The following is a 251,020-nucleotide window of genomic DNA, read 5'->3' as shown; positions in this document are numbered from 1 at the left end:
ATCCAAACGTCTGGCCCAGAGAAACAAATGAAAATAGCCAACACCTGAAGGAAGTGGGCACTGGCAACACCCACAAACATGGCAAAAACATAACCATAACACAGCTTCTCAATCGAAACACTCTCATTCATATACACTACATTCTTATAAGTGTTTTTTTTTAACAAGAAAGATGTGTGCCTGTGAATGACAAAGAACAATGAAAACCACAAAATAAAATTATTTAATATTAAATATTATAGACTTCATAGTCATGTTTCTCTGATCACATAAAACACTTTACAAGCAAACTAAACATTAAATGCTTCAGTTTTCCAGACAGCTCATTTAGCATAAAAGATCATTTACTGAAAGTTTTACAGTTATTATCATGGTAATACAGAACAATCACAGATATGGGAAGCATTTAAAGATTTCTGTTATGGTGGAAAACCTGTGATTGTTGGCCAGCTATGTAGGTGTGCATTATGAAACTTTGGCCCACTTTTTTTAAGTAGGCCACAACAGATTAAGGAAATTTTCAATTTCCCTACACCTATAAACCCTGAGTCACACCTCCACTACCTCATCTCTTTGATCCTTAAACACTGCAGCCCTCTGCCTCAGGGAAACATGGGGCCTAAGGATGCTCTTGCAATTCTGTTTACAGGGTCCTAATGACACAAAGGAATGAGCACTCTTGTGTTCTTGGCCATTTTTTAGTTAATGAATCTGCCATTAAATTTGCCCTAGGTTATATCACCAGCACTTTCCTTCTTGAAGCTGCCATTTCCATTCTTAATTTGCTCATTATTGGATTTAAGAGGGTCACTTGGCTACTCTCATAAACCTGGTTTTCTGGAGCAAATGGGACCTGGCGTTTCAAATGCATTACAGATTTTAGTGTTCAAATTATTTCTAAAAGTTGTATGTACGATCCTATTTGATAACTTTTAAAAGAAAAGCATGAAAAAAAAAAACTTTTTGCTTCAATCTTGTTAAACAAACCATTGCCTCTCCATTGAATCACTCTCAATTGATTTCAATCTAGACTGTTGTAGAAAGATATTTCATGTTAACAATAAAGGTTATAACTCTAAAGTTCCAGTTCTAATATACATATCATATTTTTCTCTCATGTGGAAGTTTAAAAGTACAAAAGAATTGCTGTTAGTTTCAGCAAGATTTACATGAGTTCAGAAAAAAAGCTTGTTGATAGAAGGAGAGTCTCCACCTCCTCCCTGGCCTCTCACATTCAAACCTCTTCCCAGCTGTGTGCTGTTTACTTTTTTTTTCCCTTCACCACCTTTTGACAAAATCTCAAAAGCAAATGGAAGTGGATTGAAAGCTCTTTTGCACCAAGGATTTGGTTTGATGTCCCTGTGAATATCTAATGTCATGCAACTTTACAACTTTGCCTACATCGAGAGTTTTCAAGTAGCAATCTGCAGGCTATTTAAACAGCCAAAATGCTTGAAGATAAACATCAAAACAGTAGCAGTCGGTGCAACATGGATTCCTGTTCAAAAAGTTGCAAAAGTGATCCTAATTTTTAGTTTTTGCTCTCTGGTCTTCTCCTGAGGAGGCCCAACACCTGCAGAGCTCTCAGAATACAACAAAAACCTCTTTGTCTCTTGTAAATATTAGTACAATTTGATTTTGTTTTTTTTCTTTTGAAACAATGCTGAAGCCACTAGGAAGAAAAGATGTATCAGTGACGCTGTTCACTACACTACACACAGAGTGTGGTGTGTTGTTCAGTTGTTAGTATCTGCAATATTCATCAATGTATGCTACACCACATGGGGTGCATTTTAGATCGCTGGTCAATGTTAGCAGCACAAAGCGGTTGGTTTGAAGAGAAGTTCATTGCTGTTTGGGTTAGTGGACTGGAAGGAGCTAATTTGATTGACTTTGAATGCCTAATGTCTATGCTGGAAGCCTGAATTCCCTTGACAGTCTATGCACTCATGGTCAGTGAGCTCATCAGTGGCTAGTCAAGTAGCACCTGACACATGTCAGTTTGGAGAACAACAGCACACATAACTTTGAGCTAATGCCCAGAGTGATTATAACGAATAGGACAGATTGTATTTGATGACAGTTCTGCAATGTGTGATGATTCCCTCATGACCTCAACTCAAATGAGATGCTGCTATTGGGACATTATTTACAAGAGAAAGTGAAAATGATGCTAATTACTAAATGTTTTACGTAGTCAAGAGCAGAGTTTGGTGAAAATTACTTAACACATCAAATCCACAAGGATCCTAATTCTTGCCATTTGTTCCTGTAATCTGAAACAAATCCCTTGTTTATGTGCAGTGTTTTACATTTCAAAGGCTTATGATGGAAAAAAAAGCATAGCTAGTTAAATGAATTTTTCTTGTTTGCCCACAGATTAGTTGTATTACACCAGTGAGAAACAAAGTGAAATATAATTCATTTGTTTTCAAGCAAACCGAATGTACTTTCAAAGATTAAAAAAATGATATCGGCCATGGTTAAAGCATGTAAGTAGTGCAACCTGGCAATGCATTTGACGATACAAAATTGAATGAAGGTGCGATGATTTTGTAGTCTTCTACCTTGTTTACCAAACTGAGGGACATGTGCAGGGGCTGTGCTTGGTTACTTTACTCTGTTAGTAATCCAATCAATACTGACTTGTGTGTTTTAAGCAGCAGTTGTTCTTGCGTTTTGCTTCAATGTTTTTTTTTCCAGTTTACACTCAGTGACCAGATACAAATCCTACAGATTTTGCTTGAGTATAATTATTGTAGCCTTTCTTTATCTTCTTAAATATCCCTACCTAAAAGACTTCAGATTCATTCTGTTTTCATCTTCAGTATAACCAAAACTGTGCAATAGCTAAAAATATGTTTTGATTGATTATTGATTAAAAAGAAAATAGACATCACTGACAAGAGAGTGAAAAAAGGAGGAAAACAGCTGCCTACTATCAGCAGCACATCATTCAAGGTAGGGCTTATTGCCGCCACTTGTTCAGAGCATACATGTGAATAAACTGTGGCCCTGAAGAGCCTAGCACGTGCATCGGTAAATGTGTGTGCTGTCTCTTGACTGTCTCATCTCTGAGTCATGACCCTTAAAGGTAGTGTTGATAAGCAAACAGCATCTGGGTCCAGGGGAAATGAGTGTGCTTATTTCCCACCTTGCTGGCCTTGTGCAGGGAGTGTGGGTCATGGTAGTCTCTGGTGAGTATCCAGCCAGGCTTGGAGAGCCACACCAGGCCTCTTGTCTTCCTCTGTTGGTAAATAAATAAGAAATGCAACTAACAGTTTTTGGCAATAAAGCACAGGGGAAATAGAGAATTGCATGAAAAGAATATCAATCCTGACTGATATAATCAAGGAAATGTGTATTTAGGTGTAAGGAGAGGTATCTAGGTGTATTTTTACACCCAGTTTGTTGTGCTGTACATCCACTTACTAGACATTGTACAGCTAATGCAACCTATTCAGCAAATCATAATATTTCTTTAAAATTAAAAGACAACATTTTAAAAAATAGTACTAACTGCTTGGGAAAAAAAATTATTTTACTTTCTTTGCGTTTTTTTGTGTGGTTAAGGCTAGTCCATCCAAAGCAAGTGTGCATGCAAGATATCGTCTATTTAATCGAAGGGCCCATGGTACATTGGTGTGAAGCTGAGAGGAATTATTAAGCATTAAGCAAGGCCCTTCTGGGAATTGGGCCCTAATCAAGAAGCCAGGGAGCAAGCTTGGAGGCTGATGAGAATTATGATGATTATGACATGTCAGCACATGTCTGTAGGACAAGTGGACAGACGATGAGTTAATCAAGGGATGGATTAAATGGCTCCATGCTGCTCGAAAGCCAAACTCAGACTCCATGCTTGTCTTCACTGGCAGCATCCCCTTATTAAGGTCAGGCTGTGCCTTAATTCAGTGCATATATGTGTGTTTTTGGAGGTTTGAATTATTAATTCTTTGCCACACACTATCTGATCAGTGTGAAGGGTTCCAAGCTATTTTGAACAACTGTGAGCTGTAATGGATTTGATGATAATGGATTGAGCTAATTGTTGCCTTGAGTTTAATTTGATGTTTTTAACACGACTACACAAATAGGCAAAATACCATGTTGTAAACATTGTGCTATGAAAAAAAACAGAAGCTAATTCTCAGCAAAATTGAGATCCATTTTCTGTTTGAAACTATAAACATGTAATTAAGCTCTATATATCAGTTTCAAGAGCAACGTACTAAATATTCTTATTGTTGCACCACTTTGCAAACTCTGTCTATGCTACCAGCTGCTGGACACCTTGATGTTCTCATGAGCAGTTCAGTCTCAGAAGAATGTCCTATCAAATATATTGTACATTTGGATTAAGAAAAGATTTTCAGGTTTCGACAGTCTATTAAGCCTGATTTCTAGGTTTGGTGGTGTCATGACACCAGCTCACTCAACTTTTGAGTACAGTTTATTTAGATCAAAATGAAATATGTGTATTTGGTCAAATTCGATTTACGTCTAGTTACTTTTCAAGTATGATGTTTTGCTTTTCACATAGATAATATATGTCATCACCTGAAAGTTAGAAATCATTGCAGATACATAGCCAGAGCAGTGCTGTCATAATTTGAAGGGGGAGAAAAAAGGTCAAAAGAAACTTGAAAAAAAAAAAAACTTTTTCCTCTCTTACAGTATGTTCATATATGAACTGACACAGACTTCAAGTTTGTGTTTATGTGTAGCCGAGCAAAATATTGATTTGCCATTTGGGGGAAAAGAGCAAACTGATGCTTGTACAATTGCAGTGGAGGAGCAGTGCTATTTTCTGCAGCTTACTCCTTTGCCTAGTGCTTACTGTATAGGTGATTTTATAACTGCTGGCTCCTGCCAGCCACAGGAGGAAGAACTCTCAAGCAATCAATAACTCAAATCGTACCTGACTTCTGGGGTATAGGCTGTAAACACACACACACACACACACACACACACACACACACACACACACACACACACACACACACACATACGAACACATCTATTTTTAAAATGTTTTGCTCTTGGCATGGATACTACACTCTGTTTTTGTTTTTAGAAGACCTGTTCATTAGCCACCCTGGTTTTGTCTCAGCACTGAGCTAATTGATTGGACCTCACGTATGTTAATCCGTCATCGGAGGAAACAATGCCCTGTGCGCTTGAATTTAGTCCCCCCTCCTCATCACTAATAAAGCCACCTTCCCTGCTGATGGAAAATTGTCAGTTTACCTCAAGCTACAGGGGGCTCAGCAATCAGGCCTTAAAAAAAGCACTGACAGGTTAACCTGCTGTGCACAGGGGTCTCCTGGGAGAGGACTCCTCTACAGTTTTACATGCTACGCTTCTGGAGGCCAATGAGGGACTCACCACATAATGGAGTTGTTACCAGTCACTTGAGTTTAACCTTTGCAGACCTTGGAAAAATAGAGGTGCTTAAAACTGCATTGTGCTCTTTTTTCCCCTCCCAACACCCCTCAACCTCTGTCTCCTTCATTTGGCTTTTATTAGCAAAAAAATGCAAACCATGTTTTTACTATCCAAGGGCAGGAAACACTTAACAATGATTGGAGACTGAAATTTCAAGTGAGAAAACTACACCATATGATTAACTTTTTTTACACAGAGATAATCATTTAAAAACTTTTGGACCATGTTAAAACCATTTGATTTGGTTTAAAATAAGTTTAAATGAAGATACAATAAATGTAGCCTTTGACTGTAGTTTGTATTATATGGTATCACTAATCTTTTTTAGCGTATAAAGCAATCCCCGAATAAGCATTTATGGAAAGTTTTAGGAAATGTCCTCAGCTAAAGTACTTTTGTGCTCCCTTCATGAATATGTGATGCATTAAGTATACAAAAGAATACATTTGACCAGGAATTTACTCAGTCTGTTCAAGTAATAGGTGCTTAGTGGGATCCTTTAGGGTACTTCACAGGTACTTCTGATGGAACTTCACAATAGACTCCACATTCATACATGAGCGTACAGCAGGCAGACTAATGTGCCTGAACATTATCAGGACATACACCATCATTTATGATGCAGATGTGTCAATTGTCATGCATTTTCCACTGCAAACTGCACACGCTGCTGAAAAGAGGAAACTGAAATAAGCGCTAGACTTCATTTCCTTCTGACTGCCCCATTACACTGTATTATGCAAGACATTTCTAATGACTTGTGTAAATTACACTGCAAGTATACGAAGAGTTGAGAGTTGTACAGTTACTGTCCATTATTGAAGGGTTGGCCATTTGACTTAATACTCATAGCCTTAATGATTCCACGGGAGCTGGCAAATCTGCCTTTTTATAGGAATTCATTCAGCATTGTGTTAAAATGACATTTCTAAAACAGCGTTTTGGATGGGTAGTTTAACATATGCACCTTTAAATGATTAAGGAAAAGTATGTTTAGATAGACATAAAAGATAGAATAGATTTTATTCTGGCATATATTTACTAGACTGCAGGGATTTGTATATATGTACATTTCTCGTTCTCTAGTACAGTTTTGGTGCTTTCTTAATATAGTAAGTAATTACCTTTATGTGTCACATATACATTACAGTGCAGTGAAATTATTTTCGTCAAATATCCCAACTACCGTGAGCCACGGTAAAACTACCGTAAAACTACAAGGAAATTGATTCGGGTTAAATGAAGTTCAAATGTTAGGAATTTAGGGTCTGCAATGATACTACACCCCTGGAGCAAAGAGGGTTAAGGGACTTGCTCAAAGGTTTGACAGTGGCACTTTAGCAGTGCAGAAGCCCCTGCCCACCACTGCCCACCTTTTATAAGTACAGGAATAAAACACTACTTCTGTTCTGCATGCTCTTTTTTGTCATGGGATCATTTTCTATGAATCACTTACCTGAGATAAAGATGTTTCTGCATCTGGACAGCTATTACCCCTTTGATATAATGAGGAGTCCGTGCACTCTAGGGATTGATTCAGTATTGAGGTGATTCTTATAGCTTAAGGTTGAGGAGAATATTAGGTATTAATAGATGTGTTAATATATTGATAGGGAAACATATCCAACAAAAAAAATGACCATAAAGTACTGAAGGTAAATTATATGTTTATGAGTAATACTGTATGTGTTTAAGGCTCTCGTTAAGGCTCATTTTATAGGTTTTAATTAACAACCATCTCTTTATTAAGCTTTCAGAAAGTTGATCTTTAGGACTCCCCTATGGAATGTGTTGTGCACCACTTAAAGCATGCCACCTATCCATAAAGATGGAGAAAGTGGAGGCAGTAAGTCATTTTAGCACCTCGGTGCAAAGTGCTGAACAACTGGCTAATAAACACCTTGTCTTCTCTGCCACGTTGATCCAGTTGTTGATAGTAATTCCCAGGAATTTCTCCCCTGAGTTCAATTGTCTGTCACTTAATTAGCTCCAGTTTTATCACCACATGTTCTTGAGGTGTGAGATAGGTGTCTCTGTTTGTGTGTGTTCTAGTGTGTTCATCATGTGTGCTGGGCTTTATAAGTAGGTGTTTGTATACACAGCACTTGTTTAAGCAATTGTTTATTTGTTAGTGTGTAGGTGTTTTGTGTCAATGAACAAATTGGTTGCTCACACATTTGCACATTGTCAGCACTATGATAAGTGTTTTTTCTCCCTTGTTAGTCTTTTGAACACAACATTAAAACTGGAAAACAGCTGATAATTGCATCATGCGTATTATCAGATTTGTATATCCCTCTAAGCTTTGATACATTTTAATTAATGACTAAACTTTGCAATAAATATGTAGGAACAGCCTTCTGTTCTTTTTCCTAGTCAAGTAAATCGATCTTTCTGGAGCTTTCTGGAGTATGTCTGAATGTGTGCTTGTGTTTGAGCAGACTATGTGCAAGGATGTTCAATGTGCTTGTTTTAGTCAATTCATTTAATGATCCCTTGCCTCCATGGGGGGGCAACTGGAAGCACACCATGCATGTTACTGCATCAATGTAAATGTATGTGGTGATCAGACAACTTTCCCAATCTTCTCCATTAACTCATTTACCTCAGGCATGCAAAATAAATGCCATTACCATGCTTTGCTGTCGGATGAGTAACAATGTCTAGATTAGCATAGGATCAAATAGTATCTTCCTGCTATTAATTTAGATATACATGTTGAACAGTTGAAAAAGAGCATAACGCCTTTAATATAGTATGAATGTATATGTTCTTTGTTGTAGTTTTATACATGCTCCCAAACACAAATACATGCTGTGCTGTTTTTCTGTATGGGCCCTTTTCTCCTCGTCTGGTCTCAGGTGACATCAAAAATGGCTGCCAGTGGCTGGTACTTTTTGGCTGAGCTCTTGCTAAATATGCTGGAGGAATATGTCAGCATGGTCATGGAGCCCAAGCTGTGCTTCTAAAAGGCCCTGTGCTTAGCTGCAGCATAGAATTAACCACAGCCCAAAAGCAAAGCCCCTAAAAGAAGAGAACCAAAAAAAAAAGAACGAGAAATATAAAAAAAGCGGGTGAGACAGAGCAGGCGACAGCCGTTTGATATCCCACATTAGCTGTTGGGCTGTGAGGTGGGTGTGCGGGCGTAAAGGCAGCCTGAGCTCATATCAAAGGAGGCCGGCGGCATTTGGCTGAGCTGGTGGTGGCTGCTGCAGGTGGCCCCTAGATTCAGCCCTCACCACGGGGTAGCAGCTCATCCCCTGCACTAGCTCAGAGAGAGGGAAAAGGGAGAAGGAAAGAAAGAAGGCAAACACAGGCTGAAAAAAAGAAAACAACGGAGCAAGAGGCACTAAGAGACAGTAGTCAAACATGGAGCTGGATAGAGAGGCAAACTAATGGTTCGGCTTCTCAAGTTCAGAACAGAACAACCACAAAAGATCTTCTGTGACCAGATACCAGAAAGTGACCAAAATAATGTACACAAATTTTATACTTTTTTAGTGTCTAAAAACAACCATAATTAATATGCTTTTTTTTACCACTTGTACTCATACCCTACTTCTAATGAAATCTTACTACAACAAAGACATTGAATTATCAGTAAGAAAAAGTTGGATGGCTATTAATATCAGCCCAATTTTTACACAACTTTGAAATGAAAAGTAAGTTTACATTTTGCTGTCATAATTCACTTATCATTAATGAAAACATCTTCACTAAACACACACACACACACACACACACACACACACACACACACACACACACACACACACACACAAAGAGAACATTTTTAAGAATCTTCAATACCCATTTTATTATTATTATTATTTTACACATGTTTGTTCACCACCTCATGTGAATTATTACATTAAATCTGATAGATTGTAGGACTCCTGCTCTGGCTCTTGCATATGGCTGGCTATAGATTGTGGGGGAATAGCAGGGAAGAATTAATTATTTAACAAAACAGGAAACAACAAAACCTCAGCAGGGGGCAACACAGCACATGTGAGAGAGAGAGAGAGAGAGAGAGAGAGAGAGAGAGAGAGAGAGAGAGAGAGAGAGAAAGAAAGAGAGAGAGAGAGGACTTGCTCTTGTGTTAAGTGAGATTATTCTGCCTTGCTAAAATATGGTATGAAAATTTGGCTGTGGCTGAAGCTTCCAGACTCTTGATGAATATTAAATGTGTTGAACTAAGATGTCTGTAGTGGAGCAGTGAAAATATTAGCCTTTGAAATAATAGAATAAATTGCTAGACACTAAGGGAAATGCATTCCTTTTCTTCTCCTTTACTAAAATGCATTTCTAAAATTGCCACATAAGGCATACCCTTATATTTAATGCATTCAAAGTTGAGAAGTATTCAGTGTTGATCTATATGAATGCATTAATTTATTGCATTTGTTGCATTCTGAATTTTATAGCAACAACTCTGTAAATAATTTCTTTTAAAGTGTCTGAGATTTGAATGTGAAATAGGTAGTGTGCTAACTGCATTTGGCAGTACAGGCAAACCAAATCTGTTCATTTTGGCGATGCAGCTTTGCTTGAGGAAATCGTGACACTGACCAGATGTTAATTAGGGTCATTTATGTTAATTGTCTTCTGGAACCCAGTGTCACACCAATCATACCTACTCCTTTTTCCCAGCTGTGCTCCAGTCACCATGTAGTAGAAAAGAGACACTGTAAAAATCCCCTGGAAAATATTTACCAAGTCTCATATCGCAGCTCTGAATTTGGCCTGAAACCTATTTTTCCAGTATTTCAAAATATTTCCTGAACAAAGAGCTCTTCTTAAGACTGTCAAGAATGAAATCGTGTATGCTAATGGACATGATTTGATATAATATTGTTTATATATATATATATATATATATATATATATATATATATATATATATATATATATATATATATATATTCAAACGTTTATGCACAACTCAATATGTTTACATTTACTGTGTATTAGAATAACTAAGTCACCTTTGATTTCACTTTCTTTATTAGAATGATGAACCTCTGATGTAAGTTGTGTTTTACTTTTAAATTGTGTTTTTCTTCTGCATTATTATAAATTCATTCAATACAAATTATAACATAACACATTTTAGTGGTAGTGTTGTTTGTTCTTTATATAGCTTTAAAAAGTTGCTCTTAAACAAATAAACAAGAAACAAAACACAAAATAAATAAACAAACAAAAAAAACCAAAAAACTCATACAGACAGACCCCATGATAGATAATGTTCTTGGAAGCTTATGGATCATTAGCCACAACCCCCAAAGAAAAGAATTGGTTGAGGCAAAGCAGCCGATTATTGAGGATAATTTTTTCCTTATCTCTCTTCTTAGAAAAGCAACAGAAATATCTCCCATGAAGAGGAATATTATGACTATTATATGACATGTCTAATACTCTTATGTTTGCATGAAAAACTATTTCCACTACTCCATTTTATTTTCAGTTCTAGGCTTTCTTATTGCAGTAGAGTTTTGAAGTGATTCTTCGATAGTGGGCTAGAACACACTGCTCCCCATATTAACCTTTTGGAGTGATATTTAATTAAAGGTTTAAAGGGCACTAACACCTGCACCTCGCTCTGAGAGTGGGCCTCGGTGCTAAGTGCCGTCTTGGTGGTGCAGTGTGGCAATTAGCATGACCTTAAGAGTGGCGCGGCCACCCTGCTGCCCATGCTGTGCAGAGCCTTGCTTGCCCTGTGCCATGCTGGGCAATCGAAATGGCCCCTGAGCTGACACGCCCCCCACCGCACTGTGCCTGACCCTGGCCGGGGGTCAGCCAGGGGTCACAATGGACACTGATGATGTTGGCAGTGATGGAAGAAGGAGGCTGCACCCTAACACCAACATTAACACCACTTGAATGACCCAAAGGGGTGCCATGCAATGGGTGTTCAGAGGTGGGCTTGTTAAATATTGGCCCCAGTGTAGTTTTTTGTTCATTTAGTTTCTAGTAATTTTGTCTGTTTCAAATCATAAGTTGAAGTGCTTGGGCTATCTTTTTATTTTAGCTTCTGCAGTCTTTCTTCTCGCCCCTGCACCCCTGCCTGTCCAGGCCAGAAGCACTGGGGAACCCCAGGCTCGTACGGCTAGTGCATCACGCTGTGCTAATATTTCAGTTAGCTTGAGTGGCTTGCTGACATGTTGTTTGTTGGGATTAGAAAGCTGTTTTCTTCAAAATCAATATGTGGATTGGGGCATGGGAGAGCAATGATTGAAGCTCTTGGCTAACACGCCAATCTGTCTTGACATGAGGAGGATATGTTGACATTGGTGTACTGGAGCTGAGAGAGAGAGAGAGAGAGAGAGAGAGAGAGAGAGAGAGAGAGAGAGAGAGAGAAAGAGTCTATCATACATGGCAAAAAAAAAAAATCACTTATCTGATGGATGAATACTCACAATATTCAATCAAAACTCACTATTTCTTACATGAATGTCATTCATTAATCTGTTACCAGGAATGTGAATACTTTTTGGAACTACACAATGCTTGGGCACAAAAAAATGAATAACGGCGGAGGAAAGAATAGTTATTTTTAATAAACATGAACACAATACTGTTTTTCTCTGGATCACTTATCATTTAACAGTGCCAAGGGAAATGCTAATAAAATGTTATCAGAGCTAAATGGAAGTTAAGTGGAGGGGAAAGCACTGAATATTCACATTCATTTGGCTGACAGCTGGGGGAGTTCAGTCACTCATCAAGCATTGATATTCATTGTATTCTGGCCCTCAGTACACCCCCCCAAACCCCCCACCCCTCCATCCACATTGAAAATCAACAGCTTTAGCACCTTTGTTTTAATTTAATTAAAGGTGTGATTGCCTGGGTGAAAACTTCATTTGCACACATGTGGGGGAGGGGGAGGTGGGGGGTTTGGCGGTTGAAAGGGTCATCAAAGGTGTAGCAAGAACAATTAGGTTTGTCCATAATAATTTTATAAATGGTCAACAGCTCAGGGCTTTGGCGAGGTACCAGTAATATCAAACTGTGTGCCTTTAAAAACAAGCCCTCTGTGTGCATGTGGCCCTGGGACCTGCTCTATATAAATTTGAATTCAGACTGCCTCAGCAGAGGTTCAGCAGGTAGGGAATAATGAGTTCTTTGAGATCAAGCCCTGGGTCTGCTCTGTGCCAAGGCCCTCAGGCCTGTCGCTCGCTCTCTCTCCCTCATCTCAGCCAGTTGTGCTGTAAGACAGTTTTATCTGAAAGGGACCTATGGCTAGCCAGAGACTATCGGCGCTCTCTGATTAAAAGGGGTTGTACTCTTATCCCATGCTGAGGCCAGATCAATGCTGTGATGATCTCCACCTGCTGCATGGCACTAGTTTTCATAAAGTCTTATCTGAACAGTTTAGTCACATTTTGTTTGCTTCTTTTTAAGACTATGTACCAAAATAGAACAAAAGTAATGAGAAAACATAAATAATGTTTCGCAGTTATATTAAAATAGAGCAAAAAAAGTGTAAATATCCAGAAGATAATGTGCTAAAGTGAAAGCGACTACATTTAAATTGATAAATTGCAATTAAGTAGGACACTTAAGATTACAAATTTACATAATTCATTTTTAAGTATAGTGATAAATGTGATTGGATGATTGAACTTATTGATATATAGTGTGCAGTCACTGGCTGGATAAAATAAGACAAGATGCGTGCTAACTATTTAAAACTTCAAATCATGATGTATGGTGTAAAAAAACATTTTTCAGTTTTAATATCACTCAAGCGTAAATAAAGCAAAAATACTTTTTGTAATGGAATAAAATTACCCTTAATACCGTACACATGAGCGATGCTAATTGATATCAATGTCTCTGAGAGCACACCAATGTAATCTTTGATGACCTGTAACTCTGGCACAACTTTCCTGAAACCTACTCATATTCACATTATTCTTTATTACATTTAATTCTGAGCATTATATAATGCTCACACTTTCTGTGGTACTGATTGAAAGCGTTGTCCCCATGTCCACAGTTTCCAGGATTAGCTAGCTGTGTGAGTGTTTGTGTGTGCCTGGTGCCTTGCAAAGAACGAGAGACCGATGTCTTGTATTCCTTATTATTCTGGTACTAGGCTTTAGATTCCTGTTATTAAAAAAAAAAAAGAAAAAGAAAATATGGAAAATTTTTAAGCCAGAAAATATTGCAGTCACTAATGCTACATTCTTGTAGTTTGTGTTCATTAGCATAGCTAAATTTGATTCACATTCCTGAAGAAACAGCTTAGTGTTGTATGAAAAGCTGGTAGAGTTTAACTGATAGGTAAAAGCGGATTTATGAAAGTGTCAACGCCATGAAAGGTATTTATGAAGGGAAAATTGAAAGGTCAGTTGTTTAATAAAAAGAATAAGCAGTTTTACCATCACTTGATAGAAAATTGTATTTGGTGTCTTTTGTTTTTTTTATACATTAAAATATCTGAGCTTGATGTTACAATCCATTGTGCAAATCAACATAAAGAGTGTATTACACTTCAGAATAATTCATTATACTTGTACGAATGCTTGTATGAAGTGTTTGTGTGTGTTAAATTACAAATTTAGACTGATACATTGAAGTATTGATGTTGGGTGTATTTTTGTGTATTTAAGTGTGTATAAAATTTGTGTTCTTTTTCTGTTTGTTTAAGGGGCACTAAGAAAGTGTGTGTATGAGTGTATATATAAATATATTTTGACATTGAAAAAAACAGACTCTACAGCCTGGCCTGTGAGTGAGCTTGGCCTTGACTCTCCCAGCTGGTCAGTCAGGTCTGGCCTGGGGTGTAGTCCTCACCTACTTAGACACAGAAATCCTCATTGCCACTGTTCAGCACATGGAACAAAGCCCATTTTCATCAATTGTCCTCGAGGAAAGACAAGAGGAAAGACATACAGTGACTACAAATAACAGCTAGTATCCAGGTAATAGAGGCTGTATTGTGTGCCTGCCCATTGCTGTTACCTTGTTATCTCGGGCTTTTACTATAATAATCAGACTCTCACCGTCCAACCAGATCCTCCTTTTTCATATGTGCAATCACTCTTTTATCGAGCCTGTTGAAACATGGCAAGTCTCAAAATGAGAGTGGGGGTATATTTACCCCTGCCACCTGAGGGGATTTTACCCTACCCTTCACAATTCTCACCTACCTCTGTTTACTCACAGGCCTCTTCACTATGTCACAACATTTACATGTATTTGGTTTTGCTTCAATTTGTATGTGTTAGATAAGAGAAAAAGAGCGATAGAAAATTCACTAAAAGAAAAATTCCCCCAGCAACTGAAAAAACTCACCCCCATCTGCCCCCCAGCCAAAAAAAAAAAAAAGGAAATTCCAAAAAATGGAAAAGAATCTGCTGCCCAGCTGATGGCCACTTATAGCAGGACAAACAAAAATCAAAAAACTGGAACCATGCTTTTAGCTTTTAATTCTAGCCCCAAAAGTTTCCAGCTGCTCGCATAATTATTACCTTTTAAAGTGTATGAAAATGGCACGTTAATTCAAACAGCCACTCTTTCTATCTCTCTCTGTTTCCTCCACTTGCCACCCCCTCACCACAACAGGTAAGCTCTGCTACTCAAAGGAGGTCTTCTTTTTACTTGTAATTTAGCTCAGAAAGCCTCTGGTCTGCCCAGCTTATTCTTAGCCAAGCCTGTGTTTCCTGTCAGAGTGGAAGGAGGTGCACCTTGTGCACGGGGAGCGGAACAATGTGCTCTTGTCCCAGGTTCTTCGGACCCCTGTGCTGTCTGTCAGCCTGGGATTGTCATGCAGGCCCTCCTGCAGAAACAAAGGGGCTGATGGGCTTTGTGGCTCACCAGGACCCCAGTATTGTTATTTGGGTCCCTGGGAGTGTTTGTTCTCAGGACCTTATCACTCATGTTGTTCTGGTATAGGTAACTGACTTGTGTTAACTGGGATGTCAGTTTAATGAAGTAATGGACTCTGTGTGTGTGTACATCTATATGTGTGTATGCAGGCATGTATGTAAAATCATATGCATTTGTATCACAGTGCGTATTAACTGTAATTTTAGTGAATAATCACAATTTCTAGCTAAGGGGTTGCTAAAATAACTTCCCCACCAGGAAGCATTTCAAGCAAAAATATCTCTGGTACTCCACAAACTTCAAGCACCTGCAAAAAACAAGTTATCATATGTCATAATTGTTTTTTACAATAAAAAACAGCAGATTACTGTTTAAAAAGTACAATCTATCTGTTTAACTAAAGCTGCACATATAGTTAAAATCAGCTAGCATTATATGCCAAAAATATAATTCTAAGTAAAATTTGAAATAAATTTTAGCTTCTCTAAAAACAAGGAAGCAATTTCTGCAAATGGCAATACAAATGCTGCCTATGTGGTACGTTCAGTTGAAACACTTATTTCTCTGTTCGTCCTTTAGCCATTTATGACTTTTTATATAAGTTGATGAATCTGTGTACCATGAAGCCAGGTGGAATTTCCTCATCAGAACCTCCCCAACCTTAATCATAATATAATTTCAAATGCAACAGTGACCCTTTCAAACAGGATTAGCTGCACCTTCTTATACTAACTAACCAACTAACTAACCAACTAACTAACTAACTAACTTTGCATTTTACAACCATTACATGCACATGCTCATTCAACTGTTTTCAGTAGGTTCAAAGTCAAAGGTGGTTGCAGTCTGATCAACCAGGTGCTACAGTATTAGTGCTCTTTCGTAAAAGAGAACATCTGCTGGTGTTTTGGGCTGTGCTCTAGCCCGGCTGAGAGGAGCAGAGCTAGATGAGGTGACTGACAGCTCCTCTGACCATGTTGGGACTGGCAGATGCGGAGGTGTCACCGTTGTGATGAATTGTTTACGCTCACCTGTCTGCCGCGTCCTTCAGCATCAAGGGGATAAGCCTGGCTGATGAAGGGTGTTTGTGTGTGTGTGTGTGTGTGTGTGTGTGTGTGTGTGTGTGTGTGTGTGTGTGTGAGAGAGAGAGATTTCTGTTGAGGGGGACAGGCCCAACCGACAGGAGCAGGGTGGTGGCAGTGCCACGGGGTTGACACTATCTTCAGGCACATGTACGAACAACTGCGGCAGGCATGTTAAACACTGCTGTACTCACGTGCGGCGAGCGTGTGTGTGAGGTCGTGTTTTAGCAAGAGCAGACTTTTCCCCATGCTGCGTGTGTATGTGTGTGTGCTGCTTCCATGTGCTGCCGTTGGGCTGCAAGTATTACGCATTTTGAAGTGTAATTAAATCCTTTTGTATGAGGGGAAGTGTTTCTGCAGAAGTAGTGTATTTTGTGCTACATTTTTTTCTCTATTCCTGCTGGGAAAATGAGCATCTTAATGAGCATGTTGTTTACTTCCAAAAAATGGGAGGGATTTCTGTCTACCCCCTCTATCACAGAACATACAATATTCAGAAATATTTGATTTGGCAAAAAAAAAAAAAAATAAATAAAATACGGGATATCCATGCTTGGCTGCATGGTTTATAAGAAATGATGATTTTAACTGGATAACTTTCCACTGTGGTCTCATATCATTGACAGTGGAAGATGCATATGCACCATAACCACCCACACATTCTTCTATGTGCACATGGAGCTGTATGTACTCATAATTACGCATATATTAAACACATTTCAATATAAGAAAGATAGGAAAACAAAGCTGAAAAAATAAATTGTACTGTTTATAACTGGGAGTCAGATAGAAACTATATTTTTGCTTATATACACACATATATATATATTTCTTTAATTGGTATAGCCACCTTAAATCATCCCCATCTTTCATCTGTCATATTCGTGTACACTTGTGCTGTCATTGTCTGATATACTCCTTTATTCACTTTTGCTGATTTTGTTCATTATTAAATGTTGAACACCAGCCACAATAAACCATTTTCCAAATGAATGTTGCAAAACACCCCCTGCACCCTTACACTTGCCCACCACACAGGAAAATGCAGATGGGAGTTTTCTCCAATGCTAGAGGAGTCAGCCATCTGTGCTCTAGCATTCAGCAGTGTCTGTATTACATAGGCCCCCTTAGTAACAAGTGATACATTACAACATCATCGACTGAGAAGGAGCATCATCAGAATTGTAAAATTGTTCTTGATTGCCATGGCAACAGAAACCTAAATAAGTTGATCTTTTTATGGCCTGACTCATTGGTAATGGAAGTGTGTGTGTGTGTGTGTGTGTGTGTACACAAGCACCAAAACAACTACTAGCCTCCATACACCACTACTCATACACAGAAGTCTGTGAGGGGAACAGAGGCCAATATGAAAGCATTCACAGAGCGAGGTATTATCTGTGGATTACTGCGACACATGCTGGATGACCAGCCCAATGCAGTGAGCTTAACTTCTATGAAATGGGTCTAAATAATTAGCTGTTAGCAACACATAATGGATTTGGAATTTGAAGCGAGGATCAGATGGGCTTTGAATAAAAGTTGCTCTGGCTCTGGTTGAGGCGGCAGCTGAGAATAGCCATCTGACAATGGTCCTCAATGACAGCCAGGCACTAGCTAGTGCTAACTTGTAAAAACTACAGCATAAATACAATGAAGGAAGGATAGGCTGCCAAAAATATTATACTTCCTTCCTTATACCTCCTGCTCATAGACATTGAGATTTAAAAAGAAACCAGTATCAATATGTTCATAGGCAGCCTATGAAAGCTGGGATTTATTGCTTTTCTAATCATCGAGAGTGTTGTTAGCCATGGTGCTGTGTTGTGGCCTCTGTCGAACACAGCTGCGCTAATGTAATTCGGCTGAGATGAAAGGAAATGGCTGCTTAGTGAAGTTCAGCGTTGCTGTGAAACATGGACGGAAAGGAGCCAATTAGATCTGCTAAAGTGACATGATGAAGCAGCAATACTGCGTGTGGTTTTCTTTAATGGCTGGAGCCGGCTCCAACGCTGGATCCCTTTAATGGCTGCCATATGCGGGCTTTTGGGTAGACTGGCTTCCCGCAAGATGTATGCTTGTGTTTGGTGGTGTGTGGGATGGTTAGTTTCTCTTATCCTTGATTTACTTTTCTTTAATATCAGCCATGAACTCTTCTGAGTATCCCAGAGAGCTGAGGGAGGTTGGATTGTGGTAAATTTTGGTGCTGAATTAGGTCCTGGTTAGATTCTAAACAAGTATATATAACAATAAATTATAAACAAGTATATATAACAATAAATATATGTTATAAATAAATATATGAAATACTTGGTGAGCATTTGTCAAACGCAAAACAACCCAAAAATAATTGTAGAATATTTGGTTAAAAAATGAATGAAAGCATAAAATGATCACAGATGAGAAGCGTTAATTTGATTGTTCTTATTTTTATGTTTTACACTTAGTGTACAAAGGATTATTATCTTGCATTTTTATGTCATGTTGGGGAAGTCCCTATGAGGACTGGGATATATGATTGTTTTGTCCTTGTGGAAACATTTGGCCATTCCCTCACAACCATAATTTATGTAAAAACAAAACCTAAATATAAAATAAATCAATAGAAAGTTCTCACCAGGCGAGTAAGACAGATTAGTGTGTGGTGTGTGAGTCCATATGTGTGTATTTGTTTGTGGAATCAAAACTTTATCCTCCATTTCCCGTGTGCATCCCATTTAGATGCAGGTGATAACATGACCCTTACTTTGGGGTCATCAGATGTCCAACCCCATTGGGCTCACTGGGGAAGAGTTGATCATGAATGTGAGTGAGGCTTTTAATCCTCCAGCTCTCCCCTGGAAATGGAGATGTAATGACATTTGCAGCTGAAAGGAGCTCATTCACCATTTGTACAGTTTAAAGATGCAAATTAGGCGTTCTTGCATGGCCCAGAGGTACATCCAAGAAAGCAGCAGATTTGCAAGGATTAGTTCTACAGGTTCTCTTTCTCATGGTAAGAGTCCATGCTGAATGGGAATAGAGGGAAAGGTGAGGGGAGGAAGATGAGTGGTGGTGGTGATGGTGGTGGAGGTGGTAGTGGTCCCTACACTGCAGTATTTCAGGTGTATATCAGAGTGCTAGTGGACACATCACAGTTTCACTAACAAACACATACACACATGGGCTCACACTTGCAGTGTGACATGTGCGTTTGTTTGCGGCTATTGGCTGTGAAACACCTGTTCAGGGAGAGAAAGCAGCCCCGGCGGCCCCCTCCTCGTGCCCTCGTGGTTTGTTTGTGGTAAACAGAGGCCTGTGAAGGGGAAAGTGAGTGACATTTGGGAGAGCCTGGACTTTTAATTGTGCTTAATTTGTCAAATGTCACAACATTGCTCACTGGAGTTTTTTGTGCTCGATTTGTGTTTAAGCTGTTAACCTGGGAGGCAAAAGCAGCAACTTTGTCATTTTATTATTAACTTTAATGCTTCAATTTAAGTGCTTCATTTCAAAAAATTCTTTAGACTTTTTAAAATTTTCTTTGGAAATAGATATAAAAATCGAAATAATATGCATTTTATTTACAATAAACTTGGTGACAGAATCCTTTATTATTGTGATAAGACAATGTAAGATATACAATTTTTTAATCTCTCCTGGGGGAATGAGTTTTTTTTAGCATTATGACTAATAAAAAATACACTTTGATAAAGGCAGTGATTTAATATGACAAGTATAAATGACTTGTATATTACTAACAATGTGTAAATCTAAAAAGCATAAATAAAAAACAATATACGCATATATAATACTATATAATACTATAATAATATATGTAAGATAATTAACTATTTGTATTATTAAATATATTTACAAATACACATGATGTGCTTGTGTTTGTATCTGATTAGTGTAACATTATAAGCAATATATATGTTATTATATAAATTATTAAATAACATATATAATATATTATAACTAGCTATATATATATATATATATATATATATATATATATATATATATATATATATATATATATATATATATATGTGTGTAATATGTCAGTCTACTTACGTCCACTCAGAAAATCAACACCCAGTACACACATGACCTCCTTTTTTTCATGTACTATTTCTTTCCTAAGTGTAGAGGCAGAGGCTGCAGGCTGGGCCAAGCACAGCTCCAATCACTGTAAGTAAATGGTCACTGTACTGAGCAGTGCTTCTCATGACATACATCATATTATCGCATTTTCTCCGCTCTATGTCTTGCCTTTCAGTCTGGGCTCTCCTCAAAGTGTCAGCCTGTAATTAAGTGTCCCCTCTCCTGCCGTCGGACTGAGCAGGATCGCTCCGACTAATGAGGGTAGGGGGACGACATGATTGCTGCTACATGAATCGGCAGCACGCGTTCCCAGCAAATACGACTCCCTGGCAAATCCAGCTCCCCTCACATGCCGAGGAGCCAGTCCGGGGTATTAGGGTGTAATTCACCCTCTCCCAAGAAAATTGCAGGGATATGAGTCTAAGTTAATGAATCTGGTTCATTCCACTCTCCCGGGCACACAGACCCTCATGCACGTACACACACTCACACACACACACACACAGACACACATATGATTGTGAGCGTGCTCAGCTGCCACCTGATATGCTTGAGTTGTAAAGTTAAAGCCTTCATTATCTCGGCGGGCAGCAGAATGTGTCACCTTCATTGCTTCTGACACACACTTCTCCAGTTGTAGAAATTAAAGGTCAAGGCCAGTGCCATGCCCCCATGTCTATGTGGGATGATGTGGTCAAAGTGTAGCTAGATATCCACTGTGCCAGGCACACACACACACACACACACACACACACACACACACACACACACACACACACACACAAATGACCAATGATGATTCGGAATTGTGTCTTTGTGAGTTCAATTAGTCAAAATCTTTACTTGTCTCTGAAACCCAGATCCTGTTTAAATTACATTAATACAAGTGGTGAATATTTAAAGGACTTGTGCAAATTTTTTTGGGCAGTATTTGTGTCTGTGTATGTGTGTTTGCGGTAATGAAGGATGTTTCTCAGACATTTAAAGCAGGTAATGATGCCCTGGTACAGGCGAAGCCCCTTCCGGGGGCCATGGTTTAAGATGGTTGCAGGCAATGGAAAAATTGCCTCAGCCATTTTTATGCCCTGTGTTCCTGTTGTTAAAGCCACAACTAGCAACAATTATGATGAGGTGAGCTTCCCTGCAAATGTGTGTGCATATGTGTTTTGTGCATATGTGTATGTGTGTGTTGGTGTATCTGACCATTGGTGTTGTATCAAAATTAAATTAATACGGTCAAGCTTAAAACCTGTCACAGATAAATGGGGAGATTTTAGTTGTGTCTGGTCCGAACTCTGTGCCAATTTTCCAATAGGAATCTCTCCTCAGCAGATGTTTTTTTTTGGTGAACTGCAAACACACACACACACACACACACACACACACACACACACACACACACACACACACCTCACTGTGATCGGGTGAACCATAAGTTTAACAAGTGCTTATAAGAACAGACTGGATAATAAAAGGAAATGACATTACCTGCCAGTTTTCAGTGTTTAAAAGAGTCTGCACTTTTTTCCACGTTTTCTCTTGTTTTACATTTTTTTTCTGCATTAAAAAGCTTTAATGTAAATAAAAATACTCTTCAATATGCTGTTAGCTTAATTAAAACTAATATCAATATTTTAGATTTATAGTATATGTATTCCTAATGATTTTTTTCCTGGAAAGAAAACAGACAGTTCATGGCTAAATAGGGATGTTTGCTGCAGGTAACATTGCCAATGCGACATGCTCGACTAGACATCACACAGATGTAAAAAGCTCTCAGGTTTCATTTTGATGTTTGTAGAATTGCCTTCATTACTTCTGACATATTTACCAGCTGTATATCACCCTCAGACACTATCTGGCAGACACTTACACTCTGGGCTTTCTAAACACTCACTAAACAAAGCTGTCAATGTCTCTGTCTAGCTGATTACTTCATCACCTTTCTAACAGTACTTCCCATGCCAAGTGAGTGAATTAGTAAAATAATGGCAAGGCCAAGCAATAGAGAAATTTATTCCCAAAATCAAATTGTCTGTGACCTGCATAGCCACAGAGCTCATCATTTTAAACATAGAGCAATGGAGTGAGCAGGGAGAAAAGACCCTCTGGAGGCCGCTGAGTTGAAGCTTCTGGTCAGACTTGCTGAATGGTCTTGCTCAGCCGACCTGCAGCAGTCCTGCACCCACCAGCAGCGTTGCTCCAAAATCAATAGAGGAGCTGCTCCCCCTGCTGTCCGCATCCTGCTATAGCTTGTGGCTTCTCTTTCCCTTGGGTAGAGCATACAGCTCCAAAATGTGTGTCTATGTCTATGTGTTAGTGTGTGTAGGTGATTGAATGTGTGCTGCAATTGTATGCTCAATCTGCATTATATACACAAATGTATACAAACTTGAATACCTTTGCTCTTTCGTTCCTTCTTCACCATTCTCCACCTTCTTATATTCTCAACACCACTGACTCAGCAGTAAACGCATAATGTCTGGTAAGAGAATCTAGTCTATTGATTTTATTTGTTGGACAGTGGCCTGAGTCAGAGGGGTCAGAGAGGGTGTAAAAACATTTGGTAAAGACAATCCAGGAGACAGAGTGCTGATCCCTGGGTTTACCGGTTGGGACTGCTTGGTTTCATAACAGTTCTCACAGTCCGAGTGCTTGTAGTGACCTTAGTCCCATAGGTAGGTCGAAGTTCATCTGTACTATTCTGAGCTGCTGCTTCTACAGGATACTGAGGAGGTGGCGAGGGCAATGGGGGGAAATGAGCTAAGCTCCGGGTTTACTGCCTTGCTGATAGGGGGCTCCTGGTTCCGTTTGAAAAAAAATCTCTGGATTGAGTTTAGTCAAGTTGCTGTTTTTTCTTATTCCTGAGGTTGGAAAAGAGCTTCCCTCTGTTTCTGCTGAGCCATGTGTTTTATGTAGTTTAGCAGTATTTATAGAGCATGACTCATCTTGAATGGCTGATTATGAAATTTTTGTTCTATGGAAAAGAGTTTGTATATGAAATATATAAAGTAGAGGTGATTGAGGTCTCTGTGTGTTATATCACAACAACAGTTTAAATGCCCACACTTGTTCTGTTATTTGATCTATTTATTGTGTTTATGTATGTATGTAACACAAAGCACTTGATGTCAGGAATATGGCCCTGGACTACAATTCCCAGCAGCCACTCCACTGCCATGTCACTAATTACTCACACCTGTTCCTTGTCACCCTTGATTAGCATATGTATATATGTCTCACCTTTCACAACACACTTGGTCTCAGTTTGGTTTCCATGGTGGTTCCACTGCGTGGGCTTCAGTGGCTAATTGAGGAGCATAGTTCATGGTATTTGGAGTTATGTTTTGTATATATATTTTATATTTAAAAAAAAAAAAAAAAAAAATTTGAGTTCACTGACCTTGAGTTAGTTTCATATGTTTCCTACAAGGCCTGTGAAACAGTGGTTGTTAGTTGTAATACTTGTAAAGTGGTATTTTCCTAACCTGAGTTAATCAACCACAGTGGTATTTGCTAAGAGCATCTTGTGTGGGTGAGTCTCAGAGTTGTTAATCTCACACTAATGCCTGTGCTAACACTGAGGCCTGTGTTCACACTGGGGTGCTGCTAACCTCTGGTATAGATGCCCCCATCACCCGGCTCCCAATCTGAGCAAGTTGGCTCTATAGTGTTTGCAGGGTGGTCCTATGGGTTGGACAGAAAGGCAGTCTGGAGTAAACAAGGCTCAGCATGCCTGCGGTTTATGTTGACTTTTTCGAAGAGGTGGCCATTAGAGCAAACAATCAACTTTGCTTCATCCATTGCTGTATGGTTTGCTATGCATCAAATCAGGCATTGGGCAATCAAATTATTCCAAATTATGAATGTCGGCTCAAATGCTTTCATGCATGCACAAGTGCGTACATACACCTACCTACCTCCTCACTTTTGTTAGAAGCATGGTGAAAACTGGATGGTGTGTGAGGGTGAGCAGCGACAAATATAGTGGCATTTAGATATAAAGTCCTGGCCTCCTTACTTATCTAATCCAATCTAATCTATGACTATTTTTAATTTTCTTCCTTCAGAGAAGAGGCTAGTGTTAATTAGTTTGCTTATCTCTGGTCATGAATGGCTGAAGTTCTCACAGTTTCTGCATTTCAAATGAAGCCTAATTGGATTCTTGGGGTAAAAGAAACAAAGAAAGGGGGGGAAAAAGAAATGGCAACAAACACCAGATAATAGATAAGAGAGTGCAATGGAGTGGAAGTGAATTAAAGAAAGGAGGCGTGCACCATGGCCACAGCTGAGAAAGTGGGACAAATAAGACAGAACATGGTCATGGTCAAGTCAAAACAAATTGTGCACCCAACTGGTCACTATAGTGTCTTAGGGTAAATGCAAAATCTTTTGGGTTTTTTCCTTAAATGATAACAGCTGAGAGAAATATCTGGATAAATACTTTTCATTTATTCAATTCTTGAATGCAGATTTTGTGTAGCTAAGCCACTAAATACTGATTTAATGCATATTTTTTTTATTAGTATTTGTCAAATATATTTATTATTTGGGATTAATGTCAAACTATATTGTTTAAGAATGAGACATGTCACATTGCATAAATCATCTATCCAATTCTGGATGTCCTGAATATCCCAATCAGGTCAGATGAAGAGAATTGTTTAAAGAAATATTGGCTTGTTTAGTTTTATCTGGAAGGAACAAGGGCATGGGAATTATTAATAACCCTTTGTTCTCTCTCACTGAGCTGACACGTTTACAAATTAGCACTTCTCAGTGGACTGAGAGCTGCTTTAGGGTTGCGATTTTCTCAAGCAGTCTGACGTGTGAAAGTATTCCAGAGGGCAAAGCATTTGTAATAATGAATAATAGCATTTGTTGGTTAATGTCATTGAACATGAATAGACATCAATGAGTGCCTATGTGCATTGTTTTTACAAAGGTGGTCCATTCCTCAATATTTTGTCAATTAGTAAGAAACATTTTGCATGTGTATCAGTTGTGATTTTTATCTTCAAAGACTAAATTAAGATAAACATAAATTAAAAAACTTTAGCCGTGTCTTTTATTGGATTGATTTTCTTTTCTCTTTTTTCCCTTTCATTGTTTTGACCAAGCTGAGCTTGTCTCTGGTGCATTTGTGGCTGTGATGTATAGATTAATTAATTAAGCACATTGATTTCTGTGCCAGCAAAGCTGAGTGTAGATTTTTAATTAGCCCATTCCTGAATGTGTTAAAATTCCCCAATCTTGTGTTGAACTGAATGCCTTGGAGGAAAAAATGCATCATGTTAAAATTACCAATAACTTATTTTCCTCTGCTTTGAGGTTTAGACCCTATCCAAAGGTTTTATTGTGCAAAGAATTATATCTAGCACGAGAAATCATTTATTTTCTATAAATTTAGTGGATTGCTAATAAAGATTGTAATATCTGCTGTGTGTGTTTGTGTTTTGCATTTTGCAAGACTGAAATAGAATGGAATAAAGCTTTTTCATCAGTTTGTATTTGACAATGACATTAGGTTTACTTCTCGCATTGCTCAATCTTCGGAAATATGTGGAAGATTAAACAAATACAATAATTATGCAATATACAATCTTGTTCTAGAACATATGACTGTGTGGCAAACAACAAACATTATAGTAAGAAGTATAAAAATGCAAAATTACATTGTGTATACATACAAACTGACACTGTGGTGCCAATATATTTTTTTATTTACCCAATGTATGCACCCTATTAGTCAGTCAGTGTAAAACAGTGTAACAGCCATCCTAAATGAATATATGTCTTTGTTAGTTCCACATGTTAAACGTCATTCCTGCACAGCTTGCGATCCGGAAAGCTAGAGGAAGATCTCTTACTTGCTTGGCATTTAATTGTATGGAATGTGGTATGTCTCTAAAACCCCCAGGACTCTCAGCTGCCTTTCTGCCCTGCCATCCCTGAAATTTCTCCCAACAGGCCAGTCATCTCATGTAGCCTTTATAAATATTTCACCATGCCACGATCAAGGCTTAATTCTGTGCATGATCTGGGTTGACTGGGATAATGTTGTCACAATACCCACATCTTATATTCAGTGCATGCTTCATGAAGCCGTGTGGACATTGCTGGTTTGGGTGTTAGTGTGTTGAACTTAATCATTTATTTGGTTTGGATGGAGTGTGTTTGGCTCTACAGCTTGAGGAATGTGCAGGGAACTGAAGGTGTGTCAGTGGGTGTTCCTTATACATATGCTGTGCACTTGTTTCAATAGGCTTGCTTTGTAGCTGAAAAGAAAAGCAATTCAAAAGAGACCTGTTTGGCACTTTTGATATAAGATAAAAAAAAAAAAGACCTCTCCTACCAACAGTGTGTTTAGGTGTTTGACGTGGTATTGGGTGGAACGTAACGACTGAACTGCCTATGCGATAAAAGTTGATTTGGACTCACTTGGCCCAGAGTAAGAGTGTGTGTATGTATGTATGTATGTGTGTATGTGTGTGTATGTATATGTATATATAGATATAGAGATATATATATATATATATATATATATATATATATATATATATATATATATATATCTCACCCTTTTAACATATAAATATAAATCTATTTATTACACATTTTGCACTAAGCTGCATGTAAACCCCTGATCGTAACCCAATTTCAGGATTGACCCTGTAGTGTTATCTTTATGCTATCAGTGCCTCTAATAAGAGAGCTTGCTCCTTATTAATGCTTTCCCTTAGCCACCCCTACCACCTACTATAAAACTACAATGGGCATTTAGTTACCACCGCTATTCCAAACTCCCAACATCTGAATGCAATGGATTTTATTAAATTTTTGTACTTTGAATAGTTAACTTAAATACTAATTGAGCTCCATTGTATCTGAACTCTGAGGCAGACATGCATGACTTCACTGAAGGTTAGAGTGAACAAGATCATTTATTGCACCCAGAAAAACGCTTAGTGTGTTTTAACTACCACAAAGAGCATAGGCATCTGTGTTTGTGGAATGACCCATCGCAGTGCCCTCACATCATCCATCACCTCTTTTGACAGACGAGCCATAATGGCAGGGTGTTATCTTGATTGGACCTGTTAGCATTGCTAATTAGAGAGGGTGTTGGACTGTGGCATCGTCCATTCAGTATGACCAGCTGCAGTGGCTTTCACCTGGAACTTTTGAAAGACTCTGTGTCCAGTCTGCTGCCCTGTCTGTTCGTCCAAAGGACATGGATGAGTGTGAGGACAAGGATGGGTGCACAGCTCTTCCCTTTCTTTCTATGTAGACTAGGCCAGACACACCTGCTTGTGTTGCTTGTGTCTTCATGGAGGGGCCACCCATTGGCAGGCTAAGCCATTGTGTCTTTCCTTTTGGGAAGAGCTGAAGTGGAAAGGCTAAGGTTGGTATGGGAGGCAGGGATCGTAGCCTGCTTTTTCTTCCCGAGTCCCGCCACAGAGCTCGCCCTCTTTCTAACTGTCGCTTGTCCCCTCGCTAATTACTGTGTTATTTACTGCACCAGGGATCCCTCTTCTGCACTAGGCTCTGTGTACTAATGAGGAGCTTTTTATAGTCAAATCAAAGCCATTGCATTCACTGATTCATGCATATCTGTAGTGAAGTCAGGAAGGGCTTCAATCTAGTGGGTGGAAGTTCAGTGGTTCAGTGGGTTCCTTAGTGTGTACTCATTGCGTTTGTGTTTGTATTCCCCAAAGTGAATAGAAAGGCCATCCTCAACTTTATACTTCACTGTTCCAGCTCAGTGAAGTATCACTGTCTGAATTCCCAATGGCTCTCGCTCACTACAGTGTGTGTGCACCATATTAAACAAACTCAGTCTGAAGATATTTGAACCTCTAGCCTCAGGGCACCTCTTTAGTCTGACAAATACAGTTTCTTTACCACCTTTTGCCAAATAGTCTATGCTAGTGTCCCCTCTTACCTTCCAGATGACCCCTGCATTGTTAGGCCTAAGAGACACTGACTTGACCATACTGTCACTGAGCAGGTCATGCTCTATGTGAGGCATTCACAAAGCGACCTGAGTCACCCTAGGTGGCATCTCCCTCTCGCCCCTACCCCGTGACCCTCTCTTGGGGATGGTCTCTGTGATAACGGACCCCCTCTGGACGGCTATGGCCAGGTGGCTGCTGACAAGCACTGACAAAAACAAGAAGCATGCTACTGGGCACAGCCATCTAACATAGATCCATGATTTGCTGCTGATTCAGCACTGCTGCTCAGCTAGTCCTGACCCTGGAACTGGCCATTGATTTGGACAAGATTGCTGCATAACTAATTGGTTGTGAGAGCAATTTTCAATTCGTTGCCATATCAACAAGTTTGCATTGCCAAGATTGTTGAAGTATTTTACATAAATGTTTATGGTGTAAGCATCAAGCGACAGTATGCTAATTGCTGTTAAAAGCGTATGGAAAAGAAGTCTATGGCAAATGAAGCCCGTGGTTTAATAGCTTATAGTTCAGTAATGTAATTTATCAGAATACGTTTTTTAAATTTTTGTATATGCATATGCACATGTACAACATTTGTGCATATATGTTGTACATGTACCATTGACAGTTGAGAAGGGCTCATGCTTGAGAGGGAATAAGGGATGTTGCTTAGAGAGAGAACGTAAGGGAGAGAGCACAGTTCAGTAGAGCAGAAGTCATTTTCCTTCACCCTGCTCTCACTTTCATTTTCCTTCATTTTTGCTCTCACCCATTCTCGATTTCTCTTCCTCACTTATAGCAGAACCCATGCTGAGTCTCATGGGTTCCCCACACAAATTTATGTTGATGTCAGCAATGAAAACAGCATCACATCTACAAATATTTGCCAAGCAGCAGTCTTCCTATTCTTTCTTTCTCTAGTTGCCTTACTTCAATCTTCTGCTCTCTTTCATGTCTTTTTACCCATTACTTCCCTTATTCATTTCACTGGATGTTTGTTTATTGTTTTGGGAACTTTTAGAAATTCTGGTCACGAATGCAGTGGTCTTCATACATAATGCTGAAGATGCTAAATAAACACTATTATAGCGAGATTATCAACCAGCATTTATATTGAATAATGTTTGAAATCTGAGGTTGTTGGTCGATGGGACTAAATGAACAATTCTTATAAGACTAAACTAAAAATAATTTAACAAGTCAATAAAATGTACCGGACTAAACATTTAAAGGGTTATTATTATTTAAATTCTTTTTAATGAGGGGAAAAAAACCCCCAACGTTTTGAAAACTTTTTTAAATACCCGCATTGTGATTTCCAAAAAAAAATAAAAAAAATCTTTTTGAAAATGCTTTTGATTATTTTATAAAGAACAACTAGTGGAAAAGTAAATTTTTTTTAATTTCAGGTTTTGAGTGTCTGGTAGTGGGATTATTATTATTATTATTATTATTATTATTATTATTATTATTATTATTATAATAAACATAAATGTGTGTGTGTGTGTGTGTGTGTGTGTGTGTGTGTGTGTGTGTTATATATATGGCATATATATATTTATAAATAATATACACATGTGTATATACTATTATTATATTTTGGCATGCATGTCCTATTTATTTGTGAATCTGCCACGAAAAATACAGTTAAATTATTTAGTTTTTGTCAGTTTTATGGTGTATAAAGTTACAGGACACTTCCATTGGTCACCTCCAGGACTAAGATTCATTGCTTAAGAACAAAGAAGTAGATAAAATTGTCAAGTTGTTTCCATGATATTCATTTTAAATATTGCAGTTTCAAGTGATTTGAGGTATTAATAAATTAATAATGATAAATTCCAATTTTATTTAGCATTGGTAAATACATTTGTGCAAATATTTTTTTAACACCATCCTCCCCAACTAAGGAAGCCAAAATCTCAAAACAGAAAAAACATTTCTTAGTCTACTTTAATAGGTTTGCCACACTGAATTTAATTTGTCATGTCAATGTGTAATTTGTCAAGCAACTCTGTTTAATTTTATAGTGGTAACCCAAATAAAAATCTGATGGTCAAAAACAGTTGATTTTTATAATACATTTTAATCACTCTTATTGAGACTGCACCAAAATTACTCTGTACGCCAATAAATGTTGTGGGCCATGCTGACTAAACATTAATAAGGCTAATTTTCTGGATCATTTTTGTGGTTTGATGGACTTTTTTTTTTTTTTTTTTTTTTATTAAATGCCTATTCAATGAGTTTCCCTTAAAATTTGTCAAGTTTCTATGCTGGTTTGGAATGCTAAACTGGAAAACAAAGTACAGCTACTGAAGGCTTCACTTATTCTACCTTTACTTGCCTTTGAAACCTACACATTTACAAGGAAATTGAAATTCTATCCATCATAACTATTTCTCATTTGTGTTTAATTTAATTTTTGTATATTCTACTGATTTAATTTATTTACTATATGGTCATTTCTTAGCAGTAGTCATGTCATTGCTTATTATTATATTATGAATATAATAATGTTCAAGATAAAATGTACAAAATCAATATGGACAGGAGGCAGGCAACGGATTGAATGACCTCCAAACAGATTTTTCAGACATGAAAATGTTATCACCCATGCATTAGTTCAGAGGTGTAGCTGGTGGTCTTTCATTGGGCCTAACTCCCCCCAAAGCACCATCGCCTGAAGACCAGTGATAACAGCATACCTGTTCGAACACTGAGCAGGACCACTTTCTCAGCTGCACATTAGAGGAAAGGTGACTGTGAGTTTAAAGCATTAAAACTAAAACCTTTGCAACATGCTTTTTCCTGTCCTGCTGCAGATGACCTTTTCTCAAGCCCAGATTTATGAATGAGTGGCATTTTGTGGTGATCTGAATCCTTATTTCTGAAAAAAGAGCACAGTGGGTGTTTGGCCACAAGGTGCAGCTTTGCATGCACATAAGTATTTGTGTGTGTGTATGTAATGATATATATATATCGACATGCAGCAAATATGAGTAGCATTTACGCCCTTATGTAACTTATAGCAGCTACAAAACATGGAGAATTTGAAATAATATTTTGTAGGCTGGCTGCAGTCATTGTGGGGGTACTTTAATTGTAGAACTCCCCCCTTCAGAGGCAGGCTGGTGTAGGGTTTGGAACAGGGCCATGCCTGTAGGCTGGACACGGCAAGCCCCTTCCCCAGCCTCCTTCCTTAATCAGCCTCCCTCCACTGCCCTGTATGCTCAGCCCCACTGCTCCCACTACTGGGGAAAACTGTTTGAGGTTGAGGAAGTGTTTCATCTACGTGATTCTGCTAAGAATGACTGTGCCCTGGTAGCAATGTTTGAAGAAAAAAGACGTGGCGTCATTTAGTTGCACCTGTTGAGTGGAAGCTAATTAAAATGTTTGTATGTGTAAATGTACATTATATTATTAATATAATATACTATAATATACACACATGCATCATACACATGCCGACCTGGCATAACTTTATGACCACCTGCCTAATGTTGTGTTTCCCCTTTTTGCTGCCAAAGCAGTTCTAACTCATTGAGCATTAACAGCATTAACTTCTTCAGCAATTTGAGCTACAGTAGTAGTACCTGTTGCATTGAACCACACAAGCCATATATATATATATATGTATATATGTGAGTATGTATGTGTGTGTGTGTGTGTGTGTGTATGTATATATATATATATATATATATATATATATATATATATACACTTCACTTTTTACTATTTTGAATTGTTCAAATTAATCTACAATCAGTACCCCATAATAACTAAGTGTAAACAGAATTCTAGAAATGCCTGTAAATGTATCGTACCATGCAACAATCCTGTCTCTGAGCTCTGCACGCAGTTGCTTTAACCTCATGGCTTGGTTTTTGCTCTGATATGCATTGTCAGCTGTGAGGCCTTCAACAGAGAGGTCAATCAATGAACCTTTCCACAGGTCGACTCCAATCAAGGTTTAGAAACATCTCAGCAATGATCAAGAAAACTCTAAGGCATCTGTGCTAATGCAAAGATTTGAATAGTGTGATATATTTTGATTTTTTTTTTTATTTATACATTTTTTAAAATTCTGTTTTCATGTCATTATGGTGTACATAATGTGCAGACGAATGAGTAAAAAAAATCTGAGTGATTGTACTACCAGGCTGCAAAATCACAAAATACAGAAAAGTAAAGGGGTCTGAATGTTCTGTATATACAAATGCTGATGTGTTTATCTGGGAGGAAAATTGTATTTATCCCATAAAATGAAAACAAAACTTCAATAATGTACAGATCCTTCACACACAACAGTACTGTAACTGCTGCAATCATGTTGTAGTCCCTATATTTGGATAGATGGATTTTTTTTCCCTTTAGTGCCAGCAATTTAAGCGTTCTTTTATACTACCTCTGTGTGTGTGTGTGTGTGTGTGTGTGTGTGTGTGTGTGTGTGTGTGTGTGTGTGTGTGTGTGTGTGTGTGTGTGTGTGTGTGTGTGTGTGTGTGTGTGTGTGTGTGTGTTCTACCTCAATTAGTTTCCCTGCATGCCCTGCCCTGCTGCTCTGACTAGTGGGTAACTGTGCAAGGATGAGAATTAATGTACCTGGATAAAAAAAGAGACATACCTTTCTTTAGCTGTAGCTATTGATTAGCTGCATATTGAATAGCGTTGAATATGGTATGAGGGCACACTTTTCCATATTGCGTGATTGTTCAAAGATACAGCTGTTCAGTGTGGTTTAGTCTTCTTGGCAGCAGCTCAGTGCCAGTTGTCAGGAGCCCTGGACTCTGCCCACAGGCCCTGGGAGGGGTAGGTGTAAATTGTTATACTCACTGGCCAGATGCTGAGAGTGAGGCAGAGAGATGGAGTGAGCCAAATAGAGCTACAAAGAGCAGTAAAGGTAAAAAGAGCTTCAGAATGGTGACAAATTAAAGGAAAAACTGTGTTTTTTTTCTTGTGCAGGATAATTTGCCATGGTTTGGCTTTAGTTTTAAGAGAATGTATATTTATCCCTCCAATGTTGAACCAGTTTTAGTGTTTCTTATGGTCAATCCATTTTAAGCACCACATTGTTCCCTTTTTTACACTTTGAGAGCCACCACTATGGTCAAAGCTAGAAAAAAGTGGCTCAGCAGGGAAACTGGGTGACACAGATCTGACAACATACAGGAATCCCCAGCTTTTTTCTCCGCCTCTTCTCTCTGTACATCACACAAACAAACTGGCCATGAGTTATGTCCACCCACTCTCTTTCGCAGCCAGTTCAAAAGATGACACATCCACATGTATGCACATACATGCATAGCATCAGTTTGCTTTACTAGCTTACTGAGTATAACTGTAAATCTTTATCATTTCTTTTTTTTTTTTTTACCTACACAAGCATACTGTTTCTGTATAACATTTCTAATGCATATTCAGTACACTGCACATGGTATGTAAAGATGTGCCTGTGTGTGTGTGTGTGTGTGTGTGTGTGTGTGTGTGTGTGCGTACATGTGTGTAAAGTGAAATGCCTTCAGGGTATTGAGAGGCAGAGCTTTAAGGTATGATATGTTAATAAAATGTGTCAAGATGTCTGGATCCCATTCTCTCTTTATAAACAAACTTGCGGCATGAACCAAGCTAATTAGCAGGCCCATCTGCTCACTTGAGCAAAGTTAGTGATATTTATCAGAGAAACTGTAAAAAGACAAGCTCAGTTTGGCCCAGCAGATGACGAGTGTTATATAGCACAATTCAATTTCCTCCGTCTGCTCGCCCCTTCTAGACTGTCAACCAATTCGATTTCAGATGATCTCCTTTCTCTGTGATACGGGTGTTCTGCCGTTTTCCCATTTGTGCCTTTCGTGTTTCATAAGCCTAATGAGGAAATGTGTATACACACAAATACACACATGCAGCTTTAATTGTGTTCGTAAATTGTCAAGCTTTTGCTAATCACTCCTGTATCTTTTAAGGTGGTGGGTGTTTGGCTGAGCATGTGCATGTTTTGTTCCCTTATTTTTTTTTTGGAAAGAAGAGTACAGGGGCATATGAAGACTGAGCCATGGTATTCCCTGAACAGCATCATGCAAAGCTGTTAGCAGCAATTTGCTGATAGTACACTGATTGCGGCGGGCCAGGCCCCAGCTATTGTGCATGCTAAGCAGTGTGCCGGTGAGCTCGGGGCTGAGGGGGGAGTCGAGCTGAAGGCTCCATCTGCTCTTTCTGCTCCCCTGCACTGATGGAAGACTACGCTAATCTGGTTACTTGTCAGGACAGGTTAGTGAAAGCAGGCAAATGGCGGAGGCTGGGGCTAAACTGGTTGGTTGCTGCAGACAGCGTGGTTCCCGCCCCCCGCGCTTTGGAGTGATACAGTTGGCACAGGCTTTCTGTAATCAGCTGCACGACAGACTGAGTCTCACGCCGAGGAGCATGAGCAGTGAACACCCACACCCAAACTCAACCTTCCTCTTTTCACACAGAAGCTGGGAAAATGGAGGTCATCACACTGACACACATGGAAATGCATTGTGCTATGGAAATGCAGACTATGCAATTATTCACACCGTTATTATTATACTCGCAAATGAACATTTGTATGTTTTCTGCCTCAATCCTAATCTATAAACGTCATTTATTATTTGATACACATCTTTTGAATATCGCTTTGAAAAATCTATTTCATTACTGTTATTTGATATTTACAAAGTTAGCTTGCAATGCAATACCCAGAAAACTTTTAGGTTGAAAGAGTGATTTTAGAATTTACTTTGTTCTTATGCTTTACATTGGGCACACAGTATGTGTGGGAAATGATTGTAAATTCCCAGGTTGAACAAGCTTTCTACATATTTTTTTTTTTTTTTATCTGCAGAAAATACTATGAGGGAGTTAAGAAGCCAGCTGATTGGAACATAATTAGAAACACAGAGCGCCAAAAGTTTTAATAAGCAGGCATGTGTGCAGGTCTATTGAGAGGGAGTGAAGCTGTCAAACCAGCAGGGACAGCTGTCTCTCTGGCCAGGCCTCAATCAGGAGAAAATATAAACAAAGACATGGTCCAGCTTGATATGACCACCTTTTTAAAAATGTATTTAAATTAATTACAAAAGAAATGAAATAAGTTCTGTATAAGTTAGAAAATTTTATTAAACAGAATCTCTCACATTCTGTTTGAATGGCTATCGAAATAATATTAATAATAATAATATATATATATTTTTTTCTTTCTTACGATTCTCCACAACCATTATTGCTGTCATCACACAATTAAAGTTTTGAGGTAAAACTGAAGGCACACCCAGCCCCTTCCTCATGTGCCACTGTTGGGCTTCTCGTCTACAGTGGGTGTGGCTGACAGAGGAGCACTCAGGGAATCCGCCCCATCAATCAGCCACTCGGCACCTCCCTCTTCCATCGTTCTGCCTGTGTCTAAGCCCCCGCAACATTTTTATTCAATTAAACAGCCCTCCTAAATCCCAGACTACATCCTGTAGGCCTTAGATGTTGTTTGTCTCTGTAAGCAATTTAGGACCATAATGATTTTGTGACTTGTTATGCTAATTAGCATGGCATTCCCAGTCTGTGAGCTGTGGCTGTAGATTTATTGGCTGGTGGCTGGGAGGGAGAGGGAACAGAAAAGAAGGTGCAGTAATTAATCCTGTTAACCAAGGATAATTGGGCAAAAAATAGCCTCTGCCAATGGCTTTAAATGGAAGGAGTAGCAGTTAACCTTGTTTCCTGTGTTTTATTTAAGAGTTATTGTTTCCTCTTTTTTCCCACTTCCTCTATGGATCCCTGCATATCCTCAAGCCTGCTACATGTGACAGGAGAGCAGGAGCATTAAACTGCTCCAGCAGTAAGGTACACAGACTCCTGTTTATGCCAGCATGTACAGTATAAACAGTAGTACATGTGGGAATTCAGCACAACCTTTGTAATGCCTTATTTAGACGCCTGATCAGTCTTCTGTCTGTGAATTGTTTCCGGTTGTAAACCCCATTTCAATTTCACGCTAATTCTAATAACTTATCCTCCTTATCTACACTGAAAATGAGTAATTTCCCAATAAGTTTATTCCACATGTCTTACTCATGCGCTAGACGTATTTCATTTTCTTTGCTTGTATTTTACCCTAGTAAGAATGTGCCTGAGGTTGTGATTCACAAACAATGCTTCATACAAGGAAAAAGAGGCCCAGTTTTGCAATGACATGACCTAAAGTGGACAGTCTCTTTCACTCTTGCTCTCTTATCTTGTCCTTTAAATGTTTGAAGGAGAGGAGGGAGTCAATGGGGGACTAGCCATCCCATTACGGCTCAAACGGCTCTAAGTAAACATGTAATTAATAGCAGAAGTTCAGCAGGGACTCATTGTGGAGCTTAGGATCAGCTGCAATAACATCCACGGCTAACTCGTTCCACACGCCATTCCTGTACTTCGCAACGTGCCTTCTACCTTCCTGTTCCCCTTCGCAGAAAAAGGTTTCTGCTTTAACTAGCATGTCATTATTGATCTTAGGAACTCTCTTTAAAACTTGTTTTTGTTCTGATAAAGAAAAAAAATGGGATGCTATAAATTCTGAATAAATATTGTGTAAATGGGGTGTGCTAATTGTTCAGAAAAGTGATCTTCTCTTTGACATATCCTTGAACTATGTTGCAATGTGCTTTGCGACATCTATTAGTATTATTTTCAATGATATTTTATAGCGTGTGTTCATGCTGGGAAAATGATGTACTGTCACACTTATGGTCACATTAGTGCTTTAGTTAGTGAAATTATGAATGTTCTTTCGGTTTCTTGGTGCATTTTGTCACATAAGGTCACATTAATTGTTTCAGAGGACAACAATAAGACGACTAAGCGTTGTTAATTAAAAAAAGAAGGGACTAATTTGCTAATGTTCATATGAGCTCAACTTAATTAAAAAAGCAAACTCAGATCTTCCAGAGTCTTAAAGAAAAGTGTGTGTGTTTTCTCAGTGTGAACTTGTCTTGCCCCAGAGTGCTGCAGGAGGTAAGTGTAACATCTTTAGCGTCTCTCTTGTCAGGAAAGGGCGCATGCAAAGGAGGAGACAAACTAAATCTGAAAGGAGGCGAGTACGATCACTTGACATACCATTTTGGAGCAAAATAACCTACAGAAAATTAAAGCATTTAAATAATTATTTCCTTGATTTGTGTTTTTTTTTTCTTTCTTTCTTTTTTTTTTTTACACTCTTTCCTCCCCCTGCCCCCTGTTTGTTTATTTATTTATTTATTTATTTATTTATTTTCTTCTCATGGAGGTTTTTCACCATATGGGTTTAGATCAAATAATGTCAAACATTTTGCCCTTGCAAGTTTTTGCAATTTGCAGTTTTTAAATGTGAGACCTGTTGAAGGCACAAGTGATAATGGGCATGCTCTACCCCCCACAGCCTTCGTCCCACCATCTCTTTCTTCAATTAATGCTACAGCAGGAGTTTTGTGTAATAACACTTGCACTTGTGGGTTGTCCATGTGAGGTGGCAGGGAAGTGGTGCTGATGGGCAGAAAGGCCTAAAAGAAAGAGGAGGAAATCAGAAAAACCTATATATATAAAATAGCGAACTGATGTTGCAGAAGACCACAGTTGTGCACCTGCAGTAATGTTGTGTGGTAGCCATTATGCAGAAAAAGCACGTAATGTCATTTGGAATGAGGCAGGAGTATACTAAGCTTTGTCTGTCCTTATTGCTGAGAGCTATCAGACTGGTGCCAGCAGGACAGAAGACGCCTTGACAGCTCTAATTACGCATCACCATGGTGATCATTTTTGGCCTGTCATGGAGGCTGGACACGACCCATCCTCTCCACTGTTTACTCTGATTGGACTGTCACTTACCAGGTAAAACACATGTATATGCACGCACACACACAAAGAGTAAATGTAATGTAAGTATTGTAAATATAGTAAGTTAAGTGTAGTACATAAAGAGAAGCACAACCTCCCAGATAAGTGTGTCTGAGGGTAATATAGCTTTTAGCATAAAATAAAAACACATGCTATGACATCAATTTCCCCACCCCCTATTTTTTCATAAGTAATATTTTAATCCCCAAACATTTACATTTGAAAGAGAAACCCTGCTCATTTCAGGAATATATGCAGACATATATAGAGAAAAAAAGTTTACCAGGTGAAGTTGCAGCTGTAAAATCCTTTTTTGGTTTAGAAGAGTTTACAGATGTGGCATTTAGAAATAGGGCAGACTGAATGGCCATAGTCTTTAAATGTAAGATGTATTCCCTTTGACAGCACTATCAGCAGACTCTCAAACAGCATTGTGGTTATAACAAGAAAATAATAGCAAAAATGAATGTCAGATTGTCAGTGAATTGTTTAAAATGATTAGGGATTTGACTTATGTTTACGAAATTAAGCTTTTCATGATGTGATATAAGTCATTATATTGGCACTTGTCATAAAGTGTGTGTGTGTGTGTGTGTGTGTGTGTGTGTGTGTGTGTGTGTGTGTGTGTGTGTGTGTGTGTGTATAGTAGCATCTGTCTTAAGCCATATGCTAACTAAGGCAAACAAAAATTTGCATATGACAAACTGTTTAGATGGATAGATGGATGGATAGATAGATAATATCCACATGTACACCAGGTGCTGACTTCTGCAGGACCACTTATCCTACCGCTTTTTTAAAGATCATGGCATTAAAGATCTCAGCACCATTCTTCCCACCATTTCCTTTCATGTTTCATTTGAAATGGTCAGGAAGTTAAATGCTAAGTGTACAAGCCTATATGAAGAACGTGGCTTATTGGCTGAGGACACACTATTAATACATAAAGGAAAGGCTTGGAACCATGCATATTCTTCCCTGCCCCACCAGGAAGCAGCTTTTTGTTCTTTTTATTGGGAAGGATGAAAGCGAACAGCATCACTGGTGTTTGTTACCATTTTACTGCGCGCCCATCTATGTTTAGGGTCAGAGAGAAGGAACAAAGTAAGCTACACTGTTGACAATGGGGTTCAGATCAGATTTAATTATAATACCTTATTTATATACTTCCTCCCCAAAACTGTAAAAAGCATTACCTTGGACATTGGATTTCTTTCTTTTTTGCATAACCCATGTTTTTAACACAATATTATATGTTAAGAGATTTTCATTAATTTGTCCTACAACAACCCTAATGAGAATATCTACTATATGCAACAATTTGTTCTTTAATTTACATCCATTATCTCTGGCATCTTGATAAGGCCCTAATTGGCTTGCTGCTATTATCTACATTTGATGATTAAGCCTTAGCAGTTTACTTCTGTGTGTTCAGTGGCAGTAAGAAGGCAACTAGCTTTTGGTGCTTGGGACTGCTAATGAGACACTGTGCCATGGCCTGCGATCCTCAAAATTGTCTTTCTTTAATACTGTATCAAAGGCTCTATCAAAGGGCTAATTTCCCTTGGCAGCCTATAATGATGCCTCAGTGTTTAGCTGCGCTGCCATGCTCTTTCCAGCAAGCCCTTTGTTGGTCCTGTATAATGCTGTGCTCATAGCTTATACACTCCCTGTGCCTTATTCTACTTTAAATTGGTTCCTGCAAGCATATACTGGTTTATTGTTCATTTGGTTAGAATTTTCATTATGCATAATTATGAGCTGCTCTACAGTAATTGCAGTGTGACCATTAAACTATAAATGCTAATAAAGTCACTTTGCCCGATTGACAATCCAAGAGAGCAGTTAATGTTAATGTAACGACAAATGTTGAAAAAAAAAAAAGGTCATTTACATTCTCTACCATGACACATTATTCAAAACATATTTCTAGAATACAAGTAATTTCTCAAATCTGAGAGAACTGCACTGTTTAGGTGAGACTGTCCGCAATAAAGCATTATATGACTGTTCTTAGCTGGAAGAAGTGATTTGATCTTCTGCTATGACAAGTCTTGTCATTGACTTAAGACATTAATGTTGTGCTATAAACAGCCAAAAAAGTGTTGATGTTCGAAAAAAAACTTCCAGGAGTTCAACAGATTTTGAAATAGTCAAGTCAAGTCAAGTCAAGTTTATTTGTATAGCGCTTTTCACAACAGACATTGTCTCAAAGTAGCTTTACACAAATCAACAGTGAAGGTGAATGGTGTGCATTTGTCTCTGATGAGCAGCCGTGGCGACTGTGGCAAGGAAAAATTCCCTTGGATGTTATGAGGAAGAAACCTTGAGAGGAACCAGACTCAAAAGAGGAACCCATCCTCATTTGGGTGACATCAAGAGTTTGATCATAAATCTTTCAACAATACAGAACAGTGGAGAGTGAGAACTAACATGATTACTGGAGTATAAGATTATAAGTGATGTTCTTTCTGCAGCCTTATACAGTCTATATGGTTAGTAATATTAAAAAAAACTCAACTCAACAACCTTGCTACAGTCACAGTCGGCTTTACAAGAATTTCTCCCTTGACTTATGTTTGATGTAAACATTAACTGACTCTCTTTTGGCTTGTAGCTGCATGACTGTATTCACTGTGCTGCAGCAACATGATCGGCTGATGGAACACGCGTATGAATGTGCAGATGTTCCTATTAAAGTGGCCAGCAAGTGTATTGTATTATAAATGTCAGGAATGTTATATTAGGCATAATATAATCACACTTGATGTCACCCAAATGAGGATGGGTTCCTCTTTTAAGTCTGGTTCCTCTCAAGGTTTCTTCATGTCATCTAAGGGAGTTCCTCCATGGCTGTTCATCAGGGATAAACGCACACCATTCACCTTAACTAAATTCTGTAAAGCTGCTTTAAGACAATGTCTGTTGTGAAAAGCGCTATAAAAATAAACCTGACTTGACTTAACATTAGGCACACTTTTGTGATTTTGGCTCTTCATATATATTGATGTCATCCAAAGTCCTATAATCATTTCCAGTCACCATTTTTTTATTTGTGTTCATTTGCTTGTAATGCATTTACAGTGACAGTCCAGTAGTCTGGCCATGATGACCTGACACATCAGGGTATATTTCATGTCAGATAAAAGGATTCATTTTTTAAAATAAAAATAAGTTAGCAGCGCTGATATCCTGATGTGTATCCACAGCTGTCCTTATACTTGGACTCCTGAGTGACAGCGAAGAGCTAAGCTTAGCTATGTCAAACCTCAGGATGGATTGCAGCAGCAGGTGGCCATTGCTGATGGAACAGCTCACCCTTACACCTTTAGCAGGTGTGATACATGGATAAAATTAATGATACTTGCAGAGATCTTCACCAAAGAAATAAGAAATATTCTAACTAATCCACTGGAGAAAGACAAGATACAAAACATATACCACAAAGAACTAATGTAAATAATCCTTTTTCTTGCTCTTTTTTCTTAATTAAATGGCAATGCATTAATGTAAGTGTAGGTGACAAGCTATACCTGAGACAGTTTCGAAAGCCATTTGCCATGACAGCTTTATTTTGTTAAGTTTTATATTTTGTTTTATAACATGGCTGTCGATGTATAATGGGTATAATTAATAATAGCCCGCAACATTGCTAACAATGTAATAAGGGAATTTTAAACTTTTTTGGATTAGCACCTAGCCAATGTTCTGAAGGGTTAATCTTCTCCCATTAGTGGTCACCACAGTGGATCATCCGTCTCCATACCCCCCTGTCCTCTACAGCTGCCTCTTTTAAACCAACTACTAACCAACTAACCAATCTCCTCTCTGGCCTTCCTCTTTTCTTCGTTCTTGGTGGCTTCATCCTCAGCATTCTCCTACGGTATACCCCATGATATACCCTGCACATGTCCAAACCACCTCCCTCACCTTGTCCCCAAAATGTCCTACATGCGCTGTCCCTCTAATAAACTCATTTCTAATCTTGTCCATCCTCGTCCCTCCCAATGAAAACCTCAACATCTTCAGCTCTGCTACCTCCAGCTCCACCTCCTGTCTTTTACTCAATGCCACTGTCTCTAAACTGTACATCATCACAGGTCTCACCACAGTCCTATAAACTTTCCCTTTCACTCTCACAGATACCCTTAAAGAAGGGTTATTCTAAACTGGGTTTAATAAAAATAAATGCATACATACATAAATACTTAAAAATTTGTGAACGACTTAAACGTTTAAAGATAAGAAAAGGGCTTAATAGCCCTGAGCTCCACTAAGAGGAACAGCTTCATCTGGACATGAGCACTTCTTGTTTGAAGAAGTCACCTGATCACATTGTATGAATTTGCTTAAACGGTCTGAAAAGTTTCGCACTGTTTCTTTTCAGATAACATCTTGTAACCGACCCAAAAGCCACACACCACATATGGTTACTAAAAATTCAAGGTCCTCTAAAGCTTTTTTTTTTTTTTTTTTTTCTTTCTTTGAAGGAAATGTCCTTGTCCCTTTTTTCCATTGTTTTATTTTTATCTACAATGTTTCTTTCTACTATGTAACACTATATATTTTTGTTCTTTTAATTAATGAGCTGACAGTTTATAAAGTGAACTCCACCTCTTCACACAAATAGTACATTCCAACAAGCCGTACGTTACATGACTGGTAAGGGGGTCTTCATTTGGGCAGATCAGCATTTCTAGATTCAATTGAGTGTTATCATTGGAAAGAGCGGTGGACTTTGCATGACCCTTAACATATTATGATGGGTCCAGTATCTCAGAACCCTCAGCATTTACTGGGAAATGTAGGAAAAGCAAAAACAATCAGTAATTCTTTTGATATAAGCAGCTTGAGCATCAGTCAAAAAAGAATTGCAGGAATCATGTTTCTTACCAAAGGCCATTTTTACACATTGTCTTAATCATAAAGGAACATCTCTAATGGGCAAACGAGTATAAAAATATGAAGCAATTCTGTCTGGTGTCCATGCCAGTGGTGGCAGAATGACTGTTAATTAAAAAGGCACATATTAAGGTTTTATTATACTCACTGAAGTTGTTATAAAGTGTATTACTATATGTCTACATTTTATCCATACATGGCTGAGCACTTCCAGCATGTTAATATACCATGTCAAATGGCATGCATTGTTAATAAATAGGTTTCAGGAACATGGAGTTACCATGGATTCAGCGATCTGCATATTCCGAGCATTTCCACTACATCAGTGATGACCATGAGGTAAGAGTTGATAGCATCCTGGCCATTCAATTAGCAATTTTCAAAGATCTCTACAATTTCTGCATTGTGCAAAATTACTGTACAATGCTACAGAATTTATGAACGCTATTTGAAACAAATGAAAGCATTGTGAAGCAAATCTACTGGATAAGTGTGTCTAATAATGATAACATCTGATATTTTATTTGCTTCGCGACAGTATGTATTTTTTTTTATTATTATTATACAATGCCTTGATTTGCTCATGACTATAACTGAAAAACAAGAATTGACTCCTTACCACTTTTGGCTCAATACATGCAATAAATGTAATTTGAAATAATCTTTTGATTATTCTATTACTGTACTTCCATTCTGTATTATTTTGTAAATGTTTCAAATGGTGCAGGTTTGATGGATCCTTAAAGTTACATATAATTACATATTAGATTACCTCACCTAAAATATTTATATATTTTCTGTATTTTATATATAAAAAAATAATTCACCCAAAACATGAGATATTTGAACATGTTCTAATGAGACAGGTGTAAAAGTGCTTCTAGGAACAATTCCTCATGTATATGCTATAGAAATGAGATTAAGCTGTTTTATGTACAATCCATTTATTTACTGTTGAGTCTATTTCCTGAGCCACAGCACTCCTGTGTGTCACTGAGTCACTAGATCATTGTCCACCCCTTTGTTTGTATGGTGCGGTCGATGGGTGTGTATGGGGAAGCTATCTATTTTGGATATTTCACGCCTATAGCATCCCTTTTTCACAGATAATAATGAGTCTTATGTGTGTATCTGCTGATGTGTGGAGATTGGTGATGAGGTGTGTGTATATGGTATGTGTGTATGTTCTCTTTAGAAATGTATGGTAGGTTAATGATGGGAGATGGAAAAAAAGATGGGTTTTCTGTTGTGTGTGTGTGTGTGTGTGTGTGTGTGTGTGTGTGTGTGTGTGTGTGTGTGTGTGTGTGTGCGCACGTGTGTGTGTGAATGAATAATCAATGCTGCATGGGCACAGGTCCGTGCGTCTATGATGTGCATGGTTTTTACAATAATTTCACAGTCCTTAGCTGGATCCAGAGCCAGGTGCACGTGAAGTGTGTTTGTGTGAGTGTTTGGCTATGTGTGTGAGTGAATCAATGTGTATGATTTTATAAAAATGGGTGTTACATATACGTTGTCTTGCAGATCTTGAATGTGTTCATTACAACACATTTTGTAATAGAGTCCTCATTTATGCAGCTGATACTTATTCCATTCAGTGTCTTCTATTTCTGGAAGGCTGATTTCATATTCAAGCACTGTTTGCTCAACATCATTCTCTCAGAAGGAGAGGATAAATGGAAGGAGGGAGAATAGAGAACTATGTGAGAGTGGTCTAAATGGATAGCAGGGGCCCTCAGCAGGCCTTCACTCTTAGATCTGCTTTCTAAACACACCAGGCATCGTGAAAGGATCAGCAGAGCAAAACCTGGCCCTTGTTCATTAAGTCCAGTATTATTAACAGTTATTTGGTATTATTAGTATAAACATATTAGTAATTATTATAAAGTCAGCTTAAAATTAAACACGAGTAGGTCGCTAAAAATTTACCTTTTTTTTTATTTATTTTTTTTTTATTTAGTCTTTGCATTTAATGGAGGTTTTCTTCTCCATATCCATTTTTTTTATCCCCTAGTGGTCAATGCTGGCCTAAAATCTAAAAGTATACATTCTGGCCTCACATTTCACTGAAATAGGCAGTATTCACTGGTCCTGTTTGATCCCTTTAGCATGTCAGGCCTTCTCGTCTGGCCAGTATTTTTAAAGCAGCAGGTAGTCACAGGCAAGCTGTTAGAGAGTCAGCATTCTTTAGTCTCGGCTATTATTCACCCACAGATGGAGACCTTATGAACTTTGACAGAGGTCATTACTAAATTGCATATTTTATGAATTTGTATTTTAGTTGAACCCTATAGGGCTGTAGAGACATTATAGGGGAAGGCAAAGCAAAAAAAGACAGTTTAATATTTTACACTCCAATTTCAATTTCTTGTTACTAGTGTGTATTTATTTGTCCATTAAATAAACACACACACACACACACACACACACACACACACACACACACACACACACAATATATATTACATTTTGTTTTTAAAGCTTTACAGGAATCTAAAAAAATGTCAAGTAAATTTCTCAAATGAATATTAAGACTATTTGGAATGCCTTTTGTTTTAAGACAAATGTTATAGCTGCTTGCAAAATAGCAGGGATTTATTAGCAGACATTTTGGCAAGGGTCCAGCTTTTTCTAGACCAGTCTGATCTGCCTTTTATATGCCTGACTGTCTGGGCAGAGACAACAATAACAATAGCGTCTGACCATACTGGAGATGAGACATACCCTGGTGTGCCTTTACAAACATTTCAAAGCAAGATCTTTAATATTATTATTTTTTAACTGATGCCAAGCCTATGAAATTTTTTATTTCTCTTATTATTAAAATTAAACTTATCTACTCCTAAGAGAAGGAAAAAACCCTCAGTTGTTTTAAAGCTTCCCTTCTTCCCTTTATATGTGAATGAGCTGCATTCATCTAAAAGCAGCGCTGCATGTTCCTTCGAACACGTTTGTAGTAGCCAAGGAACTAGTTTGGGATGGCATTAAGCTACCTCTCTCTTCTGTTTGATTCAGGTTCTGCCAAGCTTATCAGTTTTCTCGGTGGAGTCACCCGCATGTGTCATCAAGGGTCAGTTCACAGTAGGAGGCTAGGCTGGGCTCGGAGAATCAAACCTATCTGTTTTCGCACCATCCACCTCGACTAACTTCAGAGCAGTGCTTATGTCCACACAGAAAGATGGAGGCCTCAGAAGATCACTTTCAACACCTCTGCTGTCCCTTTTCCTGTTAATTCTGGGATTCAGTATGTTATCTTTACAAAGGTGGGTGCATGGTCACTGAAAATACTGTGTCTAGTTGAGTAGGATAGTGCTCATAATGATAAGAGGATCTTTTTTTTCTAAATCGGAAGTTTAGCAGAATTGGAGAGGCCCATGATCAGCAGGAAATGAAGGGTAAGTGGGCTGATCTAATCATTGTAGTGAATACTATAAAAAAAAAAAAAACCTGGCATATTGCTATATATTGCTATATATAGTTTACCATATATTCTTCAATATTCACATGAGACAATAAAATATAGTGTTTTACATTAGGTGCTTGCTTCCTTTTCTTTTTTTTTTTTTTAACTGTAACATCCCATTAAGATTTTGTTCATATCAGATTCAATGATGAAAGCTACCATGCACAGTTCTGTATATATTAGCATATATATTCTTTCACAAAATATTCACATACCTTTTTTTCTAAACAGCTGCTTAAACACAGTAATTAAAATACTGCATTTATTATTTGTATTTCTTTTATTTAATGTGGTCACTATTTTATAACCATTACACGTTACCTATTAAAACATTGCCAACTAGTTTCAATTATGTATTAGGTTTGTGCACATCAATAAAACATTATTCCAATAAAGTAGTTCTAAAAACGTATTGGAATCTGAATGCTTAATGATGTCCTAATGGTTCCTGTTGGTGTCTAGTAGATACCCAAATGTGATCTGAAGGTATACTATTGGTCCTTTATGATATCTAGACATAAAGGTCAACAAGAGTCAACAAATTATCAGTAAAGACCTACAGGGACTATTACAGTTTCCAACCAACACTGCAGGTACAATTTAAAGACTTCTTTTTTTTGTTTTTTTGTTATATCTAGAAGCTTCTGTCAGGACAAATTCCTTGTGTATCTGAGCACACCTGGCAATAAATCAAATTCATAAGTATTCTGACTGCTTTTTTTTTTTTTTTTTTTTACAATCTCTGACTGTGCCTATTGCTCCATTTTAGTTATTTTTCTAATAACTTTTTGCTGTTTATTTAATCTAATGTATGCCTTATTTAGCTCTATGTTGCCTCATGTATTTCTTTGCTGGCTTAAAAGCTGTATGTGACAAAAGCCACAGTAGAAAATCTATAACTATAAAATCTATGAGCAAAGCACTTGCATGCTAATTAGCTATCTTGATACCTGAAAGCTGTAAAACAATCTCTATTTCTTTCTATCTCATGTACTTTTTTTAATGTCCTGTCACCTCAGTGTGATGAAACACTACATAGCTCTTGTTTTAAACATGGCATAGTTGTTTGCCTTTTGTTGTTTCTACTAGCTATCCCATAAATCTTAGATTTGGTGGATGAATCTTAGGTTTGCATGTCACCCTATACTTTCAAAGATGTCCAGTCTCAACCTACAACCACATAATTATTCCTTACAATGCAAGACTGCACCTGAGTCAGCAACACTATTCCAAATACTGTGCATAGAAATCTGACTTAAAGGTAATAATAAAATATAATTAAAGCATGTTCGTGAAATGCATTAAGCCTTTGCGGTTTTTTATTTTTTTAAGTCAAGCTCAAGCCAACATCCTTTTTTCCAGTCCATGACATTAATCATCATAGCGATATCAGCATTATACAGTGCTTAATAATACCTCCGTTAAATATTTAATAAATAATAATATTTTTCATCATGTAGACCTGTTATCAACATTAGCATAGTTTAATACGGCTAGTTCACCTAAACCCTAGCAGATAACAGGTAGAGCTGAGCCAGATGATAGTGAGAAACACCAGAAACGCCTCAAAATAGTAAGAGTAAACTTGACCCTGAAATCTATTGACCCTAAATCTATGAAAAATGTCCTTTGTAGGCCATGCATATGCTTTATTTGAATGATATTGATAGAATTATGTGTATTTAAAATGAGGCCAACATTTGTGATTAAAGCAGCAGCAGTGACGGAGACATTGGCGTTATAAAACTGCCAGCTTGTGAATAAAGAGTTAGGCTCTAGTCACAAAAACACCACAGTACAAATCTTGCCTGCAGTTCATGATCCAGTTTTTAGTTCCTCTGTAAGACAGTATGATCAGCTTTTTCAGATATCCTCAAGTGAGTTTTTTATTTGTTTGTTTGTTTGTTTTGTAGTAAGAAGGTAAGACTTCATAATAACAATTTATTTAGACTTAAATGTAAGTACATATAAGTACACATTAATTTAAAGAATATCTATCTATCTATCTATCTATCTATCTATCTATCTATCTATCTATCTATCTATCTATCTATCTATCTATCTATCTATCTATCTGTGTGTATGTGTGTATGTGTATATATATATATACACACACTATATTATTTATTTTTTCTGAGGCATACATATAACAGCTCTCCAATTTACAGACTGTGCAGATTAACTGTACAAAAAATATATTACAGGGTTAAGATTGTACATTAGACATAGTAACGTGTGAATTAAAATATACATTCCTGAGTAGTCCTAAGAAGCAAATTTTTATTACAGTAAAAAAATAAAAAAGAAAAGAATATAAGAATAATTCAAAAAAAGCTATACAGTTGTGTGAATGTTGCCATGTTTTTAGTGTGAGAAAATGAATGCATCCCAGCTACAGTAGGCAATTTCTATATAAACAGGCTGATGCAGTGTCAGGGATGATTTCTCTAATGAAGTGATAACTGATCGGTCAGTTTTTTAAAAGTCACTTTGAAGTTTTGTGTTGTGAAGGGCACAAAAATTTGACAGATATTTTTAGTACAGATACAATGGCGACATTCTATCTGCTATTAAAATGCACAAATGTTCTTATAGCCTATAATAAAATTATAGCCTTCTGTGATATCAATATTGTAACTAACAAATGATTTATGATACGTATTCTGAGCTGATTGTTTTTTCCGGTATATTTGCATATGTGTATGTGGGTGGATGTGTGGGTGGATTAGGTTGTAATTGGTGCTGCCAAATCATAAACAAACATTAGAACGTGGAGCGAATGTAAGAGGACAGAAGGTTTGAGACTACTTGGCCTCTCTTGTTTATATTGTTTAGCTAAGTTTTCCTGAAGCACAGTGGAGCTGTGCACTTAAGCTATGATTTGCAGTTTTAATAATTTACTCTGATTTGTTTGGACAGCAGTGGAGTTCCACAGAGCAGCAAAGGCACTAACAAGGGGATCTCTTGTGTTCTCTGCTACTCTCTCACTCTCACTCTCTCTAACAAATCTTCCAGAAGATCGAAAAAGAATGATGGTACAGTAAGAGGAATTGAGGAAGGTCAAGCCCTGCCACACTCTTTGTCTTCACCAGAATTCAGCATGACACATCTGCCATTAAAGCCCTTCTGTGCATGTGGCCAAATTAAATGTGTAGTGTCCTTCACCGTTACAGTTCATTGCAGCTAACATATATAACATGCCCTTATTTCTTATTGCCAGCTCCCAGGTGCTTCTGGTGGACGGTCTGTCATCTGGTACATTCGTTTCCTTTCATGCACTGGTTGCTTTTACCAGTTCCAATACTAATTTGAGTGGTTTATTCAAATATGATGCCTGATCAAGTTGGGTATGGGCAGTTAAGAGTACAATTTCTTTCAATGATCAATGCTATTATACATTAAGATCTTGTCTGTGTAAATAGGAAGGAAGTGTTTGTTATAGTGGAAAGTTTGGTGCCTAGCTGTGTTCCTTTTGATTCCTGTGGCGCGTTCAACACACTCCATCCCTGTGTTGGGTATTGTTCACCCACGCCACTCTTCAGGAACAGCAGCCTTTCGTGCTGGGAGGCTACAAAGTAGAATCAGTACAGTACAGGGTTTCTTTATCCTAACATTTATGTTATCCTTGTTCTCGAATTCATCATTTTGTTCTTCATCATTTTGTTCTGCTTATGCAAGATTAGACCACAGCGGTGTTCAATTTTCAATTGTGTTTGGTCAAAAGGTATTAATTAATTTTCTGTAACAGCATGACTACTGACAGAAGCGCTGGCTATATTTCAAATGACAGCTTTATATTAATTCCCCATCATAACTCATTTACAGGGACTTGTATGGTAGATGAGCTACAAAATCTATGGCCAATAATAAATGGATAAAAAAGATTCATTAGTATTTAACAAAAAGTGCTGGCAGTCAGTGGGGTGTAACAGTCAGTATGTTTTCTATTATGGGTGTCTGTCCATTTACTTGGCAACATGACTTACTTCTATGTACTAATAAAAAAAGAAAATATACGAAGAGAAGGATGTAACTTGCCTCACAGACAATTTGCAATATTAAGTGTAAACACATATGATTAAAAGGTATGCCCATTTTAATTATTGGGAAATCAAAGGGGTATCTAACAGAAATACAGACTCTTTGATATCTACTGTTATATAAAACCCTTACAACTTTATTGTAATCTATCACACAACTCTATGTATTATTATATTCCAATAATATTATGCCTCATCAAGTTTTACTCCTTACTTAATTCCGTTTTCTCCTGTAAGAAATTGTTTTTGGAGCCCTCAGACCTCTGGAATGACAGCTCTTATCAGCCGCCCTGCAGGAAGTCGAATGCATTTTAGTGATCATTATGTATATTCCCCCACCTTTGTTTAATTTAGTCCTCTTTCACTGCTACTGTGGGTCAGCAGTTGTCAGCTGGTAAGTCTATTGGTTTGGCCTGCCCGCTGCCGCACTACTCTCTGCTGTCCGCCTTCCAGTCACTTCCGGCCGGGACAGAGAGCTGCGTTAAGTGAACCGAAGCTGATGGCATGCCACACAGATGTTGGCCCCACTTCCCTCCTGAGTAAGTCTTCCAAATCTCCTTGAGGGAGCTTGGCACTGGGGCCAGCCTCCCCATGATAAAACTTCAGCAACTGAGAAGACTGTGTGGGTGGTCTGACCATCAGATTTGCCATGCTGGTGTGCAAGTAGGCTATAGCAAAATACACTGCCTCCTCATCCACTTCCTCTATCCCAATCCCATTAACTGTATCGATTATAATTAGGCCACCAGTTATCTGCTAAAATCTCTACTGTACACTCTGAGACCATGTCTTGTACATGCAGGACCCTTTGCCATGTTAGCAATGTGCTTAGGGGTGTGGTACAGCAAATCAGTGGCCTTTTGAGAAAAACAAACAAACATATTAGTGCAAGGCAGAGCAAGGTCTGAATTTCTGAGCCTATGATGTCCCAGCAGAGGCGTGAAATTAAAGGCTGTGTTTTGACACATGGGCTAATGATGGCTGACTCTGATTGATGAGGCAGATGATGTTGACAGGAATGATTCTTTGTGGCCAGCTCTGGGGTGAGTAGAGGTCATTTTTAGGTCCTTTGTAAGGAGTCACAGGTCAGAGAATAAAAACTTTCTCAACTTGTGATCATCCTGACAAAGCCATATGTGTTTGATTGCATCTCTAAAGATGAGACCCAGGCTACAATTACTTCCTCTCCTACTAGGCTGGCTCAGAGTTCCATGCTTCAATGATAACTATATTGTCTCGGATAAGCGAGTGTGTTATTCTGCTAAGTGACGTCCTCAAGGCATCCTAACATGTCAAATTAATTAGATGCTACAAATTTGTTTAAGCTCGGAAAATGAATTTAATACTTGAAAGCAAATGCAGGTGTGCTTATTAAAATCTCAGTGAATTAAGTAGTAGGTTTTGGTCATTGTGAAAACAATTACTTAAAGTTGTTATGCATTAAGGCATCAAAGCAAGCTATCTGATCCTAAAACATTGTGTATGTTTCTTGTGTCTGTCTCTGTACCAACTGCACTGTTTGTTTTTGATCTGTCACTGTTTCCTGTTGTGAAGGGTGGTGGCATGCACTCAGACCTCATCATAATGACATCGCCTCTAAAAAGCCTTGGTTCTACAACCCCCGGCCTCTTCCGCTTTGTGAATCCAGTGGCCAAGTATCAGTGGTCTTTCTCTCCCATACGCATGGACACCGCTGTCACAGTGAGCGTCCCCCAGGGTCAAATTTGCGACTGCGCTGTGACATCACTCTGTGCAGGTTAGTGGCTGAGCTTGTTTCCTGCAGGAAATGTGTCCGAGTGATTGATGAGAGCTGCATTGTTCGACCTGCGCCCAGATTTGTTTTACTTTCCTTTACTTTACGTCAGGGATGTGTCCCATAGCCGGCACGTGCCCCTTCACACCCAGGATAGGTCCAGCTGCAGATGGCAGCATGATTAGAGCTCGACGTCTGATCTGGGATCATCCTGGCACAAGGCGCACTGCCTGGCACAGGCTTTGTTTTCCTGCAGGTGGATTATGGGAGCTTCAGAGAGCCCTTGTCAGGTGGAATTGTGCCATGCAAGCTCTCACAGGAGCACTAAGGCCATGTTGATGCAGCAGCAGGCCATTGCCTCCAGCTCTTCCCATTCCTCTGCTTGTATTGGCAGGCTGGCTGATTTTCCACACTTTTTCCCCAGTGCAGACTAACTTTCATCTGCTCTGAAATAGGGTCGAAGGCCATAGCCTCTCCGCACCCTCGGCTCAGATCAGAGCATTCATCAGTGCAATGATTTACATTTGATAGCGAGGAGCCTCCCAAAACAGAGCTATTAAGCTAAATGGGTGTGCACGCTGAACAAATAACCTTACACTTTTATGTGTTTTCTTTTATATGAAGCCTGGTATTATATATACAGACATTTAACCATGTTTTTTCAATCTTTACCATTTATTTTGCTCATCTATATCTGGCATTAATGACTACAATTATTTCTCTGATTTCTTTGGGCGACAAGGAGTGTCAAAGATGTTATTATAACGGCTGTTAATAACGCTGAATATGATTTGCAAATTGATATAATGGTTTGTTTGAATAGATGACTCACTTACTCAACCATAGCCATGTACGAAGATCATCTCTGCTATGATTGCATCTTGTTAGATCTTTGTCCCTGAACCCCACAAGCCCACCCTCCCCCTCTTTCCCCCTATCTTCGTCCCTTTCTCCAATCCTTCTTTCCCTTTTTGGTGAAAGGGGTTCTAATTATTAAAGGAGCGGTTCAGTGGTGCCCATCAGAGCGTGGGGCTTCTGCTCCTCTCTTACTAGGTCTGGGTCAGATTGAACCAGGAGCCAGGGCTGCCCTTTGCGAGTTTGGAGATTTATTCTAATAAGTACTGCACTTTTGACAGGTTAAAAGTTGACCTCTGCCACCCGCCAGATAGCCCAGTGTCAGTGTCCTTGTGTTCTCTGTCCGCTTCTATCGACGAGGCAAGGAAATGTAAATTAAACACAGCATAAAAATAGATGATGGGTCATGTTCTTCTTGCTGTTTTCCTTCTTTTTCCCCCTCTTTTTTCCTCATCCTTTCTCTCCCTCATTCTTCCTCTGAAAGAGATGTTTGGTGTTTGATCCAGTCAAGCTCTTCCAGGGCCAGGAGACTGCTCTGAATTAATAGCATTGTTGAGTTACTGTTACTCAGTTTGCCTGCAATGCCTATGAAAGCCCCTGTACACTTCATCAGTATTATTGTAATGCTTTTGCTGTAGGTTATTTGGCAGCTGCTGCACCCCACTGGCAAACTCTATTCATGCTTCCCTCCCTTTCACTGCTGCCATCTCACAATTGATTTTCTCCTTCTCTCTACTAACACGGCCCATTCATTTCAGATAGCTCGATATGAAACATTTTAATTTCTCCTCCTCATACCTTCACTTTGATAACAATCAGCTTCTCCTGTTCTTCATCAACCCCCCCCCCCCAAAACTCTTCACATTTTCTTTTTAACCAGCCATAAGTATAAGATACAGATAAATCCCAGCTCAAATGTAGCACTCTGCATTTTCTTTTCACATCAAAATTCCACAGTAATCACCCCAAATATATACGTTTCACTTTTTTTAAAGCACTAGTATTATTCTGTATTTCTTTCGTTTTCTTCGTATGCCTCTTTTGATTCGAGGCTCAGACATACAATGTCAAGTGTTTAGGGGGTTGGAGGGCTGCTTCATGTGTTGTATGACGCTGTTTGTTCTGCATGTTAATAGATTTAAGTGGTACATCTTTCAAGTCATAACATCCCACAGATGCCACCGTATACACGAATGTTATTGGTTTAGTGGAGCAATCAGCCGTATCTTTACCGCATGGAGGAGAACACTCATTATGGGAAATATAGCTAATCCGATAGAACCTGACTATGAAGCACATCCATAATGTGTTACATTTCTAGCCAACAGCCTCTTTAGACATGTTCAGGTGCACACAGTATGAGAATGTCTTGTGAAAACTGAAGCATTTTTTTTCATAAACTGTGCAATTACTGTAATGTATTACAACTTATCTTGACATTTGTTTCTAACCTGTGCTCTTGTGTTTGTTTGCGTGTTTGTCCAGTTATATGTTGTTACACATACAAATCAGTCTTACTCCCCATATTAGATGTTTAGGGGTGTCTCATTGATTTTTGAATCAGAGTGTGCCTGTAATGTTCTTTGCTAAATGGTCAAGATCAATGACTGCTGTCTTTGACTATGCATTACAAGCTTCATGGGCCTCCTGTGTTTTAGACAAGGCTCTGCAGCAAAGAGGAATTGGGAACTTGGGAGGAAGACTGCAAAATGGAGCCTGTTTTAGGCAGTCACAATATGTGAAACAATTATTTAATATGAAAACAATTTTCAGTTCGGATAGGAAGTTGAATTTGTGTGGTTGTTAAAAATGTATACGGTTACTTGCAATGATAATTTAAAGCAAGCAGTAATAATAATTAAAACAAGCAATAATAATAATATATTAAAAAAATATAATAATAATAATAATATTAATAATAGTCCCGGTTCAAGTAGGGGTGTGGTGTGGTCTAACATGTGGTATCTGAAGAATTTCTGGTTAGTACTGTATGTCTCTGAGGCTCTGTCTGTTCCCGGCTGGCCAGGTTGATTAGCTCAGTGTGCAGATGTGAGCACTGTGTTTCTTTAGGAGGCCTCTCAATTAAACCTCTTGCACGCTGGGGGTGGGACAGAGCTTGGCAGCCATTGGCCAGGCCCTGATAAGACAGCTCTCCACCCTACTGATGCCATTACCATGGCTTCCATTAAAGCTCATTTTCCAGTCTGAGCTGGTGCTTGCCACAAACTCTGCCAATTCGAGCATCTTTGTTTTGCTATTGATTACATTTCAGCCAGCTTTCCTGTGGCCCCGCACTCCCTGCAGCTCTGGACTGGAAAATTCATTTTGGTATAGTGCAGGAGTGCATCAGTCTTTAAGTGCTGCGAACCTTCAACACACACTATTTTACCTCACCCCTGCAGGCTAACCTTTAACCCCAAAATTCCTTGTCAAAGTTCAGTGAGTTCCCACTGCCCACCTGGAGAGCCTGTGGTCTCTACCAGGTTTCTGTGCATACATCACACTGCAGAAAGGGTTACAGGTCTCAGGTACAGCAATGTAACGTTTGTAATGTGTCCACTCTGGTTCACTATTCGATGGTGTGGTAGCATAAGAAGGTCTTGTTTAAGTAACATCTGAAAAGTAGATCTGGTATGTGTTGCATCTTATCTTTTTTGCTTTTTACTTTTATTTAAAATACAAAGGTAAATAAAACCTCTCAGATCTCCTATCTTAGATGTGAGATTTGAGATGAGCGTTAAATCTACCAGAGAAATATAAAAAAGATGGAGGGAAAAAGGGGAAGAGAGCTGCCCAGCTCCCCTGATGGTCTCCAATGAATAGGATTCGGCACAGTCCGGCGTCAACGCGCTGGGCAATTCTCTGCCATTGAGTCTTTGTCTCTTCACAGCTCCCACAATAGGATGTCCCCTATTGGCCACTGGATAAATATTGCCTGGAGTGGGGCCAGAGGTGTGTAGCAGCTGTATCAGGCTTAAATGGAAATCAATGCTGAACTATAGAGATGAGGAGTGCGGATGTTGTTGGCTGTTCCCTGCCTGGAACGCAGGTGTTGATGTTAATGGCAAGTCCAGCACAATCTCACAATCTCCCGAAGGTCAGGACAGGGCATGTTTACCTCAAAGCAAGCTCTCCTGCTAGTGACTGAAGTCTTATGTGTGACTCCCTCTTTCCCTTTTCAACTTAGCTATGGTATAGGGTGTTTCTTTTGTGCTTCAGTGTATGAACAAACAACAAAAAGAACAGAACAGCACATCTGGGCCTCACTATACTACCTGATTACAGGAAGGAAAATGGTTTAGGATGTTCACTTGTAGACAGAAATGTGGATAAATTAGAATGAAATGGACAATGCAAATAATTAAAAAAAAGATTTTTTTTCTCCTAGTGTACAGTGGAACATGAACTTGAAATTTCCATTTAGAATATTTTAGTCTTACACTGGAATTAATCAAGATAACAAGCAAGCTCTATTTAGCCTTCCCTATTTTTAGGCTTCTTGCTATTAAGTAATTCTAGTGTGTTATCTCAAGGCTGAACTTTCACATCAGGAACGCTTTTCTATCCTGAAGATGCTGATGAATTTTATTTATTTATTTATTTATTTTATTTTATTGTTTTTGATTAATCTGATATGGAGGGGGAAAAAATCCACAGAACTGAGTTACTTCTCCCTTCACCGACCAAGCAGAACGAGTGCTGGTTAAGTAGGAGTGTAGAAGCAGACTGGAGCGGGGCCTGTGGATGTTAAAGGGGTTAATAGTGAATTCTGGTGAAATGCAGCATCAAGCTGTTTCCAGCTAGCGCTCTTCTAAAGATCTGATTCAGATTTTCACTGAACTGCTGCTTATACTACTTCTGTTCTCAGTCGCAGACAATCTCTGCATGGACTATATTAATGGCTATTATTAAGGGTTTGTAGTATTATTATTATTATTATTATTATTATTATTATTATTATTAATTTGCTCATGCACATAAAATATTTTTTCATCCAGTCTGTCATTAATAATACATGTTTCCTAACTTTATAATATCTTGTCCACAGCAAGTCTATATTTGATATTACATTAATGGCCTTGAGGAAGAAAAACACTTGCAGAATCTAATCACAGGCACTTTTTTTTTTTTTTTAAGGAAAACAGGGCAACATGTTTTACACTAAAATTATCTTGCATCCATTCTTCACAGCTCATAAAAGAAAATGTCTTGCAATGTATTTTCTTTGACACTTCAGATTTTGTTTTTATTTATTTTCATTTCATATTGTTCAAAGTTGCACATTTGATTCTCTGTCTTTCCCTCTTTCTTTTATGATGCTAATTTAATTCAGTCCAAGGGACGGCAGGCAGCAGCATCTTTTAATATTTCTTCAAGTTTCTTCGATAGAGACTTGTAAGACATCACATTTGCTCTCACCTTTCTTGTGGGATAGAGAGCAAGAAGAAAGATCAATGATTTGGTGAATCTGAAGTTTTATTAAAAGCACTTTTTCCCCCTTCTCTCTCTGTCCTGGTCGTTTTAAGTGGCCCATCTGTCTAAACATCGCTCTGCTTTTTTTCTGATCATTTCCTCAACTTATTCATGAACCACAGGAGTTCAGCTTTGTAGTCTCCATGTAGCTGCTTCAGTCTACCCCCACTGAATACTGCTATGTGCCTGCATAAAATATCTTTTTCACTCACCCTGCAAATTCTCTGAATTATGTTCACATGAATGGCCGATTTTCTGTTTTTCTCCCCTCTTCCTCTCTATCTCCCTTCCTCCCTCCCCCAATCTCTTTCTCTCTCATCCTCTCTGCGCTCCCCTTCATTGAGGATTTGTATGCACAAAGTCACTGCGGTGACTACAAAGCATGCCGCATTATTCTTGATCATTTTTCAGCCCCCCCACTGGGCAAGTTATGAAGAAGAATTCCTTAATGACGCATTGCCTATTAACAATGTCAACATGTCCCTCTATTTTTACTTTCAATTGCTCCAATAAATTGCCCAAAACACTTAAGTGTGTTTAATATGACTGGGTGTTTTAACAAGACATATTTAATATGACATGTAGCTAACAACACAGTTAGATGTTGGGTAATGTTTCCTCTGATGCCGTGGTTCCTAAAGTTTTTATGTTGTGTAAAAGGACTAAATAGATGGGTAATGTGGGAAAGGATCATTTAGCGATTCCAAACTAATTGTAATCTGCTTTGTCATTAAATTATTGTTTTTCTGTGGTTGTTTCCTGTTTCACCTTATTGAAAGCCTACACATGCTGTGGTACTTTTTATTCAATTAATTAATTGGAAAGCATACACACACACACAGACACACACACACACACACACACACTCGGACTCAGACATTCAGTTTTCTTGGCACTTCTGTTAAAGTATGACTCATTTGTGACTCTTCACTACATCGCTCGCCCCTGAGTGGGCAGCAGTGTGACTTGCCTCTCCTGTGAAGCCGTAGCAAGGACAATGTGTGATTCCCCCACCCCTTATTTCTTCAATTTAGCTCACATCCAGATAATGTATAATTCTCAAAATGGCACGCCCATAAGCTCTCCTGCCTGTTAGTGTGTGGACATATTGTTAAAAAAACAAAACAAATCTGTGCCATGAATATCACAGATGCTCAACTTTACAGTAAATGTACCACCACTCCATTCACCACCTGCAGAAGTGTTTGTCAGGCTGTGCAGCACAGCTCTAGAAAGAGGATGCCACATGGATATGTTCCAGCCAATCAAATTGCAGAAGCCGAGAGCATGATGGTGGATGGATCGTCACTAAACTTCTCAGTTCTCAGCATCCTGGCTGCCTCTCCTCCCCACCTTTTCATGGCATGTATGTACTGTTTTAACGTCCCGCCTACACTGGGCATGACCCATAGCCGTTACAGGGGTCTAAACCCACTGGCTGTCTGCCAAAGACAGTATTTTTACAGAGGCACCACATGGACAGCCTGAGGGAGATAGTGTGACGGTGTGGGTTTCACGAGGCTACCCTTGCGCCTGCCCATCTTAAACACCTCATCTGGCTGATTGCACACTAAGCTGACTGCGGATGAAGTCCCGAGCAGCCGGCATCACATGCTGCCTTCACAATAGCCTGGGCAGCTGCCAGCAAAGCCAATCTGTAAATGCTCTTTGGAATGTTTATTATAATAAAAATGTCCCAGTGCTGCAGTAAAATGAGTCTAAATATGAACTTTGAATATATACTTGGATACCAAATAGGTGAAGGGGTGTAACACAATGCCACGTTCTGTGACTAAATCTGTTAAGTGCATCATATCTTTGTTATTTATATACGTATATTTTTAAATGTTTTTCCTTCATTACTTGTATCTTATATTTTGTGTTCTTCTCTGCATTTTTTTTTATGAATTTAGTTGGTTATTTTTTCCAAGATAGAATAAAACTAGTTATTAAGTTAAAACACCACAACCCTGATGAATGAATGAAGAATGCATGCTCTTGCTAATTTGCTTAGGCTTTGGGTTTCCTATATCTGACCTTCCAAAAGTAAAAGTCTAAACTATCTGCTCATGTCATGTTTTGTTGCTTCCCACAGGATGTCCCGATACACAGCTTTAGCCTCAAACAGATGCCTTATAATCTTTTTTTGTCAAAATATCTGTTTAAAACATTTTATATATATAATGTACATACTGTAATTCAGTCATACTTGGGATTCATATGTGAAAATAATTGGATATTTCCTAAACAGTTAAATAAACATAACTCATGTGCTGGTAAGTGCAAATCAAAGAACTATCAATATTGTCTTGTGTTCCTGTATAGTCCCATTAAGTCATACAGTAGTGTATGAATGATGGATTTGTCCTGAACACAAGTCTGTTGTCAGAGTGCCAGCATTGTGTCTGCTAGAAGCAGGGTAGAGTTAAGGAAGACGAGGCTGCCCTGCTGTCTCCCCCGGGCCGAGGTTGAGAAGCTGGAGCTATTCCAGTCAGCAGTCATTGTCATGATCTAGCCACTGCTCCGGAAGCACATGCAGAAGGAGATTCCTACTGTAGATTTTTTCAGAGGTGTGAAGAAATATTCTGACTAGAGGTTTATTTTTAACAAAATGGATTTCGGCAGTAGTCAGATTAAACTTATAATTGTGTTGCCGTGTATCTGAATGTATTCGCTATGCCTCCGTTGACATAGACTTATCCCAAAACTAGCAAAAGATGTATGTGTTGATGTGTGGAATAGAGCTTTACATTGTTAGAGTCTTAACTGACTCTTCATTTACATCTTATTTTAAACAGTAAGACAGTACAGTTAATATGGAAGCTTTGTCTGAAACAGTGGACCATGTTACACTTGACTGGTTTGCCCTTTAAAATCTTTGGTAGTCTTGGAAGCATTGTTGTAGTTTATTGTGTCATGAGTAATCCTAGTTGACTTCAAACGGTTTGCCCCGGACGAACTACTTTGCTGGGAAAACCAGTGAAACTTGAAATTAAACAAATCATGTTTAGGGTCATGAAATGTGAATCAAAAGTCTTTTCTTTCTTCTTTCTTCTTTTTTTCTACTGCCATGATTGTCTTTGTCTTTGCTTAACTCTAAATTTGCCTATGACCTACTTTAGGTCACATGCAGTTATTACAGATTTGAAGGAACTTGATCCTAAGCAGAGCCTCCCAGAAGCTGGTGAAATATCTGCAGACAAATGGCTGCTGGTTCCTAATGTGCTTGCTCCAAGCATGTGGGAACAGCTGAGGTGCGGAGGGAGCAGTAATGGATCGTGTTTGTGTTTCTTAATCAAGCAAAGCAATATCTCAGAATTAAGGACAAACGAAGGGTACATCTTCACTGGAAGCTAAGCAAATTTTGGCGATATTATAACGAGAGGAAGGTTCAGGGTGGGTGCATTGAGGGGAAAAAGAATTCTGTTCCTACTCCTTTTTGTGTTTGTGTGTGTCCTGAATGAGAGTGTTAATTGGCTGGTGCTATGATGCCATGAGCATGCTATACATGGCCTGTTAGTGACTCAGTGGTGAGGAGGCCAGGGAGAGATGGCGGATAATGCAGGCATTGTTTCACCAAGTCGCCACTGCTCGGCAGGTGGTGGGAATAGTCAGTCGGCCTGGAGGATGGGGGGCAGTGACCGTGGCTGTCTCCTACTTCGCATCAACCTCCAGTCCATTGCCTGGCTTCATCAGCCCCCTGTGCTCCCTGCACATCCATCCATCCTTGATCCCTTGTTTCCTGACACATTCCTCCCATTCATATTCAATCCCTCACTCCCTTGAGTCACCACCACGCTCCCTCACACAGTCATACTTGTACCATCAAGTCTGCAAACCTGACTAGGTACACACATTTATCCATGTGAGAATGGCTACGGTACACCAAAACAAGTTGTTTTGGTTTGTCAGCTGTCAACAGCCCCCTGAAATGGTGTTTTATCAATGACTGCCAGCTATGTCACATTAACAACAGTAAGTGTAGCTTGGCAGGGGTGGTGCAATCCCACCAGCAGAGAAGACTAGCATGTAAAAACATTATGCACTCAGAGGCATCTGCTTACAGCCTCAAATTCTTTTACACTAGCTTAGACTGAGTGCAGATTTCATGCAAAACAGTTAATGAGAAATCATGATGCAACAGAGATTAATAGCTAAAATACATAATGGGGAATGAAGCTTTGCTTTAGGTTCAGTTTGTTCACACCTGTGTTTGTGCAGCTGCATGGCCTAGGGACCACCTTGTGTACTGCAGTGTGCAGTCAGTACCATCAGTGTGTGATACCAAGCACTTTATTGTCCATATTACAATACAAGAAAATGGCTCTACATCACACACTCGCCCTCTTTATGATGTTTAGTGTTTAAACATCCCATACTAGAGCAAGCCTTTGTCATTTCTCTTGGCCTGGATTTACACCCGTAAATGTTCTACTGCAACAAGCTGAGTCTGATGTGGCAAAGTGTCTAAATAATGTTCCAGATTGAGAAAACTTTGTCATGGACTAGTATCAGACAGAAATTTAGATAGAGATAATATTTTTTATATTTATTGCTCTTTCTTGCTCTTTTTTTTGCTCTTTCTTCTAAATCACACACACACACAAACACACACACACACACACACACACACACATATATATACATATATATATATATAGAGAGAGAGAGAGAGAGAGAGAGAGAGAGAGAGAGAGAGAGAGAGATAGATAGATAGATAGATAGATAGATTGTACAGGTACACAGCAACGAAATGCAGTTTGGCATCTACCAGAAGTGCAAAATGTAGCAGTCGTGCAAAAGTGCAGATAAATATCTAGCATATTTACAGTGCGGATAACTATCTGGCATATATATATATATATATATATATATATATATATATATATATATATATATATATATATATATATATAACATGAATAGAATCATGCAGCTATGGGCCAACAGCTTTGGGTAAAGTTCACATCAACCATCAGAATGGTTGGGGAATGTTGTAAAACAAATTTCCTTGGTTATTTTAATCTTAGGATCATTGTTGGTGTCCTTTACAGTTTACTCAGAATGGTGCAACAAAGAAAAGCATCCACTGATTGTCAGTTTTTTCTGGACTGGAACACCTTGTTGATCAGGAAAGTTACAAGGAACAGGCTTTATGGTTTGAACTGACAGAAGTGCTAGAGTAACTCCAATATTCACTCTGTATAATTATGAGAAGCATAAAAGATAATATCAAATTGCACAATACTTTAATCCTTGAGAATAATGGACTACAATAGCAGAAGCCTGTGTCAAGTTCCATTTCTGTCAGCTAAGAATATAAAGCTAAGGCTGTAGTGGCTCACCAAACCTGGACTACAGAAGACAGGAAAAATATAATCTGGTCTAATGAATATCAATTTCTGCTGAAGCACATAGATGGTAGGGTCTTGAAACCATGAAACCAACCTGGCTTCTATAAACAGTCAAGTCTGATGGAGCTGGTGTAATGATGTTGGGAATGTCTGTCTGTTACAAACCAATACAAAACAATTATCACTTGAATCACATTTGAGTATTGTTGTTGAGCATGACCTTCATGGCCACAACCTACCCAACTTCTAATGGCTACTTTCAGGACACATAACAAAAGTCACCTTATAATGGTTTCATTAACACGACAATAAATTCAGTGCTCTACTGTGTTTTTGGTTTCCAGTCACTGGATCTGAATCTGATATATATATATATATATATATATATATATATATATATATATATATATATATATATATATATATATATACCGTATATTTATATATATACAGTGGTACCCCGCTTATCGACCTTAATCCGTTCCTTAAAACAGGTCGAAATGTGAAAAGGTCGAAGAGCGAATGTACACGCAATATACAATATACTCGCACTAAATTGTTACATTGACCGCTAAATAACACTTTATTGTTCACAAAACGAAGTTTAATTTACGCTAGATGCTCTCTCCACAAAGGCTGAGGCGAGACTGGGAAGATCCTTTCCCTCGCTCCACGTGGGTCGGGGTAAAAAAAGGTCGATAAGCGGGCATTTGGTCGTTCAGCGGGCGCAAATTTCGAAAAACTGTTCGATATATATATTTATATATATATGTGTGTGTTCTTCTAAAAAATCAGCAAGAATTGCATAATGGAATTATGTCAACATTCTCCAAAATTCATGCCACAGTATTAGGAAGAGCAAATAGCGGTCCTAATTTGTATTAGTATAGCGTTAATACTGGTATATTATGCAATATTTTATTTTTATCATAAAGATAATACAGGGTGAGGGTCATCTGTAGAGAAGATTTTGAACTTTATTTAAACTGTCCTATGCTTATTCTTCCTTTTTCCCACCTCTATTAATGATGAATGTTAGTGCTGTGCCATTTTCCACATGAGTGAGGTTGTCAAACATTCAGTTCAAATTAGCACAGAGAGGAATGCCTCATCAGAGCATGCCTCTCTCTGACCTGTCTCTGTGTCATTGGCTTGTCAGTATTCTGGACCATAGCTATGTAGGTTTCTGCCAGGGCTCTGGGTACCTGGCTAATAGCACGTCTGTCAGCTGCCATCTGAACAAAAGTTCATTACAAAGTCACTGTGGATAGTGGATTTAGTTGTATTTTGCTATTCTTTTTGGTGTTGCTGTTATCATTACAAGCCAAGGTTGATTTCGGCAAGGAGGTGTGTGAAGTTGCAGGCAGAACAGCAGGAAAATGCAAACAGAGAGGGGTCTAATCCCCCCCGAGAAGCTCTCCACACCCACCCCTTTGATCTGCTTCCAGTCGAATCTGCTCCATAACCCTGCCCCCCACCCCGACACTGCCTATAATAATGCCAAACACCATCATTTCTACAATTTTTTTTGCACAGTTAAAAACAATAGCCTCTATCTAATGAAGTCCAACTTCTGACACCTACACCTAAACTTTGTTCACCTCACCGCATTTGATGAACGTGACATTTCTGTGAATATGAACAGTTGGCAATTCAAGTTTACCCAGAGTTTTGCTTAAATTTTCTTTCTAACCTTTAATCTGAGGGGTTATATTTGAGACTGCAAAGTGAATTTAATATGAAGTACTGGATCTCAGGAATGTAAAAACACAGATTTTATAGTTGCATTATTTGCTTTCTAATATTATGAATTAAAGCTGCATTTAGTTTGTATAGTTTACCTTTTTGCAATCCAATTACATTTACATTTACATTTGCGGCATTTAGCAGACGCCCTTGTCCAGAGCGACTTACAAAGTGATTTGAGTCAATTATATTTCTGAATAATAGGAATGTAATGTCCAAATATAATTTCTGATTTCCGAATAAAAGATGGATTTTGAAGGGAAAAAAAGTTAAGGGTACCACTACACCAGCAAGGAAAGGTTGAAAAAAAAGGTAATTTTTTTGGAATCCTATCGAATCAAACAAACTCTTGGGGGGCCCTTTTGAAAAGTGTATGTGAATATCAACACAAATCTTCAAGATACATAAATAATTAAGTTAAGTTAGGATTGTTTCATTATTTGGTAGGAAGTTGTAAAACTTTTTGAATTACACGCTTTGAAATCTAGAAGGTTGGTTAAGGTAAGCAATATTTAACTTTATTTTTAGTCTACAATGTATTTTTCAAAATGATTACTATAACAATAACAATTATTATAAGTAATGTGTCTTTCTTTTTCTTAAAATTACAGTCATTACATCCACTGGTTTGCTATCTGTGGGTCTCAATGCTTTAACTCAATGCTTCTCTGTGTGGACTTTGTATTTACTGGCTTGAGTGAACAGTGTCCAATGGCCATGATGTTTGGACACATGCACCCTGTGTCTTTGCACACCCTCAGTTGCATAAGCTGCCCCACAGGAAGCACTGTCCACATGCTGCCCCACACATGGTCTCAATCATGGGATCATATGGCCCTGATGATGGTTTGTTGCAACAGAATTCATTCTCCGCTCACCCATAACCAGAGATGCCAAGACTTCAAACGGTATGGTCTCTAAAGGTTTCGTAAAGTTCACAAGTTTTACTGTTGTTTTGAAGTCGAAGCTCCTCTTTGTCTGAGTGCAGGCTTGTATTTACACAACTGGCTTAGTGTGGAACACAGTTTCCCCAACCACTAGGCCTCAACCGTAAATAATGCTAACCACTTTTAGGCCAAGATGTCTTATACAGAGAACGTTCTCAAGCTCTGGACCAAATATTCATTATTGGCAGACATTGCATTCTTTCTCATTTTTTGAAGGTGAAGAAAGTGATACTCAGTTTCAATCACTGTTAGAAAGAGTTCTAGGGGCAAGTCCTATTGGACTGGGGATGCAATGAAGCTCAGTGACTCTGTCAAAAGACAGCTTGGGTTATTAATTAAGCAGCTAAACTTATGATTAACACTTCAAGCAAAAGATGAATGACCTCTAGTCTTGTTTCTGACTCTCAAACATTTAAGCAGAATGAAAAGTGGAGATCAAGATGCAACAAAATGTATTTAGATGCTAAAAGCTGCTCAAAGCAATTCATGGACAGGTTATTTGAATAATATGTAAACTCAATCATGCAATTATACCATTAGTCAATCATGTGTTAACAGCAAAATGCAGAAAACACAAGTCAAGATCTTGTTCACATCAAATAGTAAAACAGAGGGGAAAATGTGATTTCAGTAACTGAATGTCGCATGGTTTTCATGCCATGTGGGCTGGTTTGAAATAATTCAAAAACTGCTTACAGTCCAAAATGTCCTGGGATTTCAAATGATTTGAATTGCAGTACAATGGGCTGAAACACTCACTAGAGAGAGGTCTGAGAAAGTTTCCAGTCTGGTTCGAGCTGACAAAAAAGGTAACTCAATTGCTCATGGTAAATAAAAAACATCTTAGAATGCACAACACATTAAACCTTAAAGGTAGGGGCTACATCAGCAGAAGATCCTGTTAATCAAAACAAGAATGCACCTTTTGCATTACACTGCTGCCACATGATTGGCTGATTGGATAATTACATGTATGATGAGGGGTACTGGTGTCCTTGTTAAAAGAGCAGGTACATTTATATTTTGTACATTAAAATTTCCCCCATTTGTATCATTTACTGTGTTTTACACATGTCCTATGAGCAAATAGGTGTGAAAAGTATTTTTAAACCATCCTGAAGATGTGTGGCTTTCCAAGTTTGCTTTGTAGAGTTCGAAAGTTATATTTATATATAGAAGGAGATACAGGAACTTGCGCACCAGAACCAGCAGGTTCAGGGACAGCTTTTTTCCATCCACCATCACACTACTGAACTCCACACTACACCGCTAGATCACTTCAAAACAAACACAAAACAAAACACTGTATATAACCTCTGTACTTGCCTCTGTATATAACCTCTGTATACATGCACATATTACATAGTATATATTTTTTACTCCTCATTACATCTGCACTATTTTTTTTATTTTTTTTCTATATAACATTTCACATTCATGTATGTGTATATAACGTGTGTGTGTATGTATATATATATATATATATATATATATATATATATATATATATATATATATATATAGTAGATTGTTTAATCAGCTTGCACATTTCTTAAATGCCATAATCTTGTAACCTTTCACTTTTGCACATTCCTCTTCAATCTATCTATCTATCTATCTATCTATCTATCTATCTATCTATCTATCTATCTATCTATCTGTCTGTCTGTCTGTCTGTCTGTCTGTCTGTCTGTCTGTCTGTCTGTCTGTCTGTCTGTCTATCTATCTATCTATCTATCTATCTATCTATCTATCTATCTATCTATCTATCTATCTATCTATCTATCTATCTATCTATCTATCTATCTATCTATCTATCTTATCTATCTTATCTATATTAAGTTTGTAATCTAGCGTACCAGTGTAGATTTATTCATTGCTAGAGACTCAAAGCACTTTTGTACGTCACTCTGGAAAAGGGCGTCTGCTAAATGCCGCAAATGTAAATGAAAACATCATTTATTTAATTTGTGAGAAAACACTTGGACTATACACTGACTGTCTAAAATTGATTTGGAAACCAGCCTGCCCATTTTCACACTTTCCTCTCAAATACCATACATTGGAGTGTGTTTTTTTTTTTTTTTTTTGCATGACTTTTAGCTGTTGGCCGCCTTTGAATTCCATTGTGTCGTATTTCTTTGCCCTGTTCTCACTCCAGCTCTCTTAGGGCTTGCAACTAATTCATTGGCCACTTGAGACTCTTGAGCTGCTAAGGCCATTTTAAGTTGCTTACTGTGTCTCCATAGAGCCAGCATTTACACTCAGTGTGTCACTGCACTCTGGTTTCAACAGTTGCCTATTAAACATACACACACTTCACACTAAAGGAGCTAATGTGATTTAACTCCGTGACTTGATGACTAGTGAATTTAAGTGGAAGTGGTGAAGTGAAAAATCTGGGTTTGTGTGTGTAGCTACTTTTTATTTGACATGCTGGAAAGACGCAGGCAGTGAGAGCTAAAAGGCTGTACAGGGGTCAGACCACCATCTTGACTACCCTAGGAGAAGGAAAACTGCACAGTGGCACCTGCTATATTTTCTTGGTGCTACCTTTATGTAACGTAACCCGTGCCAACCATTGGCAGAATATACATTAGCAGTGAGCCATGCCTATAGGCCATGCAAACACATTTGTACAAGTTTTTGTCGATTAACTAATTCAGAAGTGAGCTTCATTATCCCACCCTCCTTAATTAAGATCACAATGCAAATTCCTTCATTAATAGTGACACGGACAATTTCTCTCCAGCTCCACGGGGACACGATTATATGCAGGCCCCGTTGAGCAGGTTGTGAAGTGTCATCGCATATTCAAATGCCGTACTTGTTTAATTGCAGTAAATGTAGCATGTCCGGATAGGTAGAGGAGTTTTGAGGACTGGGGCTGGCACCCCTCCGCTCCCCCAGGCAGCTGTGTGCGGGGTCCTGGCTGCTCCCTGGGGGCCTCTGAAGGACTGTGTTGTTGGACTCTTGTCTTTTATGGCAGCAGCCATAAACATGACAGGTTGTTTGGGCACCATCTGTTTAAAATGGCTGCCGCATGGTAACAGGGAGATGAACTTGAGAGCTGCTTTGTGTCTGTCTGCACGCTAACAGTCTTGTCTTTGCATCTCCGCAGGTGGATATTTGACGGGAGAGGCACAAATGTGTCCAGCCAATGGAACCTGGCGTCTGCTTGCATGCCCATCAACACTGTGGACTCCTACACACAAAACCAATTTTCAAACATGTAACATAGAAAACTACGCAGTTCTATTTATGACAGATCCACATGATCTGCAGAGACATGTGGTTGTCGGTTTCCTTCTGAGTAAATCACTCTCAATGAAGATTCTCAGATTTGAAATTAATCATTTGATTGTGAGGAAAATGCATTTCAGACCATCCTGTGCAAATATTTTTGCTTTAATCAATCATACATTTATGCAGTGCTTTTTTTTTTAGGTATCTTCTTATCTTTACCTTCTCCAGCATTTGCCACTCCAATCAGACTGTCTATTAATATAATCAGAATTTTCTTCCCTTATCAAGCTGTTATCCAGCAAATGGACGCTTCACTGACCATTAGCCAACCTCCTGGTGTTTGCATTTTTAGCTCTCGACTGCTCAGTAATATACCACTTATTTAACCATGAGCCTAAACCAGATCTCCATGGTTGCATATTTAAAAGATATAGCTTATGGATCCTTGGCCATATTCAGAGTTGAGTTATGCACATCAGTATGCAGACCTCATGGAACTGCAGACCTGCATGAAATTCAGACAGTTGTGTGTGAGTTGCTTGTGTGAGGCAGAGTTTGCCAAAAGCAGGAGTTATGTTATGCATAACTGTGCAGGAGTCACGGTTATGCATGATTCTGACCTTGAAGACCATTTTTCTTTTGTGATGTCACTGTTTGACAGTTTGATGTACAGTAAACAAAATATTTATGCATTGGGCTATAAATATATTAAAAACTATGGACTTCTTTCAAGGCCAAAATCAAATACACAAATTTGACATGCACTTAACTGATTGTATCATTCCTGTAAAGTTCCTTTTCTCCTTTTCAACACTTTTGCTAGATCAGAGGATAGTTTAATGCTCTGTCCAAGTTTCATTCAAACTGTGGCCATTCATTAATTAACAAAAGGTTGGCATCGGCAACTCAAAATAGTAAATCAAAGTAAATAATTATACCCCAAATCATGCATACATTGTTTTATTTTTATTTTATTGTTTTACCTCAATTTAATATCTTGTCGCTAAATCAAGTTGTCAGAAATTTGAAGAAATAAATATTTTTTGTTCACAGATATTAGTTGCAACCATAAAGAGTAGCTGTTACAATTATTAACCTGTCCCCCACCTTGGCTTTCTGCCTCTGCTGAAACTTTTCTCAGACGCACCAATCCTGGGTGAAAAATCAAGTTGCGGCGACCTGGGTAACGTTATCTACTGTTATAGCTATTTATGCCACAGTATATTGGACTCAATAACTCAATAATTTTCTATTATTCTGTATATCAATAATAACATAAATATAATAGACGTATTAGATTTTTACTTCTTGCAATTGATACATAATCATATTAGTCTTTCTATTTTATTTAGAATATTCTTTAATTTATTTTTATTTATTAATCATTTTATCATAATAGTTATCATTGAAGAAACCTTTTCACTGCTACTGCTATTGGTGCTATTGTTTAAAGATGGTGGTCAATACACTATTAGAAAACTGTATTTTAAGTGCTTCTACTTAAAGAAAAATATAAAAACATCAGCTGTGTGAAGTACATGAATTTAACCTTAATAATATCAAAACAAAAGGTGAAAATTCTGATTTTAAATCCCGACTGAGCAATAGGAATTTATTTATCTTCAGTCACCACTTCATCCTGTTTATAGTCACAGTGGATTGGGGTCTCTCCTGGTGGGAATTCACCTGGATAGATACTATTTTAATTGTCAGGCAAATAATAAATATATTAAATTGTATTTCTGTTGAGTTATATGCCTTTACTTAAGCAACCATCCAGAACCTGTGCTAGAACCCTGCTTACAACAAACTGAATTAACACTGACAAGGTCATTGCTACCCAATTAAGTGGAACTAATTTGGGGTGTAGAAACATGGTCTGGATGATACTCTGGATGATTTTATAGCTCTTGAGCAATGTAATATATCTGTTTGATCACATTCAAACGTAACATCTTTACTTTGTTAAGGTTTGTATGAGCAGTTTTTAGAACAAATGCGAATTCAGAACTGTATCACCCTTCATGGTCAGAATCGTCACAAACAGAACTTAGCATAACATACTTTTCCGATAAATATTCATAGGTTGACCCGCTCCAAAGTTGAAACTCTTTATTCATGGGTCATGAATACTTAAGCCTTTTTTCTTCAGATTAATTTCCTCTTCTGTCTGTGCTGAATGGGACCATTACAGTTGTGCAGCTTTAATTAAGCAGTGGCTCTCAATACAGAAGGCACTACCATCTGGTTCTTGTCGTGTACACTGCAAACATAAGGGCACTGACAAAAATGAGATGAGCATTACAACACCAAGCCAAAAAAAAACCCTCAAACTTCAAATTAGAGATGCCAGCACAAATGTTCCTCAGAATGTCATATATTAAAACATGCAATAGCACATGCAACTGTCGTTCATGCAATAGCACTGCAACTTATTTGTGGGTTGGTGTAGTGCATATACTGTACAGTTCAAAAAAAGGAAAGGTACCTTAATAAATGTGTGTTACTATATCAGGATTTAGGAATTTTTTAATACACTATTATTAAATACAAAATTATTAAGTGTATAATCTTGCCAGAATAATATGGCTATTCTAACATGGCTTGTATGTGTGTATGCTGAACCTCATGTAAAACCCGGAGTATAATCTCGTTCAAAATTTCCTGACCTGACCTACACAGAAACTGAAGCACTCTAAGAAAGCTCTAAGAAATTTCAACTAGCTTTTTATTACTGTACAAACTCCACTGCCCACGAGTGCCCAAGGATACATGTCAGTCTCTGTGAAGTCTAATTGTTTTTTGGCTACAAGCAAGTGTCATGCTGGAGTGGACCCAATTATGTCATTAAATAAGGAAAGCTGCAATTTTTCCAATGTTACAGCACTACACACATTGTCAGCACTAAACCTGCCACACTCAAAAGCCAAAATGTTTAAGAATGATAATCTTGAATAGCAAAACTCACAGAATATTACTGCTAAGCAACAATGATAATACTAAGTCTCATAACAACCATTATTTAGTGGTGAATTAAAGAGGGCTGAGAAACAGTAGAGTTGAGAAACTCTTAGAAGTTCAGGGTCAGACCATGTTCTTTGCAATGGTCAAGTCAAGCAGGATTAAGCTAATGAAGACTTTGGGTCATCCTGGATTGTAAATCAAGAGCTCTTCCAGTGCTGCTCTCTTTGCCCGGATTTCCTGTGGCAGAGCTGCCATGAAAGCGAAAGAGGCAAGCTGATCAAAACCAGCCAGCCTCTGCTTCTCATGCTGCCCTTCAAAGGCTCCTCGTTCCGATGGCATCTTAGATAACTGCACACTTGGACGAGGATAGATTTATTTCAAGGGAAGAAGCAGATAACAGGGCTTGACTTAGAGGACCTGCTGAAGTTTGGCTGTAAATAAGACCTCTGTGGACTGTGACTATCTATTTTTTCCCTTGCCTTAGCATGAATTTGGTTAAAAAGGTGCGCCAATACACATGTGGCACGAGCTATGCCGCAAGCTATTACTTGACTAAGTTATAGCCCAGAGGCGTTGTTTTGGAAAGTTTCAACCTATAATACATTAGAAAGCTACCGGAACTTCTCCTGAGAAAATGCCCCACTTTCTCTCAGAGAGACACCAGCCTGTGATGGCTTTATTGCTGTGCAGAGTAAATAGAAAGTCTCTGTGTGTTTGTGTGTGCATGGCTGCAGTAATAAGATGTGAACTCCTTTAACACACACTGTGTTCAGCTGCAGTTTTCCCATTCTAATTTCAGCCATGCATATCGTGGACTCCTGCATTCATCCCTTTTCAGAAAGGGGGGGGCTTTTTCTAGGGGGGAAGATCTCCCCTATGGTCCTCTGCTACATAGCCTTGGGACTGTTCCCCACTTCATTTATTTTGGCAATCAGGCGCATAGAGGCCCCCTCACAAAAATAAAAAAAAATCCAACATAAAAGCGCATTTCCTCCCCCACTTTGCTTTCGTCCACACTCCCAAATAGCAAGCATTTGCTCCTTGAAAAAGCCACACAGCCATATTGACTGAGCTGAAAAAGTAACTGTCAGAACTCACATTAATTGATTTCTCAGGTGTTCTCAAAGCTTGATTAATCAGCTGTGCTACAATGTGTCAGGACTTGGCAAATCCTACAGTTCTGTGTTCTGTTAAGAGCTGGGATTGTTGTGACAACATCGGGCCTGCTTTTCTAAAAGCTGGACTAGCGGAACTAGAGGCTTGGCTGAAGAATAAACGAAAAAAAAAAAACTTCTTTGGTGAATGCTTTATATATTTTCAACACGAGAATCAGTTGGAGCGCACAAAAATTGTTTTAAAAAAGCATCAGAATTCAAAGTATAAAAGTTACCAATTAAAAGATATTAAAACAAAGGAGCCATAACTGTCATCACTGTAAACACACCCCTGAAGAATAAATTACTCCTTTGAGGGTTAAACGTTTATTACTTTTAGATATTTGATCTATTTTACTGTGAAATAAACCCAATTTGTGGGTCTTAGCTTTTGTTAATTAAGCTATCAAGACGGCAGCTATTGTGGTGTTTTCTGACAATATTGCACCTTCCAGATTGCAGCCCCACTGTGAACAGCTTGTAGAAAAGTCACTCAGTGGTGTGATGGGCTGGTGTAGGTGTGTATAGTATGTGTGCAGCGGGACCTTCAGCCAAGCTGGGGCAACAGGAAGACTTTGCTCAGGCAGTTTGCCACAACCTGTGTCTTTTCAGCTTTTATAAAAAATGAATCATTAAAGAGATTTATAGGGTACAGTACGTATATGCATATAAGTTTTAATACATGTTATTTTCAACAATTTTAAGGTTTAATACGTTATTTTCAACAACTATCGGTGTTTGATATTTTTTAGACTGTTATTTAATCCTGCTCAATCAATGACCTGAGGGTTCTTCATATACAAAACTCTAATAAATATCACCTAAATCAAATGATATGCAGAGCTTGTGTGAGTAGTCATGCCTGGCACTCTTCCACCACTTCAGATGAGTCAAAGGAAAGTGTGAAGTGGCATGCCTGGTTCATCCCTGGCTGTCCTGGGCTGAGCTGAGAGCTGTCTCTCTTGACCTTGCTGTCAACTTTGGAGCCAGCCAATCTGACGAGCCCGACCAACTCAGCCTGTCTGTCAGGAGGGCATCAGTGCAGTGGAAATGGTTCATTTGATCCTCTGACACTGGATGGTACATGCTGGCGGGCGAAGAAACAGGGGTGAACCCCACCATCTGACGAGTGGGCACCAGGCTACATGGGGAGCAGGGAGAGAGAGAGGGAGAGAGACAGAGAGCAAGAGAGCTTATGTGAAGGACGTAGAGCTAGTTCTAAAGCCAGAGCTACACAGCTGTGCATCAACTTTCCAAGATGCAGAGAGGTGGTTTAATTAGAATATACTGTATATATGGTACAAATGCAAGGCTGTGTGTTTTTGTGGACAAGCTATGACAAAAGAAAAGTCATCATCTTAAATATTACTGCATTTTGGTAATGATTTTGATATGAGCTGGGCTGGAGAGTTATTTTTTTTTTCTTTGTTACTATATCTAAATGCTGGGTGGATAGCTGGATGGATGAATTATAACTTTATTCATCCTGTAGAGAAGTTGCTGGATATAATTTGTGGTATTTACTACTACTTTACTTGAGTTTAATTGAATTTGAATGCTTGTTTAAATTTATTTTCAAGAATAAAAAAACTATTTCTTATTTATTTTTCCTTAGACTTTCTGAGTACCCACTGCTAATGTTCAAAGGCTCTTCCCATCTCATCCAGCCAATAACTGCACAATATCAAGGGTAATAGGCACAGTTTAGCATCAAATCAGCTTTAGAAAATAATACTATCAAAGGTCAAGCTAATGTGCAATTGATTGTCACCATCTCTACACAAAGTACTTAAAGAAAAATTAATGACAAAGACAATAAAACTATATGGGGTTTTTTGCTTCTCTAGAAAGTATTGACTAAGTCTAATGTATAGTCTATGTAAAAAGGTAAAGGTATATCAACTCAGCAAGTATTTTGTTATTTTTAATTTATTTAAAAATCAGTTTGTATAATCAAATGGTTCTTCGGTCTTCTAAACACTTTTGTGATCGATTGAAAAGGAACAAATGTAGTAACGGTTTACAAATCTTTCTCAAACAATGACTATTAGACTTAGGTTAAAGCACTGGGCTTTAGTGGTTCATTATCCAGACCAACATATTTTCCAGGGTTCAACACAGCTTTGATAGAACAGTGATTATATTGACATTGGCCACTTGAAGGCCAGCCGTGGCACCACTACCATATTTTCTCATAGACATTGCAGCATCTATAAACACTAGGCTATCCAAGAATATCTTCAGACATGGCCTGACACTTTGCTCTTAAGCAGTATGTCTGTTGAGAGAACTGTGTACTTGACCCCTAGAGTTTAAATGCCATTTTGAGGCTTGGCATATATAGTATTTAAATTTTACATTTTTCCTCTGCCCATGATAGAAGAATGAAATAATTGGCAAAATATACCCCTTTTAGAAATTGAAATTATAGTCATAAAGGCTTTCATTTTCTTGTAAATTACTGTAAAATGCAAGGTACACTGATGGTCTTTTCATTTTGTGAAATTTCATTCAAGTAACTAACAATTTGGTGTTCGCTTGAATGAAAGTGTACTCCTTCACACAACTGGCATCTGGCAGACCCCAATTATCTTCTTGAGAGTTCTTGTACATTAACTTAATGGTAGTAGGAACCTTGTATGTTAATATGGAATCTCCTTGCCACAAATTAAATAGGGTTCAGATTTAGTATGCTGTTAATTTGACCCTTGATACAGGAGTCCAATCAAATTTGCAGCCAAAGCACTTAGCTTATGGTAAGGATTAATGACGGCCATCTAAAACAATTTGAAACTTAATCGCTTTAACTGAGGAGGGTAAATTTAATATGATAATTGATCTGCTTGAACAGGAGTTGCATGGTGTGAAGAGTATGCAAATGGGCAACCCTTATCTAGCATCTGGACCACTGCTGAGCTGATGGTTGGATGTATTTTCATTAGGGACCTTAGGGGTATTTCGGAGTTTTATAGAGCAAGTTCTCTGTGTAGGTTGTGAAGTGAACCCATCTGATCACATGCTGGGACCATGGCAGACATCTGCATTTCCATAACTCGCTTTCACTGACATGACAGCTAGGTGCAAATAAGTGTTTCTAATGTTATCAGATGAAGTAAAAGAGGTCAGTGTTTTAATGCTGAGATGGAACTCCCAGTAGGGCTGTTATAGCTAGTGAGTAACATTAGTTACACAGTTCCAACAAGAGTTTCTTAATTGATTATTTAATTAGCTGGAGTTTGAGTCTTTGGTTTGTCATCCTATACTATGAAGAAGTCAGAGAGTGTTATCTGCCACTTAAAAGACCCATTACACCTTTTTCTTATTTAATGAAATTGAAAAAAATATCAGATATATTACTTCAATGGAAGTTGAAGAAGAGGAATTGAAAAGCATTCTTATGTTTGGCCGATATTCTGGCTACCTGTAGTATTGGCAAGGCTCTTACTCTGTATTGGGAGAGCCCAAAATTCACGTCTTGCTTTGAAGATGATGTTTCCTCTTCCCAAACTCCAGACTTGTCATGACTGAACAGAGATGGGAAAGTGCTGCCCCCTGGTTACAACTTCCTCTAGTCTGGCCAGTGCAGATGTCCTTCAGATCTTGCTGGAGCAGGACAATACCCACCAAGGCCTCCCACAATGCTGCTTTCTTTACGATTGTGGCGCTTCTCTAATGCCTTTGAGTATGCCGATGCAAAGCAGGTGGCTAACAGCTCGCATCGCTTTAAAGTCTGGCTGGCTGAGGCCATCCCCTCCCTACATGCGAGAGCCATCTCAGGCATGCACTGTGGTCACTAATGGTGTTAGAACTCCTCTGTGCCATTCAGCTTCGGATTAGAGAGTACATTTTCATTTGGGATTTTCTCCCGTTGTTAGCAATGGTGCCGGTCTGACGCTTTGTTACTTTGTTAGCCTTTGCTGGGGATCAGTACTGAAGAGTTTCTCTCACACTTTCTCTTTGAACGTGAGTGACTCAGTGACCTGTTCATCAGTGGTCCAGTCTCTGTACTTTATGTGTCTTTTCCCCAATAGACTGTGTAGAATAAATGCTGCCGGAATTCAATAAAGACATCTATCACATTCAACTCCTCTTTATTGTTCAGCCGCAAAGTAAATCTCTGTACAAATTCAACACAGATTAATTTCGTTGCAGATGCACAAACCTACTGTAAGTTTTCCCTGAACTGATTTGATTAGAAATTTCATTGTAGGCTATCCCTGTTTTGAGCATGAGTGTGTGTGTCCACCATACTTTTGTGGATTTTGCCAAGTTAATTAAGTGCGGCCCAGATCTTGTAATGTGTTTACCAGGCAGCCCTCTTCTCCAAGGAGCTGAATAATTTGTGTGATGCTGTGACCATATAAAAAAGTGTCAACTGCCACTGGCTCCTCCACACAGGCCACACAAGAGTTAATGATTAATGAATAAAAGCACAGATAATGAAGGAGACTGCAGTCATTGCATCTCTTGACAGCTCCTGAGGCATTGTTTTTGTTGGGGTCTTACTGCAACAAGTCAGATTCATTTCAGACCATGGCATGTATGCTGTTTTAGCAGGTGCCAAGTATGGGCTTTTTCATACTGATAGATATCACATTACCTCATACAAATGGTGGAAAATATTGCAAAATGTTTTTACTACAGATGTAATAAACGTTGTGTCATTTTCCATTTCGTTTCTACCCAACAGCTCTAGAGTGCAAGTGCTAAAATTCCACCAGTCTATTGACTTGAACGCAGCAGTGTTTTTCTGATAAGAGCATGGAGCAGGGAGGATCGTCATTTCATCCTGGCCTCTATTCTCTCTTTTTTTTCACTACAGAGTCCTGCTGTGCGTTGAGGTCAATACAGGAAAATGGCTTCCTAAAATACTGCACAGATAGTTTGTCTATTAATGGACCATAGAAGAACACGTTAATTGGACAGAATCACAGCTACATGAATCAAATGTACAAGCGTATCAATGTAGTAAGCGTAGATGGCATACTAAGAGCTCAATCTTATTTTCTATTTTCTTTCACTCACAGTGCCACCTGTATGCAAGAAATTAAACATGACAGTTGTATTAAACATATATATATATATATATATATATATATATATATATATATATATAGTTATAGTTATAGTTATAAGGAAATAATGAGCACTAATATTGTCTAACTTAAATATGAATCAAAATTTATTATTTTCTGATTACAGCACATTCCTCTTTATTTGCAACAATTTAACAATTACTATCACAACCACTTTTAGTACATTAATGAGAAATAATCTAAACTTTCTGACCAATCATGATTCCAGCATTCTACATCACTTTAGTATAAATAGTTTAAAATGGAATTTAAAAGGAACTTGTTGGCCTATTGGCCTTGGACAGTAGTTTTTCTCTCAGTGAATCTTAAAGTTACAGTCACCATTGAAAGGTGACTGTAACTTTATTATTTTCTTTCGTTTTATTAAATATTGAATGCAGACGGAAACTCATTGGCATGAACTTCAGTGCTGACTCAGCCATTTGCCTAATCCACCCCTACAGAGAATTAAAAAGCTCATCAAAGAGCAATTGTTCCATATGGTTTGTTTCTGTGTGTTTTGGCTTGCCTATCCTGTCTCACTTACATAATTCATATTCGCTCCTCTCATCTGAACATGATAATTATGGCTTGAAAGAGCACTATCTACACAGGGAGAAAAAGAAAACCCCTGCCCCTGTGCCTTCATCTGCTGTGTTTTTAGTAGTATTGTGTTCAGTGGCTGGGGAACAGAATGGAATTTCCTGTCGGGATAGGCTAACGTGCAACTCGGCACTCGTTCCCTGCTCCGCGAAGAAGAGTGTTCGGAGTAGGCTTGGAGCAAGATCAGTGAGCTAAGAATATCGCAGGTCAGAGTTTAATGCATTTCATTGGTGAACACTGTAGCATTTATTTAGAAAGGGGCACAGGGTTTTTCTGGTCAGATTACTATGACCCTGCTTCACTTTACAGGATATGGGCGTCACCACACTCATTAAAAACAAAATCAGAAATATCAGAAGAGGAAAGCATCAGCTCCTGCCAAAGTAAAACAATCAGAAAAGACAAAGATATAAATATATATATATATATATATATATATATATATATATATATATATATATATATATATATATATATATATATATATATATATAAAAATCTTTTTTCCTCAAAGAAAACTACTTGATTTGACTATACTGGCATACGATAAAATAAAGAACAATTAAATGCCATATTATACACGATGCTATGAATAGAAATTGATTTAGAAATTCACAATTATGGCTTTAAATTCTGAAACTCTTTCTGATGCTAAAAAGGTACCCAGCATTCGCAATAAGAATTAATAAGGAGTCACAGGATACATCATAAGAGCATATGAGACTAAAAGATGAAACCAGACACTGTATAGAGAAGAAAATACATCTTTACTGTAGCAGCTTTAATGGAAAAGGAAGGCTAATCCAGCTATAACATATTCTCCCAGGGGTGCCTCTATATTAGCAATCACGCAGCAGGCTCCACACTATGAGTCCCACTAGTGACTAGGAACATCTATCAGTGACAAGCACCGCAGTACAGTGAAGCTTGAATCCACTCTCGTTAGGTTTTTCTATCTCATAAATCACAGACAGACATTAAGTACCGCTTTGGCAATGCGTGCGGGTTAATGTTTTCAAGGTGATTGACAATTCATCATAGCAACTGCCTGTCATGGAAGCAGTTACTTTTGAAAATGGCGTGCTGTGCCTGCATTGTGGAGAAGTGGGGCCATCATGCTGTATCAACATTGGAGATTTCAGGCTCGTAGAATGTTGACATTTGAGACAATTTAGCTAAGTGTCTCTCATGCTGAAAACTTTTATGTTCTTTCCTTTCAGATTACACAGTTAATTCTGTGATCTAAATTCTATCAGCAACAGAGAAACATTTATTTAGGTGTGTTAATCTGGTCATTCCTGGCACACACTTTTTTTTCCCTGTACATGCACACTCAAACTGCTGTAGCATTCAAGAAGCCGAATCAAAAAATAAACTTGATTTTTTTTTTCTTTAGGGAATTGATATTGCTCTCTCTCTAGGGGTGGTGTTCTGCATTCCAGTAACAGTGCATACTGTCTAGTTCTCAAAGCAAATTCACATTATACACACACAATTTGACTTTTAATGGAAAAAAAAACAGCAATGCTGTCACACTTTCTGAAAGCCCTGAATGTCTGTAATCGCATTTGGTCTACAAAGATGCACAAAACAAATTCTGGTGTCCCCTGGTGTCTCAAAACCTATATCCGGTATAAAATACAAATAAAAATGCAGGATCAAAGGAGAGAAAAAAAAGCAAGTAGTAGAGAATTGTGTAATGATTTGTGATGTTGTCCAATATGCTTGACACACACTACAAGACAAGCCAGTCCCACAGAGTCACCTCATTGTGATTAATGGCTTTGCTTGGCCACACTCAAGCAGTTGATGCGTTGAGGTCGTGACCTTATAGGTAGAAAAAGTGGCCAGTTGGTGGGTGGTCATCCTTAAGGAGATTCCTTAGGAAAGCCCAAACACTGCCACCTGTGCCTAGTCACCACCTGCCTGTGTGAGAGGCACCTGACCCATTTCTCAAGGCCCACCAGCATCTCTTAGAACAAACGCAGTGTCAGTTTCACCCAAAAACATCGAGATTAATTGCAAAAGGAAACAATTCGTTCACAACAGGACACGCGGCGGCAGAGGATAACTTGCCTTCAAAGTTGCAGGCCTGGTCCGATCTGAAAAGTTTAGAAGTGGCTCACATCAAAGACGTTCAGGCCTCAGCGGCTTTCCTGCCATTCTTATGCTTTCAGCCTCAAGTTGCTATAAGCAGCCATGGCATCCTGTCCCCTGCCGTCTCAGGTGGATTGGCTTTGTTTGTGTAGTTGAAAACAGGGGGGGTCAAATGCTCTTCACTGATACCAGACCTCGTTGGCAGGCTTGGTGGCCTTGTTAGCAAGTCGAGACCTTGTTATATTGTACATGTCATATATCACTTGCATGCGAAAGCCTTTTGTGATTCTCTAAGTATTCACACATGCACAGGTGTGGAGAATTCGTTGTGCTGGGAGTCGTGGTGATGAAATCAAACCGGCTTTGCTTCATGATCATGTGGGTTGTAAGAATTCTTTTTGTTGTTGTTGTTTTGTTGTGATTTTTTTTTTTCTTCGTCCCAAAGCCTGGCACGGTCGATGGTTTTCTGAGTTAATTACGTAGGATGAGGCGAAGGGAGAAGAGGTGGGGGCAGGATAAGAAGAAAAACGAAACCGGATAGTCAACTTCATTTAGGGGCTCCTAATTGCACCCTACAGGCCCGTGGCAGACGGCAGGGGTCTCTCTACGAGTGGGACGCAGCGGTGCCTTTCTGGCACACACACGCAAACTCACTCCCGGAGAAAGAGAGTAGCGAGAACATGAAACGGGTCAGAGATTAAACACTTTCTTTACACTGGTAATTAAGCCATCATCAGGCTGAGGAGCATTTATTATCAGGCTGGTGCTCGTTTACATGAATGTGAATTCTGAGCGAGCTCTCTAGATGCACACACACAACACACACACTCTCATTTGTCTCAGCATCAGCATAATGATCTCTTACCCCACAGGAAGGAAACTGTGTCAGAGTGATGACAGTTCTAACTCATTTATTAGGGCCTTTTATATCTCAGTATCACTTTATTGGTGCAATGATTGTATAGGCAGGGTGGTTTGTTATTTAATACAAGCTAATAACATTTGTAGTCCCTGTATGATAATGTTGAATGTCCCTGTCAGATCTCATTTGCCCAAATTTGACTTGTGCTCATGCAAAATTGAAATTATCGTGAGTTTTCAGACACAAACCTTTGTTGTAGTTAAACAGTTCATTCTAAACATACACTGTATGTGGCCAATATGTTGCATACGTGCCATCGGTAGAGGTGACAATCAGATGTTCTCTCTGTAGAGACTGTCTTGTTATAATCCTGCATTGTGTGTGTGTGTGTGTGTGTGTGTGTGTGTGTGTGTGTGTGTGTGTGTGTGTGGGGACCATTTTCAGAGTCAACAAATAAGAAAGTACAATAACTTGATACTGTACTTGGATCCTCTTTCACTTACTGTAAGACAAGTTTTTTTTACTCACTACATTTTAAAGCTTTTCAAAACAGATTGGTTGCTAATTGTTTTTTTGTTTTTTTTTGGAAGTCAGCATGATTTTTTTTTACCACTGCTTTAACAGTTGATTGTATGCTGTATGTGCATACACGCACAGTTCCACTTACCAAAAAAAGAGCAAGAAAAGAGCAAAAAAAACTCATAGAGGTATAATTTTTTTTTTTTATAAATCTATACTATTAATTGTATTTTTAAGGTTTGAGATTATGGATCTAATTAGTTAGCATTTGTTTTTAGTTTTCAAATTTTTTGAAGACTTGATAAAATAATCTGGCCATTAACAAAGTTTGTCCTTTCATACTTAAAATAAGAATACTTAATAAGAATATTTTTATAGGTTGAACTAAAAATTATACCAAAAATATATATATAGGCACTACATTTATATATTCTAACTTTATAACCTATTGACCTGCTTTTTACTGCTTTGGGACAATGGCCATTCTTAAAAGTGTTATACAAATGAAAATCAGTTGAATAAAAAGAAGAATAGTGTTTTTGTACTTGAAAAACACGAGATAAGATTATGAAGGTGTGCCTCAGATTATTGTACTGTCGCACAAAATGTGACATTGTTTATATCAATTTTTATGTTATAGTCAGAATATATCTTATATATCAAATATCAATTTAAAGATGAAATATAGATTTAATTGTCATATTTTTTATTTCTATTCATCTTTGTCATTTTTTATTTCCAGAAAGAAAGAAAGAAAGAAAGAAAGAAAGAAAGAAAGAAAGAAAGAAAGAAAGAAAAGGATTAAGTGTGCACTCTTGAACATGCTACACATGACCAGCATATGGAGAATTACAGTGTGTAATTATAGTCTTCCATCTTAAATTAGAACTCATTACAGACTTCTTAACATGACTTGAGCCTGCTGCTTTTTGGACCTGCTGCAGAGATTCTTCTAAAGCCTTGGGGAGGTACACAGAGCACCACCTCTCCTTTTGGACATGTCCATGTGCCAGTGTCACCCTTTGTGTCTCTGTTCAATGTCATCTGTGGATACAGCCTGTGTTTTCCCAGTCCGTGTTCTGAAAGGAACACATGGGCCTTTGTTGGGTCCTGTGTGTAATTGCACACAGTCGCACCAACAGGCGGTGAAAGTAGCACTTAGTTCAGTAAATTACCTTAGTGGGGTAATTACCTGCTTGTTAGGTGGCTTTGTGGTCACCTGTACAGAGCAGTGCACTACACCTGGACTATTGTCATAAGCCCACAACAGAATCCCGAACCGCCCCTACACTTCCCTCCCCTTTTTTTTTCAACTTTGCCTTCCTGTCCCTGTCCACATGAACTTGCAGGATGCCGTTCCCACTTATTGCCCCAGCTTTCTAATTACAGGAGAAAGAGAAAGTGGCCACGGTATGTTTTTTTTTTTTTTTTGTATGTGGCAGCACAATACCTGCCACGCCTCGAATCTGTTTCCAAACTGCTTTGTGTCAGTGTTATCAATGACCCGCACATTGTGCTTGGGAGGCTAGATGACTGCAAAACAAGCAAAAAAAATCTGTCACAATTATTCACGCTCAGCTAAAACGAAGCTGGCTGTGGACAGTGGGAGGAGAGGAAAGGAAAAGTGAGAACTTTGCATTATGAAATATGCTATATGAGTATAATCTTCTGGGTGTTGTGTGTGCTGTGGCGTGTGCCAAGCTCCTAGGTGGGCAATCTCAGAGACAGTAGGGAGGCCCGGTGTTATTTCTGGGCATATTTAGCATGGCCTACATGGGTGTTAGGCTCTAAAACTGGAACACAAGTCATAAAAGATACGAATAAGCTTCCAACTTTTTTTCAACTGCATATATCTAATGCTGAATACAAAAAAAGTGGCGACTCATCATACCTGAATACAATTATTTAATAAGAAATGCATTTAACAACTATTATTTATTAGATTTCAATAAATCAATTGAATGATCATTCACACAAAATGTTATATTTCAGGGGTAAAATCTCTGTTGAATAGAAATGCAATTTGATTCGGATTAAGTTTGTAGGCAGCATAAAAATGCAATAACCATGTCAAATCATTATATTATTTTATCATTTTTGTTCAAAAGAAATTCAGACTGTAATGTTAAACTGCTGTCTCTGTTGCTCATTACTGTCACCAATAAGTCTCCAAAAGCCTGAGATGATTTGTTCCCTTGAGGCTCGTGCTCACTCTCTCCTCTTTCTCACTCGATCACTGCTACGATCAGATTTCTTTAGCTCATCTAAGGGCTCTCTGCCCCTTTATCCAGTACCCCTGGCCGTGTTGTGACACATCTATCTCTGTCTGCCATTATTAGCATGTCTGGCCTTTATTGTGGTCCTGTGGCCATGTCCTGGGGATGAGCTGCAGATGAGAGCAGGGAGGTTGACCATGTTAAACAGGCAACTGGCCATAGAGATCCATTCTTAGGGGCCTAGCATGACCTCTGGGCAGAAGTTTATCTACATCTACTATAACTTCTAGACCTTCAGTGAAAGCCAAATGCTCCAAATCTTTTTTACGTGTGGAACAGAGTTAAACTTTTAGTGTCCTCAGGAACGTATTAATGTGCAGACCGCAAGTTTGTTTACTCTCCGTCTCGCACTTTGTGTGCATTTTATTATTATTATTATTATTATTATTATTATTATTATTATTATTATTATTATTATTAAACTTGAAAACATACACAACAATGCCAGGGGGGGGGAAAAAAGAAACTAGAGTTAGCGTAGTGTCACTGTGGCTACTCACTGCATACCGGAAATACGATTTGTCTTGCACATGCATTAAAACGATAAAGAATTCACAGCACAACAATTCCGCATATCGAGGAAATGAATGTTTAGCAGTAATAAAAGGTTACTTCCTTATGCCATTTTAGGGAGATTTTCTTCCTCATTGGGGACATATTTACAAGTATGTAGTTTATTATAAACAAATCATTCATTCTTTATTAATGCAATTGAATTGAATTGAACATATCTTTAGAAAATGTAGATATTAAATGTTAAACACAGACACTTACTTACATACACATCTGTGTTACCCAAATGGGATCTAACAAATGTAAACTTTATTTGTTTTTCATTTATTTAATTTTATTAACCCAATTAATTTAGTGCCAATTTAATTGATGACTCAATTTAATCAATCTAATGAGAGTCTAAAATTAAAAAATATTGCATTAATTTGATTTCTTTCATTTTATTTATTTTATTTTTCATTCATTTATTTATGCAATGTCAGAACAGTGCATACATGTTCGAACATATAGACATATAGACAGAGTGTTTAGATTTATACCCCGTTATAATTTATTTCCATAACTAAGCTCTGGGTCCATGATAACCTTGATCAGGATAAATCACCTACAGATAATGTATTGCTTATAACTCATGTTGAGGGTCAAGGTCTAATGATTCAGTTGGAGAATGGGTATTGTTATGCCATGTACTCTGTTTGTGCAGCTGCTTCAGTATTACGATGGATGTTATAAATCAGTACAGTCACTTTACTTGGCCTAAATGAAACTTTGTTTTGTTTATTTTGCACCTCAGGGTTTCTATGGTTTCAGATGCATAATAGCCCTTTACAAGGTCATGACCACAGGTGACCCTGGTTCAGGAGGATGAAGTTGGGCTTCCTAAGAAGAATAAAAGGGAAATGTGTACTTCCCAGACCTCCCAGTGCCCCTCCGAAAACCCAGTGATTTATGGTCCCCAGTGTGGTGTTTCAGTGATTGGTTTTATTGTGGAATTTCCACCTTTGCTTCTCCTCATTGTCATGGGAGGACCAAGATGCTAAATTTAACCCATGCTAAAGTGAAAGAGGTGATGCAATATTGGTAAATGATGAGTTCAGAAAATGTTCAGCATGCAATAGGTCATGAGGTCCATCTAATTAAGACATGTGCTAGGAATCATCTCCTTCCTCGTGTTAGGAGTGTGTGAGTTATGGAGAGATATCACGAGTCAATGACTTTCACACACTCACACACAAACACACACCAAAGAGTACACACAAGCTCAAATGGAGCTATCCATGGGTCACTTACCTCCGCTTGCCGCCCACTGGCCGACCCCCTTCTGAGCTGCATTGTCTGACTGAGCATGTGTGTGTATGTGTTTGCGTTTGTGTGTATTTGTCACACCTTCAGTAGGCCATGCGAGTTCCCAGCTGCAGCAGCAGAGTGTGATTAGCATCTCCACTGGCCTCCTGTGCTCAGGTAGCAGCCACCCCTGTCCTGCTGCTGAGAGAAACCGCCGGTGTGCTGGCACAGGTTCACGTGCACTATGAGCTTCACAAGGCAGCTTTCCTCTGAGAATCTCTGCAAGATATTCCACAATGTAGCTCCACTACAACTCTTCAGAGTCACACAATCATCCATTTTAATCTTTTTTTTTTTACAGTAAGGGACTAATCCTAGTTATCTTTCAATAGATTTAATAATATAAATCCAGTGCTAGAGCACAGGGATCGTAATGTACATATGGAAATCCGGCAGCATCTCTCGCAGTCATTGTCAAAGTCAAAACATTGAAAAGGCTTTTTTCAGTCTGAGTTGCTGTGAAGAAAAACACTAGACATGGTGAATGTCATTTTCAATTCAGGGGGGAGATGAGCAGGACCAGTGCTTAACAAAGCCTTAAATGATTATTAAGCTGCACCCAAGTCTTCCAAGCTGCTAATAATAATAATAGTCAGATAAAAGTAGGCCAGGAGCAAGCATGAAATATGTGCAGCCACCATGACGGGTCCTGCTCCATCTCCCTCACTGTGAACCATGCTGGGGACACATGGCAGTCTGGGAGAGCTGCTGCTTGTCTCTGTGTTGCAGGGAGAATGACAGAGCATCATGTGTGATATGAAGAAGGAACAAAAGAGTGTGTCATTTCCCCTCTGTCTGATTGAAAGCAAGCAGCAGTGCTTTAGTAATTAGGCTCCTGTGGATTATGAAGGAAAAAAATTGCCGGGGCACTATCTGAATAGTGTGTATGCTGCCTGTGCTTTTGTGCTATAATTCTTTTTTTTTTTTGTTAGTTTGACGTATTTTTCGACATAATTTCTTTTTCACATCTTTCATTTAATTTTGCTTCCGATCACTGTTGTCAAGGAGTTTTAAATTTACAGCATCACTATTAAGTATGAGCTCTAAATGTGTGTTGTTGGATGTCGGCTCCTGGGGATTTGCAAAAAAATAAAAATAAATTATTCTCAACGAGTTTCAGTGTCCAAAGGAACAATAAACAACTTTAATTTCAACCAGATAAGTTTTACTCAGGATCTTGTGTTACATGCAGGATTTGTTAAAAAGATGTGAGGTGACTTTACTGACGAGTGTGTGTGTTTTTGATCCTCTTTATTTTTAGATTCGGGCCATCGTTGTAGATGATAAAGTCTCAGGCTCAAACAAAAAATAGCTTTTAGAGGTCAGAAAGGATCAGGCTAGATACATCACATTCAAAAAAGAAGAAAATCCAGAGGGTGAGTATGACTGCTTAAGTCCAACACTATTATTATCAACACCATAAGAACAAAAAAAAGTGAAAAAAGATCCAGGAAACTCATACCATATTTACTGGGAAACAATTTTTTTTTCATCATATTACCATTCTTGTTTAAACTGTAATGAAGAAATTTCTTTACTGGAATTTTATTCCCTTTTATTTCTATTTCTTTTCTCTTTATTTCTTTTCTTTAATATGAAGTGTATAATTAAATAGAGAATGCACAAAATAACATAATAATAATAATAATAATAATAATAATAATAATAATAATCATTTATTGTAACCGTTTATAATTAATAATAATGATGATAATAATCCACTGACAAAAGATTGAGCATTAATTAAAAACCGTTAATAAATAACTTTCATATACTGTTTTATTTGTATTATTGTCTAGGTGTGTATAATATACATTATTACTGCCTTTCTTTTAGATTTCAAAAGCATACCATCCAAGTGTAACCTGTGTAACATTCATCAGCATGTAACAGAGGGTTACTTTGAGACACAGCAAAATGATATTTGCATGTAAAGTAGAATTAAAGCTAATTCTTTTATGATATGTGTGTGTTTGTGTGTGATTAAGAACTGCTGACCCACTGTGTAATGTTGGCTAATGTTTCTGCATAGATTCTCTAAATATCCTAAATATCTAAATAGCCTTACTTTTGTTTCACACGCTGCTGAAAACGAAATTAATTTGAACATTCAATACAGTTCATTAAATACATACGTCTGTTATTGTAGTTGGATCATGTTAACAGAATGGCAGAATGCCATCATCATATTTGGATATAATATGTCATCTACATTTCCACCACATAAATATTAATATGCAGCAGCACTACACGTTAACATCCTTTCCTTGCATGTAGCTTTGTTCTTGCCTTGCTTGTAGCTTTGAGCTTTGCTTCCAGTGTTTTAATGTCCAATGATTGCCTTAGAAATGTAGTTTAGAATGTAGTTCAGAGCTACAATGCTGAGTCCTCTAGTTTTTGTCTTTTCGGCGTCCAGAGTCATGCTGTTTTTTTCCGTCTTCCTCACATATCTGACAGATCATTTTCTCCCTGTACCTCCCTCTCTCCACTCTCTTGTTTTTACACGTCTTTCATGTTTGCATGTCTTTCTCTATCATCTTCTTTAGAATCACTTTTACTGACATCTTCCACCTGTAGTAGATGCGATCTGTATAGCATGGGGGATTGTGTGTGCCACGACACAGCTACATTGTAAAAAACCTGTCAGCATATCTGTCTATAAAGGATGTTGAGTGCCTGCACGATGCAGCTGCCTGCTACTTTCACACCACCCGTTTTTGATGTGATTTTTTTTTCTTTTTACGCAAAGAAATTTACACCGCTGCCGCAATAATTTAGCACCAAAGCAAGCACTGGTGGGCATGTGGGCAAGCTTTCAAAATGACGACATATCCATATGGTTTACCAGATAATGCTTTATCCGCCATCTTTCCCTGCCTTCTCTTCTGCTCTCTAGCCCATGGCTACATTTCTATCTCTGCATCAATTAGCACATGATTAATACAACAAGCAAGCAGTTTAGAGGTAATGGCAGACAATTAACATCTCATTCCACCATAAAGGGCTCTGCTAAATACCTCAGCCATTGCTGTTCTCTCTCTGCCTGGAATTGAAATAAGTGTTTTTGTCTTAATTCGTATGCTATCTAATGTGAAGTGGGCCCACTTTGTATGCCACAACACCATTAATCTAATTAGAGCGAGCTGCAAATGAAGCAGTGTCTCTCCAAAGAGGATGAATGAAGCACTGCTTTTGTTACTTAGCGCCATGCCATCGCTGTGCCACGCGTGCACTTCAAATGCCAATCTTGAAAATTAACCGCCTTGAGCACAGGGAGGCAAACTTGTTGCTGTTTTTCCCCACCTCTTTCTCTCTCTCTCTCTCTCTCTCTCTCTCTCTCTCTCTCTCTATCTCATTCTTTCTCTTATTCTCCCTAATTATGAGCACGTTGCAAACACAACTGTGTACATTGCTAAAATAGAGTCATAGCAACGCTGTCATGGGCTTTTACCGATGGAAAAAAAAGAAATCTAGTAACACTGCTTGGATGAAATGATGTTTTGATTGACAACTACCTTGAGACTGGGCTGATGGAGTTGTCAAGCCAGAATGCTAACAGGCTGCCGCCACTCCAACTGCAGATGCACTGTGCACTGGTGCATCACATGCTCACACACACCGACACACGCTTCGCACACACATAAAATCCTTTCTCAACAGGAATACGTGGGAGAACAGGGGTATATTTTGTGGATTTCTATCTTCTTGCGTCAAAGTGTTGAAAGAGATCACGAGTTGGGAGCAGCTTAAAGTTTAGAGTAGCAACACTCTGACCTGGGAAACAGCAATCTCTGTGGGAAAAGCGGTGCACTGTTTCTGATATGCTCTGAGCATGTGTCACTTGGGAAGGATGATATTACCGCTGCACATATTTCAAACAAATTCCTCTATGGAAATTTGGTATTAATGATGCAAAGCGTATTGAATATGAGGTATTCGTTTCAATGCGCATGAGGATCAGGGGCAGTGCGGAACAGAGTATTTAATAAAGCAAAGACGTGAATTAAATTCAATGGGATTTAAGATAGCTTTGTGTAGAGGTCAACTTAAAACTCAGAACACCGCCTCCAAAGAGACTGCATTATCTCATCTAATATAACCTTCATGAAGGATTTTGATACAGTATGAATCCGTGTTCTTTTCACAGGAATATGCAAAGCAGCCTGACTGGCAATGCAGGAGACACCTGAGGGCTAATGACTCAGTGAAAATCTCTCACCTTCATGCCTCCAGTCTCTAACTCAGTCACATACAAATGAGAAAGATATAACAAGGGGAGCAAAAAGCAAGCGAAACAGATGAGAAGGTGAGTGACTCTGTGTATGCATGTATAAATATTCCCATGTGGTTTAGATCTAACCCCAGTTCTGTCTTGTGCAAACCATAAAGAGTGTCTCAGTGGTCTTCTTCCCTTGATCATGAGCACTACGGTCAAAGGTCATGGCGGGCCAAGAGTGACCACCCTCATTCCACATTTGGTCACCGGATTTCTCCCCCTCCCCTCTCCTTCTCTTTCATTCTCTCTTCCCTCCTTGCAAACGAGCACTGGTTTTCATCTCCTAAAACAAAAGCTAACTGTTTTGCTCGGAGCCAGATCAAGGGCCTCCTTTTCCTCCAGGAGAGGTGGGAAAACAAACACGGTGCACGGCAATACCTTCTGTCGCTTCCAGGCTCACATCTGCAGCACCGCCACTCAGCTGCTGGAGAAGATGTGCTGTCTCCCCACTCCACTCACCCCTCCCCAATACTGCTTTCCAAAGCAATGTTCCCCTGGGACAGGCCTGTTTATCAGCTAGCCTGCCAACCACATGATGGAACCCCCAAGGAGCATCAAACAGTACATGCCCGTATGGTGGCGGTGCAGGTCAGGCCCTGCTCTGAGGTACATACTCTCAGCTGTGGACACACACATGCACGTGGTTTGAAGATCATAGCCTTTGTGTGCAGTTATCCAGAGGCATTTTAATTTAGCCAAACATTTTGTGTTTTACAGAGAAGGAGGAGAGTGTTCTATCAGAATGGCTTCTTGCTAGTTTATTAGCTGGTGGACTGATGGTCCTGATTTATCCCATTTGGTTTTAATGTTGGTTTGTATTATTTATTGTTTTAGTATGTTTTCCGTACCACCTATTAATCAGAGATCTATTCTACCATCAAAGATATCAATATTCATCCACCCACTAGCCAGTATCAACTGCAATTTAAGTGCATTTAGGTTTCCTGTAACATCCTATGAGTGGTAGACTGCAATTCAAAATCATTTTTTGGCAGTTGGCTTTGTGTGTCTCAGAGGACACACGTGCAGTAGGGGGAGACTAGGCTAGCAGGTGGGAATTGGCTACGCAGAAAATTGGATAAAAAAAAAGTTTCACCTAGCTTCACTTAAAGCTTAGGGTTGAGCAGTATGCTACAGCTCTCTGGATTACTGCTCTAGATAAACCCAAGCTGTGCTGCTCTTGTCGCTTACTGAGGAGTTGGTACCGTCCCCAGCCTCTACCTCAATCACATCCACCTCTTGTGTGTTTTTAATGAGAGACGCCATCCTGCTAGCATGCTTTCCCTTATGGCCTGCATGGCAGACTTTCATTTAATCCAGGGAGGCATGATAGCGGCCGAATCCAACAGGGCTGCATGGAGTAATGCTGCATTTGAATTTGGCATTGTGTCCCGCGGCGTCGCATTTCACTTGGCCTGCGATAACAAGTGACTGTTCTAATTGCTGCTGTCCCAACTGTGCGATTTAGCCGAGTGCCCTGCTCTGGTTAGGCACCGGTCCAGCGCCACTTGCCTCAGAGAGATAGCAGCGGTGCATGCTGAGTTTTCCTGCTCTCCCTAAGCACACGTTATCATCACCAGAGCATGAAGGAAGGGCACGCAAATGCACACAGATCCACTGAGTGGTGTTTGAACACAGTTTTGACAGGTATATGGTAATTTCTTTTTATCTTATCTTAATCTTATTTGTGCAATCATTTTGTATGAGAAACAGATTATTTTTATTATTTTGGCGTATTAGGAGAATAACATTAAATATGCTGTTTCTGAACTAACTTAAATGTCCACTAACGCAATATGGAAAATGTAAATGTAGTACATTCTCTACATTCTAATATAAAATATAAAAAACCTGATGAGGATGTTCAAACATGGGAACGCTATCATAAATATGTACTAGGTTTCTCTGGTCTTTAGTCTGCTCTGAAAGTGACAAGGCTGTAATTCAGATAGGACAAAAATACAATTTTTCTTTATTACTGGCAGCAGCAGAATGTCAATTTCTGAGAACAGCTTAAAATTTGACTTTTTGTCGCCTTTTCATAAAAATCTGTATCATTGTCTCCGATATCTGAATGATTCAAAAGATTTATAAATGATGTCAAAGGATAGTCTTATTATCACTGCTTAGTTAATACATCAAAGTTTTGATTTATCATCTCAAAATGGTGACTTCATATCTGACACTTCTAACAATATAAAATTCTATCTGTATTATCTGATGCATTAATATAGAAATCAATATAACAACAGTTTGATTTATCATCAAAAAAATATGTTATTCCCTATTCCTTATTATCAGGGGCTAACTCTTGGTAAACTCTTTTGTCTTTTGTTAAATAAAAAAAAAAATCAATTATTAATCATAATTTTGTATACGAAGTAAGAGATACAGATAAACAGATAGCTTGCTGCATATCTTATTCTCTATTAGATAGATAGATAGATAGATAGATAGATAGATAGATAGATAGATAGATAGATAGATAGACAGACAGACAGACAGACAGACAGACAGACAGACAGACAGACAGACAGACAGACAGATAGATAGATAGATAGATAGATAGATAGATAGATAGATAGATAGATAGATAGATAGATAGATAGATAGAGATAAGCAGGCAGATAGCTTGGTATATTTTGTACTATATTCATTTTATCTTTCAAAAAAATCCAACTTAATCACACCATCTTTGCTCTCATTCACTCAGAAACTGAACACAAATCAGGCTTTATCTAACATAACATTGTTTACCAGGCCAAAAGTGCAATTTTTAAAGTGATCCTCACGCTTGTAGTGGGGTGCAAACCAAAAAGTGGACTTGCCGCTCTCCAGAGACGGGCTTACTTTAGCATTCGCTTTATACTCGCGTTTCTCCAGAACACCAGTATTTGAGAATCTTATGGCTTTAAGAACAGCATACCTCTATTACTGTAGCATATAAGTAGCCCTTATGTAATCTTTAGTGCTGTGTGAAGGGTGAATGGAGTGCACTGTTAGCCTCGAATGTAGCATTTTCCATCCTATTCAGACACTGAGACCAAAGGAGTGTTTTGGCATACTTTCATCTCTCTGAGTCCCCCGCTATCCAATGCTGCCTCTATCTGCATTATTCACCACACTTACCTGAGCCTCCCCCTACCCTCCACCCACTTACCATGTGTGCACCACACATCCAGCAAACAGAAGCAGATTGACAGCTTTGATAAATAAATAAACAAATGATAGTATGCATGAATCAGAGATAGGTTGCCATCTTCTGGACTACTGGTAAAACATCACCGGCCCCCCAAACGATGCTCCAGGCATGTATCTTCACCTGAACCAGTCCATCCTACAGCTCGTAATGGCTGTTTTGACAAGTTAAAGGGCTATTTGTGTCAAAATGATGACATTAATAGCAGGACCTAGACAAGGATGAGCTCCAGGGTTGAGGTAATATTTTGTCGTTGAGTTCTGCTGGCTTTTCTCCCTTCATTACTCCATGAATGCATGCTATGTGCTGGAGGAGGGCTTTAATTAGCACGGCCCATGCAGGAGAGGCCTGGGAGTGGAGCCATCAGCCAGTTGACAAGTGTGTGTGTGTAAGTGTGATGGGTGAGGAGAGTGTATAGGTGTTCAGCTGAGTAAGCCACCAAGCCCCAGAAGCCAGAAGACATTGATGTTGTTGTTTATTCTCTTGAATCCAAAAGGGCTTAAGACTGCCTCGGTAGACTCAATCTGCCTGAATGTGACAAGTGCTCACTCCAAACATTTCTTTTTTGTTTTGCTGAGGACAGAATTATATAATTATATTTCATTCTCTGACAAGCCCTTAATGATATTGTAATCATCAAAAAAAAATACCCAGACCTGGCCTTTTTAATATGTTAGGACATTTATCTTTTTTTATTAGTTTATTTGATGATTCTGCTGTTTTGTTGCAAGTTGCGCAATCGATTTCGCATTAATCTGAAAACTCAGGGCTTTGTACACAGTCTTCGAGCATGCCGAGCTCCGGTTTTGATTCTCAGTGGCACCGAGGGATGCAAACACCTGCAGGACAAACTAGCTCCTTTTATTTCACCCAACAATAATACCCTTCAGTGTCTCTAATCGTCCTCCAGTTGGAAAGAGATCCATTATAATTTCATGGCTGAGTAGTTGAGTGAGAACAATAGACCTTTTTTTTTTAAAGGCTTTGACAAGTTTGTTCACATTTTACCTACATTCATCCTTTTAGCCTATACAACATATGCTCAAATGAACTTTTAAAGACTGTCTCATCCTTTCACACTTCACGACAGCATTCCGCCTATTCAAAGCGAGCGTGTTTCTCTGCCTTGTTACACTTAAGCTGAAAGAAAAGACAGTTGCACACACATTCAGTCACACGATAAACCAATTTTACTTGGTTTGTCTTTTGGAGCTTATTTCCATTACTTTACAAACTTATCACACACCCTTAATCATTGACTCCTCATTGAGAGATGATTGTGGATGGTAAATTCATTGCGCAAAGCAAAACTGTTTAAATGTTTATACATCAAATGAATGTATATGAAAATTGTAAAATTGTGAAACTTGTTAACCCATTACTATATGTGTATATATATATATATATATATATATATATATATATATATATATATATATATATAGAGAGAGAGAGAGAGAGAGAGAGAGAGAGAGAGAGAGAGAGAGAGAAATATTTCAGGGTGCAATTATGATTCAATGTTTGACAGTGATTTTGTTCATTAGCAAACAGATGTAAGAAATGCAGATGACGTTTGGTATATTTTATTTATTTCGGGGTTTATTTTGTATCTTTTGAAGACCCTAGAGAGGAATTTTTAATACTATTCAAAGTGTAAAGTTACTTTTATAAATTGTTTTGTCAAGCTGGATTATAATAATATTTTGGATTGTTAGAATTTCTTTTTAGGTTTTTTATTCATTATTATTTTTGTTTTATTTCATGTTAACATTTAAAATATCCTTTAACACATAAAAAATTTAACGTTTAGATTAGACTTAATATCCAATTTTTAATTCACTACAAATTTTTTTATCTAAAAATGTTAGATTTATACCATTTTTTTTCAAAAAAAAATGGCCAGGTCTATAGATAGAAAGAAAGAGGTCTTTGTTTTAATAACATGTTGCTGAGCAGATAAAGCTGTTAGATAATAAGTTGCTTATCCATTTTAGAACCAGAAAAGGCTTTTTGTTGCTTTTTATTTCTAACACCCCCCACTATTTCTTCACCAGACATCTCCTCGTAGCTCATGAACATGTGGTTTTTTTTTTTTTTTTTTTGGTTCATTTTCCTGAGAAGATTTAATCATGGAAAAAAAAAAGACAAAAAGACACTTCACTGGCTCAGATTCCTCTGTGTATAATGAACATCGCAGCGATACGGTGTAAGTGTGTTGAGCTGATACTGCAAGAAATCTGAGCCAGTCTTTATTCAAACCTTTATTCAAGGTTTTTAAGAAGTGAATTCAGCTGTCGAGCTCAAGTGCGCCCAGCCACTCCGAGCCTCTCCACTTCTCTTTTTATTTGATTTGATTGCCATGTCTAGCCTTTAAAGACTCCAGCCTCTAAAGACTTTTGTGTTTTCCTTTTCTTGTTAATAATTTAATGGAGTGTGAAACTAATGCAAACAAGAAAGAGTGACACTGAGCTCTTATTTCCTTTATTCAGGGGGAACAAAGCCTCTGATCTGAAGAGTCATCATGCATTAGTAGCAACTTGTGCAACTCATTTTACTAGCTACTCATTAAAGAAATTACTGTTAGAGTTTACATGATATATGGCATCTTTTTTAGAGCATTTTATGAACGTTCAATGAGTTCTCATGCTAAAATATTAAACATCTTGGAGAAGGCGGTGAAAAGAAATTAAATAGTTTATATTGTACACAGATAAAACATGAGTTTCTTAAAATACGTCAAATCCGCCGTCTTTATTTCACAATTCTGAATGTCCTGATAACTTTAACAATGCATAATGTATTTTTAAATTGCATAAACCATGCGTTGTTTTTCCACATTTTGAAGGCACACAGCACTTATTTTTAAGGCATTGAGAAATATGATTGAATTTTGACAACATTAATACATTTATTATGAGGAACCAGCCACAAAAAGAATGCATATTCAATAAATAAAAAATCAGAAATAAAACATGCTATTATTATTATTATTATTATTATTATTATTATTATTATTATTATTATTACAAATCTTGTGTTTCATTTGGAAAGGTTTAAATGCTAGAGTCCCCCTGTCACATTTGCACTGTTACCTGTAACAAATGAATATGTATTAATGCAGGTTATGGTTTATGTGAATTATTTATTCATATCAGTTCACACCATAAGCCACCAATTCACTTTTATATCAATCAAAGAAATTAATATAATGACAGAATATGTTTTTTAAGCAATATTTGTATTTTTTTTTTTAAATACATCCACTCTGGAGAGTTCTGCAAGTATTAATCAGGACACTGCACAGAAATCTTTGAATAAGCTCAGTGTGTTTGTGTGTGTGTGTGTGTGTGTGTGTGTGTGTGTGTGTGTGTGTGTGTGTGTGTGTGTGTGTGTGTGTGAGATAGAAAGAGAGTGTGGATCTGCATGTTGTGTCTGGATAAAGTGTTGAAGTTGTGCAGACCTGCTCAGCTGTACTGCAGTTGGCACATAGTGTTGCGCAACTCCAGATCATGTTTTGATACATGAACTGTCAAAGCAAGTGAGGGGGAAGCAAAAAAAAAGCTGTAGGTTATTGAATGAGGGTGGGGGCCTGCTTTTTTGGTCACACTGTAGGAAAACTGCAGTGAGGGAGTGAAGCGCGTTTTCGACTCACACTCGCTCTGGGATGATTGACAGGCTGTTGACAGGAGTATTGTGGCAGTATTTAGCAAGGTCCCAGGACCCCTGCAGCTAAAGTGAATTTTATGGAGTCGTCGGTCAGTCACACGCATAAAGCAAAGTCAAGCAGCCTCTACACTCATGCAAATGAACAAGCTTCGCGTTCTGACATGCGCGATATGCTTCTTGATCACTTTGTTGAGAGCCCTAAACACACTCACACACTCAAAATGCGTGTGCATAATAGGTCTAGGAGGATTGCGCGTGCGCGCGCGTGCGTGCGTGCGTGTGTTTGTGTGCATGGGCCCTCGGCAGAGATGGAGTACATTAACAGAGCTCATTTACAATGTATGGACTCCGCCGGGTGGAACAGGGCCAGATATGTGCCGCTTAAGCGCTTGGCTAACAAAGCTTAGCATTGAGTCAGGGGAGAATCTGTTGTGCTTCTTTAATGCCACTGTAATTATGACTTATTAATGGAGAGATTACGCAGTGAACTGAGCAAGGAAATGAACACGCCATCATTAACCAGGGTTGTGGAGAAACCAATGCATTTGCATGCTGCAGGGAAACTGACAAACTCCTGCATCACTTTTCATTCTCCCCGATTCGGATTTGCTTTCGATCCATTGTGGATCTTTAATGTCGCTTTGTAGGAGGAAACTCAGTTCTTTAGTATTACATCATATTATAAAACAGTTCTCTCAGTCTGAAAACTGTTCAGTTTTATTTTAATTATAATAATGATAATAATAATGATGAAAAAAATAACAAAAACAATAATGATAATAATAATATTATTATTTTTATTTATAGAAATGTTCACAATTTTAAAAGTTCAAAAATTTCCTTTAATAAATATATACTACGCGCGCGCACACAAATACACACCTGCGTTTCGTTTTGCTATTTTTTTAAATAAGAATAATAATAAGATTAATTATAATAATAACAGTAACAACAATAATAATAATAATAATAATAATAATAATAATAATAATAAAGTAACAAAAATTAAGAAAATAATACTATTGATTTTAATAGTGTTAGTGGTTCTGTTATTATTATTTTTATTATTATTATTATTATTAATTATTATTATTGTTATTATTATTATTATTATTATTATTATTATTATTATGTGAAAAGGGAACTAAACTGTTTTTTCCTCTTTTTGTGGTATATAGCGTTTCTTCATTTTATTATGTATAATTCACAGGGAAACATGAACATCGTATACATTTAAACATGCAATGTAGGTTTTTAATTTAAAATGATTTATTGGTCAGAAATTATTAAATTTTTAATCATTCTTATTTGTAATAATTATTTATTTGGTAAAGCTTTAAAGGTACATGCACCTTTCTGGATAAAATGGTAGCTCTCCAGTGACAATGACTGTAAAATAATATTCCTAAGAGTGTACGTGCCGCAGTTGTATTTATTTTATTATGTATTGTTTCTTTAAAAATATATAATAGTCTCCTTTATTTTATCACTGTATTTTACTTGCCTGAACGTGGAGTGTTTAATAGACAACACTGCCCCTACAGGTCATTTGACGAACAGCAGGTTAGGAGTTTTGTAATAAATTATACATAAAAATTGTTATTGCTCAGCCTTATTCACATTTAATAGCGCAATTCATCTTTATAGCGTTCACACCAGATACAGCAGTCTTGTTCAAATACACTTTAAAATTCAATATATATTTGGCCTGCATGAATGATTTATTTCATTGGTGATTGCAATATAAAAGAATCATAGTGTAGGCTGTTTATTATTTATTTTGGTATTTTATTCTTTTTATATTTTTTTTGTTTACTTAACTAGAAAGCTATAGCCTGTATAAATCGTAGTAGAGAGAAGAACCACAAATATGTGCATATGATTTGATATATATATATTTTTTTTTAAAGGATGCATGCAAGGGGGTAGGGGGGGGGGGCTCTCGATCTTAAGGCCTAATTGCTTTTTTATGACCTAGCAATCCTGGAGGAAAAATGTGGCATAAAATCCCAGGGCCTAATTAAAGGATTTTCACTCGGAGGAGCAGGCAGCAGGGTTCACACTGTTTGTCTGTCGTGGCTGGTTGCTCGGCGGCAGAAGGTGATAGTGGGGTGAAGCCCCGTTAGCCTCGGAGCCTTCTGTTAAATTTGGCAGAAAAACATGCCGAGCCCGTGCAAGAACAAAGACCCAAAAAAGGAAAAAGACACTTAGGATCGGCAAGAATTGCCCAATTTACTGTCTGATTATTTTGAGGGAGGGGGAGGTTCATCCTAGTTAAGTGAGTTTAGGAATAGGAGCATCATGTTCTGCTTACAAATAAACTTTGCGCATAAATTTGTCCAGCAATCCTTAACCATCCTCCTCCTGAACCTGGCTGACACCGAGGCCGATTAGAGATCCTTTGCTGTTCTCGGTGTTTCTTCTGCGGGTGTTGAGGGAATGAGATGAGGTTATGGAGCAGATAAAGCCGCCCTGACTAATGCACCTGTGCGCACTGTGGATGTTTAACACAGAGGAGAGCCATATGGCACTGGCACTGTTTCCTCCCCAGGCCTGGTAATAGCTACAGACAAAAAATGTGAAGGGAAAAAATGTATTACCAAATCAGATACCATTAAAAACTCATATTTTGAGAAGTAACGGTGCCTTTTATCCATCTTCCTCTTCGACCTTCTCACTAAATAGACTGCCTTTCACTGTGTGGAACGTCCTTCCACCTTCTACAAATCTTCAAAAAAGCAAAAGCTATTGTATTTTTTTTTTTATATCAGACAGAGGGAAGGCAGTTCTGGTGGACTCTTCCATCTGGTGTAAGCAGAGCAGCCTGCAGGCCGCAGGAGGAGGAGAAGGAGGAAGAGGAGGAGGAGGAGGAGGAGATTCCCTCCTTCTGAGAGGAGCACAGCTGTTACTGTACACAGCCTCGCATGGCACTAATGTAACAGGCTGGAAAATGTTCCCATAGCCGGTATACCGCGATATTTAGCTTCACTGAGAGAATAAAATGAAACTGGACGCAGCTCAAAATCAAAACCACACAAGACCAATATAAAAAAAACGAGTCGCTTTACCTTTATATATATATATATATATATATATATATATATATATATATATATATATATATATATATACATAATTAATATAAAATGGCAAATGGACAAAGAACAGAAAATAAATGTACATTTAAATGATATTAAAACAATAAGAATACCTATCATCATCATTATTATTATTATTATTATTATTATTATTATTATTATTATTATTATTATATAGCCTACAGAATATTTTAGGTTAGTACAAATCATTTTACACTAAAACTTTTTTGTCATTCAGTTATTATGAGACAAACTAGGTTTGATATAATTGTTTATTTCTCTCTTTTGTCTCTTTGGTTATGAAGTTAAAAAGTTGGAAATATGTGTGTGTGTGTGTGTGTGTGTGTGTGTGTGTGTGTGTGTGTGTGTGTGTGTGTGTGTGTGTGTGTGTGTGAGTTTCTCCTCAGGAGCAAATGAACAAGATAGTCTCTGTGCACTCAGCCTTCACAGCTGCAATTTCAGTCTGCTTGAAATCAGATTTTTATTTTCATGCTCACCCGAAAATGAATAATGCGCACCAGTTAATACATTTCCGTCTCAGCGCTCCGCTTTCAATAAAATCCTGCGAGCTCCAGTAAACCAGCACAGCGCCTATATGATCAATAAATATCAGTTTTTATATAGCAGATTTATACACAATCACGTCCAGTGTTTCAACTACTACTACTACTACTACTACTACTACTACTACTACTAATAATAATAATAATACCACTACTACTACTACTACTACTACTAATAATAATAATAATAATAATACCACTACTACTACCACTACGACTACTACTACTAATAATAATAATAATAATAATAATAATACCACTACTACTACTACTAATAATAATAATAATAATACCACCACTACTACGACTACTACTACTACTAATAATAATAATAATAATAATAATAATAATAATACCACTACTACTACTAATAATAATAATAATAATAATACCACTACTACTACTACTACTAATAATAATAATAATAATAATAATAATAATAATAATAATAATACCACTACTACTACTACTACTACTACTACTACTACCACTAATAATAATAATAATAATAATAATAATAATAACCACCACTACTACTACTACCACTACTACTACTACCACTAATAATAATAATAATAATAATAATAATAATACCACCACCACCACTACTACCACTACTACCACTAATAATAATAATAATAATAATAATAATAATGATAATACCACCACTACTACTACTACTACTACTACTACTACTAATAATAATAATAATAATAATAATACCACCACTACTATTACTACTACTACTACTAATATAATAATAATAATAATAATAATAATAATAATAATAATAATAAGAGGAAGAAAAAGAAGAATAGGAATATTACTACTACTACTACTACTACTACTACTACTAATAATAATAATAATAATAATAATAATAATAATAATAGATATATTTTAGTTGTAAAGAATGAAACCATTTGTATTTGTTCGACATTAAGGTAATTTTCCGCACATTAATGACACACAGACAGTTAAACCATTCACATCTGCACTTTTTTCACACGTAATACGTTACTAATTGGCGTACACGATTGTGCATGATTTCTTTATTTCCATATGCTATTTCCCTTCCACTTTTAAAACCGATTCCATTTTCCAAATATGTTCTTGTACAATATAAGGGCTCAAGATGATAATTGTGTAACCCATTAACACATATAACAAACAGATCAAGTTCATTTGGTTTTCTGAATTCTTGATTTTTGGAAAAAGAGCAAAAAATAAACAAACGAGTAAAGTTTCCCTCCCTGCAGGTTATTATGTGTGGAGCACGAGTCATCCATAATGAGATGTTCTGAGCTTAAACGAATAGCAAATGGTAAGACAAGCAGAAGATAAGGTGTGTAATCATGCTTTAAATGTGTTAGAGGGACTGAGGCAGCAGGGCTGGACTGGGAGAGACTGGGAGAGACTGGGAGAGCAGAGTAGCAGTAGACAGTAGAGAGAGGGCTGAACAGCTGGCCTCACTGCCTCCCGGTGATCAGCGCTAACAATTAGTCACACACCGGTAGACTGAAGGCGGAAATAAGGTGTGTGTGTGTGTGTGTGTGTGAGAACGTGTGAGAACGTTACCATCCAAAATGTAAGCACAAATTAAATAGTCACAAAACAGACTGCATTTGTATTAAAACTGTTTGCAGACACGAGTTCAACTTCCGTCAAAATTAATTGATTTCATCATCATCATCCTCATTAACAATAATAATCATTCTTCTTCTTGTAGTTGAGTAGACAATAGAAAGTAATAATGTTCCTAGTAAAAATGTGCTTAATATCTTATAAATACTTTTATCATTATTTTATGCAGTATTGTTATAAATACTATTCATAACGTTATACTAGCATTATTATAGCAATAATGTATATGATAGTAATACTATCATCAATCAGTCAGTCAGTACTAATGCAGTTATCCAACTATCTGTCATGTCAAAACACAAAAATTTCATGTTTTCCAGAAAACTGCTGTTTATGTTCATTAGGTTGTTGCTACATAAACATTATTGAAATAAATGAATAATAAATGCAAAAGTGAATGGATACATTATTTCTTTACTACAAGAGCACTTTCAAACCTCACTTTAGAAGTGCTGAATCTTCTGCTTATTGTAAACTAAAACCCTTTTTTGTTTGAGGTGTAGGTGTAAAATCAGAACTGTTAAATAAATAAACATTCTCCTAAAGAAAAATGTCCCTTTTCCTAAACCTTGTTTTTCTGTTTCAACTTTTTAATGTCATTCTTCAGCAGTAGTCCCAGTCCTGTCTAATGTCGTGAGGACATTTGCAAAATGTACCATCAGTTAGCCAGAAAGCATAACATCACTATCTATTAGGGTTGTTTAAAGATCTGGAGGGTGAGCCAGGGAGAGCATTTTAGAGCAGCAACATTGACAACATCCTGTCAGATTGATTAGCAGCTCTGTCAGAGGGGCTCTGGGCTGTAAAATGGAATTCAGGACCGAGCACTTAGCATACAGTAGAGCCACAGAGTTAAAAAATAAAAAATAAAAAATAGCACTATAGATGAAGACTCATGCTGCCTATGATTACAGGACTACAGTCTCAGACCAGTGAGTATGAAAAGACCCTACACATTTAATTTAAGATAAGAAAATATATATATAAAAATAAAATTCCACAGATCATGGGTTCAGTATAATACAACCCTAAGACAGACAATTTCTAAATGTAGTCAAGTGGAAACACAAGCTGGTGGGATATTAATTACTGAAGTAGTGGTTGTGGAAAAAATGTTGGTAGACACCGAGATGAAACATGCCAGAGAAATGCTTAAGAACATTATTTAGCCCGAGATTCAGTGGATATTTCATAATAATAACAACAATAATAATAATTATTATTAATATTGTTTTATTATTACTATTATTTTTATTATTATACTGTCTATTAAAATATTATCTGTCTATTAATAGCAAGTATTAATAGCAAGTATACACACACACACACACACACACACACACACACACACACACACACAAATCAATCCACGCATAAGCTGTTAATTTTATTTTATTTTTCGCCACAGATCATTGCCTCCCTGCTTTAATACAAACCTTAATAATAATTCTGGATAAAATATTAACCAGGATTTCTGAAGTCAGGTTGTAAATTAAAGGGATGGAATATACTCAAGGGCTTAGCTGCAATCGTTTAAGCTCATTTTATTTAATTGTAGTAAATGTTGAACCATAATGTAATTACTCTTCCATAGACAGCCATTTATATGAACAAGAAATTAAATGTAATATTAATTTAAGCTCCTCATTAGCACTAAAAGCGAACCCTGTAGAATGAGGAAGCTTTGCTGAAGAGAAACATTTACCTTTTTTTTTTAACCAAAACATTTTAAATAAATTTATTTTATTTCATTTTTATTTTGGGTCTTTTAGTTGCTTTAAAAAGGCCTATTATAGTGAAAATTAGGTTTGAGATCTAATTTATGCCTTAACACAGTGTTGCACAGTATCAACATTCTGCAGTCTCCTCCAGTACTACTGGCACAGTTAGAATGCAAAATTTACACTCAAATAGAAGGAAAAACTATTTATCTTTGCTCAAACCAAATTTGTCTAATTAGCACCTTTTTAATAAAATTAGACTCCCCTAAGGAATGATTTATTTGTCTTTCACCATGTCTTGTTTCCCAGGGTATAAATATTAAGTTGCACATGTGAAAATGCTTTGCAATCTGGAATTGGACCCAAAGTACAGAAAAAGGGCCAAAGTTTAAACATTTAGAGCTGCAAAATTTCAGATTCCTGTGCGTCTGATGTTTCAAGATCTATTTAATGCCACTTTCACAACAAGCTGTTTGTAAGCACTGTGAGGAGAAGAGAGCATGACCTCATGATCTCACAAAATACAGCACCTGCACTTCAACAAAAGTCATCAGAGTTACAACCGGCATCATGTGCTGTGGTCAGACGAAAGCTAAACTTTCACACCATCAGTACAAAAGGAGACGGCATGAAAGCATAGGCAGCCGATACAAACTGTAAAATACGTTGAAGGCTTACTCGTGCTGTGTCGCTGTTTTGCTTGTATCTGAATTCTACAAAATACAAATACAAGTTTATTAACCCCCAAAAGGTTCAGACTTGGCTGTAGTTTGCAACAACATAAACTGGCCCAGTTTGTTTCTATTCAACGTAGGTAATTACAGTCATGCCAATATTCAGTACAGCAACGTTTGCGAGTGTGATACTGGTTTTATATAGTAATAATTGCAAATCATACAATGATTTGTACATTAATGTGGAACTTGGTTCTGCTAAAGCCAGTATAGATTTTGGGGAAACTGTATTCATGACAAATGTCACTAACACTACTGTTTCAAAACAGGAAATAGGATTTAATAACCACTCTTAGAATCAAATTAGCGTATCAAAAATGTGTTGTGTAATTACATTTATACTTACTATGGTGTTTATTAGTGGTGTTTCCTTCTGTATTCTCATTTATAACCCATTTCCGGTTGTACCTTAAACACCTGTGGTTCAGGCTGTTAAAACAAACCCCGCTCTCCTCCGACAATGTATTTGAAGGACCAGCAATGCTCTTTAAATGTTCCTTGGCGGTGGGAGGAAGCAGGTGAAAAAATAGAAGTGTGCTGAACTTTCAACCCGAGGAGCAGACTTGCTGACTGAAGTTGTGTCCTGGGGTCAGCCTTCACTCAGCACTAACTTTTAAGATGAGCCAGCATGTGCGAGATGCCCCTTGGGGGTGGCGTCCAGCCTCCTTTGAGGCTTCTGCTTCATGCTGTGCTGTTTTCTTTTTAGCCATTGCCGCTGGCTTCCTGCTTGGGGTGACCCTTGGGCTCGTGCAAAGGAACGATGCACACTTGACAAACACCTTTCTGACATCAACTACAAAAGGATTGAGAGGGAATTATGGGTTGTGATTCTCACCTATACCTCACTTACCAACCCTGGCATTCTGGAATGTTCACACGAACAACCACAAAAAAAAATAAAAAAAATGGTAATCTCATAGCTATGTGACTAACTCTTGCGTACTGAGGTTTTAAAATGCAGTTTGTCAGTATGACTAACACATTTTTGATCAGTGGCCAATGGTAACATGCTTAACAATTACAAAGTCAAATAGACTAATAAATAGAGGGCCAGCTGACATAACATGGTGTCCAAGATGAAAGACAAGAATAAAAGATGGTGGATATTTTCCACATTCCTTAACACCAAGGGCCACATGTAAGAGAAGAACTTTATTCTGCTACAAAGCCAAAGCTCTGACCTCTAAACACATATCACTGAGTTGACACCATCCGTCTTCATTTACATTTGCGGCACAAACTGTTACCATACAAAAGTACACACTATAAATGAGGACCGTCTCTTTAATCTGATCCCTGGCACGGACTTCAGAAGAACGTAGCATTCGCGGCTTTTATTATCAAAGCCCGGTTTAACCAACTGTCCTTTGCTGCTGCTCTAACTTGCGTTTCAGCATGTTGTAGTTTTCCTTGGTCCCTGGAGCGCTAGGATCCAGTTTTAAAGCAAGCTCATAATGCCTCTTAGCCAAGTCCAGCTTCCCCCAGCGGTGGTACAGAACAGCTGCAACAGCACAAAATACACAGTCCCTTAATACCAGAAACATTACAATAATCCATCATTAGCCTCCTTTATGTCTGGACAACTGATCAGTGGTATCCAGCTTTGTTCATCGATTTATGCCAGTAGCAAACAGAACAAACAAAGGAGGGAAAAAGACTTCTAAAGACAATATCTTGCAGAGATGAACCCTGATACATTTCTACAGAAATGAAAAAACCTACCAAGATTGCCATGGCAACTGGCAGCATTGGGATTGATCTTCAGTGCATTTAGGAAGAAACCTTCTGACTCCTAAAGAGAAAATGAACTTGCAGTAATGGTATGTTTGCCATAGCTAGTTTTTGAACTAGTAAGATGACATTTATTTTTCTTTATGAAGAAATGGTTTGAATGCTGTCTTTGCTCGAACTGCACACAAAATGAAGCAGGTACATACCTTGTATTTTTGCTGCTTCCCCAGCACATTGGCTAATGAAAACATGATTGTGTGGTCTTTAGGTAATATCTTCAAAGCCTCTTTTCCGACCATCTCTGCTTGAACCAAATTGCCTACAATTGAAATAGAAAAATAACGAGGTAGCATTAATTAAGAGACATCAAACACATTTATCAAGACATACTATAAGTCTTAAATATACAAGCAGCCTTGTTTTAGTTTTTCCCCTCCAATTGGTTTAGTTTTCTAATTAGGGTTCAACACAAGGACTACTGACTTATTGATCTGGGTGTCAAAACTCGCTTTGACCAGAGTCAAGAGAGTCACAGTTCCCATTACACTGGCAGCCCCTTAAACTAATTCGGGAGCAGCAGACGTTCTCCTCCGCCACAGGAGCCTGAACATGACTCATGCTTTGCACTCGGGCGTGTCAATTCACTTCCAGTGTTTTGGTAGTTTATGTTGTGGGACCTTATGATAAAATGAGGCTCAGAAATGCAGAGGAGGCTGTTCTTAGTGCCAGGATATTTTTTTTTTTCTTTTTTGGCAGGAAATGTGCACAAGATAGCCAAAGCACTCTGGTGGATATCAACCAGAAGTGTGTGCTTAAAGGGTTCTGTTTGAAAAGCAGCATTGTTGAATTGGCTTTAAAATAGTCCACATATATTTCAGAAATAATTCATGCATTAATGATTACTGCCATTCTTGTGTTTATTACACCTGGGTGTTACATTTTGGGTATTTGATTCTGATATCATATATCTCCACAATTTTTTATGAATAAATTAAGTACTGTGCATACACATTACACACATTTAGAAAAAAAGGACCATCTAAAATAAAGCATGAGGAGTAAGTTAAATGATAATAGTGGGTTATATAAGAGCACTAGACAATAGTTAATTGAGTTAACCACCTTGCCTGTTACCAGATAAAAAGCAAAATGTAAGGAAGAAAAACTAATTGGTTTAAAGGGTGGACTAATTATATGAGAGGACCCCATGTGTCTGAGTGCACCTGACACTCAGAATCTGTAGAATGAGGCTTCGCACCTCACACACTAAGGATGACCCCCCACTGTGGGGTCAAAGGTATTTCTAATAAGAATATTCACTCAGGATCAGTTCCTGACACTCTCCGTCCTCAAGTGACGATGCTCGGCTACTTTACATTAAAAAAACCTCTGTGGAACAATGACAATGTTTACATGAATACAACTATAAATATAATCATTGCTCCAGATGAAGTGTTTTGATAATGTAGTTCACATTTCATGGCAAGAGCATAATTAATCTAATATTTCATTTCACATGAATCCACACACCACATCTTAGATACAGGCCTAGGTGTTCGTGATTGCTGTGCATGCATAAAAACAAGGCGTAATTATAGATCCTTGGTATTATTCTGATCCTCAGTGCTGGCAAGGAACAGTGCAATTGTACAGAGCATGAGGATTAGAATGAATGCATTATAGGGAAGTATAATTGGGTGACGGCTATTCGGATTTTAACCCTTCTCATTACCTTTAAAAAAAATAAATGAATTGTGCACTGGTAAATTATCAGTGACATTTTTGTAATGATATTAGTTCATCTACAGTACAGACTACACGTGTGTCTATTTATATATAATGCCTCTTTATAATTGATCACCTGGTATCTCATTGATATTTGTGCCACTATTGCATATTTGTGTAATTATTGCATATTTTCTAACCTCTTTATAAATTATCACCTGGTATCTCTGATATTTTGTCACTATTGCCAATTTGCTATTAAACAATACTCACAACAAACAAGTCGATGATAGCAGTCTTTGCTACTTGGACCTTACCCGTGTTATCTAGTAGTATAACCATGTTATTCCATGCCAGGCTGTGATCGGGCTTCAGCATTGTAGCATTCCTCCAAGCGTTCAGCGCATCCACGTGGCGACTCTGATCTGCGTACTGTAAACAAATAACCAATTTAAGCTATTGGAAATTGTGTCCGAAAGTTATTTCCGTCTCAATATAACTTTACTAAAATAACTAAATAGTTTTTTTTTTCCATTAAAAAACAAAAAAACAAAAATCACAACACTTACCAGTCTGCCCAAATTGTAGTAGCAATCTGGATACTTCTTCCTGAATTTAATAGCATTCCAGTAGCTTTTCTCGGCCTCTTCAAACTTCTTCAGGCTGTTCTGAACAATTCCAAGATTCATCCAGGCAGCAGCAAAATCCGGCCTCCAGAAAGTTAAGAAGATGAGGAAAGAGGCACCAAACATTACCACCATTTTCAAACAAATCGCTGCATGTTACACTGGATTTTATCACTCTTTTGCTCACATACTGGATGAAAACAGCTGTAGAGAGCATGTCTTCTGCTTCCTGCAGCTCGTTCCTCTCTTTCAGTATGTTTCCCAGATTGTTCATGGCATGAACATATTTCGGGTGCAACCTAGAAGAAACAGTGTAAATATAGACAGACTGTTGAAAAGTTGTGTTTATCACATTGTATTAGCGACATCAGCACTTTCCCATTTAAAGTGCTGAATGTTACAAAGGCCTTGTTTGCTGGCTGCACTAATAAAATAGATTTCTCAGCACGTACCTCACAGCTTCCCTGTAGTACTTGATTGCAGCACTCTGGTTGCCTCGGTCAGCGAGGTTTTTGCCAACATTATAATGAACCTGCAGAAGGAAGGAGGAGAGCCAGAAAAGGTCATTGGCTTTATTGTTCAAACGCTGTTGTGTTTCAAATTATTTGGCTTTTTTTTTCTCACAATCCCAAGTACAACATGCCATTTTTGATGGCTAAACACAGCAGCCTCCCTTTGTATGCTAGTGAAGGGTTGATGAACGAAAAGCCAGGTACAAAAAGAAATCATGGTCTTACCTTAGCATTTAGTGGGCAGACTGACAAGGCACTGGTGAAGAGGCTCTGCTCAGACCTCCACTGCTGACTGCGCAAGGCGCAGCGTGCCACATTGACACCCAGCAGGGCCAACATGGCCGCCCGCAGCAACTTCTGCAGGTGGGTGTTTGGGATGGATCAGACAAGCACATCGCAAAAAAAACACATTAAACAAGACTGTATGGTGCCAAAAGCTTGAACTAAAAGCAACATTAGTTACAATAAAAGTACTGCCTGAGGCTGAAGATTAGGAAAGAGGAGAGAGAAATGTCGCAGGCCATGACGCCTACCTTGGGCCTTCTCCAGCGGCAACAGCAGTAAGCCACTGCGTAGGCCAGGATAAGGCAATAACCAGCAGTGGAGAGGTACAGTACCCGCTCAGCTATCACGAAGCCAACACGGAAGAACAGATTACTGGCTGGCAGAAAGGGGATGACCAGCAGCACCAAACCAAACGTCAGAATCCTGACACCAAACACAAACACAGAGGTCGTCTTGAGATCGGGTCGTACAAATACCACTTTTTTCCGTCTGCCTGAATGAGCCGTTTTATGGCTTTTAAAAGAAGCACATTTTCATTGTGTTTGGTAGGGCTAAGCCAAGGCACAGCGTTATCTCTATGTTCTGCAGCTCACCTAGAGGAAAACATTTTGATCAATAATTCAGGAAAGCAATTTTATGTGTTCTTGCTGCTCTCTAGCTACTTTGCATTACCATACAAATAATATCATAAAGCATGATCTTTGCATCAGAGAGTACTTTAAATTTATTTAACACAGAGTAAACACTTTAATAAATATGCCACAGCGTGTTTACTGAAATGTTTGCGCTATCGCAACTTAAATAACCCCCCACCAAACAATCCATTTAACCAAAGCATGTGTAGTAGAAGCTCAAGCTGCATTTCCACCCACTGAGTGAGTGGAAAATGCTGTTTAGAGATTGTGCGATTCTCACCTTCTCTCACTGCTGTCTGGGGAACACAGAGCTTGCCTTATCAAGCCAATCAAGCAGGCCCACAGCAGCAGCAGCCAGACGATTCTCCAGTCACCGGCTGATTTAATAAGAGGTACACAGCCCATTGACCAATCAAAACACAGCCACCAGGGACACAGCAGCAGCCATGCATTCAAGGAGTAGTAGTAATTATAGTTCACAATCTGCCAATCAAAGGGAACAGGAGGTGTTCAACATCAAAAGCACAGCAAACAAGAGGAACATGGGAAAAATAAAAAAGATCTTTCAAGATACTGTGCTAGAAAGATAAAACAAATGACGATTCAATACAAGGAGCAGAAGAGGATGGTCACTGCTACATTGATGACAAATAATCTACTCTAATTTAAAATCCAGTACACACACACAACAAAGAGGAATACACAAAATAATAATTACGAATGAATAAAAAAAGTTACCCTAAAAAAAACATTCTCGGCAAAGGATGCTGGGTTGTCTACTTCAGTGAAGGTTGGGGGTCCTGTACCCATAATCCTCCACCTTGCAAACAAAAGCAAAGAACCTCCCAAAAGCAGCAGGGCCAGTCTGATCAGCAGTCCATTTCTGACCTTCTCAATAACCTGAACAGAAGTTGGGGGGGAACATTAACCCAGACAGCCGTTATTCCATCAGCATCTAAGTCTACATGTTGTGTATGAGAAGTACTCTGACATCTGCAGTTCTTTTTGCCGCAAGAAGTCTACGAGTCAGGTCATAGATGTTCACGTTGCAGATCACGAGGATGTCGAATGAAGCATTCACTCCCTAAAGAAAAAAAAAAAGTCATTACAAATAATTTCCCCTGCTCTGCTTTTATACTGCATATAAAATAACCATGAATGTATAAATGCCTGTTTTTATACATACCAAAACTGTAATTCCTTGCTCTTTACATAGCATAGCCACAGCACAGAACGAAAGGCTGACCATTATCCATGACAATGAAAACTTTTCAGTCTTGTCACCAGCTAAACACAGACAAATACAACCACCATAATACATGACGTTATGGAATGAGTGAAAAAAACAAATAAAGCATTAGCGACATCACTATTTCACTCACTCTGAAATGCTCTGCAGTACGAGAGGAAGGAGAGTTGGAAAAACAGGGCGCACAAGAGGTCTGCCCGACCCACGATGCCAGCCACCTATGGCAAACACAGAGCACAGTATTACACATTAAAGAGACTCTAAACTCTACTAGCCGTTTAAGAAACTTCTTTGTGTGAGAACTTTCTGTAGTTCATTATATAACACAAACAGCCATTTAACTAGGGATAAATGCTTTTGCAAAAGGGCAGTAATTTCAGCAGCAGCCAAACATTTTACAGCCAGCTAAATTGGCTTTTGTTTGTACAGTGGTTTAAACTTCTGCTGCCCTCTGGCCTGTGAAATTGCTTGCATTTCTGGAGGTGCCAAGTTAATGACGAAGGCAGGAGGCCCCCTCATTAGAGAGTTACGGTTGGCCCTGGCTGGAGTTCTGGGGCAATGGCTGTATATCCTTTGATAAATCCAGTAGGCCAAAGTCAGTGGTCTTTCTAAAGCTCCCCTACCGTGTCCTGCACTAGTCTCTCTGTACCTGATTAAAGAAGCCAGGCAGTGCAGGAACCCCTGTCTCAACGGCCAGTTCAATCACTATCCGATACATCTTTGGCAGGTTAAAGCAACTATTGTGCAGCCATTAGCAGAGCTGATCGACCCCAAAACACACCTTAGAAATGCACACCAACCGAGTGGGCTTCTTTAATGTATTTTTTTATACACTGTCCAGGCTGTGGTGCAATTGTATGTTTGTTTACTGGAAGTGCTGGCATGCTGAGTCACATGTTCTTGTATACTTACACTTTCTGTGTGAACTGGGTGCGCAGCAAACAACAACGCAGCCAAGACAGATGTCTTCGGAAAATGCGCAAGTGACTTAGCTTTCCCGTCGCAGTCCAAACCAACAATTAATATCGCGAAGACATCGATCATTAATGCCGAGATAACACAGTGGAGGCAGATATTGAGCACATGGAAGCCCACCGGATGCAGCCCACCAGCCAAGAGGTAGTTAATCCTGCAGACAGCATTATAATGTCAATACAGCACATGTCCACATCACAATAATAAGCACAGATCTGATCATGTTTCCAAGTGCAAGCCTTTCTGCAAGTGTGCAATATAGATGCTTTTTAAGCGAGGTTAGCTTGTTTTCTGCCAAAATTTTACTGAGAAATTACAATAAATAATGTATAAACAGTATCTTTTCTTTATCTTTTTTCTGGACAGTAGAAGACTAACAATTCACTCACTCAAACAGATGGAAAACTCTGTAGCTTTATTTATTCTAATTCAGTATCTATCTATCTATCTATCTATCTATCTATCTATCTATCTATCTATCTATCTATCTATCTATCTATCTATCTATCTATCTATCTATCTATCTATCTATCTATCTATCTATCTATCTATCTATCTATCTATCTATTGTTTTTTTACATTTTATTAGGTGATAACGCTGATCACCTAATCAACCCTGAAATTTGTTTACACTTACAAATAATCTTATGATACAAAACACACTCATTCTTTTGCAATCTGTCCATGGCTTCCTTCAGTATTATTTCAGAACATATTTACGTTTAATCACCACATTATCTGTGTAAAGCTGCTTTGAGACAATGTTCATTGTTAAAAGCGCTATACAAATAAAAATGAATTGAATTGAATATTATTGTCTATATTTTAGATGAGCAAAGGCACTGAAACACACCATGTTACACTGCTCACTGCTTCTGAAACACACCATGTTACACTGCTCACTGCTTCTGAAACACACCATGCTACACTGCTCACTGCTTCTGAAACACACCATGCTACACTGTTCACTGCTTCTGAAACACACCATGTTACACTGCTCACTGCTTCTGAAACACACCATGCTACACTGCTCACTGCTTCTGAAACACGCCATGCTACACTGCTCACTGCTTCTGAAACACACCATGCTACACTGCTCACTGCTTCTGAAACACACCATGTTACACTGCTCACTGCTTCTGAAACACACCATGCTACACTGCTCACTGCTTCTGAAACACACCATGCTACACTGTTCACTGCTTCTGAAACACACCATGTTACACTGCTCACTGCTTCTGAAACACACCATGCTACACTGCTCACTGCTTCTAAAACACACCATGTTACACTGCTCACTGCTTCTGAAACACACCATGCTACACTGCTCACTGCTTCTGAAACACACCATGCTACACTGTTCACTGCTTCTGAAACACACCATGTTACACTGCTCACTGCTTCTGAAACACACCATGCTACACTGCTTCTGAAAGGCACATTGTTATAGCGCTTCCGAAACACACCATGTTATACTGCTTCTGAAACACACCATGCTACACTGCTCACTGCTTCTGAAACACACCATGCTACACTGTTCACTGCTTCTGAAACACACCATGTTACACTGCTCACTGCTTCTGAAACACACCATGCTACACTGCTTCTGAAACGCACATTGTTATAGCGCTCAAACACACCATGTTATACTGCTTCTGAAACACACCATGTTACACTGCTCACTGCTTCTGAAACACACCATGTTACACTGCTCACTGCTTCTGAAACACACCATGCTACACTGCTCACTGCTTCTGAAACACACCATGTTACACTGCTCACTGCTTCTGAAACACACCATGTTACACTGCTCACTGCTTCTGAAACACACCATGCTACACTGCTCACTGCTTCTGAAACACACCATGTTACACTGCTCACTGCTTCTGAAACACACCATGCTACACTGCTCACTGCTTCTGAAACACACCATGCTACACTGTTCACTGCTTCTGAAACACACCATGTTACACTGCTCACTGCTTCTGAAACACACCATGCTACAGTGCTTCTGAAACGCACATTGTTATAGCGCTTCTGAAACACACCATGTTATACTGCTTCTGAAACACACCATGTTACACTGCTCACTGCTTCTGAAACACACCATGTTACACTGCTCACTGCTTCTGAAACACACCATGTTACACTGCTCACTGCTTCTGAAACACACATTGTTATAGCGCTACCGAAACACACCATGTTATACTGCTTCTGAAACACACCATGATACAGTGCTTCTGAAACGCACATTGTTATAGCGCTTCTGAAACACACCATGTTATACTGCTTCTGAAACACACCATGTTACACTGCTCACTGCTTCTGAAACACACCATGTTACACTGCTCACTGCTTCTGAAACACACATTGTTATAGCGCTACCGAAACACACCATGTTATACTGCTTCTGAAACACACCATGTTACACTGCTTCTGAAACACGTTACACTGCTTCTGAAACACACAGTGTTATAGCGCTTCTGAAACGCACAGTGTTATAGCGCTTTTGAAATGCAGTGTTATAGCGCTTCTGAAACGCAGTGTTATAGAGCTTCTAAAACGCAGTGTTATAGAGCTTCTGAAACGCACAGTGTTATAGCGCTCCTGAAACGCACAATGTTATAGCGCTTCTGAAACGGACAATGTTATAGCGCTCCTGAAACGCACAATGTTATAGCGCTCATGAAACTCACAATGTTATAGCGCTTCTGAAACGCACAATGTTATAGCGCTCCTGAAACGCACAATGTTATAGCGCTTCTGAAACGGACAATGTTATAGCGCTCCTGAAACGCACAATGTTATAGCGCTCATGAAACTCACAATGTTATAGCGCTTCTGAAACGCACAATGTTATAGCGCTTCTGAAACACACAATGTTATAGCGCTTCTGAAATGCACAATGTTATAGTGCTCCTGAAACGCACAATGTTATAGCGCTCATGAAACACACAATGTTATAGCGCTCATGAAACGCACAATGTTATAGCGCCCTGAAACGCACAATGTTATAGCGCTCCTGAAACGCACAATGTTATAGCGCTAATGAAAGGCACAGTGTTATAGCGCTTCTGAAACGCACAGTGTTATAGCGCTCATGAAACTCACAATGTTATAGCGCTCCTGAAACGCACAGTGTTATAGCGCTTCTAAAACGCACAATGTTATAGCGCTTATGAAACGAACAATTTTATAGCGCTCCTGAAACGCACAGTGTTATAGCGCTTCTAAAACGCAGTGTTATAGCGCTTCTGAAACGCACAGTGTTATAGAGCTTCTAAAACGCAGTGTTATAGCGCTTCTGAAACGCACAGTGTTATAGAGCTTCTGAAACGCAGTGTTATAGAGCTTCTGAAACGCAGTGTTATAGAGCTTCTGAAACGCAGTGTTATAGAGCTTGAAACGCAGTGTTATAGCGCTTGAAACGGACAATGTTATAGCGCTTCTGAAACGCACAATGTTATAGCGCTTCTGAAACGCAGTGTTATAGCGCTTCTAAAACGCACAATGTTATAGCGCTTCTGAAACGCACAATGTTATAGCAATGTTATAGTTTGGTGTATAGTTCATATACATCAAACTGGCATTTGTGGAATTTTTGTTGACTTTGTCCATATGAACCTTGCAAACGCTGCATAAGGAAGCAGTCAAATGAGCCATTATCCATAACATATGCAAAACAGTGTCAGCCTCATTAACAGCAGGAGACAAGACCTAGACTAAATAACCCTTGCATAGAAATGCATTGTAGCAGAGTTCAAATGGCAAAGCCAATACAGAAATTAGCAGAAATTTACATGAGAAAAGACAATATATGCAGCATCCCAATTTAATACCAATTATTGCTTCTTCCATGAAGGAAGTACTTGAGGCCACCTCTTCTGATTTCCTACTGAGAACAAAATTGCACTTCCATCCATTCATCTTTAAATTATGCAAGGTCATTTAAAACTATTTCATATAAGCAGGCTGGCCAGTAATGTTATGTTAATGATCAGGTCACTCAATGTCAACGCCATGGTGAGGAAGGATTTACAACCCATGCAGAGAAGTCGTCCAGGTGAGTTTACCTAAAGGTGAGAACAGTCAGTGGCCGGTAGGATTTGTGGCTGGAGTTACTGCTCAGGTTGCTTCCCCAGAAGTCATTTTTCCAGATGTTACTCAGAGGATTGGCTGGATTTAGGTCCTGAAATTCATTTTAAATGGTACAGTTGTTGGACACCATGAACATAAAATATTAAAAATATACAGAAATTGTTTGAAATGTTCTTTCTGTTTCCTAATTCTACACAGACTGGATAGAACACCCCTTAATTGTGTTTTACCTTGTTATTGATTATAGCTTCTGAATCATCAAAGACAAAGTCTGCATTGTAGCTGTTTATGAAGCAGATCAGAGCCACTGAAGCCACTAGGAGGCGGGACTGCAGAGCTCGGATCTTTGGCCAGGGGATGTGTTGGTCCCAGTTTGGTTCACACAACGCCATTGTACCTGCCACTGCTGCTCCCGCTGTCTCGCCATCTACTTACCGCACACACTGAACACACAGGGATCAACATTCACATACTTTACACACACAGTTTGTGCAGCAATGAATCCTAAAAACATATGCAATATCTTTATACAATATATTAAATATTTTGAAAACTGATTCTGGTCGGTTCTGTATTTAAATTGTTCCTCTGAGAAGTTACTGCTGGTGTCTTATACTAATATTACAGTGGGACATGATTTGCACAGTTACAACTGCATTGAAAAAAATTACTCCTCTTTTTGATGTAAACAAAATGGCAAGTACTATCTGTTGGCTCCTAAAACATTAAGCAAAAATAAATGAGAAAGGAAAATGTATTAATAATGAGAAAAGGTAAGTTTTAACCTTTTGTAATTATTGCTATTTTTTTTTTTTTTTTTTTTACAGAATGCAAAGCAGACATATGACAGTCTCACTATGATTAAGATCTATATGATGACAAGTATGATGCCATCAATAGAGGACAGTTGTATCAGCATGGACACTGAAGCTGGAGAAAACAGGGAGCTGGAATTCCCATGATACAGCACATCTGGAGCACACAGGGTTAAAGGTCTTGCTCAAGGGCCCAGAGTGGCAGCTTGGGTTTTCCAAAAGTCTGTGCATTACTTTAGATTACACAAGAGATGATGTGCATGGATTGTGTGATGCATTAAGCAATGCACGTTGCAGTGTGTGTGTGTGTGTGTGTGTGTGTGTGTGTGTGTGTGCTTAGAGACACGCCTACCTCTACATGTCTCAGCACACAGATGTACACTTGGAAAGCTGAGCTCGCGCTACACACCCTGGTGACGTTTTAGCTGTACACAAATCCTACAGCACAACTCAGTCCCATAACGCTGCACGTTCACAAAATACATTCAGCTTTTCCACACGAGCTCAACACTTTCTGTACCAGAGATACACACTCATACGGAGCCGGTGCACGTGCAAAATTCAGCAGTCTAACCGTTTATCTATAGGAAGAGCACACGCGAAGCAAATACACCAACACTGCGTCCATGTCTGAGGCCGAATTCAATCCTATCGTTCCTGTAACGCACTCGTTAGGGAGAACAAACCAGGAATCTCAAATCCATTCAAGTGCACTTACATAGAAAACGCTGAGCCATTTGAAACACAACCGGGTCCATTCTCGCGCATGCGCAAAAGGTATGAGCTCCCTACAATGGATCCTTACGTGGCTGAAGTGTAGCCTTATTCTTTGCAAAAAAATTCACTGTTTTAGTTTTTAATTTGAAATATTTATATAAAAGACATATTCATTCAATTACTTTGTCTAGCTGCAAATGCTGCAAAATAATTCAACGCGAAAATGACAGCCTGTAAAATGTCAAATATATAGTGATATGTATTTATTTTATCTATTATATCCATTTGGAAGATTACAATAAACCAGATGCACCAGATCAATCCATCTGTATGCATTTTACATCTTGCACATGTTACATTTAGCTAATTTAAAGCATTTCTAAAAAGATCTGAAACAGTACAGCTACAGGCTTTAAATAAGCAATATTTTCTAATAATAGGTTTAATTATTTTATATTTGGTTTATTGTAATAACTTTCTTTCGGCTTCTCCCATTAGGGGGCGCCACAGCAGATCATCCGCATGTTTGATTTGGCACGTTTTTACGCTGGATGCGCTTCCTAACGCAACCCTCCCCATTTATCTGGGCTTGGGACTGGCACTAAGAGTGGCTGGGGTTGGTTTCCCTGACCGGGGATCAAACCCGGACCGCAGCGTTGAGAGCGCCACATCCTAACCACTAGACCATTAATACTATACTAGTTGGATATACTAAATAAACACGCCGTTATTCAACGGATTATCATCGTGCGTTTACACCTAGGCATTAAGTGGTGTCCTACCAGAATCAATCCACCTCTTACCATCATTATGACACCACAACTATATAAATCATTAATATTACAAAGAAACGCAGTATAACAGAGCGTCGCATCACAGACAGGTATCTCATGCAGTGAGAATGAATGCCATTACTAAAGCAAAAAATCCCAATGAACCCAATTCAACAAGCCTCCTTTCACTGTAGCCACAGCTGCACCACATGCATATACAACCTCTAGCAGAAGCATCGATATTAACCTCATTTCTACATTTACATTTGCGCCATTTAGCAGACGTCTTTATCCAGAGCAACGTACAAAAGTGCTTTAAGGCTCTAGTAATGAATAAATCTACACTGGTACGTCAGATTACAAACTTAATATAAATATAACTCTCGAATTCTACAAAGCAAACTTGGAAAGTGCCAATTTAAGTGTTTCAGGAGGAGGTAGGTCTTTAATCGTCGCTTGAAGAAAGTCAGGGACTCCGCTGTACAGACATCTAGGGGAAGTTCATTCCACCACCTTGGTGCTAGAACAGAAAAGACCTTTGAAGTTTACTTACCTCTCATTCTGAGAGAAGGTGGTACCAGTCGAGCAGTGCCGGAGGATCTCAGACAGAGTGGTGCAGTGCGAGGTGTGATGAGGTCTCTAGGGTAAGATGGTCCTGGTCCATTTTTGGCCAAGCATCAGTGTCTTGAATCTGATACGTGCATCTACTGGAAGCCAGTGGAGGGGGCGCAGCAGTGGGGTGGTGTGGGAGAACTTGGGCAGATTGAACATAAGTTGTGCAGCTGCGTTTTGGATCATTTGCAGTGGACTAATAACGTTCAGGGGAAGACCTGCCAGCAGAGAGTTGCAGTAGTCGAGTCTTGAAATGACAAGAGACTGAACAAGCACCTGGGCAGCCTGTGTGGACAGAAATGGTCAAATCCTTTGGATGTTGTAGAGAAGAAATCGACAGGAGCAAGCCACATTAGCGACATGTGGGAAGAAGGACAGTTCATTGTCCATAGTTACCCCAAGGTTACGAGCAGTGGCTGAAGGGGAGAGCAGAGAGTCATGAAGTGTTATTTGGAGATCTTGACCTGGAGATGAATCACCTGGGATGACCAGCAGTTCTGTTTTAGTTAGTGAGCACTCATCCATGAAGATATGTCTGTCAAGCATGCCGAGATCCAAGTGGAAGCTATGGAATCTGATGGAGGGAAAGAAAAGTCATGTGAGGATATGACTTCACCAATGGAGTCGGTATAGAGCAGACCTGGGCAAACTACGGCCCACGGGCCACATCCAACCCTTTGTACGTCCCTGTCTGGCCGTGAGGCCAATCATAAATTACAGGGATGTAAATGTTCGGCCACCGAACATTTTCGGCCGAAATACCTAAATCACCGAAACAAGACGGCAGAAACACAATTGTAATGACGCAATAAAAAAGCGCAGCCAGCACATGGTTATCTGGATAAGAGCCAACATGTCTGCGGTGTGGACTTATTTCAGTAACTCGGAGAAAGACCCACGGATAGCGATTTGCAAAACATGCAATGCTGAAATTTCAAGAGGGGGTGTATCTGCAAAGAGTTTCTCCACGTCGGGTTTAATTTATAACCTGAAATCCAAATATCCCGATTGCCATTCTAAATTTGAGAAGAATGCGGCGCAGAAAAGTAAAGTCAATCCGAGCATGCGCACTCCATCTGTAGCGGACGTTTTTGAAAAAAGGCAAGAAAGTTTTCCAGTGATGGTGCCAAGGCAAAAGGCATAACAAAAAATTATGGAATTCATTGCTTTAGATCAGTGGTCTTGATCTTTGAAACATTCCCTGTGGATCCCAAAAATAATAATTATTATAATGTAATATTATTTATTACACGGCTCTTCTTGATGCTGTAGATTAGAACGTTCCATTCACTTAAATGGGTTTCCAAACGTTCGGTCAATTATTTTCCTTTAACAGACCCGTTGCTAATAATAATTGAATGCTGTCTGTCAATACTATGAATGCTAACAAATAAATAACAATAATTTATAATAATAAATAAAAAACTTTTGTAATTTATTTATTCTTTGAATTGTAATGCACTGATTTTATTTAGGTTAGTACACACTTATAGCCATAAATGCAATGGTTCTAATAATTGACATAATCTTTTCTTTCGGTTATCGGTTTTGGCCTTGGTTTCCTCATTTTTGGTTTTTGGTTTCGGCCAAGAATTTTCATTTCGGTGCATCCCTAAAATATTATCGTTGGTGTGGCCCTCTGACACAATTCAGGTTTCTCATGTGGCCCCTTGTAAAAATTAATTGCCCACCCCTGGTATAGAGGAAGGGAGGGGACCAAGTACCGAGCCTTGTGGGACACCAGTGGTAAGTCTGCATGGGGCAGATGTGGATCCCCTCCATGTTACCTGGTATGAGCGACCTTCCAGGTAGGAAGCAAACCATTCCCATGCTGTTCCACGGATACCGAGGCTCTTGAGGGTTGACCAAAGAGCCTTTTGGTTGACTGTGTCAAATGCTGCTGAAAGGTCCAGGAAGATAAGTACAGATGACAGCTTGGCTGACCGACAGTTTTCCTGGGGATTTGAAATGAAGGCAAATTGTGTGTTTTTGTGCAAATTCTATAAAATAAAAAATGCAAAATCTAAATGGTTCATGAAAACATTTAACAGCTGTTTTGAATCATTCTGGCTTACCTTTCCTGGTGATGTCCAGCTTTTCTTGAAACGTCCTTCTTTTAAATGTCCTTGTAAGTATTTCTGTAACCAAATCAATTTTCTCTGCCAGACATTGTGGATTAAAAAAACAGCTATTAAATAGACAAGAATATACTTGTGCAGTTTGCTAAATATGCGGGTTGAGAGCTCTGACTAGTGCGCTCTCATTAAAGACATGAAAATGCAGATTTGATGCCTTCTATAGGGCCTCGGAGTGGCCAAATCACAATCTGACTGGTTCAAGCAACAGCTTCAAGCCACTTGTATTTGAGCCAACAGGATGCCCGCAGTGCTCTTTTTTGAAGGCCTTACAGCAGTTTCCTTTGACCCTGGAAACACGTGATGTGATGACTGAAATCTGATTGAATAGAAACTCTAACCTATAATGACACTCAGCTGCACTATTTTAAGGATAATGCGCTATGAAATGAAGAGAATTAGACTACTGGGAATAATTTAATACATATTCATGTACAAAAATATATTAAAACATACATCAGGGATTCAGATACAGTTTAGGGCAGCAGAGACGGCCCTGAAGGCTCGCCACTGTTTTTTTGCAATGTTGCTTCTTGAGCAAATAACCTTTGCTATCTTTGCTATCTATAAATTTTTGTATACAGGTTCTTCCTTGTCCATCTCTTGTGCAGTACTGTGTAACTCTCCTCACTTCTGAATAAATCACACAGGCTAAGATACTTGTGCGCAATATGGCAGCACTACACTGATATGTTTCTGATGAGCATGTTGATCCCTATACCAGTTTTTCCCTATCATCTAAACTGCTGACACATCAGTAATGCTGCATCAATGTAGCTGCCCTGTCTGCTGCACAAATACCAGTCAAACCCATTCCCATCCTGTGGCCAGGACTGCATTCAGCTCCTGAGCCTGGAGTCTAATCTGTCTGACATCACAGAGATTAACAGCGGCCGTCTGATTCCTGGTACAAACATTTCATCATGACACTTTACTCCATCAATGGGGCTTTCAGCAGCCTGTCAAATGGTACCCTTGTTTTACTTTCAGCTTCAATGAAACATTGTAGGAGCTGTAAAAAGACAAAGTCCTCTGTATTTCTGATTTAATTCAGGGGTGATACTTGCCTAGAGCTGATAAAGCACCAGTGTCACCTCAAGTGCCAGTGGAATAACTTTAAGATGGCTAGAGAGAAGGAAAGGCTGTCTATCTTCCAGCACTGAATTCGCATGATTCTGGAGAGGTAGGGGCTCTCTGTCTTTCTTTTTATCATGCCTTCCTGCTGTTTCGTGTTCATGTTACGATTTAGCAGTAATAAAGAAATATGCTATGGCATAGTGGCTGCTGAATCTCACTGAGCAAATGCTGTGCAGAATAATATACAATCTCTTCATGCTTAATGAACTGTTCTTGTTCAGTCGTATCACAGTCAGTCATGCTCCGAACAGTTAGTCACCAAATTTAATATTGTAATATGAATTCTGTATCACACACAAGATTATATGGATGCAGATAATATTTATAGCTAAATTAATTTGCAAATTTTGCATTACCACTGGTTGGGAAACATTTGTGCAGCTTATTAATATAAACCCAGCCAGTCCTCCTGCACTTCTTGAACAATTTATTTGATTAAGGAATAATTCATAATGTTTTACTCGGAATAACTAGGGGTCATGTATGCACTATTATTATAACAGCGAAATATGTAAAAAAAATATTCAATATTGGTGTCTGTTGTTGTATATTGTCCTATTTTATATATAATATAACAAAGGCTGGCTGAAACCTAAACCTGGAACAATATTATGGCTTTTATCTTAAAAAGCATAGGAATTATTATAAGAAATGTTTTTTCCCCAGCACACACTGTCCCTATTACAAAGGTGTTACGCCACATATTACTGGTGACCTTCTCAGAAAGTTCAGGTCTTGTTAAGGAGCTCACATACTGCAAAGAGTGGAAGGTGGTGATGCTATTATATAACACTGGCAAAGGAAAAATAAAAATATCCAAAGGTTAACTAACCCAAATTCACATTCGAGTAAATTAATGACTGCGTGTCAGCGTCTATTCTGTAATATTCAGAGTGAACCTTTTTCATTTCCATAGGTAGAGAGCTGTTCATTCAAGACCATATTATTCCTTATTGTCTCTCTATATATAGCTGAGCTTTGGGAACAAAATGTAAAAATATAAATAGAATTGACTTTTGGCAGTTGTATGAAAGTGCATATAACAAAATTATAAAAATAAATTAATATAAAACACTAGAAAAGAAATATTTCTCCAAACGAACCAACCGATATTATGCTCTAAATCAATGATAATGATAATCACATGATAATCATTTTGGTTCCAGTGACAAAGTGACACAAAGGATAAACAGACAAGTTGCGTTTCGCAAAATGAAATAATATGATGAGGGCAAAAAATGCCTCATCTGTACCTAATGAACTCATTTTCATGTTGCTTGGGGATCTTCAACTCAGCACATCTTAATTGTTTGTGCAATTTTTATCTACTTAATGTGCTCTACAGGGGCACCTCATTTTATGCCGAAGAAGGGTCTCTGTTCAGCAAACATTATGTGTTGCATGCAATTTTCGTTGCACCTCGTGAATGTGTTAATAAGTGTATGTGATTCGGCTAATTGCAGCACGGAGAAGCATTTTAACCCGAGTGTCCGCTGTGCTGTTGCCATTGCTAAAGGATGGAGAATATTATTGGTTTCATTGGCTTGTTTTGGGATTTGCTGAGCCACCTTGGATGAATACCTTCCCATACTGCCTGGGTGTATCTAGCTGACGAAGCTCAAAACCTATTTTGGTGATGAGGGCATGTGGGTTTAGGTCTCTTTCCCCTTCCTGCAGTACTGAGCCACTAAACACAGCCATTAGGGAGATTTTCTATTTTAGTGGAGCAATGACAGGTGAAATGAAGCACAAAATCATAAAATCTGATAGCAGCCCCTTATTTCTTTTAATGGCACAAACAGGGACACTAGATATACACACAGATTGTCTTGATTGTATTTAAGCTATTCAAAGTCATTGCGCACAGAGGTTTGTTTGTCACATGATGTCTCCTCATGCCATTTTTGTCATGCCATTTGAGCTCAGCCGCACATGTGCTATTAAATCATGTGAAATCAATGTCTATCACTCTGTGTGGGATCAAACAACGTTACACCCCCTTGTCCTCTGATGACTGGTGTGTCACTTTGCATTTGGACCACTAGCCCAGCCACTGGTGTGGAGAGAGTCGGCACCTCATTAACAGCTTTCTCCCCGAGCGTAACAGAGAGCTGAACACTACAGCCGGCAGATATGAAATCCATACTTCATGCATTTTGCATGAGGGGGCAATGATCAGTGGCTGCAAGCCAATTGTTTCTGTCTTTTTTTGTGCACAGGGTATTTACTGATGGAATTACTGATAAATGGAACCAATTGAGGAAAAAGCAATATTGTCAGAAAAATCAAGGCTGGGGAATTAAACACACAGGAATGATTTTATTCTTAAATGCCCTGAATTTCTACCTCTGTTTTAGAATCAAAATATACATCAACATTATGTGTAATATGAACAAAACCATTGATTATATATTACAATAGTTTCAGGTGATTGAAACTAAAACAGTCACTGCAGTGATATATATACAGGGAGTGCAGAATTATTAGGCAAATGAGTATTTTGACCACATCATCCTCGTTATGCATGTTGTCTTACTCCAAGCTGTATAGGCTGGAAAGCCTACTACCAATTAAGCATATTAGGTGATGTGCATCTCTGTAATGAGAAGGGGTGTGGTCTAATGACATCAACACCCTATATCAGGTGTGCATAATTATTAGGCAACTTCCTTTCCTTTGGCAAAATGGGTCAAAAGAAGGACTTGACAGGCTCAGAAAAGTCAAAAATAGTGAGATATATTGCAGAGGATGCAGCAGTCTTAAAATAGCCAAGCTTCTGAGCGTGATCATCGAACAATCAAGCGTTTCATTCAAAATAGTCGACAGGGTCGCAAGAAGCGTGTGGAAAAACCAAGGCGCAAAATAACTGCCCGTGAACTGAGAAAAGTCAAGCGTGCAGCTGCCAAGATGCCACTTGCCACCAGTTTGGCCATATTTCAGAGCTGCAACATCACTGGAGTGCCCAAAAGCACAAGGTGTGCAATACTCAGAGACATGGCCAAGGTAAGAAAGGCAGAAAGTCGACCACCACTGAACAAGACACACAAGCTGAAAGCGTCAAGACTGGGCCAAGAAATATCTCAAGACTGATTTTCTAAGGTTTTATGGACTGATGAAATGAGAGTGAGTCTTGATGGGCCAGATGGATGGGCCCGTGGCTGGATTGGTAAAGGGCAGAGAGCTCCAGTCCGACTCAGGCGCCAGCAAGGTGGAGGTGGAGTACTGGTTTGGGCTGGTATCATCAAAGATGAGCTTGTGGGGCCTTTTCGGGTTGAGGATGTGTCACTTTGCATTTGGACCACTAGCCCAGCCACTGGTGTGGAGAGTCGGCACCTCATTAACAGCTTTCTCCCGAGCGTAACAGAGAGCTGAACACTACAGCCGGCAGATATGAAATCCATACTTCATGCATTTTGCATGAGGGGCAATGATCAGTGGCTGCAAGCCAATTGTTTCTGTCTTTTTGTGCACAGGGTATTTACTGATGGAATTACTGATAAATGGAACCAATTGAGGAAAAAGCAATATTGTCAGAAAAATCAAGGCTGGGGAATTAAACACACAGGAATGATTTTATTCTTAAATGCCCTGAATTTCTACCTCTGTTTTAGAATCAAAATATACATCAACATTATGTGTAATATGAACAAAACCATTGATTATATATTACAATAGTTTCAGGTGATTGAAACTAAAACAGTCACTGCAGTGATATATATATATATATATATAATATATATATATATATATATATATATATATATATATATATATATATATATATATATATATATATATATATATACACAGAATAGGGTTAGGGTTAGAGATGGTTCATTGCATTGTTAATTTTTGATTTCTTTATTGATTTCTTGCATTTTTGTAATAAACATAATTGTTTTTAACGTCTATATGTGGTAAGAAAACTTTTGCGCCAAAAACTTACGACTACCACTGTGACCATTTTTATTACATAATTCAATTATGTTTAGAAAACCATAAACTTTTTAAATTGCTTTTGACAGATATTATCAGAAGTGTGAGTGGACACATTAGAAATGGCTGTGTGTCAAAAACCTCTCTGCTTGGAGCGGCTGGAGTCGGACACAAGTGTCTTCTCAGCCAGTCTGGATCACTACGACCTACAGGATAATACAGAGGAGCTGGATGTGGACAAGTGTGATGCCAAACTGCAGGGTCTGTTCTTTTATCTCTGATTACACAAAACATTACTTTTCATGCGGGATAAATGCTAACTATACTACCTATAAATAATAAATTAGACACTAAGTCTTCATATATAATATATCACATGTAAATGTCATCCTTTACCATATTTAAAAGTGGCATAAATTAAATTCCAGCATTTCTAATCTACCTGATGCTTAAATTCTATGACTGAATAATTAGTGTTATCAGTATAATATTTTAGTAATACTACCATTGAAGCTATGTATAATGCACTACAACTGTACTTAGCATACACAATATACTATAATGCATGGTGTATGCTATATAAATGCTTTCTAAGTAGTTATTGTTACATGCATTACATTTATAGTATGAGTATACTGTATATCTGTTGTGTCCATAAGAAGACTGTAAACACTGATGTTGCAAATTGGGAATAAAACACGATTTATATGTTTTTATTGAAAAATAAACAACAGCATACATTTCAATAGCAGTACACTGTCAAAAGTTAAGTGTTTTCTTCCCTTATTGTAGCACTTTACCAGTGCAAACAGTGATATATTTAGTTTTATTTAATTTAGAGTCTGTAATTTTATTTTCCTCAATGGTTAAGGCGTTGGGTTACTGATCGGAAGGTTCAGGGGTTTAAGCCCGGTTATCGCCAAACTGCCACTTGTGGGGCACTTGAGCAGAGCACCTTAACCCTCTGGGCTCCAGGGGTGCAGTATCATGGATCACCCTGCGCTCTGACCCCAGCCCACTGTCATTGCTTGGATATGCGAAGAAAGAATTTCACTGTGCTGTAAAGTACACGTGACAAGCATAAAGCACCATTTCATTTCCTTTCTTATTTATAACATCATATATTTAATCTGTTTCTAGATATGTGTAAAGGTTTGCTTCCCTTACCAACCTGAGCTGAAGTCTTTCTTGTATAGGAAAATGTGCATTAACATGAACTAGTCACATTTTCCTATACAAGAAAGACTTCAAATCTGATCATTTAGAATGGAGAATTAAGAGCATGGTGCTATTTAATACTATAAATATAAGGTTTGGCATGATATTTTGACCAGCTTAAATGTACAGGTTGAATCTCACAATATTATTAGAATGACAATTGTATTTGTTAACATTTACACATAAATCACTGCCAATCATCAACTGCAGACAAAGTAAAGGATAAAACAGCACAAAGTGTCATGTTTGTTAGTGTCATTACAACATGCCATAACAGCTATATCAACATGCTATCAACAAGCTCAAAATTACAGGCCCACCATCACACTATGGCTCTCTCTCTGTGTGTGTCTGTGTGTGTGTGTGTGTGTGTGTGTGTGTGTGGGTGTGTGTGTGTGTCTCCAGTGTCTGAATATCAATCTATTGCATTATGTAGGTTGGTAACTAAAAATTAACATTATGGCAGTATCACTGATATAAACTTATCCAATATAATAACGCTTGTTTATTTTCAGAATCAAGATGGCACAGTTTTCAAGCAATATACTCGTTTCTTCCATTTAAGTCTTTGGATTGTAAGGTGTTCCTCGACGACATGCCAATTCTGGTGCAAGTGACAGAGGTGGAGCGCTTTACAAGCACAAGGGTACACACAATTCTTTATTTATTTATTCACACACACAGGTACAGTTAGGGATGTTTGAAAATAAGGTCATAATTAAGTATTTCTAATCATGCTGGAACTTCAGGGGCTGTTGTTACACAGCAAGTGTAGTTCCTGTGCATTTCCTGCTACCTTGACACTAATTAATATTAGAAAATAATATTATAATATTCTATTTGTTAACTTAAATCATGCAATTTATATTTTTACTATTATTGTTTCAATTGCTTTTTTATTGTACACTATTTGGACAAAAGTACTGGGAGCCATATATGGTTCTTTGCCAATCCCAGCTATTAGGGTCACTCTTAGTGCCGGTCCCAAGCCCTGATAAATGGGGAGGGTTGCGTTAGGAAGGGCATCCAGCGTAAAACGTGCTAAATCAACTATGCGGATAAGAAACTAGAGTTTCCGGGGGCCCGAGTTACCAACGACCACAGATATTGTTAGCTAACAGGGTACCGGTGGAAATTGGGCTACTGTCCGATGGAGGAGAAGAAGAGGGGAAGACATCTACAGAGACAGCAGGAAAAGAAGAATTGTAGGAGATTGGAGGTTAGAGTTGATACTTTAAATGTTGGTACTATGACTGGTAACGGGAGCTGATATGATGAAGAAGAGAAAGTTAGATATGTGGTGTGTTCAGGAGACCAAGTGGAAAGGGAGTAAGGCCAGGAATTGGAGGTGGGTTTAAACTGCTCTATTATGGTGTGGATGTAAAAATAAATGGTGTATGGGTGATCCTGAAGGAAGAGTACAGTAAGAGTGTAGTGGAGGTGAAGAGAGTTCCAAATAGAGTAATAAACCCAAAGCTGGAATTTGAAGGGGTGATGACAAATGACATCAGTGCTGATGCTCCACAAGTGGGTTGTGAGATGGAGGAGAAATAAAAATACTGGAGTGAGTTAGATCAAGTGGTAGAAATTGTACTTAGGAAAGAAAGATTATGTTTGGGGCAGACTTTAATGGGCATTTTGGTGAAGGAACAGAGGTGATGAAGAGGTGATTCATTGGTATGTGTTTAAAGATAGGAATGTGGAAGGGCAGATAGTGGTAGATTTTTTAAAAGGATGGAAATGGCAGTGGTGAATACGTATTTTAAGAAGAAGGAGAAGCATAGGGTGACATATAAGAGTAGAGGATGTTTTATGTAGGAGATGCAACCTGAAGGAGATTGGAGACTGGAAAAGCATAAGGAGAAAGAGGTTGGCGAGACAGAATTGGGATCGACAGAGAGATGAGAAAAGTAGGCAGGAGAACAAGAAGATGCGGCAGCAGGTGAAGAGGGATGTGGCAAAAGCTAAGAAAAAGGCATATGAGGAGCTGTATTAGAGGTTGGACATTAAGGAAGGAGAAAAGGATTTGTACCGATTGGCCAGGCAGAGGGACCGAGCTGGGAAGGATGTGCTGCAAGTTGGAGCAATAAAGGATGGAGATGGAAATGTGTTGACTAGTGAGAAGAGCGTGTTGAGAAGGTGGAGGGGGTATTTTGACCAGCTGCTGAATAATGAAAATGAGAGAGAAAGAAGGTTGGATGGTCAGATGGTGAAGAAGGAAGTGAATAGGATTAGTAAGGAAGAAGTTGAGCAGCGATTAAGAAAATGAAGAGTTGAAAGTCGGTGGGATCAGATGACATACCGGCAGAAGCATAGAGATGTTTAGGAGAGATGGCAGTGGAGTTTTTAACCAGAAGGTGAGAGGATGCCTGAGGAATGAAAGATGTGCTGGTACCGATTTTTGAAGAATAAGGAGATGTGCAGACCTGCAGTAACTACAGGAAAAGCCAAGTTGAGAGAAGAGGTGACCAGGTGACAGAGGAAGAGCACTACAGATATATATATATATATATATATATATATATATATATATATATATATATATATATATATATATATATACACATTATTTGCTTTGAGAATGTTAATGGAGAAGTATAGAGAAGGTCAGAAGGAGTTGCATTGTGTGTTTGTGGATTTAGAGAAAGTGTACGACAGGGTGCTGAGAGAGGAGTTGGGGTATTGTATGAGGAAGTCATGTGTGTCAGAGAAGTATGTGAGGGTGGTGCAGGACATGTATAAGGACAGTGTGACAGCATTGAAGTGTGCAGTAGGAACGACTGACCGGTTCAAGGTGGAGGTGAGATTGCATCAAGGATCAGCTCTGAGTTCTTTCCTGTTTGCAGTGTTGATGGTCAGGTTGATAGACGAGGTCAGATTGGAGTCTTCATGTACTATGATGTTTGAAGGTGATATTGTTATTTGTGGTGCGAGTAGGGAGCAGGTGGAGAAGAGCCTGGAGAGGTGGAGGTATGTGCTGGAGAGAAGGGGAATGAAAGTCAGTAGGAGTAAGACACAGTACATGTGTGAATGAGAGGGAGGGCAGTGGAGTGATGCGGTTGCAGGGAAAAGAGGTGGAGACGGTGGAGCAGTTCAAGTACCTGGGGGCAACAGTTTAAAGTAATGGAGAGTGTGTTAGAGAAGTGAAGAAAAGAGTGCAGGCAGGGTGGAGTGGGTGGAGAAGGGTGACAGGAGTGATTTGTGATAGAAGGGTATCTGCAAGAGTGAAAGAAAAAGTCTATAGAACTGTGGTGAGACCTGAGATGTTGTATGGTTTAGAGACTGGCATTGAGTAAATAACAGGAGGTGGAGCTGGAGGTAGCAGAGCTGAAGATGAGGTTTTCGTTGGGAGTGACGAGAATGGACAGGACTAGTAATGAGTTTATTAGATGGACAGCACATGTAGGATGTTTTAGAGACAATGTGAGGGAAGCGAGATTGAGATGGTTTGGACATGTGCAGTAGAGGGACATGGAGTATATCGGTAGGAGAATGCTGAGGATGGAGCTGCAGTTGGACTGAATGTTGGACTGAATGTTGGACTGAATGTTCAACAGAGTTGCTTGCTATTCAACCCTATTGAACACGTTTGAGATGAACTGGAAAACTGATTGAACCTCATACCTTCTCACTCTACATCAGTACCAGATTTATAAACACCATTATGGCTGAATAAGCACAAATCTCCACAACCACACTTCAAAATCTAATAGACCATCTTCCCAGAAGAGTGGAGGTTATTATAACAGCAAATGGGGACTAAATATAGAATGAGATATAAAAAAAAAATTCACATACAAATCTTATGGACACGTGCCCACAAACTTTTGTCCATATATAGATATATAAAAAACAATATTGTTATCATTGCATAGTAACACTATCCAGTTTAGCATCTAACAGAACAGCAAATATTAGCAATTGTGGACATAAGACAAATGTGGACAAGTGCAGATAAATATGTAAGTATATGTACACCACGTAAAAAAAAAGTATATATATATATATATATATATATATATATATATATATATATATATATATATATATATATATATATATAAATAAATCAAGCATCTGGGCATGCAGACCGCTTCTACAAACATTTGTGAAAGAATGGGTCGCTCTCAGGAGCTCAGTTAAATCCAGCATCGTATCGTGATAGGATGCCACCTGTGCTAGAAGTCCAGTCGTGAAATTTTCTTGCTACTAAATATTCCACAGTCAATTGTTAGTGGTATTATAACAAAGTGAAAGCGATTGGGAACGACAGCAACTCAGCCACGAAGTGTTTGACCCAAAAAAATCACAGAGCGGTGCTGAGGTCACCAACTTTCTGCAGAGTCAATAGCTACAGACCTCCAAACTTCATGTGGACTTCAGATTCAGATTTGCTGAAGAACATTGTATAGAGAGCTTTAATGAAATTGTTTCCATGGTCGAGCACCTGCATCCAAGCCTTACAACACCAAGTGCAATGCAAAGCATCGAATGCAGTGGTGTAAAGCACACCACCACTGGACTCTAGAGCAGTGGAGACGTGTTCTCTGGAGTGACGAATCAAGGGTCACTGTCTGGCATTCCGATGCACGTGTCTGGGTTTGGCGGTTGCCAGGGGAACGGTACTTGTCTGACTGCATTGTGCCAACTGTAAAGTTTGGTGGAGGGGGGATTATGATGTGGGGTTGTTTTTCAGGAGTTGGGCTCGGCCCCTAAGTTCCAGTGAAAGGAACTCTTAATGCTTTAGCATACCTAGACATTTTGGACAAACAGTTTGGGGACGGCCCGTTCCTGTTCCAACATGACTGCGCAACAGTGCACAAAACAAATCAAACAAAGAGTCCTGATTGTAGAAAAACTACAACAAGTAAATAGTTATAAGGTGAAGCAGTGAGAAATGTGCAGATGCTGGTGTACAAGTACATAAAGGCAAGTAAATAAGTAAGAATGTACATAAGTACAAGTAACAATGTATAAAGGATATAGTGTGTATGTGGATATTTAAAACTTATCTCAAATGACATGTTTTTGAACTTCTTCTCCACAAGGTGTTGAATCCTAATCTGTACACTATCGAGCTAAGCCATGGGAATTTCACATGGAAAATCAAGAGACGTTTCAAGCATTTTCAAATGCTTCACCAGGAGCTGCTTAAGTTCAAGGCCTTATTAAAGATCCCGCTGCCAAGTCGAATGTAAGCTACACACATAAATGAATACAAAAACACACTAGGTTCCTTTAATTGCTTTTTATTGCTGTAGGTAATAATATTATTCTTAGCTCAAAATCTAACCTTAGTTCTCAGAAGGGAGTCTTTAATATCTCTTATATTTTTAAATAAAAAGTTTCTTGAGAAGAGGGGGAAAAAAATGTCTGGTGACAATTTTAATGCTGAAGTGTTTGCTATATCTCTTCCAGTCATTCAGCCAAATGGAGTTCATACAGAAGTCACAAAAGGTCTCAGACAGGACACATGCCCACGCTGCCACACAGACCTGATGTTCTTGTCAAGGAGGAACAGCTGATCAGCAGAAAAGTTAGAACTGTCATCCTACACCATATACTTTAAAAACAAACAAAAAACGTTTTGACTACTGTAGTGAACTTTTTGTGCTTTATTAGAAGCGGCTTGAAGACTATCTCAAGAATATTCTGAAAAAATCGTTATACAGGAATCATCCTGCAACAGTAAGTAACAATAATGTTAATAATAAACTAATGTGCAGTAGAACTGACTAACCAAGCAAACCTGTAGCATTCTTTTCACACATGAAAGTCTCTAGTGATTTAATCAACAATTGCAGTTACTGTTCACTAAAGCAAAAATAAACAAGCAAATGGTGGCACGGGTGTTTCAGGAGTGCATTTGTTTCATTTTTGCTACTTTTCTGCACAATTATTTATTGGTTTGGCACATTCTTTTTGACCTAATTTTAATCTATAGAGATCGGCTTGCAATTTAATGTTATAGAAAATTGTGTTTTTCTAATATAAAAGAAACAGTTTCTTAAATATTGATAAGCATGCTACAATAAAAGCAATTAGTTATTACTATTACAATTTTATAATGCCCAATTCCAGTCAAAATGAGTCCAGTCATTTCATACATACTATATTTATATTATTATTATAATACAAATATTCTGTTTGCAGATAATTTCACTTCTTTTTGTAAATAAACGCTTGAATTTAGTAGAATTACCAATTGAATAAGTTTCAAGTGCAAAATCTAGATTTAGCAGAAATATTTTATTATCATATACTTATTCACTTTGGAAATATAGTATATATTAGTCTAAATTCAAGATATATTTGCTTGTTGATTTTTTTTTTATATAATATGCACATTTCCAATTAATTGTTTTATATTAACATTTTATTTTCATTTACTGTGACATTTACAATGTCTTAAAGCTTAAAGCCTGTGACTCTCTGAATTTCATTTCAGCTTGAATTCTTAGAAGTAAGCCAAATATCATTTATCAAGGAGCTCGGACCAAAGGGAATGTAAGACCAGTATACAGTGTCAATCATATTTTTTCCCCACTAATAACTAGTCTTACTTTGTTAGATACAGAGTGATTTATGTTCATTTTGGTTTTCAAAAGTGAAGGTATGATCCTGAAGAAGTCTGGAGGAAACACGTTCCCGGTCTGTTACTGGTGTGGGTCAAACAGTGTGTGCTATCGCTGGTCCAAAAGGTAAAACCTCGTCTGTAATCATATTTACCTGTTTTTTATATTTAAAAAAAATAAATATCATGGACCCACCAAAAAGCAATACGTCCACCTCTTAAATCATATGATACTGGCTGTGTTTGTTGTTGTTTCAAGCCACTCCCTTTAACAGAGAAGAACTGATACCTCATTTTCTGTTAAAACAGCTCAGGCTGACAGGCTTACAGTTATCAGCATGTGACCTGCAGTTTTTGTTACTCTGTAGCATAAAACAGCACTGGCTCTGAAATAAGTAGGACAGAATAACACACGCTCGTGTTGAACTATCTTCACGTGAGGAGAAACACTGTTTTTATTTCGGTTTCACCGGCAGCTAGTGTTACGCCTGCATAATTCACACAGCTCGTAAAAGCAAATAGTGTGGGTTTAGCTCCAGTTGAATTTTGCTTCTCGGGTTGCTGTGCTAGCTGGGTACTCGGGCCGAGGCATGGCTTTTGTTGCGGCTGTTGCACTTATTTCTGCTTATTACAGCTGTTTGCTTATGGCAGTTAAAGCAGCTCTCGCTCATGTCTCAGCTCTCATCGGGCGCCTGCTTCATGTTTCAGATGGCTGGTGGTGAAAGATTCCTTTGTTCTCTACATGAAGCCAAAAGACGGCCAAGTAGGGACAGTGATTCTCTATGACAAGGGTTTCCACATCAAAATAGGGACCGACGAGACCAGAGTCAGGCATGGTGTGACAATTGAAAACCTCTGTAGGCACGTTTTACTGGACTATTTACCTTTACTGCAGTGCAGAGTTAATCTTAATTTGTACCATTCAATGGCCTCACATTTTCTAACCCTAACCCTTTTTTTCAATTCTTTATTACAGGGTTCTTACCATTAAGTGTTCCACCTATAGGCAGGCTCGCTGGTGGGGGCACTCTATTGATGAATTTGTCCAAAGGTTTGGTCAGGAGTTCTTGAGAGAAAATCGCCATGGCTCATTTGCCCCTGTCAGAGAAAACACAAATGCACAATGGTGAAGAATAGCCCAATTTCCAGCAGTAACGTTTTATTATACAACGTTTTATTCGATGTATTTGAGCTTTATACAAGTAAATGTTCTATAATCGTGTGCTTAAGGATTTTTTTTTACTTTCACATTTTTAGATTTAGACTTTTATGAACAGTTTTACAGACTGCTTCTAACAGTCAATTTAGTTATCAATACATTCTGTTTCTTGTGTTAGTTTTAACATCTCATGTCGTGATTGGTTTGCTTTGAACATTTCCTTTATCAGAAAATATCTGCAGGACACCCTGGATTTTAAAGAAATCTTCCCATGTCTCCTTTGAAGGTTTGTCAATGCAGCTGGGTACTTTGATGCCATTGCTGATGCCCTAGAAGGTGCAAAGGAGGAAATCTTCATCACAGCCTGGTGGTACAGATTAGACTCAGCATCAATCATTCCTCTTGTTCCTAGGTTTGACGACGCTGTGAGCACTTATTTCACACCCCTTGATGTTGTAGAGGAATATGCAGGACTCATGCTTGCATGCAGTAGCATGTGTACTCGTTTCCTGAAATTAAATCACATTCCACCTGGGGATATTTGATAGGAACTTTTTTCTGACAATGTGTGAATAAGTTCCTCCCTGGGAAGGATGAAAAAGATTATAAATCTTACAAAAAGGCTTCTGAAAACTGTCCCTGCTTTAAAACTGTGGAAGTTATGAGGATTTCAGTAGATTTTTAGTGAAAGTATTCAGTATGAAAAAATCTTACTTACATGAAAGTATAGGTACTTTGTCAAATTCATATTTAATTTAAAGATGAAGTATGGATGGGAAATCATTTGTTTGAATATAAAGTAAAAAATTTATATTACAGTATTCTAAAGTATTCAGGAAATTGAAAATGATCAATCAAACATGAATATTCATTTTAATGGATTGTATGTTTAATCAGTTAGAATTAAGCAAACATGGGCAGATTTTGACCAATAAAGTTTGATCTACCTCTGAAGTAACTGCTTTGGCAAACCTAGGCTTTTAATATTTCATTTATTAAATGTCAATGAGCAGCAAAAGACAAAGTTAATGTAATGGTACTGGGGGTTTTTCATTTGCTGACATACTTAGGCTGAGTCCAGAAATCTTTCTCAAAAGACCTGTGGTAGATGGAAACATATGGAGGCTGGACCATGTCTTAAAGCGAAAAGCAGTGAGTAATTTCTGCAGCTTACAAAGCTCTCAGATGAAGACAAATGTGGTGTTGAATATCATTGTCATTTTCCTGCAAGGAACAAGGGGTAAAGATCTGCGTCTTGCTCTACAAAGAGGTCGAAGTAGTCCTGGGCCTCAACAGTGAGTACACCAAGAAGACTCTGATGGGCCTTCACTCCAACATCATGGTGAGTCATACAGTATGTCAAATGTTCCTAAACGCTACCCCCTCTCCTCAGCTGACAGGGATACAGAGGGGAGCTGTCTTCCTGCATCAGCTTTTCCCTCCCCCATCACCGCTATCTGACTCCTACAGCCGCTCATATCCCACTAAGTACAAAGTCTCTATCAAAACATATCATGCATAGTGCTGGAGCACCCAGCTTGCTTCTGGCCTCTGGTCATAGGGAGGGGCAGCATACTTAGATCATGTTTGGGCTCTGCTTAACTTTGCAGTAAAAAAAAAAAAAAATTAGGGAAGATCACATAGTTTCAAACCCTATGTATCTCATCTGGTGATGGTCAGGTTGTTCGTTGTTGAATGTCCTGGTAAGAGCTGCAGGCAGCAAGTCTGCCTTGGTCACCTTCAATTGTGAAGAGCCTTCATGACATCATGGTTGTGTGGCACGCATCACTGCAGAAGGCTAACCCCAGGCAGGGAAGAGATTGACACACCGTCATATTATCTTATTGGAGTGGTGCTTGAAATTGTGCAAAAGAACGGTGCTGGGAAGTGGCTGGGGACCCACACCCCAAGGAGATGGTAGCACCACAGCTGGGTGGAGGTATTCTTGGGCCCTGCTGGTGTACAAGCACCTGCTAGGGGCAGTATCCTCTGGAGGTTTTGAAAAAACTGCTGGAGACGCAGCTGTACTTGTTTCTCACATTGTGCGCCACCATCTTGTGAGCTCTGCTATTTTTGGCATTGTGTTGTCTGCGGTGAAGACAGAAGTTTTTTTTTCTAGCTATCTTTCAAATTTACACAAATTGGTTTAAATAGTTTATTAAATAAAAGTAAAATTGAATGAAAGAACTTGTCATTTAGATGGGGTTCAGTGTACTAAAATATATATATTTTTACTTTCCATTTTGATGGTTATGAAACCAATAGTTTATAATGTGGGTTGAAAACAACAAACTCTCATATCTGTGCTGAGTGACAGGTGATCCGGCATCCAGACCATGTTCCCTCTACATCACTACTCTGGGCTCACCATGAAAAATCTGTGGTGATTGACCAGTCAGTGGCCTTTCTGGGGGGCATTGATCTTGCGTATGGGAGATGGGATGACTCCCAACACAGACTGACCGATGTGGGTAGTGTGAGAAGGAGTCCTCAGGCCAGCCCTGCAGTTTCCCCTGACCTCACCCGGGTAAGTCAACCAAGGGTTAATTATATATATAATGTTTACAAAGAATAAATACCAATAACAAGAGTTTCAAGCCAAGCCTTCACAGAAGGCCTTCACTATATCACAGAACAGCGGGTGACCTGCAGTAGTATAGCTCCCTAAGGAAAATATTTCTCTCACACTCTTCAGGGATATACAGCAAATAGGCTTTATTGAGGCGCAGAAATAGAAAGTATCACTGGCTGTTCAGACAGGCTTCTCCTCTGAGCCGTAAGTGAATTGGACAGGAGTAAACTTGCTGTAAATGTGACCCATTGAGAGCAATAGCCCACAGTGGCACTGCAATGTTTGTCAACATCAGGCTACCCTCATCAGGGAAGGTGCCACGCTATTGCCAGCTGGGTGTTTCTGAGATCTGTCAAAGTGCTCGATGGGGGGAATGAAACATGCACCTGACAGCTGCCGACTCAAGCTTCTTCTACCGATGGGGACCAGTGCACTGTCTCGTTGTGTATAAGAGGCACTTCATGTTCTTTATATCTGCATGAACAGACCATGGTGGTAATACAGATTGTTTTGGAAACCTAGAATTATAACAAATATTACAAATATAAAAAGACAGTTAGACTTTTAGCAAAGTTCCAACAGGTAATTAGTATTTTCTTCTGCTTGGTACAGGCATAATATTGACTTGAGAAGACCATCCTATACTGCATTTAAACCAGTGCCAGTTTTACTGTTGCACGGATTGATTTTGTGGTTAGGGGTCTGTATTTCAGGGTTTTTTTTTCCACTAGCAAACGTAAAATCGCAATTACAGAGCATCTGGGGCACAGTTGAAGGGCCTGCGGTTGCTAATCCCAGTGCTCTCATGCTGAGGAACATCGCCTGGCCTTACTGGGTACTTCCTTCCCCCGGAGAGTTGCATTAAACATAAAGGGTCTGCATGGATGAGTGACTCAACAAATTACTGGGGGCCACTGAATGGGGGAGAATGATTTCTCTTATATGCCCCCTCTTGCAGACTGCAGTCTACCTGCTCACCATTGTGTCATTAAATATGGGTCTGGGCTTTTAAATAAACATGATTTCAGCCCTTCAAATCGAAGTGTTTATTGCATGTACTTAGGGGTTTCTATGCTCATGCATGAGTGACTGTATCTATCAACCCAAGTCTCCTCGACTGTAAAATTCTGGCTAATATACATGAAACTGTTACAGCTGTTGGTGTAACCTTTTCCAAGCGTTTCCTAAGGAGCCTAGTGATATTTGCACTTAATAAAATTATACCCACCGGGAGGAGACTGCTGTGACATTTGACATTTGCCAAGTCCAGGCCACTATGATCCTCCATGAGCTATTAACCCGCACACTTCACAGGACATTTTTCCCTGCACTTAAAAGGCATTGAGTATATGGGGTCAGAGAGGGCTCGACTAACAAATTACACTCACCGATACTCTAATTTATGTCATAAAATCTGCCCATTGATTCAGGACAAGTGGACCATTACCAGCATCTACAGCTGGCTAAATATGTCAGCTGCATTTAATATTGCTATAATGTCAGCAATACACAACGGTACTAACTGAGGGCAAGCACATACATAGACTGAGTTTTTCTTGCTATAAATATAATGGTAATAAGTTACAGCTTATCTCCCTATGGATGCTGTGTGTTTACTTGAGAGCAGGTGGCAGATATTACTGAGAAACTGTCATTGTTAAGAAGGTCACTAGGTACTGTATGTGCTAATATACATAGCAATAAACAAGACAGTTAAGATAGAAGAAGCTCCGATGATTTGCTGGACCTTGTTTACCCCTTCTTATACATTTAGGAGTCTGTCACAGTGTCTGAAGAGGATCAGGAGTTAAAGTTCAGTTCGCTGATAGAAGAAGAGGTGCTGGGTGGAGCAACAGCAGGAGAAACCTGTTCAATGGAGGAGCTTGCAGATACCAACACCAACCTCGCACTGCCTGTCAACAGAATGTACAGTGCAGCAAGGGAGGAGAAAAGCAGCTCAGAAAGTACAGAGTCCAGTAAGAAGAATATATTTACTCAAACTCCATTAGAGCGTTTGTGACTACAGAGACAGAAGTTAACTTTCAGAGTGAGCCACATTAGTTTAAAAGAAGATATTTCAGTATGCTAAAAGCATCCTTATAATCATTATAATAATCATAAAGTCTTTGGTATGGCTGAAAAATAAACGCAGAGACAGTGCTGAAAAGATCGGGATAAGCTATAAATGCAATTAAAAAGGTTTTATTTGATTTGGCATTTATTTAGCATTTTTTGGAAGAAGTCTTTAGTGAACAGTCAGCCATGAAACAATACGTTTTCAGAGGAATAAAACACGATTCGATTAAAGTAAATAAATAAATAAATCAGCCGAAAATATTCAAAAATAGAAACTTTGCTGCACCTCACCACCCCATTGTTGGTTGCTTGCCTATAACAGCACATTCAGGTGCATATAATTCCTTAATGTAAATATAAAGAGTGTAGTGTAGTGTATGTATAGGTACAGATATATACACCACACCTATAATTCTTTCTGATAGATGATTTCAGTGTAAGACCATGCATTATATTAAAACGTTTTGTGGTGTGTTGTGCTAGTAATTAAAAAATAAACACAACAAGTCTAAACACTGTGTGTGTGTGTGTGTGTGTGTGTGTGTGTGTGTGTGTGTGTGTGTGTGTGATTTCCTCTAACAGAGCACTGTAACAGAAGGAACAGTGTAAGCTCTAGATCGCTGCTTGTCCCAGAGTGGTACAGTAAGAGCCTGTCTCTGCGCTCCACTGACTCCTACCCACCAGGGCTACATCACATCCTTCTCTTTCCTCATGGTCAGCAACACACACACACACACACACACACACACACACACACACACACACACACACACACGCTACATAATTTAAATAGAGCTATAATCATGTATAATGAAACATGTATTTTACAAGTTAAGGCACTGGTGAATAATCTTCTGTTTTCATACTTTTTCTCTTTACACATAAATGAGTTAAAACTTAAAAAACCTGAATGTCCTTCAAACATGCAAAGAGACAGTCACCTGAATGGTGTCTTGAATAAAGATTTAATCTCTGCACGTTTTTTTGGATTTGTTATTACAGACACCAGCTCCCTCAGAAGTCACAAAAGCAGCACTGAGCTTTGTGGTGAGACTCGCTTCTGGCACGGCAAAGACTACTGCAACTTCATCCTCAAAGACTGGGTCAAACTCAACAAGCCATTTGATGGTACAGGAGATATCCTCAGAAACCCCAAATATATATTTACATTTACATTTACATTTGCAACATTTAGCACACGCCCTTATCCAGAGCGACGTACAAAAGTGCTTTGAGTCTCTAGCAATGAATAAATCTACACTGGTCAGTGGTACGCCAGATTACAAACTTAATATAAATATAATAGCACAGTATTATATATATATATATATATATATATATATATATATATATATATATATATATATATATATATATATATATATATATATATGATGCTGAAGGTGCTCTCCATTGTAAAGCATTTATTTCCAGTGATGTAAAGTAGTAAAAGCTATGACTCTTATTACAGTGCTTAGTATACTGTAGCACGGCTGTATGTAGTCATATGAATGTAATCCATTCAGTCTTAAAAAAAAAAGCCAAGCAGAAGGAATGTTAAAAGTGAGACACACGTATTGTTCCAGGGTCATTCTACATCCAAGAGGGTTCACAATTATCTGAATTCCTCTCTAGCTATTACCAAGAAGAAATTAAGTTATTATTATTATTAGCAATCTTGGTAACAAAAAAAATAAATACACTGGAACATCCTTTAGATTGTCAGCAACAGTTTTGTTATGTTAATCAGTGTCACACAGAGGAATATATACAGTTAGTATACATATTACATCAACTTCCTTTTAAACAAGCTTCTGGTTTACCGGGTTTCTTGTCCAGATTTTATTGACAGGTATAAGACACCGAGGATGCCCTGGCATGATGTTGGAGTTGTGGTTCATGGGAAGGCTGCTAGGGACATTGCAAGACATTTCATCCAGAGATGGAACTTTACAAAGGTGAGAAGTGTACTGAAAACAGAGGGAAAAAATAATAATGATAATAATAATAATAATAATAATAATAATAATAATAATAGCAATAATAATTATGATATTATTTCTATTATTATTATTATTATTATTATTATTATTATTATTGTTATTATTATTATTATTAATATCTTCATCTATATAAATAGTTTGATGCTGACTGCATTTTTGTTTTGGTACAGAGGAAATCACAACCCATCTTCACAACTTATGTTATCATACGCACTATTATTATTATTATTATTTTTTTCATTTTAGCCTCGACAATTCAATATTTACATATTATATTGGAGAATTCTGCAATTAAACTTACAAAATAAATACAATAAATAAGTAAGTTCACACACTATCAAACAAGTACTGGGAATATGCTTGTAATAAAATCTATATTGCATGGTCAGCTGATGATCAAATGGAGTCCATGGCTCCAGAAAGTTTGAGATATCTTGTTTCAAACAATACATTTTCTATTGATTATGAATTATTGTATGATTTGTGTATTACAGTGCATGTAGTGCAAAGTGAAATCTGACCACTAGAAACGTAAAAAAAAAAAGAAAAGAAAAAAAGAAAAAGAAATAAAGATCAAAATCATGCATGAACCACAGCCACCCCCAACCTCTTGTAGTCGTGTTTTTTTTTTTTTTTTTTTTGAAGTGATCTTTATTAGCTTGAGCTTAGCACCCCCTGCAGTTGTGCATTGTGTCTTGTTCTGAATGCCGTCAGCATTCAATGGTGAGCCCACTCTCCCGGCTCCCTTTTAAAGCAATTAGAGGCCTTTTTACTCTGATTGTTCAGTAATTGAATTGGTTTGAGGCCTGTATGATTTCCTTTGCAATATGCCAGTCATATTTCAGGCTTGGCTACAGATCAGACACTCTCCTGGTGAATAATTAAAGTGGAAGGAGCCAGGTGTGTGCACAGCGCAGGAGGCCAAACAAAAGGCGGCTGAATGCTTCTGATGAGGTGTTTAGGGGAAATGAGAATTCTCTGCTCAAAGACAGTGCACTCTCATTTATTTCCTTTGGTGCCAGTTGACTGGTGCTGATTAGAGATCGACACTCAGCTATTTTCTGTATTCATCACGCCACAAAGAAAGAATGTCAAAGTGAGAACAATTCAATGTGTAATGAGAGTATGCGACAGTATGACATGCTATATTAGCACTTTTTCGTGCATGGGCTTTTTGTTGATTTTTTTTTTCTTTTCTTTTATTACTTTGGTACACGTGGTCTTAGGGCATGGTTTTCCATTACGATTTATAAACACGTTTATTATTTGCACACTCGACATTCCAAACCCGAGAACCTGAATAGCTGTAAAAGCCAAGAACATCACCGTTTCTAACCAAACCAGAAATGTGTTGTGCTTTCGCATTTCTGTCGGAGATGTATAACTGAAACTGATCGATCCTGATAGGCATAACACAATACAATAGACAATCAAATAAACACAGATAATGGTACCAAAACCATCACACTCCTCTCTCCCTCCTGAGTATTAGCTTTTCACACGTAAGTACCTTTCATAAAACACAGACAATGCCAAGTCAAGCTCACACACACACACACACTCACACAGAGGCTATTTTTGGGGCTGTGATGATTGGACGGTGTGATTCTCTGTCAAGGTCAGAGCAGTTTGGGCTGCCGCTCGGACGGCTGCCAACATCCTGCAAGTCCGGTTAAGATCAGTCCTCCCTTCAGGATTCAATAGGTTTTAATCAACACATTTTGCCAGTTGTTAATTGCCTGCGATGCCTGCTGATAAAATAAATTCAATACTTTTATTGTATTAGTAACCATCTGTTTAAAAACACCAGGTCCAGATTATTGTTTAGCCTGCGGTCAATGTTGACATGCAGTACAGCTTGCTAATTTGCACGACCGAGCACTTCCTCGAAGAGGGGTGAAAGCGTTTAAGTGTGAAATGTATGGAGAGGGAGAAAAAAACACATTACAGCGACCCAACATGACCAGATAATTAAATTGTTAAAACAAATAGGTTTTTGGTGTAAAGTTAAAATCTAAATCGACTGCTTTTTTTTTGACAAATACTTTGAATATGTGAACATTTTCCTCCATGTACCTTTGTGAAAAGCCCAGAGAACTTAAAATGCATAATAATTACAGCTCCTTTGTGTATTAAACACAATAAGGAGAACAATAAAAGAACATAACATTGAAACAAATGGCAGTTAAGCTTTAGATGAGCCGTGGTGGCGATGAAAACAGTCTGAGTGTCGTCTGGTAAGGACAATAGTGATTAGAAATGCAGTTTGAAAATGTCTTTAGCCTCATGGCCTTGCATTTATTGTAATCAAGCCCACTGTTAGGGACAAAGAGGGGGCACGAGAACTTTCATTCAACCCGAAGGGAGTTCTCAGCCTCATGAGGTGCTCAGCCAGTGGGCCGGGGTCCATGGTCAGCGGTGGACTATGCGGACGTGCTGGAGTAATTAGCGCTCTTTAAAGGTGTGATTGGGGATTCGACAAGTGACATTCTGTCTGATTTTAATCAGCTCTCCTTTATTTTCTAGCTGGTGAAGAAGCGGTCGGGGGCGACATGTTATCCCTGCCTCGTGCCCAAGTCTCTCTGCGAACCCAGCAAGCCACCCGAGCTGTGGAGTAAACACACGCAGACCAATGTACAGGTGAAGAGTGGCAGCATAAACAAAGAACTTTTATATTTGATCATGATCAAATCTAAAAATGTTGTTGAATGTGCAATAGAAATCTGCAATAAACAATTGCTTTTATATTTAATTCAAATTGTTTGGTTGAAATATCAGGTGTTGAGATCAGTGTGCCAGTGGTCCATCGGGACGAAGGTACATGAGGAGTCTATTCATCTGGCCTACATCTCAGCCATACAGAACAGCAAACACTTCATCTACATAGAGGTAGAATTCACTTTGAAAACTTAAAAATGACATTTAACTTCACAACGTCAAACACAAATCGTGTCATTTATGTGCCCTTATCCAGAACGACTTTATCTCATTTATACACCTGAGCAGCTATAGGGTTAAGGGCGTAGCTCAGGGGTCCAGGAATGGCAGCTTGATGTGGGTCGGATTTGAACTCATGTCCAGTGCCTTAACCACTAAACAACCTCCTTTCACTCTCTGTGCCTCAGAATCAGTTCTTCATAAGCTGTTCTGATAAGACCATCCACAACAGCATCGGGGACGCACTGACTGAAAGAATTCTTCGAGCATACAGGTGTGGACATACATTATGTTCCTGTCTCTATCTCTGTGTCACTCACACACAACACACACCAGCATGGTATGAGACACTGTTCAGACAGGTCAAGACGCTGATCATGTCTCTGTCCTGTAGGGAGAAGAAAAAGTTCCGGATGTACGTAGTGATGCCTCTGTTGCCCGGCTTTGAAGGTGACATCTCCTCTGGAGGGGGACAAGCCATCAAGGCAATCATGCACTTTAATTACAGGTAATCACTGACACATGCTTCATCTATAATCACCAAATTGCTTCAATTAAACGCTTCGAGGCAGACCGGACAATTATACACGGGTAATGACGAAACAACAGGTCTCATGCTATACAGAAGCCATTACAGGGCAAAGATGAAGGGAGGGAAGAGGGGTGAACTTGGGTCAGATTATAGAGCTATGTAATGTCTGTGTACTTTCAGGACCATGTGCAGAGGAGAGCACTCCATTATTGACAGACTCAAACGTGTGAGTAAGTAGAGCTCCTTTAGTTGTTTGCACCTCTCATTCTAGATTCATGACAGCTACCTTAGTCAGTGATCAACTTGAAAAACGATTTATTCGATGTCAATCAATTAATACTGAAGCTCTATTGTTAACTATACAATTCAGATTTAACAGTGTACATACTGAATTACAGAAACCGGTTACCAATTGCATTTAATAGCACTAGTGGATAATGAATATAAGAATGAGCTTTATTTCCAACTATCATGGGTTGCATGCACAAGGAAATTGTCATGGTGTGCTCATTCTATAAAAATATTAAAACTATAAAAGAAATAGTAAAAATAAGATAATACAGAAATAAATAAAGATATGAATGGTAAAAAAGACAGGGCATGTACAAGTGTAAATGATAATATTTTTTTTCTCAAATAAGTCCAAGGTGCAGGGTTGCAATATGATTGTCCTTGTTGATTGCTTTAATGTAACGCATATGACATGACATACATGATACAGCAGGTAAAATATTATTCCAGTAAAAGTAAAAGTGCTCTCTTAAAACTTTCACTTGAGTAAAAGTACAAGAATATTTGCCTTCAAATGCACTTAATTATCCAATTTATTATGGCTATAATGTTCCTATTATCATTTTTGTCACAAGACTCTTTCCTTAATCAACTCAGTTTATGTAAAATGACTCTGTTACTCTCAGCACAACAATCTCTTAATAAAATGATATTAATAAGTCAAACACTGATTGATATCTATAAAAATTATTATGAGCCCAAAACCTGCTTTTTTTTACTTCAAAAATCGAGCAAATGAGGCCACGGGTGTTGTGGCAAGTTCGAGTCAGGAGTTTCTTCCATCATTTATTATTCTCAAAATGTTCTGCTTGCTGCTGAACTGACGATGAACTGTATGTTGGTGATAAATAGATACCAAGCGTCAATCAAAACACATTCAAAACAGTGCACATGCTCTACTCTGATTGGTGAATTGCTGTGTGTTTGACCAGTTAAGTTTTTATCCACTCATAAATAAAAATGACTGATTTTGCAAAATGTAGTTGAGTAAAAAGATTTTTTACTTGAAAGGTAGTGAAGTTAAAGTAAAAGTCTCTTCAAATGGAAATATTTCAGTAAAGTACAGATACGTGAAAAAGCTATTTAAGCTTAATAACAAATACAATTTATTTCCTTAATGTCCACCACTGAGTGTTTTTTTTACTTCATGTTCTGTGGCCTTGACAATCACCAGAACTACACCCAATGTAAAATTGTCTATGTGTTAGAAACTGCCATCAGCTCAAAACCTAATATGAAGAATAGATTTTATAAGAATGGTCATCTTTCATGACACATTTACAGTTAGGTGAGTTAGTTAGTATAATACAGTTAGTATTTATGCCCTTATACAGAGTGACTTAAAATGTGCTTTAAAGTCTAAATGAATAAATAAATGGTTCATATGAACACAGCTTAAAATGTCAGTCAATCCAAAAAGTTAAATAGTCAGAAAGGGAGGTTTTTGTGCTGCTGGAAAAGTTACAAAAACCGCCAGAGACTCTGTTCAGACATCATGTAAAAGTTCGTTCCACCACCTACATCCCTAAAGAGTCTTACAGAATGTCTTCCTGAATGACTCATGTAGGGTCTGTGTGGAGGAGCGGTAAAGTAAAGCTTTTCTAATTGGTTTGCTGAGAAACGTAATATAAACACAAAACAGAACTCACAGAACATTCATTTTGCAGTATATATATATATATCAGCTACTGTACTCTCTAATTGGCCTCTAATAGTAAGGAAAAAATCACTACTGACCCTTCACACCCTGTACACAACCTCTTTCAACTCCTCCCTTCTGGTAGGTGCTACAGAATGTTGTTCACCAAAACTGCCTGATATATATATATATATCAGAATCAAGGATTTGGAATTTATATATATATATATATATATATATATATATATATATATATATATATATATATCAAATCAAATCAAATCAAATCAAATTTTATTTGTCACATACACATACATACAGGGTACGACATGCAGTGAAATGCTTTTTAACGATGGTCCGGCATATATATACACACACACACACACACACACACACACACACACACACACGCATTAGGGATGTAACGGTACACGTATTCATGCAGGATTTTTCCGTACAGAGTTTTCCTTTTTACGTGAAGCACAACAGTTGAAATCTGAATTTCCTCAGGAAAGTATTAAGTGGCAGGCCGCAATTTTGTTTAGTCTTTGCCTCGCACTTTGCCATTTTTTTAAATCATTATTTTAAAACTTGAAATCATACACAATGGGTATAGAAAAAGAAACTAGAGTTAGTGCAGTGTCACTGTGGCTACTTACTCTGTACCAGAAATTAGATTTGTTCTGTGCGTGCATGAAAAAGCTAAAGAATCAATAGCATTAGCATTAACCGCTTACCAGGAAAAGGCTGAAAATTCCTGACAATTCCACATATCGAGGAAGTGCTGAATGAAGGATTGAAGGAATGAAGACATTTGTTAAAGTATGCTGAAATAAGTGAAACAGTTAAGAAGATCATATCTTTAGAAACTTAAATATTAAATGTAAAACAAACACACACACACACACACACACACACACACACACACACACACACTTACAGTACATACACTTCTTTATTACCCAAATGGGGTCTAACAAATGTAACTATTTAAAGAGATTTTTTTTCAGATTATTTATTTTAGTTAATAAATAAAATTTGAGGCAATTTAATTGATTACTTAATGTAATTAATATAGTAATTAGAATTATAAAATATTATTTTCTATATTATTTAACCGAACAGGCATTTTATTTAAAGTAAAAAAAAATGTAAACTGTTAAAATGTTGATCACAAATATTAATAACATAACACTGAACCTTGATTTTCTTAGTAGCATTACACCCTTTATATATATATATATATATATATATATATATATATATATATATATATATATATATATATATATATTATACAATATCATTACAGTCATTATAGATCTCAGATCTCATCCTGAATGGCAACATGAAACTGTTATTGCAGTTGGCCAAAACTTTTTTGCCTTTAATCTGTCACCTATCTGTGTGTATACGTGTGTTTTATCCCATAGTCAGGAACTCACCCCGGGAGCTGTATGTACTGTGTATACTGCTGTATATACTACACTGTGCAGATGAAATTGCCAGGCAAATATTACATAATCTCCACTTAGGTGTCATTAGAAGAGAACAGATTTAAAGCAATTTAGAAGAAAGTAACAACAAAAAAGTGACTTTTTAAAAAGAAAACAGGAAAAAATGAGAGAAACTGCAGCTAGTTCTGAGAAAAAAATTACAAGACACTTTCCTGGAAAAAACTACACAGCAGTGGGCCTAAAAAGCAGCCTCTATAAAGTCACAGCATGGTTACAGTAGAAATAAAATAGGATGCATTGATAGCACATAATCTGCCGGTATTGTAAATATTTTCCCAAAATATAGGCGAGGTAAATTAAATGTTTTCGTGTAGAAATGACAGAAATTCTTCACAGTATGGGACAATCTGCTGCAGTTTAAAAGCAAGAGCTGCTTACACCAAATATTGATTTCTTTCTTCTTTTTTTATGTTTACTACTGCTTCTTATACTGTGCTTCTCACTTATATGCTTGTAAATATTAAGTTAAAAAACACTTTCACCTTGCTGAATTACTTTACGTACTATAAACTTTTGCTCATATACATAAAATGCATTTACTACAGCATCCATATTAATCAGTTTAAAGAAATCATTCATAGTGGATTGGACTTAGTGAAAATGTTTAATATTTACTGTATATATTGTATATGCTGTATATATTGTATATGCTGTATATAGTGTGTGTGTGTGTGTGTGTGTGTGTGTGTGTGTGTGTGTGTGTGTGCACGCACAGTGGCAGACTGTTGGATCAACTACGTCTCTTTCTGTGGTTTACGCACTCATGCGGATCTGGATGGCCGTCTGGTTACTGAGCTCATCTATGTGCACAGCAAGCTCATGATCGTGGATGACCGCACTGTCATCATCGGTGAATCACACTGCTCTTAAAATGCACATGCACATCAACACACAGGTTCACATACACTGATCAGGTATAACATTATGACCACTTGCCTAATAAATTTAAATTCAAATATATTTTGTTCAAATAATTCAAATTATATTGTGTTGGTCCCATTGTGCTGCTAAAAGAGTCCTGACCTATTGAGCATTGACAGCATTAACTTCTTTAGCAGTTTGAGCTACAGGAGCTCGTCTGGTGAATCGGACCACACAAACCAGCCTTCGCTCCCTAAGTGCATCAGCGAGCCTTGGCCGCCCATGACCCTGTCGCCGGTTCAACATTATTCTTTCCTTGGACCGCTTTTGATAGATACTGACCACTGCAGACAGGGAACATCCCACAAGAGCTGCAGTTTTGGAGATACTCTGACCCAGTCGTCTAGCCATCACAATTTGGCCGTTTTCAAACTCACTCAAATCCTTGTGCTTGGTCATTTTTCCTGCTTCTAACACATCAACTTTGAGGACAAAATGTTCACCTGCTGCCTAATAATATCACTCCCACTAACAGGTGCCATGATCAGTGTTTTACTGCAGAGCTTGGCTATTAAGCACCGACCAGAATTTTTCAGGAAGGCCACTAGATGGCAGCAGAGTCAAAGAGATCATTTATGCACGTTCTGAATCTTTAGCCAGTTACTAGGCTGATTCTTTGTCCTCATTAAAATACAGAAAAATAATTTCTTGTGAATTTTTTGTGCAGGTTCAGCTAATATCAATGACAGGAGCATGCTGGGGAAGAGAGACAGTGAGATGGCTGTAGTGGTGGAGGACACTGAGATCCAGGACTCACTTATGGATGGAGAAAACTACCAGGCTGGCAAGTTTGCCCTGTCTCTACGCATGGAGTGCTTCAGGTGGGCTAATCTCACTCCATAACTGCATTTAAACATTATTTAAAATGAGAAAACTATGACTGTTGGTTTGGATGAGAATAGATAATGAGATTCTGCTTAATGCTGATGTTATATGAGCTTGTGTGTATTTGTTAGGGTTGTGCTTGGGCTGCTGGGAGACTACAGCATGGACATCAGTGATCCTATAAGTGACAGGTTCTATAAGGAAGTCTGGATGGCCACTGCAGCCAAAAACGCAAGTGTTTATGACAAGGTAAATAACAGTGTCTATAATAATTAGTTCGTTGTTAGAACAGGCCCACTTTTAATAAGGTCAAATCAGTTTATCAATCAAGACTCAAATTCTTGTACTTAAAATGCTGCTTTGCAATGCCACCTGTTTGACCCAGTGCTCAAATCAGGATAGTTAATGCTACATTTAGAATTGTTTTAATATTTTAATAATCTTGGCGACATCATCTTTTTGCAGTATGTCCCTGACCCACACATATTCTTTAATATTCAAACTTTGAGTCGTCTCACACAGGTTCAGGATTTGTTGCCCTCCAATATCCAATCCACAATCCTCAATCTAGATATGGATCGGGGTATTGGATCAGTGCCATCACTATCTGTAAACATTCCTCTGTCTCCTCCAAATGTTTCCTTGTGCAGCAAGTAAACATATCTTGGCCCCTACTCTCACCATTCAAATGATCTATTAATTTGTTATGTTTAAATCTATATACACCACGACTGGCAAAAAAAAGGTTGCGGTTCACTTATTATATGTTTCCGGCAAGAATTCTTTAAAGTCAAACTAATACGGTGTGTAGCTTCTCATTTCTTGAACAAACATGCAGTGGTGGACGAAATACTGTACACAAACCATGCAGGAGATACAGTAGTTAAATTATTACTCCAGTAAAAATAAAAATGCTCCCTAAAAACTTTCACTTGAGTAAAAGTACAGACGTATTTGCATTCAAATTTACTTAAGTATCCAAAGTACTATGATTTTTTCTGGCTATAATGTTCCTATTATAATCTTTGTCACAAGACTCTTTGCTTAATCAACTCAGTTTATGTACAATGACTCTGTTACTCTGAGCACAACAATCTATTAATAAAATGATATTAATAAGTCAAACACTGATTAATATCTATTAAAATTATCATGAGCCCAAAACTTGCTTTTTTTTTTTTACTTCAAAAATCGACTAAATGAGGCCACGGGTGGTGTGGCAAGTTCGAGTCAGGAGTTTCTTCCATCATTTATTATTCTCAAAATGTTCTTATGCTTATAAATAAAAAGGAACGACTGATTTCTCAAAATGTAGTTGAGTAAAAAGTAAGATACTTGACATTGAAATGTAGTGAAGTTCAAGTAAAAATCTCCCCAAATGGAAATCCTTCAGTAAAGTACAGATACGTGAAAAAGCTACTTAAGTACAATAACGAATTACATTCATTTTGTTACTGTCCACCACTGCAACCTTGTTATATCAAGTAGTCATGGAAAAGATGTTACTGTGTTTCAGAAAGGGGAAATTATTGGCCTGATTCAAGCTAAGAAAACAACTAAGGAGATTTTTAAAATCACTGGAATGGGGTTAAAAAACTGTGTTATGCATTATTAAAAGCTGATAGAATTGAGGTCCACTTTGCTGAAGAAATAAAAAAATGTGATGAGAATATACAGGATTGGTGCTGAACATCTGTATTTAGGAAAAAACAATGTCAAATATGCCAGGGAGTTTAAAGATTAGCTTGTGGAGAAAAAATTAAAAGGTCATGTTGTCTGATGAGTTCAGATTGACCCTGTTCCAAAAAGGAAAGCCCATTAAGTGAAACATCCATCATGCATGGTACCTACTCTTCAAGTCTTGGGAGGCCTTGTTTTGATTTGGGGATTGCTTTAATTGGTCAGGTTCTTGGCTGTTGCTACATTATGTGGCAGCAAAATGAAATCAGCTGAGGACCTGTATATCCTGATTTTTTCTTCCCAGATGACACAGACATATTCCAGGATGCCAAGATACATCAGGCTCAGATTGTGAAAGAATAGTTCAGGGAGGGTGAGGAAACCATTTTCACACATAAATTGGCCACTAGAGAGTCCTGACCCTAATCCCATTATAAGTGTTTGGGATGTGCTGGAGAAAGCTTTACAAGGTGGCTAGAGTCTCCCATCCTCAATAAAAGATTGCAGCCAAAAACAATGCAATGTTGTGAAATTGTATGAAGTTGACGCTAAAAAATCCCACGATAAACGCAGGCTGTAAATGTTGTGCACCAAAATTTTAGAGAGACTTTTTGGCTAAGCAGTGTATTTAATATTAGACTTGAGCATCCACATTTTGTTTACATTATAAAATGAAAAACGTCCGATCGCGACAGATTTCCAGCACACACCTTTGTTTTTATCAAACAGGTTTTATGTCTAAAATCTGAATACTGCTAAACAATTTCTAGTTCTCATTATGCTATAAATATGGCTCTGTACTAATAATGTGTGGTGAGTTACATTAAAGATTGTGGGAACGTTGTGTGAACAGGTATTCCGGTGCTTACCCACGGACGCAGTGCTGAATTATAAGATCCTGAAGGAATACACATCTCGCCCCTGCATGGCCACTGAAGACCCCGTCCTGGCCTGCACTGAACTCAGGAAAGCCCGTGGCTTCCTGGTCCAGTTCCCATTTTATTTCTTGTCTGAGGAAAACCTTTTCCCTTCCTTAAACTCTAAAGAAGGCATCATGCCTGTGGAGCTGTGGACTTAGCTCTGTGGCAAATCAATTCATTTTTCAAGAACTCTGCTGAACTAACAAAGCTTAATGGTCAGTGGAAGCGACACACACTTGCACTCGACGTATGTTTTGCTTTTTTGGTGGAAAAATCCCCACACAGAACAGAACTTTACGCTACCTCTGTAAGAAAGACTTATCTATAAACGTTATTTTGAACAGAGGTCAAAGGACTTCCATGCATTTTGCCAAACTATTACATCACCACGTTATTGAAAACACGCAGCCACATGCTGAGTATGAATAACAATGTTTTAACCTTTAAATCCGAGCAATTATGAAAGAGAGAAAGAAAGCGCTGCTGAACACTGTATTATTAACAAGCTTTATTATTTATCATTTAAAATCAGAGTATATCTATAAACTGCTTTTTTTTTTTTACAAAATAGATTTATGATATGCTTATTGTATATATTAAATAACTTAATATTATTTTGTATAATACTATTATTAATAAAAATTTTGCACAGTTAACGAAACACACAGACGTACATTCACTGTCTTGTTTGCAGTTAGATGAGCGTTAATCGCTGTAACACAATGCCAGGTACACACATTACAGACTTTCAGAACTCCAGCAACTTGTGAATAACCTTGGTGATTACTGAAAAGAAGACAAACATCGGCACAAAGACAAACAAAACAAAGACAGAAATACGCTGTATGGCTTTCCTGTCAGTTTAGTGTAGACGTACAAGAACACAGATTGGCACTAAAACTCTTTCGCCGTAACCTTTCCATTTGGGTCTCAAATTCACGATTCAGTTACATTTCCTGAGGGCTTACACCATCTACTCTTTGTGTGGCTACATTACTTACGCTAAAGCTAACAGAGATTTTCCTCCAGCAGCTGTAGGTTTTCAGATGCCGCAAAAGCGAAAACGGCTTGCTCAAAAGAAAAGACCCATCAGGCATTAAACCATGATGAGTATAATTCGATGAACATTTCATTTAGCATTAATGGTGATGAATTCATAATACATAAAGGTGAATGGGTCTTTTATAAGCTGCTATTAAGCCACAAATAGAAGCAATCACTTACAATGGCTTTGGAACCAATAGGTTAAGGGGGAGCCAATTATGGGGAGAAGAAGGAAAGAAGGGAAAAGAAGGAAGAATTATCACCTTGAATGGAAAATAGATTTCTTTGCACATTTGCATACTTAAAACAATGCATAATATTACCATGTTTATAATGCATATATCTTCACCCTATGTAGCAATCACTTTGTTCAACAGGCCAGAGCCTTTGTTGGGTATTACTTTAGCAAGGAGCTGGAATTGGAGAAAAGAATTCTTTGACAGCATATTTTCAGGTGCTTGAGTGTGTCTGTTCGAACCAGTGGTGCCTCAAATATCAATGAGGTCATCGCCGCTCTCGTCGCTCTCCACGGTCAACTGGCGAGTCCACCACTTTTTAACCTCGGACCCTGAGGAAGCCTCGTCGTTTACTGGGTTCATCTTGCACACCATGGATTTCACACTGGTGCGTCCTAAAGGAGACAGCAAGCACATGATTAAGACAGCAAAGACTTGCAGAGAAATATATCAACCCAAAGCCGACATTTTCAGTCTAATCATACGCTCCATTTGGGAGGAAGCAAGTGTATTTTCATTTTAATCATTTGTGATAGAATTGTAAAGAATTACATTCATTAGATCTTTCTCCCTTTAAACATTAAACACACCAGAAGGTTGAGCTCATTATCAGGAACAAATATAAACAAATATAACTGTCATAAATGTAAACTGTTAAGCTTAAGGGCACCAAAATCATTCATTTAAATGGCTTATGTGTTTCATAAATATGTTGCATAAGTTGCATAGGAGCTGGGCTACAAGGTAGATACTATAAGTACATTTACATTTTCTATGGTTTGATGACACATTTTTGCACATACATTATTACAGTATCTACATTGAACAAAATCCTCATTTGCATTAAAATGAATATAGATCCCCATACTAAATAGATCTTATTTATGAAGCCCATATTCTATAGACCAGTGATGTCAAACTCAGGCCCGCTGGCCAAATCCGGCCCGACGTACAATTATATAATTATATCCGGCCCGCGATATGATTTTATAAACATCTATTATTATTGTTATTAATTGCCGGGCGATATGAAGCGCTTATAACACAAACTACAGATCCCATAATGCAGTGCTTCGGCTGCTTTCCTGAACGCTAGGCTACCTGGGAACATTCCAGCGTCAATCAAGTCGAGCTTTTATTGATGTATTTAACCCTATTGTACAGTTATTGTGAAGCCCCTCACAATGGGAAAGAGAAAAGTTGATTTGAAAACAGAGCCTTTCAGATCCGATGGGATTCTGAGTAAATGTTTATCGACACTGGCGGTAAACACGTGTGTCTTATTTTGGAGCGAATGTGGCTGTAATTACGGAATTGAATATAAGACGGAAATACGAAACAAAACATCAGGATCAGCTGAAAAACCTGAATGCAGAGTAGAAGATACAGAAAGTAGAAGAGTTAAAGAAGAATCTGACATTATAGCAGAGCAAAATCACAAAGTGAAGCTGGTGTGAAAACAGAGGAGAACTCAGAGGCACATCAGCCGGTTATTTACTGAGGGAGAGTTTCTGGAGGGCTGCATTATAAAGCTGTGAGACGTCTGGTGTTTGACTGGAAATATATTTTTATGGAAAGCAAAATATTTAAAGTTATTTAAAGTTTTAGTTTATTTTTTATAAAATGGCATAAGAGCAAAGAAATCTGTTTTAATTTGTTGTTATTTTACTTATTTTACTTCTTCTTCAAAAGGTACATGCTTTTTACTGGTACCTAAAATACAGAATTGGACCCTAAACCCTTAATTGTAAGTGAAATGGTTTTAATTCTGGATTTGCCTCATATGTGCACGTTTAAATGTTATACAGAGTTTAATAAACACCTTTTTCCAGGTAAATTCACATTTTTCATATAAGGAAAAAATTACAGTACTTGCTTTTGGGAATCAAGTATATAATAACAATGCTTTAAATATAGATAACTACCTAAATGCATAATAATGAATGTGTACACCAGTGAGAGTGAATGATGCATCCTTGGTGTCTGGTTCTCACCTGTGGGCAGTCTCCACTGGCCCAGCTTCCTCTGGGGCCGATCTGCAGAGTCTTGCCTGTAGCTGCTGCGGTCTGACAGAGTGGGGCTCAATAGAGTCTGCAAGCCACTGTTCTGCTGGGATATGGCACCAATAGAAGCCATTAAATTGTACACTTAATGCTTCATAGAGCAGTATGTGTGGTTCTCATGTAAGTGTAAGGGAAAGGTAAGTACCTCAGGCTGTGTGGGGTTGTCCTGGTTGTTGGCGTTGGCTTCATCACTGGGCACAGTAGTTTCAATGCTGGGTGGGTTGAGCAGGCGGCGTAGGTCCTGCTTCTGACTCTCACGCAGACTCAGAATGATGCTGCATGACTGCTGCTGCTTCTAAAAGATGAAAATGAGAACAGTGTGATACACAGCATTAGCATGAATTTATATAATATAATAGACTTTCCATAACCTGATTTGTGCAAAAACATTCTGCCTTATTATGGTTCAATGCTTTTTGTTTTTCCTTCATGGTCATGGACAACAAAGGCATTTTACATGTATGCAGCCTTGAATTTATAGCCCATAATAAAATAGGGATCCTATAAGCAACAGGGAACAGTACAGTTTCTAAACTAGGACTATAGGAGTATATTGGATATATAATAATATATAGGAGTATATTGTTCTTTTACTATGCCACCCTAGGTTTTATGCTTAAATGGCTATCATTGGCTATCATTGTGTTACACAAGTGTATAGATATGGTTTGCATATCTATAGTTTGTAGATCTTGAGTGGCCTGCAATAGAGCACTGACTTCAACCCTATTAAACAGCAAATGTGAAATAGGATGTTCAAGAAGCGCATATGACTCTTTTGGTCCACAAACCTTTCTTTATATAGTGTATGCAAAAAGTGATTTCAGAGTAATTGCAAGCTTGCCAGAGAGATATTAGACCTAAGAGGTGTTTCATTCATGAAATCAATTAAAACCTCTAAAGAAAGCTCACTGTTTAGAGCTCAAGTCACCAAATCCTTTGTTCGACAGAAAATTGTGTGGTTTGACTTACGGCTCGGATGCGTTTAAGGCACTTCTTCAGCCACATGCGGATGGTCTGCTTGGCAACCTCCTCCTCAATAGTATACTCTAGCTGCTCTCTTGCCAGCAACTCTTCCAGCTGCAGACTCTTCCTGATGTCCACAGAGCGGTAGGACAGCATGCTGATAGAAACACACACATTTTAAACTAATCTTTTCTCCAAATGCAAATCATTACAACAGTATTTTTTTTTACATAAAATTCTAAATTATTAAGCTGTTGAAATATGCAATGTGCTTAAAAAACAAACAAACAAACAAACAAAAAGATTAAAGTGTACTAGGTGGAATTATAAGACAATGTGGTGTATATAATTATGCTATAAATGTTCTAATAGTGATAATAAGTAATACAATTAATTAATATAAATGAGTAACAAATCAACAAATGATTAAAAGGCAATTAAAATGTGCTTAAAATAAAATCCCCTTTAATCCCATCCTGCACCTAAGAAGTCAGTATAATTTTGTAAAAAAAAAAAAGAAAAGTTAAAGGTACACACACAATTTAATTGCTGTTTATATATATATATATATATATATATATATATATATATATATATATATATATATATATATATATATATATATATATACAGTGGAACCCGGTTATGTCGATGTCCTAGGGGGTTGCCAAAAAGCATCGAGATAACCGATGATCGAGATAAACGAAAATTAAAATGGCGGCAATATATTAACGTGCTTGAAATTTCTTTATGTACATGATGTGCGTTAATAAATGAGAATTTACCTCCAAAAACACGTGTTTTTGGAGGTTTTTTTTACACAACAGCGTGGCTGCGATTTGTTTGATGAAGGCATGCTATAAAAATACATACAGTACATGTTTATCTGTCAGGAATCCACCTGCCACGCCCCCTTCGGCCCCCTTCAGCGTGGCAGGTGCTTTCTCGGCCGCTTTCTCTGAAGCTCTGGGCTTCAATCGTGCACATATGGTGCTCATTTATCATCATCACCAGCCCCTATTTTAACTTCCACACTCTCACTGTCCGTTATTGTTGTTATATGTTGGTTCACGGCGGTCGTTGTTATCGCTCATGTGTATCCCGGTACGTGTCTTCCCACCGGCACTCTCTCAACGGCTGCGCTTTTCTTCACAAAGCCGCGCCGCGCCCCTACTAACACTATGTACACTAGCACTAACTAACAGCAGAGATTCACCAGTATACAATACAACACTTGTAGCAGCTGTAAGGCTTGATTTTTCTGCCACTTCCGCGAGTTCTTCTGCGGCTGCACCGAGATAACCGACGTTAAATGGCAAATTTTTCCCCCCTTGTGCTCGAGATATCAGGGTTCGGCGACATAAAAAAACATAACGACATAACCGATAAAAAATGCTTAGAAAAAGCGAGAATTTGGCGGTTCCACTTCAAAAACGTCGACTTAATAGGGTTGTCGAGGTAACCGAGGGCGAGATAACCAGGTTCCACTGTATATATATATATATATATATATATATATATATATATATATATATATATATATATATATATATATATATATACATTTTGCTTTACTGTGACTTTTTAGTGAAATATGACCTCATTTGGTAAATGGTTCATGTTAATTCCTTCATATTATTTCCTCCTTATTTTCCCTTCTCTTTGTTTCCTTGAGTCATTAAAGCAAAGAGCAAATAAGCAAAAAATATATAAAGAAATAGGCTAGGCAAGAAATAAAGGAAAGTGTGAAGGGCATTCATGTTTCCTTCACATTCTACAAGTAATCTAATAATATAGTCTAAACACGTAAGAAAAGAAATTGTACTGGACATAAATTCAAATTTAAGTAGTTAATAGGACATGAATAGCAATAAATTGGATATGAGGTTTAAACAGAAGCAATGAACTAGTGAGTTGTTGAAGTTTAACTAGACATGAATAAGATTTTTATGCTTTGAGATTCAATTAAAGCATGTTTCGATTAAATAGAAATAAAACCCACTGGCTTCTAAATGGAGCTGTATGGCGCATGCCTACCTCAGTACATCATGAAAAGTGACGTCTCCGCCACTGTGCAGTCGTTCCATCTCGTAGCACATGTGCTTGAAGAGCAGCTTGTCTTTGTCCAAGTCCACTTCAAGTCGGCCCCTGAGCAGTCGCAGAAGAAACTTCACTCTCGAGGTAGGGATCACACCCTGGTCAACAGAGTAGCACAATTTTACATTAATTCTCACGTTGCTCCGTTTCAAACAAACCCTTTTAAACTTATTATAAGTTATTATTATAACCCTCCTATTTAGCTGATGGGGTTTATGTACATTTTGCTCTTTCAGCTTTACTGAAAAACAGTAGGTTTATTTATTACCTGTCATCTTATTTACTAATTATAAACCTGTCCTATAGCAGCTCTTTAGGTGACAGTTCATCAACACGTTTTTCACTCCTGCAAACTAATGAAGATGTCCGCTCCTCCTCTACCTTTCTGTGACATACGGTTAGAACTGCCATTATTCAACATATCAGTGTCATGGCAGGGTCGGTCTGAGGTTGCATGCGCTGACATTAACACATCACACCTCAGATCGATGAAAACATCCCCTGCCTACCTCCCGCTTGTCATCCACCATGTTCCAAATGATCTGAAAGTGCCGCAGGTCGTTGTAGCTCAGCAGCTGATCCTCCTCCGTGGAATAGAACAAGGAAAAGTTCTCCACAATGATAGCTGTGAAAAGTCAGAGAAAAAAAATTAAAGACAGTAAGTGTTTGAAGAGTTCTCTCTCATCTTTCTCTGCATTCGCAGCACTAGGGGAAGGTGTGGGTACTGCAAAAAATAGCACACAGACATGACTCATCCTCCCAAGAGGGCAGACACAAAAGGCTGGCCTGGAACCAAATTTACTCAGAAACTCATTCACATTCTGCTGGGATATCCTCCCGGTAGCAATGTGTAATATTCTCTAATAACAAGGATGATTCTATCACTAAGAGAATGAAACTTAATCACTTCAAGGAGAAAAGGTGCTAATAATACTTCCTAGCTGTCAGGGAGAGACTGAGGCGTGTTATTGTATTCCATTAGCTAGCTTGGCTAATGCCAGACGAAGAAGGAAATGAGACAGGAAATTGATTTGGGGGAAATAGAGCGTACCGACGAGCAGGTTCAGCATGATGTACGCGATGATGACGTAGAAAGAGCAGAAGTAGATAAGGGCGCCAGCGTAATTGCCACAGTCCGTCTCCCAGTAGCGGTGCTTGTCCGGTGTGCAAAACGGAGGCTGTACCTGGAAGTCCAGGAAACACACACTTAACACAGGGAACCCAGAAAGCAAGACAGGAACCAACCTTTGAGAGTTATATTATAGTAATTGGTAACCATTAAAAATGTCAGTGACTGCTGTCAGGTTTTCTCTGGAAGTTATGTGATAAATTATATGCATTATCAACTCTCCGGTGTTCTCCAGAGGCTGGGAATCTCAAAGTCTTAACCCTAGAGTGAGCACACAGAGATAACTGTTGTGTTGGCTTACCATGCAGTCATGCATAATCTTATTCCAGTCTTCACCTGTGACGATGCGGAACAGCACCGTGATGGCCTTCCCTGCTGTGGAGAAATTTGCGTGCCTGACAGAGTTAAAGAAAAAGAAACAGAAAAAAAAAAAAAGCATCATACTCATATTCGATAAAAACAGGGAAAAAGGACTCCCACTTGTTGAAACACAAGTGTTCGAGTGTTTAACAAATCTCACACAGAAAGCATGCTGACCCTGTCTAATCATCCTCTCCTCAGTACCTGTTAATGTTCTCTCCGTATTTGACAGTGCCAAAGAGCACCACTCCGGCAAAGGCGTAACATAGGAGCAGCAAGAACATGCCCACTATGATGAAGAAGCTCTTGTACATGCTCACCACCACTGTCAGCAGAAGCATCTTCAAAGTCACCTACACGTGCATACACAATTTGTTTTGCACGGTTAAAACATTATATCACAAATTTATTCGCTTTCATGGAAGATAATTTAGCAAAAAAATATTTTACTCACGTGTTTTCCACATATGGTAAAAAACCTTAGCACTATCACACAAGTGCCCATCATGTAGGTGTAGGCATTCTAAGAGAGCAGATAACACAGATGCATCAGTTTTATTCATATTTGAAATCATTAGCTTTTATGAACTCCAATATATATTATTTTACCAATAAAGAAAAGTGCAGAATGATCCATATGAGGCCGAGCGACGTGACCAGTAGATCGTATCGGTTCCTCCTGCTCTGCCAGTAACCAGCCGGTGACATGGCTATCAGCTTCATGGTAACCTGTTAGCACATTATAAAGCATTTGTGTACTGCGGCTACACCTATTTCAATTACTGTTTTATTATCCGAAAGTAAAATCTACCTCCAGGACGAAGATGAGCGTAAAAATGACAGACATGGTTGCCAGGGGAACCGTCACTGGGTCATCAACATCCCACTGAAATGTACATCAGAACCATGACACTGAATATCTAAAGTGAGCGGAATTTTGGTAATGAGTCAGCAGACAATCTCTCACCTTCACAGACAGTAGAACAGACTGGGCTAACACTAGCACTGCTATGCTTCGTTTGAAGAAAGGGTGTTGTGTGATGTCATACATTTTGGCACGGAAACCACCATTTTCTACAAAATGAAAAACAAAAGCAGAGAAGACTGAAAATATCTGCACTTATATGGAGATGTCTAAGCATATACACATATAAAAGCAAATGATACAGGGAAGGGAATGTTCTTCTCACAATCGTGTCGGAAAAGTAGAAAAGTTTGAACCAAAGGAAAGTTGCACAAATTCAGTGATGGGTTATGCATGAGTCGATTTTATGACCTTTTTATTCAGAGTATGCAAATTGCCATATACTATTTCTCTTAACTGGCAAGAAATGGGATTTTAGTAATTATGCATTTGCCTTTAAACACAAGCATTGTGCTTTAAAAAATGTTTAAAAAAAATCAGGCATAGAAAATGTAGATTAAGGAAGAAATTGGAGATAAATTCGAAAGACAACTACAAATAAATGAATAATATTATAGCTTTAAATGAGAAGGTGTCAAGTATATGGCAGAAAATAGCACTTGATTCCGAAAATTATTTTGAATTATATTTGTTTTATATAACGCCCCAACTTTATGAAGCCATGAGATACTAAATCAAGTTCAAGAAAACAATGTGTGATACAGTATAAGCAATTAAAAAAGAATTGATTTTTATATTGATTATATTGATATAATACAGTATATGTGCAGAAGTTTTTGAAAACCTTAACATTATATTCTCGTGTCCTTTTTTGAACATTCCACATTTAGTCAATGTTTGCTGTTATAATAATCTCCATGCTTCTGGAAAGGTGTTCCACTAGATTTTGGAGTGTGCTTGTGGAGATCTGTGTTTGTTCAGCCACGAGGGCTTTAGTAAACTTAGTGAGATGCTGGGGTACAATCAGTGTTTCTATTCCCCAAAGGTCTTTATTTGGGTTGAGGGCAGAGCCCTATAGCAGGCCAATCAAGATCTTCCACTACACACTTTGTGCACAGGGGCACTGTCATGCTGGAACAGGTTTGGGTCTCCAAAATTTGTGAATACCTTCACTATTACACACTATTATATTGTCAGACTAACAAATTAAATATTTTATGTCTTGGCTACAAGAAACGTTTACAACCAGCTTATTCCATGAGTTCACATTTGTATTGAAATGTACTGTCATTTGTTACACCCTCAATACATTTTGAAATATGAGGTATAGAGAATTCATCATAAGTCACTAGGTAAATAAGCTATACACACAATGTGCACAAAGCTTAAACAGAGAATTGATATGCCTCTTGTCAGTAGTGCTAAAGTTCATTATTTTATTAATATGTTTTTATAACGGTAGTTATTACCATAAGTCACGGTGGCAGGCTAACTTGCCCTGAGAAGAATACAGAAAAAGTGTCTGCTACACTGCTATGTCTATGTAAATAATGACTGACTGCCCAAGATGTCCTTTAAGTAACAGATAAGTCACATGGTTGGCAGGAAAACCAACCTCTTGCAATAAAGAAAATAAAAAAACACTATTAGTGGCAACTTTCAAAGATTTGCTTCGTGTTATATCGTTATTTTGTTGTTTGTAGACACAGTTGTCTATTTATGCTGGTTTACCATGTCAACATCTCCAGCTTATTTGATCATGCTGACTTCAGTCAAAACTCAATACTTAACCATGCACTGCTGTGCAGAGGCTTCGCTGAGTGCATTTAAATAACAGCAAGCCTGCAAACAGCTCCCCTATCAATCAGCCCGCACAGTGTGTGGAGACTCGGCGGGATTTGCTCACTCGTTGCTATAAAGTACACCGGGCCCATGGGCTTGCATGGTGCAAACATCTGAATCATCTACACTGAAGGTAAATTGGGTTTTTTTCCTTTTCATTTTGTAACTGTCTTGGGGTGCGCCCTCAGGTAGGTGCGATGAATGCTCAACTTTATTCAGTGCCTGGAGTCTGAGGAGAGCTGATTAAGCACTCTAGCACTCGCAGTGTGAGCCTGGGGATGACTCATTAGTGTTGAAAAGAGCAAGAGAGAGAGAACGAGAGAGACAGAGAGAAAAAGAGAGGAAGGGAGAGACCTGGACGTGGTGGAAGGTGCAGTGGCTGAGCAATCTTTAGCCTGCTCTTCAAATCTTCCCATCTCCTCTGGTCCACTGTCAGCAGAGCTGTACCCTAAACAAAAGCACAGAACAGAAATATATACAAAGACCACCTCCCCCACTGCTGTGTACATAATCTTGACCTAACAACCAGTAGGTCATGAACATAGCTTACCTTGTTTTCATTAAAGTTAGCTATCACAACCCCCACAAACAATGTCAGGCCAATCATACACCCCAGGAACACGAAAACATGGATGTAGATGCCATGGGTCTGTAATAAAGATAAGTACATCATCGCTATGTGTCTGCTTCAAGTTAGTTCAAGACTCAATGTTCAGGTGGAAACCTACCGGATCTACTCTGTGTATGATCACATCTCTGACCTCCACCCAGCCCTTCAAAGACAAGACCTCAAAGAGAGCCAGCATGGCATTGCCAACATTGTCAAAGTTGAAATTGCGAGGATTTGCCCTGGAAACACACAATCAGAAAGATGAAACAAGCCAGAATCCAAATTTCTGAAAGATGAACTAAAATCGGGCCTAGTACAAATCCCAGGCTTTTTCATTAGCCTGAAGACAAAACATTACTCCAAAAGCTTTCTGGATACCATCTCACAAATACTTATAATGAGCTTTTTTGTGGTGGATGTTTTAGCCAAGTGACGTGACCTCTGGACGAAAAGCATATAGTCAACAAAAAAGATCAGGAGAAATGTTCGGAAATGAAACAAGAGCCTGAGGAAGAATGATTAATTATTAAAAATGATCAGCACTTTGAAATGTAATGAATAGCATCTTCCCAACTTTATTACTAAACAACATCACTGTGTTTGGTATAATGTTAAGTGCAGCAGAAAGAAGTCTGCCATTTATATCATTATTGTTTAATGGTGTGACTCAAACCATTTAATTTGTATTTTAAATATGTCTTACGCAAAGTCACAGTCGGTGTAACATTAAATCAGAATGACGGGTAAAATACCATTAGGAGATTAAAATTCCAAACATTAAAGAACATGTCGATGATGTACTGAGCTTTAAATTGACCACACCATAATTTATATACAGTATAATACAGCATCCATTACATGTGCTCTCAGCTGTCAGATCACTCACTGAGTCACCACAGAAAAACCTGATTGCGCCATGGTTTCAAATAATATCTTCTTTAATAATACAGTATTAAGCAATATAAAATCATTCTCTTTGTCATTACCAAACTCTGGGAACCCAAAATCCGGGTTTCTTCTCTCCTGCTCTGAGCTTTAGGTTGAGGTTTTTCGAGATGCTCACATTGATTCGGAAAATCCCATGGCAGTCTTTCTGCAAGAGGTTACAACGTTAAGGAAAATATTTGAGTCCAAGACGGTGCATTGAAAAGATGGGAATATAGTTATTTATTTATATAGAATAATGCATTCGCTCCTACCTCGTCGGTTATATGAGGATCGTTACATTTGGCAAGCTTCCCAGCGAAGAGCTGTACTCCGAAGCTTGCAAATACGAGCATTAATGTCAGGAGAAGGATAGACACCTGTATGAACAAATTAAAATCTTGGATGGTATTTCCAAAAAAATAGATGTACAGCTAACTGAATGCCAAGACATTTAACAAGGTAGTCTGACTGAATAGCAGGTAATAACCTAAATAATAACATTGGCAATGGTCATTAATGTTGCATATGATCAAATATGATCGTTAAACAAGCATAAGTAAATCCTACTGGATCAACCTCACATGGGTTTGGATCCAAAGGCACAATTGAATGTAGAGCTGTATCGAAATTTTAGTAATTGAGTATTCTACCGATTATTCCGTATAAGTAATCGTATAAGAAGTACTTTTTATTTATTAAAGAGCAATACTTAATAAGCCTGGTCTCTTACAATTCCTTGTATTCCATTCCAAATCCTTTTAGAAAAAAATACATATTTTATTGCTGAAATTGCATACAAGAATATCTGTGAAAACTAAACCCATTTAGTGCATTTGATTGCCATATTACATCAAAATGCAAATGTATAAATAAAAAATGTTAAATAAAAATATAAAAATGATTTCAGATTACTAAAAAAAATAAAAATAAAAATAAAATGCACTGTACAGTGTTTTCCGAGTTTATTTCTCGTAATTCTGATATTTGTTCTCGCAATTCTGACTTCATTCTTCGCTATTCTGTCTTTGTCCTTGTAATTCTGTCTTCATTCCACACAATTCTGACTTTATTTCTCACAATTCTGAATGTATTCCTCACAATTCTGACTTCATTCGTCTTAAAACTTTCAAGACTTTATTTCTTGTAAACATTCAACATTTCTGGAGCATCCACCGGTAACCATGTTGTCGGCCTGAAGTTTGAAGCTGTAGGTGTATGAACGAGGCTTCTCTGCTTCACCTGTCTTGTTCCGTCTCCTCCAGAGCTGATTCTTAGACAGAGTTCTCTCCCAGGATCGGAGGCTTAGTTTAATGCCATGCCATTTTACTACAGAGGTGGTGACGCTGCCCGATTGGCTAAAAAAAAGTTGGAATTGCAAAAAATAAAGTCGCAATTGCGAGGAAAAAAACCCCCACAATTTTCAGAGAAAACTCTTAATTGCGAGAATTAAAACTCAGAATTGCAAAAAACCCTCAGAATTAGGCAAACTGTTTTTTTTTATGTGATGGAAACGGGCTTCTATATGAATCTTCTTTTTGGCCCTCACTGTTTTCTCCCCGTTCCTCTATTTTTTTATTCTTAAGTGTTTACCTATAAAGAGCGCTCCAGAGTTTAGCGGGTGGTGCGTCAATAATAATGGTCCGCGGGGAAACACAATGCTCCATGTGTAGTTAAATGTATTAAACGAAGCATCGAGGGAAATCATTTGAGGAAAGTGATTTTTTTTTTATTCGAATTACATGAGTTACTCGAAAAATTGTTTTAACCTAGTTGAATGTATTGAAAAATATTACAGATCATTGGATCTTTTTTTTTAATGATTCAGATAAAGCAGACACATTTTAAAAAAATTCACAGCAGCTCAATAATCACACTTAATATCATTATCAATAAGAAATGTAACTCTTTGTAAACAAAGAGAAATATGTCATTATATTTGTAGTAATTTTATAGTAAAAATTTGACAATAGGGTTAACTAGGATTAAATGGGGTGTTCGCTAATTTAATTATTGCTGCTTTTATGTACAAAACGTCCGCCTCTGGCATATGAACTACATGTCGTGGCTATTCATAGAAGCTTAACTTTTATTTAGGGGGTTTTCGGCGGCTGGTAAGTCCATAGTAAATCCATGGGGCCGGTAAATCCAAACTACATGCGATTGTATTTATTTTTGTAGTCAGTGTTTAATTTCGTACTGCGTTTCGGAAAAGTCTCTCCAACGCCTTGGAGGATGCTGCACTCAGGTCTAATTAGCAAATAAACTTTCATTAACCTGAAATTAAGTAAAACCTCACTGTAATTAACAGATTTATTTATAATAACTGTAAATAATAAATTTCTGTCCTTAAAAATCTTCCATGATTATCTATGAATCTTAAAAAAGAACGAGTGCAACTATCAGACTATCCCTTCCTCTGTTGGCACTATGTTGAAAATAGTTTTAGTACATAGACACCTTTATTCATCAACCGAAGACTCAGGCACCTCAATCAATGAAACTTTTATTTTCCACTCCATATTTACTTGCTCAGGTTTGATGTGTATGAGGATAATGTGTAACATATGCATGTGACAGATTGACTATATTGACAAAAGTTTGCGGACACCTGATCATAAGTATGGTATATGCTTTTTGAGCATCTCATTCCACATTTAGACCCAATTTCCCTTCACTCTTTTGGGAAGGTGTTCCACTAGATTTTGGAGTTTGCTTGTGGACATCAGCCATAAATGTGTTAGTAAAGTCAGGCATTAATGTAGGGTGAGGAGGTCTGGTGTGCAGTTAGCGTTCCAATTCATCAGTGTTCAGTAGGGTTGAGATCAGAGCTCTATAGCATGCCACTCAAGATCTTACTCTCCAAATCATGTAAACCATATCTTCATGGAGCTCACTTTGTGCACAGGTTCAACGCAAAATTTTATTATACCATCCAAAGACAGTCTATACAATTGTGTGCCTCCAGCTTTGTGGTAACAGATTGGAGAAGAACCACATATAGCAGGAGCAGTCAGGTGTCAGGAGTCAGGAGCTTGCAAAATCAGTTAGCGCATATAAATTCATTTGCACTCAAATTACCATTCTGTTAAGGTTTATATCAATAACAGTATACCTGGTAAATATATTGTAATAAAACTCAAATTATGTTACTGATGCCTATGCATTGGACCCAGATGCCAGTGACTGCATTATTTCGAATTTAGTAACCGTTTGTAGATAGCTGCACTCACCAAGAAGATTTCTTTAAATCCTTTAAGGACCTCACGCACCACCTTCCTCATCTGAGGAACCAATTTGAAGATCCGCAGAGGACGCAGGCAGCGCAGCATCATCAGTAGCTGAGCACCTGATTCTGGAGGCACGTTGGTTGGCAGCCAGCACAGGAAGATCAGACTGACCTACAGAGAGAGACAAAAACAGCAAAGAAAGCAATAAACATTTAAAAAGTTTCCCAGTTATGTGAAATAAAGTCAAATAAATTGGTTAATTATTGCCTAAAAAAATAGTCTGCTGAGAAGTTAAAAAAGAAGACATTAGTCTATCATCCAGAGCATTTCTAAGGAAAGCTCTGATCAACTACACCTTTGCAAAAGTAAATAAATACTAATTACTAGTCTTACTTTCATCACAACGTTATATAATTTTTATAAACGATACAGACAAAACTATTGGAACACCTGACTTTTAATGCAAATTGTGATTATTTCCCAAACTGTTACCACAAAATTGAAAGTGGGCAATTATATACAATGCTTTTAGATAGAAGAGCCTTTATTTTTCACATATACATTATAGCACAGCGAAATTTGTTCTTCGCATATCCCAGCTAGCTCGGGTCAGAGCGCAGGGTCGGCCATGATACGGTGCTCCTGGAGCATACAGAGTGTTAAGAGCCTTGTTTAAAGGCCCAAAGGTGGCAGCTTGGCGATACCGGGGCTTGAACCCGCGACCTTCCGATCAGTAACCCAACAACTCAACCATTGAGCTACCACTCCCCCTTTTGGTTGTGGTAGCATTACATTTTTCCATCGCTTGAACTAGGAGATCCCAAACCTATTCCAGCATAACAATGCCCCTGTGCCCAAAGCCAGCTCCATGAAGATATGTTTTAGATAGTTTGGAGTGAAAGATCTTGAGTGGCCTGCTATAGAGCTCTGACCTATTGACTTATTGAACAACTTTGGAATAAATTTGAACGCAGACTTACCCTACATCAGTACTTTGATAACTTCCCCTACATCAGTACCTGACTTTAATAACACTCTTGTGGATGAATGAGCACAAGTCTCCACAAGCCCACTACAAAATCTACTGGAACATCTTTCCAGAAGAGTGAAGGTTATTATAATGTGGAAAAGGATGTTTAAAAAGCACATACAAATCCTGTTGTAAAGTATCCACTTTTTATATATAATGTATAATTTAAAAGTTGATGACTGCACAAACACTGCAGTTCACTTATCTTAATGAATAGCATTGAATTTAACATATAAAGCAAGTCATTTGTAATTAATTTTCATTCATAATTTATATTAGTGCATTTAATTAAAACCATCTGTACAGTCATTACTGAACTGTCTTTAAGACATCGTTAAAGCTCCATCACATCAGGGAAGCCTCTAATCAGAGAGAACGCGAGCTTTCGCATGAATTATCAATAAGCTGTGGCAAAAGCCAGAGGAATGGATCCGTACTAAATAGATGAAAATGTCCATGACTCCACCGAAGTCTCGGATGACTGCAGTGGGGGTGAAGAAGAGACCGTCTGCCATGATTTTGAGGGTCAGCTCGATGCTCATGAAAATGACAAACACGTACTCGCCTATCTGTGGAGAGAAAAGAGAATATATCAATATTCACTGAATAATAAATATCTAGCTGGTATAGCACTGAATACCATGCAGAAAATAAATAAATAAATCTGCCAGCTTAAGAGGTCACCGTTAAAAGCTCTTGTATACGTAGATATATTGTGCTAAATGCAGCAGCTTTAGCACTGTCAAGAGGGTTAAAAAAAAAAAGCTGTTTCAAAAGATCAAAGGCAGCCAAATCCGTGAGAATTACTTTCATTAACCCTAATGCTTTTTCCTTATTAAGTGGATGTGTTAATTGGGAACAATAAAGAGCTGAAACCTATTTCAGTGAGAGGAAGCTGCAGTAAAATGTTGGTTAAATTGGTAGAAAAGGCCATCAGTCACTATATTATTCAAATTAACGAACAAAGAGATTGATCCTTCTAACTGTAGATTTTTGTTGATACCTGTAGAGTTGGCACATGCATGACCCTGGTAAATGGCGATTCGAACATCATGGAGATGCAAGAGCAGATGGTAACCACAATCATTACCCAGTCCAGATACGTGACCAAGCCCAGCAGATCACTGCAGAGAGAATACACACACCAGTTTTACACAAAATACTTTCGAAACATGCATTTCAGCAGTCTAATGGACAAACTGCACTTCGGGTGGTTCATTAGAGCCACAACACCAACTATACACACTGTAAGAAACTGAACTCCCCTCAAACACATGACTATATATATATATATATATATATATATATATATATATATATATATATATATATATATATATATATATATATCTCACAAGCAAAACATCTACTGATATAAGTCAGAACTGCATGTTGTCAATGAGCATTCTAGTTTTGAGTCTGGTTGCTCTCAAGGTTGATTCCTCATGCCATCTCAGGGAGTTTTTCCTAGCCACAGTTGCCACTGGCTTGCTTATTAGGGATAATCTTAAATAATTAACAAATTATAATAAACAAACGTATAGGCACAAACATTTATACATTGTTTTACAAAACTTTAAAACCTTTTTATCACTGTAAAACTGCTTTGAGACAATGTTCATAATTTTAAGAGTTATACAAATAAAAAATGAACTGAACTGAATTAAACTGAGTTGAAAGTTACTGTAGCAACTTACTAAAACTGATGATATTTTGTGCTCCTCACTGCTCCGGTTACAGGATCTGTTTTCAAGCTGATCATTAAAAACAAAGTCATAAACACTGTAATAATCATGCACACTGAGTGAATCATCTAAAATGATAATCAAATAAAAAGTGTTGATTGCAAAATCATACGCGTTGAAGCGGGCCCGCACGATCATTCTGCAGAAGTTTCGGAAACGATGCTCTCTCCCCACTATGAAGAGCGGCTTGTCAAAATAAGGATGATTCTCTCTCAGCTCCTCTTCTTGAACTTTCCTGGTAAGGACAAAGAAGTTCACATGCAAAAACAAGAAATCCTTTTAAAAGCTGGTTGCCTAGGGAATTGTGCTACGCATCCTGTCTCTTATTATAGAAGCACACAATGGCTGCTGAAAATTGGTTGATGAGGACATGTGAAAATGATGGGGAAACTGATGTACACAGTATAAGTGCTAAGCCGAGTCAAGCCGTGTTCTCCGGAAACAAGCTAGCTGTATAATGCTAAACAAGACTTTAAATATCGCTCTACTCCTGATAATAGAGAACCCGAGTAATACCTCTGGGTGTTGCACATATTTTTCATAATATAAAAAAAAGTATAGCGGCAAGCGAAGCATGACTCATGATAATAGTGCCTGAGGAGAGCGGTCTGTCTGATTGACCGTGTGGAATTATACACTTTTTGTGGACAGCTAACCATAAGATTGGTTGGTGTTTTGTGAACATTTCATTCCATATTTAGTCCCCATTTGCTATTATAGTAATCTCCACTTTTCTGGGAAGATGTTTCACCAGGTTTTGGCGTGTACTTATGGAGATTTTTGTTTATTCCGCCACAAGGGTGATAGTAAAGTCAGGTACTGATGTAGAGAGAGGAGACCTGGGGTGCAGTGGGCATTAAATAGTGTTTAAAAGCATTTAAAAGAGTTGAGGTCAGAGCTCAGCAGCTTACCAATCAAAGGTTTTCCACTCTAACCCATGTAAACCATATCTTCATGTCCCAAGTGAAGGGAAAACTTTAGTCAGATCCCAATATTTTTGTCTGTATAGAGTATAGTATGTTTGTGTACATGAATGCATCCAAGGGTTCTGTTTTACCGCTTCATCTCAGCCTGTTCCTTCTTCTCCTGGATCATCTTGATCTCGCTGTCCTCTCTCTGAGCATTGCGGTAGCGTACAGTGCTCGAGTGCTACACACAGGAAGAAACACATTCCAGTTATAACTTACATCTCCTTCTGGATGTCACGTATCAGCGTCACAAAGTGACACAATGCGTGTATTTGTATGTACGTACGTCCTGAGTGAGCGTCTCTAGAGATTTTCCTCTGCTGATCCTCTGGCTGGTGGAACCGTGTCTGAGAGATCTGGGCAAGCATATCATCATTAACATCATCATGAACGCAAGTCACTACAATCTAAATTTTTTGCATTACTCTTGTACAGAAGTACAACATATATAAAATCCAAAAGCAAAAGCAAAATAGTCATTTAAATGCATATATTTTGAAATACAAAAAAAATATCAATTGAACCTGTAAGCATGAGAACTAATGGTTCTTAATTAAATCCATAGCATACAGAACACTATTGTATTATATGAGCTAGCCATGTTGGGGTTTTTTTGTTGTCTGTTTGGTGTGTGTTGATCAGACCTGCGCTCCTGGCGAATATGATGCTGCACGCTAAGGATGGAGCGTTCTTTGGTCGGCTGTCCCTCAAAGGAACCGCTCAGCATGCGCTGTCTGGTGCAGGCTCTGCAACCATAACCCAATCAACAGCTTCAATAAACACACTTCTCACAAATCTGTTAGGACAAACCTACATCAACTGTCATATTAACTGTCAATCATTTGGAAAATTATAACTTGAATATTTTTTAATATTTCATAATTAGGATTTCTTGAAGGAGTATTACAGGCAATAACATAAACAGTAACACAAGAAGCCCAGTGCAAAATAAAGAGTTTTCTAGGGCCAAGCATACACCTCTAAAACACTCCATAAATAGTCAAGATTTTCTCTCTCTTTCTTAATCAAATCATAGGATGAGAAGATTTATTCATTACCATTATATGTTCTTTTTGTGGCATGGTATTGCATATTAACACTGCAGACAATAAAGGCAATACTCTCTGATGAATGGACTGCCTTCTTTCGTCATGCACCGTGTACACACACTGCACCATAGATGGCAGATGGCACTAATTAGCATACAGAGAATAGCACAGGTAGGGAGCAGGTTTGAATTGCTGCCCCACTGCAGAGAGGAAAACTAATTAATCCCTTTTTAACCTTAGTGAAATATAGAGCAGGCAATCTGAGCTTCTAAGTGTGCACCCTGGCATTACAGAAAATTGGGGTCAGTTTAATTTTTTCTTCCCTTTTTTTTTGGTCAAAATCTTAAAACGAGAAAAGAGGCTTTCTATCGACCCTGCCGAACAACCACACTGATGTCATCAGTCTCTGCCACGGTTGTAGCCCGAGTAAATGGAAGGCCATTATTTTGCTATTCACATCTCTGATGGTTCATCCATGAAGGTCCAACAGGCTGTGCATACACATTCAGCAGCTTCTTCCTCATCAACATCACTGTTAGCCTGTCATTCATTGATGCTGCTATGTTGCTCATGAATTGCAAAGTCATGGACCAGAACACAAGCTAATGACAATCTGGGGTTCAGGAGAATGTGTCAGGCTCGTTTATGACCAGTCATTGTGATATGTCTGTGTCGGCACAGGCAGACAGTCCTAAAGCCCCAGACAGCACAAGTAGACAATGTGGGAAAAGGAGGGGCGGTGTGTGTGTGTGTGTGTGTGTGTGTGTGTGTGTGTGTGTGTGTGTGTGTGTGTGTGTGTGAATGTGTGTTTTACGAGCAGATAGGCTTGGGTAGGTAAGAAATCTTGCAGACGTGCTCTGGAAGCTGATGGTAAAGCACCAGGAGCTGGAGCCCTGTGTGACATATTCAGTGTGTGATATATTCAGCTTGAGACTGCTAGAAGCAAACAGAGCTGCCAATCTCACAGCGGTGCCAAACATTTAATTATTAATTCGTTTATTCATGCTGATAGGTGTCCAATAAAGGGGCTGGAGATGGAAGCTCAGTTATCTGACCTGACACCTGACTGGACGGACAACAAGCCTGACAAACACCTAACAGAATGAAAAACGAAAAAATATTTTTATTAAAATGCAATTAAAATGTTGAGTGCCAGTGCAGAACTGCTGAACACTCCTGGAAGGGAAAAAAATGAGCCCAAAATGACAGAGGATGAAGCTTTTTTTGGTCTTGACAACAAATCATAAGTCTGGAACGAAGCTAAAAATAAAACCATTAGATAAACTTAGTATGGGAAAGCTTTTCCCTTTGATTTCTTTTAATGTTAAGGACTTATGGGCAAACTTGTTTACAGATTTTTGTTCCCTTGTTTCTCACAGCAGCTCACTGCAGCAAAATTAAATGAGTGCCATTTGACAATTAGAGAAGCGGGAGTGGATGCGAGTGCGGATAACTGTTACTGAAATAAAGTGCGAACCTACAGTGCGGAACCAGCAACAAGCAAAAAAGAAGACAGCAGACAAAATACAAAGAGTGCGGTAAATTGTACCCTTTACATAATTTTTTTTATTACTATGGATGTGAGTCAGATGGTCAAACAAACACGTACGCTGAAGTTCAGTGACATTGGAAATATACCCCCTGTACATAGTCCTGACAATGAGATGTCAAATAGTGGATTTGTTTTATGCTTGTTCATTTTAAACCAATGATTTTTGTTAGGACCTTCTCTAGGTTACGTATGTAACCCGGGGTCTCTGAGGGAACGAGATGCTGCATCAACAACGCTTTGGGAACGCTTCCGCATGTCCACGCTCCGAACCACATGTGTAATCCAACGGAAAGCACGGCGTCACCGGCAGGGTGACGTCACAACCAGAAAGCTATAAAAGCATATAAAAGAAGCTAGCTTCGAAAGTGAAGGAAGTCCTCGCAGGGATGCAGGGAGTGTGGCCTTGAGACACAGGGTCACATTCCTTCAGAGAACCAGGGTTACATATGTTACCTAGAGACAACAACGCTTTGTGAACGAGTGTCCAATACTGCCAGAGTATCAAGCAGAGCATGATAAGCCGCAGTAGCGGACACATAAACCTTTAAGGTGGAAGGAGACAACCCTTTGGCAAACTGTTCTTGAAGAAATTCCAGCACCGGTCAGTTAACTGACCTCCTCTCTATGTATTGAACAGGTGCAACTTTGCGACATACAACCTACTTGTGAAGGGAGTTCTGGATTGGAGAATGGTCTCTGTGAACTCAGCCGAATACCTGTGGCTAAGAGCTGTGCCCCCTCAAGGGCCACAGCCTGGGCTACGGGGAGGAGACGGACTCCATCCTGGCAAACTCTCTCCAGAACTCCCAGGAGCATTACCGCCATGGTACTGCTTCTAAGAGGGCTGGGTGAGTAAGGGAGAACCAGAGGGGACAGTGTGACGTCTCTTGCGTAGCAAACAGGTCCACTTGTAGGCTGTAAAATCTTCTACATATTTGCTACTCCACTCCTGGGTGGAGCCTCCATTCCCCAGGCCTCTGCCCTTGCCTCGAAAGGGCGTCTGCTCCTTGTTTCAACCACCCTGGAATGTTTAGTGTTTTCAGTGAAAGCAGCTTCCCTTGAGACTACAGGAAGATCTGTCGTGCCAGCTTGTAAAGGAGGCGAGAGTGCAGACCCCCCTGGTGGTTGATGGAGGAGACAATGTGTTGTCCGTACGGACCATTTTCATGATGCCTACCACTCGTGCTAGGCTGGGGCTGGTGTTGGGGCTGTGCCCACCGAGCAGCACTATGAGAGCGGCGCTCTCACAGCGGGTTGTCCTGGTAAGCCTGCAACATGACCATGGTGTGCAGGCAGCCAACAGCTTGACCCGCTGCCATGTAAGCCTTGCCCACTTGAGCCGAGGTAGTCCACAGAGGGACAATGTAGCACCCGGAGAGAGAAAGCCAGCCATCCTCTCTTCAACCCAGGGCACCGTCCCAGAACCACACTTCTTCAGCCTCACTACATTAGCGTAGAGAGAGACGTTGAAGAGGCTGAAAAGGTCTATTCCGTGAACTGGTCACCTCAGTGTGCAGGTCTTGAAAGAACGCCGTCTCTACGGCAGGTGCTTTTATAGCTTCCTGGTCATAACGTCACCCCACTGTTGACGACGTTCTTTTCCGTTGGACCGATTACACACGTGGTTCAGAGCGTGGACACGCGGAAGCGATCCCAAAGTGTTCGAATTCCTGAAAAGGAACATTATAAGCTACATATTTTGCCATTTTGGGCCAGGAGTGCAGGTTCTGCTTTACTTTGATTTAGATTTAGCACCACATTACATTGCACCATATACCACATCGCCATCAGTTTCTGAAACAAAGTTTTCGCTTATTAGGGCTAGCTTTAAGGGATTTACAAATAACTCAATAATAGTTCGCCTTTGTACCATATAAGGAAAGAAGTCCAGTATCTCAAACAAATGGTTTTCCCCAAACATACCGTAGGATTTTATTGACAGTTGTTTCTTTTTCCAAGAGGTTGCGAGCGTGGATGCTGAATATTGATTTCCTCAGCTAAAGCAAAGAAATATATTTAGACAGTAAGCCACACACAGGAGACATATTACACAAAGATCAATATGAAGTACAATTCATATGCGGGTGTCGGCAAATATTTATGCTGTTGTGCTGGAAAACATCTGCAAACAAGGTCACGCTTCTCTTCTGCTGCAAACAGCGGAACAGTGATGTATAACGCTGGTTAATGTGGATTCACAAATTCATGAGTTCTATGCTGATGAACTGACACATCCCACTAGTAGTCAGAGTGATTGAGAGCAGCTGAATGTAAAATATTTGCGTTACCTTCTGGTCAATGTATTTATTGTCCTCAATGGCCGATCTCTTGGAATGGTCACAGGAGGAAGAGGAGGCAGAAGGGAGCCTACGGAACAAACAGCTGGGGTCCTGTTGCTGCCGGTCTATAAACTGTTTCATGAAGCTTTCCCTAAAGCACACACAAACATACAGAGCATGAACAATTCATGATCTAGTCCACAGGATGTTCGCTTAAATAATCGTACATTTCAGTTCTAGGCTGTTCTTTGTAAGCTTTAACATACACTGCAAGCACTACTAAAAAAGTATTCTTCATTATTATTTTATAAAGTAATACATCACGTTTCATTACAAATTATAACCTATGAAAAATCAAGTGGAAAGTAGAATCTTGGAGACATTTACATGAATTGAAATAAATGTAATTCGTTACTGTACTTACTTTTTCACTGTACTGCTTTTTCACACATCTGAACTTTATTGAAGTATTTCGATTTGGGGAGACTATCACTTTAACTTCACTATAGGTAAGTCGAATGACTCAACTACATTTTGCAAAATCAGTCGTTCCTATTTATTTATGAGTAGATAAAAACTTAACTGGTCAAACACACAGCAAGACACCAATCAGAGTACAGCACTCGCTCTGTATTGAATATGTTCTGATTGCCGCTTGGTGGTATCTACTTATCACCAACATACAGTTCAGCACCAGTTCAACAGCAAGCAGAAGATTTTTTGAATAATAAATGATAGAAGAAAAACCTGACTCTAACTTTCCACAACACCCGTGGCCTCATTTGCTCGATTCTTTTTTGTGTTTGACTCATTAATATCATTCTATTAATAGATTGGCGTGTTAAAAGTAACATTATAGTCTTTTCACGTTAATTGAGTTGATTAAGAAAAGATTCTTGTCAGAAAAATGATAATGGTAACATTATAGCCATAATAAATCTGATACAACCGAAATAAATTCTGATACTTAACTACATTTACAGAAAATGAAGAAATTATTATTTTTTTAATTCTCTGAGATGTAGGCTGATGGTATATTGAGTTTGTAATCTAGCAAACCATTGTTGATTTATTCATTGCTAGGGACTCAAAGCACTTTTTACATCGCTCTGGATAAGGGTGTAAATGTTAAAGGCAAATATTTTTGCCCTTTTACTCAAGTGAAAGTTTAAAGGGAGCACTTTTAATTTCACTGGAGTAATATTTTACCTGCTGTATCTCTACATTAAATCAACTACATGGTTTTTGTACTTCGCCCACCACTGCTTAGTATTTGGTATATTTCCATTTTGTGTAGTCTGGACATATGCTTCATTAAAAAAGGTAAATCTGACCTTATTTTAAAAGTCCCAAAATTTATTTTTATTTTCTATGTGATCTCAAGAAATAAAAATCAAAATAACCTCCAGCCCTGTCTAATTCTCCCCGAATCCTTGCTTCAGCTTGAAGCTTTTTGTACTTGTGAGTAATTTTCTTCTGCTATGGCTGGTCCTGCAAAGAAACCCTAAAGATTGTGCACTTCCCAAAAATAGTTTTCATCCCAAACCCTTGCTTTAGGGGATAATCTCACCTGAAAGCTGTAGATTTGTACCTGGTAACTTCTGCTGTGCTCATAAAGCTTATGAACATCTTAGTGAACATTATTTCAGTATTGTTTGTCCAGAATTTCCCTGACATTTTGCTCACTGCTCATCACAATACGTTTTCCTCATTTCATCTCAGGGAGTTGCCAGTGGCACCACAATCTTACTCAACAGGCATCAGGATCCACACAAATTCTGTAAAGCTGATTTTTGACAATGGCTATTGTTCAAAGCTCCATAAACAAATAAAACTGCATTACAGCAAAATTAAGTGATATGAAAAGAAGATAATTTTGTGACTAGAAATACCTGATCCTGGGCACGGTGAAATCAGATGGTAGCTTGGAGATCTTCACCATCTGAGGTCTGTTGGGAAACTTCTCAAAGATACGTAAGCGCAAGGGGAGCTTCTCTTTTGTGTCAGCATTTGCTTCACTCTGCTTCAGCTATTGAGAAAGCATGCAAAAAACTATGGAACATTTCAAATGAAACAATACAGTTTCTATAGATATAAATGACTATAAATTTGCTTATTTAATTTACAAAAAAAGATTTTAGCTTGTTTGTTTGAAGCTTTACACAGACACACAATACAGCCACAAGTCCTCATTTATTGTTCTAATTTGTTAATAATATATAATATATTGTATATGTTTATACATTTCACATGTACATTACAGCACAGGTAAGAGGTTGAGACTTGAGCACAGGGTCAGCATTGTTACAGCGCCTCTGGAACTCAGAGGGTTCAGCTCCTTTCTAAAGGGCTCAAGACTGGCAGCTTGGCAATAATAGGGCATGAACACCTTCCTTCCAATCAGCAACCCAGAGCCCTTACCACTGAGCTACTTTATGGTGATAATAATAAGCACCACTCTTCTGGGAAAATGTTCCACTAGATTTTAAGCTCATTCAGCCACAAGTAATTTGTTAAAGTCTGGTACTGATGTAGGGTGAGGAGGACTGGGGGTGCAGTCAGTGTTCCAATTCATCCTAATGGTATTCAGTAGGGTTGAGGTCACAGCTCTATAACAAGCCACTCAAGGATTTTTGTGTATTGGGGCTGTGTCATGCTGGAACATGTTTGAGTCTGCTAGTTGAAGTAAAGCGGACATTAATGCTAAGGCATCCAAAGATTTCCTATACACTTTATGCTCCAACTTTATGATAACAGTTTGGGGAAGAACCACATATGGCTAGAAAATGTTTGTCCATACAGAGTTCAATCTTTTTAAAATGAGTGTTTGTAAGCACCTGAAGCCTACACCTGCTAGGTGGTACAATGCTAATCAGACACTAATTTGAGAAAACAAATACTGTTCCACTTGCAGACAAGGTTGTTTGAGGATGGCCAAGGTAGTTAAATGGAGAAACCACCATTTGAACTTTGTAAATAACCAATGCTACTATTTGTTTGTGTACCTTAACTAGAACAATAATAGCAAATTAGCATATTATTTAAATATTTTTAGCTTTACCCAGCAAACATGTAGAGTGTTCCCCCTGGTAAGACCCATGTGGGCTTGCTATTGTTTGCAGAAAACCTTCTGTGGGACTGCTGTGGGATGCTGGAATGGGCAAAGCCACAAGGGGTCTGTGAGGAATTAGTGTGGGTTTGCCCTGCCCACACTTTCCCACAGTAAACCCACACATTCCCTCATAGTCAGGGATGTTTCTAGCTGTAAGTGCGGGAATATATACAAAAAAGGCTCATCTGAAGGCATTTCTGCATACCACCCGAATTTTGGAAATGTTGGGACGTTTTTTTTAAATTGAATAGATAAAAACTAAAAGACTTTCAAAGCACATGAGCCAATACTTTATTTACATTAGAACATAGAGAACATAACAAATGTTCAAACTGAGAAATTGTACACTTTTATGCATAAATTGAGCTCATTTCAAATTTGATGCCTGCTACAGGTCTCGAAAAAAGTTGGCACGGGGCATGGCACAGTTTGAAGACATCTGGGCATTGAGGTTATGAGTTTCTGAAGTTTTGCTGTTGGAATTTGGTCCCATTCTTGCCTGATATATGTTTCCAGCTGCTGAAGAGTTCATGGTCGTCTTTGGCATATTTTTCGTTTAATGATGCGCCAAATGTCCTCTATACTGTAGATAAAAGATTTTGACTGCAGGCAGGCCAGAGGACATCTGTGATTTCCAACAAGAATGTCAAATTTGGACTTGCCTGACTATAGAAAACTTTTCCACTTTGAACCAGTCCATTTTAATTGAGCCTTGGCCCACAGGACATGACGGCACTTCTGGACCATGTTCACATATGACTTCCTTTTGCATGATGGAGCTTTAGTTAGCATCTGCAGGTGGCACGGAGGATTGTGTTTGGAGACAGTGGATTCTAAAAGTTCTCCTGGGACCATTTAGTAATGTCAATGACACAATCATGCTGATAAGTGATGCAGTGTCGTCTGAGGGCCCAAAGACCACGGGCATCCAACAAAGGTCTTCGGACTCGTCTCTTACCCACCGAGATTTCTCCAGTCTCTCTGAATCTTTTAATGATGTACTGTAGATGATGAAATTTGCAAAGCCTTTGCAATTTGACGCTGAGGAACATTGTTTTTTAAGTATTCCACAATCTTTTTACGCACTCTTTCACAAGTTTGAGAGCCTCTGCACATCTTTACTTTTGAGAGACTCTGCCTCTCTAAGACATCTCTTTTAAAAGTAATGATGTTACAGATCTGATGTCAATTAACTTGCTAGCTAGATTTTCTTCCAGCTAAATAATGAAAACATTTCTGGCTTTTTCTGCCCGTTCTTGCCCCTTTGCCAACTTCTTTTAAACCTGTAGCAGGCATCAAATTTCAAATGAGCTCGTTTTGTGCATAAAAGTGTAAAAATTTGTTATGTTCTCTATATTCTATTGTGAATAAAATATTGGCTCATGTGATTTGAAAGTCTTTTAGTTTTCAGGTTATTCAAATTTTTTTAAAAACTTCCGGAATTCGGGTTGTTGCAGTAAGCATTCTTTATCTTCCCCTGTGCTGACAGTGTATAAAACAGAGTGCTGCAGGTTACTGTGCAATATATTTCTCTGTATTAATGTGGGCCTCGAAGCACTGTGACCTTTTATCCTTCTGTAGTTTTATAATGCCACAACGGCACAGCGGTGCTTAGAGCTGTGTACAAGAAAAACTCACTCATCTTCCTATTGCTAAGAGAGAGGAGACATAAGTCTGAATGAGACCTGGAGGTATTTACTATATACACACACAGGTCTGTGCTTTCGAAAACAATGCTAATTATAAGGCATGCTCTAAATCTATTCCGTTTGCTTATAAAGGCACACAGTGCTGTTCTGAAATCCTGCCCAAAGATGGCAGCAGCAGTCTGAATGAAGTCAAGCTGAAATAATCAGCCCCCACACCACACATCAGGGGAGACAACAATAAAACAAAATAATAGTTCCAAAATCCAGGCAGCTCATGAAATCCAAGTGTATATGCAAGCGGAACTGGGATAATCTTCAATTATATCAATTAATTGTTTATGAAGAAAACATTGATATTTCTAGGCAGGAATGGTCCATCTGGAAGCCTGTACGTAGATAAAGCTGATGCATTTCTGATGAGGTACGGAAGGTACGGTTCTAGCTTTGTATGAGCACCAAAAAATTCTTATATAGGGAGAGGCAACATGAAGAAGGAGATACAAGTGGCTTGGTACAGCGAGCCCTGCTTGCACTACTATATACTGTAAATGCATATATAACTTTAAAAAAATGTGCATTTATTAGTTTTTTGCACAAATGTAATATAGGCAATGTGAAATTGATTTACATATAATCACACAATTGCTAGTGTGATATGGTTTTTGTATAGCGGTTATAAAATTTTATAAAACAGCTAGCTCGCATTGATTTGCACAATCGTGTTAAGGGCGTGTTTATAAAATACTCATTCTGTCTTTCTTCCCAGTGTGGTTTTAAGAAATACAGGCAGTTTTGCAACATCATTCTACCAATCAAAGTAGAGAACTGGAACTGATGTATAACCAGGTATATACACTATTTGCTATAGCTGCAGTGTATAACTAGTTGAGCACAGAACAACCCATAGCATTGAAATTGTACTCTGCATTAGGTAAAGGGGGGAGGAGAGAGAGAGAGAGAGAGAGAGAGAGAGAGAGAGAGAGAGGTGACACCAGACCCTTAGACATTAGAGTTGAGAAAGAAAGAGACATGCTTTGACCTGCTCTGTAAAGCATCTCATTGGGGAGTTTGTTATTTGGAGCTGAAAATCCTCCAGGACAAAAGAATATAAAGGAACCGTTTCTTTTTTAGTGCTAGCAAAACACTCCCTGTTTTCGCTCACACTGACATCAACACATCGAAGCACTAGAGAGACACCCTAAAGAGTGCTACAGATGCACACTGAAATACAAAATACAGTTAAACACAACACCTGAAACAACAGGATATTTGCGCCATGGTCTTTGATTTGGGAGGGATGTTTTTTCCTCTAGCAATTCCAATGGCTAGGCCAAAAAATATGGCCTCCCAGTGATCACTACCCACTGCAAAATCTGGAGACTTGAATGGTTTTCATTTTTGTAACTTTTACTATGACCTTACCCAGCTAGTTAGCAACTTTAAAAAATGCTATAGTCATCTTTTCCAGCACCTTGCTTGCAGTGGGCCAAAGTTGAATTTCCTTATGATACAAAAACCAACAGCGAATCTACATTTGTTTCCAGATAACTGGATTGTTTAAGAACATAAGAATCTTTTTGACAGTCCCCAAGGTACCAATCAATGGCTCTGTGCTCGGCAGGACCGCCGCAACTGAACGGTCTGCTCAGCAGCAGCTTCTGATTAGCTCTCACCCAACCCTGCTCGAGACATGGCCCACTGCAGAGAGAACACATGCTTCCCACTATTTACATCCTTTATACAAACAGCTGAAAAGAAGAACCCATACGGCTCCGCTATGCTGAGTTCTGCCTGCTTGTTTATTCATAGCTCTTGTTTATTCCTTTATTACCAGGCCTGAAAGAAATAAAAACCCAGGAAACAAATTCTACCGCTGAGTGAGTTGAGAAGCACAAAAATGTTGTGACAGTGACGGTAAGCATACGAATGATCTCGTCACAACAGTTAGTTTACAGACGAAAAAATAGTTTTTTTCATTAAGACTCATTAGGCTTTAATTATAGAGAATAAACTGCATGGCCACATATAAAATGACCTGCAGTACAATGATTAATACATTTACAGGACTGAGTGAAAAACAGCCATGATGCTTGCATACTAATTGAAACAAGCAAATGGTCTACTATGGAGAGCTCGTTTTTTTGCATTAACACAAGGTCGGGTAGGTTAACAAAAGGGAGCTATATGCAAGAACAGTGCATTGTTTCTCCTCTTTACAATGATTTATTTGATTTTGCGTTTCTCATAAATCAGCGCAACAAAAGCTAACAGGCTGCAATTTACGTGACAGCTTTCAGACATATTAGTGTGATCCATTCATTCCTTTTCACACATTCTTTCCAATTTCAGGCTCGGGTGAACCGAATGTTATGGTACTCTTCAGGTCGTCCACCTCAGGAACACTATGATTTTATTAATGATCAATCACTTTGTGTTTTTTTTCCCCCATAAAAATGGCCATTATGGATCCTGTGTGGTGGAGTTCAATTAATCCTCCATGAATTCATCCTCCGAATCTATACCACACAGCACTACCGTTCACTAGCAACAATAATAAAGAATGTAAAAAACACAATCCTATACTGGGTGCATTGCTGCTGAAAGAGTTATAGTCTCTAAAGCCAGGTATAAGTAAAGAAATAAAAAAATCTCTTTTCTCATTAGGCATACACCATAAAGATAAAAGTTTGTTAATACCTGCCCATAAGATTCATATGTGCATTTTGAACATCCCATTCCACATTTAATCCGTATTTGCTGTTATAATAACCACTCATCTGGGAAGATCTTAGGGCGTTTGTAAACCAGGTAATGATGTATGCTGAAAAAGCCGGGGGTGCCGTCAGTGTTATAATTCATTCCAAAGATTTTCAATAGAGTTCTATAGTCAGGGTTGGGCAAAGATGCGTTAAAATGTATTTTTAAATAAAATACCAAATACCTTAACTTTAAGTGTATCAAAATAAACTACAAAATACAGCAATGACACCATGTATCAAAATAAACCACTGTATTTTAAAAATACAAAAAAATACTTTTACAAGGGAACATGAAATTTTTTCACAATCCTTTTGTCAATTGGCCTGTTTGATCTGTTCCTTCACCATTACACCGACTCAGATGATTAAGTAAACAATGTTTGATAGCAACAGCTTTTCTCAGGCCGAGTCACACAATAAATCTGACATGCAACCAGTTAACAGATCAAATATTCACATTTATACCCCGTAATCTCCAAGATGAAGGTCAGTTTTAAAGTCATTGACATTTTAATGTCAATGACTCAGATGACTCAGATGATGACATTTTAATGTTCAAGAGTTTGTGAATGACTTATAATTGTATCCTAATTTAGTTACTTGGTGTTTGGTAACGAAGGACCTACTTTACATCAGCAACACTGACTCAATGACAAACAAGTCATTATTAAGAAGACGACTGATGGCACCTGTATTTACAGCAACTAGTTTCTAACTAATTAATCATTTAATTGTTAATCATAAATATAATAATATATTATGTCAGGCAGTCATTCATGCAGTGGTTTGCAAAATCATGAGCCTACTAAACAGCTATGTCAGTTAATGTACAATATTCAACAATCTAATATTTATTTATTAATCACTGGACACCTATTTGGAAGTTGAAATCAAACATTTTAGCATTTAAACAATTATTAAATGATCAATATAAAAGCTGGCAGCCTGCAAGTTTCTTACCTTTACCAGCTTCTTCCATATGGATAAATTTTATGTTTTGATGTTAACAAGTTTGGGCAAACTACTGAGTAGGCACCAATCAGAGGCCGAATTTTATGATGTTATTATGATTTCTATTAAAGCACACTAAAGTATTTTGACACAAAATATGAAGCCATTTTCCTCAAATACAAATGACAAAATCTAATTTTACATTTGAAATAAATGTTTCATAAATACTGCCCATCCCTGTCTATAGCAGTTGCCAAGTTCAGACAGAGCTCTATAGCAGGCCACTCAAGATCTTCTATTAGGGCCAGCTAGCGAATATGAAATCTGATTGGTTAAAAAAACAGACCCGTTCCTAATATTCTCTATGGCCAAAGAGCCAGCAGGACAGACTTTGCAGGCTCTGAGCAGATTAGATTGACATGGCAGCACATAGAGGCTGAAATCTGATTAGACAAAAAATCTAACATCCACATACACGTACTGGAAGCAGTGCAGCCAAGAGAAACACTACGAAATAAAGAGAATAAACGGTTGGGAATAAATTAACACAATTTAATGGAACAAATATTAGACTTTAGGTTGTAAATGTAGGTCAGTGCTTCTGAGAGTGTTTAGGCCAGCAGAGAAGGTTTTGCTGGCCCTGACCGCCCACCACTGGGTTAAGATCAGGGCACTGTGGTGGTCAATTCATGTGTGAAAATGATTCCTCATGCTCTCTGAACCCACTCACAATCTGAGCGGGATGAATCTTGGCACTCTGGAAGAAAAAAAAGGCCATTGCTGGAAGAACCTGGTGATTCAGTACATTCAAGTCCTCAGCTGACTTCATTTCATTGTTTTACTTGCTGAGCCTAGACCTGTCCATCTGAAGCAACCGCAAGATCATAACACTGCCACCAGATACTTGTACAGTAGATACTTGTATGCCTCAGACAGCTGATTCACTTCATGCAGTTCCAATCTTATACTATTTGAAATAGGCTCAAGGTGGACTCATCAGTCAATCAAGCTTTTGTCTTGATTAACCTCACTAACAAGCGTCTTTCTTGTTGGAATTTAACTGTTCAGTCCACTCATACTGTTTGTGTAGAAATGCTGTTACTTTTTCATTACTAAGCTTAGGCTTGAATTCTATTGTTGACTGTTTTTCCTTCCAGCTTTTTTCAATGTGTCAGATAATTCTAAACCCTATTCCAAGGATTTCAATAATTACTTGTTTTCTTTGTTCGATGCAAGCCAACAACATTGTCTTCACATGGGACATCGAGTTCAGAAAATAAGACGCTACAGACTGTATCAGTTTGGATTAAAAGAACTGTTGTGGGGTGCAGAAAGAGAGAAAAATGGAAAGAAAAAGACCACACAACACAGTATAGACTAAACAAAATACAGTAGGCATCCGTTAACATAACCTGTAAACACACGCATAAACAGCTCCAGATGTGCTCCTGAAAGACATGGATTTCAGAGCACCTAGTAGCAGCTATAACGTTTTTTCACATTAAAAATTATAATTATTTTTACCATCTTTTATAAACTCACTGATCTCTATGGCTAATTGTAATGGCAGAAACCTTTTTTAATAATAAACCAAGCACAATGAGGACCAGATGTGCTAAGCTTTTTGTTCGCTGTTTTAGTTTTAATTATGACACATTAAATCTGGAGAACAAGCCTAATAGTACTGTTCACTCAAACATCTCTCTCGTCACGCCAAAAGCAGAGAGTCAATGCAAAATGTGTGATTACACATTTCCTCCGATTTACTAAAGCTTGGATGATTAGCAGTGGCCAGTTTTGTGCATACATTTTCTCCACCTTACAAAACCAGGAGTGCATTAGCGTCTGTGTTGCTCGCAACAGTAAAACAAGTGTTTCCAGATGTCTGTATTGATGTTTCTCAGGCTCGATGTGCTTTGGCAGCTGAATTTTTTTTTTTTTCTGCAAAAGTTTCTCTGTCTTCTCTATAAGCAAAATTAGAAATGATTACTCTGCTTCCACCTCAGTCAAATTATTAAAAAATAGAGTGTCTAATCAGGATCATATATCAGCCGATACTCAAAGATGTTTCTTTGGTATTGTATCTAAAACAAAGTGCATCATACATTTTCCTGTTTCACATTGACACTCCTTAAAGTAATAGAGGACAAACTAAAGCAGGGGTTCATGGTTAGGCCTTTGGCTGTCTACACATATTAGTGATGCGTGAGTTGAATGAAACCCTGTGGAACTTGCAACTTAGTATTTTGGGTCAAAAGAAAAAAAAAGACTAGTTTATTTAATGTCGAAAAGATTAGTGCAGAAAATGTATTTGTGTAAAACAAAAGAAAAACTTGGCAACTGTTTTTCCTGTGACAAACTTTTTCATCTTTTTTAAAAACAGCACTAAGACTGAAAATGGCTGAAAAAAAAAAGTTTGCTGATCAAAAGTTTGGTGCATCCATTTTTTTTCAGTACTTAAAAAACTTTAAACGGAAATTAAACTTAATAATAAGTGTTATCTGCTGCTGTAGCCCATCAACCTTAAGGCTTTTGCATGTAAAAAATTCTGAGATGTTTTTCTGTTCACAACGCTTGTAAAGAGTGGTTATTTAGTGAGACAGTTACTACTGCATTCCTGTCAAATCAAACCAGTCAGTGGGACAGCAAACCTGTTGCTCAGTGGATTGTTCTTTTTTTCTTCTTCTAACTATTCTGGATAAACTCTAAAGAATCAGTTGTGTGTCAGTTGATTGGTGATGGTTATGTAAATCATGCTCAACAAACTAGAACGACATTGTATGTGTATACACATAATGAATAGTTGTTTTAGTTCTATAGCCGCTATATGACATCTCTATTTAACCTTGCTCTGACATGAAATCTGCACAGGTCTGTCTTGCCGATAAACATGCATCGCCCTCTCTCTCTCTCTCTCTCTCTCTCTCTCTCTCTCTCTCTCTCCAGACTTGGCGACATTCCATAAGGAGCACAAAGAAAAGAGGGGATCATTTTTCCCCTCTCATCTCCCCTCTAATGAAGCATGGCAGCACTGCATAGGCTATAAACTCCCAGACCACTTAGAGGTGCACCTGTGGCACCCATGGGGCCGGCTGCCAGGTTGCTCAGTTGGGTGGGAGTGACGGAGCATGCCCACTGTTCCTTCCCTGAGTCCTGTGGGCAAAGCGCAAGGTGACATTGAAGCCCATGTGTGTGCGGTGCGACGTTCATGTCTGCTAGCTATATTCCCTTTGGTAAAACAAAATGTGGGTTGAGCAGGAATGTCACGATCGGGAGGGTTTGTCCAGTCAAACAAACCTTTTTTTTTTTTTTTTTTTATGAGAACATACTAAACATAATAAGAGTTGCAAGAAGAGAAGTGGGTCAAGGTAATAGGTGAGACGGGAACAAATACACTGTCTGGGGCGGCAGACATCTGGATCAATCTCGGTGTGTCGGAGAAGCAGGAGGATTTGAAGCTTGGCTCAGGCTACGTGAGGCCAGACAAATAAACGTGCGCTCTGAGCAGCATGCTGATGGACAGCTCTGTTACCAGGGAGAACTAAGGGGTACGTGCCTCACACAGCCAGCCGACTCCTATGTGTGTGTTTGTGTGTGTGTGTGTGTGTGTGTGTGTGTGTGTGTGTGTGTGTGTGCACGTGTGCGCATGTGCACGTAGGCGGTAAAACAGCGGTGCTCTTCGGAGGTTTATCCTGTGTGTGCGCGTGTGTGTATTTGTATAGAGATAAATCAAACAGATACGCCAGTGTGTGCTCTGCACTAGATGGCAGTGTGGTTAGGTGCAAACGCATAACAAACAACAAACACGGAGGATCATCATGACCTTTTCTGAAGTTTGAGATTTCCCTCAGTTTGATCTTGCTGAGTCAAAGGGATTGGTTGTGATCCTAATATTAATGGCATGCACAGATGAACGGTTGATCGTTTTACACTCGGCATGGAAACAAAATGAAGGATGACAGAGACTGGAAAAGAATAGAGGCACAAATTAAGAGAGGTGGGCTGAATGATAGAAAGAAAATTTTCTGCCACAACCTGCACTGACCAGGATATTAATCTTAGACCTTGCTCATTCTGTAGAGTCTCCCACTCGCACACGCACAGAAGCGAGGGAAAAAAGGAAAAAAGACAGAGAGAAAAAGAGAGCTCATTATTTAGTTGGCGGGGAAAGCCAGGCGTTAAGAGAGTGAGTCCTACATTGTCTTCTTCATTATTCACCTGGAGAGATTTCACTTTGTGAGACAGTCTCTGCAAATTGAGCTGTAATGAATGTACTGCAGTTCCTTTTTTCCCACAGCCTTTTGATATTCTCTCCTACCAACAGCTGCCCCAGCCCGTTCCAGAGTATGTGGCCCAGCCCGCCTGTAGAGGCTTTTGATATCAGAGATCCCCACACACACACGCGCGTGCGTATGCACTTGCATGCAGCCATCCCGAGGGAAGCTCTCTCCCATTTGATTTCTGTCAGGAAAAAGATAAACATTTCCCCCCTACCTTTGAAAGCTGTTCTTCACTGCCATTTAGCTAGAGGGAGGTAATGATTTGTTGAGCTTATTTCACCATTAATCTTCCCAATCAGAAAGGGAAACGGCCCATGACCGGCCAAATGAACACACCTCATGGAGCACTTTAAAAAGAGAAAATGATCTAGGGAGTTAAAAAAACAGACAAGGATGAAGCTTGGGTGTCTGCAGGATATCTTTCAGCTTAGAACCGGAAAAGCCCTGCCAAATGACATATAGCATATAGATGTGCATATAGATCTAGTAGATTTGCAAAGTTCCCCTGGGCATCTCCTTCAACTGCTCACAACTATCACAGTCTGTACAAAACATTAAAATTTCCCAGAAACTAATTCTAAACAATAAAGGCATTATCCCAATCAGCATGATGAGTGCGTCAGAGCATCAGAGCACGCTGACTTACGTCCTGACAGAGCCTAACAGGAAGCTCATTAAACACTTCCTGTTATCAGAGGCTGATCTGTGACATGTGGAACACACCAGGTATTCATTAGCTTTGACTCCGCTTATCCTGTCGCCTTTAATTGCGAATGATCGTTCTGCGCGTGTGTGCAGGTGCCGGCCACGCCAGCTTAGAAATAAAATCAAAATTATGAGACTGTGGTAAAAAAAAAAAAAAAGAAAAACCAGGTCATTTCAGAGATTAGGAACTCGTTATGCCCTCTATTGTTTCCTTGTTCCTTTTTTTTTTTGCTTGGAATAGTTCTTATTCTTTTTATTCCCCCGTGTAAAGTTTGCATGCTATAAAGAAAAGTGGCGACTGAAGAGCATGTGATATAAATACGATTACGAAAAGCTGACAAAATTGCTACCATTCTGATGAAATTGATGCTCTCGGATCAGGCTTCTAAATGCATATCTATAAGCTATCTATATCTATATGGCAGAAAGAAAGCATTCAGATCCATATCTAATCCATCAGTTGGAGACTAGGTCACAGACGCTTTTTGTCATTTGTGTCCATGGCTTTGAAATAGGTTTCGAATTAAGACAAATCAGCTGTCCAGACTGACAGATGCAAGTCATTTCCATGCCAACATGCATTACGGTTCACAAATAATGATGAATGTTATCACCCAAATGAAGCTCCATAAGGTAAACATTTATAATGCTGCGAACTAAATGGGTTTATATTTACCTATTATTATTATTATTATTATTTTATTATTATTTATTTATTTTTAGTTATTTATTCATAGCAAACCTATACTCTTGGATAAGTCCAAAAGACTGTCGCACATATTCAAGGAAATCTGAGCAAAGCTGGTATACAGCTCCAAAGCTCCATGGATAACAGATATAATAACAAATACTGCTACTGTACCCATTTATGTGAATAATATTAATGATGTTCATATGAACAACAGGCCAAATTGCTTCCAGGTTTACCGCATTACCACAAATCTTCATGATGCGAGAACCTGGAGAAGACTAAGGCTAATATTACATAAAATATATCGCTCCTAGAAATGATTTATTATTCATTCATTCATCTTCAAGGCCAGAGTCACAGTGGATTCGAAGCTTGCGTATACCAGGGACACTGGGCACGAAACACACACACACACACACACACACACACACACACACACACACTTTCTCACATTTTGCTGAGCCAATCTGCCTATGCCTTTTTTGGGATGTGGGAGAAAACTGGAGATCACAGAGGAAACCCACAAGGACACTGTGGGAACATGCAAAACTCAACAATTACCAATATCAGCTCTGTCCCTCCTGGGAAAAATACACTATATTGCCAAAAGTTTGCAGACACACAAGTATGGCATTTGCTTTTTGGGTATTGCATTCCATGCTCAGTCCCAATTTCTCCCAGTAGGGTCATTGAGCATGGTATTCATTAAGCTCGCTTTGTGCACAGGGGCATTGCCATGTTCAAGTTCAAGTATGTATAACGCATCCAAAGACTATACAGTTTTGTGCCTCCAGCTTTGTGGCAACAGTTTGGAGAAAAAGGGTAGGTGTCCCCAATATGTATATATGTATGTATGTATGTATGTATATATGTATATATACATATATATTTATATATATATATATATATATATATATATATATATATATATATATATATATATATATATATATATTTGTTTGCCACAATACCTTTAATAAAGTTCCCTCAACTCAAATTCCTAAGACTGCAGCATCTACACTTATCCTAATGCAACAGCTGTAGGTGCTCCTTTGAGAGATGCAGAAAAAGTTATTAGCAATATGTGGGTCATATAAGCTTCCAAACTGATACAAAGCTGCAAAAAAGTGCCAGATTAGAGAAACAGTGAATATTTGGAATGCCTCTTAGCCATCCTTAGAGCAATATGGCTCAAAATAATTGGTTCATTTTGAACACAAACATATCTAAACTGTGAGGAATAGCTGGGACGTTTTGTTTCTGTCGCTCCATGGAGACCCGGCTGGTATTTGAGCAACTCCATCTGTGAAGGGATCTATGAATGTTACACATGTACACATGGCTCAACAGTGATTCTCATGGGATTCATGAAAGGGGAAGGTCAGAAAAAGAGAAATAGAACGGTTGACAAGGAGCATGAGCTGAATTGTGCTATAGTAAGCGTTTTAGCATCATTTAAGAACAGGTACAAGTGGATGTACAATATCTGGCACCTTCAAAAACACTGTTTTCTTAAAAATAAAAGTGGCATGTATAAGAATGCCAATGCCTTCTATATGCTGCTTGTCCTCTGCTGCAATCGACCATTCTACTGAAATGGAAATGTCAATCCTATTTGAAGAATCCACATGAACCATTCACAACAAACAAACCTGTAACAGCCTAGCTAAACAATTCTACTATCAATCAAATTGAAACGATATTGTCTCCTCTAAGTTCTGTCATATTTGATGGCTTTCACTGATAACAAGAGCTAGGAGAGAGAGAACATGGGCAATTCTATTCATACATGCCTCACAGCCCTTAGATTTATGCTGCTTAAAGTATGAAAAACGTTTTATTTTTCCTGTAGGCTTTAGAAATTCACTGTAGACTATTAAGGTAAATTTATATATATATATATATATATATATATATATATATATATATATATATATATATATATATATATATATATATACATTTATACATTTATATATATATATATATATATATATATATATACAGTGGAACCCGGTTATGTCGATGTCCTAGGGGGTCGCCAAAAAGCATCGAGATAACCGATGATCGAGATAAACGAAAATCAAAATGGCAGCAGTATATTAACGTGCTTGAAATTTCTTTATGTACATGATGTGCGTTAATAAATGAGAATGTGCATGCACGTGTTTTGAAGGGTTTTTACACAACAGCGTTGCCGCGATTTGTTTGATGAAGGCATGCTATAAAAATACATACAGTACATGTTTATCTGTCAGGAATCCACCTGCCACGCCCCCTTCGGCCCCCTTCAGCGTGGCAGGTGCTTTCTCGGCCGCTTTCTCACATATGGTGCTCGTTTATCATCATCACCAGCTCCTATTTAAACTTCCACACTCTCACTGTCCGTTATTGTTGGTATATGTTGGTTCACGGCGGTCGTTGTTATCGCTCATGCGTTTCCCAGTACGTGTCTTCCCACCGGCTCTCTCTCAACGGCTGCTCTTTTCTTCACAAAGCTGCACCGCGCCCCTACTAACACTACGGACACTAGCACTAACTAACAGCAGAGATTCACCAGTATACAATACAACACCTGAAGCAGCTGTAAGGCTTGATTTTTCCGCCACTTCCGCGAGTTCTTCTGCGGCTGCAACGAGATAACCGACGTTAAATGGCAAAATTTTTTCCCTCTTGTGCTCGAGATATTAGGGTTCGGCGACATAAAAAAGTTGACATAACCGATAAAAAATGCTTAGAAAAAGCGAGAATTTGGCGGTTCCACTTCAAAAACGTCGACTTAATAGGGTTGTCGAGATAACCGAGGTCGAGATAACCGGGTTCCACTGTATATATATATATATATATATATATATATATATATATATATATATATATATATATATATATGTTTCTCGGAAAGAAAGGCACTATAAATGTACTTTTAAAGACACTTAGGAATGTTCATGGTATTTAATCTCAAAACCAGGTTGATAAGGCCATAGACAGACCTTAAAAAAAGAGAAAAACGTGACGCCATTGGCATCAACAATGATGCCTCAGCTTTCCACGAACTCACTTATTTGTATGACTCAAACACCCTTAATATTTAAATTTTTCAAACAGGAAGTAAGCTGTTTAACCCCTACTTGGATTCCGTCTGTAATCGAATAAGTTACAGTTTCTGGTAACATTGGTATCTAACAAACATTCGACCATTCATTCTTAAGAAAACAACCAGAATTTTGGACAGATCCACAGAAAATGCAAAAACATAAATGGCTCCAATCAACATGCAAATCAGCACAAAAATACTGCAATCAGTGGATTTGTATTTTGAATCAAAAGATGATGGCAGCTTACAAGTATGAAGAATATAGCTTGAAATGTTCTTCATGAAAGATATTTTAAACGTGAGGAAGTGGCTCAGCACTGTTACACTCTTCAAAGAATGCATCATGATAAGAATCGAGAAGCAAATGCAAGTTCAGATTATTGCGTGTATGTGCAAATGTACAAAAATTAACACAATAAAACAAAAACCAAAATTGTTCGAAAGAGAAACAAAGACATTAAAATGAAATGTGGAGCATAAATTACAACAACCATTAAAATACAAATAAGAAACAAGGGGTGCTGTGAATAGTGAGGTATGTCTCAGTAAATGATCAGTAAACATGAATCAGGTGTAGAGTCATGTGAAATGAAATGTGACAGTGCAGTGGCTTGTGGGAAATGTTGTCTATGTCTCTTGGCAAAATCCTGACAGAATAACTGTGGGAGTGGTGGGCATTTTTATAACAAGGGTATTGTGAAATAGAGAAACAATGCACTATTTAAAAAATAAATTACTATTATAATACAGCATCCTCATATGCAACATATCATACATGTACACTGCATGTCCTTTTGATGAAGAGTGCTATAAATGAACTTAACCACAGCTAATTTATTATCAGAAAATGATTATAGATTAATCAGATGATTATTGTTGTGACAACTTTGCTATATGACATAAAACATAGTATCTTCAAAAAAATGTTATGACCGTACTTTTTGTTAGTAACTGCAAAAGCTTCATGCCAGAAAGAGTGTGTGTGTGGGGGGGGCAAAACCCTTCAAAAGCAATTACTGATGACATTATCACAGGGGACAGCAATCTGCTCAGTGAGAGCTACAAAACAACCTTCAAAAAAAAACCCAGGAGCTGCCTCACAGCCTTCAAATCAACAGTGAGATAGAAAAGGACAAAACCCATTTCATCTTTATTTGTTCCACATCAGAATGAACTAGTCTTTACTAGAGTCAAGGTCAGTCTTTGAATTGCTTTAGAAACAACTTTTTACGAAAGCTCTCCTTTTTCCTGATATACTTGAAAAGCAATCAAAATCTAGCAGGCTATTTTAGGTTTGCCTCCCCATCTGGGCTGGAATCACCTCAAATATAACAGGTAAAAAAGCAGATCCTTCAGCTGCGACGGACTGAGAACTGATCTGGACATGTCTCGATGCTGATGCCAGAGCCATAATTCAAAAGGCATTTCCCACAGTTTCTTTGGCCATGACAGTGAAAGTTCATTTGCAGTTTCCATTTGAGTCTTATTAGCATTCACACACTGAACACTGCCAATATCTCAGCACCTGTAACCAAGGAGCCCATTCAGGTTATATTTTCCAACGCTAATGAATTGATGACTTAAAGTTGCCTGTGCAGCGAGTACTGAAAATAAAGAAAGCGAGACTCCACAGTGTGTTGATTTGGTAAGATCTCTATAGATGAATGCATCTTTTATTTCATTCAAACCTGCAGGGATATGACACCCAGTCTAACCTGCTGTGTCTGAAACACCCAAGCTTACTAACATTTATTTCAGAAGACATTCAAAACTATACACAATAGAGGTGTACTATCCTTCAAAGACTATTTGCTTCAAGGTACTTTGTGAAATCTGCTTGTTGCAAGAGCTTTCTCATGCTCTTATTATTCCACTTATTACTTATAGACATATTTACTGACATTGTTTTTGTCCTGAACAAAATCTAACATCTGCTACCGCAACCTATTTCATTTATTCTTTACCAACAGTTAATAAGTCCCACACTAACAGCCAACTAAATCAGTTTTTATAATGTTTGTCACCAGATTTGTGAGTTAAATTAGGAGCCTACATAATACACTATACTCTTTGTTCAGAGATGAGTTATGTGCATGTGGTAGTCAGACATGAGATTTTTGTGATGTTTAGAGAGTAATCGCCACGCATGGGTTGTAATTTGCTTACAACAGATGTGTCTTAAGTGCTATTCTAACCTGTCATGGACTTAAAGCTGTCTCATTATATGAGAAACAAAGGTATTGGAAATTTAAAACATATAAGTGCAGGAAAATATAACATAAAAAAAAAAAAAAAAAAAATGAAATCAAAAATTATGTTAAAGATAACATAACACAAGATAATGCACAAGAGCAGGGGTCTTCAATGCTTTTCAGTTCAAGGACCCCTTAGGCGATTAAGACATGGGGAAGGGACCCCTGACACAAAATGTGCCAAGCATAGCCACTGATATTAATAGAAACCAATCATATCACGCTAGTTATATTATGTCAAGACAATTAGAACTATGTTGTCTGTATATTTTCATATATTTTCAAATCTTTCAAAAAGATGCATTATAACAAACATATATTTTGCTATTAAAAATCACAATTTATTAAGTTGTTCACAGTTCGTTTATTTTAAAAGTTTCATACATTTTCCGTTTATTAGCAGGTGAACTATAATGCATTAACATGAACTTCAGCTTACATTTTAATAGAACTTATCGTTTGATTTTACTCTCAAGCGGACAATTATACATTTACATAAACTTCAAATGTAAGTATAATAGAACTTGAATGTAATAATTATAATATTTTTTTGTTATAAAATATTTTATCAGATGTTTTTACCCATGTTTACTTTTTTAAACAGAAAATATGTATATATATATATATATATATATATATATATATATATATATATATATATATATATATACACATACACACATATATTTTCATATATCTTTTATCGTTTATACTTTTTATTTATCTACTTTATTTTTTATCCTTAAATTCTATTCCTTTTGTATGCTGAAATGTTGGACAGTCGTATAAAGCATTTTACTTCAAGCGTACTCTGTATGTATGTGTATGTGACAAATAAAATTTGATTTGAATTGATTTAATTTGATTTAAATTGATTTAACCCCCTGCAGTAATGCCATTGACCCCCTAGAGGACCGTGGACCTGTGGTTGAAGACCCATGGTCTAGAGGTTTACTGATTACTGGTTAATGGTTACTGAAAACCCCATCTATGATGCTTCTACTCAAGAAAAAATAGGCCAGCCTTGGAGGCATAAACTACAGGGAGGTCAACTGGAGATGCTGAATAGCATGCTCAAAAAATTGACATAAGCCCAAACATAGTTCATCACTGAATGTTGGTAACTTCCCCACATAAACACTTACCTACCTTTTGCGATACTCTGAATATGGTCTTGTGTGCTTAGACATAAAATTTCAGACATCAGAGTAATGCTAAAAGAGGAATTAAATTAAATGAGTCTATGATGACAAATTGCAGTAATATTAGGGATGAGAATAAATCTGTAATAAAGACTAAGCTAGATGTGACTTGGTACGTAAAGGAATGAGCATAGGCACCAGTTATGAAGACTCTGACTTAGTGTATGACAGAGCAATATTTTTAATGACTATAAATGGTCTCATAACATCATCAGTACTGAAGGATTGGTGGAGTTTCTTCACACCCAGATATCCTGTAGCTAGTAAAGAGTAGAACCAAGCTATATATTGTTTTCACTAATAAACGGTACATTGGTTTTGGTAGCTGGATTCTAAGACTCTCAAACGTTGTTGTGCTGCTGAGATCATGTTTGATCAGGGTGATTAGATTGAAACCAAGCGTGAGAATGATCAATACTTGACTTCATTTAACACTTTAAAATCAATAAAGACCTTGACCTTTTTGAACTTAGAAAAAGACAGTGGATGCTAGTAAGATGGACTGTCTATAATCGCCTGTTCTGTGGGCCTTGGCAGACTAAAGAACAAAAAAAACGTATATGATCTTGCTAATTACATAAGGACTAGAAGTATAATATGGGAAATCATGGAAATTTTATAAGACCAGACATCAATATCTTCCTCAAATCGTGACAGGGATATTCTTTTGAAATTATGATATGAAATGAAATATTCTAATGATGAGCAGTGGTCTATAAACACATCTATCAGGTAAGATGGGGATCATTTCTTCCTACAAATTGACCATTCATAGTGCAGAGATGGCAAAAATGTACATACTTTACTTAAGTAGAAGTACAGATACTCATGTTTTAAAATACTCTGGTAAAAGTTGAAGTACTGACTACACTGTTTTACTCAAGTGAAAGAAAAGAAGCATTGGCTCTGACATGTACTAAAACAAAAAGTAGTCGTCACTGCTAGCTGTTTTACTGTCACGCTGGTTAGTAGACTTCACATTATATTAATATATCAGTACAAAACAAATTTAACATTTTGTTACCTAATAAATAAATCCAGGCTGAACATCCACTATATAGAACACAAGCAGAGAAAAGATGATGATGATCAGGTAATCAGGAATATCTCTGTTCTAAGTCATGATTACATCGATGACTCCCTCTGTCTCATCCACGTTAACCCTATACTTAGTGTTGCCTTCTGCATTGCTCATTGTTTGCTTCATAAACTAGTCTTCATCTGTGATGTGTAATGGCCAGGAAATGATACACCAGTGGTAGATTGAAAAAGCCGCACAATGACAGGAAATAGGTTGATGGACTGAAAACGGTGCACAATGGGAAAGAAAATATTACATTTCACCAAATAGATTAAAACTAAACTAACGAGGCTGTTTTGAAAATGTAAGAAGTAGAAAGTACAGATATTTGTGTAAAAATTTAATAAGTAAAAGTAAAATGTCCAAAAAATAAATAGTGAATTAAAGTACTGATACCATAAAAATCTACTTAAGTACAAAGTATTTGTACTTCGGTATTTCCGACCTCTGTGAGGGTGTGAACTTGTATCTCTTAGTCAAGGTCTTGGACCAAAAGGAAAGTGGTTGTTTCTTTGCTTCTTTGGTTTTTCAAAAAGTTCTCGTGCACAGGATCATGTTAGGCGTGTGCAATTTATATGAGTGGCCCCTCCATTGAAGAAACACCCCTCTCAGCGCTGTAGTTCTGTGGGGGTAAGTCAGGCATGTCTGATACGTACTGGCTCTGCATTCTGGTTTTCATCTTGGCGATGCTAATTAGGAAAGGACACTTGTCTTCACTCTTTCGAAAGTTTGTCTAGGCGAACCGCCAGATCTACAAGATTGTTCGGTGTTGACTGGCTATCACATTATGCCAACTCTGTGAGGACATATTGTCAGAACCCCTGGCAAAAAAATATAAATCTGGCAACTCGTTCTGACTGCTGTGTGCAGCAAGTGTTCTGAATTCAAGCACATTTTTGGCTGTTGTTTTGGTCCCTTGTATTGGGGTAAGAAAAGGAATTTCTGTTCCCCTGCCTTTAAAATGTGATCAAATAATTATGTCAAAAATGATCATCTGACTTGATGATCACCTGAACAATTCTATCAGATGGGAATCTAGTTGTTGGATAGGACATGACAGTTTCTCTTTTTACTGTTGTTCAATAAGATATTCATGAAGAGTCGATACATACAAATTCCACTGCATGCATCATAAGGGAAGTCTTTATTCAGACACTGAGAGGGTTATGCAAATGGGGTGAAATGGCAAAGCCACAATCTAAACCAATCTAAGCCAAGCAAGAACATAGCTGATGGCCAGAAATAACAAAAGCACAGATAAAAGTCTCACTAAAGAAACTGGCACCAGGAATACAACTTTCTCAAAGAATATAAGCGAGTCTGGGTTACGTTAAAGCTATAAGTCACAGCATATAATTGAGATGCATTTGTAGTCCTAAGACTAAACAGGGATGTAAATCATCTTGTGGCATTGATGATGGTTTTCTTTTGCACTGAAGATCATGGAAAATGGAGCCTTTTCACAGATGCCAGCAGACATCTTATGTACAGCTACTCGGCCACTATCATGCCAGCACTGACAAACCTCATTTCATTTGCAATCTTTTACTATAGTTCAAAATTAAATAAAGAAATCATTTCTTGAATAAACACCTTACCTGTTTTAACTTTTTTAAGTCCTCATCAAGCTCAAGATTGTCCAGAATTACAGCAACAAACAAACTCAGCAGGATCTGAAAAAACAGACGAGCACTGATGAATAATGAAAATGGATTCACAAAGCCCTTTGTTTGTTAAAAAAAAAAGTTTGAATGCTGTATTCACAATACATCAAAATCAAATTCAATGAGGGCATGCAAAACATTTTATTCAGGGTCACCACGGGTTGATTTGGTGCTTTCTACATTTCATTAAGAGACTTCAGGTATAAAGATGAAAGCAACAGAATACCATATTATTATACATTCATTCCGTTTGAACACTGAGAACATTGGATGTTTGTATGAGTAGTATAATTGGCTGCTTGTTATCTGTCCAGCAGTGTAATGCAAATCCCAGTGATTTGTCAGTATGCCACAGACTACTGTCACTGACACGGTCACTGCTATTGTCAATGCTACTGTGTTATACCAAAACAAGCAAAGGCAACATAATGTTAGTTACTAAGCTTTATTTTTTTAAACATACAGTACACACAGTACACACACCAACTGTCAATCCACTATCTACAAGGTGGTATCAAAAAGTTTCGAGACGAGCTCTATTTACAGGAAAATACTTTATTTATTACATTTACACACTTCTTCTGCTTGATTTTCTTTTTGCTGCTCCTATTACTGGTCACCACAGCGGATCATTTGCTCTGTCCTCTACATCTGCCTCTTTTGAACCAACTACCTGCATGTCTTCCCTCACCACATCTATAAACCTCCTCCTTGGCCTTCCTCTTTTCCTCCTTCCTGGTGGCTCCATCCTCAGCATTCTCCTACCGATATACCCCATGTCCCTCCTCTGCACATGTCCAAACTATCTCAATCAGGCCTCTCTCACTTTGTTTCCAAAACGTCCTACATGTGCTGTCCTTCTAACAAACTTGTTTCTAATCCTGTCCATCCTCATCACTCCCAACGAAAACCTCAACATCTTCAGCTCTGCTACCTCCAGCTCCACCTCCTGTCTTTTACTCAATGCCACCATCTCTAAACCATACAACATCGCAGGTCTCACCACAGTCCTATAACCTTTCCCTTTCACTCTTGCAGATACTCTTCTATCACAAATCACTCCTGCCACTCTTCTCCATCCACTCCACCCTGCCTGCACTCTTTTCGTCACTTCTCTAACACACTCTCCATCACTTTGCACTGTTGACCCCAGGTACCTGAACTCCTCTATCTTCTCCACCTCTTCTCCCTGCAACCGCATCACTCCACTGCCCTCCCTCGCATTCACACACATGTACTCGGTCTTACTCCTACTGACTTTCATTCCCCTTCTCTCCAGCACATACCTCCAGCTCTCCAGGCTCTTTTCAACCTGCTCCCTACTCTCACCACAAATCACAATATCATTTTTACACTTACACACTGTCACATTTAAAATAGTTCCCTCGCACAGCAGTGCTGTTCTTCCAGCATTCCTGCCACTTCTGGAATGTGTCCTAAAAGTCTTCATTTCGAAGCCTGTCAAGCAACTTCTGCGATGGTGTCAAAGCTGCGACCCTTTAGCTGGATCTTCATCTTCATGGAAGAGGGCAAAATCCACAGGAGTCAAATCTAGCGAGTAGGGTGGGTGCAGAAGCGAAACTTTGTGGATTGTTCTCCAACGATCATCATGCATAAGTTGGAAATTGGTTTCGACATTTTCAGTGTTTGGTCTTCCTGATCTTTCGTAGACTTCCAGTGATGTTCTTGAAGTGCGCATGCTACTCAAAACTCAACTCAAAACTGGCAGATTTGGCCAGTTTCACACAGAATTTCACATTTGCTCTTTGTTCTAAATTGCTGTGCAGAATATAATCGCAGACATGGTAACACACGTGGTCAGAACAGCACCAGTTAGCACCATTAATCTTTAAACATTTTGATACCACCTCGTAACAGAGGTGGTATCATACATTTACATATATATATGTGCTGATCGAGTTGGTCAGTGCTTTTTCTTTCTTCAATGCACTCATGACATCTTTTCAGTTTCTGTTTTCTTTTTTTCTTTCTCCTTATTTGACAGGGGATGAATAAGCAATTCAGCAATTGCTTGATTAGATGCTCTGGCTGCGCTCTCATTACCGCTAAGATCGTGTTCAAATGTCAGATTTAAACAGTAGCTCCTCACTCATTCCAGCTTTTCAAATGTCAAATGCGAACAAGCATCAGAGCCATAGTGATGGATAATTACCATCACTATGAGCTGCTAATCAAACACTGACAGAATAACCGATAAAGAAGTTTTCTTATGTAGGATCATTAGCCAACCTGTTTGCACCCACCACAATTGGAAATATTTCTATTTGTAATCAAAATGTTTGTCACACAGCACTCGTTACTTTGAAAGAGTAAAGAAAACCTGTGGGGATTTTAACTAGAATAATAGAACCCACAGCATGGAGCTTGAAATTTGAAAGATCCAGATACATTTTGTATGGTGTAATGTTCTCTTGCCATGTTTTCTCCAACATCATCAGGCGTAATAGCAAAAGCTGTTATCTTGCCAAATGTTGGTAGCACAAAGTATCCAGTAAAACTGTGCCAAAAACTGTGCCAGACAATATTAAAAAAATGTGTTTTGTGATTGAAATTGTTTAAACAAGAGAGCAAAATGCTAAACAAGAAAGACAATGTTCATAGCCTACTATATTAGTAGAGGGCACTGTATGTGAGGAGTAATCCATGGCTATGTTGGTGGTGTCTTAAAAGGATGTAGTGCACAATGCACTAGGCGAATAAGCCTCTCTGACCCCATATTTTATTCACAACAGAACAGAGAAAACATATTAAATATTTAAACTGAGAGAATGTACCATTTCAAAGAAGAAATAAGGCAATTTTGAATTTGGTGGCTGTGACACCACAAATAAGTTGGGAAGGGGCAAGATAAGTCTTAAAAATAAACGGAGAAACATTTTGTTACTAATTAAGTTAGTTGGCAATAGGTAAGATGATTGGGTATAAATAGTCTATCTTAGAGAGGTTCTCAGAAGTAAAGATCAGAATTTAACCAATTTATAAAAGACTGTGTCCACAAATTGTAGAATAATTTCAGAATAATGTTAAAATTGCAAAACAGTTAAATATCTCAATATTCCTCTTTTAAAACATAAGCAACTCAGATATATATGGACAGAAAACATGATGCTACACAGTGGTAAACATGACCAACCTGTTCCAACCATCAAATTTAAAATGACCTTAAATTTTATATTTTTTAAATTTTTATGTCCTTAAAATGTTATATACTGTTTACAAATGTTATATTACTGTTATACTGATAAACATTAGATACGATTTTTTTTGTTTGTTTTATTGTGAGTGGAATATGGATTTATGAGATTTGCAAATCATTACATTCTGCTTTTATTTACATGTTGCACATTGTCCCAATTTGTTTTAAATTGTGGCTGTATTTTGATATAGAATTCTACCCTCTCTACATCATACACAGGGATAAAGTAGTGAAATACAATTACATTGTATTAACTGCATTTATTTGACTGAAATTTACTAACTAGTTATGAAAGAGAAAAATAGTAGAAGGGAGAAAAATGGAGAGAAAGAGATCATTTTTCTTTTTATAACATTATCGTTTGTAGATCTTCAAATTAATTTTGTGCCTCGGCCCATTTATCAAAGCTGCCATGTTCACCATATAAGTTCAAAAACAAGCAAAAATCATCCTTTAAATAATTGGAAAAAAATGTTTGCAATATCTGTTTCTGTATGCAGCTGTAACTGTACACATTATGGCATTATAACCATATGACCAGTAACGAGAATAACACTGATTATCTCTTTTTTTATGGCACCTGTTATTGGGTGGGCTATATTAGGCATTTTGTCATCAAAGTTGATGTGTTAGAAGCAGGAAAAGTGGGCAAGCTTAAATGTTTGAGCGAGTTTGACGAGTTAATGCTGTTAATGTTCGATGGGTGATCAGTAGACATAAAGTTATGCCTGGTCGGTGTATGTTTCTGTTTGTTTCTGTATGTTTTCTGTTTCTTTTTTTACCAGAGTAGCAAACAGGTGGTAGAGAATGAAGTAAATGGCCACCACCGGAGCCCACATATGTCCCACAGCTACCAGGGTTTGATCCATGACATCAACCCAGCCTTCCTGAGTGAGGATCTGAAACATGGACATAAAGGCCTGCAGGAGAGGAACACAGTGGTAATCAGTCAGCACTTTTGCATTATACTTCTCTTTGTTTAGTCGTAGCATTCACTTTTTAATAACAGAAACATCAGAAGGAATAGTAAACATTTCAAAGGTTGATAAAACAGTTTCAATTCCCTATTGTATTGATCACGAGTTTGAATCCCGATGATGCCACAGCCGCTGGTTTGCCAAGTGTCCAAGAGAGCAATTGGCTGTGACTTCATAGAGGGAGGGAGTGAGAGAGGGGTGGCAAACTCTCTAATAGAAACACTACCCAATCCTGGGTATCTATCAGGTCATGTATGTGGAAGTGGCTGGATAGCACATTTCCTTAGATGTGTTCCTCTGATGTTCCATGTGCAACAGCATGGTATAGTCTTCCCTGGATAGTAGCTGGCATGTACTAGACTGGAAGCAATGACAAATTTTTACAGAAAATGAGGTAAAAATACAGCTTAAATGCAAAACAAAAATGTTAAATGTTGCCAACAAGGCTTGATCAATTTCCCGCCGATTGACTTAGAATACACTAGAGTAGAAAATACTCTGGCTATAACCACATTATTACCCCATATAATAATTACATTGTGAATAATCACTGTGAACATAGATCCTTCCCAATTAGCAAATGTACCAAAAAGACAAAATCAAAATTCACTCTTCAGTGGAAATCAAATAAAGCTCTACCTGGCATGAGGTAGCCTTTAAAAACCTGGCCACACTGGCTGCATCACCAAGGCTCTAATAAAGATAATTTTACAACAGGTCGACTGGAGCGCAATCTGTGCAAACATCATTATTTTAAATAGTTATCACACCACCCAGAAAGGAGCTTCGGAAATGAGCAGCATCTGTTTACGGAGACTTTTCCAAGTCCCGGCACAAACATGCAACAGTGGATCCTGACTAATAACAGAGAAAATAAAAAAGATTTGGCTAATAAGAGCACATCTCACGAGCACTTAGTATCCAACAACTTGGCAAGGCCTGTTACTTCTGCTGACAGATTAAATATTGTGAAACCGATGGAAAGTGTGTCAGGCTGTGTTTGTTTCGTTTCCAAGAACAACAAAACAAGCTTTCGGGATGGCGACACCTTACCGGTACCTTTTATTGTTTATTTTTTTATATATATTTTTTATTCACTTGAGATATTCAACTGTTCCTTTTTTTTAATCCAGTGTGTGGAAATGTACCCGTGGGAAGGTGGTAAAGCGGTCCAAGTCCTCCACGAAGCAGAACATCTGTAGACTGATGGCAGACATGACGATGAGTAGACTTGCTGTGAACACCACCAGGCTGCCCAGCTTCTTCCCTGGGCCGAAGATTTTGTAAACAAAATCCTCCAGCGCTGGAGAGATCTTGATCAAACGGACCACTCGCAGCACCTGCAGGAATAAAAGGACATCAAAATATTACTTTAGCTCTTTCATGCATTTCACTGTAAAACGCAGAAGCATACAGACGACCAGTAAATTGCACTGAAGGGTAAATGGGTACCAGTTTTCGTTAATCAGTGTTCGATTGCTGTAAATGTCAGCAGGTTGGCTAATGATACATATTAATTAACATTAATCAGCTATATTGTCTGATTTTGATTGGCTGCTCAGTGATTTAATTACCTGCAACTTCCTGTACCTTATTCTTTCCCAATACCAGTACTTTAAATTAAGTCTAAAACACTATAAAAGCCCGTGACAAATTTCCGCACTAAGGCCCTTGCAGAAGAATATTCTTTCCAGAAGCAATATCTGTCTTATTCTGGAACAGCTCATTTTTAAGTTTACAATTAATTTTAACTTTATTATTATTTTCTCTTTAGTTAAATAAAACATTAACTCAAGTAAAAAAAAAATAGAAACACACGAAACCAACAACAAAAAAACAATCGACATTATTGATCATGTATTGATAACAAAAAGAACAAACACACTTTTCATTGTCCTCTAAAACCATAACATTTTATAATCCTCTGCAGTTTCAGCATTTTTCCAAATTGCTTTAGGTGAACGAATCTGTGACCAATACATCATGATCAAGAGAAGGGAATGTCTATCGATCTGGCCGTTGCAGCCTGCTGCTTCTAAGAGTCTTCCAGCCCAATTCCTCTTCTCCAGCTCTCAGGGAAAAAAATCCTTATTATACCAATATCTCCATAACACATTTATTAATAGAAGCAGTAACTCAATTAAATTAATGTGTACATCTGCTGCTTAAAATTTCCTCATACACAGAAATAGTTTATTTATTATCCAATGCGACTTGTAGCTGCATCTTATGATTATGTATAAACGGCTCTTGTTGTACAGCATGATATGAAATATAAACACAAGGGGCTAATTAAATACTTTGAAAACATATTAAGTAGGAAAGGGAGCAATATTTACTATCGGAAATTATTCATAGCAGGAGAGTCCTCTTCTTTTTTGTCCTTTCATCTAATTAGATGACAAAGTCTAAGTTTGACCTTTAGCAGTGAAACATTGAATAAATTATGGCACAAAGATGATCCATTCAAATACCACTGTTCTTATTACAGACTTAAAACAAGAATTCTTTTTAACTCTTGAATTCTTTTAGAATCAGAACAAATTTGTTCAAACAAAGCTAATATTTGCAGACACTTACACATTTTATAAATCCTATTGTTAGTCATTCTCTGGTATACAGCATATTCTGAAAAATAAATTATAGATTGCAATGTATTTAAAAGAAAAACAAAAAAACCCACAAACAAGCTGTTCAGAAATAGACCATATAATCAAGTGACTCACTTCCTGTTTCAATGGGTGAATCACTGAATGATTTATTCTTGCTTGTGCATAATAATCCGGAACAGAGAAAGTAAAAATATTACACTTTTGAAGCTCAGCAGAGTGCAGCTGACCCAAACCCCCTGCTGTGAGGGGATCAGTACGCAGGTTGTGTTCTTAATGAGGCCTGTCCAAAAAAGAAATTAATAGAAAAAAAGAAAAAAAAGAGAGAGAGAGAGAGAGAGAGAGAGAGAGAGAGAGAGAGAGAGAGAGAAAACCAAACAAAAAGAAATTGCAGCCCAAATGCCCTTGCCTATTTCTCAGTTTCCCTCCAGCTGCCTTCAGCCTTTCTCAACACCTTGTCTGCATACGCAGCAGTATGTGTTATCCCTGATTAGTGCCTGATTAGCATTGTACCACCTAGCAGGTGTAAGCTTCAGGGGGCTTTCAAACACCTTCTTCAAGAAGAATATACACTATGTGGACAAAAGTATTGAGACACCTGACTTTTCCAGCCATATGTGGTTCTTTCCCAAATTGTTACCACACACTGGGAGGCAAACAATTTTATAGGGTGTTTTTGGATGCAGTAACATAAAATTTTCCCTTAAGATTTAGTTTACATGGGTTGGAGTGGAAGATCTTAAGTGTCATGATAAAGAGCTCTGACCACAACCCTAGTAAACACCTTTGGGATGAATTGGAATGCTGACCGCACCCCAGACCTCATCATTACCTGGTGTAGGCTGAATAAGCACAAATCTCCATAAGCACCCTCAAAAAAAAGAGGAACATCATCCCAGAACAATAGGGGTTATTTTAACTGCAAATGGGGACTAAATGTGAAAAAAGATGTTAAAAACAACATATGAATTTTATGGCCTGGTGTCCACAAACTTTAAGTCTATATAGTGTATAAAGGATATGTTGATTGGTGTGTCATTTTGCTTTCCTACTATCACACATCAGTCTAGAATCTGACACAAAGCTCTTTAATTCAAAATGGTACTTAGTCCTGACAGCTTAAGCCCTTAATCACCCAGAACGCATCAGCTCTTTGGTCTTGAACTTGATAAACTCTATGAGAATTCCAATAAATAGCTGATGTCTTTGAAACCCCCCAAAAAAACTTGGGATAGTCTTGCTCAAACAACAGCCTTTATATTACTTTTCAGTAATAAACACAGATTTGAAGTGTTCAAGAAATTTGATAGTAGAGGTTATATATATGTATTCTGCACATATTTGTTGATGCGTTTTTTAAAATAGCACCAGACATATATTCTTAAGATTCAAATTCTTTTCAAAAGGACGAAACCGTCTCATACATATTATTTTCTGTAGTTCATATTCACACAGCAGCAACGATTAGGAAAATGTAAACCTACTTCAAAATTTTTTTAAAAACGAATTGTAAAATGCAGCACTGATTTACTTCGGACATTTCTCTTAACAAGCACTAATTATGCATTACTTCCTACTGATGTCATAACACTAATGAATTCTTTCAAAATCATTTATCATAGAGGCGAAGAAACCAACCAACCAATCAACCAACCAACCAACAAGTGGACTATTTATACCACTGTTCATTTGCCAGCATTGCCAAGTTAAAGTTGCAGTGCAAAATTTGACTGAAAGAAAAGAAATAACAGTTTGTGTTATATACGGTTCATTAATTCAAATATTTTTCTGTATAATTCTTTTTATTGTAATTCATTCAATCATCTTGTGCCTCAGCCCAGTTTGCCATGTTTGAAATGTTTGCAATTGCTGTCTATCTCTGTATGCAACTGTAGCCAAATTTACATGTACACATTTATTTCACTCCGATTGATACCTTTCCGACTGAAAGATTCTTTGGACTGTTAAGATGAGACATTCTCTAATCCGATATGGTGTTTTCACGTGCCGGCACTTTCAATCAGGATTAATTTGTGGCATGCGCACATTAGCCTGTGTACTGTGTCTTGTCAACATGAAGTTCCATTATTTCTTATGCATGCCATTTTTATGTAAAATGTTGCTTTTAATCAAGCAACAGTGTGAATTTGTAGACTACTGCTGAAAGGTGTGAGAAAAAGTCATGTGAAGGAAGCTGAGCTTTTTGGTGGTTGTGCATCTCTTAGGAGCATCTGAATCCCCCCCAGAATATTATGGAAAATTGTATTGTGGCAAATTATTTTATTATTTATAAGAGCAACGGCAGTAATCGGTTTTACATGGAAGAATTTTATTTTTGTTCGGTTTATCGAAAGGTTTATCCCACCCCTCTTAAACCGATTACAATTTCACTCAGTTTGGGCGTTTTTATTCCGATAAAGTGTTTACATGGAGCATTTTCATTCGGATTGTACTTTTAAACCGATGACAATGCTCCATGTAAACGCACCTTGTGATTGTATGTTACTTTAGTTACAACATTCTGGCTATATTTATTCATGCGGTAAGGTTTTTTTTTTGTTACACAATGTTTATTTTGCATTTATGGAAAGCATTTCCGGTGTGCATTCTATAATAATAAACTACTAACTTATTACATTATTTTATGTCTTTTATATTTTCAATGACTAAACCACTTTGGACATAAGCGTCAATGTTTACTTGGAAGTAGGTGAGCTGGGAGTGGTAGAGGTCAGGATAGATGTGCAGTGTAGTTCCCACCACCAGCAGAGACTCAAACTTGTGTAGAGATGAGCTGATGTAGCCAGTGAAGCCCAAACACCAGATTTTTAAAAGAGCCTCCAGATCAAACAGCATTGTGAAAGCAACCTGAGAGAGAGAGAGAGAGAGAGAGAGAGAGAGAGAGAGAAAAGAGAGAGTGAGAGAGAGAAAAAGAGAGAGAAAATTAAGAGGGTTCTCTAAAGAAAGATCCAAATGAACACATGTAGAGGTATAGCAATATCCACTAGAACTCTGTTCATATACTTTTGCCTTTACTTATTTTTTTAATTAAATTAAAACAGTAAAAATATGCACTTCAAGAAAATCACTAAAACATGCCTGTGGCTGCTTGGTTCATTTTTTAAAAAATGCTTTAATATTTGCACAGATTTTTATCTTTCGGTCTCGGATTTGCACTGCATAACTCCAATACTATTCCTGTATAGTCATTACTGCTAATGTTCCTTTGCTATTGCTGCATCTGGATTCCGTCCATCTGTACTCCTTCAGTTTGCACATACTCTCCGGCAAAATCTAAGCTCTCCTACTCAGTGCAACACTTGTAGTGGCTCTAATATCATGTACTTATTTCCTTCCTTTTCTTTCTTTCCATTTATTTAGTGTGGATGGCCATACAAAACTCAAAAAAGGGTCTTGGATTTATGTGGATGCTGGTAAAACATTTTCAAAATTTATAAACTGAATTTTGACATTCATACTTTCTTACATAAATACATACAAAAGAGGGACATTTTATTGGGACAATGGCACAAGTATTGGGACACCCGTCATATGTGATTCTTTCCCAAACTGATAGCAAAAGGATGGGGGACCCTTCTCTTCACTTCAACAAGGAGACTCAAAACTATTCCAGCATGTCAATGCTCCTGTGCACAAAGCCAGCTTCATGATAATATGATTTACATGGTTTGTAGTTAAAGAACCTGAGTGGCCTGCTACAGAGCTCTGACCTCAACCCTACTGAACAACTCTGGGATGAATTAGAACACTGTCCAATCATTGTTAAATAGTGCTGTGCAAAATCTTGTGCATCATATTTTGTGAATACAAATTTAGTATTACTGCATTACTGAGTCAGTAAAAAAAAAAACATGTAACACAAAAATATCTGCTTGTCAGTAAAGACAGTGATATATTACATAATAGACCATGAATAATTTAGACAATGATTGCTGGCTGTCAGTTTATACCTGCAGGAGCAAATGTGACAGTCAAAAGTCTCTAGAAGAAATGTTCTCAAATTCCTAAGATGCTTGAAACTTAGCAGCCGCTTTCCTTATACAACTGCACAAAATGTACTTGCACATCTGAAAAGAAGCAAGATTGCCATACCAAATACTGACTTACTCAGTTTAGTCCTGTTAATTCCTACTTTAATTCTAAATCTTCTTAAGTCTTCTTAAGTTGCTGCTATTTGCACTTCTGGTAAATGCTAAACTGCATTTTGTTGCTGTGTACCTGTACCATGCACTGACTATAAAGTATCCATATATCTATCTCTCTATCCATCCATCCATCCATCCATCCATCCATCCATCCATCCACTTACCTATACAGTACACTAGAGGGTTTTCTATTTGCATGCATCTTAAAAACAAGTTAGAGTATTGTAATGCTAGATACCTTCAGAAACTATATATGGAGAAGATCTCTGTTTGATATAAGAATTTGAGGGTTTTATCGAGGAAAGGGTTTCTCAGTGGTAAAGATGTTGGCTTTTTAAACAGAAAGTTGTGAGTTCAAATCCTATCACCACTCAGCTGCAGTTGTTGGGCTCTGGAGCAAGGACCTTATCTCTCAATTGCTCTGTTGTATGAGTGAAATAATTGTAAGTCGCTCTGGATAAGGGCATCTGCTAAATGCCTTAAAAGTAAATGTTTTATTTTCCAAAATTATATTTAGGTTAAGATCATATTGCAGATAGACATTACAATTGCAGTTTTTATTTATTTGAAAACATATGCATTTCACTTATTGGAAATGGGTGCGATAGTATGAGTTTGTATTTTGACAGCATTTGTTAATGATTATCTCATTTTTTACTGTTTGTAAGCAAAAGTTGGTGCCCCTACAGGGGCATCCAAAGGAATTCCCAGACCACTACACACATAAAGGCATTACACCAGAAAAACAGACCAAACTAGCCAGCACCTTTTTAGATGCTTCAGTTCCAGTTAAAAAGGTAAACTGGAGTAATAGTGAGACGGATTGGGAACTGGGCAATAAGTATGCCTCATGCTTTTCCTCTGCTTATCTCTGGCTTTCAGCTGGGAGTGGGCGGGCCGCACACTCCTCTATCTGTCTTTGTTCCCCGCCGTGCCACCTGCATACTGATGGCACAGCCAGAACGTGACAGACAGCGCACGTGCCTATAAACACACACTCACACACTCACACACACACACACACGCGCACACACGCGCACACACACACACAGAGCCATTCCCAGCACTAGACTGTGCCTACAGGCTGTTTACACCCACACTGTTACTCCTCGGTTGATTTAATCTCTGGGTTTAAGATGGCAGAATGCAGCAGAGACCGGTCACAATTGCAAGCCATAAAATTGACAACATAAATAAAGGCTGTTGAGTAGAACTAAAAGCGATGCCAATGCAAACATGTTTATTTCATAATATAATTCTAAGGATTACGAACAGTTATTTTGATTCAAACAGCTGAAGTATGAGTTCTTGATGACTTACCTCAGCCAAGTAGAACTCATCATAATCCTTTTTATGGTTCTTGCCCTTGTAATAGTTGCTGGAGGCCACGATCACATCCACAGCCACCATACTCAGCATGAACATGTGGAACATAGACGAGCGCATCAGGTGCTGCAGGGACACAGAGGGAGAAAGTCCTGTTTTGGTTATTTGGAACAGCAAAAAGGAGCTTTGTATCCCCAGTCCAATTCATTTTGCTACAAGATACTGTGATTAAGTGTGTGTTTCTGTCCTAGTTGTAGTCTTGGCAAGCACAAAGCCTAGAGACTGAAATTCAAGCAGTGCAAATGAAAGCACTCATGTTGAAAGTAATATTTATATTGCATAGGTGCAGTTTTGTGGCATAAATCTCTGCACTCATTGATATCTATTATGGCTATATGTTCATTTTCTTTTTCAAGCACAGAAACATCAAAACACCAAACCACTACTACTAGGCTAAAAATATCATGAAATAAACAACCGCAGACCTTTTCCAAAGAAATCTAGCAGTGCCAAACACTTTCAAATGCACATTTCTGTTCATGACGGGTCGGCCTGACCCATTCCTCACTGATGTCCAAAGAGAGCCGTATTGAAGCAGATCAATCACCCTCTGCTGTTTCATAATAGAGTCTATTAATCACCAGCAGGACAGAGCAGGCTCAAGTGTGCACTGACACTGGCCTCTCTGTCCTCCCAGGCTCTCCCAGTCTGCAGCCTATGACAGTGATAAGAAGCATGGATCAGGACCAGACCTTAACCTCCAATACTCATCACATCTGTCTGAAAGCAGAGCTGTGAAAAAAAGTTAAATATTAATAATTGTGACCTTCTTCTATGACATCCCTAGATTTGTTTTCCTCTGAGTAAAATTGCAGTAGGTTAATATCCTGGATTAACTATTTTACATGTCTTTCTTCCAAGAACATCACTGATGTGCAGCCATGGCTTTTTTTTTTAGTTCTCTCCCAAAAACATTAAGTGGATTTGTGTCTCTGAGTTAGTCCTAGGTGTGAATAAGAGTGTGTGTGTGTGTGTGTGTGTGTGTGTGTGTGTGTGTGTGTGTGTGTGTGTGTGTGGTGCTCTGTATTGGAATGGGTCCCCATCATCATGCCCAGTGCTCCCTGGATAAGCTTTGGGGTCGATGTCTGTGACCCAGATATAACAGTTACTGAGAATGAATGAATAAACAAATGGATTTTCCAACATATAACAGAATAACTTTACATTTACTATTTAACTGTCCACTATTATTTACAAGTATTCTAAAATAGTGATTAATTTAATACACTTGCTAGTTACACCAGTTACTGTCATATAATATAGGGCATAGTGAGTGTGGACCCATTTAACCGTTGTGCAAAATAGAGAGCAAGACCAACATAAACAAAAAAACAACTGTCGAAGAGAACACACAAACGAGACACAAGTGCTATTTCCTGTGAATGTGAATCATGTAATATGACATGTAAAAGTGCAGTGAGTTATTGGACACATAGTCCATGTCCATAATAATGACAGTTACTAAAAACCTACATTTGTCTTACAGACAACTCTTCCAATTCCAGTGATCTAGACTTGAATATAATATGCATTTTTGTTTAAAAAGTCACAAACACTTCTCACTTTACTTATACATACTTTCTGCTTACAGTAAATTTTCTTATTTAATTTGAAGACAATTGTTTATAAAACCTTCGACTGCCAGTGTACATAAAAGAGCTGAGCAAGACAAGAATTGATATTTGCCATTTATGAACAAATTGTACCACAAAATAATAGCACTTTTCAACGTAATCATTTGAGAATAGCGAAAATAGTCTGGCCGCCATTCTGCTGAGATGTACAGCCCTGCTGAGGTGAAAGTGCGACCACCTGCTATGATTTCTCTAGAAAACAGCAGGATGCTAAGTTTCCACAAACCATACATAATACGATGTGAAACACAATCCAGACCATTTTATTAGTAAGACAGACAGAGTAAACTAAATCATGAAAAGACAAGGAACCGATAATATTCATGAATAAAATGATTTTTTGTGTATCAGGTATCAAAATAAAGTGCATCCGAAAAGTAATCACAGCGCTTTACTTTTCCCACATTTTGTTATACTACTGCCTTATATCGAAATGGATTCAATTTATTATTTTCAATTCTCAAAATTCTACAAACAATACCCTAGACAATGTGCAAGTATTTTTTTTTTAATCTTTGCAAATTTATTACAATAAAAAAGTACATAAGTATTCACAGCCTTTGCAATGACACTCAAAATCGAGCTCAGGTGCATCCTGAGGTGTTTCTACAACTTGATAGGGAGTCCACCTGCGATAAATTTAGTTGATTGGACATGATTTGTAAAGGCACACACCAGTCTATATAAGGTCTCACGGTTAAAAGTTCACATGTATCATGCTGTAGGGAAGTGGCAGACTAGTCAGGATTGAAGAAAATATAAATGCAGTAATGTACAGAAACATTCTTGATGAATGAGTAAGTGAGTGAGTGAGTGAGTGAGTGAGTGAGTGAGTATCTATCTATCTATCTATCTATCTATCTATCTATCTATCTATCTATCTATCTATCTATCTATCTATCTATCCATCCATCCATCCATCCATCCATCCATCCATCCATCCATCCATCCATCCATCCGTCCATCCATCCATCCATCCAGACCTCAGTTCATCTTCCAACAGGACAACAACCCTAAGCACACAGCCAAGATAACAAAGAAGTGGCAAGATGACTTTGTGAATGTCTTTGATTGGCCCATCCATTCCAACCTGATGGAGCTTGAGAGGTTCTGCAAAGAAGAATGGCAGAAACTGCCCAAATAGTTATGCCAAGCTTGTAGCAACAGACTCAAAAAAGACTTGAGAATAAATATTGGAATAAGGCTGTAACATAACAAAATGTGAAAAAAAAAAAAGTGAAGCAATGTGAATAATTTGCACTGTAATTCTACTTTTGTTTTTTGCTCTTGAGTGACGCTGGAAAGTGCATAGCACAGATCATGGTGTGGTTTGAACAAATATGGATAAACTGCGACGCTTGTACATGGCGGTCCAAATGCAGCCCCACAGACTGTAAGTGGGAGGATAAATTGACAAGAACTAGAGGGAAGATCTAAAAAAAAAAAAGAAAAAAGAACGAAAAAAGAACATGCAAAGAGCGGAGAAGAGAAAATTGGGAAAAACACAACGTGCTGATTTGGCTAAGACTTATGGATGAAAAAAACAGGCAAATCCACATCCATGATACAGATTTTATGTCTAAATCTTCTAACAAGTAGACTATAGAAATACAACAAATAAAGCATGGAATAAAAAAAAAGTTCATTACAATGGCTGCAACTTGTACAGAAACCCTGACTGCTCTGATTTAGTCAACCCACAGAGCTTCACCTTGCAGAGGGTGTAAAAACATTGTGGCACTGATCTTTGAGTTACAGCCTTTAGGCAGTCATTAATTGGGTTGCTCAAAATGGGGTCACCACTCTAGACTACTTCATAAAAGGGCTGCAATTTCCAATGAATGTTTCTGTATTGTCCATAAATGCATGCTCACGTACTACACAACAGTGTTCCAGCAAACCCAGCAAAGTGCTGTATTTATTTGTATAGCACTTTTTATGAGTGGAGTTTGCCTTAAATGCAGTTTCACAAAAATATTGAAATTCCTTAGATGAATTTGAAACATGCTAATGAGCAATTCAAATCCTAGGAAGAAACCTGGAGAGGAACCTTAAGAAAAAATTTAAAAGGAATCCATGCTCATCTGGGTGACACTGGATAATGTGATTATGAATAATTCCCATTCTATAATTGTATACTAAATAGTCTAATAACCCTATAAACTGTAACTAATGAGCAAATTATGACTTTTTTTTAAATGTATTATACTTTTAACTTAAAGTCTATTGTATCAAACTAAAGTTATTAACTGTTCATTGATGGAGACTTGAGCAGAAAAATGTTCTTAGCCATTGCGGCCCCACAGAAGGACATTTACAACATCTTTATGGTTTCTTTGTGCTACAATCCACAGTAATCCCATGGCAATCTTTAACTTGTCCAAGTGGGGCCCTCAGCTGTAGCAAGCAATTTTCAGGTTACAAGAACTCATAACAGAAGTAGGGCATCAGGATGAATCAGGAAGGTCCAGAGAGCAAAATTGTGTCAGGATCACAGGGTAAACATGTAAACATAAGAAACAAACTGCCTATCACTCCAAAACTCTATTTAACATAGAAATCCATGTTGGCTTCTGTGGCAGATCCTTACATGCATGTACAGTTTCCGCGTTTTTTTATGTTACAGCCTTATTCCAAAATGGATTAAATGTATTATTTTCTTCAAAATTCTACAAACAATACCCTATATTGACAACATGAAAGATGTTTGTTTGAGATCTTTTCAAATTTATTAAAAATTAAAAAATGTACATAAGTTTTCACAGCCTTTGCCATGGCACTAAAAATTGAGCTCAGGTGCATCCTGTTTCCACTGGTAAAGCTGTAACATAACAAAATGTGGACAAAGTGAAGCGCTGTGAATAATTTTCAGATGCACTGTATGTTTATTATTAAGCTAAAGAAAACTGATCATGTTTTATTTACCATCTCTGGTCTGATTAGCAAAGTGAAAATATGATGAGGAAAATAGTATACATTATGTGGTTTTTTTTTTCTTTTTTTAAGTTTCTGCAGGTGAGACCTTAAAAAATAGATGGAGACTATTTCCAAGAAAATGTATTATTGAATAAACCCGAAAGCAGTGAAGTGAAGAAAAATCTAATGTTTAGTACTTTAGGTGTTAGTTTTGGGAGTTCCAGCAGCTAGACTGACTCACAATGTGCAAACTGATTAAAAAGCTGTAGAGCTACAAAAAAGCAATGCATTCTGGGGGACTAAACAAACAAAAAACTTTGTGATACAAATGTTTTTTAATTACTTATAAAAGTATCAAAATTGTGGACCTCATCCTGAAATATTACAGCAACTTCAGGATAAGAGTCACCTTTGGGTCAGATACATCAGATTGGCATCAGCTAGAGAAGTGCATACTTGCTAGCTATACCATCTCATTCATTCTTTTTGCCCTCGAACATAATTGTCAAGTCAGCAGATGCTTTGTGATGAAAAGTGGAGTGCGACGGTCCCAATAAGTGCTTTTATGAATGACTCAACCGTCACTACGTCATCTGTGCTGGGTAGTAGGTGGATTCTCCAAGGGTAAGAGAAACTCATAAATTTGGGCAAGGATGAGTTTTAAGACAACAAAATTGAGGTCCTTAGTGCTCAAGAGGGTGAAAATGGTGGACAAGTTCCGGTTTTGTTGAAGGGAGCCACCATTCCATCCATCAACGAGCAGCCAGTTAAGAGCCTTGGTAAGCTTTCTGATTGTAGCCTCAGGGATTCTGCTTCTATCCAGAAATCCAGGAAGGAGCTCAAGTTTTGACTCAGTCAGGTGGATAAATCAGGTCTTCCAGGGAAGTTTATGTCTCAGATTTATCAGCGTAGTATCCTGCCCTGTATCCTGTGGCCTTTGCTAGTGTACGAAGTGCCTATAACAACGATTGAGGCCCTGGAGAGAAAGATAAGCAGCTACCTGCAAAGATGGCTTGGTTTACAACGGAGACTAAGCAGTGCTGCTTTATATGGCACCAGTAATATTCTGCAACTCCTGATTAGCAGCCTCACTAAAGAGTTCATGGTGTCAAGAACACGGGAAGTATGGCAGTATAGAGAGTCTAGGAATTTCAAGGTGGCAGCATCTGGCATACAGGTGCGCACAAGCCGGAAATGAAGCGCAGAGAAAACACTAGAAGTGGCTGAGTCACGTTTGAGGCACAAGGTACTAGTGGGGCCAATAGCAAAAGGGGTGGGCAAGCTTTTGACTTTTCCCGGTTGTGAGAATTGAAAATGCTTAAGGTAAAAAACTTCAACATCTCGTTCCAGGAGGAAGTGCAGGCAGGCGTGGGGGAAGTAAGAGCTACCTGGATGGTGGGATTGGGACAGGCATCATTAGAGAGGCAAAGAGGAAGGCGATTAGAACCATAACTGAAAGCTGCAGAGAAAGCCACTAGATGGTTTTGGATTAAGAGGGCAGGACTGTGGGTAATTGCTACTGGGACACAGGCCGGGGTCCGATCAACCCCGGCTGGGTCGCCTGGATGAGGTTGTCTGATGTTGAATGACCTGAAACACCCAATGACCCCACAATACATCACTGATGATGTGTTCCAGAGCATTTGTATGATGTATCTATTACTAAAAGTATCTAGCAATTGATTAACGCAATCTTTATTACATACATTTATGCTTTTTTCTATCACAGGTTTTCTGACATTTTAATCCTAGACATTACAAGATTTTTTTAGGGTCATTTAATTACGTTTAATTACATGCAGAGAAGAAAAGAAACCAGACCAATTAGCAAACAAATCACAAATTAAATAATTATTTGCTCAACGATTTTTTTCTCCCCTTCCCCTGCACTTTCTCCTCATAGCCCTAGTTTATGTCCAAATCTAAAGATAGGTACAGCTATACAATGTCCTTTTTTTGTCGAATTGTATATCATCTGTTTATATCTGATTATATACTTCAAGAAGCACTTGCCTGCCCCTTTAATCCTGTTCATCTTACACCTGCCCTTAAAAACACAGCATCTCATAATGTCCCTCCACAGTAATTAGGCATGTACTTAAGCAGTAAGCATTCTCTATGTACATGAAAAAGTTAAAAAACAAAACAAAAAAAAAAAACAGACGTGCCAGCTGCTACAACTGGTTGAAATTTCATTAGCATTAATAGACAGAAGAGACATTTCCCCCCCCAAGGGCAAAGCAGGCAGACTGGGCCACATGTGGCGCTCCAGAACCACAGGGCTACACTCACACACAGGAACACACACACACACACACACACACACATCCTGTGATGAGATACAAGGAAGAAAAGGACACCCACATGTTAGATTAAGCTAATTTTCTCTTTTTACCCCTGTTTGTCACATTCATCTGGCCTGTGAGACTTTATGGCATCTAAGCAGCTGTTCTGTTACTCGTGTGTATGTTAAATAAGATATAATAGCTTTTGTAATTGCTAATTAATCTTCACTGCTTCTAGAAAACAACTTGGCGTTAAGCCTAATGCAGACCTTCTTTTTTTTTTTAGAATAAACAACAATAAAAGATTTGACTCATGCATTGAATAAATATTGAATCTATCCCTTCAGTGTTATTTTAACGTCATTAAAAACATGCTGCATTTTCAGATATATTGGGATTGTATCCATTAGACAGTGGCAGGCCGTGCGTTTGGTACTGCGCATATGGAGGGTGAAGTGGAGAACAAACTTTTTCCCGGGCTGAGACAAGCTATCTAGTTTCGGGGTTGGCCGACCTCCTCACGATGTCTAGCTTTTCTGGAAAATGGATTTTTATGTATGTCTGTGACCAAATAAATTTGTCTTTCTCTGTTGGCGTAAAAAAGTCTAACTTAGATGTATTTATGTGTGCAGATTGCTACATATGTGTTTTGTAACAGTTTCCCTTTTAAACCAATCAGAGGATAAATAAATGCTGATGCTATTCAGGCGAATATGAAATCTGATTGCTTAAAGAAACAAATCCATTAGATTGACATGGCAGCACATAGAGGCTGAAATCTGATTGGACAAAAAAATCTAACATCCACATACACGTACTGGAAGCAGTGCAGCCAAGAGAAATGCTATGAAATGAGGAGAATAAACGGTTGGGAATAAATTAATACAATTTCATGAATCAAATATTAGAATTTAGGTTGTAAATGTAGGTCAGTGCTTCTGACAGTGTTTAGGTCAACAGAGAAGCCCTTTCTGGCCCTGACTGCCCACCACTGCCATTAGATGTAGGCACCATTTAGGCACCATTTACAAACATTCACATTAGCGATGTGCATCTCTATAAGTGAGGTCGATGCGATTTACATCTTGATGCATAGCTGATAACGATATGATACATTAAAGACACAAATGCTATCGATGCGATGCGATGTGAAAAGATTTTGATTTTGATTTTGATTCAACACAATGCGATTCAATGCAATTCAAAATTGTACAGCTTTCATTTCTTTGGTTTAGACAGACAGCAAATATCTTACTTAAGTGCCATCTGTCTTCTAAAATGTGGTTCTTTCACAAACAGGGCTTTGTAATGCAAAAAAAAAAAAAGAATAAATATTAAATAAAACCAGATATTTTTCATGTTCTGTTTCCAGAAAATGCAGGTCTAACTCTGCCATGTTAATCTCTATTCTGTGTGTCTCTTAAGGAAATGCCTTGGCCTCTATATTGTTTAGTAGTACGTCATATTCATGTATCAGCAGTGGGGCTTAAAGAGCACACTTGAGAAACAGTTTCGTGAGGAGAAATCAATTTACATGTCAAATAATGGTCACAAATTATTGGCCACTTCCTAAATAATAAACCTATAGCGCATCTACTAATAATGATGCATCGTGATACAAATGCCAACTTGTATCCTTTGCACACTTTTTTAAATCGATGCAATACATCGTTGACTTTTATGCCGATGCACCGATGCGAATCGATGAATCTTACCATCTCTAATTCACATAGGTAATAAGAATATCCGTCCTCTCCTCTCTACACTGTCCACTCTATCTTGTCTTTCTGCTTGTCATTCCTGCTTGTGTGCACTCTCTGACTAAGATGGGACATGACAAAGCAGTTTGACATTTTAGACACTAGACACCCAGCCTCCCAGAGGGGGAGGGGTTGTTTTCTGAAGACATAGGACAGACTCCATTTCTGTCCAAGTTCACACGGATGTCACAATAATAACATGGTTTAGAGATTGAAAGCCCTCCTGTTGTGGCTATCATGTGCCATGGGCGTCGACTGCCTGTGGTGGTTTTTGCAAGATTTTAGCTCACTTTTTATTTGTTTTATTCCACTAACTTGAGCTGTAAGAACACTTAAAAGTACAAATGCTGCCTAGGTGCTCTGGCCTACTTTCTCAGTTTTTTTCACACAAAGACATGAAGAAGATGTCAAACACAGTTTCAAAGGTACAATATTGGGGACGACTTTTTTCTTCCTGCATTTAATACGAACTAGTTTGAGTTCAATCATCAGGCATCTTATCCATGCCTCTATTTCTAAAGAACTTTATTTGCTCTCTGCATCTTAACCTCACCTTGTTATTTGACCTACAGGTTTATTCAAATAAACTAAATATAACATTCTGCTTATTATCTTAGCAAAGCGTTCAATCATGACTGAGCAATTTGAAGGACATTGGGGTTCAGAGATGATGACTTTAAAGTCTGTGAATCACCAGTCCAGGAAAATGTGAAAAGCTGATATCATGTCTGGGAAATCAGCTTTTATTCATAATTTCCCAGCAGACAAATAAGTTGAACAACCTAAGAAAAAAACCCTACAATCTACATCCTGGCATTTGCAGTGATCAGTGCTGAAATAGCACGTGCTTCTGAATCCCATGAATGTAACTCCTCTCTCCTGCAAGGACAACATGCAGTCACATCACCAGAGATGTAAATAAAGACACTAGACACACTCAGGCATTTTGCTTATTTAGACTATCTAATGTATTTGTCCAGATCTGATTGCAATGAGCATTTAAATATTTTTAGAGCTTTGTCTGCTCTAGAGAATATGTGTTAAGCATTTTAAACAAAGGAGATAGAATGTAGCTGTCACCTTGATGTGAATAAACTGGCAGTAAGAAATGGGCAATTGGTTAACACCAATTTTCTGGGCACTCCACTCTCTACTCTGTCACTAAAAAAGATCATTGGGTCTGTCTCTCCTTTTATTAGGGATGCATCAATCCAAATAAAAGTATTGGTATCAGGGTCAACATTTGGCCGAAACATTACGGTGACATATTTTCTGATCTAATCATAGCAATTTGTGAAGCTCAACAACAGATATGGATACAGAGCCAACTCAGTTACAAAGAGGATGTAGAATTGAATCAATATCAGGTCAGGCCAATACCTACAAATATAACATCAGTATTTAGCTAAACATTGGATTTAGTGGTCTAACCACAGTATGATGACCTTAAATATTGGATTCATTAATCTAACATCAGTAAACAATGTCAGTAAACATGAAAATCATTGGTCTAATATCAGTATAATGTACAAAAACATGGGATCCTGTGGTCTAACATCAGTAGGATATCCCTAAACATGGTATATCAAAACAGAATCATGATTAGTTTTTCCCATTATTTATAAAATACATGATCTGCATTTACTGCCTTTACAGTTTTTTTAAAGACTGGATAAATCTTAGAATATACAATGTAGGAAATAAGATATAATTACTGCAGAATCACCATTTTTACCAATAAATAATAATGTCACTGATCACAATATAATGCTTTAACACAATCATACCTGTTACCAAAACACATTTTCTATACAAATATTAAGGTCTAAACATTCTGTTAAGGCAAGAGCATCAAATAAAAGCCATCGGGCATTCGTAAAGCCAAGTCATCAGAAAAAGCCTTCTTATGTAACTTTATAAAGCAGGTGGCCAGTGAAGAAAAGCATAAAGTATTACAGAATAAAAATAAAAATTCAGTTTAGTTGAGTTATCTTTACTTGTCAATTTAGCTTTTATATTCAATACTGCTCACTAACATGAAAGAACGCTAATCTCAATTCTCCACACAGGTTTTTTTATTTTGCTAAAAAAAAAAATAACCAATCAGCTCAAATTCTTTTTTAGAAACTAATTTCCTGCCACAAGCAGATTGCAGAAACTGAACTCAACAAACTGCAGGTATTTTTAATAAAACAAAGGACACACTGCCATAACTGTTTAATTAAAGAAGATGGTTTAATTAAGCAGTCAGGCTACAAATAGCCTGTGGGAGGCTTGCAGGGATCAAATCCCTCTGCCTATCAGTGCATTATTAGAGCATGGTGATTCATGCTTAGCCTTAGATCGGCTGATTAATTAATGCTGAGATTTCTCTGGAATTCCTGTTTGCCCTCTTGACTGTCTCAGCTAGATGAGGGACATAAGCTGAGCATGGACATGTGGATAAAAAGGGATTTGTGGGACTGTGACCATATGACTTTTGCTGTTAGTGCGCACCAGTGTGAACTATTAAAGCACTTATTCATGCAGCTACAAGTCAATAGCTTCAATTAATGTCCACATCAAACATCACAAAGTATGATCTCTGTGACTTCAAGCATGCCTCTGCTGTTTGTAAAGGAAAGCTGTTTCGATGTATTTCAGAAACAGCTGTTGTCCATTCCAACAACCATTGGAGTAAAACAGAGTACATGTATGTGAATGAAAGGGAGGGCAGTAGAGTGGTGTGGTTACAGGGAGAAGAGGTGGAGAAGGTGAAGGAGTTCAGGTACCTGGGGTCAACAGTGTAAAGTAATGGAGAGTGTGTTAGAGAAGTGAAGAAAAGAGTGCAGGCAGGGTGGAGTGGGTGGAGAAGAGTGGCAGAAGAGATTTGTGATAGAAGGATATCTGCAAAAGTGAAAGGGAAAGTTTATAGGACTGTGGTGAGACCTGAGATGTTGTATGGTTTAGAGACAGTGGCACTGAGTAAAAGACAGGAGGTGGAGCAGGAGGTAGCAGAGCTGAAGATGTTGAGATTTTCATTGGGAGTGACGAGGATGGACAGGATTTGAAACGAGAAAGAAAGAAGAAGAAGAAGGAGGAAGAGAACTGCATGAAAGTGCAGGTGTTCAAATGTTCCAAATAAAATGGGCAGTGAGTGTAAATCTACCAAACTCATGAATAGTACTTTTTTACAGAATTGTGCATCTCTCTACAGTTAATAACAGCATTCTTCTTGCTTATAGCTAGCATTTCCAAAACATGGTACAATGGTCTGCACTAAATGATGAGAAGTCAATTATTGTTGTACATTAATGAGAAAAAGCTAGGTCAAGAAACCTCCACTTGCTTTTTATTGGCTTGGTGGTTAGCCACGGTACTGACCTAGCCAGTGAACCTAGCAGGAGATAACAAAACCCATTGGTCGTTAGCTGGAGTGTGAAAGCTAACAAATGGCAGCACACAAAACACATCTCTACAGCAGCAAACACATGGGCTTATTTTTTGTGTTTAAATGGCTTACACTAAAGTTATTATTATGCTACAGATGTTATATTTTACGCCCATTTTTGGTTTTAGCATAGCTGCAAAATCAATGCGATTTTGCCTGCACCCAGCTGTCCAGGTAGCAAAAAAGTTTATGAGTCTTAAATTATCCAGTAACAACAGTCAGGTTTTTTGCGGCATGCTGGATCAGAACGAGGCAGTCGACACATCGCTACTTCTCCATTTTCACACTGACAAGTGCAGAGACACACTGTTGCTCTGTTCATGAACTGTTCACAAACAGAAGGTGCTAAGATTTGATAAGTCTTTAGTGCGTGCAAAGAATTTATAGCCAGGGCCTGGTGCTGATATGAGTACCTGCTCTACTATCCTGCAAAACCTCTAGTGTTCACACGGTGCTGCCACACGAAACTACAAACCACAAAAGTATTTAAATGTTACATACCATCTTCCAACAAATATTTTCTAACTTGAATTTCTACATGTATCAAATACAGTTTACAATACATTTTCTTTCTCTATTAAGTCAGAAATTAAAATTCAGTTACACATTTGCACAACATATGCATATCTACTTTTAAAGTGTGGACTTTCAGGCACTGTCAGCAAACTCTGTAAGAAAAGTTCGAAACCCTAGATGACTGGAATGGTCCAACTTTTCTAAAAACTCTTTCGAAATTTTTTTCACTAATTTTAATGCAAGGCAATGCAAAGGGCAAATGAATGTGTGTGTGGCCTGTGGAGAGGAGAACAAGGAGACTTCATTAACCTTATACATTTAATGAAACATGACCAAGCACTATAAAGCAATTCAGCTGTGTAGGTCTCATAGTTGAAGCTTAATCGCTCAATGCACACAAATGGAACAGAAAGTTCCTTGAACCTCAATGCATATAGATGAAACATAACGTTTCAAATTTGTGCATAATGACAATGTCATTAGTATGTATTTTTTAACAAACTTGCCTAATATTGTGTAGGTCCCCAATTTTGCTACCAAAACAGCTCTGACCCTTCAAGCCATGGACTACACAAGACTTCTGAAGGTGATATCTGGCAACAAGATGTTAGCAGCAGATCCTTGGGTCAAAGAATCAGACTTGTTTATCCACCACATCCTACCTAGGAGACCCAGGGAATTTGGAGGCCATGTAAACATTCACAAAAAAAAAAAAAAAACATTTTTGCAGTATAGTGTATTAACCTTGCTGAAAGAGGCTAATGGTATTAGGGAATAACGTTGTCATGAAGGAATACACCTAGTCTGCAACAATGTTTAGATAGCTGGTACGTGTCAATGTAACATTTACGTGCATCCCAGGACCTGAGGAATTTTAGCTGAACATGCTCATTATAAGAACTGAACTGTAAGCGGTAGGCTGTGGTCAGCATGGTCAATTTAATCAGGCTGCAGCTGTACAATATCAAATAAAGCAAGAAATGATGCTCTGTCTGTGTGAGCCTTGAGCACCCATGATCCTGTCACCAGTTCACCTGTGGTCCTTCCTTGAACCACTTTTGGTAGGTACTTTTTTCTACTTTCAACGCAAAACCTTTGAAAACGAATTGTTTACATTGAGCCTAATATAATCCCACCCATTGACAGGTGCCAAGATTTTCAATGTTATTCACTTCATCTCTAATTGTTTTTCATGTTAAGGCTGATCTGTGTGTATTGTAAAAATTGGGAGAGGTATAGATGGACAACAAAGTCGATAATGTCAATATCTGAAAAATGTATATACACCAGTGATTTTGTTGCTTATGCGAAAGGCTGTTTGCTTGTTTTTTTAGTGTCTTAAGAGTTTGGTCTAGTTTTAAGTTTTCTGTGCAGTTTTGACCTTGTTGTGACAGTGAGTGAACGAATGAAGTACAAACATACCCTATTAAATTTTCAGACCTTCAGGTTCTGTAAGATGGATTGCAGCACACATGTGAAACTAGTAGACAGGTAATGGGCCACTACCCCAGTACTGGAACTGGAAAAGTCACCGAATGTTTGGAGCACAGCCGAACGAAAGGAAGCTTAGAAGTATGTTGGTTTGGCTGGATGATGTCGACTCACACACCCAGTACAGAGTTACTCTAAAAATTCACTGGACCTTTGTGAGCTAGCAATAAGCAAATAAGCTTTTTGTTTTTAGCTTGGTCTTCGCATTATGCATTGATTAGTGCAACAAAAGGCTTCCCATGTAAATTAGATGACACCAGACCAGGCAGTGTTTCTGTAAAAAATATTCTGAGTATGAGGAAAGTGAGAGTATGATGAAGACTTGCATTCAATGTGTAAAAAAAATCACTTGTCATCTTCACATACCAAAGGAAAAAACCCTAAAATGTTTGCTCATCATTCCACACCAACTAATTTGCTGAGGGAAAAGACATCTACATGACAAGTTATACAACAGTTCTGTGCATAATGTGTCATCCAAAATACATGGTATGAATATTTCATGTGTAAGACTAAGAACTGTGCTTAAAGAAATCAGATTTGACATTTTATGGCTTTTAATATGAATATACTAATACTAGCCTTACGGTTATCTATAAGTTAAAAAGCATAAAACATATACAAAACAATATGCATTTAGAAGATACATTAGGTCAAAATGTATTGTATTTCTACCACCAATACGAATCAACTGTGTTGATGACATCATTCTGCACTTCAGCTTCTCATGAAGTTTCTGTCCAATCAAATGGTTAGGAGAAAAAAGGTTTCCACCTCCAACATTATAAAAATCACCTTGCCAAAGTTGTTAGGTGAGATGATTCATATCAGCAAGCAGAGGTCTTATGTGTGTGTTATTTAATTTTCTAACTGTAGGTCTATTATAAGGGAAATGGTTGAATTCCAAAAATGTCCTCGAAAAATAAATCCAACCCATAACATTATTGCTTGTGCTCATGTCTATGGTACTAATTGTTAAATATAGCATAGCCCAGGCTGTGATGTGAGGTAAAAGCTATAAGCTTTCAAAGGGGGGAGGGGTAACTCAATATGTCCTGCCCCGACTTTCTGTTTCAATGAGAATTACACAAAAAAAATAAATGCATGCACACATTTGTTTTAATGCAGCATGCATTTCTGTTTGACCTTTTTTATAAAAAAATATAAATTAATAAATATAAAAAAGCTAAAATAAAACCTTCAATGCAACACACATGGAAATGAGCTAAACTGCTTGTTTTCTTTTGCTTTCCCTTCTGTTTCTTTTCACTAAGATATTGGAGGAGGTGTTCATTTGTCTGTGGCATCTGACCTGACTATTCAGTCACAGTTCACAGACCACTGGATTGTGCTGAAAAGCATTGTGATTGAACTGTGTGATGAACTACACCTTCACACACTTGAGGAGCACTCGTTCTTACTCTCTCTCTCTCTCTCTCTCTCTCTCTCTCTCTCTCTCTCTCTCTCTCTCTATCGTTCTCCCTCACACTCTTTGCTCTATTGCTCTCTCTGTGAGGACACACAATAGCTTGCTTTGTCCTAATGGGATCTCTTCAAAGTCACCTGGATCCAGAAATGTCACTGAATGTCATTCTTCACCATCATAGCACCTGCTACAATTTCTTTTCTTTTTTTTTTCGGTCCTTGAAACTCAAATGTTTCCATTGTGTTCATTGAAGAGGTGATTTTTCATGATACAACATTGCCAGACCTTAATCAATTTCTTCAAACACTTATTGCAAGCATAATTCTTAAAGCCAACTGATATGATACAAGAAGGTCTTTATTCCTCAGTTATATCAGCATGATGGCTGTAGTAATGGTCCATCATCACCGATCACCCATGGCTATTTTTCTTTAAACAGCTCAACCATGAAGGCAAATCTCCTGGCCAGATCTAATCTATGTATTAAAGTGCCATCAATGATGGAAGAACCAAAACCATTTCCAGCTGTTCAGCTTTATGTGCTCTACTCGTATACTCACTCTCGCAAAAAGACATTCTCATTTGAATGCCATTCAGACATGATTCATTAACACACTATAATGGCAAACGGCTTAAAGACAAACCAAATGTCACTGACATGTCAGACTGAGTCACAGTGTATTAAATGTGCTGTTTGATCAAATGGCAAGGCTTAGAAAAAAAAAACTGACGCACTTCATCAAGCACCATGTGTGCATAATATAAAGTCCATAATGGTGATATAAAAAATAAATCAGTCCATCGGATGTTCTCTAAAACCAAATGCACTTGTTGTGTTGCAGTGGCCTGCGGGTACGGGTCTTACACTCCCACAGAGTGGAGTGGCATTAGATTTGTCAGTACAGCTATGCAGAGGGGCGTGCTGACGTTCAGGGTATCAGTGCTATTAACTTGCATGTTTGGTACCTGAAGGCAAGCAGGAGCAAGGCTATGCGGTTTATTAACATCCACCGCCACAAGCTGCCATCCTCCAGATGCGTCCTCATGAAACATCTGCCAGGGGAAAAAAAGGGGGTTAGGCAGATGGAGAGAAACAGTTATGATGTCTCAGACAACTGATATTTATTATTACACAGTTTAGATGGAAAGAAAACTGAAACTGGGAAATAATGGCGATCAGTGATAAGTAGAGATGAACTATTCGTGCTTTAGATTCACATTTGACAATGTGAAGCACATTTTGTAGCATATGTCAGAAACACAATACAGTCGTCCCTCGATTTGTTTATTTTATTTATATTTTCGAATCTCGCAGTCCCACTTTATCACGATTTTAAATGTGGCACATAACTATTTTGTTTTGTGAATGGTCCCGATTTTATTCCATCATAAGAAATGAGTTGCATTACAAGAAACCGTAGGTTCCCGCGTATTTATTGGTTGTAGCGTCCTCTGACGTCAAAAAAAGGGCGGAATTGAGGACAAAAGTCACAAGATTTAGCCAATAAAAAAAATAAAGAATTCAGTGACGTTTATCTTTAGCCCCTTTTTTGACACGTCCACCAATAAACAAGCAGAGAAACTATGCATAGTTTTGTACTGTACTACAGTATTTACTATAAATGTGATTTTTTTTACGAATTTACAAAAGATTAATCATAATATATTCTTGAAAATGTTATCTGTGTATGTTTAAAAAGTGTGGGAGGATGATTTAAGGCTTAAACAATAAAAAAAAAAAAAAAAAACATTTTTGGGGCGGGGTCCATTTATCGCGAATTTAGTTTTTTGCTGTTGGTAGTGGCACGTAACTATTGCGATAAACGGGGGGCGACTGTACTTGCATACTTATCTTTTGGTACGGAATAAGATTGCATTTTAAATATCCTTGTCAATAAATATACATACTCTGTTAAATACACTGTCTTCAAAACTGCATTACAATTAACAACATTTGGCAGACCCTCTTATCCAGAGTGACTTAAAACTGAGCAGTTGAGAGTTAAGAGCCTTGCTCAAAGTCCCAGCAGTGGCAGCGCTTGGATTAAAACCTGTCACCTTCTGATCTAAAGGCCAGTACATTAACCACAGAGCTACCACCTTCAAATTACATTTGAAACTCATTGTATTACTGCTTCAAATGCAATATCTATAACAGTGTACCGAGCCAAATAACCATACCTATAACCAGGGGGAGGTGTCGAGGTGGTATCTTAGTGGTTAAGGCGTTAGACTTTGGATACAACAGTCATGAATTTAAATCCCAGCCACACCAAGCTGCCACTCCTGTACCCCTGAGCAAGGACCCTATCCCCATAGAAAAAGATAGGCTTTTTTTTTTACCCATCATATGCACTTTACAGAATAGTTAAATTCTTTCTTCACATATCCCAGCAATGTTAGAAAGCTCGAGTCAGAGCACAGGGTCAGCCATGTTAATGCACCGCTGGAGTACTGAGGGTTAAAAGTCTTGCTCAGGGGCCCCAAGAGTGGCAGCTTGGCAATACCGGGGCTTGAACCCCTGACCTTTCAATCAGTAAACCAGAGCCTTAAGCACTGAGCTTCCACCTCGCCAGCACTTCGGAGGTTTGAATGAGATAAATGTAAGTCACTCCGGATAAGGGCATCTGCCAAATGCCATAAATGTAAATGTAAATGAACCAGATTTCTTGCAAACCATTCCTATCCTCCCATCAACTGGGAGCTATCTGGTTGCTCTTGAGCACATAGTGATCGAAATAAACTTCTTGTAAAATGATGCCAGGATGTTCAATGCTTTTAAATATAATTTATTATATTATATTATATATTATATTATATTATATTATATTATATTATATTATATTATTGTACTATTAACTTTTCGTGTTTAAAACAAACAAACAAAAAAAAGAATAAAGGCAATGTACAGATAGCCAATGTGTAGCTTTTTAAACTAATCCTGAAGAAACCAAACCACTTACAATCACATAAAAAAAAAAAAAAAAGATTTATTAAAAATAAGCAAAAACAATAAATGTATATATTTCATGTATATATTTCAATGTATATATATGTTTTGTTTTCGATATATATTAAAAAAATTAAAACAAAAAAAAAAGTTTTCTAATCAAAACCTTGCCTAATCTTCTTAGGGGGCCTAAATTAAAAGGAATTTTATATATAAGAATAGCTGAACAAAGGAGAATTCCACAATTAAACGATTCTCAGGTCCCAGACATCCACTTTAGGTCAATAGTTTTATTTCTTTGGGTAAAGGTACTGACTCGGGCCTTATTGATTAACACCCAGAGAATTACAGCTTCCTGTACACCTTGAGCTAATTGCTTTTTTTGTGTGACAGAAGACTCAAGAGCCTCTGTAATTAAAATTAAAGCTGATAGAGAAAAGCTAATTGTTTTCAAGGTCACAGGTCTAGATAGTATAACTGAGAAATAACTAGGGACATCAAGAGTACAAAAAAAAAAAAGATTCCAGATATTCCAGTTCGAGTTTCTTTTACCCAACACAAGCTGTATTAAGAAAATTTTAAAAATGTATTCACAAATGTTTACATTTGCCTTCAGACTGTAATGAAAATTAATCATCAACAGTGATCATAGACAACATCTGGCATTCATCCAACTAATAAAATCTGATTTATTTGCGTTCATTTTAGAAATAACATTATTCATTCATTTTCTCCTTATTTATTACACACTGATCTATTAAAAGAATTAGAAATCAGAGACAGAGAAGGTAACGCTTCTATCTATTTCCATTAAAATTGTGCCAGAAGCAGAGAATATATAGTGGTGCCAGTTCTGGTAGCTGTTGTGCTGCCAATTCCATTAATGGAACCCCTGAGGTGTTGCTCCAGCTTGGCCCTGGCGCAAAGACTGGCACCATCAAAAACCTACTATGCTTCTATTCACATGGCTGCACTTACATGTTTTCACACCAGGACACTGCTTCACATTTCACACCAAATGAATGAAAGGACACGCACTGGATGGGCAAAAGCAAACCATGTACACTCAGATTTTATAATATCTTTACAGTGGGAGAAAAGAACATTAGGGCAGGACAGGTGTTGGGACACATCACGCATGGACTGGCTGGCATTATCTAGCACACACGCACACAAACACACCCCTCATAGCCTCACTACCCCACAACTCACCTCCAATTCTACCAATAAACCACTTTGCCAAACAAACACTTTGCCAAACAAACAATAACTATGTTCTTCATTAGCTGCTTTTTTCACTATTAGTGCAGAATCCTTATTTCCTTTGGTGTGAGGCAGGAACACAGATCGCCAGTCCATTTTACACACACACACACACACACACACACACACACACACACACACACACACACACACACACACACACACACACACACAATTTACACATGTATATTAAAAGCAATTTAGATTAACCATTTTCTAATAAGCGGACAAGAAGAAAACACTCATGGACATCAGGCAATAAGCTAAAAGCACATATGGACATCAGGCAGACATGGACATAAGCTCAGAGAGGAATCAGGGACAGCACCAGCTGCACCACCAGGCTACTACTCCAGACATGTGGAGGTGTGCTGGTTTGTGTGGTAATGCAGTAGTCACATGACTTCAGAATCAAAAGAAAGCAAAAGCAGTTTCCAATATCTCTTTAATTCTTAATATTCCTAATACTATATAAATCATTATATATAAAATAAACACAAAAAGCAACAGAATGATAAATATTTCTATTCTTTCCATGATTTCTTCTGTGACATTATGTCTGTTCTAGACACCTCACTGTATGTCTTTATCTCTAAACGGTGTATGATTGATGGCTCATGGTAGAAATACCCATTAAACGTATGATGGATGTGCAGGAATCGTGCTGGGCATTGGAGTGAAAGAACACTGATGGATGTAAATGTGACAAGAATGCAAAATCGGTGAGAAAACAAAAAAACAGTGAGGCTTGTAATACTGAGCTATAGCATCATATTAGTAAATGACAAGCGACAAAACGAGTGCTAATTATTTTGTGGTAATGTGGTAAATATCGCACAGTATGCTCCGGTGTTCCAAATAACAAGAATGTACCTGAGCAGCAAAGTGCAGAATCCGTTTAATCTATCGAAAAATGAGGATATTTTGGGTGTGATTAAAGGTTACTATTAAAGGTTCAGTCAGTACCTGTGTGGTCGCTGTGGATGTAGTGCTGCTTCTGGAGCCCCACATCTGCTGAAACTGCACCCGGATCTCAGCAAAAGTCTCAATGATCACAGCTATGAACACGTTCTGAAAGCACAAAGTGCACGTTTGTCAGTCGGTTTGTCCTTTTCTGGTCTATTACGCTTTATGATCGGTGCTTGATCCAAAAAAAACAGCTGATGGAAAGCCATTAAAAAAAGAATCTTCTCCTTAATAAAGTTAATGGAATGGAAATAAACACTATTAATACAAGCGTCGTATCACCAACAACCTCTACATGAGCCGATATATACTGTATATATAGTAAAAGATGTAGAGGTCATACATAAGGTTAAAGGGGAAGGAGACCCCACCTTAACCAGCCAAGCGAGGAAGAAGATGAGTGTGATGAAGTAGAAGTAGGAGCGCCAGCGTGGAAAGCTGTCAATGGCACGGTACATGATAAAGACCCAGCCTTCCTGAGAGGCGGCCTCGTACACAGTGAATATGCTGGTACCTGAAGAGGGGGAAAAACAGAGAAGAAGCCCAGATGTAAGATCACCTCAGTGCCCCTGAATTCAGTCAGCCGGTGTGCAGACACAACAATGCACACATAAGCAAACTTTTGGCTATACTGCATCTAGTCAGGTGTTTTTATTCCAAACCTGCAGATCCCTCTTTCCAAACACACACTTTATAAGAGGTTTTATAAAAGCTTAAACAAACAGAGTACAAACGGCAGTATGAGAAATTTAAATTTCATATCTTTCTTTAAATTTGGGGTTAAAGTTTGTCAAAGGCCAACCCATTGAACAGAGGTTTCTTTATACATGAAAGGATGATGAAACTTCTGTCAAAACAGTCCTGACCCATCGAGCATTAACATTAACCTCTTCAGCAATTGGAGCTACAGGAGCTCATCTGTTGGATCGGACTACACGGGCCAGCATTCACTCCCCATGTGCATCAATGAGCCTTGGCTGCCGGTTAACCACTGTTCCTTCCTTGGAGCACTTTTAATAGATACTGACCACTGCAGACCAGGAACAACCCAAAAGAGTTGCAGTTTTGGAGATGCTCTGACTCAGTGGTCTAGCCATTACAATTTGGTCCTTTTCAAGGGGTTATGGGATAAATGTATTTTTTAAATATTGTATCAATTACATTATTTAGAAAATGAATTGAATTCTGAATTGAAAAAGTTCAGCCAGTCAGCATGTCAGACGTTTCACACTTGCCAAGTTCGTTGAAGCCACTGTAGCCCAGCTCCTGTCGGCTGAGACCCAGGTCCTCCAAGTCCACGCACTTAAAGCCCATTGGACACTGGTATCCCTCTCCATCTGGAGAGCAGTGTGTGTCGGGTATGGCAAGGTTGTTCCATGTCACATTACTGCAATAAAAATCAAATAAAACTGAATAATATATTATTTGGAACACACACAGTAGTCTTACTATAACTGCTATAATTATGAATGCGGCTCATTATTTTATGTTTATACCTAAATATAACTCTTACTCAGATAAACCAGTACACAAACTCAGAAGTCAATAGGCAAGCTTTTTTTGGAAATAAACATTAAGATTAAACTGTCAGATATTCTTATGTTTATTCTTGTTCTTTATTCCTATTCCTACTTAGTGGAAAAAATGCCCACGCACAGGCACACTGAAATGAGCTCTCTCACTCTTACACACACACACACACACACACACACAATTCCCAATTTGGGCCACAGGTGTTACATCACGATCCACTTGATGTCTCTAATGAAAATTAATGTTTTCAAATTGGTTACCCAGACATTCTTTGAAATTGTTTATTAAGGGATCTCAAATGAGTAGGGGATAATTTATTGCAGTATCACCGAGGCCAATCAGAGATGCGCTGCTGAATGAAAATAGCTTTAATTACATGCTGATAAATCACCCAGTAGAACGTTAAAGTAAGCTTAATCTGGCAATAAATAAAATAAATAAATACAATCTACATCCTAAGGAATAATCTTATGAATCACCACTGCAACTTCTCATTGCTAGCAATAGTTCAGTCATTCCGAAACGCCTGAAATATTTGAAAAATGTGAGTGGCAAGATCACATCATATAATATTACAACATAAAAGAAGAAACCGAAAATAATTGGTGTCATCAAATGCAAGATTTTTCTCCATAAAAAAAAAAGAAATAGAACCCTGACGAGAAAGCTGCCCTTAAAATTTTATCCACAACCTCCATCAATTCAGTGCGACTTTGGGCCAAGGACATATGGTCTGGCTAGATTAGACACAAGGATTGACTCGGAACACTTCTGAAGCGTGCCTTTAAAAGAGCAAAAAGCTAAATCTCGTCTCATTCAAAGCATGAAATCATTAGGGACTGTATCTTTAAACTCAGTGCCACTTTCAAAAAGTAATCAACGAAAATGTATGTAAACGATGTCCAAGAGAGGGCTGAAATCACAGCACGGTCGGGGTTAGGAGATCTCTCAGAGTCGCAGAGATTGAGGCCGATTGAGGCTGTAAAGTTTAGGGAGGGAAGGATAAGTGTGTGCACAAAGCCCAGACAATGTAGGATGTGCTAATTATTATGATTAGTCTGCAGAGTACTCCTCCGCTGTAATACTGATGGCTGGGGCTCTTTGTTTCAGAGCTGGCTGCAAAACACCAGTCCGCTCAGGAATATTAAATAGCCCTGTCTAGAAAATAAATACACCAAACAGCTATCTCTTAATGCATTTACACTATCAAATGGGTAATCATACACATTTAATTTGGTACTGTGCACACTGCAGAGACATTTCTTTCCTGTCGCTACAGCTGTTAATACATTTTCTGTACAGTAGTTTATGAAGATCAATGTGTGTGTGTGTGTGTGTGTGTGTGTGTGTGTGTGTGTGTGTGTGTGTGTGTGTGTGTGTAGAGCCAGCACTCTTTTTTAGGGTTTATAGCATTTATTCAAGAACAAGTCATGAATTCTTTGGTTTATATTTTTTAGTTTATATTTTTTGGAATCTTCAAGACCACCGGAGCAGTGCAAAAAAGTGTAGGCAATAAGCAACCATTTTAGTATAATCTTCTTAAGGGAAAATACAGAAAATATAGAAATGAAACTTGGATATATTTTAGAGTAGTCAGTATACAGCTTGTATAGCAGTATAGATTCACTCCTTCTCCTTCTTCTTCTTCTTCTTCTTCTTCTTTCGGCTGCTCCCATTAGGGGTCGCCACAGCGGATCATCTGTCTCCATACCACCCTGTCCTCTACATCTGCCTCTTTTACACCAACTACCTGCATGTCTTCCCTCACCACATCCATGAACTTCCTCCTTGGCCTTCCTCTTCTCCTCCTTCCTGGTGGCTCCATCCTCAGCATTCTTCTACCAATATACCCCATGTCCCTCCTCTGCACATGTCCAAACCATTTCATAAACTTTCCCTTTCATTCTTACAGATACTCTTCTATCACAAATCACTCCTGCCACTCTTCTCCACCCACTCCACCCTGCCTGCACTCTTTTCTTCACTTTTCTAACACACTCTTCATTACTTTGCACTGTTGACCCCAGATACCTGAACTCCTCCACCTTCTCCACCACTTCTCCCTGCAACCGCACCACTCCACTGCCCTCCCTCTCATTCACACACATGTACACCTTACACCTACTGACTTTCATTCCCCTTCTCTCCAGCGTGTACCTCCACCTCTCCAGGCTCTTCTCCACCTGCTCACTACTCTCACCACAAATCACAATATCAAGCAGTATAGATTTACTGTCCTCTGAAAATAATTCAACATACAGCTGTTATTGTCTAAATAACTGGCAACAAAAGTGTGTAAACTGTAACTAAATGTGGAATAGGATGCTCAAAAAACACATAACATACTTATGACCAGGTGTCTGCAAACTTTTGGCAATATAGTTTATATAAAATGTCTAATATATGTACCAGCTGTATATTTGAACCCTTAAATGCTTGTTCATTTTGAACTCTTAGTCATGCAACGTTCATGGGTCATTATATTTCACCACTATACAAACTAAAACATTAAATAGTTTGAATATTTTTTCTGATTACATGCAAAAGTTTGGTCATAAGGTCATAAGTATGGTATGTGCTTTTTGAGCATCGCATTCCACTTTTATTTTATACCACAGGTTTGGGTCTCATAGTTCAAGTAAGGGGGAAATTCCATGCTACTGGATCCAAATACAATTGTGTGCCTTCGGATTTGCAATAACAGTTTGGGAAAGAACCACATATGGCTGGGAAAGTCAGGTGTCCCAATATATTTCTCTATATAGTGAAAGTGAGAATGGGGAACCTACTGTGCCACACGTGGAGGAGTCCACTATCAACCCTCTTCCACACACATGAGCTCACAGACTTCCATAATTCTCCACGATCACAGGCACGGGAATCATCAGTATTCAAACGCTTAACAATGTCTCAACAATAGGGCACATTTCACATCAGGTTTAACAAATTGCCCAATATTGTGAAAACCAGTGCTTAGAAGCTGTGCAACTATTTCACACTTTTATATTTTTATATTTGCAGGCAAAGTTATAATTATTAGCTGTCTCAATTAGATCATTTGGCTTTGGGCCTACAAAAGCATAAAGGGCCTACTGTGGACAGTTATTCCAACAAAAAATGTGATCGATCTGACCTTGTGCGAAGAACAATACTGCCTGATAATGCTGCTGGTATTGTGTCAGTATTCATGGTTCGGACATTCATGTAATGAATAAAAATATGTAGTCCAAAAAAAAATAAAAAATGACATAATTGATAACCAAATGCTGGAAACAGACACGATTATTTATAAATTTATAAATGTGATTACTTACCCTTCCTCTGTATCGTTCGTAACGCAATGATGATTGAATGTGCCGAACATTTGAACCCCCAGGATTCCATAAAGGAGCAGGAAGAAAAGCAAAAATATAGACACACTCCAGATCTGCTCTCCAGATCGCCTTTAAAAGAAGAAAAAAGAAAACAATTAATAAAATTTCCTTTATTTGCCACATATACCTTACAGCACAGTGATTTTTTCTTCTTTACATATTCCAGCTTGTTTGAAACCTAGGGTCAGTATACAGGGTCCGCCATGATACAGCACAGAGGGTTAAGTGCCGTTATCAAGGGCCCAAGAGTGGCAGCGAGGCAATACTAGGCCTTAACCACTGGGCTACCACTGCCCTAACGTGTGTAATCAGCCTGGTTCAATAATATTCTAATTAAGTCTTTCATGAGTCACTTACTTAAGAATGTTGGTAATGCGAGTGCGCGGCAACTCGAATCTGAAATAGATCCGAAAGGCACGTATCATTATAAGAGCCCTGGGTATGCGCAGCATTCTCCATGGTGACATCTGGTCCACAATCTTAGCTATTTCAAACACCTATAAACAAGGCCAGGGGAAAACAGATAAACAGTGTGAATCACCACACTGCGCTTTTTAATTAAAAGCATCAGTATGAACCGAATTTATCAGAGAACTAGTGCTTAAAACAACATGGCTTGCGTTTTGTACCTGTAGCACAAGAGAGACCCAGAGAAAGACCACCATGAAGCCATCAAACATGCACCAGCGGTCTTTAACGTAGGAGTTATCTCCCTGGAAACAGAGACGGGTTGATAAGACACATATTTTTTAATGAGAGTCTACAGGTGAGAAGCAGCTGGGCTGCAGTGCTAATGAAAGGCCAGGGTAGCTGGGAACAAAAGAGCCAGCATTATTCAGTCTGTGCAGGTGTCCTCCCTAGTGTGGATGCTGAGATAACCAAATAACAGTTCAGCCAGCTCATGGTACTTTATGATTACTACAATAATAGACATGGTCACCATAATCTATAGTGCGTTTCCCTCTGGGAGGAATAAAATGATCTATCTATCTACCTACAAACCCAATTCTAAAAAAGCAAATTGTGAATAAAAACAGAATGCAATAATGTGGAAGTTTCTCATTTCAATATTTTATTCAGAATATAACATAGATGACATATCAAATGTTTAAACTAAGAAAATGTATCATTTTAAGGAAAAAAAGTTAGAACAAGGCCATGTTTACCACTGTGTGGCATCCCCTCTTTGTTTTATAACAGTCTGCAAACGTCTGGGGACTGAGACAAGTTGCTCAAGGGAATAGGAATGTTGTCCCACTCTTGTCTAATACAGGCTTCTAGTTGCTCAACTCTCTTAGGTCTTCTTTGTCGCATCTTCCTCATTATGATGAGCCAAATGTTTTCTATGGGTTAAAGATCTGGACTGCAGGCTGGCCATTTCAGTACCTGGATCCTTCTTCTACGCAGCCATGATGTTGTAATTGATGCAGTATGTGGTCTGGCATTGTCATGTTGGAAAATGCAAGGTCTTCCCTGAAAGAGGCGATGTCTGGATGGAAGCATATGTTGTTCTAGAACTTGGATATACCTTTCAGCATTGATGGTGTCTTTTCAAACGTGTAAGCTGCCCATGCCACACGCACTCATGCAACCCAATACCAAGAGAGATGCAGGCTTCTGAACTGAGCGCTGATAACAACTTGGGTTGTCTTTGTCCTCACATGACATGGCATCCCAGTTTTCCAAAAAGAACTTCAAATTTTGATTCGTCTGACCACAGAACAGTTTTTCAGTTTGCCGCAGTCCAAATAAATGAGCCTTGGCGCAGAGAAAACGCCTGCACTTCTGGATCATGTTTAGATATGGCTTCCTTTTTAACCTATAGAGTTTTAGCCGGCAATGGCGAATGGCACGGTGGCACAGTGGATTGTGGTCACCGACAATGTTTTCTGGAAGTATTCCTGAGCCCATGTTGTGATTTCCATTACGGTCGCATTCCTATATGTGATGCAGTGCCGTCTAAGGGCCCGAAGATCACGGGCATCCAATATGGTTTTCCGGCCTTGAACCTTACGCACAAAGATTGTTCCAGATTCTCGGAATCTTTGGATGATATTATGCACTGTAGATGATGATAACTTCAAACTCTTTGCAATTTTTCTCTGAGAAACTCATTTCTGATATTGCGCCACTATTTTTCGCTGTATCATTGGGGAAGTGATCCATCTTGACTTCTGAGAGATACTTCCACTCTGAGAGGCTCTTTTTACACCCAATCATGTTGCCAATTGACCTAATAAGTTGCAAATTAGTCCTCCAGCTGTTCCTTATATATACATTTAACTTTTCCAGCATCTTATTGATACCTGTCTTAACTTTTTTGGAATGTGTACCTCTCATGAAATCCAAATTGAGCCAATATTTGGCATGACATTTCAAAATGTCTGACTTTCAACATTTGATATTTTATCTATATTCTATTGTGAATAAAATGTAAGTTTATGAGATTTGTAAATTTTTGTATTCCTTTTTTATTCACAATTTGTACAGTGTCCCAACTTTTTTGAAATCGGGTTTGTATCTATCTATCTATCTATCTATCTATCTATCTATCTATCTATCTATCTGTCTATCTGTCTGTCTGTCTGTCTGTCTGTCTGTCTGTCTGTCTGTCTGTCTGTCCATCTATCTAAATCAGTCACATATTGGCTACAAGCAATTGTTCTGAAAATAATATATATTTTGGATTTCAAATAAAGTTTAAAGAAAGGCAAATAAGAAAATACTCTATACATATATTCCTTGTACACAGGATTCAACAACCTTAAAATAATTTTAAATGAGGTTCTCAAAATAACAAAACATTGCATATATGCATGCACAGATACATGCACAGAAACTATAGGTGTATACATGTATATATAATTTTTCCATTTTCCTTCAAGCAACTGTAATGTCTGTTAAAGTTACACAATGTGGACAAAAGTATTTGGACACCTGACTTTTTTTTTAGCCATATGTGTTTTTTCCACAACTGTTAACACCAAGTTGGGGCACACAATTATACAGCATGCCTTAGTATGTGTCAATTTAGACAATTTTCCTTGCACTTGAACTAGGAGATCGAAACCTGTTCCGGCATGACAATGCTCTGCACAAAGCCAGCTCCATGAACATTTGCTTCACATGGGTTAAAGTGAAAGATATTGAGTGGCCTGCCATAGAGCTCTGATCTCCTTCCAACATCTTTGTTATGATTCAGAACACTAACTGCACTCAAGGCTTCCTCAGCCTACATCAGTAAAGGACTTTACTAACACCCTTATGACTGAATGAACACAAATCATCACAACTACACTCCAAGATCTAGTGGAACATCTTCCCAGAAGAGTGGAGATTATTATACCAGCAAATCAGGACTTGTTGTACATGCAAATTTTAATGTCAGGTGTCTACAAACTCTTGTCCTTATAGTATAGATGGTACATTTACTGAAACAGTTATTAAAGATTAAACGTTTCCATGCGTCTTATACATTAAAATACAAAACTTTCTTTCGGCTTCTCCCATTAGGGGTCGCCACAGTGGATCATACGCATGTTTGATTTGGCACACGCTGGACGCCCTTCCTAAAGCAACCCTCCCCATTTATCCGGGCTTGGGACCAGCACTAAGAGGTCCTGGGGTCGGTTCCCTGACCTGGAGATCGAACACAGGCCGCAGCGGTGAGAGCGGCGCATCCTAACCACTAGACCACCAGGGGACCTTTCTTATACATTAAAATAATGACTGAATAAATAACATCACTAGAACATCCATGTTTTCTCATTCCTTCAGCATTCCTACAGTGTTTTGCTGTAAGTCCATGAACCAAAGTGATGAAGTGAATCTTAACAAATAAGGACAGTAAAAGAGCCAGGTTATTTGGTTGTTGTTTTTTTTTTAAGATCTGTACATTGTCAAAGTACGTTTATTCTGAGAAACGTTTACCCAAGTACATTTTAGTGTCTAATATTACACATTTTTACTTCACTACATTTTAGAAAAGCTTACCATTCCTCGTTACTTCAAACTACTTTAAATACTACTTCAAAAATCCTGTCACAAGCATAACGCCACAGTTCTGGTCTGTGTGGAGTAAGGGTTCTCTCACTGTGTGTATCTTTAGGAATAGAAAACTCATTTAAAAGGTATGCTGTGCAAGAGAATAGAACACTGAATTGCATAAATTAACAAAATAATAGTTCTCATAAGTTGTTACTTTTACTTTTTATGGATTCAAATGCAGTTATATTTGTACTTTTACACCAGTAGAAACATCAGAGAAGTTTCTTTCTTGCTGGAGTCATATTTAATCAGGGTATAAATACTGTACTTCACGATGTATCACGGTGTATCACAGTGTACAACTGAGAACAATTGTAAAAATAATAATAATAATAATAATAATAATAATAATAATAATAATAATAATAACGATAATAATAATTAAAGCTGGTTCTAAAATGAAACCAATAGTAATCTGGCCCAAAATTTCCCACCAAAAGTTTGGGAACATTTTCCTTATTTCTCCATGTAGTGTTTAATGACTAACAACTCACACATACCTCCTAGATGTGCTAGACAGTACAGTCTGTAAGGAAAAGACCTGTCCTGCTACCTGACCTTAACCCAATCAAGCTGCTAACCTGCTGAATTGAAAGGTTCAATAGAAAGAGGGATGTTATTTCAGCACTTCACCCCCTGGGAGGTCCTTCAAGATTAATGGAAAAGCTTCTCTCAGGAACAAAAATACTCTTCTGCCTGCAATTATAGCTGCTATAGAGGATTTCTGATAAAGGTATAGTTTTAATTTAGATATTTTTACAAATACTTATAGATGTAAGATTGTTAAGAATACAAAAAAGTGCTAGTTTAAAAAAAAAAAAAAAAAAAAAAGATATAAATATTGGTCTTTTTAATCTTTTCATGCTCAGAGTGGGAGCTGGGCAGTTTTGGAAGAAACAAAGAAGCAAAGAGACGTAAAATTGGCGTCATTAAGCTTGAGTACCTGTCCAACAATGAGTCATCATATGTCTGAAAATAATTTTTCAGCAGAAAAAGAAATGACTGCCCAGAATGAAGGTCACAAATGTGGCTTGACTAATTGCTCTGAACATTTTTTTTTTTTGTAAAGTACAAAATCAGAGTAATTTTCATTCTGAAACGACCACTTCCTGTTGACCTGGTGGGTACTTTAATGGCTTTTCTTGCATGCATGTACCAGAAGTGATTTGCCAATCAAGTCGTCCATATTTTCCTCATCAGTAATTAAGGCTCTTTCATCTGCCAGCTGCATTTATTTAAATCCATGGACTTTGCATATCGTTTCGTTTTTAAGAACTGTAAAACCACCATTCAGAGCGCGTTACCTTGACGATGCCCCTGATGTGCATCTTGGCGATCATCTCAGCAGTGTAGAGGAACATGAGCAGAGTGTCCAGGGTAAAGGTGACGTACTGGAGTGGGGGATAGTGCTCGAATGTCTTGGGTGTGTTCATGCACACGGAGATGACGCTGATTATGGCACAGGCCCGCAGTAACGAGTGCACCCACTGGGGAAAATCACACGCTTTAACACGTCAACAAGACACCAGCAGGCATGACGCAAGCATTTGGCCTATTTATGTGCTGCCGCTGGAAACATCACTGAATAACCATTGACTCACTGCTTTGTTGATCCAAAGGATATCGGCACTGTCCGTGAGCGTTTCATCAGGCCCAAAGTCTGTCATAGGCTGGGCCTCGACACGCGAGCTCTGCTTCCTCTTCAGCATGCTGGGGCTTGCCGTGCTATAGAGGGAGTGAATCTGAAAGGCAGAGCAACAAACAGGACCGCAAATGGTCACCAACCAATGCTGTAGGTCTGAACTAGTCTGAATGTGTGTAGTAATGGCTAAAATGCAACACTTTTCGTCGGTGACGGTTCTACGATGCACGGCTTATGATCTATGGTATATGGTACTTAAATGTGGTTATGCCTACACAGCCATGCAAACAAAATGAATATCGAAAGCTCTGACTTAAGATCGCTCTTCACTGCTGCTGCGCATTACCAAACAAAAAGAAAACCATACCAGACGTTATGCGCTATCGTGTTGCATGGTCACCGTGGGACACAGTTAAGCACAAGGAGAACACAAGACGCTGTTTCACGTCACACAAATAATACCCTTACCTTCCCTTACCTGCTGCAAAGATCACACTTGATCTTCACCTTTAAAAACACACCTAAAGGCAACCAATATGGAGGTTGCATATAGTATGGAGTAAGGGCCATTCTCACAGTGAACGATAAAATACATGGATATCACACACTAACTGAAACAAAGCGCACATACCAACGGGAAAAGTAAAGCTGAAATTGTTCCAGCACTGCACATAACATGCGATCAGGCATACCCTGTAAATAACACACAACAGTTAGTCATACATGGCATATATGGTGTAACGTGTACAGTATGATTATATCGACAAATAATGTCCACCACAACAGACAGGAGCATATATACAATACAACATTGAGTGGCGTGTTCTGGGACAGATGGAATTGTTAAACCATGAGACTCACGGTCAGGCTCCTCATTGGTGCGTTCATCCCCAGGACACAGAGGGAAGTGGAAACCAGTGTGAACGTTTAGCAATTAATGTGAAGAGATGAATGACTTCTTTTGTTTAGCTCTAGGATAAAAGATTATGGGGGGAGCACAAATATAAATTAAATACATTATTAAATTAAACAAACTACAATTATACCAACCATTTACACATTAAAGTACCACATTGCTGTACCACTTCAAGCTATAAAAATGCATTTTTATTTACTTTATAAAGCTGATTGTTCAAAATGTAAGAAACGGCACTGTGCTAACCCTTTTAATTGGCAAATAATGTGTTATAAATGATAAAATCCTCATTTAATACATTTTAATATGCAAATGTCAAGCACATATTTTTTATCATCATGCACAAAATAGCCCACAATAATAACATGATAAGAGTTACAGTTGTATTATCGATGGCAATACAACAATTTGCTTAAGTATTCATCCTATTGCCATCAGAAGTCACATATAAAATCTACCATTGTTCAAGTCAAGTGTTACATGAACTAAATAAGTTCAAAAAATGTCCCAATGTTCGCTAAACAGCATGTAAATAAAAAAAGCTAACGAAGACAAATCAATATAGTCATATAGCCATATATCATGGTTTTAAATATATATGCTACTTCCTAACTGTTCACCAAAGCTGTGTGATTGGTTTCAGAGGACATTAGTATGCAACCAAGAGTCCAAGGATGACACCAATTGAGTCGACAAGGTTCAACACTCATATGGAAGAAGCTGTGTCAGAGGAAAACTACAGCCAAGGTACCCCACAAAGCTACAGTACAAAAGCACAAAGATATGAGAAAAGGGGTGTGAATGTACAAAGAGGCATGTTGGGGGCACTTGAGAAAAAAATTGCTCTTATAAGTCCATAATTTTGACACTAACACACAATTAAAGTGCTTTTTTTTAATGCAAAACTGCTCAACACCTTAAGAACAGCATCCTCACAGTGGATCATGGTGGTGGTAGCATTATGTTGTGAAGATGCTTTTCAGCAGCAGGGACTTAGAAACTGCCCTGTACTTGAGTCCATCTCTATTTTTCAATTCATCCAGGCTGCAAGAGACATAGGAACTGATTTTCAACTTTTTTTTTAAACACAAACACATGTAAAGTTTACATCAACAGTACATCTAACCTCCATCGTATCCCTGCCTTAACAGATTTATGGCATTTGGCAGATGCCCTTATCCAGAGCGGCTTACAATTATCTCATTTATATTATTATAATATATATATAATTATCACTATTCACTATTCACATTTAAATCCTGTTAGACACACCCTATTCAAAACACTCAACACTTTTTCTATACAATCCGCAAGGTGTAAATGACAAATGGCAATTCAGTGCACATTTTGTTTAGAACTAATCTAACGTAATTAAAGAAAACAACTTAATACTTGTGTAAACTTTCCTATCAAAACCAGTAAACAAACAAAAAAACACAAACTAACAAGAAGGGTATTAAAATGTACCTTTCTATCAACTAATTAAAAAATAAATAAATGAAAATAAATAAAGGCTCTATATATTCAAAAGCCATTTGCAAATAGGCTGTACTTGCTACACTTTGAGGACAACTGAAATCAAAACTATAGGGTTGAAGTTTGCTAATGTAGAAGTAAGATGTGAAGGACCACAATTAGGCTCACATTTTGAGAAAGGACCTTTTCAACACAGCCAATCACCGGGCATTCTAATGATGGATGTGGGGGTCCACAAGTCTCCAAAACTGCTTTAAATATGTAAAGCAAATCATGCATAAACTAGCCACCATCGATTGGATTTTAATAAAACTGGAAACGATGATAAATGTTGATGGTCTTTAATACAGTGAGTTTAAAATTGCCAATTTCAGATTTAAGTTGGGGGTAGTTGTTGTTGATATTTTTGCTTTGAATTAAGCAAAGTTGAATTAAGTCTCAAACAAAGAAAGTAGGGTGCTTTTTAAAATGAGTTCAGAGCCCCTTAACTGATTAATTTATATTACTGAATTACAGATGATACACTGAAATTTTATTAATATTTTCAATATAATTTTATTTTTCAATACTTGAACTCAAAATCAAATAGATGACATTGGGTGTTTTTGGGTAAATAATTTTGTAAAAAAAAAAAAAAAAAAAATTATTTTGCTTAAATACATAATGTATGTGTTAAAACCCCACACAAATATTTCATCAAGCCACCGCTTGATTCAATAAGAGCTTTAAGTCTTAATATAAGAAATAATTGGTCAGAGGTCTGAATACTTTTGCAAGCAATTTACATGTTCATTTACATTCACAGTCTTCATTTTAAAATTTTTTATATTAAAGATTCTGCAGTATGTTTAAGTTCCTTTGCATTTCTTCAACAATGATGGAGCTATGACGAATGTACATTAAATGCATGGTGTCGCACCAAAAACTTGGATTAAGCCGAAGTTATCACACTGGAATTAGACTCCAAATAAGTTTACTGCATGTGACAGGCACACTTATCCAGAGCATAACTCTTTGAAATTTCTGTCAATAAACACACCCTGATATTGATTCATTCGGTCCCAGACTAAAAATACTATCACTTGAAAATCTCTGTGATACAGTGAGAAAAGGGTAACAAGGTTAGTATTTTAAAGTTGTACACTAAAAAATAAGGAAAGCTACACTATACAGACGAAGGTATAGGGACTGTTTAAACCATATGAGATTCTTTCCCTAACTCTCACCTTCACTTGAACTAGGAGACCCAAATGTGTTGGACTGAAAGCTCTTGAGTGGCCTGCTTTAGAGTTCTGACCTCAACCCTATAACACCTTTGGGATGAACTGAAACACTAGATGCACCACAGGCCTCCTCACACTACAACATTGCCTGGTTTTACTAAAACCCATACGTCTGAATGAGCACAAATCTCCATAGCCACACTTCAATATCTAGTGGAACATCAATTTAGAAGAGTGGAGGTTATCATAACAGCAAATGGGGACTAAATGTGGAATGGGACGATCAAAAAGCACATATAAATCTTATGGTCAGGTGTCTGAGAAACTTTTGTGCACATAGTGGTTAGTGTGTAGGCTTAATTTCCAGTTTATTAAATATACTGTAATACTGTAAGTGTATCTGATACAGTAAATAAAGTATTTATGTATCACTGTAACACTGATGCCTTTGATCATTTACAACAGAAAAAATATCGTGAAAATGTAAAGATCAGATCATCAGCATTTATACGCATCACTGTGTATAAGTATGAAAGACCTGAAACGAAAAAAGACCTGAGAAAAGACCTGAAACACTGAATCTGTATAATCTGTGTATTTGGATTTGAGATATTGGATGACACTGTGGTGCAGCAGGTAGTTGTACATCTCCAAGTCTTAAGTTGTAATCCTGAACTCCTGGTTATTATACTGTCTGTGTGAATTCATGTTTTCCTAAACTTAGTTCATCCAAAAGCATCCTAGTGGTACTATAAATGCTGTAGGTGTGTACTATAAATTACACATCCCATTCAGGATTTGTTTCTGTTACGCACTCAGAGATCTCAGGTTTAAACTTCACGTCCATGTGACCCTGACCAAGTTAAAGTACTCATTAAGGATGAATAAATAAATGAATAAAATATTTCCTGATCCATCAAGCCTGTAAAAAAAGTCAAGTGAATGTCAAACCTAAAACAGCATACGGCTGTCAACACACTTAGCACGTCCCTTTAAACTTTAAGCGAGAAGTTATATAGTATAGTATATAGTATTAGAATTAGAATAAGTATAGTAGAATTAGAATAAGTATAGTCTTGTGATAGTTATACTACAGAATGGGGTTCTTAAAGAGCCACAAGAGTGTTGTGTACTATACAAATATACAGCAGGACAACAAGTTAGTAAGAGAAGAATGGTTTGGGAAAAACATTATGTTGTTTAATAGTAGTGGTAAAAGTAAAAGAAGTAGACAAAAAAGCACTATAACATGTAAATCTAAGAAATAACACCACCTAGATCAGACCTTCAGAGCTACCAAATGCATTGCACTTAAAAGGACCAGCAGTGGTGAAAGGTATGGACGACGAAGGTCCTCCATCTGCAAGGAACATCTGCTTCCGCCCGGTTGCTATAGCAACCTAGGAGCAGGATGCTGCCACCGATTCATCTTTTCAAGCCCTCGTTTTATATAAATATATATATAAAACCGCGCGTGTACATTTTAAATTCGACATGGAGCATGTGCAAGTTAGAAATCCACGAAGACCGCGACCTATCACGTCTAGTTGAGCTGTTAAAGCGCTTATACGAGCGGAGGCCTAGTCTCTGCGCGGCCGCTGCCTACTTCCTGGTATCGTGACACACAAATAGCCTAATGACAGCGTCTCCGCCATCACGCCCTTGAATCCGCGCTACAGCAGTCACAGGAAGACGCGCGCGCGGGACCGGTGCACGGGAAGGGAAAACACTTACGGACGCCTCCGCCGGTGTTGGCTAACGGGACGCCGCTTCCATGCTCGCGAGCCGCCGCGGTGATGTTGTGTCTCTGCGCGTGCGTATGCGTATGCGCGTGCGTGTGTGCGTATGCGCGCGTGCGTGCGTGAGTGCGACCGGCAGCTCTAACTCCAGGTCCTGCAGGAGCAGCGGCGTTGCACGCGCGGAACGCTGGCGCGAGCCCACGCTACACTTCTGCTGGCCCCTGGGGGACTTATAAAATGTACCTAATGCTGAAAAGCTCTTTATTATCACCTTTTTTTTTTTTTTTTTTTTTTTACTTCTTTTAGATGAATAATACTTGTTCTAGTTTATGGGCTTTTGCGGACTGCAGGTTGTTTTATTAAAACAAGAAATAAATAAAGAGCCACTTCCGCCTGTACCAATTTCCTGCCCTTTTTTTCCAGTTGCAGGTTTTTTTTCTATGCATTGATAAATGAAGCTCA

At 38.2% G+C, this 251,020-nt stretch overlaps 4 protein-coding genes across 21 annotated transcripts; 2 read left to right on the top strand and 2 right to left on the bottom strand.

Annotated features, from left to right (window-relative positions):
- The first annotated feature begins 23,722 nt into the window (after positions 1 to 23,722).
- Positions 23,723 to 69,772, top strand: LOC124380928. 14 transcript variants are annotated; one of them, XM_046842278.1, is made up of 7 exons: positions 23,723 to 23,786; positions 46,193 to 46,247; positions 46,352 to 46,440; positions 46,530 to 46,572; positions 47,156 to 47,233; positions 52,235 to 52,436; positions 68,930 to 69,772. In XM_046842278.1, the coding sequence occupies exons 1-7, from the start codon at positions 23,784 to 23,786 to the stop codon at positions 69,042 to 69,044; spliced, it is 585 nt and encodes a 194-aa protein (XP_046698234.1). In that variant the 5' UTR covers positions 23,723 to 23,783; the 3' UTR covers positions 69,045 to 69,772. The 14 variants fall into 14 exon arrangements, 11 of the variants coding, with proteins under 11 accessions (XP_046698234.1, XP_046698215.1, XP_046698251.1 ...); XM_046842259.1 differs by having other exon boundaries at positions 46,335 to 46,440; positions 46,535 to 46,572; XM_046842295.1 differs by having other exon boundaries at positions 46,335 to 46,440.
- Positions 69,773 to 106,501: 36,729 nt separating this feature from the next.
- tmtc4 (transmembrane O-mannosyltransferase targeting cadherins 4) lies at positions 106,502 to 118,662 on the bottom strand. Its single transcript, XM_046845812.1, has 18 exons — positions 118,366 to 118,662; positions 117,429 to 117,641; positions 117,174 to 117,289; positions 113,038 to 113,254; positions 112,259 to 112,343; positions 112,063 to 112,163; positions 111,868 to 111,960; positions 111,615 to 111,776; positions 111,157 to 111,359; positions 110,490 to 110,664; positions 110,182 to 110,313; positions 109,897 to 109,976; positions 109,636 to 109,743; positions 109,388 to 109,529; positions 109,136 to 109,250; positions 107,300 to 107,412; positions 107,085 to 107,154; positions 106,502 to 106,863 (listed from the first exon to the last, which is right to left on the bottom strand). The coding sequence occupies exons 2-18, from the start codon at positions 117,588 to 117,590 to the stop codon at positions 106,715 to 106,717; spliced, it is 2,223 nt and encodes a 740-aa protein (XP_046701768.1). The 5' UTR covers positions 117,591 to 117,641; positions 118,366 to 118,662; the 3' UTR covers positions 106,502 to 106,714.
- A 4,506-nt stretch (positions 118,663 to 123,168) lies between these two features.
- Positions 123,169 to 154,584, top strand: si:ch211-168k14.2 (phospholipase D1). 3 transcript variants are annotated; one of them, XM_046844545.1, is made up of 27 exons: positions 123,174 to 123,433; positions 127,413 to 127,584; positions 129,057 to 129,187; positions 133,590 to 133,735; positions 133,960 to 134,077; positions 134,164 to 134,229; positions 134,990 to 135,048; positions 135,150 to 135,242; positions 135,824 to 135,976; positions 136,092 to 136,241; positions 136,561 to 136,644; positions 137,345 to 137,426; positions 137,506 to 137,616; positions 138,592 to 138,801; positions 140,621 to 140,822; positions 141,505 to 141,636; positions 141,925 to 142,050; positions 142,762 to 142,880; positions 145,452 to 145,565; positions 145,704 to 145,814; positions 146,051 to 146,136; positions 146,257 to 146,370; positions 146,575 to 146,624; positions 150,557 to 150,691; positions 151,430 to 151,583; positions 151,719 to 151,836; positions 154,121 to 154,584. In XM_046844545.1, exons 2-27 carry the CDS (start codon positions 127,446 to 127,448, stop codon positions 154,343 to 154,345), a joined length of 3,228 nt encoding a protein of 1,075 aa, XP_046700501.1. In that variant the 5' UTR covers positions 123,174 to 123,433; positions 127,413 to 127,445; the 3' UTR covers positions 154,346 to 154,584. The 3 variants fall into 3 exon arrangements, with proteins under 3 accessions (XP_046700502.1, XP_046700501.1, XP_046700503.1); XM_046844546.1 differs by lacking the exons at positions 151,719 to 151,836; positions 154,121 to 154,584 and having other exon boundaries at positions 123,169 to 123,433; positions 146,575 to 146,620; positions 151,430 to 151,567; XM_046844547.1 differs by lacking the exons at positions 123,174 to 123,433; positions 127,413 to 127,584; positions 129,057 to 129,187; ... (1 more) ...; positions 133,960 to 134,077; positions 134,164 to 134,229 and having other exon boundaries at positions 135,155 to 135,242.
- Positions 154,585 to 154,765: 181 nt separating this feature from the next.
- nalcn (sodium leak channel, non-selective) lies at positions 154,766 to 250,815 on the bottom strand. 3 transcript variants are annotated; one of them, XM_046844541.1, is made up of 46 exons: positions 250,554 to 250,815; positions 246,066 to 246,175; positions 245,836 to 245,897; positions 245,164 to 245,304; positions 244,867 to 245,049; positions 240,145 to 240,228; positions 239,873 to 240,012; positions 239,456 to 239,584; positions 235,844 to 235,995; positions 234,980 to 235,122; positions 234,609 to 234,713; positions 230,396 to 230,482; positions 213,906 to 214,037; positions 211,120 to 211,287; positions 206,959 to 207,150; positions 205,616 to 205,753; positions 201,551 to 201,625; positions 180,069 to 180,205; positions 178,186 to 178,327; positions 177,821 to 177,894; positions 173,941 to 174,042; positions 173,583 to 173,652; positions 173,386 to 173,477; positions 172,441 to 172,563; positions 172,281 to 172,337; positions 171,587 to 171,707; positions 171,021 to 171,152; positions 169,557 to 169,724; positions 166,599 to 166,703; positions 166,386 to 166,492; positions 165,518 to 165,638; positions 165,340 to 165,438; positions 165,144 to 165,237; positions 163,050 to 163,156; positions 162,894 to 162,968; positions 162,692 to 162,811; positions 162,537 to 162,605; positions 162,287 to 162,435; positions 162,024 to 162,117; positions 161,645 to 161,777; positions 161,103 to 161,218; positions 160,534 to 160,691; positions 158,503 to 158,653; positions 157,676 to 157,825; positions 157,462 to 157,576; positions 154,766 to 155,862 (listed from the first exon to the last, which is right to left on the bottom strand). In XM_046844541.1, the coding sequence occupies exons 3-46, from the start codon at positions 245,875 to 245,877 to the stop codon at positions 155,720 to 155,722; spliced, it is 5,235 nt and encodes a 1,744-aa protein (XP_046700497.1). In that variant the 5' UTR covers positions 245,878 to 245,897; positions 246,066 to 246,175; positions 250,554 to 250,815; the 3' UTR covers positions 154,766 to 155,719. The 3 variants fall into 3 exon arrangements, with proteins under 3 accessions (XP_046700497.1, XP_046700499.1, XP_046700498.1); XM_046844542.1 differs by having other exon boundaries at positions 154,767 to 155,862; positions 157,462 to 157,573; positions 250,554 to 250,814; XM_046844543.1 differs by lacking the exon at positions 245,836 to 245,897.
- Positions 250,816 to 251,020: the final 205 nt, after the last annotated feature.

Source organism: Silurus meridionalis, chromosome 3, assembly GCF_014805685.1.
Source record: "Silurus meridionalis isolate SWU-2019-XX chromosome 3, ASM1480568v1, whole genome shotgun sequence".
Classification (NCBI taxonomy): domain Eukaryota; kingdom Metazoa; phylum Chordata; class Actinopteri; order Siluriformes; family Siluridae; genus Silurus; species Silurus meridionalis.
Note: the sequence above shows the minus strand (reverse complement) of the source record. Positions and strands in the feature narration are given on the sequence as shown.

Coding starts and splice junctions, on each gene's coding strand:
- tmtc4 (XM_046845812.1), bottom strand. CDS start 117,590: ATGGCGTTGTGTGAACCAAACTGGGACCAACACATCCCCTGGCCAAAG. Junction 113,255..117,173: donor CTGACTGTTCTCACCTTTAG/GTAAACTCACCT, acceptor TGCTGTCTGCAG/GATTAACTACCTCTTGGCTG. Junction 107,155..107,299: donor GGAAGCAGCAAAAATACAAG/GTATGTACCTGC, acceptor TTTTCTCTTTAG/GAGTCAGAAGGTTTCTTCCT.
- LOC124380928 (XM_046842251.1), top strand. CDS start 23,734: ATGGTGGTTCCACTGCGTGGGCTTCAGTGGCTAATTGAGGAGCATAGT. Junction 23,787..46,192: donor ATTGAGGAGCATAGTTCATG/GTATTTGGAGTT, acceptor TGTTTGATTCAG/GTTCTGCCAAGCTTATCAGT. Junction 47,234..52,234: donor GTTTCCAACCAACACTGCAG/GTACAATTTAAA, acceptor CCTGTTGTGAAG/GGTGGTGGCATGCACTCAGA.
- si:ch211-168k14.2 (XM_046844545.1), top strand. CDS start 127,446: ATGGCTGTGTGTCAAAAACCTCTCTGCTTGGAGCGGCTGGAGTCGGAC. Junction 136,242..136,560: donor GAAAACACAAATGCACAATG/GTGAAGAATAGC, acceptor TCTCCTTTGAAG/GTTTGTCAATGCAGCTGGGT. Junction 142,881..145,451: donor AGAGATGGAACTTTACAAAG/GTGAGAAGTGTA, acceptor TTTATTTTCTAG/CTGGTGAAGAAGCGGTCGGG.
- nalcn (XM_046844541.1), bottom strand. CDS start 245,877: ATGTGCAGTGCTGGAACAATTTCAGCTTTACTTTTCCCGTTG. Junction 163,157..165,143: donor GCACCTTCCACCACGTCCAG/GTCTCTCCCTTC, acceptor TTCATTTTGTAG/AAAATGGTGGTTTCCGTGCC. Junction 155,863..157,461: donor CCAGTGGAGACTGCCCACAG/GTGAGAACCAGA, acceptor TGTCTCCTTTAG/GACGCACCAGTGTGAAATCC.